Genomic DNA, 288,358 nt, shown 5'->3' with positions numbered 1-288,358 from the left:
ATTATGAATATACAGAATAGCCTCTTTTTAAAGGCTTGCTAGCATAAAGTGCTGGTGCCCTGGTTCAGTTAACTGAAAAAGACAACTTTTTATTTTTCCTTGCATGCAGAAAACAAGAAAGTAGCTGCCCCAGGGAAAACCAGTGCATTCCTAGTTCTGCTTGCTGCAAGCAAAGCTTAGTTGGTTAATTGGGCTTCCAAGGATGCGAAACACACCAGCGGGAAATTACTCTATGACGATCGCTTTGCAGGAACACAGCCAGCCCTGCAACATCTGTCTTTTCCCAAATTTTGCCGAAGCCAATTAAATCCCCCCATAACCAGCTGGTCCCAATGTGACCACATACTGACTCAGTCAATGCCAGCTGAGCTTTCCGTGCTGGGGCAAAGCAGCTTTCATTTCCACCTCTCTTGCACAACTTGCGCATGGCAGCCTCAGTCAGTGTCCCCCAGTAAATGCTAGGCTGTCAGTGCTTTCCCAGTGCTCAGAGCCTGCAAAGCCTTATTTTTCAAAGCAGTCCGTGGTATATGAACCTTCCTACTCACAAGAGCAAGGGCTGGACTGACTGACCAACCCCAGCCCGAACAACATGTTTCACTTCAGGTGCTGTTCTAAGATATCTTTGTGGATTTCTGCTGGTTAAAGTCACTTGCCCTTTGGCTTACTGTCTTTTCAAAGACATGTAAAAATCATTTGCAAAGGTGCTGCCTGTCATTTTATTTCCTAGCAGACAGAGTTATTGAGAGCAGAGGGCAAGATAATATGGTATCATGCTTCTATTGTCTTTCTGCTCTTGTGTATCAATCAATTAAGATCACGCAGTAAAGAAAGTTTTATAGTACAGTAATTTTCATGGAAGTCATAGTCATACATTGATGAGGCTGTTGACAGAAATGTAAGTAAGTGAATGATAGTCTGGCAACGGATGAAGCTATTAAAGGCAAAATGTCCTCCAAGTCATCCCTAAGGATCAGCAGGTTTTATACCCGACAGATTTTCTTTACTTAATGGTGTTTCAGTGGGAATTACAGAGGTCCAGTATGCCTTACAGTACTTTTTATCTCACATTTGAAGTGCTGTGCCTAGTCAGTGTGGGGTTAGGGGATGAAGGAAGGAAAGAAAAGGAACATGAGAAACAACATTGTTTTGAAATTACGAACTGAAACAGCTTTTTTCCTCCATATAACCCAGCCTAAAATCTTTATATAACCCAAGCTGAGTAATTACTATTAAAACATTTATCTGATATGAATTTATCATCATTGCCAAATGAAAACTGTAGTAGCAGGATTTGTTGTTACAGGGGAAAAATATAAATTACTGTAATTTTTTTTTATCCCGTACAAGCACATTTTATTTTACCTTTTCATCCACGGTTCATAATATCATCAGTGATCAATATATTTTCATGTTTTCTCTGTATGACAAGAATTATTTTTTATATAGAGACAGCTCTACCTTGATAACTTCCTACATGAACTCATCAACATCTTTATAATCTGCCATCTCTTGCCAGCATGCAGAAATGCCCTGTAAAGATAATGTTTTAGTTTGGTTCTGTTTCAGAGCCAAGTCTGGAGGGAAAATAATCTCTGTCTTACTAAATCATGATCCGTCTTGTTTATTGGACCCTGAGAGGTGCTGGAAGACCTCAGAAAAATGATAAGCTCATATAAAAATAATGTTATTTGTAAATATTCTTGTTATTCATTGCATTTTCCTCAGTAAATATTTTTCACAGAAAGCATAAGGGATGATTCAGTGTCCTAAAAAGCATGCACTCTAAATACAAGCATGATGAATAGTCGATGATGCGTATCGAAGCATGAAAGGGAAGGCTTAAAGAGGCCCATATAGTTGCTCATGGTGTAAACATTATTGTTTATATATGTGTATACACATATAGATGCTATATCAATAGTATATACAATATATGTACACACACATATTTGTGTATAATTAACATGCCCATGACCTACTTAAGATATTCTGAGGCATGGTTTCATTTCGGAAGAGATTATCTGCATATATTTACAGTTGTCCAAACAGTATGAATCCACTCTTATGTTTTCAAACCTGTTTATATCATCCAAATAATCACGAGTATTTTAAAAATGTATTTTCATGTATTTTTGCTAGCTTAAATGCAGTAGTATTTGCATGGGTCAGGAAAAAAACATCACAGTAACAATCTGTTTGTTCCTCTGGGTTGGAAAAGACTGACTTGCTGAAGAAGGCTATTTCTTTGAAGAAGATTCTTTTAAGCTGTGGTTTATAGACATTAGAGCAAAATAAGTGGCTCCCTTTTGTGGTAGTTCATTATTTGTCCCTTTAATCTCAAGCTGGGGTGCCTCTCTTTCTGTGTAACTGCTTGTGAATGAAGGTGCTCAGCTTCTGCTGATGCTTACCAGACATCTCCTTGTCCACCAGTAGTGTGGTTTGGATTGTCTCTGTCCAATGTATTTCCTATGAAAAAGAGCAGCCCCTTTCCACAGGCAACTAATTATTCTTGTGACTACATAAACCCACTGTTCCAGAGCTGGAGCCTTTGTCCTTCACTTTTAACCTTATGCTGTCCTGAAGATTTCGGGAACTATAATGATTCTGTTTCTTACTCAAACACAAATTGTTTCTCTCATATTACTGTGCCTTTTTCTTATGATTCATTTTTGATCAAAGCGACACAAGCTTTCTGAGCAACAGAATAGGGAAACAGGGAATTGTGCTGCCAGTGGAGAAAGCAGCAGGCAAGTAAACAGAGCTTTCTGTCTTACATCACGGTACACAGCATTAGCTGTGAGCCATCAAGAAGCAAGTGCAGCTCTGGGAAAAGCAGTGACACTTTTGCCATTGTGATAAAAGAGAGCTTGAAGCTGAGCTTGCAGAGCTGCATTGCCTTGGACAGAAACAACTGGGACTGCTAAAAACACTCCCAAACAACCAGCAAGTTCAGCCAGCTTCTTGGGGTTTTTTTGTTCTTGTGCATTTTTTTATTATCAGAAAAGGCAACAATATTGTAACACTGTGTAATGACATGTCCATGGTATCACTGTTTGTCTCAGTGTGACTACAAATTTTGCCCAACATGTGAACAATATGGTCATTAAGGAGCTTCCTAACCATTTTGAATTACTGCTGTTATCTTGTAAAACTGCTGACAATAAAATGCTTTCAGGACAAAAGTTCACTGATAATATACAGCATATCCCACACAGACTTCTGCCTACACTGCTGGGTTCTCATTTACAACGATATTAGGAAGAACATTTTCCTCTGCTGCACTCCAGATGCTGTTTCCATCATTTTCATCAAAGTTGTGATATTTCTGTTTTCCAGTATATAGTTTGTGATATTTCTTCTAATCCCTGCAGTTCGTTGCCAATATTACAAACAGTGTATTTCATGCTTCCAGAAATGGCTGTCATCGTGATGTGAAAGTTCAGAGCACAAACCATACATAGCAGGTTTTGACTGTAATTCCACCTACATGTGACTGTGTGCTTGCTCTGTGAGGAACACCAAGCATGCGGCACTCATAAGGAACGGTGCAGATCTAAAGGAGGCACTAGGCTCCATCCTGCCAAAGGTAGGTTCTTTCCTGTCTTTTGTCCACCTTAATCATGATTCAGTACAGCGGTAAGAAAGCAAAGGAAAGCACTTGAGCTCTCTTACACCCTCACTTTGGACCTCTTCTGGGAGGTGCTTCAAGAGGTCCTTCAAGAGGTACTCAAGCTAAATTCACTCAGCAGCTCTGCCAGTAGGTCTGGATTTGTCAAACAAGACTAAAGTGAGAAGGAAACAGCAGCCTCAGCTTTGGGCATTTGGAGTTTCTTAGGTATTTTTTTTATTTTTCACTTTCTTCAAACCTGTTAACTTATGTTGTATATTGCAGATGATCATTTTAACTCAAAAATGAAAACTGATCTTTTGGAATTAGTGGCAGAATATATATGCTCTCCTTTTTCCTGTGAACAACCAATATCTTGTATTGCCCTACTAGTAAAATCCTATCTATTTGTTTATTATTATTCCTCAGTTCAAGATGGGAAGAAGTAGACCATACTTTGAAAACCTGGTACTTTCACAATTTTTCAAGGATTTAGCAATAGACAAATTATTTATCTTCATTCCCTGATTGGTATCATTTTATCTCTGAGAATGGAAAACTAGCCAAATCCCCAATATATTCTAAAATGTTCTTGTTGACTTCCAGGTCTGTAATAAATGTGTGCCAAAGTTGTCCAGGTACCTTCCAAACTGAGACCAGCATCAGCAGGGTTTTTTTTTTTTGACAGTCAATATTTTATTCACCTTCCTCAGAGATCATGAGTTGCTGAGGTAATGGTTCCAATGTGTGTCATATTGCAGAGGTTACATAGTTCCCTTGTGTCAAATTTCAGATTGATCTACTGGGTAACATAACAGGCCAGGGCCTGTTGTCAGTGCAGATACTATGGCCATGTATGACATTAGGTGTGAAAGATCTAAACAGAAAGTATTTCCTTCCAAGAAAAATACATGGATTTAGGGCCAAGCAATGCTAAGGAATATTTGCGCAGCTTTGGCACCTGAGCTATTGCACTGGGTCACCAGGAACCCTCGCAAAGGGGATTTCTTCCACCACGTCATTAAAATTCAGCCAACTAATCTAACTGATCTCTTGTGATATATGATATGCACTTAAGTCATGAGCTTAGAGCAGCTTAAATTAGAGTGAGTAAGCCCCTGGAGTAAGAGAGGTACATTAACAACCAGCATCTACTTTTCAGCAGAAACATAAAATCCAAAGGAAATCAACATCTCTTTCAAAACAGGAATGGTTTCGCTGCCTGTTCAGTCCTGCCCGTCATACTTCTCATTTACGACAATCTCCATCTTATTTATGTGATTTATATAGCTATATCGTTAAGCAAGGTTAGAGAGAAGCAATGGTATCTCTTGGCTGATTTTTGTGTCTCAAAGGTATCTGTACAGTCCCTAGAGTTAAATAACACTTCTGCCCCTCTGTTTCTAATACCACTTTAGGATTGCTCTAAAAGTCGTTCAACATCCCTTTTGCTGTGCCACAATTTCTGTTGCATTCAGTTACGAAGACATGTCCTCTTTGCATGATTACTACAGGCAGTCTGTCATTTTCCAGCAATACTTTTCAGGATTCCATGACCTTTCCTAAAGACGTAAAAATAGAACCACAAATTACTACCTCCAGATCAAATAACTTTGAACACATCTAGGCAACATTTCTGCCCAGTCTCTGTCTTCTCTGCAGCTACTACTGTGTACAACTCTCAAATCCTTTCTTTTTTTAAAGAAGTCAGTGCTGCCAAAAATCTATCCTAAAAATGCATTTACGAGTTCAAGTGCTGTAGATGATCTCCTTCAATAATACACAGAAGAGTTCGCAGCAGAAAGTACAGTGCTAAAAATCCTAAACTTGCTAGAAGCTCCATAAAAGGCCATATGGCATAAGTAAAAGAAACTACAGTATTATGTATCATTATTTTTTCGCATTACAGGTCTCACAGTCCCACTGTCTACTCTGGTTTGCCTAACAGACTACGTCTGTATTAGGGTTATTCTACTCAGTCCTTTTGCTCCCTAGAAATAAAATTTATGCATAAATTATGTTATATTAAGAAGAAAGGACATGGCTTTTAGTGTAGCTATTAGGAATTTCTTTGTACTGGATGGTGATTTGTTCCAGTATCATAGGACAGAAAAAAAAATAATTAAAAAACAGGAACATAATTTCACAGCAAGGACATTCACAGTTAATGCTAGAGTGCAAGTCAACTCATTGTTTCTTTATTACAGGCAACATGAGACCACAGTGTCATCAGACATCTATCCTCTGACTTCTTTAGTGAAGTTACACATCAGCACTACTTAAATATCATTTTTGGGATTGCTCTTAGTTTCAGTGTGCATTTAATATGATCATTGACTTTGGACTGAGACAGCAATTTCCATTTGTTATAAGGTTCTGATAGATTTAATCAAGTTAATTTTCCCTGCTATTAAAAAAATCAATTAATTCTAACGGAAAGAAAAAATCCCTCTTCACTTACACTAGGAGACTGTGATTCCAGTAATGCTTTGTACTAAAATACCTTTTCACTATTCAAATCATTAGGAATGTAACTGTTACATAGTATAACTTTTATACAGGACACACAAATTTTGCTTATTTAATTATCTTAGCTGAATTACTAACACAGTAGAAATTAGAAACAAATCAAGCATACCTAAAAGGAACTGGTCAAGAAGCCAAGGGATAAGATTTAACTTTCATCGTGTACTTCAGAGGGATACTGTTCAGAGTAGCAAGATGAGCAGTTGCCTTCCAGAACATGAAAATGTCCAGTAGACAAAAAATTAGATGTGATCTCAAAATTTCATGTAATTTCCTAAGGAGTAATAAGTCTGTGTGAAATTATTCTGCCCTGGCTCAGACCAGAAGGGTAGCTGTTTCTTTTTATTTTCTTTCAATAGGGGAAAACCCAGATCTCTGTGAACAACTCACAGTTCTTTGGCATAAAAGAAAGAAAATGACTGAAGAATTTCCATAATAGAAAGAAAATCCAAGAAGTTAGCAGACAGTACAATGTAGCAAGGAGCCTTCCAGGGCTGTAGAGAGGAAGATGTGAGGTCTATGTAGGACACTCTTAGGTTGTGCCTCTGAGAACACACTGGAAGAGAAAACAGTTTGCAAATTCCCATTGTCCTTGAGATGAGATAAATACAGGCAAAAGAGAAGAAAAGCGGTGAAGAGTCTGTCCTTTGTGCAGTGATTGAAAGGCTATAAAGCATCCAGCTAAATATACAGGAAATGTTTGAAACAGCATGATTTTAGGACAAAGATTCATTGGTTCTTTCAAACTTGCTTTGGATGTAGTAAAAAACTAAAATTAAATGATTGATGTGAACATATGCATTGGTGGAGGGATTTTTGTTTGTGGTTATTTTAAAGATACCTGAAAGATAACTGAATACACAGCTTCTGCTTGTTATGGGCAAGCACTGTTTCCTGTTAAAATTTTACTTAACATGCTAAATTTCACTAATTTAAGTGCTGAATTGGTATAATCTTTCTCATGTATAAGAATTGGCATTAAGACATTTACTAGGTGGAGTGTTAGTAGAGAGCACTAGAGGTGAGTAAGTGGCTGAACATGGGACCTTGTGAGAAGGATTGTTCTACAACCTCCATGAATGCATATGGTCCAGAATAAATCACCCTGACTGTCCTTGCCGTGTTCAAGCACTGCAAGAATACAAGTTTTCCAGTTTACCTCATCACTTTTTGAGACAAAAAGATAAGGTATTCAATTCAATTGCAATGGAGGATGGGTTGTATCCTGATCCTCGAGAAAAATCTGTAAAACAACTTACAAAGACAAACTTGTAATTTAACATTCATAACACTACCGGACACCAAAACTATCAAGTCAAAAGTGGTACTTTTTTTATGGCACATTGTATTATCCCTTGTTCCTATCTGTCCGTGTCCATAGCAGGCTATGTGCTACTTGTCTCTGTCTCGCCCCTGAGGGATAACTACCTTTACCATCTCACCCTTTCCTACTCCCACTCCTTCACCTCCTGATACTGCCTCCGCTCCTCAGAAACCACATACCTCTGATCTAACTGGTGCATATCTAAATAAACCTGAATCAATTGGTTTCAACTCATATTTAGCTCTGAAATCAGTTGCTTTTTTTTTCCAGACCTAAAGAAGGAGCTGTGTGTTGAAAACCTGCCTCTTTTTAGGAGATACAAGTTGCATAAAAAACGCAAACTCTCCCTCCAGGCTTCTGCTGCTTATAACTTTAGACCATACAGCAAAACATGTGTTCATTACACTAAGGCTATACTGACAACAAGCATGTGTCAGGCATATGACAAACCACGTCTTAGAGGACAGTCTCCACCCCTGCATGGTATCACACTTTCAGACCACTGTCAGGACAGAGCTTGTATGTGATGTTGAGGGCAGCTTTGGAGACATCCCCAAAAATCAGGCTGGACATGCTCATAATGTTTTGCCATGTGCATCTTTGCTGAAGAGATGGTGAGGAGGCACTCAGCATCTTTCAATAAGTAGATCAGTCATTAAAAATCAGCAGTCCCTGAACAGCTCTTGGCATAGCAGAACAAAAGAACAAGAAAATCTGAGTTTTATCCAGCTGCTCTACTGGGATCTGGGGTCTGAAGCAGAGGAATTTTCCCAGAAGCGAAAGGAGTTTTCAAATTCAGGTGTTATTTCTGGGTTATAGTATTTAAAATTGTTGGAGCAGGAGTCAGAGAAGAACATAACTGTTATTTGAATAAAATTAAAGAGATACATATATATATTTATACACACCTCTGTAGAGGTATGAATACTAGATTATATTCTGTACTATACTACCTAAGTTAAAAGAATTAATTTATCTGCACTCATTATGCTATTAATCATTTAGGTATTAGAATATCTTAAACAAATTCACCTTAGCATTTTTTATTTCATGCTGAACTATACTGACGGAGTAGACTTCTCTCTCCAGTATATAATGTCATTACTAGACATCTGTTCATTACTAAATATAAACACTGCTACTGATTAAATGTATATTTTGTACAGACAACAATGTTCTTCTGCACAGTTTTTTCTGAAATGAAGAAGTTGTTACTGAGAAAATGTAACTGAAGACATCCAGTCTCTCATTCTAAACAGAATGCTTAAGATAGCTTTTAAATTTCTTTAGTATTTCTAGGTGTGAACAGAAATGTTTATATATTATTTGAAATACTTTGTATTAGCTGTAGGTCTATACACACTTACCAGTAAGAATTTCTAAGCTTAAAACAGATCATATAATGTAAAATGCTAAAAGAAGAAGTTACTTCAGAACTGTAACAAAAAATCATGGTAATCATGTTTGGGTTGAGTAACATGACAGGCAGTTAAGTTTGTTTTGTGAAACACAGAAGCATTATCTAAGATCTGATGTGTTTTCCTAGTTATGGCACAGATTTTGGCCAATTCATGGAGGCACATTAGGAGTGGCAGCAATAGGCCCTACAGCATCCAAGACAGTCACTCTCTGTGTCATCCCGCAAGCGGGCTGGAGAAGGCATGGTTGTACGTGGGGCACAACGTGATATCCAAAGCCTCTGCTGAAGTGCTGCAGTCTTTCACCATGTCTCATGCAGGACTGAAAGTGTTAATGAAGAATGTGAACTGGTCTGGTCCGGTAAAGTCTAGAGCAAGTCTTAAGTATTGTGGCAGGAAAGGGTTCTTTCAAACACAGCTTTGGGCCCACCTCTGAGAATTTTGCAATAAAAATAAGAATGCCACATGGCACCGTGAGACTAGCAAAGCAAATTGTTGAGGACAATGGGACAAGGGTTTGTATTATTTTCTTCAGAAACAAAGGAAGGAAAACGGGGCTTTATTATTCCAAGTTTTGTTCTTAGCTATGTTGGGGTTTTAGCCGATAACTGATGTCACTTGTGGTAAATAATACTTCTGTTTTGTCATAATATCCCTTCAAATGAAAGAAGACATTCTGAACAGATTGCACACATATCAAGCTCTAGAACAAAAGTGCATGAGAGTAAGAAGGTAAAATGTAATTAGCTAATAATCTTAATTTGGTTGATTTCATTTAATAGCAAAACACATAAACTATTTCATCCATGAAGGTTGGTTGTTATTTTTCCTGCAATTAGATGAAGAATCCAGCTAATGCATGTGTCACCATTAAGCTTTTTCTCTTGCAATTAAGGAAATAGTGGTCCTTCATGGATAAGATATTTTCCAGTATTTGGTCAATAGAAACAGCACTTAAAAATTCTTATATCTCTGTGTGAAATGACAAAATATTTGCAGCCAGTTTCAACTGCAGCTTACAGGAGAAAAAATTATCACTAAGCGGAAATACTTAAAACTGAAAAAGTTTTCCAAAAACTTGTGACGACGTCTCCTAGAATGAGACATAAATCCTTGCCTCTGCAGACATGATATGATCCTTTTGAGCTATCATGTAAAAAACACTCAGAATGTAATGACTACTGAAAATATTAATAGTATTTTAATGTCAGAGAATCAAATACTAATAAGGATAAAAAAATTACCAAACTTGCTACCAGCATGTCACTATTGGCATCTATCTCTAATGAACAGTGATGACATCGTGAATCTGCTGCTCAGTGTTAGGTAGCAAATTTACAACAGAAAGCTCAAATTTTTTATTTGCTTTACAACATATTTTATTTTTATACACAATCAGATTTAAAAAGTTAAAACAGACTTGTTATAGCTATGTTTAACAATTTAATTATTTCTAGGTATCTAATAACATCAACTGAGGAAGGAAAGAAGAAAAGTCAGAAATCGCTAGTTTTTCAGATAAAAATGTTTTGGAAAAACTTTATACTTAAAAAAAAGGGAGAAATACTTCAAAGAAATTTTTTTAGGGGGAGAAGACAGTGTATTCCAATTTCTGCCTGATAACATCTACATGAATCTGGGCATCAGCGAAGATTGTTTTTATCTGTAGATTCAGACTAATTTTCTCTCCCTCAGTGCCTCTGAGGCAAGCAGGGATGTTCAAACAGGGATGTTAAATCTGACTTACCATTCAGAATTGCTGTGCAGATCTTCGCTGTTTATGAAATACTTCTAGATTCACAGCCAAGCAGACCTTTAGCAGTTTGTAATTATTACTGTTATTATCAATATGAAATGCCATGTTGGGAAAAAAATGCTTTGGGGATTTAGTAAAACTCTTGAAAATAAAGCTCACTATGAAGTTAAGCCAAAAAAAAAAAAAAATTATTACTTTGTCTTTATGCTGTTTCTCTGCAGGTGTACATTGAATGAAGACAGTTGGTTACGGGAGGTTAATAGCCCCACTCAAGCTGGCTGTCAGGAGGAGTGGAGGACAAAGGCTGACACCAGCTGAGGATTCAGGAGACCAGGGTGGAATAAATTACCTCTATTAAGCAGGGCAGATAAACTGTTTGAGGGAGAGAAGATTAAATGAATGAATCTGGGATCAAATTCTAAAAGCCAGTTATGGTATAGCAAGGTATTCTGGACCATAAGTTATAGTACAGCAAAGACAGATGGTAGGAAATCTCCAAGACAGGACAATAGGATTTGTGGCTAGGCCCTGAGGCTATAAATCCTACAATAAGTAGATATACCAAGTTGGCTGAAGGTAAGCATAAAGTGCAGCATGACATATTTGGCATTATTGAGCATTAGATGCTCTGCAAGAAGTATAGGCTGCAATAGGAAAGACTTAGTGCCATCATAGACCTGATAAAGGAGTGAAGAATAAATGCAGAAAAATATTATAGGGTTTTTTGAACCATATTGCTCATGAAGTATGTCCTGGAAGATCAGATATGGTGGCTATAAAAAGAGGAGAGGATTTTATTGTTAACTTTTCTTTGATGCAGGATGTGAACATTTGGTTGAGAATGTGAGAAAAGACTGACAAATTCAGGATCGTTATGTCCCAAACTGATAAAAGAATGTGGTACTTGGAAAAAGGCAGCGCAGCACCAGTCATCTCGGTGCACTGTGTGCACTGCCGGGTGTATCGCAAGAATATGACATCGAATAGCAAGGAGCCCTGTTGTGAAACTCTGCGTCCTGCAGAAAGCATGTTAATGGGTCTCTCTAAAACACTGAGGAAGAGGATTACAGACTAAACTTTCTGATAGGATTATCTGTTAATCTTGCTTTAGTTATTCTTGCTTCTCCTGAGATCCTAACTGATGGAGGGAATAATAATGATAATAATATTCTACTTATGTTTAAAAGTACAGTTCTGTTCGACAGTATTCTAGTAAATTTTATTCTGTGATTATGATGAAAAGGAAAACTTATCAGCATCAGCTATTACCATCAAGCTGTAATGAGAGGCAGCATGATTTTCCTATAATACTAAAAGCAATGAATGCAATATCTCAAATATGAGTAATGATGATGACTGTTTATTATTTTTGTGCTTATATTTAATAAAAAAGTGACAAGTTTTTACTGAGTCCTTTAATTTTGCAGACTAAGGTATTGATCTTATGTCCTGTCTTTCTGATTAGATCCCTGAGGCAGTATAAAGCACTTATTGCCAGCGCAGCTCTACTGATGCATAAGGTTTAACATATATATATATCATCCCACAGGTCTGGAGGCTTTTTGCTGGAGTACAACATTTCTGTCCTGTTGTGTGCTACTCCCACATGTCATATGATCGGGAAAATTAATGTGCAAATGAACTTTGGGGGTAAAACAGAGTCTGGATGTTCTTCTAAGTCTCAGACGTTGGCTCAAATCAGGTGCAGAGCCTCAAACAGAAATAGTATAAAGTTGGTACTGGGAGTTAGCTCAGAGAGTACTCAAATTTAGATGATACTGCATAGATTTGTCATCCTCAGTCATTTATAATTTACCTGACTTGAGATCAGAGAGAAATTTCTCCCATATCTGACAGACAAGGATGCATCCACCAGATTTAATACTTATAAAGTAAAATAGCCACTTTTAAGTGGTAATTTGATAAGCATTTACGTTTAAATGATGACATTTGATGATTTTCTATTGATCATGATTTACTTACTTTGAACAGATCATGATCAATAATAAAAATAACAACTTGTGGTCAACGGTCATATAACCCTTGCTTGTTTTGTGTAGTCATAACAGGTTTTTTTCTCCAGATCAAAATATAACTCTCTGTCAGCTACCAGAGGGCATTACCCTGCAGCATATTTCTTTTATATACTTTCAAATTTCAGGTCACTAGAGGATAATGTTTTTTGTTGAACTTAATATCTGATTGTTGGAGGGGGGGTATCTTTTAAATGAACCTTTGTTTTCAATAAGATGATCCTTCCATCAGTGTTAAAAATATGAGGTCTCAAAGACAGACAGGCAGTATATGTCTTATTGCAGTGTGGCTTTTCTTGAGTGGAAAACTTATTGGATTTCATAAATCTTTTAACTCATTTGAAACCAATTTTTCAAAGTAGAGTTGGTAAGCTAGAAGAAGCTTAAACTGCAAGGTTTTTTCACAGTCATTTCCTTCTAATGCAATTATTTCCTGATTCATCACCCCTACAGCCAATTAATGCAAGAAGAAAGAAAAATAGGATTAAACATAAAGATTTATTTCTAATAATTTTTACTTTTCAAATTATTGTGGGATTACAATGTCCCTTACTATCATCTCTAAATTATTTAAAGTAAGCTAAGCAATCTAAATTCTTCTCCTTACTAAATTATTTAGGGCATAAATGTTTCCTGTTGAATGCTTTTGTGGTCAAATAATGTATCTCAGGCTAAGTGAATAAAATTAATTGTAATGCAATAATACAAAGGCAATAGCTAGGAAAAGTACCTGACGTGTCTTCCATTATGTATTTACTCATGAAAATTGTAAAACTCAGCTCAGTAAAATTCATTTCTTATTTTCATTAATAAAAACCCAAAACTCTCAAGAATTTTTTGCTACTTTTTTCACGTGACACTGAAGTCAAAAGTAGTAAGTTTTCTTCCAATAAATGTTTACTTACAGCAAAAATAACTTCTCTTCTTTCAAGACCTATCAAGTTCTTTTCATTCATAATTATGAGTTCCCAGGTGTGGCAAACTAACTCACAGAGTGAGTGAACATCTTGGAGGGCTTCAAGACACACCGCATTCTTAATTTAAAAGAGTCATTTATACTATATGCTATATAGCGTTAATTATGTAACTCTGTATTTCACAGTGCTTCACCTGTAAAGGGAAGATAGGCTAGACCCAATCAACTAAGAATTTAAATCACTAGAATGGTTCTCATTGATTTGAGAGGACTGTGTTTGAGATCAGCAAACTTTAGAAGGCCAAGCTTGTTCATGCAGCATTGCCTGCAGAAACTCTCATCATTTCAAATTAATATAAAATATTTTATTACAGTAGGTTCCTGACAGGTACGACAGTCTATCTGTTTTATGTATCTTTAGAAGTAGTACACCAAGGAAACAACCAGAAATTGAAGGGAAATCAACTCCCAGACGCGCTATTTCTTACTGAAAATGGCTGGATTTTTCCCACAGTAAATGAATGCCTATTGGTGTGTTAAAAGAGTAAGCTACTCCCTAACAGAGCAAAACCAAAAATGTTTATTAAATAGTGTAATATTAAACAAGATTCATAATCCCTAGGCTCTTAAACAGTGCAAGTGAGAAACGCGTTCCTCTGAAATACCCCAATGTTATTACAAAGAAAACAAAGTAAGGAGGACAAACACCCTGCTTAAAGTGGTCCTCCCTATTTAGAGTAACAAATTTGCTTACACTCTACTCTTATGAACAGTAAAATCCTCTGTGGAGTAGAAGACGAGTCATATGCTCAGATACCAACCTGAGACTACGTAAAGTGAAAGTACATGTAGGTTTGTCAATGTCTGATCATCTGTTGAAATTTAATATATGATTAGTTTCTTCAGTATGACGTGGCTTTTTACTTGGAAAGAAGTGCCAAATGCTTTAAGGACATTCATCCCTTTCTTAGAATTCATCAGATCAATATTAATAACAAGAAGAGAACAAGAAGGTTTTAGGTCAAAACCTGTAGAGGAAAACCTGCTACTGCAGCCTTGAAGCCAAACTTCAGGCAAGTAGGCAAAAAAGAAAGCTTAAAAGAAGCTCCTAATCACCATCTAGTCACTGAAAATTCACATACAGAACTTCTCAGAGTACTTGTTCATCTCAGATGGGTCTGAACACACATGAGGAATGTGGGTAGATGCTAAACAGGCATCTGACTTCTGCAGAGATCTCGGGCCAGGTGTGAATCCAGTTGCTAGTCCCTACCGCATTGGCATTTGATTTTGGTTTAGAAAGGGCTCATATACGTCTTCCTCTGCCTCACAACGGGCAGTTGTTCCTTTTCCAAAAATTAATCAGAAAAAGTTACCCATAGGAGTCTAGTATTTTCTGTCTTACTCTGCTTCATTTCCCCCTCTGTTCTAAACACTCTTTTTATTTCAAGTTTCTCTAGTTAGGCAAAGTTAGTTCAAAAGTTTTCTCTTTTCAAAATTGTCATGAAGTCACCAAAGCACGTGTATTCTGCAGGTCATTATATACTGCAACATCACATTTGTCTAGCCAGTTAGAGTGATATATACAATCCCCAGAGCAATAGTCACAGAGTCTTTGTTGCTTATACCTGAAACGATTCCTTTATTTGTCAGTCAGTAGGAGCCTTTGCCATGGGAGGGCCTGCATTTATCCATGAAGTTTCAAGTATGCGAGACCTCAGATGGCCCTGACATGGAAGCCAGTTCCCTGCAGCATTTCAGTTTCTACTTTTCAGTTTTTTCATGAAAGTAACCAGTAGCTCGAGCCCATGAAAAAGGAAATGAAAAATTAAATTTATAGAAAAATCAGAGAACAAGTCGCATCATGTTATGTCCTAGGATGTGAATCCTGGTAAAGCCAAGCCACCTGATGGCTGTGGCATATCAGTATGGGGAATATGTAGCCCACTGGAAAGCGTGCTGCGAGCTACAGGACTGAGAACTCCAAACCATTCTCTTTCTCAGGATCAAAAAGATTATTTTGCAAAGCAGACAGCCTAAGGATTACCTTGCTCTCTGATACTTGCTCTCATATATGTTAATATGCTGAGCTGTCAGCCAGAGAACATCTGCTTGGATCCTTACTTCAGTGTAGCAACAAGGGCCAGAAACAAGAGGAGCAGAGCTTGATGCATTTAGAAATAGAACATTTCCTATACAAAGATGCAGCTGCATGAGTCTTATTTGTCATATCAGAGGAGATCGCTGCTAACTCCTTGAAAGTAAAGATGCAATACTGGTGTAAATCAGAACAGAGCTGCATTTCTTGTCTGTTCTCAGACTGCCTGATACATCTCTTATACCAGAAAGTGTCATATCCCTGAACTGGTTCCTGGGTTTGCCTTAGTAATGTTGTCATTCTGTCACCTTCAGTGCTTCTAGGATGATTGGAGCAAGCTGAGAAGCCAGAACCAAAACCCTGGCAAAGATGGTAAACCATGCAGTAAAAACATCTTATTGCAAAAAAATTTGGTTTTGTTTTTGTTTTTCATGCAGGCTGTTAGAAGGAAAATATAGCTGGAGAGAAAAACCTGGTAATTCAGTTGATGACAGAGGAGAAAAGAACTTTTCTAGTACTGGAAATTTGTCATAGGTTTCTTGAAAAATATGTAGTGCTGAAGAATGCTCTATGTGTGAGCATTACATGTCCTGTGTTTTATTTTATTATCCTCTAGTATCCCATAAAAACCCTCTGAAAAAAAGATTCTACAAAACATGACCTTTTGCTTTCACCTTGTCTCCTTCTAAAAAGAAAACTAAGGAGGTTTTGCCTCACGTTTGCTTGTAGGAGTTAAGTGCCTCTGTTAGAAGGGTAGTGCCTTGGCTAGGACAGTCTCTCTAGGTTTCTCGCATGGCCCCTGGAGATAAATCAGGAAAGAAACTGGATTTAATGTATTTGTCTCACTCTGAAGAGAAGTCATTTTCTGATTGCCTGAGAGGTGGGAAAACCAGCTTCAAACCCTTATTCCAGATCAATGAAGAACATTTTCAGTTTCACTGAAAATGTTTAACATACTTTGATGAGTTATAGTAATTTGGCCACATGGTGCTTCAGTGGAAGAATGGTGATAGGGACTATCTCATCAAGGAAAATGTCTTTTTGGGGGTGAAGACTGTGGAATTACAGTATCACAAATACACTGACATTTTCTTCAATAGTAATTTCCCTCAAGGACACATTTGCTTATGCCATCTTAAGTGCAGTATTCACTACTGTGAGTGTGCTCACCCCCTAGATCCATAGCACGTTAACACTAAAAAAAGTAAGTTTTTATGCATCAGAAATTATGAAATTCTAAGCATCAGTATTCTGCTTTATGCTACATTTCCCTATCATACCAGTCTGAACTGCAATATTAGCCAGAAATGGAGGTTACATGACAGTATTAAACAAAAGAAGGGAACTGTATTTTCTTTCCTTTCTTCTTACCCATGCAGTAATAAGTTAAGCACATCTGCAATTCAGAGTTTTATAGTTGGGGTGCTGCTACGCATTGTGGATGGCCTCTGTAGAAAATTTAATCTCTCTCATGTTATGCAGAAGATCCAGACACTCCCTCTGAGGCTCACTGTAGAAGCTGTAGGAGCAGTAGGATCTTACAAGCACGTTGAAGCCTGCACTTTCAATATCATAGAATATGCATAAAAGTCCCTTAGATTCAAATGTTCAAAAAGATAAGTTAGCCCAACTTGCCCAACTCTTCAGCACAGCTACCACCTCTAGACATAGCAAGTGGAATGAAGGTGGAGGAAAGGTTGTTGTCTGTTGATGCAGGTGAGGGAAATAAGGCATCAGGAAACACAAATGTTATCAGAAGGGGCTTTTTTGCAAGCCACGCTTTGTGTAGCTGTAGCTACCACAGCTGTGCTGTGCCCAAAACACTGAAAGGAAAGCTGAGTTTCCAATCACAGCCAAATTAAGGAAGGTTGTATGGGGAAGAGGGAAGGGAAATGGGGTCCCCCACCAGAGTAAGCAGCGTCAAGTAAAGCCAACTGCACTTACCTAAACCCCAGTCAGCACAGCTTTACAGGGAATGAGGCAAAGAGCAAAAAGTGACATGGCTTAACATTTGTTAAAGCAGTTTGGGCAGGATGAAATGCCTACCATGGAAGCATTTTCCAGCCAACAGTAATTTCAACAAGCTGCTAAACCTCTGTATTGCTTGTGCCAGTACAGACTGACAGCAGGAACAGGAGGAAGATGTGCAACATCAATGTAAGCAGAAAGTGGTGGTGCACTAAAGTACCCTGTTAAAAAAGTACTCTGTGGAAGTTCATGAATGCTAATGCACTTCCAAACTGGAATATATTCAGTATGGAGGGCCCACAGTCCATTCAGACTAATCACTGACTAATTCTCTTGTGCTTGTGTTGGGGAAACCCACCAATGACAAAGGTATATACAGTGCTGGAGTTATCTGGGCGTAGATCAGTGGCCCTCCTGGGAAGAACAGATGTCCTAAAACGCTCGTGCCAGGCTAGCCGTCAACCCACCACAGTTACTAAGCTGAAAAAGCAGAAATCTCATCCTCAATTACTTTATATGCAGTTTATAAAGCTATCTGGTGTTCTCACTTGATCAGTCTAAGATCTACTGTGATATATAGGATCATAAAGCTCTGAGATAGTACAACAATGGTTATCAACATCTACTGTGTTAAATGTTTATGTAACGTTGTCTAACAACATTGATTTAGTACCAAAAGCAAAGCAGTACTAAAAGAGAAAGCTGAGTCATGGGACTTTTAAGAAATGTTTCCATTCTGCTGCCACTTAGAATGCAGGCCAGAATTCAGCCATAGCGACTTTTCAGGGAAGTGCCAAGCGGAATGGTCTTGGGCTAATCCACATCACAAAATCTTTATTCTCACTGATCTTGAAAGCAGCAGCTACTCAACAATCTGAAGGTTAAGTTTCATTTTGCTGTAATCTTGAGGTCATGACTCAGAAACACATACTATTGCTGATGATCCCCTATAGAAAAAGGGAAGACTTCACATCCAAAGGGCTGATAAGATAGTAAATCTTGCAGACTACAAATCTCTCTATAAAGAAAGTAGAAAAATATATTTCAGAGTTCATGATATGGTCAGCAACCTAAGTTTAAACAGCTCAAATGATCAAACCAGCAGAAGTATAATACAAATGGATTTTTATTGACTGAATTGGATAAAGAGATTAATTTTAAAAAATCATATTACAAACTGGTGCAGTACCATAAAATCAGTTTGTACATATGGAGATGCCATTCTTAGCCTGCACAGCTCCTGCAGCGCTGTAGCCCATTCTCATTGCAAGCGGTACACTTGAGGGCTTTGAATGAGTCCGTAAAGCAGTTCCGAAACACAGACATCTTGCTCCCATGGCACGCTGAGCACGGCAGGAAACCAAAGCCCCCGCAAGAGGGACACTCGTGAGGATGCTGGACTCTCTGCTCAAAGAAGAATGCGAGAAAGATAAAAATGTTACCTCATCAACCACCATAAGCTCTAGGACAATGAGGGCTCCAGGACAGCCGAGCATACACATTCTGATTCCCATCTTGAGCAATACCCACCACCCCATCCCAAGGTATACCACCATGGAGACCAGTACATCTGCCTTTTCCTTTGGTCAGATCCACATGCAATGGTCAGAGAGGCTCACTGCAGGTTCATCAGTCACATTATACCTTAGTAGCCTGTGTTTATACTTGCCAAAATAGCTAGCTAAAGGATAGCTTGCATACACTACTCTGATGTAGTTTAGGTCTAGATCAATTCTAGGAGGTATTGCAATTGATTGAATCTAAACTCCAGGCAGTTTATTTTGACGTGATATTTTCTATGCTGTATGTTAAGATATTATGACTTTTAGGATTTGCATGCTCGTGCTGAACATATTGTTCCTATTACAGATAGATAGAGTTGATCATATCAAAAAGCAATTCATAGCTTCTGACAAGTAGTGCTTGAGGAAATAAGTGGTGTATTCAAATTTATGGGTGTAGAATGCTGAAGCTTTAAGTGTAAAGAAGAAAGATCATCAACATTCAACAGTTATACCTGGAGTAAATTGCTGCAAGCAAGGATTGGGCTCCCTCAATTGTCCTAATTCCTGAGTAAAACAATAATTTTACTCTATTTTGTATCGGATTAAAGACAACAGAGAACACAAGAAGAGATTTCAAAGACAATTTTAAGTTTCACTTTCTGAAAATGTTACTAGTTTGTTTAATGATTGCCTTAAAGTTCTGTATCAGAGAAATGAAAAGTACACCACGTTGGGTACTTACCACAGCACAGATATGTGACTTTAACATTGCACTGTTGAGTAAAGACTTTGCAGATTTATTTACAAAGGAAGAACAAAAATCCATATAACTCCTGTTAGTGTTAGTCTGAGGAATTATGCACCACTAAAAAATCAGTCAAAATTATTACGAGAGTATACTAAAATATGTGCAGATAACGTACTCCTTCTTGTAGCTTCACTGAGAAAACTGAAGAAATTTCTGCAAAACCATTAATAATAGCATTCATCTATTTACAACTCAGACAAACATGCAAAAAAGGCACTTTTTCTTTTTGTCCTGTAGCTCATAAGCTTGCTCTTCTTCTTCACTGGGCAAACAACTCCTATTACTATTAACTTCTCCAGGGACAATGTTTGAAAGTGTTTAATGTAAAATTAGCATTCTTTTTATCTCAGGAGTACCCACATCTTTCATAATTTATGATGGCGGTTTACTTCATTGGACATTATTGCAAATAATCTCAAAATTTTAAGAGAATAATATTTTTAATCTTTACATTCATTATTGCTTGTTAGGCTTTTAAATAACTACCTTTCCATGCAGTTAAGAGAAGTAACAAAAAATAAATGCAAAATTGCTTTAGCTCAGTTCCTTGAACAATGGCCATTTCCTTCTTGAACAGATGACAGTTTGTGTAACCACCTTCTGCATCTTCAGTAATGAAGAAACCTGACTGCCCCTTGCAATTGTAGCAGATCCATTTTTGCAAAAAAAAAAAACCAAAAGGCAGTGAAGCAATGATTGTATTCAGTAAGCAGTTATCAGTCTGCTGTAGTCTGGCATTGTCTTATAGATGTACTTTCTGTCCAAGATTAGGACACACATTGGGCTAGGTAATAAAGTTATAGGACCCCCCAAAGCTGGATCTTGGGATATTTCATTCCAAAGTAATGAAAAATGTTAAGGAGGTGTATTAGCTAACCTTTCTAGTCAGACAACAAGAACGCTGCATGCCTTAATCATATTTATACTTTTGTTTAATTGTTTCTGGTTAGCTATTCAATATAGTTCAATATGGCCAACAGGTTCTTCTGCATTTTATACAGAAATATATACACGGAGTCACGAGGCAACGAAAGTTTTGCTGAGTTAAGGAACAGGCCAGGCAAATGCAGAAGGTACCACCCACACTGCAAAGGGACGAGACAGTTCATGATTTACTGGATAGTGTTAAATCTACCTCCTGAATAAGACAGAGGTAAACAACCCTTGGGCTCATCCTGACTGGAACTTTTGGAGGAGTTCAAGAAGGAGACTGGCTATAAGAAACCAACATGCTTCACAAAAAGAGATACTTGTTTTGTGATAAACTCAAAGACGTATGGTATACAAAGAGTTACTGAGAGAATGTTAGGAAAGCATACACTGTAGTTTGGCTAAATGCAGGGAAAGAAAAACCTTGGGGTTAAATCAACTAGATGTAGCTTTCTTTTGCTTTTTCATTGGCGTCTTTTACAAATATCATATCCTCATTATCCATTTTTAACGTTGATGTAACATACTTCTGAAGTTTACCTGTTATCTTAATTTGGTTAGGGGTGATTTCAAAATAACAAGATAATTAATAGCAATACCTTCCTTTTCTAAGGACACAGCTATCCATATAACCCAGACATTATGACACATCTCCGCAAAATGTTCTTTGTTGCAGGCTATCCAAAGGAAAACAGAAAATGCCTTGAGCAGTCAATAGCACAAGACCAGCAGAAAAGTGATGACCGGCAGAGATTCTAGCTTACAGCAAAGCTGTGGGGGCCGAACCGCACTTCAAGTGTCCTCAGGGAGCATACATCAACTGTTCACAATAAAAGGCAAACTTGCCCCAGAGAACTTCAATGGACACGGCAAACTAAGCACTGGAGGAAGGCGTGATAACCTGTAATTTGAAATTTGTGCAAATTGGTGTAATTGGAAACTTCCAGCATTTGCCCAGATTTTGTAGATGTCCAGCTTTAGGTCTAGCCAGAATGCAGACGTGCAGGTTCCCAGTGCATTTACTGCAGCACACAGGGAAGTGGTGCTGCATCCACACAAGAGGCCTGACTCCCTGAGGGCATGGTGAAGGTTAAATACCAAAGACGATGTCAAAAGTTACAGGAAAGGGAAAATGACTTGCCTTTCCTGCTGTGGCAAAATCAAGAGAAAAAAGAGATGGACATTTTGGGTTGATGTTATCTCCATTCACGTTTTCTTAAACTTAATGGGTGTGATACGATGATATCATTCATTCAAAGAGAAAAACAAAAAAGCATTTGGGATTATCAGTTTATAACAGAAGAGAAGAAACTGGTAAAAAAAGAAAATCTACTCAATTACAAATATTCAATATATGTTCCTTGTATTTATTTGCAGAAATACAATTACCTCAATTTTGGTTAAGAGATCCTGCAGTTCCCCAGATTCATTCATTAGTAAAATTTTCTCAGCACCCTATTAGTAAGAAGAAGACGAAAAAGGTCAGCCAGTTTAGCATGAAAAAACAGAGATGATTAGAAGATTTGGTCTTGAAAATTTAAACAGACTGAGGACAAATTTGACTCACATTAAGTATTTTGTAATTAGGTCAACCTTAGGAAAGCTAGAAGGAGAGAAGAATCTAATCACAGTTCTGATAGTGCCTGAAGTTCGTTACCAGGTGTCGTATTGCCTTTTTGTAAAAGGTGACATAGCTTGGAAATTCTGATTGTGTTCCCTTTATCTTACAGGGTGTGTTCCCTGACAGAATAAAAAATATGTCTAGTTATGGTGTCAAAAATTACAATTATATAAATATACAACACATCAGAGAATGCAGTAGAATGAGAGGAGGAAATTGTATTTCAAATATTCTGGCTGTTGAGCATTGAATTAAGACATAATATGCCTAACATATAACACAAGGAGAAAAAGGGTAATGAAAATACCATAACAACATTAAAGTCAGACACAACAATGAATAATAATAATTTAGTCTGAGTACATTAGGCCTCTGAGGGGTTCTGTGATCTGAACAGAGGTGGTACTGAAGTGGTTTTTCTTTTTTCCTCCTGAAAGTAAATGCTAAGAGATTATTGCAGACAAAATTAAAGTGTCAAAGATGATGTAAAACTGTTTTTTCCCTTTTCTTCTAATTAAAGGGCCACATTTGAATGCTTACACTTCGCTTACATAACGAAATTCACTGAATACTAAATATTACCAAACACTTACAGACACTTTTAATCAGTGGATCACAAAAAAAACAACAAAAAGTGAGGAAACTGAGGTGCTAAGGCGCAGACAGAAGGAACTGCACAGCCCTTACCCACTGCTAAGGGTGATTGGACCCATCTAGACCGGGTGGTGTGTTCATGCCATCACACTGCCCCAGTTTGCTAGTCCCTGCATGCCCAGACTGTTAAATTTCATCTTTGGGTTTGCTTCTGGCATCTGCTGGGAGGTGTGGTGGGATGCCAGTACAGGGCTGAGGTGCAGTGGGATGCTGGTCCACAGCTCAGATGTACCATTACTTTGAGCTGCCCATGGCCAGCTGAAGGGGCCCTCAGCCCCAGCTCCCCACCAGCACCGCTCTCCCTGTTACTGGGAGGTACAGAAAAGGTTGCTGGGGAGCACAGGGAACACATACGGGTCACTAACGTACGTGTTAATGTCCAACCATTCACAGTGCCTTGCTGGGGACTGCAGAGGCTATAAGTGTGTAGCCCAAAAGCCAACTAAGGGCCACCAAAATGTTGCAAAGGATTTTCTATGACACCCTACTAAGGTTAGTTTCCCTGTAGAAAGTCTTTTTGTTCTGGCTTTGTACAAAAAACAAGCACTTTTGACTCTGTGTTTGATGATTTTCATTTCAGTTAAAAAGCAAAATATTAATATTTTAGTGGATGTGAGTGCCACTTTTTCAGTGATCACTACTCTTACAGTGCTACACTTTCAAAGAGATTTTTTTAAAAAAGAAGTATCTACAAGGTAATTAGTTGTGGTTAATTAGTCACAGAAGATGATAGGAGACTCAGATCAGCTAGCTTTACTTGTGCTGACTCTTCTATTGAAATCTGTTATAGATCATGGGCACAGAGTGTACCAGCTTCGACATATGCATTAGGCTCTCTGTGTCCCCAGCAGAGCAGCTTTTAGCAGTCTGTCGGCCCCTTTCATGCTTGCCCTCTAATCTTTCTCTGCTTTTACACAGAATGGGCAATAGGAGCGACTGGCACAGCAAAGCGAGGGTTTGCCAAGGCAGCTCATGGAATATTAGCTCTGGGCCTGAATACACTGCAGCGGCTTAAGACAAAGCTTGCGCTGCCCATCTGATGCAGAGACATTAAGAATTTGCAGCTTTATTGATGTAATTGCAGCACTGCAAATTCCCTAAGCTAGACAAGCCCCGATTTGCCTCCGTTTAGGAAAGGATCTCTTCTCTGCGGCAACACTTGGCAAAAGCATTCCTGTGACTTCTGCTCCGTGTTACAGTGATGCTGTATGATAATGCTGACTGGCTTTTACAGCAGTATAATTAAAAGTCTGACAGATTTCCCATTATAGATTCATATTTTAAAGGATTTATATTTCAGATGACATTCAGCCGGCCAGCTGTGTTACTTTCAAAGTGAAAAGCCTCATTACTACGGTTTTAAAATTAAAAACCAAACGTCCAAATGGCTATCAACTTTTTTAAGTGTTTCAGCGTGTCTTTTCTGATTAATGGCTGCCTCAAGTGAAATCTGAATAAAAGATACTTTGCAGAGGTTAACCTTCCCTTGGATCTGTGAATCTTAACACACAGAGTCTGTAATTAATAGAGTAATTAAAGCAGCTGTTAAATAAGTCCAATAGCTGCTTTCTGACCAGAAAGTGATACCTTTCTTTTTCTTCCTAGACTGTGCTCAGTCCACAATTACCCACAAAGGGATGTGAAACATTAAAGAGTCTGTCCCTCCTAAGACTCACATAAGGAGCACAAGGGACAGTGGCCATAACATTTAGAGAAGCAGCAGGTAGAAGTGAGTTTTCAGTTTTGTTGACCAGTTAAATTTCAAAGCACCAGCCTGTGAATCCTTTCTCTACGAACTTCAATAGCTCTCTACCATGGTGGAGGAGCCCAGGGGCTGCGGTCAGGTCTTTGCCCTTCTTTTGGCAAGGAAATGCCACAGATTTGGCTAAATCACTCGACTGGTTTTCTAGACCATTTTCATTCTTCAAAATATTTTCCCAATTTTCTCTTGACAATGTCCAGAAATGAACATCGCATTTCAAGTATTGTCCCACTGATTGCAGAACTAGGACAAATCCAAGGTCCACTAAGTTTCCTACTGCCCCAGCTCTGTCCTGTCACTAAACCAGTCTGTTGCTCACCTATCTTGGACGTAACTCATTACCATTTTCACAACATAATTCTTCATCAAGGAATACACATAGATATATGGCTCTGCATTTGGCTGTACTAGAATACCTGCTGATTTTGGGAAGCAGCCTCTCTTCCACAACCTTCCTTATATACAGAGAAAAATTAGCACAGCACTGCAACTTCTCTTTTGTGGACACACTCGCTGTGCAGATAAATTGCATCCCTTATTTCCTTAAAAACAAACTTTTGCTAAGTATACAGGTGAGGCCTCTTGCTAAGGCAGCAGAATGCAATCACACACCTTATCATTACTGGACCTGCCATGTTTTTTCACTGTGGCTTACCGAGGAGACAGGCTGTATATACCCCTGTCTTTGCCCAGAGCTCTTCGGCCTGCAACACTACACCTCTCACAGCGAGGTGCCCCTTGGCAGCAGACACGCATGAGGTATGATGAAATGCCTGGAAATCTGCCCATAAACTGAGAAAATTGACACTGCAGTATAGTACCAGCAGTACCAGAAATGTTGGATTTGATATGCAAAGAACTGAAAGATTGATGTGTAAAGAGCTATCAGATTAATTGAACCCTGCTGTTCCTGAAATGTTAAACTGCAAAATGGAGGAAACAAGTGGGAAAATGCTATGTGACTCGATGCAATAATTACATCATAGTTTTACTGCCACAGAGCCATTCATATCCACCCCATCAAGTGAATGCCAGGAGAATGTGTTTACTCCAACAAAACATGGAGGCAATTGAGAGCTATTAATCATATATGGCCACTGGAAAGCAGCAAAAAGGAAACTGTTAATTCTTGTGTAACAAGAAATATGTTACACAGGTATTTTCTAAAAGTCAGTTACAAAAATAGCCTCATCATTCTTGGAAAATAATAATAACCAATGAGTCAAATAAAATAATTTTACTGTAAATCTCATGCTGTTGTGGATTCATTACAGCTGGGAAAACTAAATAGGAAACAGTTCAGGAAAAAAATATTAAATTCACATATTTGAAAAAGATTCAAGTAGGTTTGTATGGCAAGTGAATACTGGAATTCAATCACGTATTTAAAGTGAAAAATGAAATAAATGTATTTTAAAACTATTATGCAGTGAGCTAACATGTTTACTAAGGATGACTCTATTTGCCTTTTTTTATGTGCATCCCTTTTCCAGCAGAGTGGGTCTTTGCATAACATAAACCTCTAACAATCCTGAGTGCCTCTGTAAAAAAGTAAATGAATGCTCCAGGTTTTTTTCTGTGTGGATTTCTGGTTTTTGGAAGTCATTTTTTATTCTGCTTTGTGTCCCAGCAGATGGCATAATTCCATTTCAGATGGAGACAGCCTCAGGTGAAAAAGAGGGATTAGATCAGCTGGTAAAGATCATGCTGCAGAAAGAACCTGCAATTTCCTGACAGACTGATATTTAGCCAGTGTGTGTCAAGAAATACAGTGATTCAACCCTGAAAAAATGAGAAGATTAAAAAACCTGCTGTACTGCAGCATGCAAGACTTTGCTTGACAGGGGCTAAATATGATTTTTCTATTGCTTCTGCCCAAGTCGCAGGTTTGTTTCATTCTCCCTGTGCAGGCAATGATAAATTCCACAGCGTTGTGAAGATTATCCACACAGCCTGTAGTGCTCTAACAACCTTGACCGTGCTTCTGAATGGCTTGGATACAGTATACTCTATCAGATGCACACATGCTGTGTTCTGGTGCTTTTGTTACATTTATCTCATTAAAATAATCTTGTCCCCTTTCAAAACTTTTCATATATTAATTAGAGGTTGTTTTGGTTTTTTCTCCTTATGACTCATTGAAAGGTGCATGGCTCAATATAGATTCTCCTTTGTATTGCTACATGCAATTTCCTTCAGGGAGGGATTTGCCAGGAAATAAATATTCAAAATTTTAAAAAGAAAGACAGAAAAAGAGACAGAAAAAAAATATTGCATGATTAATTTACTGTCACACCAAGCTTCTGGATTTGTGTTGCATTTGCATATCAGAAGATAATTATCATAAAAGGCATTATAGAAATGTCCACTGTTACCAACGAGACCAAATTCTGTAATTAGTTCTCAATCGCATTTTAATTAAACACAAGCCCAGCACAGGTTCCAGCCAGCTTACTGCCCTTGGAGTCACTGATGCATTGCGCTTTTAAGGGGCCACATCCACCAGGCATTGACATAGCTGGGGGCTGAATACTTGGTTGCCAGACCTTCTCAATATGCAAAGTGCCCCCCTCCTTCTTTCTCTTCGTAAATGAATGAATGTCAACCTCTCTTATGAAGCCATATTAAGACAGAGAAATAAAAACTGCCATAAAATAATGGTTTTTGCCACATTTACTGAACAGAGTGCGTGGACACAGGTCCCTTGCCAGTGCGAGTGACAGGTTCACCCTGGGGGTCTCCTTTCCCATCGCCCTGCCAGCCGCGCTGCTCCCGTTGGCAGCCACAGTGGGCTGCCTGCCTTAGCTCTGCTCACGCTGAACTCAGTTTTCCCATCTTGGTTCATCTCAACTAAAGCACATTAGAGAGTGATGCCGTAGCAAGCAGCAGTGGCCCCCAGTATGATGATAATTAGTGGAGAGCAGGGGAGGGCAGAAACCTCGTCTGTGAGCACAGGTGAGGGGCACCCACATTGGCAGAGCCAAGGGCTGCCGCCCTCCTGGCTGGCTGTGATGCTCCCCGTGAGCAGAGCAGGCATCTCCCGGGATGCTCCCTGCCGCAAAGCAGATTCTCCACAAATAATACTGCTCTTACGCTGAATAACTTTAATCCTCTCCTGGAGCTAAAGTCTGTTCCATTTAACCACAGCGTGCCTCACCAATGTAATCAAAAAAAGAAAAAGAAGAAAAAAAACACCTCCCAAGTCTGACTTTTTCTGGTTTTTAGCAGATCAATACTTTTGTTTTCCCGTGTTAAACAACGTGAATGCAGTTGCCATGCTGTAATAAATGTCTGTAGACCAGAACACCAAATTCTTTCTTCATTTTTTTACCTACAGGAGGTAAAACCTGCTGACTACCTGTCAGTAGGTAGTTGGACAGCTAGATTTGTCTCTCCCATAGACAGCTAGCTTCCTAATTCACTTCCCTTCTTTTCTATACCTCTCCAAAGTATATCTCATACAATACTTAAATAGTTTTATTGAGATTGTATTGCTTGTTACACTGTTGCTTCTCTGTTAAAAGACAAGCTTCCCATGATCTTCCAAAAAAAAAAGCAGCAGTGAATTAATGGGCCATCTATCATACCAAAATGACTGTAAGCAGGCTTCACCTACAGCTGAGCAAATAATTTATTCAATCCATTTCAGTATTTTAACTGAATTCTTTTGACAAATTGATCACACATGGACTGAGATTTTCCTGGAGTAGGTCATAATTCACTACTTTTATTTTTAACATGATAATGAGGTGAGCGAATCTTAGTTTGAATCCTGTTGAATTTTAAGCTGCTTTTGAACAAAGCTCTTCGGCTCCTGGCTGGCTGAAGAACTCTCCAACTCATATTTTTGATAAAAGCATCCTCTGCGATGAAGTGAAAATCACTGTCTGCTAATATTCAGCACACAGGCGATTTTGCAGTTGCTGTAGTGCTCTGGCGAGCCCTGTGCCAGCAAATTCATTTGTTATAGTGCTCGGGGAAGCCTGCCTCATGCAGAGCACACAGAGAGCTAGGAAGGGGATGGGGAGAAAGAGGAGAAAGTGTATTTAAGTGTTTATACAGGCCTAATATCAATTATGCCTGATTGTTGATTACATTTCATTTTGTTACTTAAATCTTTTGTGAAAATGAAAGTGTTAAGCAATACAAATGCAATAACCCCACTGTGTTTAAATACAGTTTGCCTTCACAAATCACAATCTCGCTGTTGGTGCTAATTGCTAGTTCTTTACCGCTTGAGACAAATACCTTCTCTGAGCTCTCAAGCTGTTTTCTTTGTGCCATTTTCCAGAATCTTTTTCTTTTAAACTCTGATTTTTTCAGTTTCTGAGAAATACATTTTGAAAGTACAGGCTGGCCTTAGCAAGAAAGTGATATCAAATATCAACAGGCTTTTTAGACCCAGAGTACAGAGTACAAATTTGGATTACAGGTTTCCATTTTGAGTTTATTTCTTGCAACAGGACAGAGTTGGGCTGTTTTTCTCTCTCTTTTACTGCTAGACTTTTCTAAAATTAAGTATTAACCAATTCTGTACCTAAAACAATGTTCAGTTGATTACAGATCCTGATACAGACTACATCATATAAAATTCAATGCATGTTTAAGGTCTGACACCCCAAGCTGTTAGTTTCATATTCAACACAGATATTACTAAATGACAAGTTTATGCTATGTGCGTTCATCTTCCTGGATCAATCATACATACAGGTTCCCATGAGGGAAAAAAAACCATTTCTCTAGATTTTCATGTTTTCAGCTACAAAGATAAGCTATTTTTTAAGAAACACGGGATAGCTTAGATCGTATTACTGCCTCTTATTCCCCTCCTGATAGCCTCTCCCCAGTTATCTTTTGCATCTTCAGATCAAACCTATCAGTATGGATCTGTGCAGCAACTACCATAAAAGGTTCTCTGACTTTGATTGTTCCCATAGTTCCAACATTGCAAGCAATTTTCTAAAAACCCTGCTTCTCGTTCATCAAGATTTTCACCTGTTCTTCCAGACTGCAGAATAAAACATAGGCTCATGCTTTACTTACCCCAAGATAATGGCCATCAATAAACACAACGGGGAGTGAGGGAACTTCACAGACCCTCCTGCATCTTTCATCTAGTTCTTTTCCATAATCGCTGTTCAGAGCAATGTTTTTTTCTTCAAATTTAACTCTGTGATTTTGAAAGATCTTTCTAACCAGTTCGCATCTTTCAAAAGTGGTTCTCACCACACGAAGGCTGGTAGTATAAATTACTATGCGGCCAAGCTCTAGCACTGTTGATACCTGGAAAAAGAAAAATAGTTCCTATTACATTAAGGTGTTAATAGCTTCCTAGTATTGAGTAATTTCACTAAAAGTATTATTTAGGCAAAAAAATTGCATCTTGAAAACACAATCCAACATTCTGGTTTTTTCAAATGTAAAGATGGAAGGGGAGGAATTAAGTTCCTGCAATCACCAACTTAAGGCAAAATAAGCTGTTTGTCTAAGTAAGGTGAAACTTTACTTTTTTTGGAAAGTTTTAGAGATGGTGACTCAAGTTAAACATTTTCAAGAAACAGATATCTTTTAGATCCTGGTGGACTTCCAAATGTGAATAAATCACCGTTTTGTTGATGTCTGATTCTGTTATAACAGCGACTCATGTTTGCACAAACACACTCTGGTAGTACCCAGACTAAGTCTAAACTTGCTAGCTCAGGTGTTGTTGACAGCCTCCTTTAAGAAAGGACAGGAGCCTAAGCTAAGCTTCATCACATCCATAAGCCAACATTAACTTAGAATACTTCAGGTTCTCCACACTGAACTAGATTATGACCGCAGAGAGGACAGACGTATCCCTAATTTTTAGTGTGGATCCACGTCAAATTACTCTAACATCCAACCAACAATAAAAAACTACATCTTGTATGTATTCAGTGTCCAATTTAAAGCCCACTGCAGCTAGAGGAGGCAGTTCCCTTGGCTGTAAAAAGTTTCATACTACAATTCAGATTTGACTTTTTACCATACTTCTTCATATGTAAAAGTTTATGCCGCATCTTTCCTTTCTGGGATGAAAACAATTAGGGAGTGTAAATACTACAGGGATTAGTTTGCCCAAGAGAGTGGTACATTTTCAAAAAAGATGAGAATCATTGCTCTAAACAAAGATATTATGTTCAGATAAATAGCTGAAGTCCTAGCTTTTTAAAAGGGTGGTAAGACATTTCCAACCTTTTTGAATTATCCATTATATTCAGTAAATGATATTTAATTATTTCAGCAGTATTCCAGCAGTAAAAACACAAGTTAGAAAATAAAAAGCAAGGATACCTGTAATGCACTGTAGAAGTCTCTGGAAAATGAACCTTCATGGGTGAATACATAATTTTTGAACTATGTCATGCAATAACTGTAAAGACATGGTTGTAAAATTGGGCAGATGCCATTGCAGATTTTGCCATGATTTATCTTACTACGTAAAACGTAAAAAAAAAGTCATTGCAAAAAGCATATTCTGCTTAGAAAGGTGTTTACAAGGTTCGACGTACAGTGAAGAGTTCTCAAGAAAAACACTTGCGTTTCACAGATCACTTATAGATCACTGGAAGTGTAATTGCAAACATATGTAATGTAACAGTTTTCCATCTCCCGTTCTGGGAAGGAAGCATGTTGTGATAGGTCAGTATTTATTTCTCTTTGAATGGATGTCAGAATTTCAGTTTTAGGAACAAATGTTATAAAAAGTGGGCTACTTTTCTCCAGCCTGTTTTCTAGGTTGAAAATCTGTTATACTGCTACTGCAGCGTTGACTCTTCTCCAGCATGTTGTTCACATATTCCAAGTGAGAGGATTAGCTCGTTCTCTACTTAAAAGACAAGTACTCTACCCAAACACTGCCAAATATTTTAGTAACCACACGTGGGTTGCTGGAAGGAAGAGGAGTTCATCCTTTTCAGAAGTAACCAAAAGGAGTTCTTAAAATATTCCTTAAAAAGATAATTTCACATACTCACTGTTTCCTCCTCTTTGGAGTGAAAATACATTTTGAAGTGCAAAACTATTCAACAGGATGGAAATTCTTGTTCCCTCATAGCTCTAATCTCTAATGCTGTTTGTTCCCAGACACCAGAGGCTGGCAGCATAGAGACAGTCATTATCTAGCGAAGCATCAGGACTGTGGTGTCCCTACAGCATACAAATAAGCAGCTGAAGAGATGGAAAAATGGAAAGTTGTAAAGTGATCTGGAAAGATATCAAGCGGAAGGTGTGTACATAGAGTCACTTTTATGTTTATTCCTTTATTTTTTCCTATTGTGGCAGTGAAGAAGTACCCTTGTTTGCCCTGCAAAGAAGTATCAAGGGCATTGACTAAACAATTCTTTAGGGAAATTTTAGTAAACACGACATTTTCTGTGCTACAAACGCCCAGAACTTGTCCTTGGCAGGACTTTATCATACCAGGAAAATCCATCCTGTCACCTGCCTGGCACCACATTGGTAATTAAAAATAGGAGTCAAGACAGTTAGAGAGATTTACAGGGTTTTTCTTAATGAGAAAATATGCTAATTCTTATGTTTCTACCCAATTCAATGGTTACAGCCTGTAATATTTAGTGACTAGAATACGCTCTTGAAATAAATCAGCAGAATAATGTTTGAACCCTGTGCTTTTCCTTCCTAGGTTGGAACTGTGGCAAAAACATAATAAATGGCAAGCAATGTAAACAAATGAATAGAAAGACATTTTAGAAAATGAACTTTTACAATTTTGAGTAACAAACTTCAAAATCGTCTCTTTAGAATCATCTCGTATAACTCACAAATGCACATAAAATTTTAGCTGATGTTAGACAGAAGGTAATTCTCTGGTTAATTGGCATGACAAAACTTTATTCAGGCTGTGGAAGTTGGACAGATGAACAAACCAAAAAATTTGGAGCAACTTACACTGACCACTTTCTTGCACTTCCTGTAAGTGAGACTCTCATTGAAACCTGAAGCTTATGGAAATCATTTGGCCTGAGGTGGCAACTTTCGTGTCACATTCAGAAAACCCCATGCACGTGGGCCAAGAGTGTGCTTCAGAGAAAGTGTCCATGTAGAAAGACTGCCAAGGAAGGGATTTAAGGTTTCAGAGGGAAATACAGTTGCTTTAGTAACAATCCTCTACGTCATTTACAGCTCTTAGTTTAACAGCACAGTGCTACCATCTCCCCAAGGATCCAAAGGCAGTATCTGTTTTACTGCATCGGCCTGAAGAGCTTGCATTTTGCTTGGGAGCGTCAAGTAGGCAGCAACAGCAGTAGCATGACCTGCATCACTTCATGGCACAGACGCCACTCCCAGTGACTCAGGAACAGCTGCCCTTTTTTTCTCAGTCTAGAGAGAAAAAGTTATTGTTGCACCAGTTCAATCCTGTTCCAAAAGATCTTTCTTATTTTGCGCCTGACTCAGTCTTTTCCCAGACTTCTCTACGAGGTGGATCAGGGTTTTTGCAAATGAGGAGTTAGTCACACTTTGGCGTACAACTGGGGGAAACCTATCCCTCTGCCATGCCACTGGCATCCATCTGACACGGCTGCAACTAAATGTAATCATTAACTGAGCAAGTCTTCTGCAGACAGCATGAGGGATGTCATCCCATGAGGCTAAATACGTGAGCTTAGCATCAAGAGAGACCACAGAACAGAGGAAGAAATTGCTGATGAAAAAAGAGAAGGCTTAATGGAGCAAGCAAATGAGCAACAAAACATAGGGATGCAGGGGACTGAAAAAGGGCTGAAAAGACAGAAATAACCAAAAACAGATAATAAACCAAAAACCACAATGTCAAGATACTGGCAAAGGAAGAGGAGTACAAACTAAATGTAGAAATAAAAACATGAAAAATATGACCAAAAAGAGAAAGACAGTGAAACAAAACAAAGTAAATGATAAAACAGAGAGAAGGTCACTGACATAAGACATCCTGAACCTTTTTTAAAAGAAATCCTGGTAGCCAGTGTAGTGTACAACAACAAATATACTACAGAATATGTGAATCTCCAAGTTGTTTCCATATTTTGGGGTGTTTTTTTAAAAAAACTTTGTGTATTACTGGAGCTGCAGAAATATGAAATATTTGGGAATCATACTCCTAAAATAAGTGTTTGAGAATTTACCTTTTCTGTATAACAGCTGCTGTGACAATCATAACAGACGTCTCAGTAGCTCCGAAAATACAGTATAACAGTCAGGTGTTTCCATGGTGCTTCTGAAAGCCAGTTAAATATGTACACCATAAAACTCGCACGGACGTCTCTGGGTTCAGACCTTCCCCACTGTATCTTATCCCCGGCTTCTGGATCTAGCTGCAACTGAAGTAGCAGCAAAAAGAGTCCGTGTTTCTCTACTGGTCCCATAGCTACCCCGGCCCTGACCAGTTCCCCCAGTCTGAGCAGATATCACTCACACTCCTGTTTGTGAGGGGAATTTGTAAAATGAATTACTGAATAATAATACTGGATTATTTCTTCAGCATATTTGTCATGAATTGCTTTCCCAAGGCTATAGATTTTCTTTAATATCTTTTATGACATATTTATGTCTGCCTTGCTGACTTTGAGTGGCTCTTTATCTTTGGACCAAAACTCATAAGGTGGATATTTTTGCAGCACGGCTAAGAGCTGGCCAGATTCAGAGCAGAGGAAGTGATCCAAGCCAATGCTTTTCTACTTGTGGTGTAAGGACTACTGCTGGACCTTGGGGCATAAAGTGATTGCTCCTAAAACAGTGGTAACATTTTCTTTTGAAAACCTTTGTATATGACCGTGTCTGCAAGCAAGTAAACAGACAAGCCCAGCAGTAAGAATACTCATGATGTTAACCTCATTTTTATTTGGTTGCAAATGAAAACTATGACAGTAATGCTACAAAAGTAGTCATGGGATTATTTTTTTTTTAATCCTCTCTCTGGATAGAAGTCATAAATATGTGTTTTAACCTCATTGGTGTGAAAAGAATAGCTCTTTACATTCATATCCATATATAATTTATTTCAATGGTGGCATCACCCACAAATTTACACTTGGTTCTATTAAAGTACAAAGTAACAAACGCAAAAAAAAAAAAACCACCAAACCCAATCTATACTTTGCATTATATACATTATATGAGCAACTGTATTCTAGCAAAAGCAGAATATTTTTCTGCTAAGATTAATGGGCTGGTATAGTACTTTGGCAAAAGCTGAAATGTTAATGCCAACCTTTACCACATAAGAGATTTTTAAAGGTTTTTACTATGTTCAGATGTAACATTCAACTAATGTTATTCATACGGTAGTGAATTGCTTCTGTGACCTAAATCAATGGCTGATATGCCCTTCTCTGTCTCCAAATATCATCTTTCAACATCTCAGAGTGTTCTACTGAAATATGCACCCCTTGGCTCTGTAATCAGACACTATCAGACTGGCAGAAGTATCTGCTGTCCACTAAGACGGCTGAGGCAGGAATCTAGAGCACATTACAAACTCCGTGCCAGAGATGCTTCAGTCAGTTAATGCAGCATTTATGATCTAAACAAAACGTTGAGCAAGACAAAATGAGTATATATATACACACGTATGTATGCACGTATGCATATATGTGCTTACATACATATTTTTATGTATGCTTGCATATCTAGAAGCTTTGATTTAAGCTGCTCGCTTCATAATTGGCATTGCATAGCTTATAGCTTGACTTAGTAGCAATAACTGAGTGGCAAGAATAATTATGGTCCAACCACAATTTTCTGACCACAATCTGTTTTGGACTTTTTGTTTTTATTTTCCACTCAGAAACAGAAGAGAAGAGAATAGCTATGACTTTCTTGTTGAAGAAGTTCTGCAGAAAAAAAAATCCATTTAAACATTTCATTTCTGCAAGACTGAAAAGCTTTTACTAGCTTTTGAGTTTTAAAAGGCTTTCAAAATGTATACTAAAAGTAATGAATACTTTCTGAAAGATTATTTTAAAGCAAAAAGCTATCACCAAAATGTTTCAATTTTTTTCTACATGACACTTCATCAGAACATACATGTTTTCCAAAATGCATAGCATTTAATGAAAAGCATACTTTTCATCATGTCACTGTTTAGATGAAAATGTGTAACACTCTGAATGAGATGGCTGGAGACTGAAGGTCTGTGTTCTAATGAAAACGACAATATTTGCCATCACAACAACACAGTACAATGCTAATGGAGTTGTGAATCAGTCCCTTCTGTCTGTCATTGTTGGTTGCCTGGTTCAAATTAAAGGTTTAATAGTATTTTTCAGGAAGAATTGATTCACTGTCCAGAAGACCTCTTCCAACAAACAGATTTCATTGACCAAAGTAAAATGTTTTTCTTTGGCAAGTAAGATCTATTTACGCATACAGGAGGAATTGCAAGCAGTCCCCAGCCATGGTGTGCACTCTTGGTACGAAATCACATTCCCTTCCACTCCACTGTTTGCAGTTCCAACCCTCCATGGGCTCTCACACAGCAAAGCACAGTGCACACTTAAATTTAAATTTAAGCACTCTCTTAAGTGTTTTATTACGTTAAGGCTGTAGTCCTGTGTGCATTGTCTTCAAGGACCTCACACTATATCAATATTTGGGAAAATTCAGAAGTTGAACTTTATTAAATTCAGAAAACTGCGCATTTTAGTAAAGCTCAGTAGAATAAAGACTAAATTTCTACAACAGTGCAAGTCATATACTCAAGTCAAAGCATGTACTGACCTTCTCCTAAATACATTGCTTCAAAAACACTACACTTTTTCTTATCCAGTTTTGGTAATTACAGGGACCATAACTGTAGGACTTGGAGTCTGTGACCCCCTGGGACAGTGGAATGATACCGCCAGTTATCATCCTCATAACCATCAGCAAGCTGGGAAGTTCTAATACCAATTTTCAAGTGAGGGCATTAAGAGCTGCACTCCTAAACACGGTAGCCAGAGGGTCTGGGACAGTCCCAAATATAGATACTACTTTTGTCTTCCCCAAGAAAGTGGTCAGATCACTGTTTTTCTCAGCTTTTAAAACAGCACAACCACTTGTGTGCCTTTTGTCTACCTGTACTCTGGCACTCGCCTCCACCACAGACAGCAGTCCTAGGGATATATCAATTTCCAAAAGCTGTATAGGAGCACAGGCTCCTCTGCCTGATTGCGTGTCCCAACACAGGGCATGAAACATCTCATTTTTTCCTGTTTCAGTTTCATAGGGCTAGATAACTCTGAGGAGCTGGTCACAGTTATAGAGAAGGACTGTGACCCAGCAAGAACCCGAATTCTTTGATCTTCTAACTCCCGGGCAACTGTTGTCTCTCTTATCTCCACACCCGCCACATACTGCTGATTGTAAAATAGCACAGTTTTACCTACTTAAGGTTGGCATCCTCAAAATTGTTCATCAACTGCAGCATAAAATAGATATAGGATGTCATTATACCTAAGACATTGGTATAGTGTATTTATATATGTCTGTAATTCATTTGTACTTTTCAGGCTGTATATCAATTTTGGGAATGTCAGATGAAAATAACAAAAGTAATAATAATATTGCATGTGATGTTTATACTGTTCCTTTCATCCTAAAATCACTTGACTGAATACTAAAAAAACCAAAAGGAGGGCTTTCCATCCTCTGACACTATGTATATGTGTGTTGTTACCCTTTCTGTTCCTCAAATAATACAATATAACTTCATATCTTTTTTTCTGCCACTACAGGCTTTCCCACATATCTTCTGGCACAGAACGCTGTTCAGGGGATGTCAAAGTGTTTTCATTTGAAAGCAGAAAAAATACTTACAATACCGCAGCAAAAGAGTACAGGGCATGACCCTGCCTCTCCCTGTGCTTTGCAATGCTTCAGCTATCAGCAGGTTCAAAAGGTACAAAGACTACAACTGAGCTCACCTCCCAACGTCCTTACTACCGTTCATCCAGCACACACCCATACAACCAGGCTACAGCCTGCTCTCAGATGACCCCAGCTCCGATAAGAGAAGAGGTTATCTCCCTAGGGTTCACGGTCTCTGCTAGACCCTGATGCCTCTGCTTGTGTAGACTTTCCAAAGTCAAACTGCCTGCTACAGGTGTGGCGCTGACTCTGGGGAAAAAAGCAGCTCCTGTTCAACAAGGCACAGCGATGCTGTGGAAATCAGCCAGGGCAAAATTTATTACGGTATTTAAATTAGTTGAAAGAATCCATATCTATCCATGCCTAATTGGATTTTATTTATCAAGCGTTGGAAAGTTTATCAGTATTTTCTTATTAGTTTATTGATGCTGTTCTGCATATGATAGGAATAAATGAAACCTTTGAAAATCAGAAGCAAAAGATAATCCTATGAGTAATTCTAACCTCATATGCAATTCTCCCAGGAAGACACAACATTGTGATATATTGCTTGTTTCTCTCTTTTGCTTTCTCGCTCCTTATTTCTCTCCCTTCATATTTACCAATTCAACATCTCCAAGAAATTATTCTCAGGGAAAAAAGAGAGAGAGTCTCTGAGAAGACCCTTGGAAATGTTACATAGGTTTATAAGAAAGGGGAAGCATTTCTTTGTTGCGCAAGGACACTGCCCACAAAGACTGAAGGGGAAGAAGCAAGAGCTACTGAAAATAGTTTTGTCCTCAAGCAGTTTACAGGAGGCACTAGAAGCTGTGTGAAAAAGGAGTGTCCAACAATCTCCCTTCACATCTTGCCGGTCTTTGAACTGTTCCTGTATTCAGCAGAAGAGGCCTGAACCCAGACAAGTTGTACCTAGACTGTCCTGTAACGTCGATGAAACTGCTTGTGGTAGTCTGACATATGGGGCGTAGGTTAAGACAGGTAATAGCCGAGCTGTTTACACTAGTTGAATGTTTCTGTCTTCTGTACCTTACAGTCCTCATCAAACTAGTAGATCTCATCTTTCTTTTTCTTTTCAAAGGAAATACAGTGACTTAAAAGGAATGGTAGGGTATTTTTGATCCCTGAAGTATCTTATGCTGCATAGTCAGCACAGTAATGGATTTTATAGCTGATAAAATGTAAGCATTTAGAGGATCAAACTGCATCTCAGCAAAGTATTATCTCTCATATCCCTTTTTTTGGAGCAGCCAATTGCATCTATTCAAGGAGAATAACAGAAGAAATTATTACAGCAAGGAGTAATAGCGGCCAAAATATTGTCCTGGAAACAACAGATATCACAAAATTACCAAAATGTGGTTTCCCTTTTTCAATTTCCATGCAAAGCCCTCAGGCATAACCCTGGTGCGTTGTGAAAAAACGTCAAATGATACACTCCTTATCAAAAACCATTTACGTATCTATTAATGCAACTGCCTAAAACGTTGCTTATAAGTGAAATATAATTACAGTGTTAATTGACAACACGCTGTTACACTGTCCTTAAAACGCAGTTGAAAAATCTTTCTCAGATAATCCAGTGATGGTAGTAAGAAACAAATCACGGATATCTCTTACTTAGTTGACTTTATTTCCTTTTTTTCAGTATTTAAAAACCCTTGATTGTTGCAGAGATCTCTGTGATTCAATTTGCTAGCATCCTCCTCCCCTCTCATCAGCCTTATAAAGACAGCAAGAAAAATACAATGTTAGGAAGCACAAAGCAAATAGCAATAAAATATTAGAGCCAGACAAATGGTCCCACAGGTAATCTTTCTACAGTTGACCTGCATAAACTTTGGACTGCCATAACTTTGAAACTTCCTCTACCAGCACAAAGAAAATCTTTATGACTCCGTCCATATCAGAAAAATCTGACACATAATTCAGGACAGTGCAATTTTCTTAACAGCACTAGCCAGAGAAACTGATTTTAGAAAATTTTCATCAACCAGCACAATTACCATGCAAAAATAATATGCAATTATTTTTTAGGACAGACATTCAGTTCTCTGCCATTTACAGCAGGAAACTCCCAGTGCAATTTTAAGGCAGCAGTCGGGAAAGAGCTAAACCAAGTTTCAGTAAGGCATATGATAACTTTCCCCTTCATTTGCAAAGTGTGCTGTGGGATCTTACACCAAAATAGACAGTTGAAACCTGATATACTATCTTTCAGCCTTATTATGATCTCACCTACAAAATATGACTCTGGAGCCAAATATTTCCTGGATTAAGTAGCACTTAAAATCAGGATTTGGGTGTTGTCCCATTGCTTTAGTTTCTTTGAGTATATTAATCATTGTAAGCCATGGAAAGCATTACTCTAGGATGATTATTTTATATCCATTAGTTTGACTAATGATACAGATACATTTGGAGTTTTTTAGCCAGTTCATATTGATAACCTAGATTCAGCCCTGTAAAAGTAAACGTGATGGAAGGAATGCTCTGCCATTCACAAGGCATTCACTATATAAAGTGAATGAAACTGCAATATTTCCTAGAATACACTATGTAAAGGGAAAATATTTGTCACTAAGAAGGTTGACTGGAAGTAAATTTCACCGAGTGATTTCCTTAGCTCTTGGAAATCCTAGCACAATTCCTTGAGCACACATCAGTGACGATTCACCTGGATAAAGTTCCATGGGAGTTTCTCAGTGTATGTATTTTACCAAATACAGTGTTTGCTTGTCGGGTGAGCAAAGTGGCCTCAAACCACATGGGAAGTACACTTGCTTGTTCTGATATTGATCTTCATCTTCACTGAGAGCTTGATTGCTTCTCAGCCTTCAGTGGCAGGGCCACGGCACAATCCAGTCTTGTTCTTTCATCTGTTAGTTCGATAACTGTAATGTCAGCTCTGAAATGAACTGATCGGGAAAGGGGAGAGTAAAGAAAGTTAGAAATTGCTCTGATGCTGCTCATCAAACAGCCTGTTCAGCTATTACCCTCCTCTTCCCTCATCAATTCATTTCAGAGTAACAAGACTTCCTATACAAGAGGAAAGGTGCTGGGATTACTTTACTTATAAACACAGTATTTGCAAAATGGCTCTTTTGAGACAGTGAACACTAACCTATAAGACTTTTTCTTTCCAGCAAAACAAACTCAGTTTTTCAGTGGGGAAATGCTGCTGTTGTTTCTAATAAGTAGTTTTCACTTTTCATAGCTGTTTTACAGTATATTTAATATGAACACGCTTAATACCTACCTTAACCAATACAGAACACATCATGCAAACTTCAGCCAGCACCTGTCCTAACAATGAATTTTCTTTGGCAATGGGTTATTCCGTATTTCCCCTCTGTGCCTACTCTGTGTTGAAAGACTGACTGTAGTGTGCTGTAACCTGGCATCCAACCAGGGAAACAATGGTTTTCTACAGGTGCAGTGTTAGTAGGAGAGTTATAAGCTAGTTTCACTAATGTTTGATTATCTGCTATGTTTGAGAAATGGCTTTCAGCTGAACAATCTGAGTGGCAATATAAACAATTTCTCTTTGTTTGATGTAATCGCTGGATCAGGAAATTGAAACCTATACTTCTGCGAAATTGTGTTACAGTGTTACAGGAGATATAAGCTCTCTGATTTGCTGGGGTCTTTGACTGCATAAAACAAATGCTAATTAGAAATGCTTATTAAATATTAATACTATTTCTTAAGAAGTAGGCTGTGCCAGTCAGATACAGATGAAGAGTCAAATTCAGGAAAATTCAATGGTAAAAACTGCAAAATTTCTGCAAAACTTCAAATTGCCTTGTGGTCAGGACTGAAGTTCTGGTGGAAAATTAGGCCAGAGTTTGTTCTTCTGGCTAAAACAAAGTTAGGAAGAAAATTCACCATAGATGTGGTTAAAATATAGGTATTTTTAAGTTGTAATCAAAAGAATGAACAAAAGGATTATTCTTAACATTGGTCACCAACAGGTGTTGTTGCCGTACAGTGTGAAAACAACCTATGTCCTCCCATTCATCTGGCTTTGCCAAACCTGAATTCAAGCTATAATTGAAAACTCATGTTTCCCTAGTCCTTTTTTCTTTCTCTTTACTTCAGAGAACTGACCAGATAGCAGACTAAGCTTCCCTTCCCCTCCAGCAAGCCTGATTGCTTTTCATCTCTCTTCCAGGTCAAAGCCATCTCTCAAGACGTTAACACCCAATACTCCCCAGACCTCCAGCAAAGATTTGTACTTCCTCCAACACTGCCAGCAAGCGGAAGCCTTTCTTCTCCTGCCTCTCGCTTTCTGCTTTATTCTCTCAAGACAGAGTACTTCACTGCCAGATGACATTTCTGGCAGCTATTGAGGGGCTGATTTAAGCGCAGCCCTTATCTTTTCATAAGATATATGTAAGGTCAAAATTACAAGCCTGTGCTGCAGGCAGGCTGCAAGAATGGCTGGGAGCTCGAGATTTCCATGGTGCCAGCTCAGAAGTAGCTGGTGCCTCCTTATTACGTTTCAGTAGGGCTGAGCATATAATGAATCAGCCAAAATGGGACAGAAGCCCACCGGAGAGAACTCACACCACTAAGCAGATAGACATCCCCAAATCAAACCTAGGAGCATTTGTGGTGAACACAGTTTCCAGGTTTCTGGACATGTCTTACTCATTGAAAGTGTCACATATCTTATCCTTTCATATGAAGATCATCACCATGCATTGCCATGGAGCACGTATAATGCCACCATTTCAGATGAGCTCTACCTTTCTGGTGCAAACTAGTGCCACAAGCTAAGCCAGGAAGAGACTGAGCCAAAACCTTCAAAGCTTCGTATTGTTTGCAGTTTATGCCTGAAATGTGATGAATTCAAAGCATCGATTCCCTCTCTTGTAAGTTTGTTGAGGAATTCTGTGAATCCAAGTGAACACATTTACCTAATCACCTTAACAAATGCTGAAAATACAGTGTACTTAAAATCATTGCAGAGCATCTCCACAGCCATCACACCAGCTTTTCAGGCTCCCAAACAACATTCTAAACACTGACAATCACAACTCTTCCATTTCCCTCCAAGATGTCTCTGTGAATCCAGATAGCAGGAAGCTTTCTCCAGCATCCCATGGACAAACTCAGTTTTTCTCCACAAGTATTTGATTTATCTCCTGAATTCCCTCTACAATATCAGTGTTCCTATTTTATTCCTCTCCAGCCTATCCCATATACTCACAGCCACAGACCTTGCGTAACTACCACCTGAGATTTTCTGCAAACTAATTACTCTATCTCAGTATCTACAACCCGGCCAGTCTCATTTGCCATGATCTTCGTTTCCACTAGTTCTTCTGGCTCTTGGTTAGCTTCATCTTTTCAAATACCTCTACAGAATAACTTGACAAGGATTCTACATAATTTCATTCTATCAATCAATTTTACTCAGAGAGGTTCCTCCAAAGACACTTCAGTTACCTTTATCATCTCGGAAAAGAGGACCTTTGCTTCCCCCATAACCTCTTGTGTTTTACCCATTTACTCCCAGTATCCACTTATCATAGTTTTCTGTCTCACCTCCTGCACTGCTTGATGTAAGTTGAATTCCTTTAAAAATCATCAGATACAAAGTATTTACTAAAGTAATGAGGTATTTGACTGTGTAAATAATTTGCACTAAAATTCAAACCCAGTCCACAGAAAACATGGTAGCTATGAAGCATGGTGGCATATCAGTGGTCAAACTGAAACTTCCCACTTCTGCAAGAAGAATATTATTTCTGGCAGATATGCTTGTGTTGTGACAGGCCTGAATACAGCTGTGCTGTCTACAAAAATGTACATTATGTCGTTGCATGAATCGTGTGACCATTTGGAGGTCTTTTAATTTAGGTCTAAATTTTGGCCTGAACTTTCATTGCATACTAGACTCATTTTGGCTCCAGTACCATGTCTGATCTATGCAAAACTAAGGGGACATAGCTTTTAAGTTATCCCAGTGAGGGTTTATGATTGTGTTACATCAGTGAGAAAGGAAAGGAAAAGAGCTGAATTTCTACTTTGGCTGTTTGCAGCTGTTTACCTGGAGACCATTTTCTGAAGGCTCTGCTCACAGAACAGCAGCATAACAGTTTATGCAATGTGCCTTTGACATGAGAAAGATACAGGCATTTTAAAATGTCTGGAGAATTGGGAAGTCAAACAAAATGTGAAAATAAAAATGATAGATTCACAACTTACTTATCATTCCTACCCATTTTCTGTGTGTACTAACAGACAACATGAAGTTAGAGAACAGGCAAATTGGAAGGTCACTGTTACTTCTCCAACATACCTTGCAAACAGAAACTAATTAATGTAAGAGAGAAAAAAAAGTCTACTGCATGCCACCTAAAGAAATGTTGCCATCAGTAAATTAAAAATGTATGACTTGAGCTGCATAGCATCTGCCTGCCTAAAGCTACCTCTGTAAATAGTGTGGAAGACCAGAGAACTGAAACAATGGATCACAGATGGGTCATGAAAAGAATGTTAATATTAATTATACAATTAAAAAAAATGTGCAAGCCCTGGAAATCTGAGAATAAGTCTCTATTCTTAGAAGAAGATTTGTCCTAGATTACACCATTTAATTTCCTATTGCTTAACAGCTATGAGTTACTACTTGGTGATAACTGTTATATGCAGGAGTATGAAAAATAATTATTATTCAACATTTGATCACTGTTTATTTCACTTCTATCTCTTTATCGCTAGCAACAGGGAGAAACAGACTGAGTAAAATGAGAATCAAACTTCAATAAAATGGAACTTTTTCTCAAGTTTAAAAAACATTGTTCAATTTTTACATTCATTTTTCTGGGTCTTTCTGTTTTCTGGTTCTACTCAAAACAAGAAGAAGGGCTGGAAATAAAAGAAGAGAGCATGTAGGTCAACTTGAAAGAGTTCTGACTAGCACTTAGTGTTTGGTCATTTGCCCAAAAAGAACTTTAAAATATATCTAGACTTGCCTATATTTAGTTGTATGTATGAAATACTTGAATAAATGACTAGTTATTTTTCTTCCGTAGTTATTTTTCTCACTGTCGGTTCACATTTTAAGTTACTTTGGGGCTTACTTTTTAATAATATGAGTAGGATTTTTCAAATATGTTTAATTGTCTTGAGAGGGAATGTTTTGTCCTGCTACTTACTCAGACTTTGGTAGTAATTCTACTATTACTTAAGTACCATTTCCCATGATGTCACCCTGAATTATTAAAAAAAACCCACAATACATTTGTCTTAAACTGCACCCTTAGTTGTGGGGCCCAAATCCTATTTTCTTGTCATAAACAGCTTTTTCTTTTGCTTGTTATTTATCACACTGTTCAAGATATTTGAATCTTTAGTTGCCTGTCCGGGGAGGATCATTGGGCAGCTTGTGTCCTATTTGAGAATATTCTGTAAGTAAGGATGGCTTTAGCCAGAAGTGAACCAAAGCAGGACTTGCTGAGCATGGGCAGACAAACATGAAGGTGTTTGATATCTCAGATCACGTGGAAAAGTAAGCAAACAGCATGGCTCCGAGTGAGTCTTGGTTTGAGCACGCTGGCCCCATCTGTCTGTAATCACTGCTGCTTCACTCAATAGAACATTTCATACTGCAGAGAAACAGACTTGTGTTGATCAGCAGCAAATGGCTGTCATGAAAATTACTATGTCTACTCTGGACCATTTCTTTTTAACTTGGCAGCAGCGTTGGAAAACACTGTTTACTGTTCTCTGGCAGGCAGATGAAGTTTAAAAGAAAAAGAAGGTTGCTATCCCTTCCCTCTTTCTCTTTTCTCCTATCTTTCACCAATCCCTTACTCATCCTTTCTAAAATATTCCCTTTGTATCCTTAGACTGCTAGAGAGACTGATAGATGCTAATAATAACATCATCATCATCATCATCATCATCATCATCCGTACATACAGACATGGATCTCTGACTCAGTCATTTTACATTTAAACACAGCCAGGTGCAGGTTACTCATGCAGTGATCTCCTTTACAGTTCCCAAATGTCAATTACAGTTTGGTTAATTAAAAGGCATTAGTGGTCTATGAAAATGAATTCTAGTCTGTTGAGCTTCTTACAAATGGGATTCATCATATTTCTGACTGGAGAATAAAACGGTTAGCTGGTGAGATCCTGCTCATGATATTACATGGCTCTCCCTTCTTTGCCAGGCTATACTTTGTGTGGTGAATGGATCTGTTTTCCTAAGACTTACCTTCAATATACCAGAATATCATAGGAAACAGCACAATAGTCCACGACTTCTTTCTTATTTGCACCAGTGCTGCAACTGGTGATTTTCCTAGTGTTAAAGACAATCAGCAAGTAAAAACCAGTATTCAGAAAAGCTCTTATCAGTTAGACTTAGCTCAGTTGAAAATTTACTGCATTTTCATTGGCAGATGTTTCAGTCTTTCATCATGGATTAATTACACCCTAGAGTCAGTCTGTCTTACACAACAGAACTACTTCTGCTCGCTCAGAAAACAACTACAGAAGATAATAGCATAAATGAAATAAGGTGCCATTCTCAACTGCAATCAGTAGCAGAGAAAATTCAAAATTACGATCCATTCTTCACATTTTACCTTCCTAAGCAATAAAATCAGAGGAAAGAGTTAAATGAAGTCTGGTTTTGATTTGGGATACACCCTGGACTTTTCATGTTTGGCAGGTAACAAGCTTTCTGTCAAAAGTTTTTTTATCTTTTACTGTGTTCCTGTGAATGGAAGCTGGAATGAGATGCACTGAGATTCTGAAACTCCCAAGGAGTGTTGAACAAAACTGGGAAACCATCACCCTCCCAGTATGCTTAGTTTTCATTTCCAAACATCTGGCAAATGATGTGCTTTTTCTTTCCTGCCGCTTAATACAATTTAAATTCTACCTGAAAACGTTACTCATCTGGGCTGAGATAAAAACAGGCTATTCTGTAAACAGTTGAAGTTGTCATCTGTACTGCACAGTTACGGAAAAGGCCAACCATTTTTCAGGTGGACACAGAGCATTCTCTCGCATAGGGTCACAAAGCACTCTGCAACTGGTAATGAACTTTGCACAGGTCTTTCAATGAGGCAAAGAGCAAAGTTAAGCTATGCTTAGTGCAACAAAGTGCTGATGAAGTGCTGATTCAGTCCTTACTCCTGAATGAGAGAGCGCCTTATCACTCAATATACAGAAGCGATGAAAAGGAATCTCTTGTAGTTACAGCAATACTTTGTTCCGTATTAGCACTGAGTGATGAAGGACCTTGTTTCCCTGCTGTATTACTTAACCTAATTGGAACTATGCTCTCAGCTCTCTCATTACTTAATAATACCTAGAACTTTGGTACCTTCATCTTCAAACCATGAGTAGTTAATTACTAGTTATACACTCAATCTCCATTTCTTTAAATTAAAGATCCATCTGCATTGCACACATACAGTGCTTCATTCCTTTTCTTATGCAATAGGTTCCAAAACCAAAGGCACAGAGCTTGAGATTTTTATGCAGACATAGAGGATACAACTCCTAGACAGCATACACAAACCCGCTCTGCCCTAGAATAGCCTATACTGTGGCTGCTAGCCTTGATGTACAAGAGGGGACAGATGACTCATCCACCTTTTCTGTGTGAGCAAAATAGAACACATCTCTGTGGAGCAGAATTATAGACTTTGTTGCTGAAAAAATCTAAGGTGTAAGCTTTTTTTTTTGGCTTTTTTAACCAAATAGGTAAAATGTCTGAAAATCAGAATGTAGTAGGTTGCATACTTTTTACCAGCTCCTAAGCCTGTTAGTCAAAATAGCTGCCAAGTTAGTTATTCCATACATATCATATCTGTGGTTGGAGTAAATAGTTATTCTCATAATCATACTTTTCATATAATAATATTCTTATAATAGGGCTAGAATCTATATCATGTCATAGAGTTAAATGTGTTCTGGTCGAGGAATATGACTACAAATGCAGACGCTGAGATGATTAAATTGCCTATCTGCTTTTCTTTTGGAGCAACATTTCAGTGGCTCCTTTGCATAGATATCATTTAATCCCCTGCAGCAAGAAAAATTAATAACAACATTTAGTTTAATATCATATCATGTCTTCAAACAATGCTGAAACTCCATACTGATTACATTTCTGCCAGTTGCATAACCTTCTGCCAAAATGAGAATTGAGACAGCATGAAAGACAGGTTAGAAAGTTCATTAGACATCTCTCCTTTTTTGACAACTCTTGCCCTTATCTGCTGTGACTTCAAAAGAGAACTGCTGGAGCAGCTGAGGATAAAACTACCTGGTTGAAGGAACTGCATGGTTCAAGGCTGCTCCCAGTCAGTGGCAGCAGAAAAAAAAGACAGTGTTAGTCACCTGTATCCAGCTGCAGATATTGGCCTGTAAAAGTGCCCTTCCACCCCACAGTCTCTCACATGAGGATCCATGAGAACATCATGCACCAAGCAGATAGGTTTACAGAAGGCCTGACCACCCAGCAGATGTGAAAACAATAGCTGCCATGGCAAAATTTTGCAGACAGATTTAAATGAACAGAATCTATTTCCTGAACAAGTCATTTAGAAACTGCTGTCTCTTTTAAATCTTCATGACAGCTTAAGTTTGGACTTGGAGGGACTGAGTAGGTGGTTAAATTTTTGGATCATGGTGGGATTTGGAAGAACAACTGGACTTATCCACTGCATGTTTGGGAATCTGATTGAAAGCATCAGCCAACACCTGGAAAGGGAAGTTCTCAAGATGCAGATTAAGACCTGCGATAGGTGGAAGGAACTCCAGCAATAATGCTTAAAGGTCTCATTTTTCACTGTGTCTATCAGTCTGTCTCTTAGGACATTCTCCACCCGAACAGCAATGAAATGCTTCACAGTTGCCTGTGGGGCTAGGAGGGAGAGTCCTTTGCATTTAGATGTGGTAAACCAAGAGCAGGACATGAGCAGCTGGGCAGGAAAAGATCACATTTTCTTTAAAAAGCTGTAACTTCAGTTGCAGGTTTAGAAACTGACTGCTTTCTGTCTTACAGAAGTTGCATGGAGAAATAGATTTTTCTTAAATAATAGTGTATGACTGCTGTCAATTCTTAATATTTTTAAAACTTCTTAGATAATTAGCAACCAGTAGTATTCCAAACAAGGCTACTGGGAGTTAATCCCAAAGAAAAATTTCTTTGCCTTTACACCAGCATTGACTGATTTGTCAATGCAGAACATAACACTGCATGTTGTTATAAATGTGTGCAAATATGGGCCAGTAAGTTTTTCCCTATTTCTTTGCAAGAAGTGGAGAAAGAACGAGTCTGGGTGTGGTATTTCTGCAGTATAGAAGACATACTCCTCTGACATTATTGATGGATGGTGTCTCTAGATATAGTTCCAAAGCAAAATTGTACTAAGGTTGTTAAAATGCTTTCCACAATTCATACTAGCAATGAATGATGGTTTTTCTGTCTTCTTTCTTGCCATGTGTGAAATGAGTCTCTACCTCACTGACAACAGCTGCTCATCTGTGACCATTTCTGTTGCTTTGTATGATGAAGGCTGTAAAGAGTTGTGCTGCGGCAGCCTCTCCACAACATAACTACTGTGTCAAGCAAAACCACAAGCTTGCCTGTTTGGATGGGGAGCTGTATTTTTCCAGCTCCTTTTCAAAATCAACAGGCTGAGGATGCTGTCCTAATTACTATTTATCTTACAAGTTTTGGAAAAATTTAGTGGGATTTGAGTTTCATGCTTTGTACTACCTAGTACTGGATGTTGCAGCAATGAGGAAGGTTTTCATGCATGAAAGTCATACCCTTTTCTCTCCGGCTGCAAATTCCATTCTTCTGAAGCATGTTTTATTGCACTTAAGCTACAAACTCATGATGCTGCCAAACATTGCAGTCACAGGTTAAAGCTCCAGACTGTCCTGGTTTCGGCTAGGATAGAGTTAATTTTCTTCCTAATAGCTGGTATAGTGCAGTGCTTTGGATTTAGTAGGGAAATAATGTTGATGATAACACACTGATGTTTTAGTTGTTGCTAAGTAGTGTTTATACTAAGTCAAGGATTTTTCAGCTTCTCATGGCCAGCCAGCAAGAAGGCTGGAGGGGCACAAGAAGTTGGGAGGGGACACAGCCAGGACAGCTGACCCAAACTGGCCAAAGGGATATTCCATACCATATGATGTCATGCGCAGTATATAAACTGGGGGGAGTTGGCTGGGAGGGGTGGATCACTGCTTGAGAACTAACTGGGCATCAGTTGGCAAGTGGTGAGCAATTGCATTGTGCATCACTTGTTTTGTATCTTCTAATTCTTTCAGTATTATTATTTTCATTTTATTATTATTATTATTCATTATCATTATCATTATTTTTCCTTCCTTTCTGCCCTATTAAACCGTCTTTATCTCAACCCACGAGGTTTTTTTTTTTCTGATTCTCTCCCCCATCCCACTGGGTGGGGGGAGTGAGCGAGCAGCTGCGTGGTGCTTAGTTGCCGGCTGAGGTTCAATCACGACAGAGACAAAAAAAGCAATATCTCTTTGACCATTTCTTTCTTTCAAGCTGTCAATCATGTACCTTGTGTTGGTGTAGTGTGTAATAAACTGCCAACACTAGTAGACAAATGTCAGAGCAGGCTGCTGACAGACCAGAGCAGTCTAGCAAGCGTTATCTGCAAGTAAAGCATGACTTCATTTCTTCTCTCTTAGGGAAGGAAATAGTCCTCAATGACATCTACGTGCCAATTAAATTAATTCAGCAGGTGACTCCTGAAAAGTGGTTTTGGTCAACTGCTAAAATAGTTTTCCTGGGTCATTGTAACACAGTACCTGTATGGCATGTGTACATTTATATTTGTCTAGCTTGTGTAAGCTTACTAGTGTAAGTGTTTGCAAATCCTAGTTCAGAACTGAAACAGTTCTGAGATCTGTAAACTAAATGGAATTGTAATGTAATTAACTTGTTAGAAAGTATTTTTACTAATGCCTTCTGTGGCATGAAATCAAAAGCATTAGTACATGCCTGGAGAATCATACCGCTAAGGTAAAGATAATTCCCCACTCTTTTGAACTTTTTTTTTAATAAAGCTATCTTTTGAACTTTTTTTTTAATAAAGGAGCTGTGTTTCGTCCTCTTTATTACCATATTTTTGCAATTGCACAACTGCCCAGCTGTGCAATCTGGTGACAAATTCGCCTAGTGTAGCCAAATATTTGCTTCCATGTTTGTAAATTTACCTAAAACATACCTCACCTAAGACACTCAGGTGCAATAAAGACCCTTAAATATTTGGTTGCAGAGTAATTTATTTGTACACAAAATTAGGGGTAAATGACCTAGAATGATGCTAGTAATTAAGCATATAGGACGATCCATATTTGTAGGCAATTTATTTCAGCTTTATGTGTTCCATAAAATTTGTGTTTGCTGTATCAAAGGCATGCAGACATTCAGCAGCAAGAGGACACAGCAAACGAGCCAGCAGGCAGCCTGTGGTACCATGTCAAAGGAAAGGGAATAGCCCCAACTTTTCTTGATAGTCCTAGTTTTAAGAATACTTCAAAAGACATTTTCTCCTAATTGTCCTGCTGAGTTACTGAGTTGAGCTCCACAGCTAGAAAAAGTGAAGAGTTATTGCTACTAACTAATGATTAAGACTAATCAGTTCATCTTTTTCATCTCTGTTGTAAGAGGCCAATTCAGAAAAAAAAAAAAAATTTCCTACTGTTAGAATAAGTAGGAAAAAATTCTGCACTAGCATCCTAAGATCTTTTTTGATAAGCTGTTTACATAACATTACTCTTTTTCAAGTCAGTTTGAAGTAAGATGAAGCATTTTCCATGCTAATTCAAAGGTTGAGCACCTTACTGAGCAGTTCCACAAAGGGACATTATCTAAGAGTCCCAGAGCAGTACATAGGCTCGGCCCCAGTGCTCATCTAGTGTTCCAGGTCATCTACCAGACAGATAATTAAAAGTAAGAGGATGGCTAGCATATGTGGTATTTCCTCCTAATACTCTCTCATTTTATGACTATTTTCAGCTCAGAGACTTTCCTGAGGCCAATATGATTTAGAAATCCCACTTAGTACAACCAGGAGGCATCTTTTTCCATTTGGCATTCACATTCATTGCCTGAGAACAAGTACACTGGTTCTTTCTTTCAAAAAGAAAGCAAATGTATTTTTAGATTTAAAGAGAGAAGATGAAACAAGGTGGCAGAACATGGTTATTTGCAATCTCTCATGTCTTGGCTACCTGGATTCAGTCTCCTCTCTACCTCTTGTCCCTAACAAGCAAGTCACAGGCTACAAGCTTTTCTAGGATACCTCCATGCTGAAGCAATGCCATCACTGTAATGCTTAAGAGTGAGAAAGAAAGAAATGGAAGTCAAGCATGATGTTGAAGCATAGTAGTATTTGGTATGGCAAGTTGGGAATCAGCAAGCCTGTGTTCCACTCCTGCTCCAGCAATTTATTCATGCTGTCTTGTGACTGTCTAATTCAAAGAACAACTCCCACCACTGCCTCCTGCAGACACGATTTGTAACAAAGCAGCATCTGCTTATGTACAGTTTGTGTAGGATCTGATCCACTAGGCATGCTCAGAAAACACCTACTGCATCAAGCCCTGCAGGTGAGACAGGCAGAGGAACGCCTGTTTTGTGGTTCCCATAGGACATGAGTAGGAGGTAACTGTCATGTCCTGTTAATACTGAGATGCTGAGGCACACGGCCAAGGCAGATCATTAGTCAAATTTTCATTAATAAAAGGCTTTTGCTGCTTTTGAGACAAGGTGGCACCAAAGAGAGGTTTGGAGGATCACAGTTTTGGAGCTTGATGTCGAAGTCCTTCTTCAGAAGCCTATGGGTTTTTTGAATCTATACCTAAAGTCTTGATTCACTCTAGTACTACATATTCTGTATATGCATATTCACTGCAGTATTACCATAGCTTCTTTGCTATGCCCTTTGTCATGCAAAGGATAAGGCCAGTGGATGAGGCTTATTAATAAATCACTCTGACAAAGTAGCCACATGGCATAGACTTCACAGAGGAAACAATTTAATTTTGTTCTCCCTCACAGCCCAGGGCAGCAGCTCTGCTTTTTCCTACAGGCTGCAAAACCTGCTTGGACCACAGGCACTTAGACCCTAGCTGGGGTAAGCCTGAGACAACTCTGTTCAGTACCAGTCAGTTGTTAGAAGTTGTTTCCATCAACAAAAGAGAGAAGGTGCTAATGAAGCGCAAAATGATCTTTTTGTCACTGCTGCTTCCATCCTGCATCTACCAGAGTTTGGTTATACTTGAGACTCCATTGTGTTTCACAGACCCTTGCTAGGAAGTGTGTCAGTTCAGTCTCTGTCTCAGGGAAGGCTGTTGTGCACAGATTCAAAACCGCACTGCTCATGCCACTAATGCCTGACCTCTACTGCAAAATGCGTAAAGGTTAGTTCTTGGCTGTCTTGCATTTTATGTAGTCATTACCTATGCTAAACAGATGAAAATATTCCAGCCAGTGGGGAAATATTAATTCAGTGTCATAACAACTCTCACTCACCTGCAGAGGTAGGTGTGATTCAAGAAGCAGTCCAAGTACCTGCTTATTATATCCTCTGAAGCAGAAACATATGTAAACACAGAACAGAAATGTTTATTGTCCCAGGGCTTGCCTCTGCTTAGCCCCATACAGTGCACCTTAGTGTCTCAGAAACAGTGTCCTCATTTATGGATCCTTTAGAAGGATCAAGACACATCAGAACAAGCATAATTTTGAGGCCATGTGGCGCTCTGGAAGGCTGGACAGATGTCCAGTACATGCTGATCAGACTGCCAGCGTAAAAGTCTAACAATTTTTTTTTTCTTCAGTTATTGATTCAATCTTGAAGTGATAAATGTAACCATGGTTCTGTTGCTAAGCTTCCCAATGCTGAGTGTATTGAAAACTCAAGACACTCCTTACCTACATTTTTAAAAAATGAGACAGCTAAGTCTTTTTTAACTCAAAGCTTGTATATCACTTACAGAGGTTTAGATATAAAGTCTATTTACTGATTATTTCAAGTCTATGTCAAATATGTATTTCAAGTCCGGTAGCAGCAAACCCTAAAATATCATGAACAGTCTAATAATAGACTTGTCTGAGCTCAGTGCTTTGCAGCTGATTTATATGAGAACATGAGAACAATAAATACCAATATCCTAAGTACTGACCAACTCCAGGCTCCAGTTAAAAGCTCACAGACCTGAACATCTTCCTTTTTAAATCAGTGTGGCTATTCAGCCACCAGCTCTGGAAACTACCTGTTTTAACTGTGACTTAATCAGCTGAGTCACTGTCCCATGCACTGTGGCCACAGATCAAAGCACTTAGGAAGGTACAAAGGAAGTGGTGAAGGGACACTATGCCCATTCCAGTGGTGATACAGTTGTCCTTCTAACATTGACGTTTCTGCAACAAACAGAAACCTACTTTTCATAATCACCTGATCCTCTGTGTCATTACAGTTTTTCCTGTTCTTCAGTGGATTTCAGCGCGATGCTGTTCAATAATTAGTTTTCCAGACTTGCTAACACTAGGAACATACACTGGAACTTTATACCTCAGAGGCAGTACCTACAGCTCACTGGCATTTATCTCCATCCATATAAATGGCATTACTACAGCAAATGCTATGGCTTTAGGTTATCAGCAGGTTCCCCTAACATTGCTACTAGTAGGTACAAACAATCCAGCATGTCTTTTCCTTTTGCAAGCTATGCCTGTTTGGGAGTCACGGGGCAGTGTGTATGGATGAGAATATGAAGGTAAAGTTCAGGAGACCTTTTACAATCTTAGTCTGGTCCTAGCAGAGGTCTTTGAGTTCAAAGAGTCCAATGATGCTGGAGTGTCAGCACTGATCATCTGCCAAAGAAGTGAGGAGGACAACATCATAATTTCTCCAGTGAAAGTGCAGACCTCTCTCTTTCTTCTCCTCAGAGTTTTGGGGATTGTAGTGATATATACTCCAGGGGCTGGAGTGGTATACAATGCGCCACCCACCCTAAAACTTTGCTTGTTCTATTGCACCAGAAACTTCCCTTAACAGCACTTTGCAGCATCTGCCTTCTTTGGAAGACAGTTGGTTTTGCTGCTGTCTTTTATTTTATTTTCTCTATGGTACTGGCTAGCCCTATTGGTTTGTAAGCTCTGCACGTCCTGCTGTATACTCATTTTTCCAGGTCACCTACAAGTAAAGAAAGATGAAAGTGAACCTAACCATCCCAGAAGCTCTTCTTCTCTTAACAAACTTCCACCTGATTCTTAACTCTTTCCCACCTCTCTCTCTAAACATTAATAAGCTAATTCTTTATCGGGCTGAATATTGACTTGCACTTTGTAACCTTAAATGTTAGCTCTACCTGAGACACTGTGCTGGAAAATATCGTAAAGACCAAGTACATTATGTCTGACTCTTCACCCATATCCCCTCTGATGCAACGTTCACAAAGGCATTAATCTGGTTTGTTAACCAGGCCTGCCCTTTCGTAATAGACGTCAGCGGGCTCTGCCTGAGAATGAGATCTGTAGCTAATTTAGCGGAAGGTGACCTTTCAGAGGAAGCTGGAAGGCCAGTGGAGTGTGTAAGTATGGAAATGGAGGAAAGGACCCATGCTGAAACAGTGGAAATGAGTGGAGACCTGTGTAAAACCTTTGGCTGAGCTCCATTACGTTGCACGTTGGGATGGAAACCCAGTCTGGCATGAAATGATCATTGCATTACTTAGTAATATACCAGGCAACCCAAGGATTTTTGCTCTGTGTCACCTGGAAGCCATCATAGGGATGGCCTAGTCATAAAAATCGGTCGTGAAGAGAATTATATTTGTTTCAAGGAAACAAGAACCATTTCTCTACTACTTTCTATGGGAAAATATAGGAAATATTCATACCCATTCGCATTTTAACAGTATTCTAAGTATTAGAAAAGAAAAATTCTAGTAATGTACTGAAATAAGACCACAATTACTTTGGATATGTAAAGAAGGGGCTTATGCTTCTGATGCAATTAGCAGGTCACGTCCCCAGCTCCAGAGCTGCCAACACCGTCAGTTTTAGTGTTTCAGCAGGAGATAATTTCCCTTGTACCAAGAAGGTGCACGGACAGGGAGACTGGGAGCTCCAGATCCTTTCTGTTATTCAGGCTTTTCAGTAGTGCACGTTTCTCACAAATAAAATGTTCCCGACTGTCTGACCGCTGTATTGCCAGCCGTGCAGGAGGTCACCCCTCTGGTCCCAGGTTAGGTGCACGTGGAGGCCGGGTGGACATGTGTGACCGTCCCTGCCCTCCACCAGTGACCACCAACTGGCCTCCTGCCTTCCCCACCAAGCAGGGGCTGGGGAGGTGTTGCCACAGCAACGCCCTCTCACACCCCCCCCAGGATGTGGTTGCTATGTCAACACTCTCCTTGTGGCATCTGCCCCTGGGAGGGAAAGGCTGGAGGGGTTGCCATGGAAACCGTGCTCCCCTGAAGCATCCATAGGGCTGGTCTCTTCCCCGCCTTTCTGCCCCCAAAATGTCCTGCCATGAAGCTGAGATAACTCCCAGACATGTCCTGCTCTGTCCCACCCCGTCCCCACAGCCGTGCCAGCCCCATCTGCACACGGCTGCTCCCACCGGGCTGGCAGCAGCTTCACCAGCCACGCAGGGCCAGCCTGATGGGAGACCTTTTACTGTCACAGCACTGGAGCAGCTCGCATCCGGGGACACAGACAGTCATCGGACAGACTAATGCGAGGGACTTCCCAAGGAACAGTGGAAATGGGAAGTCACTGGTTGTGCTGGTGACAGAAGTGCTCAGTGCATGGATGTGGAAAGATGTAGCAGGGGATGCACGTCTACTTGGCAGTAGATATGCATTCTCAGGCCAGGCTTGTATCGTATAACAACAACAACCAAAAACACCTTTTCATCTAGAAATACTTCCTGTATTACATCACTCTCTTAAAATTCCCCAAAACTCCAGAAGGTGTTATTTTTTTTCAGATGAGTCTGTTGTGGGAAGGAACTGTCTGAACCAATTCTGTAGAAAGGCTGTAGTTAGAAGATGTGGAAAAAATATTCAAAAACCCAAATATTCCATGGAACATTAAAATACACAGGAGTGCTTTTAGCACAGGTATTTGAACAGAAAACATCAAAGGCTTTGACTGCACGACTTAACAAAGCCCAGTTAATGAATCCCTGCTTATCCCTAGAATATCTGAGCAAAGCGATTTGTTTTAAAGGATCTCTCCTATCACAGGGAGCATCTGGGGATCTTGGGTGACAGCATAGTAGAGGAGTTTGTAGATATAGTCTGAAGAATCAGAATGCTGACACTGCAGAAAATCTCAAAAAAGCCCTAGTTTCAGGGTCACAGGACACTCACACTCAGTATTTGGCTTCTTGCATACACATTTTAGTTAGTAAGTGATACATCAAATACTAAATAAGAAGTGTTTGCTTTCAAGAATTTATCAGTGCTCAGGATTTAGGACTGTCAAGAGTTCATGTGCATACTCTTGAGATTACAAATACCTGCCTTGACACTGACTCTGAGAAATGTATCATGAGGTCATCTACCGCTGAATCATCAAAGGGGCAGAGATGGGCTCTCCTCAGGGATAAGGGACTTCGTTTACAACTTAACTGTTGTTATAAATCTGCTGTTGCTTATCTAAGAGAAGCGAAACATGTAACTGCAGATGACTTCACATAATCAAGAGGGGAACTTACAAAAATGCCCAGATCAAGAGATTTTGAGTTCTATCTTCTAATAGACATATTTCTATCTTATCATACCTTTGAATGAAGAACTCTTGTTGTTCTCTAAGTGGTATTACTGTGCAATTAATTGTCTGGAACATACTTACAGAAAACTAGAAATCGCCTTCTAATCTCATCCTAAAGGTCGTTACTTCATTTGTAATTGAACAGATTTCGATCATATTTCACATTGGGATCAAGCAGTTCCGAATCAGTCTCAAAGCCAAACTTTGTGCTTTGCTCTCCTCTGCATTCACCATGTGGCATAGAAAATTGGCTCACAGTATGACATAAAAGATATGCAAACCATCATTCTTCTTCGCTAGACTTCAAACTTTATCTCTGGGGAAACATGAACTTGTTTGTGTAGAAACCTCAAATCATGATGTTCTCTGTATTATTGAATCTATGTCTTTGATCCAGTAGATGCTTAAGGTAAGAATATACAGTTATTTCTGGAAATCAGTCATCTAGACCTGCCTAAGCAGAAGCTGCTCAGTTCCCCGTACATTTTGCTCATCTGCTTTCAAAACCTGCCTATTCTTTTGGCCTTTACAATGCCTGTAGCAGAGAGTTCTTAAATTTAATTATGTGCCATATGAAAAACTGTTTAGTTTGTTTTCACCTGATAATTTAATTTTTCCACTTTCTTCTGCTGTAAAATATTGTCAATACAAGATCCTTATCACCTTTCAAACTATTCGGTATTTTACAGGTTTTAATTATGGACTTCTGTGGTAGACTTGGTTACATATCATTTTCTGAAGTTGTCAGATGGATATGCCTCCTCTCAAGCATTACTTTCTTCTGGCAAAACACCTCATGGAAATAGGGCTGGTCCTAGCTGTAACTCTGCTAGGAATAAAAGAAACTTCATTGCAATCAAAGTACGTATTGATTTCAGTCAATGAACCTTTCCTGAAGAACTTTCAACCTAAAACTGGAGATAGAAACAGCAAGATGACAGGGACACTAGTTAAGGTACATATGTCTTCAAATGGGTCAATTTATTTAGCTGATTCAAATTTCTTAGCTTGGTGTCACTGATGCAGCAGAACAAAGCTTTTAGGAGGAAATGAGGCTAGTGAGGTGAAATGGTGTACTCCATGTAGCGAAACGACATGGAACAGTATTTGGAATCAAGGTTGGAGAAGAAGCCAGACATGCCCCAGTTAACACTTCCTAACGCATGTCTACTTAGAAAAAGTGAGTTTGTTACAAACTCTATCAGAGTCAGGAACTCAAGGACAAACTCTTCAGTGAGTGGCTTCAAAGAAAGCAAGCTACTTGAGTGCTATGTGATGTAAAGAACAAAAATGAACAGCTAATTCATCTTTGAAACATCCAACTGCCACAGGAAAATTGGTATTGACAAAAAGACTGTTATAATTTAGGTACAGCATAGAGGATAAATTCATATTGAGAAGCAAAAGAATGTTAAACTATAGCTATTTCTAAACATATTATGAAATTACTTAGTTTCAAAGTAAGAAAGAACTTTAGAAGATTTCATTTCAATACACAACAACAGTTATTACTAATATCAAATTCCCTGTGCTTTAAAACTGCATAAATGCTTTTAAAATAATGCCCTGAAGCCAATTATAGGTTAATTTAAGTTACTATCATAATTCTGGATTATAACAACCTTTAGAAAGAGTTTGGTTCCATACTTGTTGCTCTTTTATTTGAATACTAAAGATTTGAAGGTTTGAATAGCGTATATAGATAAATTATATATATGAGCTAAATTTTTTAGAACTTCTATATTGATTTTTCTGAGGCCTGTGTTTCTCTGCCTAAGGCATCAGTGTGGCATATACTGTTTCAAATACAGATATTCTGCTCCTTCTACAAAATAAATGGAAAACAGACATTAATAAAAGAGACCTCCAACTAAGATTTCATTCCTCTGAAATTTTCATGTGGGAAAACCGTCACTGCTGCCATCCTGCACCTAATTTGATCTACTTTGCAGATTAAACACAATGGAAATTGCAAGTATACATATTTACATGTAGGGGACAGTAGATAACATCGTAAACTCATTAGAACTAATATAATAGGAGTGGAAACATGACCCTTCCCTGTACAGTGGATCTGTACAGATCTCCAATAAAGCCCCAGTTAATTCCTCTGTTACGTTTCTTTCCTGGTCCATACATAGGAAGCACAACATACACATTTCTACCCAGCAAACTTTAGGTAAATTTTGAAAGAAAAAGTTCACAGTCAATTTGGAGTGTGGAGCTGTTGTATACCAGAAAGAGCAATGAGCCCCTCCTGTGCAACAACAGTAAGTGGATAGCAATGGGAATAAGGCAGAATATTGAGAAATCATAAATGAGAGAGGTTTGGATAAAGAGAAAAATAACATGGGGAGTTAAAAAGGACAGGCACAGGGCTTACAGCCAGCAGAACCGCATCACCTACCTGAAATACTTTTGCCAAATTGTCAAAGAGGGCCTGACCAGCGCTGACTTTATGCTTGACTCCCCTGACTGTGCCGTTTTTGCTGAGGATGTTGACTCGCTTTGTACCAAATCCCCTCTCCTTAGTGGCTCTAACTAAAATGAGCAAGTCGTCCTGCTCATTCTCGTTTTCGTCGCACTCGGACCCTATGTGTCCATTCTGCTGCCCGTCCACTTCGCTCAGCCGGCTGGTTTGATCGGTTTCTGAGCTACTGGCGTACTCGGAGTCCAGAGAGTCGGCAGCCTCCCCGTCAGCGTACACCTCCTTCAGCACTCTCCCGCTGTGTGAGGATGCTACGCGGAATCGAACCTTCCTTGACAGCCTCTCGCCGTCCGCCTTCATCTCACTTTTAAACATCGCTTTTTCCATTGACATAAGCAGTTTGCATTGTTCCAGCGTGGTGCCCATTGCATTTGCCAGTTTGTCACACTTAACAACAATATCAGCGCTGTTTTCTGTTGACAGGGATTCTCATATTAAACTAAAGAGGGTTCCCAAGAAGCTACACTGCCATTCTGCAGTTAATAATGGATGCATTTGTGCTATGGTTACCTTTAAACTAAAACCTGTAAAATGATCTCATTAATTAAATATTAAAAAGCCATTGTGTACTTTTTAGCACTAAGGAAGACAGCAAGAAAGGTAGAAATTATATTCATTGATTAAAATAAAAATTCAATCCCACACATGATAAACCCAATAACAGAAATTACATGAGTTTATATGAATGCAGTTTTTGTTTGCTGAGAAAGACAAAGAGGAAGAGGTTTTCACAAGATCTGCAGAGTCAAAACTGTTTATGTACATTACACCTGAGGGGAAAATTGCAAACCAGCACTGAAGAGGAGTCAATGATGGGCACATTTCTTTCATCAAAACACTTCATTCCCCTACCAGTCAGACCTCATTCACCAAAGCTTGTTTTTTATATAAGCTTACAGAGATTCAGCAGGGAGCTCTGACTTGGTGTTTTGCGATGCTGGCCTTTTCACAGACTGGCAGAGCAGCGGAGAAGCAATTAGACACAATTTGTTGCACAGAGTAACACAGTGTTATTAAATAAAACCGAGCCACAGCTAGTACCACACAGTAACCACAGCCTCTGTTCTGTTTTGTCAATTATTCAAGGGACTGGGCCAAGCGAATCTGAACGAGGAACAGGAGAAAGCTAATTAATTGGAGCAACAAGGATCAAACAAAGAAAAGGAGGGTAAGGCGGATTCAGCCACAGGGGAAGCAAATTCCCCTATCCCAGCAAATCACAAGTAGAGGTTGGCGCACCGTTAGGCACCTGGCTCTAGATGTAAAAATAACAAACTGCACTTGAGGTTTCTGGCTATATCTACTCAATATCATGTAGTAGCACCTTAGATCCCCAAGCTGGTTCTGAGTTTGCATGATGATCCCTGCTTACAGTGCTATTTCTGCATTTTCTTCATTTAAAGTAAAAGGCAAAGCATTCCTTAGAGCAGCATCGAGAACTCCATCTCCTTCTCACTTTCCTGGCAAACATTCCCTACACACTCTCTACAGCTTCATTTTCTCTCTAGACTCATGAATACTGAATTGCTTCCTGAAGCCCGTGACCCGCCGACAGGTGTAGGTATGAAATGTGTCCCTAGATGCTCAGCCAACCCAGAATGGTAATGCCTGTGGTCACGAGCAGCTGCAGAGCTTCAAGCATCTGAGGAGGCTTTCTGGCCAAGATTTTGGAAATGCAGGCTCAAATCTTTCTGCAATTAGGCGGGGGTTATTGCAACTTTCTTTTGAACAAGAGGCATGAAAATACTGCTCTTCAGCTCAAGTAAAATCACAATTCTTGTGACTAAACTCTAAAATTACTTATTTTCCATCTACAAAATGGAAACACAAATGATTAGTGCCATTTCATAGTGCTAGTGCTTGCCACACTTCTTTCTAAAATAAGATGATTCACTGTATTATCAACTACTATTATTCACACAGAAAAAAAACAGGTAAAAATAATAAGTTACAAAAGTTAAAATGCATTGCTACTCATCTTTCAGAGGCGAAAAACAGCTTGTATCAAAGTCTGTACTAATATTGAATACAGTTATAAGACACCTTGTGAAATTCATTGGAGGGGGGGCGGGCTTGAATCACACTGATTGTGATAAAGCCACTTGCCCACAGGAGCTTTGACAACAAATACAGTTCATTATTACTAAAAACTGACTTAGAACTAAGAACATTCTGTAGCAGAATGAATATTTCAAAGTATCTTTTATGGAATTATCCAAACAGGGCTGCAAAATACCTGGAGAAATCACTTAGCCTGTTACCTACCCCAAAGTTAACTGTATCATAGTGTTTCCATGATTATCTGAGTGATCTCCTCCTAGAAACCTTCAGTAATTAACTTTGTTCATATTCTTTTTTTAATTAAGTAATAAAACCCAAGTGCTTTGCAATGAATTGCCACAGATTAAAAAATCTGAGCTTCTATAACAGAAATATTTTGCACAACACTTTTATTATATTTTTATCTCCTTGTGCTGGTTTAGCCAGGACACTCCTCCAATTGATGCTATATATTCTTTAACATAGAAACCACTTTACTCCTATTGCAGGCAATGGGAAAGCTTGTATTGTCTGTAGTGCAAAGGATCTGATGCTACCTGAGAGATTTAAAAAGTTAATGTAGTGTTGAATAAATGCAGAATTAATCAGTTTTCATCTGATCGCATTTTAAAAACACTCCAAATACTGTTAGCATCTTGTTCTCTGTTAGGGGGAAATAAGCTCATCGTTTAGTTTCATGGCAATTCCATTATTCGCTGGGAAATATTTTTATGTCTGGTTATGAGAAATGAGAAACTGTATGCACAGTTTTCTCTGCAGAAAAATAGTTAAGCACAGTGGAGCATGCCCCTTGACAGAGGCATTTACACACATAAGATTTCATCTTGATGTTCCAGCTGTGGACCTTCTCTGAGCAAATCTGTGACTTTGGGGGTAAGTGCACATAGCCGGCAGGAAACAGATTACAGACTCTAAACTGGTTGTATTCATGACATAAGACATTTGAGAGTTCAAAGACCTGAAATGCACATATTTGTACCATCTGCTGGGTCCATGTTCTCAACAAAGGCAGAAAGGATGGAACTTGTCTAAGCATCTCTGTCCCTCCTGTAGAATAAAATTTGTAGTAAATGCTGACACTAACTCCACTTACCCAGTTTGATGCTGCACTCTGCGTCCTGTTATATTTGAGTTTATCATCTTCTAGCTTCTCTAGACAAACTTCTTTTCATTCAAAGGGTTATTTCATTTAATGAGCAGTATCCATTAAAATCTAATGTGGCAGGATTCTGCAGTAATGAGATATTTCTTACCCATAATTATGACTCTTCCTGAATCATTTGGCTATTGTTAGTTTTTCTTTCTGCTTAGTTGGGTTCTAATGTTCTGCCATTGACTAATTCAAGGCCAGGGGGTCCAGCAAGCATAAAGTCAAAGTGCACAGAGAAAAAAGTTGTCACTACAGAGATCTCTCCTGAATAGAGAAGCGCTCTAAAAAAGCACCTGGAAAGAAGATATTCCATCCATTGCCTCTTCTTTGACTCTGTCTCATCTCACAAGGAACTGGACCAACGCATTACCTTGATGTTGTGCTAAATAATATGTTTTCCAGTAAAATCCTCACATTTTATCACATTCAAATTTATCACTAACTTGTAAGGAACAAAGAAATTGATGCTTCCACTAGTTGTTGACTTCTGATGCTTCTTCTTGACACAGAGTCAAGATAACAGTACGGGATGAAGCCCAGGGGACAGATGCTGTACAGTGCAGCCTGAAAGACAAACATCTGCTCTGAGATAGACATCTGAGAATCTTCCACACTCCATGCAAGAAGGTGCCTGCAGAGGGCAATTCATCACATCTTTCTTTCTTCCATGACAGCGTAAGTCTAACTAATACTTAGTCTGAATATTTACCTTTTAAATGAATTGCAATTAGGTCAGGTGAGCCAAACTCTTTAATAGTTTTAAGATGAAAGGTTTGAACTAAGCTAAAGTAGCAATCACATTATGTTCTAGTCTCGTTTATAACCCTGACACAATTTCTTTAATATGTAGGTGAGATCTGGCTGTCAGGGTTCATCATATATATACACATATATATACTTTAATTTCAGCAGCTTATACAAGTAGAGAATCTGTCCTAGGCACTCCATTTCTGTAAGTCTGGAGCACTACCAGCTTCACCTTGGGAAAGGACCACAAATCAATAACATTAAACTGTAGCAAAATGCTTGAAAGAGTATCTAGCCATGTGTATTAAGCAGCAAAGATTGTTTGCATTTTGCTGAAGAAATGTAGAGTGTGCTATTTGAAACAACTGTAAAAATGGACCTCAGGACATTCCCATTGATCGGAGAATAAAAGGTATAAAGAACTGTTAGAATTGGTAGTATTAAAATAGCAGCGAAATGAAACCTGAATCATGAAAATGAGACTTTTGGAAGAAAACAGATGTCCAAAAAAGAAATAAACTAGGTTGAAATCAACAAATGCCTTATTCATTTCTGAACATGTGATGATTTTAATAGAGCGGTTTACCCTATGACAAAGCGTTATACTCTCTGTTTTGATGCACAGTGTAAGTGGGGCCATTTTGCCTTATGTATTTGCAGGTTACTAAGTATATATAGCAAATCTGTAGGCTGACTTGATACCGTTCACACTGGTGTCATTCATCATTAGACAGATGGCATGAATTCACAGTGACATGTCTTGTGATACTAATTTTTCTTCACTCTACAAAGTCTGTTTTGCAACCGCCTCTGACTTTATTACTCTGGTAGTAATCAGAAGCATATTCTGTAATCTCTAACTGTTAATGCACAATTAGCAGAGCAATCATCAGGACCCAGATATTCAAAGGCCCTAGATCTCCCGTCTGTTGTTGGGAAGCAGGTATTTTGGTTTGTAAAAGCACACGTGGAAAGTTGAGTTTGTTTATTCTGTTACAAGTAAGTAAAGTTTGTGAACAACGTGCTCTATGCTTTAGAGATTACAAAAGCAGATGATCTGAACAGTGAATGCTAAAATTGTTTCTAGCTGAGACAGATTTAGTGCATTTCCCACTTGCTCACAGAAGGAATATTCCCATTTGCTAAGCTGGCAAAACATCTGTCTACTTTTCTGCAGGTCCAGAATAACATTTTGACTGTAGTAAAGTTCAGGAGGACACACAGAGCATGTTCAGGTACCCATCAGGGAACTCTTGCATCTGGCAGTTGTTTGTCAGGCGTAGCAGCTGCTAAACAGAAATACTACAGATGAGAACAGACCAAGCATACTGTTGCTATTATAATGTCTAATTATTCATATGACAAGTGCTTTACACTGCCATTTCATTTTATTTGTAGATTTCATTTAACTTCTGTTAAACAATTGTTGGACAGAATGGCAGGGTTTCTGTGTCTACGTTTCTGCTTACATTAGTGAGTTGGATGCATTGTTTCTTCAATTTATATAATGAAGGAGTTAAATGAATGAGGAAATCAACACATGTATCTAGGCCATGCACACAAGCGCACAAGGAGGTAAGAGGACATATGGGATCTTTCTGCTACCCTTTTTGCCAGCGGTAGCAGAAAGCCTCCATTTCCAGACTCTTCAGGGAGACATGCTCTACATTGTACCTGGAAAGGTAGTCAACGACTATCTTTAACTTGAAATTCACAGCCTTTTCAGCACAGTTCTTTCATTTCTGCTTTTTCCATGGTAGGTTTCCATAGGAGCCAAGCTGCTGAGCTAAACACAGAAGCAGCGGTTCATCAAGAGCTTCTGTCGTTATGCGGTAGTTCAGCTTCTGCTGAAAACTTATTTTGTCTATTTACTCTGAACAAAGTAAAAGCTCAGTTCTTAAATGTGTTAAATATCTGAATTACACGAGGCACAAACCAGTTTTCCTTCTGCAGGAGAGCCTGTCAAATACTTCTATCCTACTGACTACAGTAGTAACAATAGTGGCTGGAAACTTTGATCCATGTCAGATGGCTGATAACAGGCATAATCGTTTGTTTCTTCTCTTACACAGCCAGTCTCAAAATTCATTCTTTGTAGCTCCATTTTTTTCTAGTCATGTAAGCAGTCATCATAGGATGTGTGTAAGTGTTAGCTGTCTCTCCAGAAGCTTTAGTCAGTAGTTGGCCACCAGAATTTTTGGTGGCCACAATTTTTAGAGTCTAGAATAGGATTGAATTTATATGCTGATCTCCATTAAGATCTTTGGTATATTCTCTCCTGTGTTCTAGCTGAACAGGTAAAAATAGTGAGAGAAAAATGTTTCCATTATAGCAGCAATTGGTAGAGAAAAGAACAACGGTGTTATGAAAAAAAATTGTTTTACAGATACGATGTATCAGGAAAAAAAATCTCCAATTCAGCAGAGAACAAAAAAGCATGTTATAAGAGGTAATTGCTCAGCCAGACTGTTCCCTCATATAATGTACTGGCTAGGTATTAAGGTAGACATTAAGTTCTGTCTACCCAAGTAACACCATGGTAAATTGTGAACCTACCAGTTTGTGGGGCCACATATGCAGTCCAGACATGTCCTACTCGGTGTAGGATTAAGAACAGAGTGTGCTCCTCTCCACCAAGCCACCTCCCACCTGAGCACAACAAGCGAGTCCCAGGGAAGATCTGTATGCCAGAATCTAGCATAGAACACATCTGAGGGTCACTGTCAACTAAAGGGTTGCTAGGCTGCGGAGCAACCATAAAAAAATATGACAAAAATGTTGTTTTCTGTCTGATGAGTCCACAATGGCTCTGCATGAGCCCATCTCAGATTGGGTTTACTGTCGTTAATACTGGAAACTATAGGTGAGGCTGTGTTGCAAAAGAAAAAACTGGAGACTAGAAGACATTAATGGTAGAGCAAAATATTTGTACACATTTCTTCTAAGTTCTGCTTAAACTTCCTAAAGGTGAAAATGTGCTCCCATCTTTTTTGGTGTGATTTATAACACCTTTGTTTGAAATCTGGCCTAAAATCTGATAGTCCTTCTCCATCAAATGTCACAAGCCAAATATTACTGAAGATTTGGAAGAAGAACCTGCTACAGGAAGCACTGATTCACTAGGAAAAATATCCTCTCCTGTACCCATACTGCATTTATCATTGTTTCAATGATAAAGGAGCAATCAGGAACTTTTAAGAGAAATTTATTCTTTGCTTGGAAAGAAAAATGATCCTCAGACTCATGATAGTTTTCAAGGTTAATTTTCAGGGATTGCAAACAGTCCCTCTTCATTGTGATCAAAGATGAAAATGTCAACATGAAAGCTTCAGAGAGTCATTTCCATTCTCAGAGCTCCACATGAAGCAGCCTCAGCAGCAGCAGAGATACTTGAACCCTGTCCTGAGATTCCTCATACATCTATTTCTCTTAGCTCCCGCTAGAGACACAGGCCATCTTTCTGTGTTGGGCCTGTTGTTGAAAAATGAAAACAACACAAGTATAGGGATTAAAAGGATCTGGCATTCAGTTACATTGGAATAAAATGGGTGGAAAGAACTAACACTCTAGTGAAATTCAATTTCGTATTGCTCTTCCTCATGTGATTCATTACCATTTGTTAAGTACCCCGAGTATGCTTTCCAGGCTATCCATGTTGACGGATAGCATCTCTGGGTAATATCAGCTAAATAAAATTTAAAACAAATTCTATCAAACTTCTGTCATCTTTTGACTCATAAATACATATATTCGTATGTATACCAGACACAAAATCCTTATAGCCCTTTATATAAGGTGGGTATGTTAGGCCTACGTGTTTGCTTTCAATATTTTGGACAAGTTCCAACTAGATCATTGAATGCTGCATTGTTAAATTTTGGACATGGTGGTCTTCCCCTCGCGTTGCTATGTTCTGTTAAGCAGCTGCTGAGTCCTACTGGTGAGCTGTCAACACCTCATTAGTGAGCGACCTTATTTAAACACATCTCTTAAATGTTCCTTGGAGACAAGAAAGATTTAATTACATAGTTTCACTGGAATTACTCTGAGACTTTTATAAAGAAATGAAAAGGATTTATAAGTACTGTGAGTAGGCTCATGTTTTTTTAATTTTATTCTTAGATTATAAAAATGTTTTTCAGGTCGGTTTATATCCAACCTGGGGTTTTGGATGGGTAATATTTATTTTGGGACTTTAACTCTGAGGGAATCAATGCTAACAACATGTAAGCAGCCCTTTTTGGTCAGATTTATTCTTCTGTGGGAGTATGTACAAGTTACTGCTTGCAGACTGTATGGAAATTCTGCTGCTGAGCATGCAAATATCTACCAAAACCCTACATCTAACTTGAGGCACAGCTATTGCATATCTCTCTCAAACTTTCCACTATGTAGTATTTTTGACATATATTTTTGAGCCAAAAATATGACTACTAGTGATTTAGAATATTTTTTTTGCATCTCTGGCTTTCACAGGAGAAAATTATATTCAGTGTTTTCTTCCTATCATTTTTTTTCTCCTTAGACAGCCACATTGTTATTGTGACTGTAGACAGTAGATACTCTAGTGATAATAACATATAATAATGCAGCTTAGCTCTCATTTCACACGTGGGAATAAGAGTGATGAAAATAAGATAAAGGACTTTCATTTAGTTCCATTGTTACTAGCTAATATTACCATTAGTATTCTTTCTGTGGGTTTCTTTTATTCAAAACTCAATAAATCCTTATATATTGTTTGTTTGCCATGTCTTCAGATCATTGCTGAGAAAAGAAAGACTCCAAAATCTTGTGAAGTTGGGTTTTTTCCAATTGCTGTTCATGTATGTAACAGCAGACTGACTCCTGTATAAGGAAGATGATCTGCATACACTGTGATTTCCCATACAGCCACTAGCTGATAAGAAAAGTCATCCAATCCCTGGGTTGCTGTGCTATTTTTAATTTAAGATAGGGTGGATATCAGTTTTGGTGAAGGAAATATTTATTTATATACAAATGTATTAAATCTTAGATGGAAAGGAAAGGATAGCATTTCATACAGCCTTCAGGATAACAGAAACATATCAGCTTTGCCTTGTGTGCCCCTGAGGAGAGTTTAATAGCCATGACTTTCCAAAGGTAAATCTTTATGAGACCTGGAGGCAGAAGAGCCATCCATGGACACAGAAGAGATGAGACTGGTTTGACTTTTCCACGTGACAGTAACCCATAACCAAGTCTAGAGGTGAGCAGAGAAAGACCAGGTGGAGGGCAGGGGATTGGGGTATTGGTCTGTTTAATGGCTGAGCTAATTGCAAGAGGGATGAATCATTAAGTCATTTAGGCTCTGTGGATCTCAGCCACCGAATTGGGAATCACCTCAGTTTGATTCAGACAAACCCTTACTATGAGCAGGGAAATAATGTCAGCAAATGCTTGTCTGGCCTGACTGATGAAACCATGCTGACGCTGGATGAAATTGCTGCCTTATACCAGCAGAAATTCAGAGCTTAGTGCAAATGGAGGAGCCTGGACTGGTGATTCACCCCTTGGCACAGGGATGTCAGGTACTGTCGGAGCCAGTCTCTGGGTAAGGCTGGCACACAGCGGCCCCAGGCACCACCAACAGAGGAGAAAGGCCTTCCTTTTCTATTTGCTAACAGAGAAACAGGTACTTTTTAATCTATAGAGGAAGGAAAAGCTTGGGAGGACAGATTATGCTTTCTTCTTTTAGCACTGATTCCTTCAAAATCATTGGGAACAATGATGCGGTGCTGTCCAGCTTTTTCCTCACACTTCAGTGCACTGAAGTGTGGACATCATAAATCCAGTTATTCACGACTCTAATTTGCAGTCACTTCCCTGGGCCACTCATTTGCTATTTAAAAAAAGAAATGCCAAACATTGTCCAAAGGGACATGCACATACCATAGCACTGGGGAAAAAAGAAAAATATGATGCCTTCTCCTTTAGCTACCCTTAATCTCTTTAGAACTGGGAAACACTCACTCACCTGCTGAATACCCAGCACTCTGATATTTGAACACTGTTTAATAGGTTGGTTTGTACATTATAATGAATCATGTCTTCAGTCACCTATTCTTTTTTTATTATTATTACTATTATTTCAGTCTTACTGCACTCCTCAGAAAACCAAAGGCACCAAAACAAGTATAGCCTCCATATACTATTCTAATCTTGTTTTCTTTTCATTTCAGCTTGGATTTTGAGCACTTAGACTGAGCTAATTCAATTTACAGGCTCATTAACCAGACTGCAAATGAAAGGGGAAGACAGTGTGTCTCCACAGGAATCGTCCATGTCAGAACGGTCCCTGGGTTTTAAAACCTCAGGAGCTCCTGGTGCAGCATTAGTCTGCTTTCTCATACCTGCGATACAAAACAGGATCCAACAGGTAAAGAAAGTGGCAAAGAAACTGAAAGGAAAAATACAATGCTTTTTCCTCCAGTAAATATTAAATTGCATGTGAATTTCTCATAGGCTTCCTGGTCAAATCTTTGCATATGATGACTGACTTGCCAACAGGCTTGTATGCTAAATCGCATTTTTTTCTGATTCATCTTAAAGCTGTTTCAAAACAAAAGAAATATTTCTTTCTCTCTCCGTATCTCTCTCTTTCTAGCTCTACCTCTATTTGTCACAGCTGAGGGACAGTGACAGTATTCAACACTGTTTCCAGCACGCATGTCTGAGGACTGTGTCCTGAGCCTGCCTGTCAGAGCTTTTCAGTGCACCCAGCCCCATAGCATTATTACTGACCACATGCTAGTTCCACCTTTTAGTTACAAGATTCTTACCATGAATGCGAGATTCCTTAATTTATAAAATGGTTTTCTGGTCAGAATACCTTTTGGAGGGGCTTCTTGTTTTGTATTGATTTGTTTTGCTTTGATTAGTTTTACTGTAACTGTTCGCTTACTGTTTCTTTTTTCTTTGCTCCCCAGAGCTGAGGAGACTGCTGAATTGCATCAGTTACCAAAGGATGCAGCCTTCAGCTGAACACTCATATATAAATTACTATTTCCTCCATGGTGCATATTCATCAGAGGCAAATTCAAATGCACACTCTCATTTTATTAAATTCTTACATTTCAAATACGTATTCACAAAGGCAAGATTTCAAACCAAATCTTTGGTGCGGTTTAGTGGCAGTCCTAACTCTAAATAAGCTCAGCAGGAACTCAGACCTCCCCATCAGTCCCCATCAACGATGCTGAGCCCAAGATATTGACTGAGCTGCAGCGTATTTAATTTAAAAGTTTACCCTTAGTCTCCAGTTAATAACACACACATGCACTCTCTTCTTTCAAACCAACCCCTTTCACAAGCAGTGGCCTTTATGCACGGCAGCTAAATGCCTGGTGACTAAATGTCACCTCTTTGAATGCAAAAGCTATTTCATTGTCCAGAACTGTTCCTGAAACACTGAGCAGCATAACGATTCCTGACAAAATAGGCACCTGGGATGTCTGATACTGCAGTGAATTTTCATAGACATGCACTGTCACTAGAATCCCATTTTGTTGTGGTCTCCAAAGACTTGCATTTATTGGACTCAAAATCTCCCTTCTGCTGGCACTTCGATTCCAGGCCAAGTAATTTGTGACATTTCCCTCACAAATTTTTCTGCATCTGACACTTTGTGGGGCAGATTCTCATTTTTCTGCAGCAGGCTTCGTTTATTTTCAGCAACAAAAACCCAGATGAAAGCTAAATCAGCTGGGCAGGTGAAGATTCCTTTTAAATAAGTGAAGCACTTTGGTGGTTTAGCTCTAGCACAGATATCAGATTATATAAGGATGTCCCAGCGAGTGACCCGAATGAATCTTAGTCACCAATGATATTTCCTAAACGTTCAAAAATCCTGAGTCAGGTCCCCCAAAATCTTCAGACTGGGTAAATATTGTACAATTTTGAAGTGTGCATATTTCTTTTCTCTTTGATCTTGATCCTGTTACTGCACTCCTTTGGTATTTTCAAACCTTCCCCTGCAACAACATAGAGAGCAATCACATTTTTCATGGAAACTGAGATCTTCATGCAATCCTTTTACTTCAGTAGTTATGCATTTGCCCAGGACCATGTCCAGTCAGTTTGAGTATCTCCACATTTTTCACTCTTTTGCTAAATATTACCAGTTATTATGATACTCACAGCAAAATCATAAGGATTGCCAAATCTACTCTCCTAGGGTGAGGTGCAACAGGATTCATACAGCACCCTGCATCTCTCTTGAACATCCTCAGTACAGTCTATCATGTAAGGTATAGGCTAGCAAAAGATTTAGTCATTAATTCACGCATCAAAAGTTATTCTCTTTAGTGAGAAGAGACCTCAAAACCTGGCATCTGCTAATCCATCAGTCACCTGCTTACATGGATTTCTACTGACAGTTCTTACCAGGTCCCTATTACTGCAGCATGTAAGCACCTCATCTTTTTGTAGAATATCTTCACAATGAGGTGCAAAAGCATTCAACAGATCAGTCATTCACATTGCTTAACCTGGGAACACCTGGGAAGCAAGTCATCACCACTTACTGTGGGAGGACTTGCAATTTGGAGTGACCTCAGGTGTGAACTTCTTTACAGATGCTGGATACAGAACCATCTATAGTTCACATAGCCTTAACTGTCCTACCTGGCCTTAGTTATCCTACCTGGCATTTTAGTGATAGCATTTTGATATTTCATTACAGACCAGGTCAATAGAGACCTTTCTCAGAGGGATGCCCATGTTGCCTGCTACAAGGGCAGATGAGACTTGTGAAGGTTGATGTAAACACAATATGAATGCCAACAGCTAATGGCAGAAGCACTCTGATCTTTGAAGTAACCATATATGTTATGCCATTACCCAGACCCTCAATAATATTTAGGCACTTCACTCCTACTGGACAGACCTAAGTCTCATAATAGGAGCTGGAGTTTCTGAGCAGCTCAAAGACAGACCACACAGCAAGTGTGGTAAGATATGGCATTGACCTGGACTGGCCCACTGTTAGTGCTCATATGGCTGTCCCAGTCTTTCTTGACGAAAAAATTGAACTCTAGACCACCTGTCAAATTTTATTTTTGTTGTTTCAGTCCTTCTTTCCTTTAAAAATATCAGAAGCACACAGTAAGCCACAAGGTTAAAGCCACACTGAGACAAGAGCGGGTCAAGTGCTAAAGTGGGGGCTTTTTCTGCTCTCTCCCTCAGGCAGCTTGACAGTGGAGGGCAACACAGAGTGCAGCAGGGAACTGAGTCGTCATTCACATGAGCAGATAGGATAAAGTTCATGTCAGGAACACTAAGGGCAGGGTTTTTTTGCTTTGGAAACTCAGCTACAGCTTTAATGTTGTATTTCCTTAGAGATAACATTAAAATATTGCTTTTCAAAAAATATTAATTTGTCAAATTTGGAGCAAAAATGAAGAAATTCTCACAGAATGCCTTTCCATGTTTTTGAGCTCTGTATTACCATTATTTGTCCATGTAATACAGATTGATTATTTTTGTGAGACCCAAGGATGTCAATTTTCATGTAAATGATGCCCACAATTATACAGACAATACTTTAAGCAAACACTGTAGCTGAAAAAATTAGAAGTTTTTACACCTTTGATTACATATATTTCTGTTACTTAGGACATTACTTATCATGTAATATGGTTCATAGGCCTGAAAAAATGTTCATTGTGGTATAAAAGTAGGCATATAGTGTCATGATATAGCTTACAAAATAGCATGATTGTATTACTGAAAATATATATGTACTGTAAAATTACTCCTTTATACTGATAAATACTTGATTAGAACAAACATGAAGTTTAAGTCCAAGTTTTGGTCATCTGTGACTACAGCTGGAGTAGACGTACACACATGCACACACACTGGAATGAAATGCCTGAACATGTCTTGTTATTTTCCTTTTTGGATGCATTGGGTCTGGCTGAGATGGAGTTAATTTTCCCCATAGCAGCCCTCGGAGTGCTGTGCTCTGTATTGGTAGCTAGAAAGGTGTTGATAACACACCAGTGTTTTGGCGACTGCTGAGCAGTGCTCACACAGCATCAAGGCTGTCTCTTCAACCTTGCCCCCTCACCAGTAGGCTGGGGGTGGGCAAGATCTTGGGAGGGGACAGAGCCAGGACAGCTGACCCAAACTGACCAAAGGGATATTCCATACCATATGACATCTGCTCAGCAATAAAAGCTAGGAGGAGGAGGAGGAAGGGGGAGCATTCGTTATTTATGTTTGCCTTCCAGAGCAACCGCTACACATACTGAAGCCCTGCTTCCCGGGAAGTGGCTGGACATTGCCTGCTGAGGGGATGTAGAGAATAAAATCTTTTGGTTTTCTTTGCTTTCACACATGACCTTTGCTTTTACTTTATTAAACTGTCCTTATCTCAACCCACGAGCCTTTTGTTATATTTTCTCTCCCCTGTCCAGCTGAGGGGGGGGGGGTGATAGAGCCGCTTTGGTGGGCAGCTGGCATCCAGCCAGGGTCAACCCACCACATTGGAAGAAAAGGAAAATTGTTTCCTCCCTATTGGTGCATAGTTGTAACCCTTATTTCAGAAGACTGCACTAGCCAGCATACATGAGATGACCGATTTCAAGAGCTGGTAGGTTTCCTTGGTGCACAGCAATTGAATTTGGTGTCATCAGCTGGACTCAGAAGAGTCTCACTTTACCTCAGAGTAAATTAAAAATGCTGGTGATCTTTCTTTTTTAAAAAACACATATTGATTATTTCATGCATATACCACAACTTCTTCAGCATATGCTGTTCAATTTGACAAACTATTCGTATGTATGTTAGTGCTCCTGTTTGTGTCATACTTGCTGTCCTTGCACCTCCCTTTCTCTGTCCAAACTTCTCCCAACTTGAAACATTTTCCTCTTTCAGGCACCATTAACTAGAAAATAAAGCAGAGGCAGAAAGATATTAACTTGTATAATAGAGAAAGATTAAGTTATATAATAATTTCCTTTAGTTTCATATGTAATGATTTCATTAGGAGTAAATATTTTGTTATGACCAATTTTCTGAAAGCCTTTTAATCAATTCAAAATTCATGGCAAATAGAGTAGTCAGAGCAGAAATGTTTGCATATCGAGCAAAGCTTCTGCAGTCCTGGTTTTGATTTTCTCCTTTGCTCTGATCCCCTGCTCAGTCTGCTTCCCCCATCCCTCAGCCTTGTTGCTTCACTTGCCTTCTATGTCTGACCTCCTTCTTGGATCCTTCTTTGGAGGAGTTGAATCTCTACGCTTCTCTTTACAGTAAAATAAAATTATTCTTTAGAATGTCTAGCTTGTAAACTTTCAGCAATATAAGTATTTGTGTTCAGTAAAGTCTTGGTTTATTAGCTATATACAAGAAATACATAGTTCCTCTGACTGGAACAAGATAGACTACAGCCAAGTAATTTCCTAACAAGTTATCAAACTATGGAATCTGCTGTTTCATGATCAATAGACGGTGTAATGCAAGAAGTGATTTCATACCTCTCTGGCTCCTATAATGAAATAATTTTATTATACCAGAATTATATGTATTATCCTCAAACTAACTGTACAGCTGAATGTGTTATCTCAGGAAACATACATATTCCTAAAGCGAACTGGCTGATGCTTTAACAGTGCTTTCTTTTCCAACTTGGTGACCTGAGAAAGCAATCTGTCTTCAGTGTTTCTAAGAAGCTCGTACTTTAAGGGAAGAAGCGTAGTATTTCATTTGATGTGGGCATTTCAATTATTATTTCCTTTGCTGGAATCAAGAAAGAACCAAAATTTATGCAGGAATAAGAAATTAAAAGATCTTTTCAAATGGAGCTTGAACTGAGGCAATGACTACAATCCCCATCGATTAAACTAATTTCTTGTTTAAATCTTTAAACAATCTGACAAGGCAGACAGCCATTTTTGTACCTAAGGTCCAACAGTGCAAAATAAGAGTTGATATTTACATCTTTGCTGGTTTAAGTATGTTCTCCTTTGGACATTGTTGCTTCATGGGTCTAACTCACACCCTCTAACCTGCAGGCTTGAAATATTACTGATATAAGAGACTACAATGATTAAGCATTTACTGATTAAGCAATACACTACTAAGAAAGTAATTGCCTAATAATAGAATGAAATAATAAGCATATCACTACTACTGATTTAGTTATATCATTTTGCATAATTATTGCACACAATTATAAAGCTATTATCACTCAAGTATTATGAAACACACACAACTACTATTGAATTACACCTCTATCACCCTTTCCTCCCTTCACCACTTAGTATTTGGCTGCAAGTCCATCTTTACCGTACGCCACACCAAGTTTTTCAGACATAGAGCTGATGGAAAGTTCAGTGAGCTGTCTAAGAGAGCTCCCTCCAGCACCCCAGAAGATGGGCCAGCATCCCAGTCCACAGGTCAGCTTCATTAGTGTTTGTAGACATCTATGCTCCTAGCATCAGAAGGTTCACCCCCTCCTGTGTTCCTTATCTGATTTTACACCTTATTCTCAATTTACTCTATTTCCAGAGCCACCTTTTTGCCATTCTTGCACCTCCTTTCCTTTGACTAAACTCTTCCTCACAGGCCAGAGGTGGACCAGATCCTTTGCTTGAAGGCACATCTGGCTCCTCTTCACCTATGAGTGTAGTGGACCTATTTTGTACTTGTAAGCCCTTAGATGGGGCAGGATCTGTCCTCTTGATGCTAGAAGTCAGCAGCTTCCATCCTTCCCCTTCTCCAGAGGCTGCACTTACCTTAAGACTAGGTGTGGACACTGCCTGCTTCTCTGCTGCAGTTAGGGTCCAGAGCTATTCAAGCTGCTGCATCTCAGAGAAGATCCCATCTTCTCCAATGCTGCACAGCCTGCTCTCTTCCTTCTGTAACTCTTCCACTTGGTGGCATAGCTCCTTCAGGACAGAAGGCCATCTCTCCTGGCATCAGAGAGAGGCCCCAGGCACTCCTGCAGCCTGGGAGTTGTAGGACTGCATCTGCCATCTGAAGCTCAGCCTGTGCCAAAGCCTCTGCCCTAGCAGGGACAGCTGCCTAAACACCTCCTGGGGAAACTGCTCGTCATGTGTCACCACTACAACTAAGCACCTAGCTCTTATATAGGCCTGCCCCAAGCACCAGCTAAAAGGGTGCTTGATCCTCCCTAACTGGTGGCAGCTGCAACAAAGGCTTCAGTCACTCTGCATCTGCTAGAGCTTCCTTGGGATCGCACCCTTGTATCTCCCCTTACCTCGTCCTTATCCAGCAATAGCAGGCACCCTTAAGTTTCTCAGAGGTTTTCCAGGCATTCACCAGTGATCCTGGACCTTGTCCCCAGAAGGTCCAGAAGCTCCTGAAGCAGAACCCAGAGAGTGACACACAAACTGCTGTATCTGTGGCTGCCTCTGTTAGCTCTGCTTATGAGAGTCCCCATAACAGGAATTACTGAAACCCCACAGAGAAGCTAAAAAAACCTGGACCCCCACCAGCTTGGACCAGCTCAGAGACAAGCAAGCCCCATGAAGTCAGGCAGAAGTGAGATACCAATCAGATAACCCCAAATACCTGGAAAAGCCTAAGCAAGCTCTGTATAGGCAAGCTCTGAATTTGGAGGGGAAACATTTGCTGTTCTGGTTTTTCATGACTGTTTTCCTAGACCAACCACACTGCAAATCTGAATTTAAACTGTGAATGGGGGATATACTAAATTAAAAGGCTGTTTCTTAGGGCAGTGTGTTGGCAATCCTGTGATACTGGTAGCAGAAGTAGGACACAAAAGCCCTTGTCCAAAGCCTGACCTACTTGTTGTATTGACCTGATGCTGCAGGTTATCTGGTTGTGGACTGACACTCAGAACAGCCAGAATTTTTGGACTACAGCATGCGTCTCTGTGACACACTATCCCAAAGACTTTTCTTTGTGGCCTCATATTTTGTTGTATCCCCTGATGGTAAAGTTATAGTTTGGTGCTTACTATATGCGCAGACCTGGAGTTCATCTATTTATTTGCCTCTCAGGCTGTATAATGGAAGACTTTGCAGACACCCAACTAACCTATTGACCACTGAAAGAGAAGAAAGAGAAAGCAGCCATGAGATCAGGCACAGATCTACAAGAAAGCCTTGTCTCTAAGACTAAGTGACCTCAAACTTCACTGTCTTTAAGCTTTGCAATTTTTTTAAATCCTAATGATTGCATGTACACTGCTCTGTGGAGCATCCTATAGGTCAAGCTTAAAGTCCAAATAGATGTTCATCTACATTGCTGCACTGTAGGATGTGACCATGATCCGCAAAGTGGTGAGTTTTTAGGCTAAAGGGAAATCGTGGGTGTAGACAGTGCTTAAAGTGTCTCTTATAGCTTATTTGCCCTGTGGCCAGGATCAGGCATCTTTCTATCCAACATATCCTCAGGATAGCCATGACAGATGATACAAAAATTGCTGGTATAGTGCAGATGAAGCATTTGCAGTCAAGATGTCCAGTAGCAGAGTTTTCTTACATGCTTGTTTGCAGTTCATTCATTAGGATCTTTGCACAGATGGGAGAAAATTAAACAATAAAATCTGAATAATGTAAATATGCTCAGGGCAAACAGAAACCTGTGGAGACCTATAAAGGGAAATCACTACATTCTCAGCCTCCATTTTATCAATGTTTTGTTTACTATACAAACGTAGGAGAGGCAGAGGTGATAGGGCATTTGCTCAGGAATTATTCAGCACCATCTGGCATCTTGAGGTAATTAGTCTGCACTGTACCTCCTTTGGAAACCATAGCAACTCTACAATAACTTAATTGTGTTCTCTGGTGATGGCATAATAAATAATAAGTGCCACTGCTGTAATATACTAATTAATGCATTCTCAACTGCCCAGCTGCTGTATACAAATGCACTGTCTATTATGGGTTTCTTGGTAAGAAGTGTTTGCACAACAGAAAAAGAAAAGGATTCAAAAAGAGCATAATTTTGCATGACATCAGTCCTGGATAAAATCAAGGAGAAGCTGGTACATGATTTAATTGATTAAGAATCATAGGAATCTAATTAATGTCAGTCAACATGGTTTTATGGGAAATAGATCAGTTTTGTCAAACAAATCTAATTGCATTCTTTAAGAGCATAAGTTTTGTTGATTTAAAATAACTAAGCAAATGTAATCCACACAGCTCTGTAAGGTATTTGATGTACTGCAACATGACAAAATATGACTACAAATCAGTATTACACAGTATCAATAAAGTGCATGTTAAAAAGATTAAGAAACAGCCAACAAATCACTGGGGGGGGGGGGGGGGAAGCCAAACCTCAAAATCACAGTTCAACTCAGCAAAATGTAGTTTTTTACATCTAGAAACAATGAATACAAACTATACAGACAAAACTAATGAATCAGAAAAGTAGTGAATCCGAAAAATAGCTCTGAGTAATACTAGATTCAGAAATTCATCTAGATTGTTGGAAAAAGAATACAAGCTAGTGGATCTGGTATTGATAAAGCCAGTGTTAGAGTATGGTAATAAAGTTCAGGTCCATGCTTGCGTGCAGTGCAGGCAAGAGTGAAAGAAATGCTTCAAGATTAGAGAAAATACTCTAGAGCAGAAAAATGTGGACATGCTGCAGCACTGGCCAAGATACTAGCCAGTGTTTGTCAAGCTAGTGGTGGGAAGTCGTACAGCCACAGCAGAACAGTGCAAACAAGCCCAGCTGAGAGGCAAGGGTTATTTGCTCCCTGTGTCATCTCCTCCTTGATTGCTTCCAGAATTTGTGCTAGTACTTCAGCATAAGGCTGCCCTACATTGTGAACACGTGCCAGCTTGCTCAAAACTAGCCCAGGGATCTCTAACCAGGCACAGCATCACGTTATTTAGACATGACAATACTCTGCTGAGTTTGTGCCCAACTCCATTCAGACACCACGGAATACGAGAAACCGAAACCAAAAGCACGCTAATGTCCTAAAATCAAGTTGGATACCTTTCAGGAACACCCAAGGGACTGGGCTCAGTCCAGGAGTAGATGGAAGAAATATAACGGCCTGTGATACATAGAGGATGTTACAAGAAATGATCACATGGCCCCAGTCAGTGAAGACGGACCTATGATTTCATAAAAATATACAGTCACCCCATTCCGAGTCTGCGATTACCACCATTACACTGTCACACTGTGGAAAAACAGCAGTGTGATCATCTGCTCCTGGCACAGCACAAAATTTGTAAATATTGTGTTTTCATTAAACCTGAATTTAATTAGTTAGACATTTTAAAATCACATATTTGTCAGTAAAATAGCTCCAGTAAGACCTGGATTCCTTAATAATGGCAAACTGAATTCTGAAATTTGTATAGGAAAAAAGTGAAATTTATCCAACAGAACCTTATTTAGTGAGAGTTAAATAAGAGTGCCATTGCCATGCATTAAGAATGCCAAGACAAATCTCTCCTTAGTGACAATCATTTTCATTTTGTAAAAGACCAGCACAAAACATCATGTTTATACTTCTCTTAGCCTCTCCCCAGACCTGTCGGTCATGTTAGTTTTGACCCACCTTTTTTTCCTAACGCAGATATGACTGCGTTGTTTTCCCAGCTCCCTAAGAAGGAATGCACATTATGAAATCTAGTGCGAGTAAATACACTTGTATTCAAAGTGGTGACTGAAATATTTTGTAACCTTATTATTACAATGCCCGGTCCCATGCTAGCTTGGGCCTAAACTCTGTCTCGATCCCTCACAAAAGACCTAGCATGCTTTTATCGCAGTTATGGTTATGGTTAATGGTGAGTTATGAACAGTTGTAGAACAAAGATATTGAAGATACTATCGTATACAGTAAAGAAAAATATTTGTGGTTCAAAAATGTAATGACAGGTTAAAATATATTAATATACCACAAAAAAATTTAGGCAATCTATACACAGGTCTTTCAGAAAGAGCAAATAATCACAAGACAATCAGGAATTATGCTTCTATCCATCATGATTCATATTTGACTCATATGGTAAGTGAAATTAATTTGTCACAGGCATAAGTGTGAACACTTTTTCCTGTAAGAAGCAAAGAGTTGTTTTGACTCATTATTAGTACCATCCCAGATGACCATTCCCAAATATCTGGGGAAAAACAAAAACCCACGAGGCCTAACTCTGCTGAACTCATCCCCATTCAAGCTCACGGAAAGAAAGAGGAAAGCGATCGAGCAGTTTCTTCCCTTTCTCTGGCAGCCGACCCTTCCTTTAGATATGTGTCATAACATCTACTTATGTTGAATTTTGCCACAGTAGTGGCAAAGGTCTTCTGAAGCTTTCCAAGCCTCTCCTTTCCCGTGTCGATGCAATACATGCAGTCCGCCACACGAGGGTATGCATCCCAGTAAATAAACACACTGAAGTGGCTGCTCCATCATTTACACCTTCGCCTGACCAGAATGAACTGGATGGCACTACAAGCTTGGGGTATTTTCTGAGGGCAGCAATATCTCACTCCCACCAGCTCTCTGTCAGCAGGACACACAGCAACATCACAGCAAGAACTCTTGGGTAAAAACAACTTTTTGTCATTTACAAGATGACCACGATTATTTGACAGGCTCGGACAAAAATCTATAGCTTTACATCTACTTCTGTGAAAAGCAGATGATAGTGCAATAATTTCATGCAAGCAAGTCAATAGAAATTTGTTAAAAGGATTTCTACATTTTCAAATACTGAAAAAGCTAAAGAGCTACTATTACCTTTAGTTGAACAGTTTCAGCCCACAGCTGAGGAACAGGCTTCCCCATACATGCTATAGACCTGCGTAACTGAAGCAGAATTCAATGATGTATGTATTTTTTCCTCATTCCATGATATGAGCATACTTCATTGTTCATTTTCAGATATACTGGGAGTTAAGCATAAAAATAACAGTAACTGTGTCTATGTAATGTGTGGAGTGGGAGGAAAAGGGGGACTTTGAAACAATTTCAGAATTAATAATAGTGTGCTATTCTAAGCACTGCTATTTTATACTAACTTCACAAAAAGTTCAAAATTGTTTAAATGCTTTTTGTCAGATGAGCAATTCTAATTGCACAAAGTATCTCATGTTCTTTGCAGAAGGAGGGAAGGGGATTGCTCCATTTCCCTTCCTTTCCCCTTCTTTCCCAACCCTCTCCTTTCCTTCCTCCTTCCCCACATTTCTGCGACTTGCATTTTCATGTGAGAGGTAACTCTTACCTTCACAACCTCAATGGCACTAAGCTAATAGCCAGTGATCTAGCGATCACCAGAGCAGTGAGCTGGGGCTTTGTCCTTACTAGACATTTATGGGTATGTGCCAAACACTAAAAGTTCATTCCAAATGAAACCCAGCCTGAACAATTCAATGGATCTCACCCCTACTAATAAGCCTAAGTGAGATACTTCAGCAGCTTGTGTTGAGAGCCATCATCAATCACAATACAGAAAGCAGTTCAGATCATTTACTGCTTAGACAGGTTGAGATCTTCCTCCATGACTCTAGTTAATCCACAGCATCAGTTAGGTAAACTTAGCCTTATTTCCAAGAATAGATGGATAGATGCCGGTTGCCCTGGCTTAGACATCTTTCCAGGCAGCTTAAAAAAAGATCTAGAATATCTAAAAGGTCAGATCCAATTTTGTTGGGAAATCTCCCACCAAAGACACTGCTGCCCAAAGACCATCAAGATAAAATAAGGAGTTAGACCTTATGATTCATGGTAGAAATTCACTTTTGCAAGAAGGTGCCACATTCCCAGGCTGCTTTCATTCTCTCTCTCTCTTTCTGGTCTAGATAAAACAGTGACTGACAAACTAATCCTGTTTGCTTCTTTCTCCTTTGACGCATCAGATACCATAGGTAGCGCCATTGGGAAATGCTATCTAAAAAATGCACAAGAAGAATTCTGAAAGCTTTTTGTTGGTCACAAAGTAAATATAAGGAACTACAGCTTACACCATGAGCAAGAAAGCAATGACATATCAATAGTTTCATTTCTAGTCGTAAACAGGTCATTTTCTCTCCAGTTTGTGTTTAAGCACATTGCCAAAGTTAAAGCCCTCAAGCCTCATTTATACAGCCTTTGCTAATTCAGTGTCCTCCCAGTAATCGGAGAGTAAAGGCTTGAATATGTTATGTGAATGATATCTTTTTAATAAATTACCTAATTAAAACTAACGGCCCTGGAATTCCTACGATATATGCAGCCATGTAGCTGTTACAACTTGGTTTTCTCTGTGCCATGCATTTTGTTTGCTAATCACTGACCTCTCCTCAGGGGCTGCTGACATGCTATGATGTAGCTGATGAAGACAAAGGCAGCACATGGCAGAGAAAATACTCCTTTCAAGCGAGCTTAAATTTGTCCTACCATGTTTCTGCCATTTCTTTTCATCTGAAATAGAAGGAACTCAACCCTAAAATAAGTGGATGCTCTTTAAAGTTAACTGGAAACTCTAAGGAACACCTCAAAAAGGGAAAATGTTCAGGGATGATTATGGCAGAGGTGTTCTAACAAAGACAACATCTCACCTGGATCCGCAAGGAAAGTGTGCAGTGCCAGGAATTTTCATGGCTGAAAATTTCACCCTGAGGACTCTCACGCTCCATGAGACAGCCTTAGCTCTCCAGCTCCCTCAGAGAACCTGCTACCCTTGCTCTCCTCCTCCCGCCTCCCACAAGTTAACATCTGCTAGCATTAGTTAATGCCAGTTAGCAACAGCTTACATTCTCTAGAGAAGCACTAGCTTCTTGAAAGGTTTCAGCCCAGCACCTCAGCAGTCTGCAGAGGTCTGCCTGCAGACAGAACTGCCACTCACCTGCTCCCATCCTCCCCAGATTTCAGTTCCGCATCATGCTTGCTGAGGTCCTGCCACAGCCTCCCTAGGAACATACTGCATCTCTCACAAACGGCATGTCCTCACCCTGTGCTCCTATGGAGGGGCTGGTCTGGGCCAGGCACAGGGCTGTGCACTCTGCTGGATTGCCTTCATGTAGAGCAATGAGGAAACTGTCAGACCACAGGGCTTCTTTCTCATCTTTGTTTTTGCTAGACTAAAATCACAAGCCATTTCCATAACCCCATTAGGCAAGGTATTTCAGAAAACACTGACAACCTACGTTATATGATTATTGTAATAATGAGGTCTTTCATCAGGGAAGTCTATGAATAATTAATTCTAATTAAGTAGCTGATAGACACAGTAAATCATTCATCAGTGCTTGGGTCCTGCACATTACAGACTCTAATAATTTTTCTGTTAGCGTAAATGCTGAGCAAGAGAGTGTAATCAATGAAAACATTATTAAAGATTTGTGTCACTGCTAGGAAACAAATTGGAAAATTTCTTCTCTGCCTTTGTTTTCCTTATTGGCTCTTGCAATATTAGGCCGTAGTTGTCCTTGGCCAATGACTCATTCTTACTGTAGCATTATTTGAAAAATAGGAGTGAAGCAGTAAGTACAACAGTAGGAAGAATAAGGAAAAGAAGAAGAAAGATGGGCTATAGACAGAATGTCATTGGCTTTCTCTATTAAGAAAAGTGATGAGGAAAATTTTTCTAGAAAGTGCTGAGCCAAAGATAATAGACACAGAAAGCTTCTTTTGGAGAGCTTTACATTCTGTGGACTGTTATCACACCTACCGCATATAATTCAAACTTTTGGATTTATAAGGTGGCACATTATGCCTAATTCTGGGATCAGACACCTCTGAATTGTTCAGGTTCTATTAGTAAATTCTGCAAAAAGGTAAGCATATTTGAAAACTAATGGCAAAATCAATGTAATAAATATGGTTGTGATTACATATAGAACCATAATAAAAGAAACTATAAATATTAACATGGGATTCATATTAACTCAAAGCCTGAATATATATATATATCCCCACTACCTATGTCAACCGGACAAAGTTCTCCTTAGACCAAGTACTCACACCCTGCACAAGACAGGGAACCAGAGCACACAAAGGATTCTGGCAACATTACAGGCAAGGAGACAACGCATGGAGAAGCAGTGGCTGGGCCACTATTTCTTTGATAAATGCTGAGCCTTTAGACAGGCTAGCTTAAAATTTATAAGTTAAAATGCTGTTGAAGTTTTTGTCTTTGACTTGTGAATTCTGGTGGTTTTATCGTCCCACGTTTACTTTTTTTTCCAGAAAGAGAATAATAATGTAACTCCAGGAAGGAAAGCTTTATTGAGATTCTCCAAGTATCCTGAGACTCCATATAAAGCCATAAGAGACAGCAACTTTTGCAGTAGCTTAGATGTTTAGAATTCAATTAGGGATCTAGGTCTTAATGTGCTTGGGATATGAGATAATAAAAGCAGCCCTTCACTGTTACATCCAATGTGAATAAAATGAAGAAAGTGTAAGTCAGACTATATAATACACTTTTTAGAGAAAAATCATAATTACAAAAGGCAATAGCAGCAAATGTAAGAAGTAATTTTAAAAAATGCATCAAGAACATTAAGGATGATTCAAAAGAATTTAAATTTCCAAGTCTGTGAAGAAAAAAAAATGTAAAATCAATGCCCATAAATAAAAAAAAATATATGAAGGTGGTAATGCAACTGTAGGAAGTATTTCCTCAACAATTTTCCTATTCTTTATGAGTTTTCAAATTTTGATAATAGCAATAATTAAAAATACAGGAATTTGAACAGGTGCCTACCAAGAAACCAGAACTTAAAAAACAGGAACACAAGTAAAATGAAAAAAAAGCAAACTTTTAAACAAAAGTCTTGTGACATCTATGACAATGTTCCTCCAACAGGCTATTTGCCTATTTTGTACTTTCACAGCACTGCAGTAGCCACTGCCATAGGAGACACTGAACACTCCATAGTTATGTTCTTTCACTACTGTGAATTGTATGTATTGTCAGAAACATCTTTTTATCTGGAGCAGAAAATAAAAACCTTGATAGCATGCTAGTTTCTACTTGCTCAGACCTGTAAGTACAAGCATAACGTTGGTCAATATGGGAAGTCCCACTGACTGCAAGAAAGCAAATGACATTTGCATCTGTCTTTGTAGAATCAAGGTTGGAAGTTGCCATTGATGTAGAAGAAAAGATTTATATGGCAGCTGGAAGAAATGATAAATAGTACAGCACACTTCTCTGGCATGAAATTGCAATAAACACTGTACCTTTCTTTCCTTCCCTTTCAGTGAGTATATACTTTACCATCTCTAGTTATACACCAACACAAACTTGGAGATGATAGTTTTTTTAATTTTCAGATGTGCTCACACAACGTTAAGGAGGCTATCAGTTATCTGCAATACCTGGACATAGCTCAAGGTGGAACTCTCTTATTTTCCTTCATCTTGACAAAAAAAAAATAGCAACAGTGACAGGCTTTTAGTAATATGAATAAAAATATCAAAGTCCATGTATTCCTCAATAACATTTTCGTAACTGAAAAACAGTCTATTTCCCAAGAAGCAGAAAGTAAGTCCAGGGAAAATGGATAAAGCAGTGTTTTAATTCTTTTTTCTGATTTACTTGATAAAAACAGTTTTCTCTGTTTTGAGGCCAAGTGGAATGATCCAGCAAAAAGAGATAACAAAGCTCTGAGCCAAATCCACGGCAGTCAATGGAAAGCATCTCACTGATTCAATGAATATTACAGTGTATTGAATATTACATTCAATATTCAATGAATACTGAATTCCATCATCTTCACTATGAGCCAGATTATTCCTAGTTTAGTTCTCTTGACATCAGTTCACTGGCTAAAATGTATCTTTTTTCCCTTGAGAGATTCCACCATAGTTTTTTTTAAATGTCTCCACTAAAAGAAGGCAGAGTAATGTCAGTATGACAGAGCTGAAGAGGCTGCATGTGCCCTACAGCATTTCAGTCAGATCATACTCTTGTCATCTGGCCATGGAGAAAAGAGTCCCCTACTGATGAAAGCCAAGTGACCTGCAGTCTACTCAGCAGTCTCTAAAAAGCCTTTCTCTCATCAGCAGGTGTTTTATAAGTATCGTAAAAGGAACACAAAAATCCCATGCATATTCCAAAGTACACTAGGGCTTCCAGAGGATAGGCTGAGTAGACCCACACAAGAGTACGACTCTTATTGCTGAAGGAGGCACAAAGCAAGGTCTAGCAGGCAAATGAATTAAAACTTCCACGCATCTGCAGTTACAAAAATAAGGTGTTTAACGAATGAGCTAATGAAGATGGGATGTGCCATAATGCTAAGGAGCAAGTCAACCACGGCACAAAGTCTCCCTCTTGTTTTAACGATAAGATGGGCCCTTGCTTCTTGCAAGTAAATCCCATTAGCACGGGGTTTGTGAACCATGTAATAATTTCTAATGTAAATCTTCCTGTTTGAGAATGTTAATATGATAGTTGATGTTCCACTGGCAGGGCTGGCAGACTGCAAAATGGAAAATGGTGTACAGAGGCCACCCCTGGTTTTATGAGCAATGCCTTTATAGACTATAGGGTTATAATGTTTACCAGATTTTTTTACTATGTGTCCTTCAATATTTGTTCAGCTCTTTAAGTCCACAAATGAATGAGTATCTTTTCTGGGTTTAATTCATATTCTATATACTGAAACTGCCAATCTAAATGTTACTTTCAAGTTAAAAACGTGTTTCTAAGTTACAAACACTAAACCCCATCCTCAGGCAAACAACAATTTGTAATTCCTGTTTACCACTTTTACTTTTTAAGCCAGTCACATTTAATTAAAACTGCAGAAGTAGTCTATTTGTTGTAAATCCTAGTGCGGCCAATACATCAACAACACTGTAAAAAATAAATAGATCAATGCTACTTTTACTTAACCAAGTTTTCAAGCACATGATGCATGATTGCTTTACTTTAATCTTTTAACTCCTCCAGAAATTAGAAGAATGTTTCAGGATTGTTGCAGTCAGGAGAAAGAAAGTCAGTAGTAACACACATGAGAAAATGTTTCATTCCTTTTGCAATCAAATTTACAGGGTAATAATACAGTAGCTCTTGAACACATAAGTTTGAAAATGAATGCATTTCAGATGCACTGAGAATACAGGCTCCATTATTTTTATTGTATAAGAGCAAAAGACACTTTATAAAATGAATCCAGGTATTTTACAACAGAAGTTTGTAACTCTTCTTTACACTGGAGCACTATTAGGCCTCCTTATTGAAAGAGTGGCTACTTCCTTGCAAAGTGAAATCAATTTAGTATTTCATAAAAGAGAAAAATTCCATTTTTTTGAAACTGCTTTTTTAAAACGTCTAAAGGGCTGTATCAAGTCAGAGGACCAAAAGTGCTTGTAACCTGATAATCAGGCTCAGGCAATAACCAGTAATGGAGGCCTAGGGATGTTCTTTACTTTTGCAATTCCCAGAAAATCTCAAAAGAAATACAAAAAAATTACTTTGGGATTAAGAATTTATTTCACTGTTTTTCCTTACTGTTATGACTAACTATATCTAGTTTTAAACTATAGTTATACAAAAGTTTGTGCAAATCATCCATTCCTTTACTGAGATTTTGTGCAAGTTAGTATAATGGTGAGTAAAAGTGTCCAACTAAACAGGCAGATAATCAATCGCCTGAGCATGAAATTAGACCCAAGTGTGAAATTGCACATGAAACCTGAAACTCTGGTACAAATATGGTCACATCTTTGCATATCTTTGATGCAGATTTCAGATCTTCTTTCTGAAGAGTTAAAACATTATAAAACACAGAAGTTTTATATGATATGAAGAAGTTATGCTAAATATTCCCCATTAATTATGTTATCTAAAAATGCAAAATGTTTTGGAATACAATTAGTGTAAAGCAATCTGAGTTATTCTCTTACTACATTACCTTTTTTCTCATTTATGGAAAAAAAAACCATTATAAAAGACCACATATATGGAGTGTATATGGAATACTTCTGCCTGACAGTACAAAGTGCCCTGTGACATTTAATCGCCATTAAAACAGTTCACAGAAATTGCAGATGTCTATTTATGACACTTTTAACACAATGCAGATACATGCTTCTCATATAGATAATAGGATTTCTGTATATGTCTGACTTAAATCTATTTCTTGCATACCTCCAGCTAAAATTTCACTACAAAACTGACACTTGACAATAAGGTAATACCCTAAGTTGGCTAACAGGGCAGCAGACAATCTTAGTCTGTTTCCAGAAAAGTGACAAAAGCAAATTTTTGGGGTTTTTTTTAGTAAAATCCTTTGAGTTCTTCAGAACTGATAAATTTGGCTTCTACAGAAAATAAGATGAGGACATAAGAAAAAATAGCAACCTGGAGCACCTGGCAGTGATAGCATTAAGACATTCTGTACATTTCCCAGCTGAGCATTTTTCCTAAGGTTGTTGAATTAGCCACTATAAAAATGAAAGCACAATAACAGTGATTTGAACAACCTGAAGTTTTGTACCGACGTCACTTGGTCATGTCCACACGGAACCAGTGATTGCTATACCATTTCTTGGTATATAATTCTAGGTTTGCAAAGTATGTAAACAGAAATGTAGTTATAAAAAATATTTGCACTGCGGCCTTGAACAGAATCTGAACTCTGATTTGATTTCAAAGTTGTGATCTCTGGAGTGTCTCATCTGCTTTCATTCTTGTAGTGAGACCTGGGAGACTGAAATCACTGCATATGTCTTCCTTACTTAGGGGAAAACAGTATTATACATAAGGTGAAGAGGTAAGTGATGTGTGCCCGTTCAACTACAAGAAATTTGAAAGCAGCTGTTCACAGAAAAAGTGGATGTTCCACATAGAAGCTCAAAGTGAAAGACAGTTCTCCATCTGGAGTACTTACATGATCAAGAGCACAATTATTTGACCTTGTTCTGCTATTACTGTTTGGAGGATGTTCTGGAGATGAATACTGAGTTCAAAAATAATTGTGGCAATGATCTTTCTTTCAAGCTCTTGATGTAAAGCTGGATATACAAAGCTTCTGCCTGCCACCAAATTAATGACAGTCTTTTATGATAATAATCAAAGAAGGCAAGGATGATTCAAAGTTCCAAATTTAGATAAAAGATGACTTCTCACAACAATAACCCATCAGTTCTCTAACCACTGCTTCCCCCAGTGAGCACTATGAAGAGGGATCGACAAGATTTTCCTCCAAGTAAACAATCTCCTAGTCATCCGACTTACTGTCTTTGACGCTGCTCTTCCTCTAGGCATCGACCTACAAGAACTTGTTTTCTAAGGGTTAATATAAGTTCTTAAGTTTAGAGTGGGACACATTACAACACTGCAATAACAATATACTCTTGCAGCTAATAGATAAATTTCATCTTTTTTTTGTATCAGGTAGTCCATGAAAGATTAATAGTCCTTTTAGGCTGGCTTTGTTTTCTTTACCAACAGCTTTATTGCTTATTTTTCACTTGAGCACTGTGTTCAGTCTCCTATTAGAAGTTCAAGGATTAGTGCCATATTAAAGATCATCTCATTCAGAGACAATGACCTATTAAGACACCAGAACTGGCCATAAGCTGTGCATACATTGCCCTTTGGTAGGATCACACAACTTTCTGCCAGTTTCCCAGGCTCAGTGATGCTCTTCCAACCACCCCAGTTGTATCTTCACTGGAGAGGCCTCACTTGTGTCCATACCACACTTTGGCAAGGAGGCACACAAGGTTTGCATGCGCATGTTCACCTTGCCCTTCATGCGTTTCTGGCATGACAGACACCTGCTAAACCAGGGCTGAGGTCCTACCTGAACAAGAGCAAAGCCTATCCTTGGGTCTGCAGTTGCCTCCTGGTTCTCAAGATCCTGGCTTTCAGTCTATCAAAGCCAAACCAGAAGCACGGGTGTCCTGGTTTCAGCTGGGACAAAGTTAACTCTCTTCTTAGTAGCTGGTACAGTGCTGTGTTTTGGATTTAGTGTGAGAACACTGTTGATAACACTCTGATGTTTCAGTTGTTGCTAAGTAGCGCTTATCTTAAGCCAAGGACTTTTCAGTTTCCCATGCTCTGCCAGCAAGCAGGTGTGCAAGAAGCTGGGAGGGAGCATAGCCAGACAGCTGACCTGAACTAGCCAAAGGGATATTCCATACCATGGAACATCATGCCCAGTATATAAACGGGGGGGAGTTGGCCAGGAGGCATGGATCGCAGCTCTGGCATCGGTCAGTGGGTGGTGAGCAACTGCATTGTGCATCACTTGTCTTTTCTTATTTCTTTTTTGTTGTTGTTGTATTCCTTTTCATTACAATTATTATTATTATTAGTTAGTAGTGTATTTTTATTTTTACTTTAGTTATTAAACTGTTCCTATCTCAACCCACGAGTTTTACATTTTTTCCCTTTCCTCCTCCCCACCCCACTGGGAGCGGGGAGGGGGAAGCGGCTGCGTGGTGCTTACTTGCTGGCTGGGGTTAAACCACGACAATGGGTTTCATGCAACACATGAAAATGAGACGACATGAACATGGTGGCTACCCTGGAAAGCATCTCAGCCAACTTTTGCTCACTAAGGTAAGTGTCCTGGAGCAGTGAATAACACCAGCGATATTGCTTATAGCTTTGCTTTTAAAGCATGGCTGTTCTGCTCACAGGTGTGCCAGGAAATGTCTTCCATGAAGGCACCCTATTTGTCATAAGAATGCACATAGACAAGAAAAGAGAAAGTACTTTATAGCACGCAGCATGAGCAACGTAGAGATGGGTGGGAACGTGCCTCAGGACAAGGCAGGCTTTGTAAGGTCACATCATTCAACACTTGCAATACCAGTAAAGGTGCTTTAATCTCTCTCATGTGAAACCTGAAAATAGCACCGATTTGGTGATACTCTTCTAAAGACTATGCAAGGACCAAAGGTCCATCAGCCCTAATTGAGTAAGCTCATTCCTTCTTTAAGCTTAAAAGTCACAATAGATCATTTCATGTATCAGGGTAGGTGGTCTGAAAATAACTGCTGCTTTCTTATTTTGGACAGTGATTTGGACCTTAATGTTATGTGGAGAACAAGAGAATAACTTACTAAACGTGCCACAGGATAGACGCCTGTTAAATACAGCCTTAAATTCAGATCTGCTGTTGCCATCAATAACCTTTCACCACTTCATCAGTTCTTCTGTTCTCTGTTAAACAAATGTTAAGCTGATGTTTTAACTAAATGACCCGCTCCACTAGATCTCTTTCCAGTTCCATTTTTCAAGTTACATTCATTCCACAGGGTATCTCTCAGCATTACAAGTCAGCTACTTTTCCTTCACTGAATTACCTGTCTCACTGAAAGCTACTGCTCTCCCTCTCCTTTTATTAAAAAAATAAAATGTCACCACCATAAAATATCAACCTCGCTTCAGGCCAAATAAGCATTACATACGTCTCTAGCCCTACTTTCAGTATTGCCCTCTTCTTAGAGCACTTTGCTAACTACCTTGCTTCAGTGGCTTCCTGACCGTCTCCTCGCAGCTTAGCATGGGGTCATCCAATATCACCTTCTATTGGATCTCAAGGCTGATTTTGATATTACCACTTGCCCTTCTTCACTGTCTACAAAAGTGGTGGGAGAAAACTGTACAAATATATCTATTGCATGGGACATACGAGCCATAAAAGAGCAGCAGGAAAGGAAATTATAATTTAAAAACCAAAAAACAAACAGTTGGATATTCTACAAGAATGTGTTTTGTGTCTTGAAGTGAAAAACACAGCAGGTTTCTCTCATATGTTTTTAGTTGCTCATCTTGATATCTTTACCTAGTAGGAGATTGCCTTAGAGTGAGAATTATAGCCATTTTCCAGATTATTTCATCTCCCGTTACAATGTTGTTTTGGTTGTTTCACAAGCAGTGAATCTTCTCTGTCTTGCCATGTATTCAGATCGTTATCTCCTCTTTCCTCACTACTGTGGCTTTTTCCAACCAGCTTTAACTATGCCATTTTATGATAATCGTTCTTTATTTCCTTAGAATCTCATGTTAGCAGATAGCATCTCAGGCCAACGAGAGAGGAACTGCCCAACAGAAAAGACTGGTCAAGGGTGAAATGGGTCCAGGAAAAAGAAGAGGACCAACTAAGACTACAAAAATTATGAGTGGAAATAAGACAAATTAAGGAGAAAAAGGCCCAGATGAAGGAAAAGAAGAAAAAAAGAGAAAAAAACAAAACAAACCAAAAAAACCCCTAACACTGAAGTTAAAACATATTATGAGAGTCAACTTAAATCTCCAAAAGCTCACACACATAAGTTAACGTGACTCTTCTGGGAACAGCACGGAAGTTGTGCGAGAAAAATATTTTACCGTATAAAGATCTTAAGATGGCAGCAGGTCAGTGCCAAAACCATTATGATAATTTGCACACGGGGTGACAACAAGTCCCAGAAAATCAAGTGAGAGAATCCCTGTTTATTTAGAGAAACAAAGCTTATGATTCACTATATGAAATGCAGAAGCAATGGGCCAGAGCTCGACATTAAATTTTATATCTACAAGCACTATGCCAACAAATGCAAAAGCAGACTTGAGAAAAGAAGTCAGAGAATGAATTATACATAAGCATTTCTGCAACATTACAAGCATTTTAAAAAAGGAAGTATAGGAATGAATATGCAAGTAACTTCTTTCTGTGTTGCAAGGTTTACTTAATAGCCTGGTGTAACTGAAACCCTACCTGTTGCACCTCAGTGTCCCCAGGGCACATGCAGGGCCTGGAAACTAGCTCTTAGGAGGAGACATGCTGCACCATGTAAGAGAAAATGCAAGTATGAGACTGCTGGGAAGGATCCCTACAACACTGCCCAATCTCTCTTCCCTGTAGCCAGTATCCTGGCAGTGTATTCCTGAAATCTTCACAAGGCAGGATTCTGGAACATATATATATACACACACATTTACATATATACACCAGAAACATACATATATTTACATATATTGTAAACTATTGCCATTACTGAACAAAACCACGGAGCACATAGCTACCCAGGTAGCAGAGATCTTGATGAATTTGAAGTCAGTGGAAGGTCTGTACAAAGAGCTCCTTACAGTACAGAGATGGAAGAGGAAGATTTATAGGAACTATGTGTGTCCAGGTAAGTATGTCATTTCAAGTATTTAGGTTTAGAGTTAGAGTTTGCAACTTCAACATTTTCCCACTTAGAAAAAAAAACTTTGTTTGCTTCTGTGCTCCTACCTAACACGTACCTAATATGTTTTACTTTAATGCATCTTTCAGAAATGGCCAAGCTATGTGTACTGGGCAAAGAACGCAAAGTGTCTCCCTTCTAGAAATGAGAACAGAAAACATGGGAGCTGCAATCACAGGTATTTTTAAAAGAATATATGCTCTGCAGGTACCTGGGCATTCAACAAGAAACATGGTATCTTTACTGGAATCTCTTCCCTTTCATGTGAACATACTCTATTGACAGTAACAGCCATGTTGTATTACATATAGCTACAATATAAAGGACAGACAAGATCAATATCTCCTGTGAAAATGATGAATATTTTTGGTTAGACTTTAATCTGTGCCATTTAAATTCATGACTCACTTTCTTATGTGTAGCTGAGATTTAAGAAACTACATTTAAATCAAAGACAGTGAAATTACAATATTTTGACAGAGCAAAATGGTTAGTGTTCAAAGTTTTCTACTTCAGTAGCACCACAGATTTTTAATACGTTAAAATTAGCCACCAACTATTATTAGAAATTATTCAGCGGTTTTAATGGTCTGGTCTTGTCCCTATTAAACAAAAAGAGAGAAATTTGAACAGAAATTTACATCAAATAGGCAACTCTTTAAAACCCCTACTGTATGTTTAATTTCCATTAAACTTCTCCTCAAAAATTCCAGCCTGATGGTGATGAATACTGGCCTGGATTGAGCCCTCCCCAGTAGATCTCCTGGCCACACTTACACGTCCATAGCACTATATCCCTCTCTTTCCCACCCTACCTCAGAACTGGCCAGCATTTGGCAATTCCACCCCAAATATGAACTATCTTAGGTGTTTATTCCTATGATTGTCTGGATATAGGCAAATCTACCCTATCGTTTCTCTCTTCTAATGCTGTCCCCAAGCCACAATCATGGTCCCAGCACCCATATTACCCCAGATGATAGACATAGTCATGGCTTCTTCCCAGTATCTAAAAACCCACAGGCAGTTCACTCCCAAGTAGGATTGCAGGTAGCTAGTTTCCAGGACAGTTTACTCCCATGACAGACAGAAGTGGGGATGATAGAGACAGGTCAGCAAAGCAACTCTTCTGTGAGCAGGCTGAGCCTTGTGGAAGACAGGTTTTGGAGACCTCAAGTTTTCCACGGCAGAAAAAGGAATGCAACCTCCTTGCTGCATGCTCCTGTATGGATCCCAAGACGCCACAGTGTCTGTGAAAAAAGACTTCAGTGATAGCTGATATGATCAGTAAACACCACTCCAGCAAGTATATTCACTGTTTAAGCAAAAAAAACCCAGCTGTTAGCTTGCACCTGTATCAGCTGACAGTAGATGGATGGGTTGCATGGCAGTTTCTCCATGAAGTCCAGGAAGCAGTGGTGTACTGGTTTTTTTTTTTCCTCATCTATACAGCTTTGCAAAAGACCTCCACATATGCAATACAAAGGTATTGTCTCTGGTTTTGACCCCACTCTCTATTGTGTGCTCAAAGGTGCTGGAAAATTGATAAACTAATAATGCAGGAGTTGCGAAGTCAGGACATACAGACGCTGGTCCAGCAGAGAAGGGAGCTGACTCAGCAGGACTGGCACTAGTAGCAGAGAGATTAGATGAATCTAGAGCCAGAAGTGGGAAATAGTTCTTTCTCAGCAGCCAGCCTGCAACAGTAGTTTCTAGTTTATGAGCCCTGAGAGAGAGCTGGATCGACAGCAGCTGCAAGAGCTGTTTGTCAGGGCCATTCGGTCTGATCCTAAACCTTCACTTACTCTTTGCCATTTACAGTGAAAGATAAATGACAGAATTCCTGGGAGAACCTAGCTGACTCAGGGGGAGGTGGGGCTGGAGTGACCTCTCTGGCTGGTCCCTCAGCTCTCAGGCTGAGCGTGAGGTGGAAACTTCTCCTAGGCAGGTGAGTGAGCAGGATTCAGCTGAGCATCCAGCCAGTAGTCGGGCTTGGGCACCCACAGAAGGTCCTCAAAGCACATTCCTAAGCCTTCCTGGGAGGGGCTGGGGTTAATAGAGATTGTCGCATGTGTCTCTTCTCCTGATTATTGTAAGGGAAGAAGGAGGCCCCATCGTTCGATTTGTATTTTTCTGCCCTGACAGAAAATAAGCCATTTCTTAAATATGTTTTCATCAAGGCACCATCAGCTTGGATGGTGGGCTCAGCTGTGTTCTGTGGCAGGGCTGTTGGCTGGAACCGGCTATGTCCAGCACGGGGCAGCCCCCAGTCTCTCCTCAGAGGCCACCCTGAAGCCCACCCACTACCAACACCTTTCCAGCAACACCCAATACACCTGGGCCTGACCAGCTTATGGGATGGCAGTAGACACGGTCAGAGCTGCCTCACGTGGCAAGTATTTGTCAAAACAATGTTCTCTGTAGGACTTCAACAAACTCAATGTTAACAGCATGGAAAAGGCACAGATTAATTAATTTTCAGCTTTTCTGAAATATCTGACTGTTCATGGAGTATGTGACAGGACATAACGCCTACTTAATACTCTATGGAAAAAGGTGTTTTGCTTCCACAGCTGGTCTAGGTATGGATATTGAGAAGAGCAGAGGCAGAGAGTCTTAGGAAACAAATTAAGAGATCCTCCCAGCACAGCATAAAAGAAGTCTACATGGTAGATCACAGAAATGAGATTAACAGCATGTAACAGGGTCTCCAGAGGGATGTCTGCATCTAAGGAGATACCTGTAGCATGGTCTTCACTGAATACAGTGAGATGTCTTTCAGATATCTTTCTTGTACCTTCAGTGTCTGCCTGGAGGCATCACTTGTAGCTGTTTTTCTGGTGCCTTCAAACAACCCACCCAAGTTTCTCTCAGGCAGGCAGAGAAGCCCTTGTCGTTGTGACCACAGAGGCTGGCATGCAAAACATCTCAGGTTAAAATTGTACTGTAAAGCATTACTTCATAGTCTAGACTTACCATTTCTGCAACAATTCAAGGGAGGTTACATAAGTTACATAAAGCTCTTCATTATAAGAAGATAAGCCTTACCAGAGTTTCATAATAAAGCATAATAACATGTACTGATGTGTGAAAAAAACCATTTAGTTTCCATAGCAACAGGAAAAATGTGAATAGTTTTCAAAGTCTTTGCTTTCTTTCTTTTATTGTTACTGCTGGTTGTAAAATATCTGAAGGAGGAACAGCTAAGGTGCCTCTACTCTAGAAGGAGATACACGAATCCATCATTCAAATTACATCATCCATCAAGGGTTAGTTTCCAGGAGTCTGGATTGGTGTGGTTTGAAAAATTACTTTAAGCAGTTCATGGGTGGGAAGGGACACATATAGCAAGAATAGCAAGGCAAATGCCAATCTTCCTCCAACCAGCAGTACTGAAACAATAACATTAGATTTCCAGCTAAACATTGTCTCCATATTGAAATGTTCTCAGGACTCATTCTGTCGTACAGATCGATTACACAGACCCTCCTACAGTCAAGGTTAAAAAAACTCTACCTTGAAGTTTATCTGAGACTCTTTCAGCTAAGCCTGTTCTGTGTTAGCTGAAAGTGGTTTGGGACCTTTCACCCTCTTTGTACAGGTGTGCAAGGTAGAGCCATCAGAGGCCAGGCATCCCAGAAAAGGGCAAGAGAGATAGCGGCAAAAAATCATCTCCCACAGTCTCCACCAGGCAGGGAAGCCTTGCTCTTATTCTCCCATTAGGACTCCAGCATCAGTCCAGCTGTTGCATGAAATTGGTAAGGTCCTGAGGCTTCTGCTGCCACCTGGCCTCTCCGCGAGCTGTTTTTGGGACAGCCAGCCTTACGTCACTGGAAAAGGATGCTGGACTCCTCATCTCTCTCCACCACTGTCAAACAGGGAAGGGTAAAAAGCATTCACTCTTGGAGCAATGCACTACTTAGTCATCTACTATTACTACTAGTAGTAGTACACTTAGTCTACTTAGTCTGACATGGGAAGGACTCAGATGGCTGGTGGAGGGCAAGAGGGCTTCAGTCTCAAGTCAGCAAACAAGTATCATTTTCCTAACTGTGAGTACTTTGGGGGAAGGAAAGGGGTGTTCTGGGATAAAGCTCCCCTCTAACAAGGGAGAAAGGCTGAGCTGGTAGGATGGAGTAGACTACAAATCGTATTTATTTGACTAGAAGGTAGGAGAGGCTATTTGACACTTGGTCTGTAGAGAAGGCCACTTTTACTTAAGGCTTGGCCATGACAAGGAGCTATTTATGTGATTAACCTCTGAAAGACTTGTATAAGATATTCAGAAGAATTTTTCTTTCAGTAAAAACATTAGAGTTTTCTTTTTCGTTTGAGCTAAAAGGATAATTATTTTTTCCTATCAGATATTGATGCAGCTGTATTTTAAGTGCATTATGCTACATCAGTATCTTCTAAGTATAAGATAGTGTAGATCATGAGTATGAGTTTTCTTGTCTTCTTGAGAATTGTCTGTCTTTCTCTACTTTCTCTCTTTTTCATTTAAGCATTTTACATTGCTCCTTTGGCTGTCTTTAAAATGGCACATAATTACTTACGGTCTGAGACTCAGCAGAATACTTAATTACTTACTAATGTATGAGTGTTACACATTTACTAGAGGGTAATATAAAATCCAAAAATGTCACCTGGCTAATTGTTTAATAATACTCATGCATTCATTATGCTACATCCTGCCCCAGATGCTGATAAAATGGAAAACATCTGAACAGCCGTAGGCAACTTATGGAGAAAGACTCAAACCCCCTTGCTCAAGTCTTCCTTTCCTCTGAGCTTGCCCCAGTGAGCGCAGTGTGCACAGGAAGGCTGGATATACGTGGAGGTAGACAGAGCTGGTAATACAACCTATTGTCAGTCGCCTGACAGTTTCCACTGAAAGATCCTATTTCGGTTGTTTATATCTCTTGCCTAACTACGTGGACTAAAATTTTCTATGCCAGGTTGTCTGCCTCAGGCTGAGTTTTACTGGAAGCATTGCAAGGAAAAAAATGCTCTGCTGTGTCAGAGAGCAGAGCTGATGGAGGAGGGGAATGCACTGCTTTTTCCACATTACTGAAACAGTTCAATTAACTAAACAGCAATCTGCTTGCCATTGTTTTTCCCAGTCCTTGCGAGGTGCTGCAGCTGATCAAGTGGCTGGATCTGTGTGACTATGCAAAAAACCACCTGGATGCTGAAAGTTGCAGTGGAGTAGAGGTGCTTGAGTAAAGCAAGGTTCAGATCTCCATTTTGGTTTCATGGATACTATTCCCAGCTAGAAAAAGAGGCTGGTTCTAACCATTTTGAGAGAAATTGGTGTCTCAAAGCAGAGAAGGAGAGAGTATTGGGATGAGACAGAAAGAATCTGCACTTGAGGGAGGAAGAAGGCAAAGGGAAAGAGAGGAGCACAGCCTTGGGCTTGCACCAGGCAGCACTCTGTTTCAGACCCTGATGGAGCCAGAGATCACCAGATTCTCCATCCTTCCACTGCTAGCAGAAGCTCATCTTGTTCTCATCATATGGCTGCTCTGACAACAGCGTGACAAGCTGTTATCTCACCCAGTGATAGAGTCAAGAGATTTGCGTATTGGATCTAAAATGTTCAATACTGCTGGTTGACCCTGACATGTTATTATAGCCAATATGATTTTTCTATGGCAGTTTCATCAGTTCTTGGAGTGGTTAAATCTAGGAAATATGCAGGAAAAAACATACAGACAAGTTGTGAAGTCAGTGACGTCAAAATTATAGAAAACTGGATTAAAGACTGACTGTCTGTTTCCCACCACATCTCACATGGGACTGCTCCATTTAATTTCTCACAGCATTTAGCTGTCAAATCCTGCTTACATGCTTGGAGCAGAAAGAAACATCGACCAATGGTCTAGAACAGGCAGAAGGGCTGAGGGGAGAGCCTGGGCAACTCTCAGTCCCTCTGGCTCTCGCTCTCTCTCAAAAGTAAGGGGGGAATTGGTTTTGCATCTATGATTTAAAACCAAAGAGTTGGTAACCTTACTGTTAAGCGTACGTATATATATAATTTACCATTCCTCTTAATTTTAAACCTTCATTTTAAGCTCTTTCAACAGAGAACAGATTTCTTTGGACAGATTTTTTTTATTTCCTACCTTCATACTTGATCAGTGCAGCAGGCAGTGAAGTGCTAGAGTCCTCTCTTCCTCCCCATCTCACATGGAGGATGTATTCACAAATCACGTTTTACAGGAGGCTTCCAGACTCTAAACACCCATAAGCAAAGCAATGAATCACAAGCACAGACATAATGCTGCACATACAGGAAGCAACCGAAATCACTGAAGAAAGTAACTGAAAAAATGAACACGTTCTGCTGTGGGATTGGAAGCGATGGAGAGGCAGGAAATGCTCATTTCTGAACCCATTCGTTCTGAGGTATTTCAGATGTCGCGAGGAAAACAGCCAGCAATGCTACCTTCCACATGTGATGTTTTTCATCAAATAAAGGATGCCAGGCAGAGACTAACTGCTTCATCAGGTGTCAGGCTCAATGTGCTCTTCCCCAGTTCTCACGGAAATGTGCTTTGCAGTCACGTTGGCTAGGGGGGAGAAAAAAAAAGAAAGCTTATTTTTAGTGGTATCCGTTTGAATCATAGTCAAATTTCCGGCAATTCACAGGCCAGCGTCCAACCCTCAGGCCTTGCGCAGGTGGGGACTCGGTGTGTCTCCGAGGTGGCACATGAGCCAGGCAAGAGGAAGGAGCCAGCTGGCCACCCTGCAGTGCGGCACTAGGAGAGCAGCCCCAGGAGAAGGAGCTGCCACCGCTTTAGCTACCAAGGAGGAGGACTGGGGGTGGGGGAAAAGCACTCTCTGAGCATGGACTAGCCAACTAGCTCATAGCCAAATGCCTGCTGTTCCCTCTCATTAGATAGATGATTAGACTCAAAGTCAAAAACAGTTGTCTTGGATATTTTTCTTTCACAACCCACCCCAAATACTAGACTTCATGATAGCCTGAACAGATGAATTCTAACAAATCAAACAGGAAAGTCCATTTACGGAGTATTAGTATCAGTGTGTATGCACCTTTGCATCAGACCCACCTCTTCAGGACCTGCTCTATGCACTCCTTCAGCTCCTTGTGTGCAGCCAGATTTGCACTATTGAAGCGCACTGTCATTTGCTCAATGCAGTCCATGGGGTGACTCAGAACCAGTGTGCTTATCAAAGATTTAACAACAATATGAATACATTAATAGGACACAGATTTCAGGGCATATCAACAATTACCTAGAGCACCATACAAGTCTTGACAGAAATGATGTTCATACACATGAAAGAGATTGAGAGCTAAAAATCAGTTAATGGTAAAATGGAAAAATACAAAGGAATACTGCAAATAAAATCCATCTCTGCTGTGGGCATATTTCTCTCTAGTGAAGGGAAGAGAAGATCATTTCCAGAAGCTGCAGGAGGAAACAATTGTGAGAGTCTGCCAGACAATCTGCGACACAAAAGCCTGGAGTGGAATGATAACCAGAGAAAAGCACTTTATTCCTTTTACGTGATGTATTTGTTTTCCCATCAGAAACCACAGAGCCATGATAAGCTGCTGTTAGGATTCTGCAGATCTTTCCTTATGATGGATCATTAATGAATGGAATATAGCTATTTTAAAAACTTCTGCCTTACTTTATTGTTTGGGGGTGAAGCTTAGCCATCCCTGTCCCTGGTCAAGGAAGGACTCTTTTTAACTACACAGATAGCATCCCTTGGGTGCAAGGCAGCACATGGCATACACAGGTCTTGCCGTAAACTAGTGTAGGAAGGCAAGCAATTCTGGTAACTAAGAAAGGGCTTCCCAGAGCTCATTGCTATTCTGGGACTGCAGTTGTTTTGTAGTTTTATAGGAAGTTTTCTTGTTCCACTGCAATTTCCAGCAGATTTCATGCAAATAGCTCATTTGCTTGAGCCATGGGTGAGAGAGAGGTTTCACTTTTAAATAGCAATATCTGACCTAAAAACCTCTTGGAAAGGAATGGAGAAGTGAATTGGGAAAGGTAGTTTTTGTAGAAAGCAGTGTAATGTTTCTTTCTTTCCATAATGTGCATGAGTGTTTTCCAGATGCTAAAAACCCATGGGGAAAGATAGTCCTCTCTGAAGCAATACACAGCAGGAGCAAGGTGCTGCTCTGAACTGTGTTACTGTGTGCTTAGCAGAAGCAGAGAAGTGGTTTATCATGTAATGCAACACATAAAGCTCTCATCTGAATTAGCCATGTAAATGACAAATATGGTTAGCAGCCCAAATGAACCTGCTGAAATTTAAGTGAGCAGAATGTAATTAATGACTTATATCGACAATGAAACTACCTATGTTAATCTTTCACAGACAGTCATTAAATCTTTCCTAAGCACAGTCAGTGCACTGATTAACAGGCAAAGTCAAAAGATTGTTTTCTTCGTGAAGTTCCTTACAACAGAGATTTCCAAGCTGCAGAGAGCTGGTTAGTGAGGTATTTGTTCCTTCTTCTTTTAGCTGTTAAGCATAAGGGGGTATAGCAGAGGAAAAGAGAGAAGGAAATCAAATAAGCATGTGTGTGTGTAAGTACACAGGGTAATTTTTTTTTTTCCAAAAAAAAATTTAAAAAAAACCACATGCATTCTTTTCTAATGTTATTACACCTAATTATATCTTGTGGTTATCAAGGGGATGTTCTCAATTGCAAATAGGAGGAAAACCATTCACTTGAGACCGGAAATAGAAGAAGTTGTGAAGTTTCATTGAATGCAGTCCATACTCTGAAAATTCAAAACTTCTTTCTATGTAATGTGATAAATAATCTTTGTCAGTACTGAATTAGCGATAACCACATTAATATGGGGCCTACACCATAGATTTTCTTTGGAAGTCAGTGACCAGATTTTTTCTGTGCAGCTACTGAAAATGAATAACATAATGAATCACGGCATTCTGCCGCCTTCTCCCCCTCCTTTTTTGGTATATGTATTTAAAAAAAAGTTTAGAGAGGAAATAAAAGCTCCTTCAACATTTACCCCATCTCCAAAGTAATGCACACCACATCAAGGCTCTGTTTGCCACTTTTGCTAACACTTGAGTAACATTACAATTTCATGCCCTCATCGTTGCCACTGTTTGGTATAAGGCTTTTACCGAATACATCACAGTACTCTTACATTTTGTCCATCAGGAAGTTTTCAAACCCCAGTGCTTCGGGATGCTGGTTTTGCAGAATTCCCAGTGTGCCCTTTTGCTTCTGAACTGTGCCAGGATTCTTGTGCCTGAGGCTGAAGCCCGCTTCTTTAGGATGCAAGCTGAGAAGAAGTTCTGCTCCTCACAACGTTTTGAAAGTAAACTGCTCCCAATCACATGTAGAATTTGTTTGAAAGTCTGAATCAGAAAAAAACAAAGTTTATGACTAGCTTCTTAAAAGACAGGTGTGACTGAAAGTGAAGAGGTAAAGCTTTCTCTAAGCTATCTCACAGTGCATGTTTCTGACCACCTACAAAGCAAAAGGAGCCTGCCCTGGACAGCCTCTACTTTAAACAAGTATAGCTAGAAATTGAAAAAGCTGAACTGTTGGGAAGCAAAATCAGTTCACAGTGATGCAGTTGTTTAATCTGCAAGCTAACAGAATGTTTGACTGAGATCAGATTTCCAGAGTATACAGCAAATGTGGACCTGTGCTGACTCTAGAAAGTCTTGGAAATGTTTACATGTCATAGTAGTTCTTGATTCCTTCTGTTCACCTAGTAAACATAGGAAAAAAGAAAAAGCATGATTATTTAAAGTAGTCAGCCTTCTGTCATTGATTAATTTCTTTAGACATCTAAAGGAGTTTATACTCTGCAGCTACAAAAACTCCCAGATCCTGGTCTTATTGTGACCCCTGCAAGCACAGGTTGCCTTAGTGTGATTAGAGTAGAGGTATGGAAATAACCTGATGCAAAAGCTGAATTCTAACTTTAAACAGCAGAGCACACTCAGGATATAGCTACGTTTAAAGGTCTAAAATCTTTGTTTGACAGCCTGGGATGACCTTTAGTCTGAAACCAGAGAATTAACCTGGAAATAAAGATCTTATCAAACTGGAGTCGTGGATATTATTGCACGTTACCTTAGCAAGGTGGCACACTCCTTCTCAGTGACACTTATTGACTGGTACAATTTCTTTGCACTTGTTGCTCAGGGCTCTCTGTTCTTCTATGGTAAAATCTAGCTGTAGCTTTGTCCTGCCAAACAAATGAAAAATAGCTAACTTAAGTAGCTAAAATAGATAAGTAGTCTAAAGTTAAGGAAAGCATGTCACCTCTTTTGTTCAGGTGTTCCTGCCAAGTTGCATGAAGGGCTGCACTTTACACCTGGGTCAGGTTAATGGTAGTGCTTTTCCTTGCCCTTTGGCTGGATCAAACCCTCTCCCTACAACACACCCACAGCCATAGCGCTGCAATCATAAATTCTCCTCCCAAGGAAATAACAGGAGGAGAAACATAAGAGTACCCTAAATCTTAACTTTACTATTACCTTGTTGATACACAGTGAGCAGGGTAAAACAAGTTGAGGTTTTAACAGCAGCTGCTCTGGAAAAGTACTCCTGTATTTACATGAAATGGTGCAGGACCACCAGCAACACCCTAAGAAGGAAAAAATTATATCTGAGTAATGAAATGCAGTGTAGTATGGCTATGACATTTCTATAACACAAGTTTTTCCAGCCCTTGCAGTGATAGAAGGCTTGCTAGATTCTGTCCCTCTTGTCAGCTTCCAGCACTACCTGTTCTGGGAAGCTTTGTTTCATATCTGATCTTTTCTCCAGAAATCATGCCTACAGGTGTGGGTAACATAGGATCTGCAAGGAAAACAAGTACATGAAAACGAACAATATTAGGCCTGAAGTTGCATGCTGATTGTGAATAGAGAGAAAAGAGGTAGCTAGAATACCATAGACAGTAACGCAAAGTTGACCACAGACCCGTATTAGTCTGTGTCTTTCTGCAGAGTGGAGTACAGGCCCTGTGTCGTGTTGGCCGGGGAGCTGACAGATGAAAAAACCACTAAGGGGCATTATCCTCTCTCCCACCATCCTGTCTTTAATGACCATTCATTCAACCCAGTAACCTGTGGTGGTGCATGATGCAAGATGGCACAGAATTGCTTCAAGTCATGTGGGTAGTATCTGACATAGAGGGAATAGCTTAGATCAGTGAGTGTTTAAAATTTCATTTCCTAGACATTTCAAATTATTCCTCACTTAACACTAATTTAATATTTAAATATAAGTCTCTCTGGGGAAGGGGAGATGGAGGAAGTGTTAGTGTGATGCCAAGAAATAATGACTGGGTGGACAGAATGAAACAGCTAATCTAGAAAGCTAAAGCAATATAGACGATTGAACTTCTAACAACTGTGCTTATTGACTAAAGTGGAAAAATTACATGGATAACTCTACTGTCTTGAAAGTTAACTGTTGAATTGAATGTGATAGACCTTATTGCTGGCTCAGAAGATAGGGTGGCATCACTATGAACCCAACCTGTATAATCCTCAGTTTCTTAGTGACTGAGAGCTCCTAGCACATCATGGTCTCTTCTCTTTAGAGCCTGTAGCAAAAACAGAAGGCAAACAGCAAGGGAAAAGGCTCTTCCAAAAAAAAGTGACGGGCACAAAACCAAAAATTCTTCCACTTTTCTAGTTATCATTGTTACAGAGATTTATTATCCCCTCAAGAACCAATTGAAGCAGATTTGCTATCTTTCAGATGTAAGGAACAACATAAATGAACCAGAACGACTAAAATTTTTCTGAATGAAAAAAAAAAATATATCCCTAACCACGCCGCTGAATGTGGGATACTGAAGAGAAAAGAATTAAAGGAAGTGAGAGAATGAGAGTACAGCCCAAAAAGTTTAAACTAGTTTTCCCCATTCCCTATGCAGGATCCATCAGAGAAAGACTGCAGTGAGGAGAGTCATGGGTTGGTCCCCAGAGCTTGTAACATTAGTAGTAGTCACTCCATTGGGAAGGTGGATACAAAGGCTCAAATTTCCTTTTCTATGTGGACAGTCCCACCTGTGCTGGTTTAACCCAAGAGAACAAACTCATTCAAATTATCTCTGCAGTGGAGACCTGTCCGGTGTTGCATGTGATACACAGAGCCTGGGGGAAGTCTGGACACCAGAGACAAATTCCACCATTCCCCTAGAAAACAAAATAAGCCCTGAAAAATGAAGAAGGCTTACACTTCTATAATCAAGCACTAGGAATCTGCTGCTGTGACATTGTTGGCAGTTGAAAGAAATGTTTCTTTTCCAATCCCAGAGGAGCCTGTGCAATGTGCAATGTCTGCTTCTGCTTTCTTCCTGTTCTGCTGGGCATCAGCAATACCAACAGAACACCTTCTGCTGTTGTGCATGCTTACCATTTATCTGTGAAAGCACTGCTTTGTAGCATCACCTTTCCTAATGCAAAAAAAAAAAAAACCACACCACAAAAAACCAACCCACATATTTTCAAGGGTGGCATTAAAATGTAACTGCAATTCTTTGTCATAGTGTCAGGAGAGTTTATTGTATTTTTAGAAACTAGCCAGCCAAATACAGAAGGTCTAATATTACTCAGAAGGTCAAATATTATAGGTCTAATATTACTCTCCTCTCATGACATATAAGCAATTACAAAACCAGTATAATTAGATTTTTAAAACTTATCTAAAAACATTTTTTCTGTTCCTATTTTACACTGCTAATCCCCCAATTAAACTATAAACTGCAATAACACTTGATAGAACAATGTACAGTAGAATTTAAATTATATCCTATTCCCTTTCAAAATTCAAGGCAGTGAAATAATAATCTGCCAGACAATTTAAAGAACAGGACTGCAAAAGAATTTCTTTTTCAAAAAGGGAGAGGAGGAGAAAATTTCAGCTTTAGTTTTTACCATCTCTATCCATAACTGTTTATGTTAGATGCTCAAAGGTTTTGAAATGCTAAGATAAGAGCAAGAGGGGGAAATTGGAGGCGAGAGGGCGGAGGAGGCAAAGGGAAGCAGCAAATGTTTCAAACTGGAACTGCTGAGGGCAGAGTTTGGTCAGTTAATCTTGATGCAATCAGATTCCCAGTCCCTTCTGGACATTGCTTCTCCAAGGTCATTTAGCTTAAAAAAAGAAGGTTTAAAGTACAACTGAATTTCAGTGTTATGGCTACTACTACTATGTTTGAGAGGCAGACTAATGTTATCCTATTACATTAGCTTCTCAGGTCATAAAAGAGCAATGTAGGCAAAGCCAGGAGATAAGGCAAACTCACTACACCTGAAGTTCAGAGGGATGCTGAATTTCTAGACTGAGGCTTTCATTTTTCATTTACCATTGTCTCTTAATTTTTTTTTTCTTTCTCATTTGGTATAGTGTGTAACTATATTTCAAGAAAGAAGAAACTGATTGTGGTGGATTGACCCTGGCTGGATGCCAGGTGCCCACCAAAGCCGCTCTATCACTCCCCCTCCTCAGCTGGACAGGGGAGAGAAAATAAAACGAAAGGCTTGTGGGTCTAGATAAGGACAGGGAGATCACTCAGCAATTACCATCACGGGCAAAACAGACTCGACTTGGGGAAAAAATTAGTTTAATTTATTACTAGTCAAATCAGAGCAGAATAATGAGAAATAAAACCAAATCTTAAAACACCTTCCCCACACCCCTCCCTTCTTCCCAGGCTTAACTTTGCCCCGCGAGCGATGCAGGGGGATGGGGAATGGGGGTTTGGGTCAGTTCATGACACGTTGTTTCTGCCGCTCCTTCCTCCTCAGGGGGAGGACTCCTCACACTCTTCCCCTGCTCCAGCATGGGGTCCCTCCCATGGGAGACAGTCCTCCACGAACTTCTCCAACGTGAGTCCTTCCCATGGGCTACAGTTCTTCATGAACTGCTCCAGCGTGGGTCCCATCCACAGGGTCACAAGTCCTGCCAGCAAATCTGCTCCAGCGTGGGCTCCTCTCTCTCCATGGGTCCACAGGTCCTGCCAGGAGCCTGCTCCAGCGCGGGCTTCCCACGGGGTCACAGCCTCCTTCGGGCATCCACCTGCTCTGGCGTGGGGTCCTCCACGGGCTGCAGGTGGATATCTGCTCCACTGTGGACCTCCATGGGCTGCAGGGGGACAGCCTGCCTCACCATGGTCTTCACCACGGGCTGCAGGGGAATCTCTGCTCTGGCGCCTGGAGCACCTCCTCCCCCTCCTTCTTCACTGACCTTGGTGTCTGCAGAGTTGTACCTCTCACATCTTCTCACTTCTCTCTCTCGCTGCAACTGCTACTCCCCTGTAACTTCTTTTCCCTTTCTTAAATATGCTATCCCAGAGGCGCTACCACTGTTGCTGATGGGCTCGGCCTTGGCCAGCAGCGGGTCCATCTTGGAACCCGCTGGTGTTAACTTTATCGGACACAGGGGAATCTTCTAGCAGCTTCTCACAGAAGCCACCCCTGTAGCCCCCCCGCTACCAAAACCTTGCCACGCAAACCCAATACACTGATGAAAAGTAAAATATTTTTTCAGAGCAAAGAAAAGTTCCCATATAAAATGGCTCCAGGAAATGACAAAAAAAAAAAAAGATACAACAGTATATAAACTTTAAATGTGTTCTCCAAAAATGAAGCAGAATCAATAACCCAGGCAAAACAACTGACTCATTTGACCAGCTTTTCTCCTGTGTTCTAGGACATTTAGATGTGAAGGGGTGAAAAAAAAAATGTTTTCTTAAAAAAAGAAGATAGGAGTTCTCATTGTGTTGGAACACGTGGCCTGGAGTGAAGAAACCAACGTATCTTTTACTATTAAGTGAGAGGCAAATGTCTTTACCATCTTCTAATTTACAAAAGAAAGCTTATCTGGATGAATTATTATCCCTGCTAGCAGAAATAATTTGAGAAGTATTCCATAAGGTGAGTTAATTAAACTTAACCACCAAACAACAGCAGATAAAAAGAGAAAACACAGATAAATAAAAATTTGGCAAGGTTAGAAAATGCATGATTAACATCTTGTTAAAAATGTTTAATACAGGGGATGCATCCAATATTGCTCAGGGATGGGAGTGAAAGACAAAGAAAGGTAACTGAAGCAATGCATTTCTGTAAAAAGCATATATTCAGCACAATGCTAGTGCTTTGGTGGCAAAAAATAATCAAGTGGGAAAAAGCCTCAGAGTATTTCAGTCCTGCTACGGAAAATAAAGTTTGACCCAAATTTCCTACATTATAAGGTTAGTGAAGCCCAATCCTACGTAGTCTTACACTCTTGCATTCTTAAAGTAGTTTTGTTTATGTGTCACCTACCTGGTAACTCAGACTTTTTCCAGCCAGGTCCAACACTGATCACCAGCATGTTTCACAGTAGAGAGTGTCTAGCCTAAACAAAATAAAACATTAGGCAAATATTAGGACTTTTATGGTTACTTTTTTTTTTCTTTCTTCCTAGTCTCTGTCTCACTTTGTGTAAAAAACAAACACAGACAAAAAAAGTAATTAGGATGAAAATAACTCCATTGCCAAATAAACTTAATGGTGTCATAAAATCAAAGTATGCAAGGAAGATTCAGGTCAAGTGGAATTATAATGATGTAAAACCCAGGAGGAGAATTCAAGGCCTACTCATAAACACAAGGGGAAAAACTATCGCTGTATTAAAGCATCCATCATTCCCTTCCTCTTCTCCACATAAATAAGAATTTCCGGAGAATAACATATAATTATAGCATTAGAGCTGTATATACAGCTCAGAGAATGGTTACCTTGTAATTCTTACAAAATATATCTCTGATAAACAGTACTTTATTTGAAGCTGCATTTCTTTTTGTCTTTTGTCTCTAATGATTAATATATCTAGGACCTGGGCACCTGAAATCACCTGAAATTATTTCCTTCTTTGCTTTCATAAAGAAATATAGGCATATATCTAGCGTGTGTCCCCATACACGCATACACATATGCACATATGCATACACACAAAAGCCATTTTATGCCCTATTTTGAGGATTCAGACTTTGCCCTTTTTCTAATACTGAGACAGAAAAAGCTTTCAGGAAGATGTGAGTCTGGAAATAGGGACGGGGAAGCCTGGCAGGGCAGGGACTGGTCTGGTGTATGCGAAACCTGCATTGGGAATGGCAGCTAAACTGCCCATGCAGGTGCCCCAAGCACAAGGACTGTGGAGAAACTGTGTTAATCTTCTGTTAATAGAATAGTCATCTCTGATCACTAAAACTGATTCTTGCACATATAGTATTTTTTCACTTAATTTATTTTCAGGTGGATTGTCAGTTAGATACTGAATACTCTTATATGGTTAAATCTGTGGCAGAATTATCAAGCATTGTCCTGATATACACGCTCTCCCATATATTTTCAGAATAATCAGGCGCATTCACACTGCGATGCCATCAGATAAATATTTTTGACAGGGAATCTTTCATCCAACTCGCCTTGCTGTCCCAGAGACAGGGTTTGTGTCGGGTCAAACAATCCTCAGATCTTTTACAAGAGGACAATGACAGATTAAGCACACATTGAGAATGAGAGATGTTTCTAGAGGGGAGAAAAGGCCAGCTTTTTTCCTAGAAAGCAAGTGCTTAGGAAAACTACTGGTCTTTTCGTCAGTGTGCTAGCTCCTGATCCTAGCATGTGGCTGACAAATGCGTTTGCTCAGCTCGCTGCGGCTGCACATGGGCAGCGTGATTGCAATGCTGCAGTGAAACGCAGGAGTTCCCAACATAGTAAAGTTGCTCTTTGGCCACTCAACTGTATGCTGCAGGGACAGAGACAGAGTAAAGGACTGCAAAAGTAAAAATTGCATCAGGTAAAGGGCATGTCCCATTTCACTGTGTAATATAAGCTCTTCACTGCATCCCTTTTGCTCCCACTGTAATCAAGTCACAATTTTAGTAAGAAAGGCACTCACCAGAGCAGTGACATCTTCACTTTAACCATATAAACAGTGGTTTTGGACCAATATACTAAGTATTTCATGGTAAAATAAGAACTGAAATGGGTCATCTATAAAACACATGGACTGATTTAAAAAGAATGCCAAATGCATCTGAAGACTGCAGAAGCACAGAGCACTGAGGACTGCAGCCCTGAGACAAAGCACAAGGTAGTAGTAACCTGTGCCATAAGGCACTGCATGGTACTCCAGCAAGCACTTTAAAATCAGCCAGATTTTTTTCACCTAAATGGATAATGAGGATTTGCTCAGTACTTTGCCAGACTGTTCATCAAATGTATTGATTTTTATCAGTCCATAAACACATATCAGTTTGAACTTTACATCACTGTCGACATAAGACCTAGATTAAAAATAAAGTTTAAAACCTAATGAAATTGTTCCAAGGCATGAAAAGAGTCCAGATAAGCTGTGTTTATTTGGTGGCTGACAGATACTGTTAATATCTGAGACAGAATGTCTACAACAGATTTTTAAAACATCAAACATTTTTTTAATTGATTCATTTCAGAAAACTTGTCAAGTAGAAACACAGATGGGGGTGGTTCTTGTAAACTCAGTGATAAGAAGCAAAATACAGGAACTAAAACAATAATATTTGGCATTCTGAAAAAGCAAATTTGAAGCCTGTCAAACATTGAACTAAATTAATAAATACCATAGCATGTGCTCCTATAGCATGCAACATTTATCTCCCCAGACAGGATTAACTGAATAATTCATAAGTGCTGCAGAATGAGGAATGAATGAGTTTCCTATACTAATTCTTGTAAAAGTGATTACCAGCATCTTATGGGGTTCCCATTACTCCCCTTTACACTATGAATGAATGTCCTACTTCAGTTTCATAAATGACCACTCACAATTGCTTTTTTCCTTCTGTGCCATCATTATGTATGGAATGATGAGATGATTGTTGCCAGCTAAGATTTTTTTTTCTTTTTCTTTTGCAGTTTATATTATTTTCAAAAATGGTGCAGTATTACAATCGGCCATTTGTCTTCCATAGAAACAGAGGATTTTCATGCACAGGACTAAAATCAAACTCTTATTTTACAGAAAAAAGCATGCTAAAGTTGTTGTTTGGGTCATAGATTGTAAGGATAAGCTCACAACTGCTTCTTTTACTCTCAACTGTGTGTGCAAAGGCAGGGACTTCAACTGATAATATGAATTTTATTACCTGCCAAATGCAGTTTATAACAGGTGCTTTTTCAGTGACAACATCCCCATCCCCAGAATGATTTAACGACAAAGCTAAGTAAAGATAATGTCCTTGTGCAATCAACAAGAATCCAATTAGTGTATGTGTCTCTTCGGTTTTGTCTTGACTCTTCAGGCATTAAAAAAGGGATCCAGCTTTTGCAGCCTCTGTCTCAGCCTTGTGCAAGCAAACATTTCCTGAAGCAGTGGAGCTTTGCACTGACCAACATACTTGTACCACGCAGTGCATTTGCACGACTCTTCAGCTTCCCCTTTAGACTGGGCCTGTATCTATCTTTGCTTTCCATGGGTGGCCTGTGATAATACTGCCCGAACATATTTAACATCCTAACATGGCAATTGTAGCAGAGGCTACAGTTTTCTTTCCAGGTGGCAACAGGCAGCTCCCACTAGGAAGAGGAAGGCAGTAAGAGCGAAAGAGCTGGGAGTGAAGCTACTGGCCACACTCAAAGAGAGAACTGAGAGCAGGGGAAGGAGCCCGCAGGAACCTGAGCAGGTTTCTGTTCCTCTCTGCTCCTTCCCTACGGGAGAAAGGAATCAGTTTCTTTTCATCGCCATATTTTCGTTGGGAAAGGAAAGTAAGACAAAGATCATGTGCTGAATGCTGAGTCATTGCTTTGATTTACGAGCCCGTTGCAGTTCGTGTTTGATCACTGCACGTTGAGTAATGATTCAACATTGACAATCATTAGAGTCAACTCATCTCCACAACTAAAATGGTTCTCCATAAATATACAGGAAATGCTTAGTATGACTGTAAAATAATACTTAATTTTATAGATTGTTATTTTTAAAACTTGTTTTAGTTAATTTTCTATATTTTCCCCTCTACTAGAGAAGAATGAAGTGAGCAATACTATTCATTTGTTCTAAATTAAGAATTTTATAAATGTTACCAAAAGCTATTATCAGCTACATTTTACTGGTAGAGACAATTGTGGAAATCACTGCAGGAAATGAGAGGCATTATCTAAATTCATGTCTGCTTTCTAGCTTAGTGAAGAAAACAAGCAATTAAAAAGGGGACGCTGTCAGTGGGACGCATGCTGCTCTTCCATAACAGAGGGTACAGCTCCTTTACTTTTCTCGTCCCCTTTCCCAGAAAAGCATCCAGTTTAGCAAAAGATCATTTTCTTTCCTGTTTTTCTCGCATTTATCTTTGGTAAACTATACTTTCCCCTTAAATCAGCTCTGCATAGAGTTCCATTTGGTTCAAGACTACTTGGTTCTCTGGGTCCTAAGCACACTGCAGCTGTGCCTGATATTGCTGAAATATAAATAGATTACCTTCTCAGTGGGTTTTAAAGCCACAGCTAAGCTTATTAAAATTGAGACATAGCACAAACCGCATTCAGTTCTATTAATTCTGACCTTTACGTTCAGTAACACTGAATTCAGTTTATTCCAGAGCACTGCAGGGAAAAGTGACAGTTAAAAGTGATCTCTCCGGACCTAAGTTTACAGCATAAGTATTTCTCTGAGTAGGAATAGCCTCCTTTTCAGCAGGCTAATGTTTGAGAATTGAAAGAATGTATAAAGCAATATTTTTTTGGCTTAGAGGAAGCTACTCTTTATATCCTAGCATGCATCAAATCAGCTTGTTAAGAGATACAGAATGAAAACTGGCATTGCTGAAGCTGATGGAGCTTTTACAGCCGACATTAGATGAACTAGTTAAGCTTCACCCATGATGAATACTGTTCTGTATTTCAAAATCTGAATAATCATCTTCTTTAATTTCCAAACATCTGATGTAATAGTGATTTCACTTGGTAATCTACATTTTATGATCCTTTTCTCTCAGATAAACATTAGATTAGTCTCATGGTGTCTAAATAGATGTTGGTATCTCTAGAGAACTAAAAGAGAAATGGAAATGGAACACTTAGAGAAGATGCTTTTTTCATTTCCCCTTCAATTTTCCTTTTCTGGGATACTAGTTAGAGCTTTTTGACTTCTCTGAAATCTTACCAACCTTCCACTATATTTGCATTCTGTTACAGATTTATTTATATTTAGCATTTTTATTTGGCCAGTAGAATAGGCCTTGATGCTGGATTAGTGCTTTATTCATAGTAGGATTTCAGATGAGTCACAGATATATCTCTGCAGCAGCTGTTGCAGACCTCATAATGCCATTAGGCTCTGACTCGGGGAGAGATGTTGCACTGGCGTACTGTGGCTATCGTCTCAGTGATTTCTACAACACAGAAGCCATTCAATGTAGATGATGGAAAGGTATCAATGAAATTTTGATGCAGAACATATCCTGAAGGCATAATGCACACAATATGCACTTCACAAGTTTTGTGACCTTTTCAGAACTTATATGGAAAAACACTGCAGAACATGAGGAAATTCTACCTGCAGAAGTTTGCAACTGCTTCCTGTCAAAAAAGATTCGCTTCCTACCTCATGGCAAAAAAACATTTCCTATTTCATGGTTTACAGAAAAAAAACAAACATTCCCTTGCTCATAGTAAAAAACAAACCAAAACAAAACAGAAAAAGAAAAGAAACACTTCCCTGCTGATGATTAAAAAAAAAAATCCCACTTCCTTGCTCATGGTAAAAAGCCTCTGCAGACCCACTGAGGACCATTAATGTCCATGAGAACTTTTAGAGGTCCTGCTGAAAAACTACGCATTCATACTACAGAAGAAAACAGGTCCCGTGTGATACCAGAAATTTGGTCAGGAGTTTAGCTGGATGTCTGCAGAGGATCGGAAAGCATCTTACATATTCCCAACAGTATTATAAAAGTTACAGTTTCTGAGTTCTGGGGAAAAGCTATCATAGACACAGATAATGCTTGGCATTTTCAGCTTCAATGCCAAGAACTGTGCTAAGCCTCCACCCTTGAGTGATGCCATCTGTACAGAAACATTAAGCCCATCTTTTTACCTCTAAGGTCTCATATGTTAAACTGACACACTCAGCTAAATTCAGATTTAGAGCAGATAACCTGCTACACCTGGGAACAGGTAGATAAAGTACAGCCACTTGTCCTAAGTGCTCGGTACGTAAGAGCTGCGATCATCTTGTTTCTGCCAAATCATCCAGTCAGATAGCAGGCATTATTCTGGACTAATGGAACATACATACCTGGCTCCTTGCACACCGCTCTAACACTCCACTTGGCAGTCAATGCTTGTTTCATTTGATTTCATTCCACTGCCTTTATCTGAGTATTTCTGGGATGAATCCGGCCTATTAAGGTATAAATAAAGTAATAGAGGACATGCATACAGACTAATCATGTAACAAGTTATGTTTCTGAAAAACAGAAATAGAACAGCACGTAATTGTTATAGTGTGAAGATACATAAATAAAAAGGGAGCAGAAGAGAATGAGCTAAATCATTTGTTACACTGTTGATTACCCAGACTGATAGACATTTTTTGGCATGTCAAACATCTCAAAAATAAAACATGAATTCTCACCTCCCTAACACAGAAGAATGGGCATCTGTCATGTTACATTCACTCGATCTATATTAGAACCTCTCAAAGCTTTTCAGAGACTCCTACCATGCTGCATGTTTTCATTTTGTAATGAACCCAGCACAAGGACATTATTTTGTTTGAAGGTCATGCAAAGCACTAGCTGAGTACACTCTTTAAGAAAACTATTTCATAAATGCACATGGTTAGAATATTTCATAAGGGCCCACTGTTGCAAGGTTTTGAGTACACAAGCAATGATCTCATTCCTCAGATTTGTCTGTATTTATTACCTATGTAAAAAAGAATACGCATTGTAAATGCTTACAGTTACATCAACACAACGGATCAGTCTATCAAAGAGATAGACAGGTGAAAATAATGCTGTTCTATAATGGTAATTATTACCTCTGGCCAACTAGGTATATGCTAGATCCATTGTGTGCAAGCCAATGGGTACTGTTAAAGTGGCATGTTTTAGTCCCTCACATTGATTGTTCAAAAGCTCCTGAAACAAAATACATCAGAATCTTCTTTTTTGAATGTGTTATGGCTGCCTTTCTATCTAGGTAGTCTTATAGCTCTCTTCACTGTGATACTGCAGAGCTAGATGAATGCTGAAGACAGAATTTATTGTATTAGAAAGTAAAATACCATGTCATGTACATCCAACACAGGCTATACATAATTACATTCTTCATTTAGAAATAACATTCTTTTAAAGATTACATGAGAATGCCCTTCTGCCCTTCATCATTTTTTAGTTGCCCCACACTACCTCGCTGTAGAGAGGACAGAAAGAACATGGATAATACAATAGGTCAGATCATTGCAGAATACTACTGATTTATAGCATAACATTATTTGGCGCTGTGTTTTTTAGTCAGAAGAGGTTTGTGGTTTGCTTTTACTGACTAGATAGTAACATGATGGGTTTAAAACCACTGAAAAAATCCTGAGCAGTGTCCTTGCACTCCTAAGGTCAATAGCAAAAAGGACTGTCATGTTCAGCATATCTAGGATTTCTTTCTGAGCTTTTCTTTTTATGAAGAATGTGGAAGATGTCAAAAGAAAGTTTTCACAAAAGCAACATGAAAAGGAAACTTCTTTGGGAACTCAGGAAAAGTGGTTTGTGAGCAAAGTCTAAACTGGGCAATGTTTCATGCGTGTGTTAAAGCCTGTAAGGTTCAAGAGGCAGCCAGAATGCTGTGACTTCTAACTTGTGACAAACTGGCTCTGCAACCTTACAGTGAAACTTCCTATATTTTCAAAGGCATTCCAGAACCAAAGATAAAAAAATCCATCATGCAGGTTATTTTCACTTTTCATTAAAACTATTAGATTTAAATCTAAACCATCTGATGTCTTTATTGCAAGGTTATCCTTTTACAGATGGACTAACATCTTCCTGGAATCACTTGCTGAAGCGTGCAGTAAACTCCATGAGCATCCTGATAGTCACAAGTTTCAAACCTTACCTGTTGCCGGAGTTGTCAGATATTTGGTTATTACCCAAACAGTCCAAGAGCTGAGACTCTTAACCAAGGACTAGGACAAGCACCCACCCCAGTGTCAAACACCAGACATTTGTCCATCAGTCTGTAGAAAGCATGAGCTTCTGGATGTCCTAGAAGAGGTGTACTTTGGCAGCTAAAGACACTTTATCCATTGTTTTAACTCCCAGGCCAGACCTCTCTTCCTTTGATTTGTACAATGTTCCCTTACACCTATCTTCCCTACCCACAACTATTTCCTGGCTCCAGTCCTCAATGCTGCAATCACACTTCATTCTCTTTGGCACACAGTTGTCTCCAGAAGTCACACTGAAGAGCACAGGAAGTTTAATTTTTTTCTTGGTTGAATGTTAATCTAGTAATGGCCCTCCTGATACTGGGAAAGACACTGGGAAGAGCTATTACAGAAGGGAATCCTGCTCTCTCCCTGTAGTCCCAGCAAACTGTGTAACCTTCAGAGACTTGGCTGTCAAATGCTGACTGCGCTGAGAATCTGCAAGCTCAGATGTTCAGAGTCATGACTCGCCCAGTTGCAGTTGACTTTATTTTCAATTTCTTCTGAGCAATGTCATAAAGCATTCCTCTGATGATCAGGTAGATCACCTGCATCTCTGCAAAGGCTCTGCAGTTTCTCAACTAAAGGATCAGTTAATATTTAACATAGGCATCCCCCACCACACACTATTTTCTCTCTCTTATAAGGCTGGCTGCTCATATTTGGATGCAGTGAAATCAGGGAGAGACAAGGCAGCATGGAGAGCTGTTTCCAAGCTCAAATCTGCTACACTGCAGGACAACAGATAGTGCCCGTTGTACTGCCCTACTACTACAGAGAGAGTGACATCTGCTTGCTCTCTTCAAAGCACGGAGCTGACTCCTGCACTGTATTGCTTTGTTTAACAGAATCTATTCTGCTTTGGGTGGATTTTGGATTGATGATGCATTTTTGGTTTAGGATTTCCTTCTCTTTACTAACATTTGAATATTCCTGCTACCATAGCTCCTGGTGGTATCTGTGTCGATAGATATTTAAATCTCTTGTAAGTGCTTTTTGTAACTGACTGCCTAGAAAACCGAAAGCATTTATTTTGACAGAGGTTCTCCCTATTCTCCCTCCTCGTTCTCCCAGAAACATGTATCTAATTGGATATGAGTATTTTAACAATGCTATCGGAAAAGTATCTACAGCTGTTTTAAATTTAAACTTCAGGGGCCTCATTCACCATCCAGTTATTCCATGTTTACAGTGTCATAACATCTTTAAAATTGAACGTGTTAAAGCCAGCACAAAATGGAGGAAAGCAGCAGCGAATTATACTATTGCTATCAATGTAAAGCCATATAACTTAAATTTGCACCGATTTCTTAAAGTGAAAGTAATCACTGAACAGCAGGATTAAATGGTCATGCTGTATAATTAAGACATGTGTATGCCATTTGTCATTACCCTTTTAGCATCTTCTTACATGGTTTGCCCTCACAGAAGAAACCAATCTAATATAAACATCTGCATTTTGTTTCTTTTCTCTTATTCGCGTGTGTGATTAGCCACAAAGAGGCCATCTGGTTGGCCACGCTCTTCCTGATCCATTTTCTTTATGTGCCAACAATGCCTGCTCCTGTGCCATGTTCCTTGTGCGATAAATCTGCTCGCCACAATACTATACTGAAACTACCAGCACAATTGTTTTGGTTTCTGTCTGCTGAGCAATGGGTGTTTGTGTGTTTGTCGCAGCTTCACAAACATCAAGGGGTGCCTGCAGAATGCTACAATAGCCTTGAACCCACTATGAACGCGAACTAGTCTGGCAAGAGTTCAAATCTTTACCTTGTTCTCTGGCAGAGTTTTTATTTCAGGCATGATGTTCTTCCTCCTCCTATTTTCCACAGCTGAGTCACATACAGACCTGGCCTTTCATGTTCTCCTTTAGCTGTCTGCTTTTGCATGACTGCTCTTCCTGTTTACCCTGTTGTAGCATACGAGGTCCTGTGGGTACAGCAGCTAGGTACTGGCAATCCTGTAAGAAACAGCCTCTACTGTGGACCTATATCCACCACTTAAGACCATGGAAGCCCAAGATTATGGTCATTTCAGCCCAGCCCTGCATGGTATTGAACATCTCCTGTGAAAGGCTAAGCACTGTTGTTAGTACTATTACTGAGGCCAGGACCCCACTGTAGTGGGGCTGGCACTACTCAAATGAGTATCAAGAGAGAAACTTCCCTGCAAACAGCTCAATTCGCAAAGAAATGGAATTAAAGCAGCCAGAAAGTGTTTATCCAAGGTCACACAACAGGTCCCTTGGCACACTCAGGAAGAAAATATAGGTATCTCACTTTTTCACACTCCTGTAAAGGTAATAGTACAAATAAATATGCAATCCCCAAACATGGATCTCTTGCTATGTCATAAAGTTACCCTAAAATCCATTCAAAAGAAAGCTTCCAAAGTTGAGAATTTGGAAGTCACGTGTGACAACTCCTACAGAAGTATATGGCACAATCAAGACAGCAGAGGTCCCCAAGGATCTCTTCTCACATAGCCTCTCTGTCTATATCCATCCCATCATTCTTATGTGCAAATCAAGTTATGGGAAAACCTGTTTTGGGAAAAGATAAAGAATAACTTCCCTTCCCTCCACATGTAAAAAAAAAAGATATGATGCCCACCTTCTTCTCAGAAAAGGATAATGATGAGGTGGATTTGAAGAAGTACTGATACATTCACTTTTGTTGACCAGAAGGAATGTTCCTGATGGCACATTTAATAGTTACTGTATTTCCAAAGTCAAGCTACAAAACAAACCAAGAACTGACCATAACTGCATTGCACCGTTGTGGACATCCGTAGGTTGCCTGCTTCCAACTACCACAGTTCCTCTTAGCATGCGAGAGTATGTCTTTTCAGGAACTAGCGTGCCTGATGTGGGCCGTTTGGTGCTGCCACAAGGTGTTACACCTCTCACCAGAGAACTTGTCCTTGCAGATTTCCATTGCAAGCAACTGTGAGTTTGGGTCTATGCTATGGAATTATGTATCCCTAAGTCTTTTTCCTCCAGTGCCCTGAATGTGAATCTAACAGTGTATAAAGGAAATTTGAGTAAAGGACATTTAGACTTAGCTGGGTCTACAAAGAAAAGGATATATAGATGTAGCCTCTATTTGCTACACTCTGGATCTGCTTTATTTCTGTCTGGGGTTTTTTGCTTTCCTATGCTTCGTTTATGCACTCAGGCACTGCTACACCAGCTGAGTGAGAAACTAACAGGAATGCCTTCATGGGTTTCTATAAATCAGCCTAGAGGTTGAATTATTTGATATGTTTTGTGGTATGTTCTCTATGTCTAAATATCCACTTCAGGGCTTTGAGGTTTCTTTTATTAACATGTCTTGCCTCAGGGAAGGAGAAGTTTTGTCTTTCATAATCATAAAGAATACACACAATATAAATTTACACTGGCTTATACAGATCAAACACATTCTATAATGACAACTTCACAGCCTGTTTCCACAGGTGATCTATTTTTAAGCCAGAGGGATGGGGTACAGAACAGTTAAGGGCAAAGTATCATTACATAAACAACAGCAAGTAGAAGACAAATAATTCTTCGTATCTTGCAGTGAGATATTGATAAGTACATATGAACATTGGATAGACTTTGCTGGCTTACCGAGTATAGGCTAGTTGATGTATTTGATGTCACATTTGGGCAAACAAAAGATTTGTTGGTTTCTGTTAAACCACACAGAGAGCTGTCAGGAATTTCACTGGGAGTACCTGAAATATCAGCAAAGAAAAGTCAAATAATTTAAATAAACTTACTTTGGAGATATATTTATCTGAGAAGATTAAACAAATCTAATATGAGAGATTTCAAAGTTTAGAAAATAACGAGTTAACATATAATTTCATAAATAAAACATCGTCACCATTTTAGAATTTCAAAGCACTTTATCTGATCTGCTTATAGAATACATAGCAGAAGCTTATGCTTAGACATACGCATAATGGATTTAAAAATCAGTACACAAAGCCTGCAAGTGTTATCCTTTCAGAGGGTCAAAGAAGGTAAGGAAAGCAAGAATGTGCTTTTGCTCCTTAGAGCACAGCACTGGTTTAGTCTTCAGCAATACCATACATAGTCTCCTAGCTGACAGGCAAATTATAGTCGTCTGAGCTAAAATGGTTGCTTCCCTGTACCTTTTTAAATTTTAGATGTAGCTATTTATAACATTTCATTAGAAACTTCCCATGCTATGGGAGTATTTTATATATTAAACTACAAAGGTATCGGTTAAAATATTGAGAGAGTTTGAGATTAATTGCACAGCCTCCAGTTGCTGCAATATCTTATGAAGCAGAAAAGAAGACATATGCCAGAAATCCTTTCCAGACAACCCTGGAAAAGAAGCAGCAGTTACAGTATTAATTTTCCCTTCCACTATTGTATGAAACCTGGCCATCTGTTTTCTGACAGTATATCACAAACGAAAATTGCACCACTTCATATACATTAATAGCATTACAGGAAAAATCTAGATTAAATTTTTATATATGTCAAGTTTGTGAAAACTTCAAGCATGCAGACCTCATTTTCCCTGTTTATACATGCATTCATTTTAAAGAGAGTATTTCTTACTCTGGGAGGCTACTACAGTGGACAGTTGGTATATCATAAATAATGGAAACGTCTATCTTTAACGTTCTAATAAAACAAGTATTTATACTATTTGCAAAAACAGATTTCAGTTGGGTTAAGTAGTCTATACCACTGAAGGCTATTAGAGATGAACTGGTAAGATAAGACTGCCTCATCATAGCTCAGTCTAATCCATAAAACTATGTAGTAGTATATGTGATATTTTTGACATACGAATAGACTTGTAATCAAGGCCTTTAACAATTTTCTTTTACTAGCTCAACATTTCAGCTGTCATTGCAAGGCTTTTTCTCCATCTGAAATAACTTCTTCTTCTCTGTGGATATGCAATTTTTCTGCATATTTAAAAAATGAGGCTTCTGTCCTCTTTTGTGCCAAAAGGTAGTGTCTGCTAATAAATTAATGCTAATAAATTGCTATCGGTTCCACCAGAGCTTCCACATATTTCAAAATACACATTGAAATCAAAGAGGAAGCTCAATCTAGAGTGTCATCTGATCTTTAAAGCATAATATAGGCATACTGTTTAATTTACACCTTTGCTGGGAAGCTGACTGGCTTGCTTCCGTTGTGCAGCCCTGTCATGCACATTCCAAACACGTGATGATCCAGAAACAAATATTGGATTCCTTAAATATAGAACATACTCTCAAGTGTGTAAACTGAGCATACTCTCAGCTTAAAAAGCTGCAGAAGCCTTTTCTGACATGTTTATACCAAAACAAGAATGGTGGTGTGTGGAGATGGAAACTGCTTGAGTGACACCGGCTATATTTACCATAGAAGAGGTGAAGGGATGGAGCTCATATACTTGTTTTCCAAAGGAAAGAAATAAATACAAGGGCCAGCTGGTTCCGCTAGCAGATCTTGTGGGGGGAAGGGAGAAAGGATAAAGGCTTCTGGGCTTCTCCTGGAGTAATATTGCAAGTGGACGGGGACTGTTACGAAATATAGCGGTCGTTTCCTACATTTGGACGACATCTGGATGAACTGTCTGTTGTGTAACTAAATGGTTAAATATGTTTAGCTTACCATTGCAGCTTTGTAGAATAAAAACTGGAAAAGTGGAGAATTTCTTAAGTGATGGCAAGATTTAATAGACCTCCTTCCTTACCTTTTTTCAAATATTATTCATACTATAAATCCAAAAAAGGCTTTTTCTTAAAAAAAATCAGGATATTAAGCATTCACAATGAATCACAGTACACAAAAGTATACCAAGAATAAAGCTACTAATTTTGTTGCTGTGCTATTTTGTGATGTGGATAGCGGCCTTGTTTGTAAAATAACTATTCACAATTTTAAATAGCACTTGGCAGCATTGTTTTAGTATCTTCTGTACTCAAGTGGGTAAATTTCCAGTTGCCCAAAGGTATCAGTAATAAGCGCCACTTGCCAGGGATCTTACAGCCAAAAAATTTTAGACATAAAATGGAATTTAAAAGTGAATTTAAGTGACAATCCTATTCGTCACCAGCATTGCAGTGATTTGGGGGAAAATGTATGTTAACTGGCATGTATATAAATTCATAGTGAGTTTCACAGTCTGGTTGCAGCCTTTTAACAATAGTATAGCTCCTATGAATTGCAAAAAAAACCCCACACAAGATCCTTTTTCACGAAAGGGCTCTGTTTACGCTGGGAGGGTTATATATATGTTGAGTCTCCTAAATGACTGCTTCAGTCAGGCTTCAATGGAATCTCAACAGAAAACTAAAAGCTGTTTCTTACAGAAAATAACCTGCATTGGCCTAGCCTCTGCCCACAGCTTACCGACCTACACTGAGTATTTCTTAAAACTGGATGAGCAGTGCATGTTCTTTCCAGGCATTTTGTTTTTCCAGTAAAAAAGCATGAAGAGAGATCTTTCTACAGTCTCTGTTTCTGGTTCAGCAAAAAAAAAAAAAAAGCCCAACAAAAACACAAACAGCCCACAGACTGCTGCACGGGATGATGCAGAAGAGCATTCTCTTTTGAAGAGGAGTCTCCAGCGGGTTTTCTGGCCCATGGCTTGAAAAAAAAAAAAGCTGCATTTATTGCCCAATGTAGTCTTCTGTGAAGCAAAGTATTCTTCTTTCCTGGTATCTGAGCTCAGCATTTAAGAAAAACAAATTCTTGCTTCACTTTTCTCCATGGATGAAGTGCTGCTTGATCGATTTACAGATTAAATTTATACGATTTTATCAAACAAAAAGACTGATTCTGTTGTTGTTAAGGAAGACTATATATATTTTATTTTCTCATAGCATGTATGTATGCTCTGTAAAGAAACCAGCAGCAATCCCACATCCATTATGTGACTGTGTTACATACTTTCTGGAGGACACAATGGTGGCCTTTAGCAGACATGTCAGCCTCAAATCCTCTCAAGATTCGTGAGACAATAGTAGCTTTATTCTATTTCATAACTTCCATCGTCCTCTAGGCAGTCAGTATGCTTTATGCCTGACTGAAATGGATGCAAAACCTAACTATGCCAAGAAGACCCACCTCCAAATCCTATCACCTTTCCTATTTTCTCCTCCATCCTGTCTTTACTGTGGCTGTTTTTACCGAGACATAGGGACAACATGCCAGACACACATTGCTCAGCCTGTTGCAGTCGCCCAAGCCTCACGTTAACAGTCTAGAAGTTAAATTGCCGCTGCTGCTTCAGCCTGAGGCATCTGCAGCTGGGACCTCCTTTCCACCAGCCCACACAGGAGGAGAGCTTGGATTCACACTGACTCAGGGCTGTCAAACTGCGGCACTCTGACTTATGAGAGATTAAAAATAAAAAGCTGGGTGAGAGTTTGAAAGCTGCCTGTCAAACAGAGCGGCACCAACCCTCTCTCCCTCTGAATGAGGGCTTTAGAGCAATGTTTCAAATTCCCTCTCCGGATGAACGCCTCCCGCCCCTCACCGCGCCCTTCGCTTCATTTACACCTCGCTAAGCTGCGTAAGAGACCAAAGGCCGGGCCTCCTCTGCAGATAAACAAGGCTGGGCAGCGCTACAGGGCCCCCCTCCGCGGCCTCCTGCCCTCCGCCCCCCGACCTCCTCTGCCCAGGCCGCCGGGCTGCAGCGGCCGCGCGGCTCCGAGAAGCGTGCGCCGCCCGAGGGTCGCCGCTCTCAGCAGCCCACCTCGCCCCGCCTGGCCCCCCCCCCAGGCTGAGCTCCGCCGTCCCGGACACGAGCCCCGACCCGCCCCGGCTACCGGGGACACCGGCCGGCCTTCCCTGGGGTTCCCCCCGGTGCCCCTAGTGCCGGGCAGCGGCCCAGGGCTCGGCGCCTTCCATTCCCCTCGCGTCACGGGGTGGGGGGCACATCGGAAACCCTTCGCTCGCTCCAGAAGCAGGACACACACACGGCCCGCAGTGCCGGTGCCCGGTGAGGCGCAGCGGCCCGCCAAGCCTGAGCCCGTGGGGGGGGGGGGGGGGGGGGCGGGAGATGGCGGCGGGACGCCGCGGGACGAGGAGGCGGAGCCGGTAGGTTCCGGAGGGGGCAGGCGAGCGCAGAGCGCTGGCGCCGCGGCTGTCAGTTAGGAGCGGCGGCGCGAGCGGAGGGAGGCGCAGCCGGGGCGCGAGCCTGCCGCCTCGGGCTGCCGGAGGAGCCGCCGCCGCGGAGCCCCGCCGCCGCCGCCGCCGGGAGCCGCCGCCCTCGCCCCGGGTCTCGCTGCGGCGCGGGGCGCGCTCCGGCGTGCGGCAGGTGCAGGACGCGCGGGCGGAGGCGACCGCGCCACCGCCCCCCGCCCGGCGGCGATGCCGGCGGTGCAGAAAACGGTCTCCGAGATCCGCTCCCGCGCAGAGGGTGAGTGCCGCCCGGCGCCCGCCTTTCCCCGCCCGCAGGGAGGGACGGGGGAGCCCGGCCGGCGCTCCGCGACCCTCCGGCGCGGAGCCGCGGCGGGGTCTGCGCCGCCTGGCCGGGAGGGGGCGGCGGGGAGACGAGGCGGCGGGAGCCGGTGTCGCGCCGGCTGCTGCAACGCCGCCCGCCGCGCCGCCCCTCACCGCGGCCTCCGGTCGTGCCGTGCCCTCCCGGCGGGGCTGCCGCGGCGGGCGCTTGCCGCGGCCGGGCATCGATCCCAGCGCTGGGGCGGGAGCGTTGCTGGTGGTGGTGGTGGTGGCGGTCTCCGGGCGGTCTCGTATCTACGGTTGTCCATTGTCTGCCGGGGACGGCGAGCCCCCGGGCAGCGGTTTGCGCGTCAGCGATGGCAGCGTTTCAGGGCGAGCGGTTGTTTTCTTTTCCCCGGTGTGTCTGGCTGCACGGCCCGCCGGCCCCGAGTGGCGGAGAGGGAGAGGCAGCGGTGGCTCATGGCCTCGGATATTTGTCCTGGGATATTCGTCCTAGGAATAAGTCGGCATACTTCTTTTATATGTAGTATGTAAGTGTACGCTGATCATCAGAAATAAACGTTGCTGATACAGGGAATGTGCCTGAAAACGTCAGACCGTGCTGATGTTTTATGCCTAAGTAAGGGTTCGGATTGCTTAGCCTGCAGATAACAGCGTGTCAATTACTGCCTTGTAAAAAGAATCACTGCAATGAAATTACCTTAATACAGTATTTATTGCATGCAAAAGTAAAATTTGAAATCACTGATACCAAAGCAGCAGTCTGTTGGGACAGCTTGTGATTTTCAGTTGCTGTAGGTAATGATAGCAGTGTCACTGTAATGACGCATACTTCCTGAGGCAGGTATGCAGGTTTTATCCCTTTGTCTGAAAGTTTCGCACTTAAGCCATTACATCAGGCTGATTATTTTTTGGCTTTGTTTGGCTGTATAGGGAGGTAAAAACTTTCTGCCTGTGTCTTTCTTCCTTCTTCCAAACAAAGGATATTTTATTTATTTTTTTTTTTTTGCGCTAGGAAGAGCATGAAGAAACATAGATTGGAAGTAGGCTGTTATGTTGATGTTCTATTCTGTTTCTCCCATGTTATGTGCCTTCCTCCCCCCAAAGTAGGATTGGAGGAGGTCTGGCTCTGCCTCTGCCTAGGAAACGTTAGCAGGCCAAGAAATAGAAGAATGCATCTTTCTAAGAAGAAAGGCAGAAGGTACATCCTTCCAGGGACGCTTTTGAAATGCGTTTACAACTGGAGCAGCCGTGCTGCTATACCCACAGTGGTTAGTAGATGCACATAATGGGACTAGTTAAATGTCCAAATTTTCAGTGCTTAATTTGAGTTCTTTTCCAGTTATTCTTTTCCCAGACAGTTGGTTTTCCCTGCAAGCTTAGCACAAATAAACTGGGAAAACTGATGCTCTCTTTAAAATGATCTAATTACAGAAATCTTAATGGCTATTAAATGAACAAATGTGGTATTCCCTAAAGGTAAATGTCTAGCTAAGATGTGCAGATGCAGTAAAAGGAAAAAAAGTCTAGTTTATTTGAATAGTGTTCAAGGTTGGATGACTGTAAAACAGTTGAATATGGGGTTTAAGAGGTTTCTCAAAAATACTTTCTTTAGGACTGAAAATAGATATGAAACTTCTTTTAAGAAACTAACTTTTGGAAAACGACGTAGTTTTTCATCACAGCAGTGGCGTTATTGTCTCATACTATACTATATATACTATTACTCAAAGAAAAATCATTTAAAAACTTACTGTTTTCTCACTCTTAGATTAATGTGATGCTTACTAGTTCATTTTATTTATATTCAGTTCAATTTATTTATACTCAGTTCATTCACAATGAAACCAGTGTCAGCGAGTCTTTTACTTCCTTTTTTCTTTTTGAGATAAATGGCTTCCAATTTAGTCTACACACTTGGACTCTGTGGCTGGCGTTTCTAAACAGTTCTTCGTAAGTAAATCTTACTGTTTTCTAAAAAAGAGAACTTCAGAGTTCTGCAGTGTGGGTCTCATCCCTAGCATTTGACAGTAACATAAAGGAACTGTAACACCCTAGCTCTGGCCATCGCAGGAGTCTCTTAGATAAGCGCTGTGCAAAGTGATGATAAGGCTGCCTTCTGAGACCTCCACCAAAGTCCTACCCACAGTGCAGAGTAGGAAATTCTTGTTATTGGCAGGGTCCCTGTGTGTTCTTTGGAAGTCTCTGATAATACTGTAATCACAAACAGTGGCTTCCATAAGTGCTGTTATGGCGTGGGCCATTCCTTCGAGTAGCCTAAGACTTGTGAGGATCTGATAGATAAGCTTAATATTACTTCCCTTGTTCTAGATGGTTTTTATTGTGTCTTTGGGGTTAAAACCTCATTTTTCTCTTCTGTCACTGCAGCAACTAATTTCTGCTTCAGAGAGTTTTCCGTGGATCATGAGCTACCTTATCAGTCTGGACTGTCTTGACATCATCTCAGAACTGAGCTCTCTGACATGAAGAGATAGTAATACCTTTGTTAAAGAAAATCAACTGTTATGCTCAGATGAAATAAACTAAATCAGAACTGTCAGAACAATGCACACAGGTATCATTCCCAAGAATTGCTCAACCAGTCACACAGAAGAATTGAGACTACAGTCTGTAAATTATTACAAAGTAAAAATTGTAGGTGTTTTAACATCTGTAAGACAACCTGCTACCTGCACAGAGAAAGGAATTTGATTAAAAAGGAACTATTTTTGTGGCATTCTTCCAAACCTGTGGAGGTTCTTGTGCTCTTCATGGCTGATGAAAGATAACTAGGCATACTGAGGATCTTTTTTAAATAGATTTTTGTGCCTCTTATCCCTGTTGCAAAGAAGAACACCTGCAGTTACCATAAGCATAGGAAACACAGCAGTTCTAAGGTGGTATGTGTATCAATAAAGTCTTGCTTGAGGCATGGAAGATCTGGCCCTCCTAAATGAATTTAGGAAATCTATACATGTGTTTTCACCGCCAGTAACCTGAATTCAGAATTGTACCTGGGCTTCACACATTTGGTGCTGTGGAAATACCATGGGTGTCATGTATTCTGCAGTTGCAAAACACATGGGGAATCTTTGAGTAGTGTAGTCTACATCTAGCCTTATTAAATACAGTAATTAACTAGGGTTGGTTTAGCTATATATAACTACACAGTTAATACATGCATCCATTAAATAATATGAAATGGAATCATTCAAAGCGTTTTATTTCTTTTGAGAGACTCTGGGAGAGTGGAATTGTGGTTGGCAGTTCTTATTAGGATTCTCCTGAAGATTGAAGCATTAATGCTTTTTCTTCATGTATTGGTGGAGTTCAGTGAACTATATAAGGTCATTGAGAAGGGGTAGAAATTTGAGGTGCCATGGTGCTGTCTACCAACAACAAGCAGGTAATAATTAGTTCTTTATATTAGTGGAGGTGAATGCCTATGTGAAAACTAGGTGAAGCTGAACTTGGGCGAGATGAGATGACTTAAATATCTTCATCAGTTACATAGACAGTGGGATCAAGTGCACCCTCAGCAAGTTTGCAGACAACACCAAGCTGAGTGGTGTGGTTGACACACCTGAGGGACGGGATGCCATCCAGAGGGACCTGGACAAGTTCGAGAAGTGAGCCCATGTGAACCTCATGAGGTTTAACAAGTGCAAGGTCCTGCACATGGGTTGGGGCAACCCCCGATATCAATACAGGTTGGGGGATGAAGGGATTGAGAGCAGCTCTGAGGAGAAGTACTTGGGGGTACTGGTGGATGAAAAGCTGGACATGAGCCGACAATGTGCGCTTGCAGCCTGGAAGGCCAACTGATGTATCCTGGGTTGCATCACAAGAAGTGTGGCCAGCAGGTTGAGGGAGGTGATTCTCCTCCTCTGCTCCACTCTGGTGAGACCCCACCCGGAGTACTGCATTCAGCTCTGGGGCCCCCAACAGACGAAGGACATGGACCTGTTGGAGTGAGTCCAGAGGGGGGCCACAAAAATGATCAGCGGGCTGGAGCACCTCTCCTATGAAGAAAGGCTGAGAGAGTCGGGGTTGTTCCACCTGGAGAAGAGAAGGCTCCAGGGAGACGTTATTGCAGCCTTTCAATACTTAAAGGGGGCCTATAAGAAAGATGGGGACAGGCTTTTTAGTAGCGCCTGTTGTGATAGGACAAGGGGTAATGGTTGTAAACTAAAAGCGGGTAGATTCAGACTAGATATAAGGAAGAAATTTTTTACAATGAGGGTGGTGAAACACTGGAACAGGTTGCCCAGAGACGTGGTAGATGTCCTATCCCTGGAAACACTCAAGGTCAGGTTGGACGAGGCTCTGAGCAACCTGATCTAGTTGAAGATGTCCCTGCTGATTGCAGGGGTCTTGGACTAGATGACCTTTAAAGGTCCCTTCCAACCCAAACTATTCTATGATTCTATGGCTTTCATATGAAGAGGGGAAGTACTTAGAAATTCTGTAGTAGCCATCAGATGGTCTGCTGAAGACCGTCTGTTTTTGTAATGCCTAATATATCCTTCGATGTTTCTACTCACGGACTATAGGACTATATAGCATTGTACCAGATGTAGTGCTCATTATAATCACTTGGGTCTGGGTTTTTTTCTGACTAGTCTGTTTTGCAGACTATGTTGAGATCCCAGTACTTCACAATTGGAAAAAAATTGGTCTAGTTCTAGCGCAGACTTGGCCACTTGAGCGGTACCAGGAGGTTTGAGCAGGTCATTCCAATTCCCTTCTGTGCTCTGACTCCTCAGAAGGACAGACTGATGGGTCAGGTTCCCTGTGCCCGTTCTGTCATCGAAGGTCTGTCACGGCATTATGACAAATAACTCTGAAGGCACCTTCTTTTTCATAACAATACCCTCTTTGAACTGTGCTGCATTCTTTGGGAATGTGAGCTAGCAGACTTACTCATATAAGAGGTTCTGGGCTACAGCACCAACTTTCAAAGGTTTTGAATGCTGTACTTTGAGAATAAAAAAGGAATTTTTAATGATTAAAGGAAGTGAATTAAAATCCTTCTGGTGATTTGAATGAGGGTTTTCTTTCCCTCCCTTTCTTTCCATACTATAGTCTATCTGTATTTACCCTTGTCCATTTCTTGTAACAAAAATGAGACACCTTTTGAGGAATGAAAGCTGAAACTTGTAAACTACCCTACCTAAAGGAAAAATTGGATATATGTAAAATATTTGGACAGTGGTTACTCTTTATAATCTGTTGTTGTTGTTTTACTAATTTAGAAACTTTATTATCAAAACTGGTTTAGGAAGAGTCCCTGCAAATACTGTGTGTTGGAACAGTTACTTCTTCCAAGTTTATTCTTGGAAGCAAAATATGGTCTTCAATGGGTCTCTTGTTGGAGAAAGCTCAAGTTGGTTGTTTGGGGGCTTTTTTTGTTTGTTTGTTTGTTTCATTGGTTACTTATTTATTTGGGCTTTGTTGTTGAAGATGTTACTTTTGCTGGCAAAACTGAAACATGTATTCTATGCAAAATACACATTTTGCTATGATTTTTTTTTCAGGTACAGCTTGTACCTGAAACTACCCAGTCTCCATATTCTCCATATTCTCAGAATTCACAGCAATTCTGTTTCCAGTTTTTTCTTGCCTTTTCCCACTCTGGCATATAATTCACTTGCATTGTTTAATTTTGACCAGATTAAAGGAAATCCTGAACCAAAACCTCAGTTATTTATTGGGTGACTTTGAATGAAATTTGTGGTGGTTTGTGCTTATCCATCAATAATTTCCAGATTCTGTGTTCCGCTAGCAAATAACTTTCAGAGTGCAGAACAAATATTATGTACAGTCATTCTAGTTTATGCAACAGCTCTGTAAGTGAACTTTTTTATTAGGGTAAGAGTTGCACTCTTTTGCTATTGAAGCACATTTTTATTGGTTTTGGCCCTGTAGTGACATAAAATAATAAAATAATCAAAATATATTATCAGAAAATGTGATTCTGAGTATTAAGAGCAAATTAGTTTTGAAACTTGCCATTTCTGCGTAATAAATTGTCAGAGTAGTACGATGTGTTGGCATTTCCTATTATTTTTAAAGTGCTGACCTACAACTTTTTAAAGTCACGTGCTTCTCGGTCAGTAGGGGCATGTAAGTGTGTGTGTGTCATAGAATCTGTTTGATAATTCAGCTGTGGTTAAATATCAGCTCAACTCTGGTTGAATGTCAGTAATGTTGCAAGCCACAGCAGAGGAAGAAAAGTCTTGGAATGTATTCGTTCTTCTTTCTGAATGGCAGGCCTTACTAGTACAGCATCACAGTTCCTGTCTGAAACGTGATAATTGCTGTTTTACTCTTGCTAGATGTAAGACCTCAAAATTATTACTAAGAGGTACTTCAGAATTTGTTGTGACCTTAAATTGTTGTGGCCTTTAGGCCAAAAAGAGTGATGCTACCTTTAATTTTAAGCCCTGGAATAATGCTTTTCTGATAGCTTAGTGCAATGAACGAACAAGAAGTGAGGTGGACATCAGTTTAGTATCTGTAACACAGCAATAACTGCCCTTTCTTTTTTTTTTTTAAAGGAGAGTAGAATGATTGCTTCATCTTAAGTTCTTACTCTCATTCTTCACACTTTTTTCGTAATAAGATTTTGTAACAGCTGATGCTTTGCTGTTGTCTGTGCATGTGGTTGCAGGTTTTTTATCTGTCCTGTCTGGATTCTGTATGCCAGGTTTTTATATTTTTTTTTCTTTGTCAACTTTCTGAATGTTTGGGTCAACGTTCTGTTGTCTTGGAACCTTCTAATGGATTACATAAGTGCAACCAACTCTTTTTAATTTTTGCTGTGTGTTAAATGCATCTTTTCAAACACACCTTCATCAGAAATGTAGCTACTTTCACCAAGAGATGATCTGGTGAAATTTCTCTTCCGTTCTTAGGTATGGGTATGCTTTTATTGTTCCTGTGATTACTTGTAGGCAATATTTTTGTGACAGGCCGGCCTCTGCTTATTTGATTAATAGGCTGAGTTCATACAAATTGGTTAGATGCCAATGGATCCTCACTCTTCTGGAGGAAGAAATATAGCACTTAGTAGCTTCTTTTTTGCAAAGTGGTGAACTTTGATGTAGGCCTGCTGCACTGATATGTGAGACCTTTCCTTAGGTTAGTCAGCAGTTAAGCTCTAGCTTATAGTTTTGCTTTTTAAAATTTCATAGAAGGGTAGCTCTTAAAAGTCAGGGGGTGATGTAATGCAGTTAGACTCAGGTTTGCAAGTGTAGTTTGATAGGTGTCCTACTTCATATTTGAAAGTGAACAGTTGAAATGATATGCGTCTTAGACATGATTTCCTGTAAGTCGCCAGATTGCATCAGGGATTGTAATACTGGGACAAATCTTCAGTCTTGGTTTTGTCCTCTTGGCTGTAGATTGGTAGGCATTTCAAATGAACGTATAAACTACCACAGCGTTTAACATCCTTCCTTGTTGAAAAGCATATCCCTTTTTAATTTTAGTTCCTGATATTATTTTTGGTCGTTTGAGTACCAACCAGTTGTTCTCAAATTCTTTACTCACCTTATGTAAATAAAACAAATTGAAGATTTCCTTGCAGGTTGTATTTGAAAGAATGAATATAATTAAAGAAAGCTTTTGATGATTTAATCTGTTTATGCTAGGTGAGTGTAGGCGAGACATGGCAGAAATTGGAAATGCTTTATGATAGTTTTCTGAAGATGCAGAATACAAACAAACCCTGGGAATGCGATAGGTAATTTTTAGTTGCAATTCTAGTGAATGCATCGTGTAGGGAAACTCCCAGTCATACTCAAAGTGATACCTATGAGTGTACGGTCCTATATCTGACAAATTAGTGGAAAATTTCACTTTCAAGCCATAATATAGAGACTTTAAAAACAAAACAAAAAACCTGTTACAGGGTAGGTCTGCCCAGCATGCAGGCCAGGGTGGTATAGTGTCCCTTGAAGACATCTGGCATGCTGAGAGCCCAGAAGCAGTGCCTGAGCTTTGGCTTGCCTTGCAGCTGTGCAGCAAAGAGTGCTCTTTGACCTCAGGCAGTTCTGAAAATCAGCAACTACCTGGCAAGAAGCGTGTGCCCAATTTCTGGCCAGGCATTGGGCATCTATTAGCTAACCAGGATAAATGCATAGCTGCAGAGGAGCTGAAACTCAGGTGTGCTGACTCTTGACTGAAGTTCTTGGGTAGGTAATGCAAGCAAGATGTAATGATATTGTTGCAAAGGGTGGTACATGGGTATTGAAAGAAACAGCATTGTGGGAGGGTAGGATGTAGAAGCTCTATATCAAATGCTGAATTAGAATTCCATGTCTCTCTTTTAATATTCTTACTGATAATCTTACATGAAAGCAGAGCATTTCAAAGAACATTTTATGTCTCTTGTTGCTTGGAAAACATTTTGGTCATTTAAATTAAGCATATTTACCATTTGAGACAACATAATAACTTCAGTAATGTATAAGCTTTTAGATATTTTTGTGTGTGTACATATATAGACAAATACACACAAACACAGAAGAAAAATTGTATCTCCTTGATACTGAGCTTTGTGTGTCGGTCTAGTCTGTGTACTCTAAGTGGATGTATTCTAAAGTTTAGGCAGGGAGGTGATGGGACATGTGTAACCTTTAAAGCTTTCAGGGTAGTATAACGCACCTAGGGCAGGAGAGCTGGTTTTACTGAAGCTGCAGAGTATAGAGGGCTACGTGTGAGGCTCAGAACTTAACTCCTAAGATTGCTTTTCAAGTGAAAGTTGAATTCAAGGTAGTAGGAAGTCAGGTGGTGAATGTTTATGAAGCTCCTCAGCACCTTTTTGCTGTCATTTTGATTAAAGGAGAACAAATAAATGCTGTAATGCTGATATATGAAAATAAATATGTATGGTTTGGCAGTCTTTTTAACAAACAGGTAATATATAGTGTTTAATGCCTGCTAACATTTGCTTTAATTCTATCACTGTCAGTATTCAATGCTTGTACTGGCATAAGTTTTAAAATGAATGCTTTAAAATTGAAGTAGTACATTCCACAAATATGTAAACTCTTTCCTTATTTCCTGAATTTAGGCAGTCTAGGTTGGTTGTTTTGACACAATAGTGTCCAACTTTTCCGTCCAGGTGCTCTCACAGGAGCCATATTTCATGTTTGCTCCTTCATTGAGCAACTGGAAAGTAAATGTCATATACCCGGAATGAAGGTGCGCTCGCCATGTGATGGATTTGGGCTCAGTCAGGTATAAACGTGATTGGATGTGCATCTGTGGCTTGGCTGAAAACCTAGGCATCTTGAAGATGTGCCTATGTCCACTTGTGTTATAGGGATAGGTGTTTATGGAGTTGTGTGCTGGAGGTCATGCTTAGCCAGTTGTGCGATGGTTGTCACTCCAAGGAGAGGTGATAACAAGAATAGGAAATGGCATGCTTCGTCTGCCACGTGCGCCCATGTGGTTCCTTGAGTCGAGGAGTATTGTATGACTGCTTGTTCAGGTGGGCCCAGTCTGTTAGGCTGGCTGCCCTTCCTCTGAAGAGTCTTCTTGAGAGATATACTGAAATTTGAATAGAAGTGTGTTGGGTGTGTGCCTTTCATTGGGGGATTTGCAAGGAAGGAAGGAAATAAAGAATTTGCAGTGGATGAACGTAGTAGTGGGGATTTCCTGCATAGTAATGGAATCTGTGAATTCTGAACGGGAAATGGCATGAAATTACAAGTTTCTGCTGAGTCTTTGCACAATGTGTGGAGACTTGACCTTCCAAGGTAGTGTCTGAAATATATGTTCTGGATATAATAGGTAAGGGGCTATGTAGTGAGCAGTATACTGGAGGATGACTTGGATTTTGCATAACCTGTTTGTAAGGATTTATAGAACATGCTAGAAGTAAGCTTTAAGTTTTCATGTACAGCCTTAATTATCTTTGACATGCATATACCTTATGATGAATTAAGTTGCATTCTAACATATTTTTTTTCTAGGTATCTTTCTCATTTGGCATACAAAATGAACAGAGCTTATTTAACAAGCAGCTGTACACACACAGATTATTGTTACTGTTTTAAAACTTTTTGGTGATTGATTTATGCCATACCTGTGTTTACTTTACAAGCTCCAGCCTGAATAGACTACTTACGCCTGTTGGTCATCATTATAATGGTTGAGCAATTGACAAAACATTAGTGAAAAGTCTTGAGAGAGAAGAATACATTGGTATCCCCTTTTACAGATGAAAGTTATGATGCAGGTTGGTACAAGATTCCTTATAGCTTATAGAAGAATATGCGCAAAGCTTAGCTTTCACTGACTAGTGGAGGCAGGTGCTGAGAACGTCCATAAGTCTAATAATACCATTTCAAGTTAAGCCCACAAAATGAAGAATATACTGATGTCACTTCTCTGGGAATAATCTGGCTAGTGTCGTGCAGAAAACTTGTAGCAGGTGAAGGAATGGTATCCCATTAGCCAACAAATGCTTAGTGGTCTTGCTTTCCAAGGATCACTTCCTCCCAGCTCAAGATTGGTCCATCTCAATGAGCAAGAAATCAAGCAAAGGTGGCGGTAGAGCTGCATGGATGAACAAGGAGCCCCTGACAAAAACTCAAATGTAAAAAGAGAACATAGAAGAGCTGGAAGTGAGGACAGGTGACTGGAGTATAGACGGATGGGGTTAGCAAAGCCAAAGCCCACCTGGGGTTTAATCTGATGAGGGACTTGTAGAAGCGCTTCTTGTTCTCATTCAGATGTAACAGCAGGAAGCAGACTGTGGAAAATGTGGGCCCGCTGCTGAATGGGGCAGGGAACCTGGAGACAAAGGACACGGAAGAGGATGCAGTACGTAGAGCCTTCTTCCACTTTGGTCTCGGCTGATAAGATCAGCCTTCAGGAACCACAGGTTCCTGATACCAGTGGGAAAGTCTGGAGCAAGAAGGACTTACCTCAGTGGAGGAGGACCAGGTTAGGGAACACTTAAAGAAACTGGGAATACATGAGTCCATGGGATCTGATCAGATGCATTTATGAGTGGGGAGGCAGCGGGCAAGTCTCGCTGTTAGGCCACTCTTGGTTATCTTTGAAAGGTCGTGGTGGTCTGGGGGGGGTTCCTGAGGACTGGAAGAATATAATTGATCTCACTGTAGGGTGGCTTACATTAGTTTTCTGTGTTTGCTTACATTGGTTTCCTGTGTTTGCATAGTTTTAATGGTGACAATGAATTTTCTATGAGTGTTTCTCAAAACAGGTGATTTGCGCAAACAAATAGAATTAGTCATTTTGATTTAAGATAGCTATACTAGACACATGCTTTTTGTATTTAATTTCATTGTTCAGACATCCTCTTGGTAAACTGTTTTTCTACCATTGAGATTAATGGTTACATTTTCACAAAGTTTTTGTAAGAAATGTACCTATATATGTGTTCTTTTGCAAACTCCTAATTGTTACACTACTATAGGATGTGTGCATGTGTGTAACACTAGTTTAAAAGAAGCACAAAGGGGAAAGTGTGTTATGTGTATATTGGGTAGATATAGTGCAGGAAAATAGATTAAGTAGTATGAAATGAATTGTATAAAGGTTATAGTAAATGTCCCTTTAAATATTTGACTTCCCTGTAAAGTCAGCAATGACGAATGTTAAATTTTACATGCAAAACTTGAAACTGATCTGCTGAATGATCTCTGTACAATCTAGAGATCTTCTGAGTTTGTAATGCTTATTTGTCAGATAACTACATTTTTCATTACATTTTGCCCAGAATTACTGGTATTACTGGTATATTCTTGAACTTCTTACTTTTTTCTTATGTTCGTGTTCATATATTTCTCTTGCTGTCTTTCTTTTAAAATATTTACCTCAGTACCAGAAGTAATTTCCAGAATTTTGCAGGTTTTTAACTCAAGATAGCTCAGCTGGGAGAGATGGAAAAATGAGCCTTTTTTTTTTTTTTTTTATGCTCACTTCTGGATTCAAATGCACCGACAGACCATAGTTCATATTGCCATGAAGCAGCAGAAGTTATTTAAGTGTACTCATGAATTCAGCAGATTTTACAGTTATTATTCATTATCATATGTACAAAGCATATTGACTATATACCTTTTATCCTCATATCTAATTAAAATTACTTAAAAGGCTAAAACTTTTTTGTTTTTAAATGAACATTACTTGTTATTGTGAGAAAGGCAAATGCATTGAGTTCACATTCACAATAGATGTCTTTTTTTGTCATGAAGTGCCTTGAATTTTGTGTATATAAATCTATTTATATGGAAAATCATACTGTGTTTTTACAGGCTATGAGAAGACAGATGATGTTTCAGAGAAAACTTCTCTAGCTGACCAAGAGGAACTGAGAACTATATTCATCAATCAGCCCCAGCTAACCAAATTCTGCAATAATCATGTCAGGTATTAACTAGTGTTTTTGTTAATACATACTGAATTTCAGAATGTTGCATGTTGCATCACAAAAATGAAGGAAAGACTGTTTATTCCACTTCTGCCATTTCCTCTGACCACTAGTTACAGTCTCAGACTCTAGAGGGGGGAATGAAGTGGACCAACAAGAGTGGCAGAGCTGTTTCATTTACAAACCTGACCTTCTGAATTTTTAAGAACAGGGTGAGAAAGGTCTGGATGGGAAAAGGGTTGCCTTTACAGCTGCACCACCAGCATATCCCTGGAGTATAGATTTGTTCTTCAGCTTTCAGTTCAGTTGAAGTTCAGTTCATCTTTTGTCTTTGAACATATTTCTGGTAGTTTGATGCCAATGTAGATGTACTTGTCTTGAGCATGGAATTGTTTGTGCTTTGGAAACTCTTTTTCGATCAACCAGCTACAAAGATGCTGTGGTTGCTTATGAAACTAGTTTTGAATTTTGAGTTCGGGCTTTAGGACTCTGATGATGATTTACGGTGTGGTTTTTTTGTTAGTTTTTATTGAATTTGAAGTAACACACTGAGTACTCATAAATAACATATATTTAGATCTGAAAACATCCTCAGTTCTGTTGTTAAAATTCAAAGTAAATGAATGGCAAAGATACCCCTGTCCCAAGTAGGTGTGTTTTTCTGAAGGTACCTTTGATATATGCAGAAATTTTATAGACATTGAGAATAATGTGGTGGGGGTTTTTCATGGACTTGAGATACTTCATAATGCTTTTTGTGTACGCAACTTACCTTTTTTGTCTTTCCCTTTGTTTCTTGACAGTGCTTAGCTTTTTGCAGGATATATTCATTCCACCTTTAAAATGACTGGTTTATGCAAAGTTAAATTAACTATTTATTTATATTTAATATCCAATATTTATCGGTTTGGTTTTTTTTAAAAAAGTGAACTTTCCATTCAGTGAAGGGTATAGTTTTTTTACCTTTTAATAGAATTTTATAATTTTAATCATTTCTTAAATGCACCATTTAAATTCAGTTGATCCTGTTGTTGGGTTTTTTGCATTGAATCGTGCAAACTCATAGCCAGCACAGAAGCTCCACAGCTCCTCAGTCCTGATTTAGCACCCTCCTCGTTACACTTGTTATACCTCTTTCCCCAAGAATTTTGTCTGAACTGGAGCCGTTGTTCAGTGTTACCAGCCCAGTGTATGCCATGGCTTGCGGGGTAGGGTGGGCCCAAGAGCTGTGGGCCTGGGGCCTGCCTTACCCCCTCCCTCAAGGGTTGTGGTGTAACTACTTGCCTGCTGCCTTCTCTTTACTTCTTTCCTCTCCTCGTTGCCTATAACTGAGTGACAGTAGGGCTCGACTGCTTCCCACAGAGCAGGCAGAGGTGACAAGGGAACATCTTGCCTCAAGATGGAAGCTTGCGACAGTTTCTGTGGGTGGCGGGCGCTTCCCTGGGTTAGCCAGTTCATGGACGCCTGCAGGACTGTCTCTGTAGAAGTCTTTCAGTTTCTCTTTTAGCCAAAACAAATCTGTTTGGTAGCACAGAAATCACAAAAGGCTCTGTTTTATTTGAAAGCTTGTGTAACTGAGAGGGAAGGAATAAATTTGAAGAATTTTTCTTACTGCAATAATAGCGTGTGTTTTTGTCTCTTTCTCTCAGCACTGCAAAGTACAACATAATCACATTCCTGCCAAGGTTCCTTTATTCCCAGTTCAGAAGAGCTGCTAATGCATTTTTTCTTTTTATTGCGTTACTTCAGGTAAGATCAACAGTAAGATGCTAATGTTTGCAATGAAACTTGTTGAGAGAGCATTTATACCATAGACAGTGTTTTGCAGAGATACTGAGGTTGGTGTACCGTTCTTTCTGAGCTCGTTAGCCTCACAGAATAGCTGAATTGGGTAAACGTACCTTTAATAAATGTTTGGGTTTGTGGGTTTTTTTACTCCTTGGAGATAACACAATACACATACAGGTTTTTCTGTAAAACAGGTTAAGTATAGCTGAAGTACTGTCAGGTGAAAAAGACTGTTGTGGCAGGAAAATCCCATTTAAAAATGTCTCGCATACACAGAAGAATGTTACCTGTGGCAGTACCCTCTGTAATGGAAGGTACTGCTTAAAAACCTGAATTTTATGAACTTCAATCCTGTAGTCTGTTTTGAGGGGTAGGAATTGCAGCTGAGGAGAAGTGATTATTTATTCTTGGAGTGTAGCTGATAAGGATTGAAGCTGAGCCTAGATGAAGAAAACCAGCGGGGGAGTCCAGTACTATAGCAGCCATTTCCCATATCCCAGCTGGCTGACTGTGCTGGTTAGGAAGAAAGCACGCGGTCTTTTCTGTACCACCACTGTAGCTTCATTCAGTATGTTTGTAAAGGGCTATCCCTGACCCAGCTGACTGAGACTTTTTTGAAGAAGTACATAACATTTTGCAGATATATCAAAATTTTTAAATTTTGCAGTAGTTCAAGTTGATAAAAGCAGATGTGTTTTTTTGTATACTATTCTATAAATGCAGTAGCTGATGATGAATGAAAATTGAACTGTGGGCAGGTGCAGTGCTAATTACCATTGGCTAGTTCTGTATTCTTAGTCATATTTGACAAAACCACATTTTCTGCATAATTTCTAGTGCATGTTTTAGAATCTGTTGATTTGTGTGTTGTAGGGATGATTGTGTTAGGAATTGACATACCAAACAAAAATTACTAAAATAATGGCACATGTACTACCATGTGTACTTTTTCCTCCCTCACTTCAGATGTTTCAGCAAGTGAAAGTTGATTTCTCTGCACTTATACAGGTTTCTTTGCTTCCACTATAAGTGCTTGGAGCAGTTTCTTAGGATATATCTGCACAGGTCAGAGTTTCATTAGGTTGTCTGCCTGCAAACCTGTGGCTTCTAAATAGTGTTTTGACCCCATCTGGCATCTTGGACTAATCCAGTGGTCCGGCAGCATTTCTTGTGGTGCCACTGTGCGCATCAAGCTAGTGACACAGAACGTGAGGTTTCAGAAGCTGGCTGAGGCTTGGCATGACTGGGTGAGAAGCTGGTAGGTAGGTGTTTGGGGTGGAGGAAGTGGAATGTTAGGAAGTGGAATGTTTGTTAGAAGTGGAATGTTAGGACTTACAAGTCCACCATCTCCTATCAGGCTATCAGTGAGACCACAGTGGCAGGAGTAAGAAATACGGGATAATGGAACCAGGGTACAGGCTGGTGCCCCTTTTGCTTTCATATTTTGCCTGGAAAATAATGTGTAATTGGAATGGGGGAGTTTGAGCATACATGTAGGGAGGAATGAAAGGGTAGGAATAGGTGGAGAAGTGATAGATCCCTTTCCCTTGTAGCCAACACATAGGTACTTGCCCAACAGTAACTTTCTGCCTGGTTTCCATGTAATTGCTTGAAAAATGTGGTCTAGAGTAACCTGGAAAATAGATCTATATTGGTCTTACTCCAAGAAACATAGCATATGTACATATAACATCCTGTTTTCTTTCAGATGCACAATGTGGTGGTAGCAAAAATAAATGTATATAATTCATAAATAGCACTGGCTGTTTTTCAGAACATTTTATGATAAATTGAGGATGTCTGCTAACCACATTGAGGCACCACTTATTAGTGTGCTCTTTTCTTGCAAAGATCTCATTGTAGTCATATGGGCTGCATTGCCTATTATAAGTTTATTAAGGCAGCAATCCTCTCACCTATCAATGTTGCCATTAACAACTCTAGTCAATATAAAGATAATTATGGATAATCATCCATGCATATCGCATAAGTAGCTGCATCTTCTCAGCATTTACTTTACATACACATTCGCTTGCATCATCTGTGCCCATACCTGCTTAGCAAAAATGGGTTTCTTACAATAGTCTGGCAGAAAGCAGCTATTTGAAATTTGTCAATTAATAACTAGTATGATACAAAATATCTCTTAGAGATTAAAACTGTACAGAAGTAAAAATACCTTGGACTTGTGTCCACTCTAACAAAAATCTAAACTGAAAAAATTAATTGTGTTTTATAAATGTGTATTTTAATTTAATTTGAAACACAGAAAAGGAAGGTGAATATTCTCCAGACACTAAAACCTCTGAAAGTAACTCCACTGAATACTATGCTATTTAAAATGCAAATGTTGTTTTATTGTATCAGCTTCTTTTGAATTGAAGACAATAACCCTCTCTTGGAAATAACCAGCAGCGTGTCTAAAAAGTGAATCCAGTTGCCCTGTCTATATTTGCACAGAAAGTACTGCTTCTTGTATTAAATTATGTTTCAACCAGCAATGCAAACAAATTTTTTGTCTCTTTTTCTTTTTTTTGTTAGCAAATACCAGATGTATCACCAACAGGCCGTTATACAACATTGGTCCCTCTCTTATTTATTTTAGCTGTAGCTGCAGTGAAGGAGATAATAGAGGATATTGTAAGTATTTAATAGCAATATTTTGTAAATAACTTTAAAATTTTTCATGGATTATATTAGAAAAATTTTGTTGAATAATTCTGTGTTGAACCATTCTTGCTTTCTGGATGCTTTTGAAAGCTTCTAAAGCTACTTACTTCAGAAGATTAAATCTTTAGAATATCATGTTACAATTTGAAAGTGTGTTTACTATATATACAAGTGACAATAACATGGTAAAACAGTGACTGTTGTGTTTATTATATAGATTGTTTCTAGTCAAACACTTCTCATTAATGAAGTACAAGCATATTTTTAAAGTGTGAACTGGAACCAGAGACTCCACAGAACCCAGTCAAGTCCAGAATATTGCCAATTTTCCCAAACAAGGGCTCTGCTAAAAGAAGATTAGAAGCCACTGAATTCATCTCAGGTGGAATCTATTTTAAAACCAAATAACCTTTAAATATTTATTTGGTTAGAAAAATATTTTTTTTTCTTCCTGCAGGAGCAGAGTCCTTTACTCCCACTAATTATACTTGTGAGCTGGATTTAAGTTCAATCTGTGAATGAGATACTAGACTAACATTTTATAGAAAAATTGTGAGAACTTCTGGCTTTAGTGCAGTCCGTGAAGAAGGTAGGATTAAAAAAAATCTTCCCAGGATCCTTTTTATTTTTACATCTTTATTTGAGGTGCCTTTAAAAAAATAAATAGGCCCTCAGGAACTCAGAGTTGAGAATCTAGGAGGCTGCATAGTCTCAAGCATCTTCACTTGTCCTCCGTACCTGAAACTGGATGGATTTTTGTTTCATGACTAAATTCCTGGACCTTTCTAAAAAGTGTCTTTTAACTTGCTACTGGAATTATAATGTGACACTTTAGTAGGTTTAGAATAGTAATCTATTTGGTTTAATACATTTTAGATGAATGAGTACAGGTCACTGTTTAAAAAGTTTTAAAAATGGATTTTCCCCGGTTGTCAAATCCAGGTCCATGCATTTGATGCATCTATTTCTAGAATCACGTGCATAAAATCCTTGGTTTCACTGTTGTGACTTTGCATGGTTTTATGGCAGTAAGGGCAATAGGCCTTTTTCAGGTTTTCCCATTGTTCCAGCCCAGTGCAATTTACTATTAGTCTGTCATGTCTTGGTGCTAAGTGTGATCTGCTGATGCCTGATGGCCAGGAACAGACATGGAACACTTGTCCTTGTTAGGCAGGTGCCCCCACCTACGCCAAGCTTTCCTTGGCTCTCTCCAGTCAGTGTTTGTGGTAGTGGTTGTTTTGCTTTCTTCTTGCATTGAATGAAAACTTTAAAAGAGCTGGGATATTGTCATGACTTGGAAGCGTCCATTCTGACTTCTTCTATTTTGTGGGTAGGGAAAGGAATTTCAGGCTTTATTTCACTTCATACAAAAGATGTTGGGGTTTTCCAAGTACCTTCCTGCCTGCTCTTCACTGAAAGCGTATGGTAGAACCTGTCTCTCTAATTTGCATAACATAGTTGAGTCTTTTAGTTGATGACTTTTGTATCTAAGGAATTAGTCTTGATGATTTACCAAATCACTGTAGATGCTAAGAATTTCTTCATCCTCTCTTGTTCTGTTTTAGTTCTGCAGATATGTTACGTGGAGGACAAGAAGTTAGATACATCATAATATGGCAGAGTGCCTTGTCCACTAGAGGTTTTTTATATTGTGGGCTGTTTTCTTGATTTTTGGAAAGGGTTGCAGGTAGTATAGTCTTTCCCTGCACACAAATAGTAGGCTTCCTGGCAGCATCAGATTTGTTGTGTTTGAGCAGAATTGCAATGTATGTGCAGAAACATGATCAAGAGGAAGAGCGGTGAGCTGCAGAGTGCTGAAATGGAGGGTGGCAGGGCACATGCTGGCTTCCCTGCTGACACAGTCAACTCAGTCTTCTCCTCAGTTACCTCTGTGAATGGATGGTAGGCAAGTTATATTGTCCCCCTGGGTTGTATGAAGCTCGTGGGCCACAGAGTTGAGTGGTCCTGCAAAAGACAATGATGTTTCCATTAAATGCTTTTGTTCTGTTTTGCATTTCTAGTATTTGCTGCCCAATAGTCAGCTTCTCCTTAAGTGTCTTCGTTGCTTTCTCTTTACATAAACAAAATCAATTCATATTCTTTCAGATATTTTTAACCATTCTGCTGTTAATGCTTACAGACTTACACCATCTGTGAGTGTCTAGGCAAATATAAAACTGAGGCTGCTGCTACTGTACGAAGTGTCCTTTTTAAAATTATCTCATCCACTGGCTTTTCTTTTATGTCATTTGTTTCTACCATTTGCTCTTTGCAACTTGAAGTCTACAGTTTGGTGGGGGGGGAAGACAGGGAACAGGTTTAGGATTTTTTGCGTGTATCAGCTTAAACAATAAAATTCTCATTACCAAATACTACAGAGGTACCTAAAGGCAAATCAAATACTATTTTTCTTTCTGTTAAGTTTACATGTAGTTAGTTCCTGCTGTACTTGGTTGAAACTGAATGAGATGAAGGAGCTGATTGGGAGAATTTAGCTGCTAATGTAAAGGCTATGTATATATATGTGTATATATATACACAGCTGATGGTAACTTCATGAATTTCTCATTTGCACAGCTGAGTTTTACAGACTATAGTCCAAATAAAACAATTTGCTTTGTTTTTGTAGTCAAACAGGTATGAAATTTAATGTTGCCTGCTGGTTATATCACGCAGGAATATTTGGCTGACTCTGACAGCTGTACTTTTCTTTCATGTGAAAGCTGACCACTTCACGCATAGTAAAATATTCAGTGTGTTTTCCCTTAACCTTTAATTTTCATTATGTCTTAGTTTCTTTACACAGTGAGATATCTAAGATCTCCAGGAATGGTTATCTTCATCTAATATTAAAGCAAGATTAATTGGCTTGTGGGTGGGAACCTTATATATCAATATCAATAAATATCAAAATAATACTTTCAGCTCAAGAACCAAATGCTTCCTTTTCTGGAGTGAAATCCCAAGATGCAGAAGATGTTAGCAGAAGACATTATTCATGAACAGCATGTGTTTTCCATATATGCTTCAGAAGTGCTAGCAAAATTTGTGACATGCAATGTTAGATTATCAGCTGTTTCCAATGATTTTCACCCAGCATAGCTCAGAAAGCAGCTGACATTAAACTGTTACTTTTCAAGCTGGAGGAAACTCCCTGTGGGCAAATAAACACCTGCTTTGGTCAAGTTGTTTTGCCTTCCCGTTCATTAAAGGTTATTTATCTGTGAAATCAGCCATCTTTTTGAAAGGAGAATCTGTTTATAATCTGTGAAAATCTAGTAAAAAAATAATACCTTAACTTAGTCTTTGCAAAGTGATAAGGTGGCCTTTTAAGAGCTGCTAGCTCAGAGTCATGCCAGCATTTTATTAGCAATACATCTCTTAAGTAGCTTGACTTATTTTTCTTTCAATTTACAACATTGCTTCTGATTGTATTTGTATTTCAAAGGCATGAATTCTGTAGCTCTATTCAAAAAGCTTACCTAAACCAGTTAATTCTATTTAAATTAATTTTCCGTGTCATGTTCCTGCTCAGGAAGAACTAATTTCATTACTCTTACATACTGTATTTAAACTAGTAGTCTCCTAATTTTTTTGTAGCTAAGATGAGTTTGATTATACCTTGAAAATGCTGGTGGTTAGTAGCTGCATCAAAAGATTTCTATCAAAAGGTTTCTCACAGCTATATTAAAACTCAGAGACATCGTGGCCTGTTTACAGTGGAGAGTGGGGGGGTTTGTGATTTTTGTTTGTCTGTTTCTCTTTTGTTTTTTACTGTTGCTGAAGTCTGCAGGCACTTATGTGAAAGTGAATTCATATGTTTACACAGTCATTGCTTGACTTCAGATCTGTACGAGACACTTGTATGAAGAATGGTTCCATGATCTTTGCTCTGGTAGAATCATTTACCAGTTGCAGGAAAGGGCAAAGTTATGGTACACAAATAGACCACTTCCTTATATAAGGAACTTGTTTAGGTAGCAATTGCCCACATCAGAGGACATTTTAGTACAACACAATTAGCCTGGAACTGGGTGCGACTTTCCAGATGTTCATAACTATGCAAGTAATCCATAGTCCTGTGTAAAATGTTTTTTAAATCCGTTTATGGAATTGATGGGGCGGGGGGGTAATACATGTGGGTTTTATCTCAAGTGTGAAAGCTTTATCATGTCAACAGAAGTCTTTAACCACTGTACATTTTTTATTTAGAAAAGGCATAAAGCTGATAATGCAGTGAACAAGAAACAAACTCAAGGTAGGAAATTTTTTAAAGCCTATTAATTGTGGTTTGGGGGGGTGGTTTTTTGAATTTTTTGCAAATGGTAGTAATGTAATCTGAACTGCTGACAGGTAATTGAGTGGGAAATTGCTTATGCAGATTACTTCAAAATTTGGAATCTAAACAGTTGAAATAAAAATTTGCAGTCACATTAGCCTCACAAAATAGAATATGTTCTAGATTAAGTTTATGAGGTTCCTAAGAAACTTTAAAATTTACTCATTTAACACAGGTGATGCTGTAGCTGTTAAAAGATCATAATCACCACTGTATTTGGTGGGCCTAGATTATGATGAGAAGTCTATGCATTTCTAAGTACACAAATGATAATTTTATTCAACCAGGAAATCTTGAATAATTCGATTTTGGAAAACTCTAGAATTGGAAGGAAAAGTCATAAAATGGAACTTTCTGTGCTCCTTCAGAACTGTGGATAAAGATGAATGGAGTTTTTTTGCTTTTGGGTTTTTTTAATACAAAATCAACTTAATGGTTTGGTTAAAGATAATGAGATATTTAGCCAGTGTACCCAAACCAAAACTTTGGAATGTGATTTTTTTTTTTTTTTGAAGATTTTAATAAAAGAAGAAGTATTAAATCAGAGGATTATTTTAGCTCAGAAAGTGAGGAAGATGTTAGCTAATATGTCCTAAACACGCTTGCAGGTAGGAAGTCCAAGTTCCCACTTTGCTGCTCTAACTTTTCGTGTTACCTGTTCTGAGGTAGACCTCTCTATCAAGAGCTGATTCTGTTTTTATAAACAGGAGGAGGAATGAGTGTCATGTGAATTTGATTGCAGAAAGTATGAAAAATACCACAGAGGAGAATCTTGCATGGAATCTTATTTAAATAGATAACAAACATAACCTTAAGTTTTTTAGAGAAGGATGTAGTAATTGACTAAAGATAATCAGAATTGTTTAGCACTGCTAACCACTGGAAATGTCTCTAATTTAAAAACATAAATTTTAAATTCTACCTAAATTGTACATAAATCTTAAAGTTTACTGTAAAATTTATGGGGGATGGGGGGGAAGATAATTTACAAAACTACTGAGCATGTAGCTCCATAGGAGATATGGAGAGATTAGAACAGGGAGACAAATCTATTGACTGGGAATAGAACTCTCCAGAGAACAGGCTTGGAGAAGCAGATAACCTCTTATCTATACATAAAAAACAAAGGAAAGCTTAATGTAGACATCCAAAATTCTTTCATCAAGCATTCATAGCTTTTGAGATTGCAGCCAAGAGTTTTAGGTGGCAGTGAATCTTGAAGTGCCTTTTCAGGTTTTTTTTTGTCCAGAGTGTACAAAGTTTTAAACAAATAAAAGACTTGTTTTACTGTCTTTCCTACCTCTTCTCCTTGGTTACCTCTCATTAGGTTCTTTGGTGACTGTTCCTAAAATTTCTGAATGTTACATGCATGCAAAAGACCATCTTGGAAGTTGAAATTGTGATGAGGATACATAAAATATTGCTAGTACTGAGAAACAAGTTTCTTAAGCTAATGCAGGATTCACATAAGTACAACATCAATCCGAGTGTACTGTCAAAGCAATATTTAAATGTATTGTCAAATATAGTCTATGGTCAAAGCAATAATTAAAAAGTTAATCAGTATGGTACTCTTACTTTGTTTTCATGTATTCAGCAGTTCTGTAACCCTGAAAAGTAACAATGTACATAGTACGTTATATATCCAGCTCCATCTTTGGTTGTCTTTTGAACATATGAAATTGTTAATGAAATGACATGTGCGTGTATAGATTCTGTATATGGGTTTCCCTTCATCTGTCTGTTCCTTAAAGACCATCTGTATCTCAGTTAACCTTAAGTAATTAACCTTCTAAATTTCCATTACTATAAAAACACCTTTTGCAGAGAATTTGGATTTATTAAGCTGCATTAGGGATGGTTTTTGTTACCTCAGGCTGCACACATATACAGCAGGACAGAGTCAGACACTCTGACATGATGAAATGTGCATTTCTGCAGTGTGGTGAAGTAGTCTTCTGTAGGGCAGATGGAGCATGCTTTTGAAAGTTAGTTGTTAGAGACAGCTGAAAAATGGGAGGTACAAATGGGAAAGCCAGGCTGCAGAAGACTTTATGGCACAAGTTCTGTAACCATTATGTAAAAGATGTATAGCAACACTACTTCTTTTTTTGTTCTCATAAGAAAATGGATTTAATTGAATGTCAGTGTATGTTAATTGTGCTTAAAAGCTTATTGGATCAGGCTAGGGTTAGAATACTCTTGACATTTCAGGTGTCTCAGCATGTTTTCATGAGTCTGACTCATCCGTTTGTGAGCTGATTTTAACCAGCTAAACCAGCAGGAAACAAATCCAGAAAGAAAAGCTGACAGTTTCCTTACATTTAGTGGTTTAAACTGGCTCATCAAAGGGTCCGACAAACACCAGAGGCAGCACATATTAAGCAATGAGGGCATGCACCTTTGCATGGGGTGAGGGCAGAACAGGACCTTCCCTTTGCAGTGGCAATGCTATGTTAGGTCAGCTTGGCTGCATGTGAAACAGCCATAGGATGTATTTCAGCAGCACAAGTACTTGTGCAGCCAGCACTTTTTAAGAAGCCCCTGGCCACCTCTGGCAGCTTATTTACATTTCAGACCTGCAGAACTCCGCTGTCAGTTATTCTGCTATAGCTGTTTGTGAAACTTAGTCATCTGGATTGATGCAAGGTGTATTTTTAATTCTCATCAGTTCTCTCATCTGGTTGATACCATGCCCCACAAACAGTACTGTTGACACAAGGGGATGGAAGTAGGTAGTTGGTGGCACAACTATTGAATGTCTTGGGTTCCTTAGGACAGTATTACAATCAGTCCTCACTCTGGATCTGTAGTTTTCCCAGTAAAGGGAAATGGTTTGTCAAAATAGGTTTTGTGTAATGATCAACTGGTTGGTGAGACAGTCACTAAAATATCTTGCTTACTGTCTGAAACGACGCTGAAATTGGGTCCTGATCAGGTACTTAGGTAAGCATCCTGACAGTTTGAAAGCTGGGAGACACAGTGAAAGAGAACAATCTCTTGGAGTTATTTGAGTATTGATATATGGCAATGTGTTTTCTTTTAATTTCATTTTCTTTTTGCACATCAATCTTCAATAGCTTTGTAACTGGTGCTAATTAAAAAAAAAGTCACCTTTATTATTCTCTGAAAACACAGTCTTGGCAATTAACTGGCAAACAAGGCATCGTTTTTGTATCATAGTAGCAATACTTAAAACTACAGTAGTGGAGCGTGCTTGCAATATTAATTGCTACTGCCAGGGAAAATCTATACTAAATCTTATGCTAAATGGCATGGGTTGATTTTGGGAATTTCCAATATATTTATGGAAGAGATGACTGCAATGATCCTGAAGTTCTCTGACATGCTAGTAACAGTAAGAACAGCTGAATCCTAAGAAGCCTGCTGGTGACTTTTTATGAATCTTTTTTGTATGAGCCGCGTCAATATTTGAACTGAGAAAAAATTCTTGAATTGATTTCCGCCCCCCCCAATAATTTCATAACTTTTTTGACTTTGGAACTTTTTATTCCAATTACTAATTTATTTTAGAAAACACATTATCATACAATCTGTATCAGATTTAATTGATCCTCAAACCCTGTAAAATGTTATGATTGACTTTGTAATAAGATTCTGTGGTACAAAAACTGTTGTACAGAGTATGTGCTGTATAATTGAAATACTTGACCTGAATTTATAGAAACAAGGCATGCTGTAGAATATTGTGTAAATGAACTGCGTCTGTATGGCTTTTCATAAGGAATCTAACACATAGCTGTATACTGCAGCAGTTAGATTGTACGACTGGAAAATTCTTTTTTTTTTTTTCTTTTTTTTTCAGTACTACGAAATGGTGCATGGGAGATTGTCCACTGGGAAAAGGTGTGTGTTTATGTTGGTGACTTTTAGAGCATAATGCAGATTTAATATTTGCTTTATTTCTCCAAATAGTTGTCATTGATAAGAATTAACTGGTATGATGGGAAATGTATAATCTTTTGTATTTTATTTTTTGTTTGTTAATACTTGTCTCTTAAAATGTACTTTTAAGTCAAGTCAGTTTTGATGGCATGAGTCAGGCAAAACTGCTGTTAATGGTGGGCTTTGAGTTCAGTGAAAAAACACTTGAATTATATGGTTGACTTGGGAGTATTTGCATATGGCAAAATTATACAGTTCCTTAGTATTATTTGATGTGCAAAGGCAGAAACTTCTTTCTGGAAACTAGTTACTTTGTGTATTTGCTGAACTACTTTGGCTTAAACCATGAGAGCTTTAAAGACTGTTACACAGTAGTTGAGAAGGGACTGTTAAAGGTAACATTCAAGGACTAAATGTTATGCTGTCTATCTAGTCTCTTAGTTTTATTGGTTTCCATACATGAAAGCTTGAACAAAATTTGACCCACAGTAATTTGGAGGCAAGGTTCAGATGAAATTGGTTTATACCTTTGGAGAAGCAAGGATAAGGTATATAGTGTGATGCAACAGAACTGTGATCTTAGGGGAAATTAATTTCTTCTTTAACTCAGCCTCAGTGTTCCAATAAAATATTTTACAATACCTAGCAAAAGTAAAGAACTGCATAGAGAAGGTCAGGATTAGGCCTATTAAAGAATAGATTTCCAAAGAATTCCAGTACCTTTGACTATCTAATACCTATAGGCTTCTCTAAATGTGTGAGTTTCTAACAGTCTTTCTAGCAAATTCAGCAGGTAAATATTTACTGTGCTTAAAACAAAGGGATAACATATTTTGTTTGAGACCATTAACCAATTCCCAGTTTTCTTTCAGGTAGATGTTGGAGATATAGTTATAATAAAAGGCAAAGAGTATATACCTGCTGACACTGTACTGCTCTCATCAAGGTAGAGATGCCCACTGATGCTTATAGTGTAGAGGCTGGTTTCTCTACCCTGCATTTATTTATTTATTTGTGATTGCTCCAAGGAAATAAGGCATAAACAAAAATGCTGCTGTTCTGAAGTGTAGTCTTTTGTTCATTTGGGCATTTATCATTTCAGGCAGTGTTTCTTTAAACTGTGACAATTACAGTTTTAAAATTACACTGGCATTCAATTTACCCCTAAGAAAAACTTAGTATGTTATTTTGTTCTTGGATATAATACAAAAAAGGCTGATTCTCTGTCTAAAAATTGGACCTCAACTGCCATATTTAACCAGGTTGGCTTTTTGATATGTAGCTAACAAATTACATCCTATAAATAAATTAAAATTTATATATTACAGGGAACAGAAGTGTTTTTTAAATTATATAGTCACCAGTTTGATAGTTGAATCAAGGGGAAAAAGTGAACATGAGATGTGAGCCATCAAATTAGCACTGTCTTTGAGCTGAACATTCACTTTATTCCCTAATATATATATATAAAATGAATAATTTCAGCACTGAAAGCAATACTTAATTTATAGCATGTAATGCTGTGACTCTTTTTACATGGACAATCAGAGGTTGTTTATCATCATTTCCTTGGACAGTTTTATTTAAGAAATCCACATATTAAGTGGAAGATGCACATTTTTCAACATCTATTTGATCAGGTCAATAGACAACACATTCTAAGAATTTTTTTAAATGAAGACTATTTAAATATGATCAATTTTATTTTGATTTATTACTGTATGTTTACAATGCAATTTCCATATTTTTTCTGGCACAAGCGGAAGCGTTATTGTGATGTGTATGATTATGGATTAGGTATAAATGCTCTGTGATCCCACTGAAGTTAATGAATCCACTCATACATACAATTAATAAGGTCAGGATCTTACGCATTTCTGTGGCAAACTGTGGTGTAGACTAGTACATTGTTTATTCCATCTTTTAACAGCACTTCTATTAAATTATTATCAAGTATAAAGTAGTTGCCAGATAATACTGTAAATTTTCCCCACAGTCTGTCTTCAGTACTAATGTTTGTCATAACTTCAGATGTTTTTGTATTGAGTATCCCCTATAAACCTTTTACTTCTGCACTTCAAGAAGCATTTATAAATTTTATTGCTGCTTCTCCGCCAAGATCTTCATAGGCAATACACCATGCAGCAAGAACACTATTGGCCTGATAATAGCTTCTGTCATGCTAACCCTAGTGTTTTGCAAGCTAAACAGCTTACATCCTCTCAGAGCAGCTTCTTTATAATCTTCCTGAGTAAGGTCCTAAATTTGAGTCTTTGCCTAGATATCTCCACTGTTTTGACTTTTTGGATTTGGAGGCAGTTGCATCACAGTGTTCTCCAGTTGTAGTTTACACACAGAAAAATACCAATTGCCTGAAAAGCCTTTTTTCAGAGCCTTGTCCCCACTGAAGGAATCCTACATCTCGTGTTGATAAATTGAAATAATAGTTAGCTGCTACTGGACTTGTCAGGACTGTTACATCTTTGTTTAACCTCACTTTACGGCCCTTGTCAGAACACACTGTCCTAACTGACCATTACTCACCTTGAATTTTCCTGTCAGATTTTCTTCTAGGATCCAGTTTGCAAAGGGGACTCTGAATCGTGATTGCTTTTCTGGGCCCAGTTCAGGCATTTCTTCTAGCTAAAACTTCCTTCTTAGTTAAATTACTAGGGTTCTGTTGCAGCCCTCCTTCCAGGAGAGAACCCTGTGCTGCTACCTTACCTGTAATTCTGCCTGCATACCGGCATGTGCTCTCCTCCTCCACCTCTCATCTCCACATGGCCATGCATTCTCCAGGAAGACAGTCTCATCAATTTTGCTTTCCAGGTGTTTATTGATCCCCAATTACATTTTAGGTTTTAATAGCAATGCGAGCCTGTGGGCGTGGTTTTAATTCAAACTAATAATATTTGGTTCTTTTTACCAGCAATAGCAGTTTCTGGAGAATAAGAGGATCTTAATTATTTTAGGAAACTATAATCTCTTACAGTGGAAGGACACACACCTCTGAGATTTAATTCCTTTGGTTCTTGCTAGTTCAGTGTAAATTGAAATTTACAAAGCTGAAACAAAACACAAAATAATTTTCAGCATGTCTACATAGAAAGGTTCTTGTCACCTGACTTTTCAGAAAAGTTCATGGAAAATCTTTTGTTGTGGCTTTTATTTTTTTAATTAATGTATGGAGTGGCTAGAAACTTTGTCAGTTGAGAAGTAAGCATAACAGTTTTTTATTTTTACAGTACAATATCAATGTGTTCTGCAGCTTAAAATTGGGGCCTTATAGTAACAATCCACTTGAGTAAAAATGAAAATATTCTAGCTCTTTTCTTCCTGACCTGATTAAAATAGATTTTGAAAAAATTGTCATCAGACATTTTAATTAACATGTATTGTTTGTATAATAATTTCAAACTCTGTCTTTTTGTCTTTGTCCATTTGTTTGGTTCTGTTTTTTTTTTTTTTCCTGTCATTTTTGTGTTCTAATCATTTTCAAACTGGGATGTGTAGGTGGCAGTAGGGGAAGTAGTGAAAGTGACCAATGGGGAACATCTCCCAGCTGATCTCATCAGTCTGTCATCAAGGTTAGAATAAACTAGTTGCACAGGATACGTGTATGTGGGTCCTCGTATACCAAATATGAAGAACACTGCCGTGCTGATAATCTTTGCTTTGCTGTTCACCTTTCTTCACCAAAACCCAGACATTTATAAAATTAGAAGGGGTTTGGTTGATGAAAGTACAGATCATTAAAGTGTAAATACATGATAACACTCCAAGAAATAAAAATTTGTTTCAGTCCTCTTTGTTTTTACACTATCCCCATGAAATTTTATCAGACAAGTTGTCATTGAATCAACACACGGTAAAACACCAGGATAAATATATGTTTAATTCCTTAGAGCAAATTAAGAAGAATATACATGTTTATACCAACCCACTATTTTCAGCAAGGAATATAGTTTAATGTTGGTAGGACTGGTGGAGGACCCTCTGCACAAACTTGGATGTTGCACAATCTCTGCTGCATGCAGTGGCAAAAGCAGCGCTGTTCTTGTGTATTGTGACAAAATGCATGTTTCCTAGACACGTCAGCTTTATGCTATTGTCTGCGCTGTTACCGCACTTTGTTTTTCCCTAACAAATCAACGGGCCTGCCTTGATCTAACTTTAACTTGTTTACTTTGGAGGTCACTGCTATCTGCTACAGTAATTACAGTTAAGCATGTGTCTCACTTGAAATGTCTATGCTGCCTTAGTCTGTTACAAAAGTGCTTCACAAAAATATTGTTTGTTTTTTACTATTAACTAATAAAAATGCTAGAATTGTAATAATGTTTTATACAGGTGATTCCATCCAAACAATCTAAACAGAAGTTATTGACATTTTTAGAAAAGTTTGCCAAGAAGAAAATGCTAGCCTGAAAGGAATTTATGATAATGATTTATCACATTTTAATGCTTTTGCTTTACAAAAATGTTAGAATAACCTACATAACTTTATCCTGCAAGCATTTTAAAACTAAGTTGCTTATCAGTAGCCACTGTTACATTGAGAAAGCAAATTTTAAAAAACACTTGATGCTTGAATTTCATCCTAGAAAGAAGGAAGCTATTAGAAGCTTTAAAGTGGTATAGAGAGTGAACGTTTATTCTTTTAAGTTGTAAGGCATTTTTATGACTCCTCTGGTCCTTTACGGGATCAAAACTTCCTTCTGTTGTAGATATAAGTAGTAGGTGTTCTGTCCTCATGCCCAGAAAGTGGGAGCTGAGTGGACTAATTCAGAAATCCTGACCTGGTAGACCTGTTCTTGTTTACTGTCTACATGCAGAAAAGTAATTTTGTCCTTCTGTATCTCTATATTCCTACTTAACACTTCTATGATGGTTGTCATATGTTTTAAAACCTGAAAGTATTTTACAAAATACTGCTGTGTTACACATCAAAAAATTGTATTGAAAAAATTAAATACAATAAGCCTTTTATCAGTATATGTCAAATAGATGAACTATTTAAGTAGTAATGTTCTGCATAAACTTAAAAATTTTAATTTATAAAAAAGCTTCTTAAATTGGATAAAGAGGACAGATATATTTCAAAAACTCTATTATGTTATCCATAATTTAGACTTTTTTTATAAGAGAACCCTTTACAAGAAAACTTCCATGTCTAAACTACTGCTGCCTACAGTAGTAGGCACTACAAATGCACTACATTTGTAAATGTGTCGTAATCTTATGTAAAAACATAGAAAACTTACTATGTACAGCATTTTTAGCTGTGTTTTGCCTAAGGTAGGTAGGTTTTAGCAAACTTCTCTGAAAATGTGAAGCACTGTTGGTTTTACAGATTTGGCTGTAAATCATCCTAGTTCTGAAGATTTGATAAGAAAAAAAACAATTGTATAAATAGCTATTAAAAGATTACAGAAAGTTCATGGATTTTGACATTATAATTTAAAATTAAGGATTTTTTTTTTCTTCATAGTGAACCACAAGCTATGTGCTACATCGAAACATCTAACTTAGATGGTGAGACAAACTTAAAAATTCGACAGGTAGGAATTTAATTTTTGAGAATATTGCTAATATTATTTTAATCTATTATTGCTTAGAAAAACATATTTTATGACATTAATGGCCATTTTAGAAGACACTAAAATTTTAATGGTTTGAATAAAAAGCTGCGGGTTATTGACATCATAAAAGTTTTTGTTCAATTAATTAGGCGGAATGAACGAATGGTTACTCCTAAACCATACCTTGCACTTTGTTTTAGGGTTTTTCCTTGGGAAAATAAGTGGAAAGAGTTGTAATTGGGTATTGGTTTTGGTTTTAGAGGATAGGTTAGGGAGAAGCCCTGCAGAAAGAAGCTGATAGTGCCAGTATTGTCCTTGAGGGGCAGGTAGGGAATAGCAGTTTTTGACTGACTGCACTGTCTCTATCCAGGGACATTCTTGCTGAGTTATATGATGGGTTATGACCCTGTGTTCGTCATGATGTTTTAAGACACCAAAGTGACTTTTTCACTGTCTGTAGCATCCAGCAGTGTGACAGCAAAGTGTAGCAGTCCCATTTTGTTCCCACAGGGATACTGGTTTTCTGGTTTTGCACTATCAGATTTATAATACATAGATTTGTATATTGAAAAGTGATTTTTAATGTCATGACAAACTAATTTTGTTTACAGGGTTTGCCACTAACATCAGACATAAAGGACATAGAAAGCTTGATGAGACTTTCAGGCAGAATTGAATGTGAGAGCCCAAACCGACATCTCTATGACTTTGTTGGAAACATCAGACTGGATGGGCATGGGTATGTAAATCCGAGGAAGATCATCTCAATAGATTCAATCTAACAGTAGATAGCTATATGTTGTTAACCTACTCAAGTTAAAATACAAATAGCAGAGTCTTCATTCTGTTAAGAGTAGAAAGGTAAAAATCTTTTCTGATGTATTCTTTATTAGACTTCATTCTTTAAAAATCTTGAGGGGTAAACCGTACTTCTAATGTCTACAACTTGAGTTTTTATACTAGTTGACCTTCATAAAGCAATAACTATAAATAATAGAAGGGAGTGCTAATTGTATTCTAATAGTTCTGGAATATCTGCCTAGTAACTCACTTCTTAAGCATCTCATGCCTTGCCTGTTAAGTTTCTATTATAGAAGCTGAATAGAAGTAGTTTCTTGTCTGGTTTTTTTAATTGTTGTTTTCTTTTGTTTGTCTAAGTCTGGAGTGGAACTGAGTCCATCACTATATACCTCAAATTCTTCTAATTTGGTAGCTGAAACACATTTAATACCTCAGCTTACTGAAAGTATGTCTCTGTAAAAATAGACAACCTCAGTGCAATTACAACATACATGCTTGTAAAACTGCTTCAAAAATTCTTAAAATACTGAAGTGTTTACCAAATATTGATATTTGGAGTTTTGTATGGGTTCGAACTGAACATGATGTATTAAGAGTATAAAATTCATCACTAGATCCAGAATTGTTGAGTCCTCCATTCCCAAAGATTTACAGGATTTCTTTTTTATTTGGTAGGCATTTATTTCTCCATATACAATATTATTCATGTTTGTGCTTTTAGACTGATATATATATATATAGTACTAATTATTAAATACCTTTTTTTTTTTTTTTTATATTCCATTCTTTATTTACTGATTTCTTACAGATGCATTCCAGGAGTTTTCAGTCGCAAGAGTGTGGATCTATTATAATTCCACTGTACTTGTCGTTCAGAAGAGAAAAACATTTACCTGTAATTCTTCTCTGAAGGTAATAGTTATAATAGATCCACACATTCATCCTTCCTCCCTGGCTAGAGAGAAAAACATATTTTTCTTTTTAATCTAATTATTTAATTTTAAAATCTGATTTAAAAAAGAAACATTGAATGTGCTGATGGCTATTATGCCTCAAGAATGTGTAGGAGCATGCCATCTGCTGGTCAAGCAATTTGTCACTTGAGAAATTCAGTTTTGGAATATTTTGAATATAGTTCCGGTGCAGTAGGATAGTTCCAAAAGTGTGGCTCTAATATAATATTTACCTTCAGTGAAAAAGAATTGCAGGTAAGTAACTCTTTTTGGATCCTGACCTTATTTCCAGCCTGAAAAATCAGGGATGAGTTCTCTTTCTGCTCGTATTAGAGGTAGCACAGGTTCATCTAACTGGTATTTATTTATCCAGATCTTTAAGACCTTCCTACCAGATTATGTAGATCCAGCAGTTGTGATATCCACTTTATCCACTACCATCTTAACATTTTTGCAAAAGCAGTGGAGGATACTGAAAATCTATCTCCCTCTTCTTTCTTCTTTTTCTCTATGGCATTGGAGTGCCATAAATGTATCTGGTTGACATTTTCAGTCTTTTCTTTTTCCCTTCATGAGAGAGCAACTCAGAAAAGCCAGGGTTCTCTTTTTTTTCTCTTGGATACTCAGTATTTAAGGAGGTAGAACTCCGCTACAGTTATTTTGCCTTTTGGACTAAAAGAGGCCAAAAAATTTTTGTGTATCCTCAGCTTTTGAGTGTGTTAACTCTTATCTCCAAAGTGTGCAGCTCTTTGTTATGCTCATGAATATACAGAAGCATGTCTCTTGGTTTGAGGCAATGAAGACAATTAGCTAGAGAAAGGAAAAAGTTCTTTAGCGTGGATAAATTTGAAATTATGATGAGACAATGGCTCAGACAAAAAGGGTGAGCAAGTTAAAAACAAGGGCAGATATCAGTTATCCAGACCTAAAGTAAATGTTTCCCTGAAGACATTCTTAAGAAAATTTTGGATAAGAGTGAAGTATGCTTGTTAAGAAAAACATTTTGATATGTAAGCTTTCAGATGCGTCTTAGAAATTATTAGCTCTTAATATACCCTTGACAGCCCCAGCAGAAAAGTATGCTGAAAGGGTATTTCCCCATTGAGAACATCCCTCACCAAATACAACCCAAATATGTTGCTGAGGAGTCATTAGTTATGTAGCATGCAAGAGAATCAGATGAGTTGGACCGGTTGAGAGAAGGCTGAGGCCAGGAAGTAGAGACTTCAGAGCTCTGTCAAGTCATCACACCATCACCTCATTACAGAGTGGGGTAAGATCACAATGTGGAGGATCAGCATGGCACCTGACAGATCTGGGCTTTTTATGTCCCTGGTTGTTTTGCTGTCTGTTTTCGTCTCCTTGGTCTGTACAGCAGTTCTGCTGGAGACAACTCCCACTCGCTGCAATCCCAATTCTCTTCTGATTGTCTTCCCAGTAACAGACCCTTGAGGATAAATTCCTGTCCCAAGTTGGAGAAGGGTATCCATTTGAGAGCCAGTGTCCTGATGGAAAAAAAGAATCAGTGGATCCTGCAATAGAAAGGACTTCACTGCATATTCTTCACAGTTTTTAAGAGGGGAAAACAAAGAGGAAGATCAGGAGGTGACAGGAAGAGTCTTGGAACTCACCTGACTCTTCAAGGAGTACAAGAATTAAGAGTGGAAAGTTTTGACATCTGCCTTCCTAGAGACTCTTGTGTTCGTAGAAGGGACAGAAACTCTTTTGGCATTCCAGAGAAGGTCCATAGTTGAAAAGGTTTCCAATTTATTTGTGGGGAACTTAAAAGTAACTTTCTCTGGATATATGCCTTTCATCTTCTGTGACATTCTTGTTAGTGTTAATAGACTAAAAATATCTAATTATTCTTTGAATGACATGTAATCCATTCCTTAACTGAAGTGTCTACACATTGTGCTGGTGGATGGTCCAAAAGTCTTAGAATGATTCTGATCCAGGAATGCAAATAAATAAATAAATAAATGTAAGTGCAGAAGCATTTTTTAATGGCAGTGGGAGTCCCTCTTAATGATTCTTGTGTGATTCAAACCCCAGCAGTTCCTTTCATACTAGAAAGGACATTTGTTCTCTTAATTTTGCCGTGATATGAACACATCTCAAATACAAGAGCAGTACAGTTCAGATTTAGAAAGCAAGTAAATCTCAGTATGTTTTATATTTCAGTTTTCTTTCCCGATTCCTTCTTTTGATAAAGTGCCTGCACCTGGAAATTATTTTCCATGGCAATATCATTCAACATTTCAGTTGCTGAAACATACTTACTTGGTGGGGAGAATGATTCCTTAAACAGTCAGTATGCTCCATGCTAGTTTCCTAGAAAGTAAGTGGACTAAGTTGTAGTGGAGTGGTGTTGTTTGGTTTGGTTTTTATGGAAAAGCACTCAAATATTTTTCCAGATCAAATATTTTTTTCTAGTTTCTGCAAATTAACATTGCCACTGTTAATTTTAGGGGAGGAAGAATGTATTGTTTCCTCTTTACTTGCAGTCTTTGAATCTTAAAAGCTTGTGTATGAGTGGAGAGAAGGGGACATGAAGAACCAGAAGAAATTATTACCTGAAACTTACTCGCTGAGACTGACCTTATGCTCTTTGTGCTACCAAAAATGTTACCAAATATCATGGCTTCCTCAGACTCTTTATAGCTTATATATCAGAGATATAGTTGCTGTCATTAAGCAATTTATTTGTGATCTTCATAATGTGTTGGTTTCAAACAACTGTAGAGATAATAGTTTTAGGTAAGAATGCCAAACACTAGAGCACTGTTGACAAATCTGAAATGCTAGCTGGTATTTATAGAAAAAGTAGTGCAAAAGTAGGGTATTGTTTGTCCCGGAAAAGAGTAATAATTATCTAAAACTTTTTATATTTTAAGAAAAACCTGAGCTACAGTATATGTATAAAGTCAGCTGTCTGAATTTAAGATGGTTAAATGTTTCCAACATCTTAGGAGGTTTTGTTGCTCATTTACTCAGTGCAGTTCTAAAAGAATAACACAAGTAAATTTACTTGGTTTTGCAATTTAAAGAAGGTGCAGAAAATATTGTTGTGAATTTTAAACAGTTAATCATGTTCATAAAGGATATTTATTTCACTGGAAGGAGTAGCTTAAGTTGAGAGTTCAGAAAATTATTTCACTTGAAAATTGCTCTGGAAAATCAATCTTGTAAGAGTAGCTGAGTTTCAGCATACACTTAGAAAAAAAACTTCTTAATCATAAATCAAAGGAAAATCAGGACGTGTTAGTTTCAGTGTGCTTGCTAAGTAGTACCATATCTTTAGTGTCCATAGTCAAAATTAAGTGGTAAGTAATATTTTTGCAAACTTGAATTTTTGGACTTGCTTTAAACTGTCAAGTTTTCTCTCTGTCAACACTCCCAAAAAGTTAACTCTTAGGTTCCTAGCATATTTACAATAATCATCTAAATTTTGAGAAATTAGCTAATAAGTTTTAACAACTGCTGGTTACGTTTATTCATTGACATTGATTGTTTTAATGCTAAAATATAAAACTCCTTCCTTCTAGTACTGTTCCATTAGGATCTGATCAGATTCTTCTACGAGGAGCTCAGTTGAGAAATACTCAGTGGGTTCATGGGATAGTTGTCTATACAGGACATGACACAAAACTTATGCAGGTTTGTCACTTGGATTTTCTCTATATTATCTGTTTTGTTACCTTATTATGCCATTACACAGCACAGAAAATCCTTTCAGAAAACATGGCTAGATTCAATATAGTAGTTAAAATGTCAGTAATAGAGCGTCTTTCTTATGAAGTAAACCCAATAAAAACAAAGCAATTTCTTATTATTAGTCACTTAGCCACAGAGTAGTTTTTCCACTAGTAAGCGTATTCGTTGATTCTATATTGTAACTTGTGTTTTGAAAACTATTTTATTAGCAAGTTGGATCATTATAGTTTGCCTGTTCATCTTTTTTTATTTTTGACTGCTCCTAAAACTGTCCTCTTATGAGCTTTCTTTCAGGTACGAAGGTAAGCATTCTTGTCAGAAAACAAAGTGAAACTTTATTTGCAAAATGAGGAGGGAAGAGAACCATTCTCAGACTATGAAATTACTTTTTCTAGTGCTGTTTTAAGTATCAAAATTGAGATGCATTTGTTGAGAAAAAAGAACGCTTTCAGATGGGTCATGCATGTCTCATTGCTTTTCTGATTTGTAAAACAGTTATTTGAAAAAGTTTGATTGTATTAGCAATTGTCTTCTGTAGCACTGATAAGGTGTATGCACATTTGTTTTTAATGTTTACTGTTAGCTGTTGCTGTTACGAGTGTTCTGTGTGATTGTTTAAACTGCTTGTGACACAAATCTAAAGCTCTAATTCATGGATTTGTAAGCTGCTTCTTTTCTTTTGAGTGAAACAGTTATGCCATTTATGATGATGATGTATTTGGGAGAATGTTTAGAAAAGGATGCAGTAATGTAATTTGAAAAGCAAGAACTGTGTGTACCTCTTCTAATATTTAATAGCCACTGTTGTTTTTTGTCTTTTGCAGAATTCAACAAGTCCACCTCTTAAAATGTCTAACGTGGAACGAATTACAAATATTCAGATTTTGATTCTGTTCTGCATCCTTATTGCCATGTCTTTGATCTGCTCTGTTGGTTCAGCTATATGGAATCGAAGGCATGCTGGAAGAGACTGGTATCTTGATCTAAATTGTAAGATGTAAAATAATATATTAATATTTTAGTGTTCAGTTTTCTTTCATATTTTGAAAGGAGAATGATTACTATCCTTTACACAACGTGTTTTTTATCAGTCTTTCTTTATTGGTTGTTGACTAAAGTCATTAGGCTAGGTATATCACAGCAAGTATAAAATTTACCTTACTGTACCATCTGAGCTCTTGCTAAATTCAGGAAGGGGAGCTTTGTTGTTTGCCTCTACGTCTTTCAGCCTCTGCATCTCTGCAGCTCAGCAAGGTCTGTATCAGCATTCCACTGGCATAAACAGTCAGCTTCCTAGACATCAGACTAAAGCCATTTTCAGCTATTACCGATGGATTACGTTTAAAGCTGCAGTGACTTTTCTGAATTTTTAAGCTCCCTCATCCCAGGAAACGATGCTGTGGCTTCATAATTTTTACTCTACAGGGATCTAACTAATTATTGGCTGCCAGCATTAGATCTTAGCGGACTGCTCTTAAAGAAGATAAAACAGGCACAAAAGATCTCATCTAACATATTATACTGGGCAACAGTACTCATGGTCGATGCAAGACAATGTGATGTTATGTGGGCCTCACAGCGGCATGCAACATATTGACATAATTTGAACTAGATTTAAAGGAAGTTTTCGTATATATACCTTGTGGTCAATTATTCATGTTTTCAGAATTTATTATGGTGGGCCTAGAGCCTTCTTTACTTACGCAGTAAGTAGACTAGACTTTCTGCTTTCAGTTACCAGAACTAGACTTTCTGCTCCTGAGACAACAGTCTTGAATACAAAGCTGCTGAATGTAGTCATCAAAGTAGGGATTATGGGGTGGTTTGGTCAGTTTTAAAAGAAAAACCTTAGAATTCTGATTAGAAGGCACTCTCCTAAAGTTTCTGTTGAACAAAACAGTTGTCTGCATTTATGATGAACTTTTGTTTATTTAGAACCTTGCTTCTCTTCTTTTTGATGCTGAGGAAGAAATTTTTTTTTTTTTTTTTTTTTAAAGGGAAGAAACTTAACTTTCATATTTCCATCTTGAGATGGAAAAAAGTGAACTCATTAATGGAATATTGACAATTTCCAGTAATATAAAAGGATCACATTAGATGTGCTTCATCACTTGTTATTTTTCATCTGATTCTTCTTTTCAGTGCTTTTTTTTTTTTCTTTTCTGGGAAATGTAAACATTTTCAGAATATGGTGGTTAGCACAGTAGTGAAGCAGTTCAGAAGCTTTTGTTTTTATTCCTGAAAAAAGAAACGTGAAATAGTGGCCATTGATACTTTACGTGTTCTTTGAGTGATTATCCTTGTCAGTTTATTTTCTGATATATGCTGATATGATTAAATGAAATTGTGTTGGGTTTTGTAAGGTATGCTCTTTAAGGCTTCATTCAGCTCATAGTTGTTCTTGTACCAGGTACTTTTAATATGTAAGAAGCAATTTATTCCCCTTTCCCTTTAGTTATTTAATTTTCATGTGGTAGTGAAACAGGTTCCCAGCAGTGCCCCATCTTTCTGAATGCTCATAGTATTTAGTTAGAACAATCTGTTGCCTGTGGATGATAAAAAAAGTGGTAATGTTAACAATACATATCTGAATATTATTTTATTTACAGGTAGCAGTAGGTATCAAACTTCATTTAATCTCAGTAGTCATTATTGAGAGTATCAGTGTTATGGTGAAAGCTCTCTGGTCTTTTAGACTTGTACTTCGTTTGATGCTGGAATTGGCATTAATGAAAGTATCCAAAACCTGCTCTCTTGGATCTTAGAGTAACAACCAGATTCACATTCTATAGGCAGTGGAAACCTGTCTGAGGCTGTTTTTCTTTGAGACATCTTTGAATACAGACAGGCAGGCTAGGTCTTTTACCCTTTTGCTCTACTGGAAAGCAGACTGCTATTTCCCATTCGCATCCTCTCTGAGGTGCTACTACTAGAGTTATCTAAAACTTTACAAGGAAAAAGTAGTATAAAACTGCTTGTTATATGTGTTAACATTCACATTTCCAGTTCTTTTAGAACTTTCATTAAACTCGCTAATTTAATCTCTTCTTTTCATGTGGTGCAAATTCACGTTTTTCATAGCGTTTTGCTGGGTTGCAGGGGGAGAATACGAAGGTGTGAGGATGGATAGAGGAAAAATTCATTCCACTCCACATTTCCCCCTTTAAAAATATAAAACTCTAAAATTTAGAGTTTAGAATTTGGTGCTATATATAGATATTCCCAGATTATGATCTTAAAATGTAGCAAAAGAGGGAATGGCTGGTAAGTTTGCTTTTCAGAAATTGGAGAAGGCGGCAAAGATCTCTAAATTTGAACTCCACTTTATAATAGAGATCCTTAACTCTTATGAAGGTCATATTTATAGGCAAGTGATATTATAATTAATTCTCAGATTTCTTCTTAGACACAGAACACTGTAAGAATCAGCAGTTAATGCAGTACTCTGAATACACTGTATATACATACTTTTAAGTATGGTCTTAAAAGGTTTTTTATTTGCTTTGTTTTTTGGCAGATGGTGGAGCAAGCAACTTTGGATTGAATTTCTTGACTTTTATCATTCTCTTCAATAATCTTATACCAATCAGTTTGTTGGTTACGCTTGAAGTTGTTAAATTTATCCAGGCATATTTCATAAATTGGGTAAATATTATTTTTACAATATGCATTGACTTCTAAAATCAAGTGGTTTACAAGTGAGTGAAATGATTGATTGCTTGTCTATGTGTACGTTTTTTGAGACTTTTTCTTAATGTAAATACTTAAATATGCTGTTTATTTTTTCTTACTGGAATCTGAGAAGGTAATAATAAATGGTGTTATTTAGTGCTTTTATACTTGCACCAAATTGCTTTTTGGAACATGTTTTTATGTGCTTTGTACTTTTTCATTATTAGTATCCAGGTATCACTTTCATCCAGAATGATCAAAAGAAAGGGTTTGCAGTCCAGTGCAGTTTTGTTCAGTTTCATTTCTTCTTTTTAAGCATAGCCCATGTTTTGGTTTTCTTTGGTATTTTGCTGATTTTCCCACCACCACTGTAGTTTAATGGGTTTTTTTGTACAAAGCCAGTGTCTGTTAGTATTATCTCTTACAAAATATATAAAGATCATTTTGGCATCCTTTAATTTTTTTTCTTAATGAATTAATGGGGAAAAAGAAGGGTTTACTCTGTTTGGGGTGGGGGTGAGGTATTCTCCTTAAAGCTGTTTAAGTACTTTTAATAGCATGCCTTCAATTTTTCCATTTTTTCCAAATGTAAATTAATCATACCATTCTGAACTCTTTAATCTGATTCCTTGATCAAACGTGTGAAATAGATTTGTGTGCGTGAGATATGATGTCATGCAGATATATAGATAAAAGCGTATGTGGAGTAGCAGGTGAAGTGTATGCTTTATTTTAGAAGTTAAATCTTTTTGTGAGCAGTCAGCTGGTTTTGATTTCTTCATTGCTTTTGTGCTGTAGAACAAATTGTTGACAAATAAGAGAATGCAATGAAATTCTTCTTTTATGTTCTGTATTCTAAAATAAGTATTCAACAAAGGCTCACCCATTTTTAATGTGTAGATTGGCAATTGTTTGTACAACAAACCTGAAAGACAGTTTTAACTTCTGTTCCCCCCCCTAATTTCACATCATGAGGGATTAATTGTCTTTAATTTATCTTAATCCGGGACTCTGGACATTTATTATCTTAAACATTGTCTTTGTGTGTGTGCATATCATATTGGTATAGAGAAGTTGGACATCTGCAATCTGTTGCACTACATTGCCATACTTCACAATGTTTTAATCTTTTACTGTATTTAAAAATAAACTCTGATTTATTTTTTTGATTTTTTTTAAAGTAAAAAAAAAAACCAAACCACCACTTATAATATACCATCCATTTATTGTGTACTCTTAAATTTATCTTCGTCTTTTTATCTCAACGTATATTTATCTTGCTATTTAGAAATGACTGGTTGTGCATACAATATGAATATATGACTGACTTCGTGTTACAATGTAGTATTTCTGCTTGTTGCTAAATCTCTTTTAGATGCATGGGTACAAGAGTTTTTCAGTAATACAGATCACTGGAAATAATCGGAGTAAAATCTCAAAGAGTCATAAGATTTTTGTTTTAAAGAGGAAATTTTATTTTTTCTGGGGACTCTTGGAAGTGATCTGATTGTGTCTGTGGCTTCCCACGTTGAAATAATCTAAGTAGATAACTTGTATTCATGTTCAGTCTGCTCTTCTACACTTACCTTTTCTGTTTAGGTACTAGATTTCTTGTAATAAGTTATGGAAGACTAATTTTTAAATATATATACTTTTTTTTAACTGTAGGACATAGACATGCACTATGAACCGACAGACACTGCTGCAATGGCTCGTACTTCCAATCTCAATGAAGAACTTGGACAGGTAGAAAAAAAATTGTTGGTTCTAACTCTGTATTGAAATTATTCATGTGGTTTTACAATCTAAATTATTACAATAATGTGATGATTCATTTCAAAAAACTTATATTCTTGGCTTAGTCTTTGCTTATTTCTATTCTCTTCATTTTGTCAGTTATTTTTAAGAACACTTCACAATATGTAGGAGTCAAATTTTTGAAACCGGTATTAAATGAACAAACTGCTTTATGTATCAGTGTGCATGTGGTAATCGCAGAAGGTTGAAAGGTATCATTAAAGTTACAAAATCAGAGGAATTCTGAGCATTAAGGCTGTCTGTGGCACAAAAATTTAGTCTCTGTATATACACTATGATAGTGTGCGTCTTCAGTATGTCATTTGTTTTTCACACACTCTGCCTTGCTCAGAAGAGGCAGTGGGTATGCTCTAGGAATGAATCATGGTTGTATACATTCCCTCTTTTTTTGCCACTGAGGATTGGAAGCAGTGAATGGAACGGGGGCTCATGGCTGAATTAAGCCCTGGAAATTTGGACTTAATTCTTCATTTTGTTTTAGAATGCTCTTTTAATACTATAAAATCAGTTAGGCTTTTTACAAGAGATCACTCGTATGTTCTTCATTTTATGGAAGTATGACTTTGTAGAAGTGTGTCTGGGGTATAGGGCATGCTTCCAGAAGCAGTACACATCATATTTGCTGTTTCAGCCAATTGTATTTGCAGTCTTGCTTTAAAAACATGCTAAATATTATGCTTTCTGTTACACTGACTGGTGGTGGTAAACTGATTCTGTGGAAAAAATATTATGTGCTCATTTAATTGAACTGTATTACACGCACAAGAATACGTATTCTTACATTTCCTAACCTAAAAGTTTTCATAACTAATTCTTTAGTTTATTGCATGGGAATGTAAAAGTTGTTTTTAGCTTTCCAAGAACAATAAATAATAACATAAGTTTAGCCATGTAGCAAACAAGTCTTAGGGACTAATACTTAAGAGATCTGCCTTTTGGGAAAACAGTAGTTGCAAGTTAACATGTTCTAACATTGGTCTACGTAGAGGAGGACAGGGCCTTTGCCTACTGGGTTTAAGTAGTATGTGCAGATGGCAGAAAATTTCGTTCTCTTCCTGGCCTTAAAGGGGAGTACAAGCTCCTCTAGTGGGGAAGAGACTCTGTTGAATCTTAGCTTTCCTTCTGTCTCATTTTACACGATCTATCTGTTTTTTCTCTCTCTGCAGTTAGTTTGTTATTCACATTCCCAGACATGTTGCCTCTTTTTGACTTCGACAGTTCTTGTCTTCATTTCTTAAGTTTCTCATCGGAGTCTCCTTCACCACCAAGATCTAGTCAGACTTCTTGGGATCTCCACTTTCACTTTTTTGACAGATTCTTAATTTGAGCAGATTTTTGTAGGGAGACCAAAGGACTCTGCTAACAACAAGAGCACGTGTCTTCTCTGAAGTACATGAGGGCTGTACATAATGAAGAGAAGATTTCCCCCAAGAGATCTTCAGGTTTTAAGAAAGGCAAAACTTCAGTGTTGGAAAAAAAGGTTGAGTTTTCTTAGCTGCAATTCCTGCTTTCTCATTCTGCCCAAACAAAAAAATACAGTTTGAGGCATAAACCTGGCATGGAAGATTTCTTCTAACTCCCAATTTGGCTAAGTCATAATCCCTCAGAAACAGAATCTTTAAATAGGAGATACTGAGTAAATTTTACTAATACATAGCCTTATTAGCTCTGTGTATAACGCAGTTAATTCCTAATTAAGAATACTGTGATTTTTTTAATGAGAAATAAATTTTAATGAATTAAAGTTGAAGTTTACCTTTGACTAATAGAGCCTTTGTTTCATCACAGACCACTTCATTTCTTCACATATTAACTTTTTTCTTAAGATCAGGTTTGAACTAAATTTAAATATATCACAGGTACGTGTATTTCAGCTTCAATTTTTAGAATATTTTAACTAGTAGTTTCCAGAGAGGAAGGTTTTTTTATGTTGGGGAAATAGGAGACCTGGAGTAGGTAGAAAGGAACGTATTTTTTTTGTTCCTGCAACTTGGCATTTCTGAACTGTTGGTTTTTTACTGATGTTTTGACTTTAAGAAGATATTTCTGTGTCAAAAAGAGGGGGTTAGAAATGCATATAGATACTTTTCTTTTACCGTATTGCTTTCTGGCAGAAATGGAATATTTTACTAGCAAAGCCATTGGTCTTCACTAGTTTCTTGCATTTCAACAATACGTAGAGTGAGGGATAGTTAAGTGTACCACCACCATGCACTGAAGCAAGCTTAAGCTTCCTGACATCTCAGTTGATTGCTGTGTTTGGAAATGGATATCCAGACTGTGCATTTGCCATGTTTATGTACTGTATTCTTTTTTCTATAAACTATGAAGATTGCAGAACTGGTAAAAATATTTAGTTTGTTAATAGTCATGAATTGTACTAGATATGTAAATAACTGCTGAATGTTAATATATAATGAATTTTACCATTCATCTAGGTCAAATACATATTTTCTGACAAAACGGGTACCCTGACATGCAATGTCATGCAATTTAAGAAGTGTACTGTAGCAGGAGTTGCTTATGGGTAGGTATTTTTATATACTTTTCTTTATCTGTGTGCCTTCCTTTTCCTCTGCCTGTGCATATGTACACATGCATTAATACTACAGTTAAAATAAACTTGCGCCTGGCAATATCTACAACTAGAGTCAGTCTGTTTTGTGACTGTGAAATGTTACTTATAAGAGATATCATCACTTCAGTCATGACATCTCTTTTTGCAAAGAGGAACAAAAATAAAGTTTAGATAGCAAAGGCTTACTGCTGTAACACAACTTCAGTATGCATGTTTTTTCTATCGCTCAGTCTGTTTAATGTTGTTACTAAAAGGAAGTCTTCCCTCCTACTTGCAAAAGCTTGTATCATTGTCCATGCTTCATATTTTATGTAGGCACATGCTCTTGCGCTAAATAATATGCAGGATGAACAACAATTTGAATTACAGTACTGTAGCATGAACTACAGTACTGTAGCCACCATCCAAGTAGCTTTTATGAATGCTGTTGTAGTGGCATAACTCCAAATATCAATGTTGCTATTAAGAAATCTCTCCAAATAAATGCAGCAAAGCATTTTACTATTTCTTTGTCAGCAGTTGCAGCCAGCTCTTTCAATAGAGCTTGTAAAAGCCTCAAACTTCTAAGACTCTGTACTTGAAAAAAAATTCATTAGAGCAATAAATAGAGCAGAAGCACCTACATTGTAAATGCCAGTGTGGCTTACCAGTATGTGAGATGCTGGACCTGGGCCGATCTCAGAGCATTCAGTAGCAGATAATTAGGCACCTCTAGAACTGGGCAGAGATCAGACAGAGGTTATGAAATTAAGTGTTGGGTTTGTGCTAAAGGTGATGATTTGGCTTTTGTGGCTTTATCATTTCGATCCCTTTGAGAATCCTAATTTTCCGGAGTCTAATCTAGGCTTTCCGTTTTGAAAAAACTTAGATGCTTAATCCATTAACCATACTGATGATTTTTTTTTTTAACAGTTTTAATAAAATACAGTTCTAACCCTGATATTTCAAATATATATATATATGTGTGTGTGTATATATATATAGGGCTCAGTTTCAAACACATGACCTAATTTTATGACTTCAGAGAAACTGCTCTGAGCTAACTGTTTTCAGATTCTTTGTATACCAGTTTCTTAAGATAAAAAAAAATGCATTCATGATAATGGCACTTAAAATCAGTATTTGATATTCGGTTCATTATATGTCTTCATCTGAAGTTGGTATAGCACAAATTCTAAAATTTCTCCTTTATGAAACCTAGGTGTGAATGTATTTTATAGAAAAAGTTATCTGATTTTTTTTTTCCTTGCTATACTTTCCGGCTGCCGTCCATGCCATTTTGAAAAGACATAGACCGGTTTTCTGATTAGCATCACTGTTTAGAAAGCAGAGTTTCTCTTTACAGTCAATAGCCATTACAGCATCTGTCATAGCTACTTGGAGAACAGAGTCACTCTGTCTTTCTGTATTGATGCAAATAAGAAGTTGGGAACACAGAAAAGGGTAAAAGTGACTGTTCCATCTCCCATGCCTCTTCTTTCTAAGTGTGTTATAAATTGTGATATATTCAAACCTGTGTCATCACAGGGCAGAGTCCTTCATGTGCTATGGCTAGCTTTGTTCATCAGCATTTTGTGAACTCAGCCAGACAAGCTGCATTAGCATGGCTTCAGATAATTAAAGAACTAGCTTTTGCTTAATGAGAAACTGTAACAATGTATATATACTGAAAGATTTGTAAAGAAAATCTTGAAAGCAAGATTTGTAAAGAGGGCAAATGCCTTTATATCTGCTGGTATAGGTTAGTAAGTAGACAAGTTTTAATTGAAAAAAAAATGATCATTTATAGTTTATGAAGCCTCAAGAGAAACATCGTATTTTTGCAATATTTTATTGTTATCTAGGCACTAGCAAAATACTCGGTTGAGATACCTTTAAAACTTTTTTAGTAATTTAATTTCATTAACTAACTTCTTTTTTATACATGATCCAATTTTTTAGCCTTTGTGATTCTTTTTCCTCTCCCTGTTTCTATTCTTCCCTTACTTCTTGTGCAGCCATTGCCCTGAGCCTGAGGATTATAGTGTTCCTTCAGATGATTGGTAAGCTCTAAAAATCATTTAGTATGTGGTGTTTGTTGAAGATTCAAGCTTAAAACCAGTGAGCGAGATTTGTAGAAGTGGAGCTAATTGTGAGATATTTTACTCAAAAGTTATTTTAGCTTCAAATTGATGCAGACTGACAGAGTCTTACACAAATTTATGCCATCAGAATTCTACGGCATTAGGTTTTGTACTCTGGAATAGAATTGCTAATAGGGTCACTGAGGTATAGTACAGTTATTCTACTGACAATCCTGTACAATTCAGAATTGCTTATTGGAGAGAAAGTTTTGTCATTTATTAAGGTAGTTGGTAGTATGGTAACTTTGATCACACTTTTCTACTGTTACTTAGTAATAGGTTAGTAATAATCTCTAACATGTTTGAAAAAAAGGTCCATATTTGAGAGTGAAAAATATGTAGTAAGTCATTGTTAATATTTTACTTCCTACAGCTAGCTTTAGAATATTAGCACTACCGAGTTCTTAACTGAAACTGAGCTTAAAGCACCCAAATACACTTGGGACCAACATTAATCTCTTAACGGGTACCTCAGGAAAGACTAAGTCCTGGCTTCCTTTCTGCTGCCATTTGCATGATGCCTTGTACTTCTTCATCATACTTCCTTAAACTAAATATTTGCAATACGTTCAAAATAAGCTCAGATAGACTGGGGAAAAAATGTCATTTACAGTCTTTAATCACTGTTACATTTGTTGAAGGTCACAGTAAGGTATGTCACACAAAACTGTAATGTGTTGTTGTCTTATGTTTAAAAAGTTTGAAGGAAAAAAACTCGCTTTGCTAGATTAAAATTAATAATACTTTCTTTAGATTAAAAAAAAAAACTGAAAAATCCCCTCTTATACCATAAAAAGTGGCACACGTGCACACCCCAAAATCTTACCTGACCTGAATATCCTCATTTGATGTAGCAGCAAGGTGTTGTACAAAGATGTACAAGTGTGCTTAACTGCGCACAAGTGAGTGGTTTCATTAAAAAAATGCAATGCTTACATGAAACTAAGCATGCTTGCTTACAAGATATTTATGAAGTAAGACTGGTTTTGACTAATACACATGAAAATCTTTATAAGCACATCTGAAATGGATAAACTGATGCCTGAACAGTAGTTAAAAAAAAAAAAAAGTACTTCCCTTTTATAAGTGATTAACATCTTGTAAATACTTATGAAGTAAGATACTTAACAAGAAAATTTTTTGTATGTAAATCTATTGTAATTAATAGGATCTGTTTATGACAGTAACAATTCTAGTCCTAAAATGACTAATGTACTGAATTCTAAATCTTTTAAATCTTTATTTTTTTGTATTAGAAAGAATTGTTTTCCAGTTTGACATAACATCTACCTGCAAATATTTTTCCTTTTTTTAGCACTGAGAATCTGGAAAATATCTTGAAGTCTTTCTGTCAGAAAGCTTTAAGCAAACAAAGCTTAAACCTTAGACTCAAAACAAATTTAATGTGTCTGAAGTTGTTAACATTCGGCACTTCAAGATCTATTTGCATTTAAAAAAAAAGTCTTGGTGAATGAGGATGCTTTGAATTTCTCACTTTAATAATAGGTTTTTAGAAAAAGTAGTCCTTGAGTGGTTATATAGAGGAGGTACTGCCATTTTATATTCCTTCATGGTAGTGCAGGACTAAAACAGCTCGCTTTTGGTTTTCATAGAGAATCTTTAGACTGCCGTTGATGTATGTGGCTTATCCTTCAACTTAAATCACTAAATGTGTTTGCTCTCTTCTAAGATTATGTGAGCCAAGGCAAGATCCAAAGTAAATGAAAAAAGAATACTTTCCTCCAGCTGGGTTCACTTTTCAGCACTGTTTTGTTTCACTGAGATTCAAACTCAACTAGATTGTCTTAATACTCAATAGTCAGCTGCAGTAACAAGTCTTCCTAGAAGTATCTACATTTTTGAGCTCTCAGCTTCAGCCAGAAGATTTGTGCAATTTGAGAGATGTTAGCGTATGACTTTATTTCTCCAGAACCATCTCCACCTTCCATCTATTCAGTCCCTTCCTACTTCACCATTGTTGCTGTGTCTTCTTTATCCATCAGTTTACTAGGTTCCTTTTTGGTCGTGAGTAATAGAAAACAAACCCTCTCCAGGCAGACTTCCCTGATGTCTGAACTCAGTTTGCTTACCCCTTTCAGATATCAGACTTTCTTTTCTGCAAACATTTGCAAACCTATTCCAAAACTGCTAATTTCTCAAAGAAATGTAATCTCTTCGGGCATATCTTGTTCTGAGTCTCTTCAATAATCTTATTCTAGAGATCAGAAGACAAGAAGCCACAGTCTTACATTGTAGATTTATTTTTACTTCATCCTGCGTTACCTGAAGTCAGCAGAGAAACTTCCCTGGATTTAAGTGTATTTATATAAATCAAGGTTTCTGAAAATTAGATAAGCTTTGGAGATGTGAAACAAGTACCTTTTCACTTCATTTTGTCACAGTATGTGATTGCAGCCTTTATTGTAACAGTTACAGACCAAAATTTGTGTTTGACCTTAGCACAGTAGTGTGGATGATTTGTATATAAATTGTTAAGAATATGCTAATGATGATCTCTTTTCTACTTAATTATTTCTAGGCAGGGCTCACAAAATGGAGAAGAAAAAACATTTAGTGACTCATCATTACTGGAGAATCTTCAAAGCAATCATGTAAGTTATATAGAAACAATTACCATTGTTTTGTGAAATCAAACCATTGCTTTCAGTAAGTCAAAAGATGATGTCCTTTGAAGGAAAATAAATTATGTATTTACACAAAATCAGCATGCCCTCATGAATACTTGTATAATTGTTTGTTGCTGACTGTATTGGGTTTGCGTGGCAAGGTTTTGGTAGCGGGGGGGGGCTATAGGGGTGGCTTCTGTGAGAAGCTGCTAGAAGCTTCCCCTGTGTCCGATAAAGTTAATGCTAGCAGGTTCCAAGACGGACCCGCCGCTTGCCAAGGCCGAGCCAATCAGTAACAGTGGTAGCGCCTCTGTGATAACATATTTAAGAAAAGCAAAAAAAAAGTTACAGGGGAGTAGCAATTGCAGCGAGAGAGAGCGGAGTGAGAAGATGTGAGAGAAACAACTCCGCAGACACCAAGGTCAGTGAAGAAGGAGGGGGAGGAGGTGCTCCAGGCGCCGGAGCAGAGAGAGAGATTCCCCTGCAGCCCGTGGTGAAGACCATGGTGAGGCAGGCTGTCCCCCTGCAGTCCATGGAGGTCCACGGTGGAGCAGATATCCACCTGCAGCCCGTGGAGGATCCCACGCCGGAGCAGGTGGATGCCTGAAGGACGCTGTGACCCCGTGGGAAGCCCGCGCTGGAGCAGGCTCCTGGCAGGACCTACGGACCCGTGGCCCCGTGGAGAGAGGAGCCCACGCTGAAGCAGGTTTGCTGGCAGGACTTGTGACCCCACGGGGGACCCACGCTGGAGCAGTCTGTTCCTGAAGGTCTGCACCCCGTGGATGGGACCCACGCTGGAGCAGTTCATGAAGAACTGTAGCCCGTGGGAAGGACTCACGTTGGAGAAGTTCGTGAAGGACTGTCTCCCGTGGGAGGGACCCCACGCTGGAGCAGGGGAAGAGTGTGAGGAGTCCTCCCCCTGAGGAGGAAGGAGCGGCAGAAACAACGTGTGATGAACTGACCCAAACCCCCATTCCCCGTCCCCCTGCGCCGCTCGGGGGGGAGGAGGTAGAGAAAATAAGGAGTAAAGTTAAGCCTGGGAAGAAGGGAGGGGTGGGGGGAAGGTGTTTTAAGATTTGGTTTTCTTTCTCATTATCCTGCTCTAATTTGACTAGTAATAAATTAAACTAATTTTTCCCCAAGTCAAGTCTGTTTTGCCCGTGACGGTAATTGGTGAGTGATCTCCCTGTCCTTATCTCGATCCATGAGCCTTTCGTTTTATTTTCTCCCCCTGTCCAGTTGTGGAGGGGGAGTGATAGAGCGGCTTTGGTGGGCACCTGGCATCTAGCCAGGGTCAACCCGCCACACTGACACTTGTTAATTAGATCCAGCCCTTTTTTTTCTTTTTCTTTTTTTTTTTTTTTTTAATGGTATGATTCAGATGTTATGAGTCTGAAATATAATAGTCTTACGTTCTTCATTCTTTGGGTGTTTTAACATTAGTTATGCTGTTCATATGATGTCATGACATCCATCAGAGCTTTCAGGATCAGTCAAGTTAACTTACTATCCTGACATGGCTTAGTATTTCTGTGCCCGGGCTTAAACAAGAGTCAGGAGTTAGCCATATACATTGTTTTTGTGTACATGCTTCCATGAGGTTAGATCATCAGTTCAAATGATTAAATGAAACAGGCATTGTAGAGGCTGGTATTTGCCCCAAAAAGACAATACATTTCACAGAAAGTTAATATCTTAGTTTATGATTTGACAAAGAAACAGTACCATCATTACCACTTTCTGTTTGTCATTTGTACAAGAGATGTTTTTGCCTAGTCATAACCAAGAACACCTACCTTAAATAGTGTAACTGTTTGTTCTGTTTTTGAAGAGTGTAAATGAATTACTCTGTTCTTTCCTTAAATTTTGCCTTCTCGGCAGGATAATGTCAGGGTGACTGGCAGACAGTGAAGCATTTTGTTCCTACAAATGGGACAGTCTTAAATGCTAGACACCGGTGTGCAACTCTGAAGCATATCTAAAGCAGAGGGGGCTCCTATACTTATCTGCACAGGCCATTTTCAGTGCTGTTAACATAGGCTGCTTGGAAGAGGCATTGTCCTGTTACTGCTGTTGTCTAGAGAATCCTTGGTGTGCAGGTGGTTGAATCTTGAAAGTTTTCTGGTAGATAGTAGTATTAAGTATATATAATATGAGCATACAAGCTATAAAAATGCATTTTTATACAGCTTAAAAATTCAGGCATGCATTCAAAGAGAGGTTTCATCACTGTATGTTAAATGTGTTCTGAAGTGCTTTGGAAAAGAATCTGTAATTCAGCCTTCTCAATACATCTTAGAGGATCTGGGAGCCCTCAGTGGAAGAGGACAGGAATCTGCTCCCATTAGTGTTTCTGCGCTATGTAATTGTTAGGTTTTCAGACATTATTGTATTTTATAGAGTCATTGTAATGTTATCTTCATTGTTCACATTCTTAGTCTGCTACTAATCGGAAATACTATAAATACGCTACAAAAAAACTCAGTTGAGGTGGCAGCTGCTGTGAGCTTATTTAGGGGGAATGGTGGGGTTTCTTTTGAACAACCATTCAGGAGTCAGTTCATTCATTTTGCAAATTGCAGCTGCTAATAAGGTTTTTAGCTGTATTCGTCAAAAACAATCAACTATTTTGCTTATATACGCTCTTTTCGCTAAATCATTTAAAATTGTTTCAGCTTTGTAGACTCTGAAGTGCCTGAGATGTTCATCTAATGTCTTCCTTTAAAAGCTGTCTGCCTGACCTTGCAGCATTTTCCACATGATTTTCGGGTTCGGTTGCTACATCTTTCTAAAGGTTCTTAAAAAGTGTTGTCAAATATAGTATTAGACAAAAGTAATGTAAAAGGGAATATTTTTAGTAAAAAAGACAACATCCAAAGAGGCTTCAGTGAATAAAACTAAAATTCTTTCAATACAGCATTCAGACTTACCTTCCCTATGAAATGCTTGTTTGAATTATTCTATGTTTCTGGTTATCTACTTTTGATTGTTATGATAGCAAATGCCACTAAATTCTATCTATATAGTCAGTATCGAAGTACAGCAGCAAGAAGTTATTCTGCATGCTGAAATTAGTGTACAGATAATGTCTGTTTTGTTTAGCTGTTGATAGTTTTTAGAGAGGAAAAATCTTTCATTAATTTTTTCTTGACTGTTATTTGTCCATATCTATTATTGCATTTCAGTTAGTTATTGGTTAAATGATTAATCACACTCTGACATTTTTTTTTTTAGCCGACTGCACCTATAATATGTGAGTTTTTGACAATGATGGCAGTGTGTCATACAGCAGTTCCAGAAAGAGAAGGTGATAAAATTATATATCAAGCAGCATCTCCAGGTGAGACTGAGATAATTGAGTGAACATATAGTAAAGTATTTTGTCAACTCAACAAGCGAATTTTATTCGAAGTTTATTGTTTTTTGAAGTACCTTGCAAAATTAAAAAAGAAAACATATCCCTCAAAAAAAGAATTGGTGTCAGCTAAAATCAGTTTTGTCAAAAAGGGATTTAGACTTTTCTAATTTGCTTTAGAAAATACATGGGCACGTCCTGTGGATTATGTAAGGGCAAAGGGTGATTAACCATACAGCGCTCCTGAGGTGTTGTCTGATTGCTGTGAAAGTCTGAAGGAACTGCTCAAATGCAAGTAGAAACGAAACCAGCAGACGAATTGATGTCCTTGCTTGTGAACCTATTCTGTACTTGGTAACCATGATACTGATTTAGAACAAAGAATGTAATAAAAAATGAAAAAGAAATATTTTCAATAGGATAAAAGTTGTGATAAGTTCTACTATAGCGGGAGAAAAGATTGTAGTGCAGAAGGTCTGGTTCAAGCCTGCTGTGGTTCATAGACAGTTTTTGAATTCAGGAAATGATGAAGCAAGGCAAAATAATTAAAACATGCTCAGCTCTGCTGAGCTAATGTATTATAACAAGTTACGATGGGAGAAATGACATGAAGCGCAGAGAGTCTCCAGCCGTCATCTTCCCTGTCTGCCCTAGCTCCTAGATGGCTATCTCTCTCAATTCTGTCCTTCAACAATTGGAAGACAAGGGCAGAGGTAGGGCCATAAATAAAGCTAACTGGGCCATGGCAAGGTTTTATTGGGCATTGCAAGCAAATTCCATTCTGATATCCTGAGCCATTTGGAGAGAACTGATGCCTATGGGAGACTGGGTTGCTGCTCGAAATGTTTCCTGAATGTGGGCATTGGAAGTTATCTATTATTTACAGGAATGACTTATCACTCTTCTCTTCTAAAACAGAACTTATACAAAAAGAAATGTACCTTGTCTGGTGCCCCACTGAGGAAGGCGCTTGCCTAGGTGCTTTGAAGAGGATGTTCTCGTTACTGAGCCGAGAGGCGTGTTCCTTTGAGGGCTTATTTTCTCTGAACTGTAAACTCATTTCATCAGTTTTAACAGGAGAAACAAAGAGTTCTTTCCTGCATCACATCTAATCTTAAAAATCTATAAAGGAAAAAGGATGTCAAAAGTAGAAAAGCTTGGACTGTGTCCATTAAATCATGGGGTAAACTAACAGTTTTCTGGTACATCTGCAAAATAACTAATTGACTTGTTGCAGATGAAGGAGCATTGGTGAGAGCAGCCAGGCATCTTCGTTTTGTATTCACTGGAAGGACACCTGACTCAGTAATCATAGAGTCTGTAAGTACATTGGAGTAACATTATAATTTGCTATATTTATTCTTGCTGTATTAAATAATTTCAGAATAACTGCATCATGGTACATATCTATTAAGATGTTGTTTGGTTGGTTTTTGTTCTTTTGCTTGAGGTTTTTTGCATTAATTCTCACTTTTTTTTTTTTTTCCCCTTCAGCTGGGACAGGAAGAAAGATATGAACTGCTAAATGTCCTGGAATTTACAAGGTAAACAGCACATTGTGCACTTAGTGTCTTTTTGTGAAAATACTTTATGAGTTTCTCTTACGGGTGAAAATGTTTGCATTTTTTATATTTGTACAGGCAAAGTATGCAGGTTGTGTGGCTTTTATCTCTGTAATATGTGATCATACTATAGGCAAAGCAGTGTACGTGATTAAGATCACACTTCTGGGTTTATTGTAAAACATGTTCAGAGGCATATATTTTTTCCTGTTGTCTCCTTTTTGGCTAATATTTTTCACTTTTGTGCAAAGATTGAAAAAATCCCTTTATCTCAAAACTTGAAAAAATTATGTGAAAAGACAGTATAGGAAAGTATTTGAACTTTTAAATGTATTTCTGAAAGCCCTGGCGCCATGTGATTTACTAAAAATTTGATATTTGGGGGCAGGAGGGAAGATTCAAATAGGTGTTATACATGACTTATGTTTGCCTTGACTGACAGAATGAAATTTTGCATTTGACCTTAAATATGCTTGCATAATTATGACCTGTTTAAATACTCTAGACTGAAACCCATTCTCTTCTGAGCAGCATCACTAGAGCATTGGCCAGTTAGTTTTCTTGGAAACTGAGTTTATCACATACTTTGCTTTCAGTAAAAATTTTCTGTCAAAGCTGTTGGAATTACAGAGGTACCCATAAGAAATATTGATGCAGTTTCACTTGTTAGTTAAATCTGTTTAAATTGTATCCATGTATGCCGTCTGTGTTCTAAGTGTTTGTGTAGGCCCATTGCTTACTTTGGCACAGGATGAGGAAGGGATTTGTATGTAGAGGAAGCTCTTTTTTTCTTACAATGATTACTTGTAATTGTGCCTGTGGAAAGTGATCATTGTTTTCCTTCCTGTCGTATTATGTTTCCCTTGAGCTTAGCTAAAGAAGCAAAAAGATCAACAAATAAAAATCCAAGGCAATACTGGAGAGACAGGCTGAAGATGTATAGGTTGGGTGAAATGAGGGAAGTAGTTGCTTATAGTTATAATAATAGCAATAATAATGTGAAACATAAAGAAAGATCACCACAGTGAAAAAAAAAGTGACAGTAATTTTTATAGTTTTGAATGTCTTTTAATGACTGCTTGCAATTAATGTTGTTTTTATATATTGTAGAGGACATACTTGAAATTTTTCAGATTTATGTCATGGTTTCATTTTTCTGTAGGCACTTCTTTCACTTTCTGTTCTGGAAAGTTAGCAAGTATGTAGCACAAAGTGAATTGTTGTTAGTTTGACATCTGTGAAAGTTTATACGGCATTCATGGAGTAGCAGTGAAGGATTCCTACATTGTTTCTGGTTTTGATCTTTGTCTTGATTTCATAGATCTTTTTAAACTTCTATGTCATTCTAAAATTGTAATTTAAACAGTGATACTTTATGGAGAAAGGAGAATTGCTTTTAAATCTTAACCTTTGGAGGATTAAGTTTTTTGGTGGATACCAATCACACAATTTTATTAAGCATTCAGTTTTATAGTTTTTGTTCTTCTGTGATATTTAGCTTTGCTTGCAACTGACTTGTTGGAAGCACTAGAGGTCACCCTTGTTCCACAGCAAGAGAAATTTTGGCTCCAAAACATAACACCATCTGTATGGGTAGGAGCATGTACCTTCAGAGGAGTAATCTCCAGCGATTAAACTATTGAGTTAAGAGTTTCCAGGTGTTCCAAGTTTTTCCCAGAAAAAATGCAAACTAATTCCTTACCACCTTCCAGTACAAGCCAGATAAGACTATTCTGCAAGTAGAGCGCAACAGTGTCAACATTCGATAGGATAGTCTTTCAGAGAAGTATGTTACAGAAGTAAAACTTGCAGGAATGCTTGGTAGAGTTGTCTTTTATGGTATTCTCTTTTTACAGTGATCATAGCTGTACCTGTGAAAAGAGAAGAAGTAGACTTATACAATATGCTAATTATACTTTGTTCATAGCAAGGAAGTAGCTCTCAATCTAACTGGCAGGTGAGCATACTGAAAGCAACTGATAATCCTAAACCTGCTGACAGTTATTCTTAAAATGTAGTGCTAATCTCTGGAGCAAATAGTGTCTTGATAACTTGTGCTGAGTTTAGGTTGCCTCCAGTAGATGATCTGCTCAGATGCCACAACTGCTGTGGTACCTTAAGCTCAAGGAAGCGAAGAGTTGTTCAGACCCTCTGCTGTTCACGGCTCCCCATACTGTCGGGGAAGGAATTGTGCGATGTTGTGCGCGTTCTTGTATTCTGTCGCCTGGAACTGTAACAAATAGAAAAACTGCAGCTGTCTCTTGGGAGCCAAAACGAGCTCCTAGGGTATGTATATGCGGGGCTGGGGGAAGCAAGGCACTATGTCAGTTAAGGATCCAGAAGCACAGAATGTCTTATGCTTACTGTCATCCCTGTGCTGACTACATGCGCTGACTTTTCACCTGGGCCAGTTGCAAAGATGAGCATGATTTTGAGCATGTGATTCCCTGTTTCAGTAAGCATAAGTGATGTCCACTATCAGTGCACAAATTGCACATCAGTCCTTGCATCAACATGTCATTACTAGCAGTGCTACTGAATGAGATTTTGACTTGTATCTGCTTGTTTTCTTAGATGAATGAATTTAATTTTTAGCACCAAAATTAATTTCACTGGCAAGTATTGAGTATAGATGTAGTAATAATATCTCAATATCTGGAGTATGTACCATCTATTGACTTAATGACTGATTTTCATCTATATCCCTGGGGCATACCTCCACAGTCTAGCAGAAACCATCCATGATACTTACAGAGTAAAGCTTCTTGTCTAAAACCTAAATATTTTTGATTTAGAATGCCAGTGTATTTACCTGAAATACAGCAGTAGTTTGACTAGTCCCCTGTCTGATCAGTTTTATGAATAATCCACGTTGCCTTGGCTGTTGTACTGGGCAGGCAGAAGGCCTCCTTCTAGAGCATTTGAGACCTTACCTCCTCTCCATCATTCAGAGGGGTCTAGAATATACTGATCCTGTTTTGTGACTGAAGACTGATACTTCTAAATGTAGAAAATGAGTGGCTGACAGAGGAGGTACCAAAACCGCTGTAGCAGTGTTTGTTTTCTGTGGTTGTGTGCTTACACTCTGAAGAAATTTTCATCTTAAAACCTGAGACAGATTTTAAAGTAACAAGGGGTCCATCAAGAGCTACTTCTGGAAGTGGCAAATCTTGTGACTGAGGGAAGTATTTCTGTCCCCTTAAGATGCTTCTGTCCATCTGTAATCCCATGGGAATTACCAGCTATTCTGCCTCCTTGTCACGACCCAAAGGTTTACCTGGCCTGTGGGTGTATAGAGATCACAACAGCGAGTTTGCAGGATTCCATAGCACACAAGGACACAGAAGCTTTATTTTCTAATTTTCTTTATTACAGATTACTACAAATTACTATTAGTAAAGCAAGTATACTCATGAGTGATAAAGTAAGTACATTTATATTTCAATAGTAGCAGCCATCGATAGTAGCAGCAAGTATATATTTCTGTATATTACAAGTTGCTACTAAATTATCACTAGTGAAGAAATACACTTACAATCAGTTACCTATATGTGCGTGCACACGCACGCACACTCACACACACACACATATAATTCAAAATAGTACGGGTACATTGCTCACCAAACCACTCCCAGGAGTGGGGCCTCTAAGCCAATGACGGACAAAATTTCACTTTGAAGAGTGAGAGTCTGGAGTCAGCCAGGTGTTCCTGGTGATGGTCTAATAACTTGTCTAGGAGATCTCAGAGAAAAATTCATGCAGGTATGGTTCTCAGAGATAGAGGCTCCATTTTGGGTAAAAGCAAGTCATTTTTATGTGGCAGAGACATAAGGGGGTGTAGGACACCACCACCTGGAGCAGTCAATAGATGCTGCTAATTTCTGTTTTTCACCTGGGACAGCCAATAGATGATGGTGTTTTCTTTTCTCTCAGACCAATTTTTATTCTTCCAGACTGTTTTCCTGTTCTTTCAGCCAGAACAACCAATAGCAGTTGCCGATTCCTACTTTCTCAGGATGTTTTCTCCCTTTTCCATACTTTTTCACCTTTCCAGACACTAAGTTGCAGTTACAGTTCCTTATTTTGCGCTTATTGATGGCATTTCAGGATGTCCTCGGTTTCTAGGCACCCAGCTGTACTTCAGAGATGCTGGCTGTGCTTCTCAAGGATGTTTCTGGTTCCCAGGCTAGCAGGCATTTTTTCTGTCAGTATTTCAGCAGGCATCTTCTGTTCAACTTTTTTCTCCTTATAACGGGTCGCCTTTATGCTGCTCACATCACTTCTATGGTGAAGAAAACAAAACAAAAAAATGGTCTCACACTGACAGTTATTTGTAGTAGTGCAATTTTGTGGTTTTCTGTATTTCACCAGGAAAAGGAAATAAAACTGTCACTGCAATGAAAAGTCTCATAAAAAGTTAGAAGTCCTTGACAGTAAGTCCTGCTGATTAGCTTTATTGCAGTTTTACTAAGAAAATGTATGTTAGTCAAGATTTAATAACCATCTTCATAGCTAAAGTTTCAGAATGCTACAGGAAAACGTCGGTTATTCTCTGATACCTCTTCAGTAGATTGATAGGCAGCTGTATGCAGAACTTCAGGATTGCAATCTTCTGGTATTGCAAGACAAGTACAAAACTGCTGAGTTTTTACCTGTCAAGGGCATATATATTAAATTATTGTTTATACAAACCCTAAATTATTGTAATTCCTCCACAGTTCCTTAACTGAACAGTCAGGGAAGTGTAATGAATTTAAGTAGCAGTAGGCTAGGTAATCTTGCCAGGAATCAAAGTGGATCTGAGACTTGCTTTTATTTTAGGCAACTTAACTGCAGTTTAGGTGATCTGAATTTCTCCACTGTTGTCTAAGCAGATCCCCAGCTGGACGCTAAGGGGTTTTGGAATTCTGCTTATCTGAGGTTTTTTTGATTAGAGATGAAATGGAGAAAGAGTTGCAGCAGTTAATGCCTTTTTATACTCTCTTGTCCAATATTCACAGTAAAAATGTAATTTAATATTGCTGTTCAGATTTCTGTACTTGAAGCAAAGTGCACACACAGGTGGAATAGGAAAATATTTTCCTGAAGATACTATTCAGTCAGTTACCTCACCAGTAATTATAAAATTCTTTCCTCCACCTGTCTCCATACATTCCGCTTACAGGATGTTTTCCATGGCAGTCTGAACTTCAGGAACCATTTATACAATAATGCTATTTGATGATGTATAAATGGGATCCAGTTCCAACAGGAACTGAAATTGCATAAGGACCATTTACTTCCATCTCTTTTGTGTATTTTACTGTGAACTGTTGTGTGAGAAACGTGTTTGTTCTCTGAATAGTTTCTGTGGATTTATTTTAAAAGTTGAAGTTTGAAAGAATTATGGTATAAACACACATTTTGACTGGACATGATCTTGAATCTAAAGTATGCTTGTTGGAGGACCTCAAAGGGAAGACAGAAAGCAGAGAGTGACAGTCTTCTCTATGCTTTCCTCCAATTCCTACCTCAGTCATGAGGACAAAAAGAAAAAATACTTATATCTCAGTAACAACTGAGAGCCAGAGAGTAGTTAAAACGAGGCAAGCCCCTTTCCAGTTCTTAGCATACTTAAAACTTTGCGTGATGAATGAAACTCTGGGATGACAGTAATAGGATTGCAGCACAGTACAGTGTACAAGAGACGCTGTTTGGCTGGGAAGGAAGAAAAAGCTGAAGCCGTCTGTCATGCACTACCTCTTTATGATATTGGTCACAAGTGCTTTTGTGCTTTGAGATGCTTTTTTGTGATCAGTAGACAGTATTCAGATGAAAGTGAAGATTCTCAAATTTGTTTTTACGGGAAAAAGGCCTGCAGAAGTATGCACAGAAAAACAGCATTCACTATAATTATTAGACAGTAAAATTATTTTTCCATCCCAGTCACCTGAGAACGTAATTCAGAATAGAGAGCCCTTACTTCTTTTCCTTTGTCTTGTATAAGCTATATATTGATATTCTTAGATAAAATGTTGGTAAATATTTATATTTACGAACCACTTTATATAGGGCATTTATTTCTCTTTCAGCACTAGGAAGAGAATGTCAGTGATAGTTCGCACACCATCGGGAAAGTTAAGACTCTACTGCAAAGGAGCTGTGAGTTTTATTCTGTTTTCACTGTATCAAAGAACATGTGCTACCAATACAAATACGAAAGCAAAAGGTTGTTATAGCTGCAGTCAAAACATTGAAATGTGGGGGAAGGAATGTTGATGCCTTTTTCAATTTACATCATTTTACTATGTAGCTGTTTAATGTGACGAACTAGTTAATGTCTTTTTTTACTAACTGCCTATGAAGGTATGACAGACCTGTTCATCCTGTTCTTTGTACTGGACTAATACCTTTATGCTTCCTATTAATGGCTTCCTTCTGTACTCCAAGAAACAGATGAATATGTGGTTTAATGTATTAGTTACTTGCTGGAGTAGCTGAACATGAATCACTAGGTAGAAATAGTAATCTAGCATAAGTGACTAGATGGGAATTTTAACCTACCATTGATGGTACGCCAGAAGTAAATTTTCCTGAAAAGAGGATCTATGGGAAGATATCTTAATCGTAATGTATCTGGGAATGGCAGAGTTGCTCATTAGTTCTTGTTCAGTATCTTAAGTCAAGTATGAGGGAGAGCAGGATGCAAATCCAGTTCCTGAATGGTTTAAAAAAATGAAGTTGATTGACTATAAATGTCCATTCTGTATCTTCTCAAGTGGAGAGAAGAAGCTGTTGTTAATATTCTATATATCAAGCTGGCTACAAAAACCTGAGAATGGCAGTTATGAAACACTAATTTTACCTTGTGGGCTTAATATTAAAGAGAAAGACAGCATTTTAGGAGATCAAGAGAATTCATACGGCAAGCCAAAGGAAGATGCAGCGCTTTTCAAAATGAAGGGAAATAACAGCAAAAAATATAGGAGAGAAAAATTGGATCATAGCATAATTTGTAAATTTAGAGAATCTGAGGATTTGGAATGTCCTTTTTTCCTTCCTCTGAAATAAAATTACTTCTATTTATTTTTGATGCTGAAGTAAATTAGTACAGCGCTGCATATTTTTCTGCCATTTTCCTACATGATTTGTATTGTCTACACAAAAACACTCATTTTTCTGTTAAATTGTTCTGAGTTAATTTTATTTGTTTTGTAGGATACTGTAATTTATGACCGTCTTGCTGAAAGTTCAAAATACAAAGAAATCACCTTAAAACATCTAGAGCAGTTTGCTACAGAAGGTGGGTGATTCTATTCAATATAAAACTATGAAATTCAGTTACTGCTCAACTTTTCAGTTTTGCAATTTTATGTTGCTGTAATGTTTTATTCACGTTAAGTTTGAAAATTATGTTTTAGTAATGCCTCCTAAAAAAGATCTTCCTCTTCCTGAAAAGTTTCAGTAATAAGTTCACGCTTAAAAAACAAACAAACAAACAAACAAAAACCAGCACCCACACAGTACACAGTGGAATCTTTTAACAAAATATATTTTTCCAGTGAGCAAACACATTGCACATTGTTTGTTTCTGTGAAGTGATCATTTCCCGTGATCGCTTTCATGTCCCACACACAATGAATGCTGTATGGATGGCATTCAGGAAGAAGTAGCCAAAGTGAAGATGCTTGGAAATGATTAGCGTAACGCTTTTAAGGTAGCTTTATGATATGTTATTTCTGTCACCAGTCACAATAAGGGGAATTGCCAGCACTAGCTTTCCATATGGTATATTTTGGTATCTCTGCTATTTTAACAGTCACTCTTACAAAGCAGTTGCTGAAGGTGGGGAACCCCTCCGTGAGGGTTCATGAAGTAGGATTAGTAAGTAAAACTTAAAAGACTGTGAAATGAAGATGATTGATGCAAACAGCCAGTTAGTTATTTAATAATAGTGGATTCCGTGGTACAGACATGAGCAGGAAAGCAGACTGTAGAAAGGTTTCTGCTTTCATGTAAGTTCTTCTAGCACAGTTCGTAGATCTTCCATGCCATGCCCTCTTTCTGCTATCTTAGTAAAGGATTATAGAGTTGTACTGTGAAGTATCATAGTGTTTTAATTTATCGATGAGTTGGGAGAGAGTAGTTGGAAGCAGAATTATAGTAGTTATGGGAATCTGAACTGCAATTTTTTTACATCTTTTTTTTTAATACACTACTACTAGAACATTAAAATGATCTTTGTGTGTTAAGAAATACACTTACACTGGAAAGCAAATTTTATTAAAATATTTTTGTTCTAAAATACAATCCTTACCTTTTGGTAACTGATGTCTGGTCAAATCTTCTTGTATCAGGAAAGATCCTTTTTCTGTCTGTTATACATATGACTTGTCTGATTTTCCTCTTGGTTTATAATGGAATTTAGCGTTTTGATTAGTGTTGTAGTCAGCACCTTCAGTCTCTTGATTCTATCAGTGACAGCAGAAGCAAGCCACAGATCTGTTTCTTTTGTTAGTTTTCCATATCAAGATCTCTGCAGGAAACATTTGGTTACCTTTAAATAATCTTAGAGTATCAAAGTTACAATAAATTATACAATGAAGTTGAAAGCAGAACTAAAAACAAACAGATTTGACTTTTAGTACAACATGAAGCCTCAGTTATACCCTTGGAGCTCATGAATCTAGTTATATGAGCTGATTGGCCGGTTTGGGATTTTATAAAGGCCTAACCAGGATCAGTCAAGGAAAATTTACTTAGATGTGAAGTTAGTTTGGGTCATAAGGCTATATATTTGGTTACAGAAAACGTAAAAATAGATCAATATCTGCTATTCCTGATACGAAATTTTCATATCAGTTCACACAGTGGTACAACTGATACCATTTTCTCCTTAGCAATCAGGTTGAACCGAACGAATTAACATAAAAAGTGAAAAATTCCACCCGTATTTAAAACCACTGTACATATGTATTCGTGTTAAGAAGTTTGTTCAAGTACTTTTTGTACCCTTCTTTTCAACAGATGAAAGGATTTACTATTCAGAAGAGTGAATTGCTAACCTTTCAAAAGCATAAAATTCAATCTTTAAAAAAAAGATTAAGTATGTGTCTCTCTCTGGAATTGATTAAAGAAATCGATATTTATTTTTGCATCAGATTTAAATTGCAGCTGATGACGTTGCAAAGTTTCTCATGAGTATCCTTTCATGTGGCAGTACAGTATGTCCTTGGCATGTGCTGCATGCTCTTGGTGCGTTGTTCAAAAATGAAGTGGTTAGCATGGCTGGCGTTTATATTTAAGCATTTATTAAGCTTGAGTGTTAATGCCTGCTTGGATACACAGAAAAAGTGTGTAATTTTCCTGTGTTGTTGTTCCAGTCTGTTAAGAAGCAGACTTAATGATACTTTGTTTTCCACTTTTCATTTGGAAGATTCTTTTAAATACACAATGAAAAGAACCTTTTTAAAATGAAATATAGAAAATATAATTAGTCTCTGATTTAAAAAGAAAAAGCGAATGCCTTGAAAAACTTGTTTGCTGATATTCCGTACACACTGATTTCTTTTCTTCATTTTATCATCTGCATAAATTATTTTGAAAGAATTGTGGAAATAGTATCACTATTAGTCAGTCATAAATTCCTTTCATCCCCTTCACCTCATATTCATTGCTTTGGACCTTGCTAGCATATCCTTATTACGCAAAGGAAAAAAAAAATCAGTTGCTTTGTCAGCCTTGAGTTTATTCTCTAGGTCTACATGGTGAGACGCTGTGTTCCTAATGCTGTTCAGTTGTCAAGATATTAGGATTACACATGGTTTTCATCCTGAAGATTATTAAATTACGTCTTACATCTAAGACACATATGTATTATTTCATGCCCAGCCTCTTGATCATTTCAAAATTGGTGCTGAGCTGTATACAATAGAAACCTGTGAACAGATAAAGATTGCATTTGGCCATCCCTGGTTATGGTGTTGTTCATCTCCTAGAGCAGAGTGGGCAAATGACCAAAGGCACTAACTACATTAGTCCTGTCTATCCCCCCCGTAAATCTACCTGCCTGCAAATTGTGGCTTTATAAGACATCATTTGGCTAGAGCAGTGCTCTTCTCAGTACATAGTTATGCCAATTTCATGCTCTAGAAATCTTAAGAATCTCATAATATGTGAAAATGAACTGTTAGAACATTCGCACCTAGCTACTTAAATTGAATGTAAATGTGTGTTGTCAAAAATTAGATGTTTCTTATAATCTTGCAGTCTCAAATTCTCATTGTAGTACTTAATTCAGATTTCTGCTGAAGGAAAAAAAATCTGTTAAGTATAACCAGCTTAAAGATTGTTAAGTAAAATCTCCAAATGTTGCCTGTACACAAAGATTTTATTTTAAGAATTTGGAAAGCTGAAAGAATCTGTGAAATGGGAAAATTAAATCTATGCGGATTCGAAGTCTGCTTCTAGATGGTAAATTTCAAACTTCAACCGAGAATTTCCTAAGGATATTGAGGAGGTGTGAAGCAGAGTGTAGTTGTAATATTATGCTGATATATTTTAATTTTTTTGCTTTCCAGCATAGCAACATTTAAGTTTATAAAATTTTTGTTCAGAAGTATAATTCAATCTTACAGTTCTAATGTTCCTAAAAATCTAATGTATATACCTGTTCAGCAAGTGTAATTTGGGATTACTTCATGTTTTGTTTACAGTTTAAGATAAGTCGAATCTTGTGTAAAATTTCGTTATTTTTTTCCCCCTGAAGTACATCACCTGTATTACATTCAGCTACCTTGAAACAGTTACTCTGTTGAATAAATTTATATCACGTTTTTTACTTTATATATATTTAAAAAAGTCCTTCAAGACATGCAGCAGTAAGTTGAAAATCAGGCATAAGCATATATAAAATACAGAATAAATTCAGCTTTTAGTAGTTACTCATTGCAGGCATATCAAGGAAGGGACTAACAAATACTGAATCATGCTTACTATCTGCTTTCTCTTTAGGCTTAAGAACTCTGTGTTTTGCTGTGGCTGAGATTTCAGAAAGTGATTATCAAGAGTGGTTAGATGTCTATCACCGTGCTTCTACAGCTATACAAAACAGAGCACTCAAACTTGAGGAGAGCTATGAACTAATTGAAAAAGTATGTGTAGCTTTCTGGGTTTTTTTGGGGGGGGGGCAAGGAGAGTGGTTTTTTAATTAATGTCCTTGCTTTCTATACCATGAAATCTGAATCATTATTGAGGAATAATGCTTAGACAGAAAAAAATCTAGCAATATACTGACAGCTGTGTCATGTAGTTCTTGCAGTTTAAATGATCAAAATGAAGGAAAGATTAATTTGACAAAGTTTTTGCAGCAAGTAGCTACCTTGCCAGAAAGTGTTGATTTTTGAGTTGAACTACTGGAAAACTTTTTTTCAGAGTTGCTCTGTTGTGTAAAAAAAAAGTGTAATAACAGGCAAACAACTTCTGCTTCTTTGTATAATGATCTTAGAACCATAGAGTAGTTAAGGTTGGAAGGGACTTCTGGAGGTCATCTAGACACAAATCCCTGCTCAAAGCAGGGCTAATTTTGCTTGCCCAGCACTTTGGTGAAGTTTTGAGTATCTGGAAGGAGGGAGTTTTCCCAGCTGCAGTAGGCAATTTTTTTTTTTTTTTTATGATGCTCAACTATTCTTTTTCCCCTTTATCTGAATTAAAATGTCTATTCCTGCAGAATGTGACAGTTGCCTCTTGCCCTTTCACTGTGCATCTCTTGGAGGAAGATGGCTTCTCTGCAAGCCCTCTTCAGTTAGCAGAAGGCAGCCATGGAATCCCTCCCTTAACCTTATTTTTTCCTTGTGTTAAACTCGTCCTGCTTCTTCAGGCACCCTTAATATAGTGTGCTCCGGGCACCAAGCTATTTTTGTGTCCCTCTGCTGGACTTGCTCCACTTTGTCAACCTCTCTTGTACTGAAGGCCCAGAAAGGGAGGTAATACTCAGATGCAGCCTCACAAGAGCAGAGCCGTAATCGCTTTCCCTTGAGTTTCTGGCAACGCTGCTACTGGAGCAGCCAAGCATGCGGTTAGACTTCACTGCCCCAACAAAAAAGGCTCCCGTGGCTTTTAAATGTATAAGCAAAGGAGTTCATGAGACCAATATTGCTTGAAGTTTTGATACTTGACTTTTTGGGGAGTTTTGGTTTTGGTTTTTTTTTCCTTGGAAAGGATAAGAGATTACATTCATGAAACTGCTTAAAATTCAGAGCCTCAAAAACCGGCAGTGTTTAATTCATGAAAAAGAAGAGTGAGGGTATATAGCTTCAGCACTTGTTGGACTTCAGTTTACATAGATGAGCAGTTTATCGAGACATGCACAAGACAGTCTTAAAACTATATAACTTTGTTAACGCCACAGCAACCCTGCTACCATTACAAATTTTTGTATTAGCTGCACAAGTACTTTCTCTGCATGTAGTATGCAGGCCATGCTGCAACCAGGATTGCACACTATTAGGTTTATAACAGTGTCATTAACAACGTTTTAGAAATGGCTGCATTCACAAAAAACATATAGATTTGCTGCATGGGGAGTTAAAACCAAACATAGTCAAGATTATAGTTTTAAGATTAAGATGAATTGACAGGGGTTGGTTTGTTTTTGGTTTTTTTTACAAGGTGAAGAGAAATCATTACAAGTGAGAGAAGACATAATAATAGCACTCCTTAAGTCTTCAAATCAGAGAGGTGCCGCTCAGGAAAAGGTAGCGGGTTGCTGAACAAGCTACTGAGCTTGTGAATAATTGGGTGAAGTTTGAGTGGTCACGCTGTGCAGTTTATCAAGCCACATAGATATTTAACTTAAAGCTCATAGAATAAACTGGAAGATCTTTATTAGTTGATACCAAATCTGATTAATGAATTTAGAGAGCATGGATCTTGTCGTAAATATGGAAAGTTAAACAAAAGAAACAGAAAGATTAAAACTGAATTTAAATTGCAAAAACTGCGTGTACTGAATATTTTATGTTCACAGAATCTTCAGCTGCTTGGAGCAACAGCAATTGAAGATAAACTACAAGACAAAGTGCCTGAAACCATAGAGACACTCATGAAAGCAGACATAAAAATTTGGATACTTACTGGGGACAAACAAGAGACTGCCATTAACATTGGTATTATATTTGCATTTATTTGATGGCTTTGTTACAGATTTAGAAATGATAGAAGTTGCTAGAGTAAAATTGCTTTCAGAACAGAAAGGTATCTCGTAAAAAATAGTAATATTATGTGGCATTCCAGAATTTAAATGTTAACTTATTTTTCAGTCACTAGTAGGGGGAGAATGGGGAATGGTGGATTCTTCCTCCGTCAGTAACAGGAAGAAAAGTTCATGTTATCATAGAGAGGAGGAAGAAAATAGGCTTTTGTGCTTTTTTTGTAGCATCTAAAATGAATTAAAAAGAATACATTGTTTGGATTTTGACAGTAAGAGGGAATAATATTAAGAAAATATAAGTATTCTTAGTTTCCCTTCTGTATTTTTCCTTCTTTCCAAGAAAGCTGGTAGGGACCATAATCTTAACTAAAGCAAAACAATACAGATTGTGCATTAAAGTACTATAAACTTTACCATCAGTCAGAGGTTTCCTTCTATTCTTTCCTTTTATTATCAAGGAGGAAAAAAATGAATCATGAATTAACTGATTTCAGCAGCAATAAATCTGTATTTTTAAGTAGTAATACATGAAAGCTGCATTTAAGATTTAATATTCTTTGCATATGAGCGTATCAGCACTTCTGCAGTAGCCTGGGTATGTGCCCAAAATAGAGCATTATTTTGGTCATATGGATCCTTTTTATTACTATTATTATTTTTAATCTTAAAGAACTTTTTGTATGCACATGATACAGTTGATCTAAGGTTATTTTCATTAGTACCTTCAGGTTTGAGGCAATACACGTAATACCGGTATTTTCACTTTATTAAGAACGGTGATATATATTTGCCTAAGCAGCCTGCGTCATTAGCACACAGCATACATTCTGTTTAAAGCATCAAAGAATAAAAGAAAAGAATGGGAACATGTATATATGCAAATTTTGTATGAAATGCAAGTTGCATTCCAAAAATTTGCAAGGCTGAGGGAGACCTGTTTGCTGTTTCCTGTAACTCCCTGTAAAGATGTTTCTTGTCCTGCTGAGCACCTCTGTGAATTAGGCACGACATTTGCAAGTTGCAACAAGGAAAAGTCTGACTGTTCTGACTTAGTACCTGTGTGTCTAATTTTTATAGAATGCGATATAATTCTTTTACCATTGATTTCAGCTGGGGAAGTCTTATTTTTAATATTGTCTGTAGTTCTCTTACAGGAAAAAAATGCTTTGCTATATAATAATGGATTTTGTGGAACAAATTTTTGAAAACAAAAATGTTTTTAACAGGTCACTCCTGTAAACTTTTGAGAAAGAACATGGGACTAATTGTTATAAATGAAGGCTCTCTTGATGTAAGTAAAATCTGCAAAGTTTTCAGTTAATGAAACGTTATTTTACTGCTTAAAATATCCAGACGTCATGGTGGAGGTGGCCTGAAAAATAACTTGGAGCATCTATTTATCTGAACAAACACAGAAAATTCTGCTAAAACAACGGTTTGTTTCTGTTTGGTTGGTTGGTTTGGGGGGTTGCTTTTTTGTTTGTTTTTATAATCTTCTCAGTTAATTTTAGTATTGCATACTTGGAAGACGGTATGGTCTTTGTGACAAAACATTACTGAATAACTAGAAACTTAGTCTACAGCGTCCAAAACAGCTGTGTAGCTACTACACAAATGAACTTCATAACGATGAGCAAACAAATTCCATGCAGTGAAGTGACTCCATCCATGCAGGCACAAAGCCAGGAGCTTCACATGCTTCTAGTAGCACCTAGCAGTCCCCAAACTAACTAATCCTAAGTTCCTTTCTAGCGCTGTTTCTTACAGAATACTTAGTATATGCCAAAAATTAATTGTTACTGTGTGGTTAAGCAGCTGAAATTGTAATCAGATGTTGAAGTACAAGTAAGGGTTAAAACTACCAACTTGCAAGTATACAGTGCTCTGTAGAGAAGAGATTCTTCAGGTAAGGTAGGAATCCAATATTAAGTGAAAAATCCCATGAGGGGAAAGAACTTAAATCCTTTTACCACCCTCTAAGGGAGCCTTAAATGAACTTAGAAGTGGAAGAATTTCCTCACTGGGAAGATTCACTATCCAGAAGGCTTCAGGAGGAAACCCTGAAGTGAAGTTTACTGTACTCTGTATTGTGGTCAGGTTGCTCAAGATAGGACTTAGGGAGAGAAAGTGAAAAGAAAGTATGAGAATCAGCAGGAGCGCCTTAACTGAAGGATTCCATGTTAGCATGTAAGAGTAGGCTACAACATGAATTAAAATACTTACTATTTTTTTAAATAAGTACTTATTTAAATGTTGTGACCCATTTAGAATAACACATTTTCAATGTTAGTATGAAATTAATCATGATGACTGTATTTCAAATATAAATTGTTTTAAGCAACATATTTTTGCTGATAAAATTTAAAATAAAATCCCAAACACAGGACAGGCAGAAGCTGTTGATTAATGTCTGGAACCAGAGTATGTTGATATAGTAAGCAACTTTTGACACAAGTAGCCTGTGATATTAATGGAGAGAGGCAATTTTCTTTTCTTAGTTTAGTTCATTAAATGCCTTTTGAAAGATTGTGATTGTTGTTTGCTGAAAAAAACAGGGAAGGTTTTTGGTTCAAGCCCTTAACTTTGCTTTTGAGTTTTTCCTCAACCAATCTCTGAGTAAAAATTAACCAATGCAAGTGAGAACTTCTGTTGTATATTTAGGTTATTTACACAGACAGTTGGATTTCAGAACTACTGCAATGCTGAATAGATTTGAAGTGCAAAAGATTGACTACTTTGTATGCTTCTTCATATGTAATGAAATAAAGTGAGGTAGTTTTATTTAACTACTAAAAGGGGTCCAATAAAAACTCATTAAACAAGCATTGCACATTAACCACTTCTAGTGTGATGATTAAAAAGTTGAATAAATATATATTAAGCAATATATTTTAAAAATAAATGTATATAAATATAGTTTAAGAATAAAAGATAGTATCTGATATGATAACTGCACTGTACTCCCTGTTTCAAACTGAAGTGTCTAGATTGTGTAGAGATTGAGACATCCTTTCCCTACATGCACAAAGTACGTTCAGAGTACATGGGGATGCAGATATCATATGGCAGCTGAAATTGCATATGCAAACTGGTCGCTTGCAAGTCTGTCTGTGGTGATAACATAAATCGTGTTTTTTCAGGAGCAGATAAATGTAGTAATCAGATAGTTTGAGGGCAAGAGGCAGTTCAAAAAATAATAATAAACTAACTCTATGCCAATATTTTAACAAGAGACTGCATTAAAAGTTGTCTGCCTCATTTGATGGTGCACGTTTCACTGTTTGATTAATGTATACCTTGTGTCCTACCTTTTGCTTGCTGGTGTGGTTGGAATCAGATGTCAGTCTCCATTTCTAGTGCGACTGGTTGAGTCAAAAATGGCCTTGAAAATTCTGATGGAGGAGTGGAGTGTGTCTCAGGAAATGGAGAGAGGGATGGACTGCTGTGATTGTAGAACCTTGAGTCAGTGCGGCTGCCAAGGGTGGATGCCATTCCTCTTTCTTCTCTGCATACCAACAACAGCTGGCAAGAGGCCGTAATACTTAGTTGGAATATGGCTGAAACGTTGGCTTTTGAGCAGCAGAGGTCCACCTCTTGTACTGGGGACTCTGTCCCTTACTTTGTAGGGACACTGTGCTCCCATGAGGGCTGCTGGACAACCCAGTTGCCTCAGCACAGGAGGAACTGAGCAGCCATGAAACCTTGAAGAAAAAAATCCCAGTGTAGTGGGACCTGTGTATTTAGGATCTTTGAGAAGAGTTGCTCTGTGGCAGTCCTCTCCTTGGCTCTGCAAGGTATGGGTATAGCCTCTTGGCTATGTAAAGATGTTGATATGTTCATAGGAATTAGGAAGGTTGGCTTCTCTTGGTCTGCATACTCTTTGCAGTACTGAAAAGAGTGGTGGTAAGTGGATGCTTCTTGCCCTTGCTGTTAAAATAATAGTACAATATCTGTTGCATACTAGTGGCTTCTTCTAAAAAGGAGTTAGCTCAACTCTAATCCTTTTAGGGACAGGCAGGGTCCCCTGGTATGACATGTAAAACAGATTTAACAAAACAAATACCTCCTCAATTTGGTCATTATTATGACCTTAGCACGCAAGACAGAGGAAGTTAGAGTAAAAAAAAAAAAAGTATTTGTTTAGACTGTATCCCAGCTCTGTGAACTCAGTTTACAAAGAATATGCTGAAATAAGAGATCCTCTTTTGTATGAACAATATCCTTATTTATGGAATTAAAAGAAAAATACCCCAAATGCGCTCATCCCCCAATCCCCAGTTAGCATTGGCTGGTATAGAACTGGAAAGACTTCCAGAAAGCATTTAGATATCTGTATTTTTTGCAACATTATTTGTTTTGAGGCTCCACTCCACATCTGCTTAGCTTCACAAACAAAATATGTTTTTGTTAGTGAGTTCTTATAGTTGTATAAAAGAACAGTGGATTTTATTTTGCCTTCATATTAACCTAATGGACTGCTAAATTTCAGTATAGTACTGTTAATCGTAGACAGAAATCATAACATAGCCTTATTCTTTTAATTGTTAACTTAATAATACTTAAACTGAAACTAGAAAATAATTTGGTTACCATTCAGTTTCACTAAGAAATACTTAATGGAAATAGTGTAGAAGTGAATAAGGGACGTTTTGATACTGCTTTTAATTTAAGGCATTGGATTTCAGCATAGAACTACATGTAAGCCCACAAAGGAATTTAAAATATGACAGTTTTACAGTTGAGGTAAATGTTTTGTATTGTCTTGGGGGGTTTTTTGTTTGTTTTAATATGTAGCATGCCTGGAGCCACCTGATGGCATGTCTGTTTGTGATAAAAAATTAAGGTCAATTTAAACAGAAGAGTTTATACTGCATGTGTGAGAAGAAACAATAGATGAGAGGAATATGAATTTTCAGGCTCTTGTATTGCTTAAATTTAGTCAGAAGCTAAATAGTCCATGGAGATGAGAAAAATTGATACTTTCTTTACGTTGCAATATTTCTTAATCAGAGAAGACGCTCTGAAAAATAGTTACAGAAGTTATTGTCATTTTAAAGACTTTCTAACATGTAATTTTAAACAGTGGCACCTCATTTCCCTTGCAGTTTCTATGGGGGGAGAGCCAGGAAACCTGAAGTGCAGAATTCCCCAACAGCCTAATCTCCTTTTAGATAAACCAATGAATCTTTAGAAGGCCCGTGGAAGCAAAGTAGGCAAAAACCATGGACAACAATGTGTGGAACTGGGAGGAGTAAGTTGGGTGGGAAAGGCAAAGCAATATCTTTAATTTCATTTCAGAGGATTTTGAGATTTGTCATTACTTCTCAGCGTTTTATTTTTAGGTGGTTACACCAATTTTTATTTATGTATGCCTGGCATCACTGAAGTAGCACAATTATTTGGTTGTTAAGCTTGTAGAAAAATATAGGAACATTGTTGTCATAGGATGTTACTAGTTTCCAAATTCGATACTTTATAAGCAGAAGTTTTGTTTTCATCTTCCTTTTTCCTCTAAAACGCTTCTTAGTTCTGGGTTGTGAAGCAGGAAACAATAGAAGAAGAGTATGGTGTAGCTCTACGAAGGCCATTCAAAAAGAAAGAAATGCAACAACCGATTTTTTTCTTCTTCATGACACTCTATGGTAGAGCTGTACTGTAACTAACTAGATATTAGCGACCTCCCCAAAGCAGGCTATGAAGTCCTGCTGCATAAATACAGATGATTGTGTTGTCTACTGAAGATAATTTGAAGTTCTCAGTACTGGACCATGGAATAGTGACTTGTGCAGGTGTGATTCAGACTGTCCTTAGCAACTGAACAATACAAAATATGATCCCTTCTATAACATGTAGTTGATGTGGGCTTATCTTAAAAATATAAATTTAATATGATAGTTAGAATTGTCAGTTATAATGCATGTACTTATATTATGAATTGTCTCTGTTTCTTTTACTTTTTTCTAAACATTTAGGACCATTTTATATAGTAGTGAACAGAAATTGTTTCTTCTGGTATCTATATATATGTGAATCTTCTTTTGCATAGGTATATAAAAAACTTATTTAATAATATCTTTTAGCAAACATATGGCAACAATAGTTGCATACTCAAAGAGCATTAAGAGTTCCACCATAACTTATACACATTTTTTTTTGGCAGAGTGTGAGAGCAATCCTACACACCATTTCTACTGTGGTTTCTAATAGTACAGCTGTTGCAAATACTTTTTTCGTTTTATACTGTCTATTTGATAGCATAATCAAAAGTAGTTTCCTCAAAAAATGAAATGCCAGTGTTCCTGATCACACTGAAAAAACAAATTTGGACTTAATAGTAGGAATTAAAAATAATGGACACAATTTTTTTGTGCAACAGGGAACAAGAGAGACGCTTAGCCATCATTGCAGTACTCTTGGTGATGCTTTAAGGAAGGAAAATGATTTTGCTCTCATCATTGATGGTAAATCTTTGAAGTATGCTTTGACATTTGGAGTGAGACAGTATTTCCTGGATTTGGCTTTGTCATGTAAAGCTGTTATTTGTTGCAGGTAAGGTTTATATTATTCTTTCTCTACAGTATTTTTCTTGACATATAAAAATTCAGAAAATTCTTTTATTTCAGAGAAAATACACATATCCATGTTGTCCAACCATGAAATATAAAAAAAACAAAAAACTTCAGTAGCTGAAGTTATGAAATACAGTCATTCAAGCAACATACTTCTGTAGAGCAGTCTGCAACAGAGTGTACCTGTCAAAGTCATTCAGATTGCGTATACCCAGAAAAATATTTGTTACCTGTCAAGGGTAGTGTCAGCAAGATTGAGACACTGATCTTAACCTTAAATTGATACTACAGTTAACTGCAGGTTTTAGCACATCTGGGTACTACTCTGGGTGATTTTTATTTCCTGAAGCTGATGAAAACACCTTTTTTTTTTTTTTTTTTTTTTTTTAATTATTCCTGATTGTTTTGGGGTTCTTTTATACAATCAGACCTTTCATCCTTTCCTGTAAACATGTCATGGTTTAGCCCCAGTCAGCAGCCAAGCACCACACAGATGCTCCCTCACTCCCCGTCCCCCCTCTCCCCGCTCCCGGTGGGATGGGGAAGAGAATCAGGAAAGAAGGCAGAACTCATGGGTTGAGATAAGAAAGGTTTAATAACTAAAGTAAAATATAATACTAACAATAATAATAAAATATAATCATAGTAATGAAAAGGAATATAACAAAAAAAGGAAGGGGGTGGGGGGGGAAACAACCAGTGATGCACAATGCAATTGCTCACCACCCACTGACCGATGCCAGAGCCGCAGTCCGCCCCTCCTGGCCAGCTCCCCCCTGTTTATATACTGGGCATGACGTTCCATGATATGGAATATCCCTTTGGCTAGTTCAGGTCAGCTGTCTGGCTATGCTCCCTCCCAGCTTCTTGCACACCTGCTTGCTGGCAGAGCATGGGAAACTGAAAAGTCCTTGGCTTAAGATAAGCGCTACTTAGCAACAACTAAAACATCAGAGTGTTATCAACATCATTCTCACACTAAATCCAAAACACAGCACTGTACCAGCTACTAAGAAGAGAGTTAACTCTGTCCCAGCCGAAACCAGGACAAAACATCAGCTATTAGAGCTGTAAGCTTACCATAACAAGGGAACTTTTTCCAGATCAAAGAAAATTAAATATCTGCTTTCTTTAAATAAACACAATATGAAAGCAGTTTGCCTTGCCTCTTAATATTTCCAGATTTATATTAAGGAAGGAATACATAGCACTGTATAAGTGATAGCTTATGTGTTTTGGGGCCTTCTTGCATTTTTATGGCATTAAACACAAAAACTGCAAAAGTCTCCTAGGCAGTACATCACCTTTTCTACATTTGAATGATTGAACGAAAAGGGAAGTTGGGTGCTTGGAAGCTAGATAAACATTGACAGGAGCAGTTCTTGTTTAAAGAACTTGTTTTAGGCCAAGTGATTAATCTGTCAAAAAGCAGAAGTAAGGACTTTTCTTTACAAGACCATTGGCAACACAGGTAGGATATCTGTATTAGAAATGCAGTCAAACATTCCAGAACTGTGGAAATCGCTGCTGTTTTCATCAGTGTCTGAGCTATTACAAGGATAGCCAGTTAATGTTCTCAGAGTATTTTTCACTATTTTGACCTTTGTAGTAGTGTGGAAAAAGTTGTTTCCTATATTAAAATAGGAAAAGTTAACTCAGAAACAAGGTATTCAAGCTCTTCTAGAGTCCCTATAGCTTGCTGTTTCTCCATACACAACAGTGTCACAAATTCAAGTTCGCACAATTAATGTAGTACTGAAATTTTTAGGATTGTCTGTGTATTCAAGTTACATCTAATTCTATATTTAAATAGGATGCTGTGTCTGATAATAATTGCTTTAGAAAAAGAATCTATGAAAAAGGAGGTCAGCCTGGATTTTGTACAAGAACAAAATAATTCTTAAAATTCAGCATCACTTCTTACCAAATTCAAATCTTCTTTCAGTAAATTATATAAGCCTACTACCTCGCTATTGCCTATCTTATTATCTACCTGAAGGTAGAGACATGGTCTGTACAAATGTGAAAACTGCTGTAACTACACCTTGATAGATTGCCTGCTTTTGATTAATAAGATAAATAAATGGAAGGTTCTTGCATTCAGGTAGAGAGTTTGATAATGTTCCATTAAGATAAAGCAGATCCATCTGAAAAATCAGTGTTCAAAATGGAGCTATTTTTCTGCCTTGCAAAAGGACAAGGAAAAGCAGATGAGGTTATAGTATCCAAGTAAACACCTGGTTTGTAGTCTTTCCATCCTTTCTGTCAAGTGATACGTTATGCCACCAAGTGATTTTTTTATTAATTTTTTTTATGGTTTAGCTTTGTAGCCATGCTCCAGCATGAAACACTCTGAATTTCAAACTAAGGTCTTACTGTCTTTTAAACAGAGATCTTACACTGATACACAGTTTATACCGTGTGTAAACATTTTTCTAACAGCAGTAGTCTTTCTTACAGGCAAGTTGGAGCTATGTGCTTGTTCTACTAGTTCCAGTTTTGCTCAGTATAGTAAGTAACAAGCAGGAGATGCATGTAGAACTGCTCTTTCAAAACTATGGGGTTTTTTTTCCTCTTTCCTTGATTCGAAAATACATTTTATACCATTTGAAGAGACAATATTGCCATTTCTGTTGAATTATAGAACCATTGAAGATATTCTGTACATATAGCTGTCTTTTAGTGGTAGCATGTTTGTGATGAAACAAAAAAAAGTGCAAAATGAAAGTTTCTGTTCTAGTAGCATTCTCTCTGCTATTTCTACATTTCTGTAATATACTTAGGTCAGCTGGTTTCAATACAAGTCTAGGTATATGCTCTGACATATTTTGTGGTTGTTTAAAAATTGGCTGCAGGTTTAAAACTAAAATATTTGCTTATAACACTCACTGTTTTAGTATGTGCTTTTTTAATATCATATGCGTCTCAAAAGACAAAATTCTGTCAAAATATTTATTTCTGTTAATGCTCCATCTTCAGTAACAAAAACTTAATTTCCTTGTTTGTGAGCTTGAAAATAAAAAGTTTAAAAATGGTAATTTTTAATTAAGGTAAATTACTTAAATATGTATCGTCCTGACTAAATGAAACTGTAGGCCTTTTCTCCATCCATATAAAGGCAGGAAATGTTTTAAGCATTCCTTGGTTTTAAAAGTACAAATTACATCACTTTCTTTGAAGTTTTCAGACTGTATTCACTTGTTCAGAAGCATTTATTACCAATGGATTCTTCCTAAGACTAGCCATAACACAGATGAAGCTGACAAATATTCAGTAGACATTTCACTTCAAAAATCTGTATATGTTATTAATTCCAAGCAGATGTTTGGCTTAAAGACTTTGATGAACTGAATTCCCACTCTATATTGGCTTCAGAGTAATGTGTGCAAGAGGAATGTTAACTGGATTATTCTGTAGTAAAAATGTACAGCTAAGAGTGAACAAAAGATATTTTTTATTCATTTCACCATGAACTTGATGCACCAGGCAGTGAGAGTAAGTGCCATCTTCTAACTGCTTCTCTAACATTGTCTGAAAGGGAAATAAGCCACTGTTCCTGGAAGGTTAAAAAGATGAAAAAGAAGTTCTCAGGTCAGCAATCTTCTATAGAAGCTGGGCGAGTCTTGATACAATACTCATCAGCAAAGTTCAAATAAAGCATGTAACAAAAGATCATAGAAATGCTTTTTGATATACTTGGACCACAGAATTTTTCTGAAGGGCTGTTGCCCAGAAGCTTTCATCCCAAGTTTGCCACAAGGCTGTACTCATCCCAAGTACCTTCTTCAAAAGTCAGATAGCATGTGTTGCACAGGCTGCTGAATAAAGTAATTAGACAGCTACCTTCAATCCGAAGGCTGTATTATTTTTCACTCCTTCATTTTTTGCTTTTGAAAACATCACACAATTAAATTTTATGCAACCTTTTTGTCTGGTATATTGCACTTAAAGCTTAAGAAATTTTACTTAATCGGCACAGAGTAGGATTGGGGTTTTTTTTCAGCTGATGGAATATCACCCAAAGGTGAACCATGAGAAGGTGTCCTCTGGTAAATGGAGAGGAGAACCAGAAGAGCTACAAGGATGTTACTGGAACCCAGTGGTAGTTAGCATATTGTATGTGAGCAAAGACGAGCATAGATACCATTTACCCAGTTTCCCTTCACAACGCTGTCTCAGTGTTAAGCACGATGGTCTAGGAAAGAGAGGCAACCACCGTTAGTGTACCCCTATGCTGGTAACTCCGTAATCTACCTAATGTTGACGTTTAATCTAGTTGTTGAAACTTTTTTTTTTTCCTTCCTATAACTTTATAGGGTAGGTAAAATGAAAAATACTGACATTTGCTAGAGAAAAATGGAAAATATTTTCTTTTTTCTTTTCCAAATGAGCTATGGACCTTATATTATTCCTTCATATTTATTCTGTGACACTGAAATTGAATCAAGTACCAGTCTGTTCCGCAGTAAGAAGAGTACCTTGGTGATACGGACTGAAGTCGTAAACTGATACCGTTGAAAGTGTGGTGTATAGTGAAATTGTGTCATTATGATGCATACTTAAGATCTCATTCTACGAAAGACAAGGGGGATTGTAGTTGGAACAAATAATACAACAAAATGCTTCAAATGTAATGTTAATGAATTTATAGAAGAGATAGTGTGCTTTAATTTCAGAATTTACGTAACTGGGTATAAAATATATGCAGGAAGACAGATCATGATCTCTCAATTTTTTTTTTTAATCATTTCTATTTAAAATTTGTTGTTTTAAAACAGTTCTCTCTAATATGCTTGGTAAGTTGACTTCCTCCACCAGGAATAGTTTGGGATCCTCTTTCAGCTTTTAAGTAGTCTGAGTTTCAGAAACGTTGTATAAGTTTCAACTAGTAAGAATTGTGATTGTTACTGTAATTTACTGGTTTAGATAAAACTTAATTCTTCATGGATGTTATATGAATAAATGTGTGTTTCAGGACATAAAAAGCATGTCTAGAAAACCTTGGTTTTCTCCTACAGTTTTAAGCTATGTTTCAGAATAATCATGATCAACCTTAGATGGCTAAAAACTTAAAAAGCCTTTATTTTAGTGGGAAAGGGCTTTCCTTTCATAGGAAATTAATGTTGGTTTGGTGAAATTTACATTTCTAAAGGACATACTCATCAAAATTTCTCAAAGACTGTTTCTACTTTTGCCCTTGTTAGCTTTTCTCAAATCTTTGTAACTTGGATTTGTTAATAAAAGAAATGGATAATGGATAATATCAGCAGTGCGATGTCAGAGATTTGGGTTTTTTCTGAACTTTTTCACCACTCTGCTGCATTTACGTTTTCAGTGAACACCATGAAATCAGTCACCAGCCTCAGCTGTCAATTCTAAGAAGAAGTTAGGTTTCCTTTTTTTACGTTTATAGCTTATCTGTCATGTGAACATTGGATTTTGTTATGCTATCTCTCTTTTTGGTTTGGTTTTTTGTTTGTTTTTTTTTAAAGTTGTGTTCTAATTGCATTCTTATTCAGGCAGAATGGAAGGTAACTGACATGGCCATTAGCTTCAGCAGTCATGTAATTGCTTGTTGGTTGTGGTTTTGGCAGCTATGGTAGAGTTTACAGATAGCTAGAAAAAGTGCTGGCCAAGCATTGCCGTTAGTATCTGTGTGCTTAATGCAAAGAATGTAATTGGTGCCTCAGTGTTCTTTAACTGTAAAAACTTAGTGTTGAATGTGGAGAATTTAATATTTCTTTCTTCTTTATTTGGAAGGAGATGGGGGGTTTGTTCTGTGTCTGTGGTTTTTGGAGGGGGGACAGGAAGAAGTGTGATGAGGAAATTTATATGACCGGTTGGAAAAGAAAACTTTTCCTCTCAAATTGAATTATGGATCAAAAGTTTGGTCCGAATAGAGAGCATTTTAACCTATAATGTCAGTCTGTCCACTATCAAGACAGGCAAATCATTCAGCCTTGGCTGTAATGCCAGAGATCAGTGGGCAGACAGGAACATTTTATTATGCCATGTACTGAAAAATAATTTGACTAATGTATATAGTTGGAAAGATTTTGTTTCTTTTGTAGGTGGCTTGTTTTTATTATTGCCCTCATTAGCACTGCTTTTGTGATCTTAAAAATCGATCAATATAAATAGGACAGTACTTTTTGCCACATTCACTTACCAGATTTGATAGAATTCTTTGAGCTATAATTCTTCAAACTAGAAAGGATTTGCCCATCAGGAATCTCATTAATAATATAACAGTATAATTTTCTCAAGTATCATGAGGCCTTCCAGTATTCACATACTTATGAGAATGGTGCCTTTGGGACCTTCAGCTTGCAGGATCTTTTGTGTGGAACTTTAGGACTACAGGGATGCCATAATACAGCTGAATTTTTGGTGTCTGGTGGTAACGTTTCTTTTTGTTACTGAGCTTGTGAGTGCCATACAGCAGTCTCGGTTCAGGTGCGAACTATACTCCTGAACTACACAGGCCATGTTACTTGGCAGTATCCCAGTGAGCAGCAATATAGAGCGTGCTCAGGAAGGAACATTATTTAGAAGTAATTGCTTTTTTGTGCTTTTCCTTTGCAAATTTGTTCCCCAAAACTTGTATTCTTAATTTCTTGTCTATTTCTGTGGTTTTATTTTTATTTTTTGACCTGGAAGAGTTAAGTCAGGTTATGAGCATCCCTATATAATCCTTAACCCTGAAATTTTGTCACTGCAGGGGGAATCTTCCACAGCCCAAATTGCAAAGTTGCAGAAGCTTATGGTACCAGAGGGTTTATTGCCATGGGTGTGCATACAGAAGACTTGTAGGAAATGAATTACAAATACACGGTTTTTCTCCAGTTTTGGGTGTCAGTATATATCCAGTGGCAAGTTCTGCTTCTTATCCATGTCTAGTTTTTGCGTGGAGGCGTCTAGAATGAGTTCATCTGGAATGCTGGAAAGATAGCTGAGGAAAGGACGGTTCTTCACCAGCTGCACATCCCCAGCTCCACAGCAGGGATCATGCTTTGGTACCAGAATCGCTCTCTTTGTAGGAAGCAGTGAACGGGGGCTGGGAGGAGACAGACTCAGAGCTTATTGCATTTCTTCTTGTTTCTGTTTGTACCATGAAACAAGAGGGGCAGGGTTTGATCCTTGACTCCAGTGCCAGGAAGCACAAGAGTGGATTGCCACACTGCTTAGGGTTTGCTCCTTCCCTTCCCCACCCTGTGAAACACAGCAGTCCTAGCACATAGTTTCTGTATATTATTTTCAGTTACGATGTCTCAAATACTACAAGGACTGAATTTCAGCATACAGAGTAGAACTTTTACAACGTGAAATGGAAGGTACACGTGTGACACACACAATGGTAGATGGAGCCAAAACTGATATAGTTTCATCAATAGAGCTCTTGAGAGCCATCCCTGGAATAATTTGTCCCCTCCACTGTGGACAGGCATTTTCTTAGAGCAGTCCTGAAAAGAACAAGGGAGAAGTTACCAGCCATTAAACAAAGTGGAGGATCAAGAGTCAATGTTCAAAGTTGCTTCCTCTAATTTAGCAGTGTAGGCTATGTTAACATAGTGGCAGTCCACTCTGTCTGTTCCTGTTTCCTTTGACATCTGTCTTAAATATCTTGTTGTTTGTTTATAAAATACATATTTAAACAGAGAGGAAAATAAAAAGCGTAACAACAAAATATGCCAAAATCTGCAATTGTTGTAAGTTAATACTGGTAGTGGCAGCGTTTGGGGTTTCTTCCATTACTCTGTTTTAGGGGCCCATTGCTGTTTGACCTATGTCTCTCCAGTCCTATTAACATCTTGCTTCAACAAATCCAAGGTTTCTATGAATTTTTCTGGAAATGTGCTTTTAGCATATAGCCTAAAGGGCAATAACAAGACCATGTCACTGACCAGCATGTTAGTTGGCCTGGTATTATTATCTTTTCACAGAGTATAATGTTTTGAAAGTCCTGTATTAAACCTTTTTCTTTCTGTTACCCCTTAGGGTATCACCACTTCAAAAATCTGAAGTTGTAGAAATGGTTAAAAAACAAGTTAAGGTAGTTACTCTAGCGATTGGTGATGGAGCAAATGATGTTAGTATGATACAAACGGCACATGTTGGTGTTGGTATTAGTGGGAATGAAGGTCTACAGGCAGCTAATTCTTCAGACTACTCAATTGCTCAGGTAAATCATTACACTGTAAAATACTACAATAAAGGAGTTTAATATCAGATTAACATTGGTGTATGCATGTTCTGATTGTATGTTTGTTGATTTTTTGCAGTTCAAGTATTTGAAGAACTTGTTGTTGGTTCATGGAGCCTGGAATTATAACAGAGTAGCTAAATGCATCTTGTATTGTTTCTACAAGAATATAGTCCTTTATATTATCGAGGTAATTTTACAGTACAGTAAATGTTACTTCTTGAAAGTAAAAACTTTATTATTTTGAGCTTTTGATTATTATATATAATTTTAAAGAAGCATTTAAACTATCAATAAACACTTCCTGGTACTGAATCTTGCTTTTTAATAAACTGATCAATGTTAGTGATTTCTTTTTTTACTTTAAGAGACCCAATTGTCTTAAAAATACGTACTAAATATATGTACTGAATGTTTGTGTTGCGCAATACTGCTAGCTTATTAAAATTCTGTATCTATAACATCATTATAGTATTTAAAGAATACAGTTACAAGTAGCCTTAAATTTACTAAGAGATATATCGGGTTAAGCTCTTTGAGCTGGTATCAGTAACTGTCCAGTTCGCCATCTGAAGCCCTTTTTCAGGTCACTGTTGAACTGCAGGGCTGTTGCTGTTTTGAACAGTACTTAAGTTTTTTACATATATGTTTAGTTGCACTGTTGCATACCTTTCACTTGTTCATGGGGTAACCATGCCTCCTTAGGCTCTAGTTCATGAACAGGGATACTTCCCTGAAAGTAGCTGACCTAGTTTTCTCACCTGGGATTTTAAGGAGACTGGAAAAATACGGTAGTATGAGAGGACTGTGTTGTAATAAATGTACGTTTATTGGTAGGTATGGTTAAGACAGGATTTATAGCTATAGTTCTCATGACCTTCATGACCACATGGCAACCTTAATATTTTGAACATTTTTAAATGGATTTTTAAATTTCTTTTCTCCCCCTCCTTCATTTACTGTTCCTCTTTTTCTTTCGACAGCTGCTTGCTTTCTTATAACCAAATATGTATCTAGTAATTATGTTTATAATTGATCCAAACTTTATATTCACAATGATACTTTGGGTTAAAAATGTGGAAAAAAAAATTTAATTTGTTGCAAAGCTTGATCACAAAATAAGTTTTATAGGTCAGTCTTCTGTATTTTTATGTTAATGAGGTTAACAGTTATTCTTAAAACTTTCTTAGGTTTTTTAATATATTTTCAAATTAATATCTTAAACTTGCACAGTATGTGTCCGGTTTTTACTGAAAGAAAATGCCTTGTTTCTGTTAGACCTGATGTAAACATTAGGTTAGTGTTTCCGATTTTGATATTTACATATGTGATCTTAACGCTGTTGCAATATTTGAAAATACTTTAAACATCTTTTTATGTACAAGTGTTGTAGCCAAAAAGTGTGCATTTTTCTTAGCGTATTTTTTACACTTTCTAAATTTTCCTTTTTTTCCTCTTCACTGTGTTATTAACGTAAATAGATTTCAATCTGAGTAGTAGCAAGTTTGTAGCCTGTTTAGAAAAACATGAAGTAGGAAGCCATAGAAAAAGCAAATCCATTAAAGGATCCTTTTTTGCTTTAGAAGTGATGGCAGACTTTAGATCCTGCATTTCAAAAGCTGAATATCTGATTAAATGATCAGACTTCCAGAAGTACTGATTAGTAGTAGCTCTTGAAGTATTTGAAAAAACAGTATTAATGTGTACTTTGTGTTTATAGAAAACATACAAAGTTGGGCTTTAGAACATACTATCTTATTTTTCTTAATTTTTTGTCATTGTCACCTGCAAACACATTGTAAATTTATAACTTGAATCAGATATGAATATCCCACCGTTTGTATTCTTTGTGAAAGAAAGTTAAATGCAAGGTACAGAGATCATAGTCTAAAAATACAAAAGACTAGAAGAGGTAGTCTGCCGCCTGAGCGGATGGAAGGGCAAAGAGATCATTTTTATATGGGTTATGACCCTTTATATATAATGCATATAAGCATTTTGCCATGTACACCTTCTCTGGAAGACAAGATGACTTCTACTTGAATTCCTGTATACCCAACGTTTGTCAGCTCAGAAAACTTTCACAGATGTTAATAGCTCATGTCAATACTGTGAGTGAATGGGCAGAAATTCATCATTGAATGTCTCTAGAAAGGACAACTGCCAGTCTTGAATCTCTCTTTTCAGTTTTTTGTACGGATCAGGCGTGGGAGCAGAGAGCTCAATGAGTATTTGTAAGCTGCTGCTTAATATGCAGAAATGCTACATCAGGAAAACGTCTGTGAAGCTTTTGTGGCCACGCCTCCTCTGTCTTGGAGTTTAGCAAATAATACTATGAAAGGCATGTCTGGAAGTTGCTTTAAATAAGTTTCTTTTTATTAGCTGACAATAACTAAAAATACCTACCTTTACTTAATAGATGCTTATTTTTAAATGTCTGCTCAGTACTAATCAAACAAGTAATGTAATAGATGCCATTTAATCTAAAATACAGCCTTTTTCCTAGCCGTTTGTGGGGTGATACGAAATAAGTGCCATTGGTTTCTTGGCTCAGAAAATGGTGAAGGTCTATAGTAATACTCCTGCACACTGATTTAGTGTTTATCGACATTTGAGCTCCTATTCATAAGAAACTAGAAGTGATCTGTAATAACTTTTTCTGCTCTGTGTCTTGACTCTGTAGATATTTAAACATGGACCGCATCTTTTGTATGGGACTAGTCCCAGTAACTTTAGAGGTTATATTCTGAAGTATCATTCTAAATTGCAAGTGAAAACTTTGAATTTCTAGTAGTCTGCTAACGTGCATTATTAAGCCTGTACCAAGCCTCACACTCACATAGGATAAGCCTATGCAGAGTCTCATACTTATTTTGAGGGGGCTGTCATTACCTTATAGTGATGGTTGGGATTGAGATTGATCTAGCGATTGAGAACTCCTTTGTGGATTGGTTTTGGTTTTATACTTACCATTACTGCGTATACTCTTTTGTTAAACTACTCATTTTGTGAAGTTACGCAAATCTCCCTTCAACATCGGCGGGACAAAATTTTCCTGTTCCTACTTTTTGTTCTGCTAGCTAGCAATAACTAGTAATAACATAAAATAACTGTTTTATGTTAAATAAAAAAGGTTTACAATTTAAAAAAAATAATAATTTTTGAAGATCTGCATAGGTCATTCATGTTTCATGTAGGGGAAAATTCAAACAAAAGAGTAAGAGACCAGGACACAAACAGAAGAAACAGATTCATGGAGTTCACATGTAAAGTTCAGTCACAGATCCTTAAACATGGCCATTTGTAACAATTTAAGTGACACTACGTAAACAATTCAGTTATACTAAGTAATTAGGACTGTAATGGCCTCTTTTTCGTTCCATAAACTTTGGATGACGGTTATCTTTTTTTTTTTTTTTTAACACCACCCCCCCCCCCCCCCCAGCCCTCTTCATCCCAGTGCTGAGTTACACACTTTCTGCTGCTCATGTCCATAAGTTAAGTTTACCATTTTGTTCCCAGTTTCCTTTGCCTGACACATCAGATGAATGCCTGTGGTCATATAGAGACCAGTATCATGCATAACCCCAAACATGAGCAGGCTTTCTGTGTATACTCACACTGCTTCCGAGCTGTAGAGTTTAGGTGCTGTTGTTCAATATGCCATAGCATACTTAATGTATGCAAACTGCATCGACTTCAGTTTAAAACACAGACAGCAGAAAGTGATTGTGCTCATGCCCACTTTTCTGCATTATATGGTTTGAAAACTTAGAAATACAAGGATCTGCATTGAGGCCAATCTTATTTTAGATGGGCTGTGAACCTAATCTTTCATTTTCAATGGAAATTACGTAGCCATTGAACTATAAAATGGTCTGAATTTTCACTTCCCCCTCACTTACATAGTCTAAATTACTTCTTAAGGACACCTATCACCTGTCCTTCTGTATAGGGGTGCTGGATTAGTAATTTCAGCTGTTAGAGTAGGACCTACGCCCTAAGAGAGAAGTGGCTGAGTCTGCTCCTAAATTAGTATCATGTACAACATGTCCTAAAAACTTATTTTGCAGGTACAGCTGCCTTCATTGTCCATCATAATTAGGATGAAATACAGTTGTCCATGAATAAATTTCCCACTGTGGAGCAAGTGTTTCTTGTCACTGTCACTATTAATAATGTAGTAAGCGCCATAGTAGTTTTTTCATGTATGGTTAAGAGCGTAATTTTGTAGGGTCCAAAGTTCAGAAGTTAGAGTAAGTAGGTGGCTTCTTTTCTTCCCCTCTTACAGTTTGAGATGAAGGCTGTATTTATCCTTCCTGCTTTTTTTTCTCCTCTAGATCTGCTAATTATTTTTGAGCCATAGGTGTTCTTAATGTGAACATTCGAATACTGTCTTGTAAACAGTAGAAAATCCATGTTTCTGCTTAGATATTAAAGATGCTCTGTCTCTTAAAGTAGTATATCTGGTATTCCACTAAATAGTAGTGTTTCTACAACAGAGGGCATTGTTTTTAGCCACATTAAAAGGTTTCTCTTCCCAACCATTTTTTTGATAGATTCAACAAGAACTTTAGAACCCAGGGGTGCTACCAAATTTCATTTCTTCTGGGCTTGAATCTAGAGCTTTCACCAAGATATGTTCCAGTTCCTTATTACACTAAACTGAACTAAAATGCCTATAACTTGCATGCTTTCTTTGGAAGAAAGTAAATGCTAAGATTTCAGGAAGTTAATATTATGCCTTAAAGGATTTCTTTACAATTCTACAGTAAAACTATTTTCAGTTTAAATAGCTTGAAAATTTTCACTTAAATTCTGTACAAAATAAAATTGAAAGCAACAGGGTTTTTAAGAAATAAAATTATGCATAGCATTTCTGAGAGGCTTGGTAGCAACTTCATATATGCCGTTCCATTGTAAATTAAAATTTTATCTTAAATACTTGCATTTCTTTGAAACAGTCACTCCAAAACATTTTCAAGAGTTGCTTAACATCACTTACCTTTGATAGTAGTGAATACGTGGAATAGATTCAGTACATGTATTTAGGCCTTTCTTTTTAAATTAGAGTTTTGTAACATTTTGACTGCTAGTTAAATCACAACAGAAAGTTAATATTCTTTCCATATACTCCTTGGTTATGAAGGGTCAAGTATATGTCTACTTGCGGTCTGTTTTATTTTCTTCCTGGAGAGTAGTACTTTTGTTAAACTCTGTCTGAAATTACCAGCAATGAGACGTGTGCGTATTTATGCCCAGCTATTGAGTCACATATTCGCTATTAAAACTGTCCTTTTTGACCACCCTAACCCTTTCAAATTAAGAATTCTAAAATTTACTCCAGTATTTGATACAAACAAGAAAAAAATTCAGGGGTAAATCACATAATAATATCTGTCCTTCACTCCTCTCCCAAGAGCTGTCTTCCTAGCCATCTTCCTAGGTTGGAAGTGAAATAATGTAGGAACTACGTATAATGAGAAGGTTGAAAAGAGAGAAGGCAGTTGAGGAGCACAACTTGTATCCAGCAGTGGTGATGAGGTTCTGAATTAGGTTCACATGTTTAGCTTAGTTGTAAAGCATCCAAAAAACTGCTGATGTTGAATGCATAATTAATTGTTCAGTAATGAATAACTGATTATGCACTCATCTCGCTCCCTCATACTCGACTACTGAGAAACTGCTGCTAACAAATGTCTGCTAAATTCATCACAGTTAAATCATAACTCCTATTTCAAAAGTCAAAAATCAAAATACGCAAGAGCTTATAAAAATGTGATTCAGCTGGCATAAAGTAATTCCATTGTCTTTTCAGTGAATAGACTGAAAGGTTAGAAATAGTGCTTGTTACTGTTAAATCAACCAAAGTAAAGAAATCTAGCGTTATTAGACTTCAGAAAATTCAGTGTATTCTATAGCTCTGTATTGCAGTCTCTAACATTCATGACTTTGTATGCAATCTTGTTCCAATAATTGGCCACCAAAAAAAGCTGTTTACTTTTCATTTATTGGTTGAAACAAATAGCAATTTCGGCTGGATTTTACCTCCCATTTTTAGTATTAGTAGTTGCTAATTTCAGGGGTTTTTTTCATCTCAAAGTATTCACAAACATGTTTAACACATGATAAAAAAAATCTAAGCTTGGTCGTAGAATCTGATCACTTGGAGGCCAGCCTGGGTACATATTGATAAACATGAAATGTGAACTCTAGGAAAGTCTCCACAAAGCGGCATCTAAAAATTCACTTGAAAAACAAGTCTTAAATTGAGTAGAATGTTGTTTGTTGTAGAATGTGACTAACTTCTGTCACCTTACAGCTTATGTTTGTTATAGGCAATATAGTTTCAGTGTAACTTGTTAATAAACATTCATCAGACATGCTGCTTCTCTACTTTGTCATTGAACTAATGTAAGCATGAAGTAAGAAATAGAAGAAAGCAGTCATGCTGCATGCTATACTGAAAACCATAAGAAAATGTGTTATCCTGCCTTTCAAGTTAAATTTGATTTTTTTTAACCTTTTAGCAAAAAGTGATAAAACTTACGCAATGAAAGAGATAACCGATTGCCTCTCTAAAATACTCTGTAGTTGAGTTAGTGCTTGTTAACTAAGTAGTTGTACTTGATTTAGTGCTCTGGTAAAGCCTCACCTCATGAGTTTCATGTATGAGGAAGGAATATTGGTACAGTTTTCAGTTTCAAACTGCAGCTTACTGTATGAATTCTATTAGTTAGGAGGTTTGCTAATGATAAGAAGATGACTGCTTCGTATCTGTAGGTGTTTCCTGTGATTACTTCCCCCCCGTATTTTTCAGAATTTTTATTTCATTTAGAATTAAGTACAATACAAATGGACTGAGCTTAAATCACTCTTAAAGAACATGACATTTCTTCTGAAAATAGCTACCTCCTTGAAAAGTTTTCATACTTAGATGGAATTGCTCACATATTTAACTAGATTGCCCATTATCTGTTCTTGAACACAAGTTGTTGTGGTTTTTTTTCATACAGGTTTAAACTAGAACATTTTCAACTGTGTCGTGAATGTGTTCTAGGGATACCTCTTTTTGTGAAGCTGAGGAAAAAATCTGTTTATCATACCTTGCAAGGCATTTGAGTAATATACGGTTCTCCTCTTTTTCAGATCTGGTTTGCATTTGTCAATGGCTTTTCTGGACAAATTCTTTTTGAAAGATGGTGTATAGGTCTTTACAATGTGGTAAGATGATTAGTGTGTTTTCAGTTATTTTCAACCATAATCATGAAAGTTTCTTGAGTAAGCAATCTTTAAGCAAGTCCTCGCCTCTAAAATTTTGCTATATTTTTTTTTTTTAATCCATCTGCTAGATGTTTACAGCAATGCCTCCACTAACTCTTGGAATATTTGAGAGATCCTGCCGAAAAGAAAATATGCTGAAATATCCTGAGTTATACAAGACTTCCCAAAATGCACTGGACTTTAATACTAAGGTAGATTTAAAAAATCAAATATAATTAAAGCAGAAAATAATAGGAATTCAGTATAGTTATCCTTTTTGTTCTATGCTGCTCATAATTAAAAATAAAGGGGATTTTTATTACTACTATTTCCAGTTGTCCACTTTTCCGTGAATGGTGCAAATCATATTTATCCATTTTTAGCAAGTACAGAAATGGACAGCAAGCATTTTATTTTTTTCAGCCCTGATTTTTTTTTTTTTTTCTCCGTGGGTAATAAAGCTGTCTTCTATAGGCAGAAGTGATTAGACCTCTCTGTCGCTAGACTGTATGTATTTGTACTGTTATATGGAAATGGATTACTGAAGCCTGTGGAGAAGTGTTACAGAGGACAATAAGAACTGTCATTAGATTTGTAGAGGGAGGGACTTGGTACTATTCTTTGTCAATTTGGAGTTGTGATTTTATGGTTTAATTTTGAATTTTGGGAAGAAATACTTGGAGACAGTTAAGAATGTGTCAGGGTGGATCAAAAGGAATCTGAGGCTACTTTTGATGGGAAATGGGCGACATTCATCTTGGAGAGACTAGCACAAGAAGCAGTAAAAGAATGTAGGACTCTTTAATATGTAAAATATACACAATTTCTACAATTTGTCCATAAATAATCTCTTAAAAAAACTAAATGAAACTTTTTCCTGAACCTGCAATTTCATGAATGCCGTGATGTTTGTAAGAGTTCCTTCTGATTTTATTTGATTTTTCTAAATATAATTGGGACATTTCAGGTAATGTCATTGTATGTTGAACTTGGGGACATTTTCAATCTGTCATTGAATTAACAGTGCCTGCATGTGATGGTCTGTAGCAGATGTGCGGAGCTGATACAGCATACTTAGCTCTCATATCTGTGCCACTTGTGCTGTATAACTGGAGTACCCCTATCTATATAGAATTATTTGTCTAAACTATCTTTGTTCACTGAAGCATATGAGATTTTTCTCCTTCCTCGCTTCATCCTTCACCCACAAAAACAAACCTGAAAGTTGTAAGGAAACTAGGGAAAATAGTTTCTTGTGTCACTGTGAATGCTTTACAAATATCAGACTTCTCATGGTCCATTAATACAGACACTTTTGTGTTGTGATAGTTTTAATAAATAACCTAAGTCATGAGTTACAATTGTTGGATTTTTTTGGTTTTAAATAAGTCTATAATATTATAATTATTGCACAGATGTATTGTTGACTTCATTGGAAATTCTGTGGCTATTCCCATACAACACTTGCTATGAGTAAACGTCTACAAACTTCCCAGCTACAAATTCCCACCTATATAAGTTGAATAGTTGGTGTTAAAGATTTGGAAACATTGCTGCCTTGAATGTTGATGCAGATGTTTGTTATGGTAAAAGGGATCAAAGGTTATGAGGTCATGACAGAGGTTAAAGGATTAGCATGTGACAATAAGAATTGGTCAGGAAAATGGAAAAGTAGAACTAATTTTTCTTGCACCCACCTGTGCTTTCTGTCAAATAAAAACTTCTGGTAATGACATAGCAAGAAGGAGAGACAAAGGTTAATGAGTAGCACAAGTTCAAATGTGCAAAGTATTGGAGTGTAAATTGGATCATACAACCTAGTGTAGTTGTATAATCTAACAAAAGACTTTGAGACATTGTGGAAAATGTTGTGAGGCAGGCAACTTAATTTCAATTGTTTGAACACCTTAACACTCATAATACACATGAGTTAGTTACAATAAAGGCTATGATTGTCAAAAGCGTTGTTAATGAAAAAACATGATTGCTATCCTGAAGGAAATGGCTTACATATTTTTGATTAAGTCTTTTTATGTCTTTATACAATATATTATGGAAGGCATCAATAGGTTGTTTATCCTTAAACTTAATACAGTTCTTTTCAGAAGGCATATTTTACAAATGAAAATAAGTTTGAAAGTAAAATTTGAATTATTTAGGAAATACGTTGAAGGAAGTTTAATATGATGAAGCTGTGCACTTCAAGAATGGAGCATGTAAGGAGAAATCTAAGGAAGATACTTTTATTTGTCCTTTTTTAATTCCTTTGTATGTGGAAATATGTAGGTAGGTATATGTAAAACTCAGGTTTTGATTGTTCTACTGTCCAAATTTCATATTACACAAAATAAATAAATTATAAAAGCTAGAGTCCTTTTTAGTTCTTTACTTAGAATGTAGCAATTGTTCCAGTTGTCTGGTTTAGTTTAATTTTTCTGATGATGTTCCCATATGTATACATTTTCATTTCCCTTCTGATTTGAAATTAAAAGGAGGAGATAATACACACTTTTTTCCAAAACATAAAAATAAACAAATGACCCATGAAGAGCTAGGAGGCAGAAAGTGCCTGTCAGTTATATTACTTCACAGTGGTGGCCTGACAGAAACACATTTTGTGAATCTAACACACAGAAAAAGAAAGGTCAGGGTTCACAGAGCTAGTTTATTGCAAATGGTTCTCATGGATTTTCTGTTTTCTCTTAGGTTTTCTGGGTTCATTGTTTAAATGGCCTCTTCCACTCATTCATTCTGTTTTGGTTTCCACTAAAAGCCCTCCAGCATGGTAAGTATTATGAAAAATAAAAACATTGAAAGGTGCAAAATATCTAAATAACTTCTTTTTTCTTGGGAAAGCTTTATAAATACTAACAGTTTTGTGTGATGAAATTTCAAGAGACCATTTCTAGAAATAGAGCAGATGCAGTATATTTAAAATGTTTTATTTAAAATCTGTTTAAAAGTAGGAGTAATATTATGTATATATGCATAAAACTATATAAATAGGTTTTAAGTAAACTGAAACAAGGTGGAGAAAAAGAGATTGCTTTTTTTATGTATAATATGCTACCATGGTAAATACCTACAAGATCCTAAATCACTACTGTCCCTTGCATTGTCTCTTATGTTTTGTAAGCTTTTATGGCTGATGTGTATACCTTCTCTCCTGTTACTTCAGGAGCATACTAACCCATTAGTTTACATCTATATGAGTAGACTTGTGACAGAGGAAACTGGGACATCTTGGACAGCTCAGTCCTGTTATTCTTCTAGTTCAACTGTTGTATATGCACCTGAGTTTCAGAAGGAAATGGGACAGTTGGGAGGAAAACTGTATTAATTAAAGGAAAGTTGAAAGCACTGCTTCCAGTTTGTGGGAATGGGGGGCGGGGGGCAGCAGAGCTGTCATAGGGGTAAGGTTTTGTTTTGCTTCACTTTGTGGGGAGGAAAAAAAAATGTGTACCCTGCAGCTTTTCAGTAAAATTAGTAGTCTTCTCAGTTTCCCTGATATAGCCAGGCAGTCTACCCTGACATAGGGGACAGAAATATTCTCATGGACATTTTGGAACTGTTGAGACTGGATAATGAGACGGTCACAGCTGCTTGTGCCCAAAAAGGTTAAGGGGAAGACTTCTTGCAGAGTATTTTATACTCAGTGACTTCTGATGGGTAAAAGGAAGTAGGTAGCGGCCTGTTTGCTCTGAAAGGCCACTCACATCACACTGGATGTGAGTTCAGTGGCAGCGGTTTGCATTGGAGATATTCAGACAGCCCAGAAGGAAAGAGGTCACAGAATGTCAATGCATACTCTAACACCACAACCTCAAATCCAAACCAAGATCCCCATTCAAAGCTGTAGCCAGTCCATGGGAGAGATTTATGCATTACATGATGGAGAAATGTTTAATGAGTGTATGTGGTGATGCAGATTAGAGTTCATGTGTGAATGACAAAGCTGAGATACTTGCATGAGCACTTGTGAGAGCACTGTAGCGCAGGCCTCTTCGGCTCACAGCCACCGGGCTAGAACGGACATGCTGGCAAGTGGCCTCTATAACTCTGAACAAGCTGCCCTATATCTTCTTCTTTCATTCCTAGAGAAAGACCAGGTGAGCAAGGAGAGCAGAAATGGGACCTGGGGATTGTGTACATGGTGGGCGGTATAGCCAGTACCCATCATGGGTCCAGCTGGTGCACAGAGTTCTGCATGAAGGGGAAAAGAGCACAGGATGGGAGCTGCTGTTAATTAAATCTCTGATGGCTGTGTGTGTGAAGAGGAAAGGAAAATAATGCTATTAGTTTCCTAGGGAAGAGCTGATGACTGCCAGAGATATCCACCAGAGAGAGGAACTTCTGAGAACAAATCTCAGCTTCCACCTTCTTTTAGCAAAGAAGAGGCGCAGGAGGATCCTGAGACATGAAAGGAGGAATGGGAAGAATGGGGGATAGCTCAGCTTTGTGCGTAAGAGTGCGTAAGAGTACTCAGTCCCAGCACTCTGACTGATGGGAACAGATTTAGCTGCCTGCCTATTCCTGTTTTATCCTCATTATGCTCTTCACTGCTAGGTATATATTGTTAAGCAGTGGAGTGCATGTTTGAGCAGGTATTTATTAGAACGTTGAAAATCAAATCTTGAAGATCATGAAAATCTCTCAGAGCTCATAGTCATCCTTTTCTCTGAACATTTTCTCTTGTTTACTCTTTAGTCTCACTTGTCCACCTCTTTCTTGTCTGTAAGTGGAAAATTTCAAACTGCATGCATTGTAGTAGAGTCTACCAAGAAATGCGATCAGAGAATAGGTATGGATTGGTAAGAATTGCTTGTCAGGCTTTGCTCCATGGGACCTAACCATTGTACAGTACGCAAAACTAGAGTCTTTGCACTCCATGTACTGTCATGTGGATATGAAAAGTGACGAGGACTTAAATCTTCACAGAAGCTTCTTCTGATGCAACTTTGTCAACGTAACAGTAAATGAGAGAAGCCAAACTTATATGTACAAGTAAACCCATGAACTGCTCCCTTTTTTGTATAACCTTTAAAATGAGCAATGGTTTCAGCTTTGTTTTCAGGCTTCCAGAGCTCTTGTAGTCCTTTGTGGTATGCTACTCTGTCCAGAGAGAAATTTAAATCGGGAAGTGCCGGGAATGCAACCAGTATCACTAGAGCTAAGGAGGCAGCCATTGTGAGCTCCTCATCTTGAAATGGGAGAGGGCTGGATTAAGGAGGACTATTAGCAAGTATTTTTATTCTTTGTGTGTGTGTGAATTTTCACCTGTTGTCTCTTCTAAAATATCAATAAATAGAACTTTTTTTTCTGTGGTAAACTGGCCTCATAGGTCCTGAAAAGCTTTTAGAAAGGAGCACTCTTCACCCACAACTAAAGTGTATTTCATTTTAAGCATGTGTGAAGGTGATATGAAGGCTGGAAAACACTCAACACAAATATGAAAATATACTTAATTAGCAGCATTTAATATACCATATGCTAGCTGAGGATAGTGGAAAAATAAGTGTTTTCAACTACAGACCATTTTTATCAGCTTGTCACCTTCCTCTGGCCAGCCCGATCAGAGGAGTTTTAAACCTACCCCCCAAAAAAACCCTAAACACCTTTATTCTTTTTTTCCCCAACACAGCTTTTTAAAAACATCCTTCCTTATGCTCTCTCAGCATTAGTAGGTTTTATTTTTCCTTTTTTTTTTTTGTCTTGTACTTTTATCCTTCCTTACTACATGCACAGTATTTTGATATTTCTTTATATGATGGCAGTAAAAAGCAATATCCCAGTGATTAGAACCTCTACAGCAGAGTAAGTGTTCTGGTTTAGTTGCGGTATATGAACAATTGTGAGTGCTAAAAGCATTTCTAAACTGAACATGTAAAAATTTAGCAAGCTCAATACTTCTAATTGAGAATGAGGAATTCCCTGTAGATAGTGTGTTGTCCCACGTCTGCCAAGAACTTTCATAGAACTGGGATCAGAAAAGCCCGTGCTCTAGCAATAGTCATAAGTTCTGCTAAATAAGCATAAATGCACTGCTTCAGAATTCTGAACTTAAGAACCACAGTAGCTGTGATTTTTATGCAAACACATCTCTTTGAGGCACTGACTCTTTGCATCAGTGCTGTGTGTCTATCCGTACATGCAAAATGGATATGTATTTATATGGATCCACAGATTTGAGTTAGGTAAATTTTGAAAATGTTATGAATAACAAGCATCGCAAGAATAAAAATTGAGTATGTTTTATGTTTTTACTTAAACTGAATCTCAGAAATATGGATAAGAGCAAAGATAAGTTTCTATACCAAAAATACCCAGAATCAGTGAAAATCTGACTCTCTAAGCTTTCTGTTTACTTATATGTTACAATCAATGTACACTATAGCTATTATATTTCATATTTTTCTGAAAGTAAGATACTGTCTCTCTGATCTTAAAAGTCACTCTAATTGAATTATTACTGAATGCAATATTACTTATATTGGTATATGATGTTACAAAAAGCTCCTGTTTCTAGGGTAATTCCTGAAGTGACTGAACGTTTTAATGGACTAAAAATTACAGAAGTCATAGCTCTCTACTGTTCAATACAGTTCAAGGTGAAATCTGCTCTTAGTACCCTGTAGGAAGTGCTACCATGTCTTTTGTACCAAAAATAAGATTTTTTTTTTTTTATATATATATATAGTGCTATTGTGGATTTTTAAATGTTTTTCTTTTTATCACTCTTTCCTTCTCCAGGTACTGTATTCGGCAATGGTAAAACTTCAGATTACCTGCTTCTGGGTAACACTGTATACACTGTAAGTTTTCCTACAGCTATCTGGTGCTCTTATCAGCTGACTATCTATATTGGCTCTATTTTTAACTCTTAAAGAGATGTAGTTTTATTATTATTTATAATTCTCTACATAGAAGACTTGATTCATTGTAGTGCCTTAAGAATAAGAAATGGCTCTTGAATGACTCTTTGAGAAGCTTTTAAGTGCATTTTGCATTCTAATTCCAGTTTTTTAAAACAAAGCAGTTTAATAAAGATGCAGAAGATACATCTGTCCTTTAGTGGAAACTTTCTATTTTTTTAAATAATGGGAATTGTAATTCCCTAATTAGCACACTCATTAATTTAAGGTAAGTTTCTGCGTTGGAGAAATCCCAGGTTATTGGATATGGAGCTGGTTGATACAATTCTGTTCTCCCTCTCTTAATTTATCATGGGGCCTTGAAAGAGGGATAGAGCCACATGGAACCAAGGTTTGTGGGATGCCTCTTCGGAGACAACCAAACTGCCAGAATTACACCTGACCCACACCTGACAGTAATCTTCTGTTACTCTCATAGATACTAGTCATTATTGGGTTTTTTTCTTTTAATCTTTTATCTCGTAGAATAAATGAATGAAGCTAAATATCTGTTTTTCACTTGCTAGGTATCAATGTTACCCAGTAGATGAGGGTTTTCCAAGATCTCTCTTAGAAGTAAAATTAGCCTTGTGCTTACTCTCCTCTGTTCTTCAACGTTAAGAGTTTAATTAATTTTTCAACTTCCCGTTGTTGGCAGATACAAAAAAGAAATTAATTCTTCCATCAAAATAAGGGGGCTGTCATACAAATACAAATTCACATCAAAATCGATTTCCTTAGGGAGCAGGGAAACATCATAACTGAAATAAAAGGAAAGTATTCTAGAATACATTGTAGTCCTTTGAGAATGTAGCTACTGTCGACATCTCCTATGTATGAGAGAACATTTTGAACAGTGTTTTCTGGTCAGCTAACCAGAAGGATTAAAGAGCATAAAGGGCCGAGTAACCACAGCCCATTCTGTGTATTTCCTACTGCTGTGGCAGTTGAAGTAAACTGTTTCTTCTGCCAGTCAGTACACGGACTCTAAACTGGTTCTTTCAGGCACATTGAAAAATTGTTTGTTCACACATTCTCTTAGAAGTTTATTTGCTCTGCACTTCCCTTTCCCTGTTGCAAAAGGCAAGCACAGCATGTTTTGTCAGCAGTAGTTGCATATGATCATGCAATCTATCATATGATGAACTGATCTCCATTAGGGATGGATGGAAAATCCTGGTAAGTGTTTTCTGTGCAAGTCTTAATAAAATTAAGATGTAAGGTCACAGTCATTGTCATAGCTCAGTCCTGACAGAAGTAGTTCAACTAACACAGGTCTATTTGTATTATGATCTCATAACACCGAGCAGTGGTTAGAACTCAGTCATTTATCTGAATGTCACTGCTTTTCCCAATATTGATACATACTTCATAAGAGTATCTACCAGAACCACCTGTTGTTCTAAGTGAAACAGGTTCTTCTTGGGGAGAGGTACTCTGCACTGGGTTTTCACCCTGTCTACATGTCATGGTTTAACCCCAGTCAGCAACTCAGCACCACGCAGCCGTTTCCCCCTCCCCCTCCCAGTGGGGTGAGGAGGAGGAAAGCAAAGGAAAAAAAAAGTAAAACTCGTGGGTTGAGATAAGAACAGTTTAATAACTAAAGTAAAATATAATACTAACAATAGTAATAATGAAATATAATAATAATAGTAATGAAAAGGAATATAACAAAAAAGAAGGGGGGGGGGGGGGAGGAAAAAAAACAAACCAGTGATGCACAATGCAATTGCTCACCACCCGCTGACCGATGCTCAGTTAATTCCCGAACCGCGATCCGCGCCTCCCGGCCAGCTCCCCCCTGTTTATATACTGGGCATGACGTTCCATGGTATGGAATACCCCTTTGGCTAGTTCAGGTCAGCTGCCCCAGCTCTGCTCCCTCCCAGCTTCTTGCACACCTGCTTGCTGGCAGAGCATGGGAAACTGAAAAGTCCTTGGCTTAAGATAAGCGCTACTTAGCAACAACTAAAACATCAGAGTGTTATCAACATCATTCTCACACTAAATCCAAAACACAGCACTGTACCAGCTACTAAAAAGAAAGTTAACTCTGTCCCAGCCAAAACCAGGACACTACAAATGTTTCACTGTTGACTGTACTTAGAAGTTGCAACCTTGTTCAGTTCAGCAGATGTTTATTTTATGAATTGTATGTATGTATGTATGTATACATGAGTTGCATAACTTCACCTATTCTAGCACCTAAGCCAAGTTTTCTGATAGCATCTCCTTTTCCTTGATTGCTCTAAAAGTATCCTTTGTATTGGCCATCATTTTGTAGAGTGAGTTAGCACTGTACACTTGTTAATTATTCAACATACTGCTGCAATCACAGCTGAAATTCTTTCCTGAAGCAATCTCAGAACTTCATCCTACCCAGTCGCTCTGCTCTGCGCTTCTTTCCAAAAGCCAGGCTTGGCACCAGGAGAAAACAAGTTACATATGCTGTACTAAGAGTTTACTGGATTACAGTAGGTCCTGTGGAACTGAGTGTTCAAAAAGTGCTGTCGTTTAGATTGTCAGCCATCAGTTGATGGGTAAGTCTTGAAATCTTACGGTACTGCAGAACATCTGAGTATCATCTGTGACATCAGCTGAGTCACAAACATCGAAGCCTGCATTTTCAGATTTGTAGCAACATTTTCCACCACCTTCAGAAATTAGTTAATTTCTGATACTTTCAATACAGTAACTTGGAGCGACTCATTACTGTTTGTCAAGCTGTATCCATAAATGCTAAAACAGAGGTCACAGTGGAATTGTTCTGTCACCTTCTGCAACTAATTTTCAACTAGGAGAGCTGAAACTTTACCACCTTGAGAGACTAATTGCTTGCTGCTAACCTGCAGAATGGCCAAGAATTTCCCAAGAAAACATTATTTCACCATTATAAGTCCAGACAACCTGCTTTTTCATTTGTTTTCCAGATTCTCCATTTTCCTTCAATTCAGGTTGAAAATCTGGGGAGAGATGGGGGTTGCAACTGATGTATTCCTCCTCTTGCATAGGAATTCAAGGAGGTCTGGAGCACACATGAAGTTCTGAGAGACTTTCAGAATTGGAGAGGGGGGATTTTTTTGAAGATTTTTAAAAAATCTGTGCATGTGAAGTGTATGTGCACTGACAGTTGTCAGTCATTGTCTTGAAATATCAAAATTATAAGGCTAAGGTACTTCTCATTCTTCCCACTGCTTTTAATCTGGTTTTAGGAAGTCTACATTCATCACTTGTGCAAAAATCAGTATCAAAGGGATTCAGAAATTAATACAGTTTCTTTGGATCCACAAAGAAAGTCAGGAATGTGCACCGATTCATATCATGTCCTGGAATTATTTCTTCAAACATAAATTTCAAATAGGAGTAGAGTGCCATAAAAATATTTGTACGACCATTCTTGAGGGGTCTTTTTAAAAGCTCAGTGCTTTATACAGAATACCAGTTTGATTTCTTGTTTCCTGGGTAGGATTCAGTGAGCTATTGTTAGTTTGGATCAAGGGGAGGAGGGAGCAATAAAACCCATGTTCGTGAGTAAGCCGCTGTGCGAAGTTGGTAACTTTGTTAGGGGTATCAGTTAAGATGCAAGGAGGATATCTATTCACACAGTGTGTATCTCCTTTTATAGAGACCTGCAGTGTTTGTTTTGTGTTTACATTTTGTCTATGCAATGAGAATTCTTGATCTGATCCTAAAGAAGGATGTTTTCTTTTCTTACGACTGACTCAAAAGTAGCAAGCAAGTGTACCAGATGAGTATTTTTTTCGCCATAATTCATTTTTTTCACTTGTCCAAATATAGCACCAGGACTGGATAGGCTAAGTAAATTATAACACTCATCATGATCCTTAATTTTCTTCTAATTAGTTTTCACACATGTTTTAGATAATGGAATTGTGGCGCTGTGGGTTTGGTTTTTTTTTTTTTGTCCTTAATAATGCAGTGATAGTTGAAATAGGAGATTCCAGAATTAAAAGCTTAAACTTTATAGCTAGGGTGAAAGCTTTCTGGCAGGATTTATATCCTGTGCACCAGACATAGTGAAAGACTTGTCATATATACTTAACCAGTTATTTTCAGCTTCTGATTGAAGTAAATTTCTTCTGAGGCTCCTTGAAGTTCAGCCACAGACAAACTCACATCGTTGCTGCCAACCTGGCCAACAAACTAGAGTTTAAACTATAGCTGTTACAGTTGGAGCTTAGTCTTTGTGACTCAGTTTTTCAGCCTCATGTTCTTCAGATCGCCATAAAGCAAAACTTGTGATACATATTCACAGTCAGTTACAAAATATAGTAACTATTTCTTTGCTAAACAGAAAACTTGTTTGTGTGAATTTCAAAGGAAATAGAGAAACAATTTTCCTGAATCAACTAGTCCTTACTGTGGGATTATAAACTTTGTACTACTGCTCATCGCTAAACTAAAATGGAGCATGTCCTACAGGACAGTAACATGATGTTTTCAGAGACTGCTCCATAAAAAGAGTAAAGATAAGAAAAGAGTAAAGATGAGAGGGAAGAATGAAAATGACGTAACAGACTTATTCAACATGTTATTTGTATGCAGAACATAGGTCTTAGGCTGCCAACATTTAAATCTTTGGCTTTTCAGGGTTTGGTGAAGGTGACTCATTTACTAACGAAGTACTAATGAAGTGAACAAAACTTTTGTTTTGTTGTTTGTTGGTTTGGTTTTTTTTTTTTCAATTAGGCTAATGTAAGCTTGAACAATTGGAAGCTTTCAGCCCAGCGTCTAAATCTTCTAAATCTGTCTTGGTGTAGAAAGTAGTAGTGATCCTCTCCATAACTAGGGGGTCTGCCATCTCTACTGAAGTGGACTACACTTTTCACGAACCTTTCTGTATAACCAAAATACCATCGATAAAGAAGCTAATGACTCAATAAGAGCCAGACTTGCAGAGTTCTAGGAGGCAAGAGAATGTTTAAGACTTCTAATACAAAAGAAGAGTTTTCCAGATCAAATCAGTGGCGATTATTAATGGAAGTTAATAATTCTTAGTGTTATATTACTAGCTCATTACTGAGGTGTATCTTTAAATCTTCTAGTGGCATTTTACTGTGGTCATTTCAAATAGGCACTTGAACTTCAGATTTAAGCGCAAACACTTACAAAGAAGAGGAAAAATACAGCTAGCTGTGGTCTAAAAGAATTTCGCTTTGGGGCTGCTGAGAGTCCTACATTTTTTTGGGAGCAGGTTCTGTTAAAGTGGAAGGGCTATTCCATACCTTCTGCAGGTCCATAGAAATGATTGCCTTTTGCTTTACGAACTTTGGTTTGGATCCTATTACACAGCTAGGTGCATTGACACGCACAGTACTTTGTTGAATATTATTAAGGAAATCACATTTAAATTGAAGAGATTGATTATCCTTTCCTTTATTTCATTTGTGAAAGTAAACATGAAGTATGAAAATCATTAAACTTTTTCTTCTGTTCTGAAAGCTTAACCAAACTGGTAAATTCTGTATGTTAAGTAAGATTCCCATATTAAATAAGAATCCTCTCTCTCTCTTTTTTAAGTTTGTGGTTCTAACTGTGTGTTTGAAGGCTGGATTAGAGACCTCATATTGGACTTTGGTAAGCAAATGTCTTTACCATATTCTCAAATGTTCTATAAATTATGATGGATTAATAATAGTATTCTTTTCTTATTTATTATATTACACCCTTACAGTTTGTCAGCCCTCCCCACAGTATCAAACTAAACTGTGGTTACTGCGTGGAAAGACAGAATATCCACATACAAAAAATAATGTTTAATATTGAAAAGGAGGACATTGGGTTAAGGCTTAAAGTAATCCTTAAACTAGAAAAATCAAATTACTCTGAACTGATTGTAACAACTTAAATTGGCTTAAAATGCAGTAATATTGCTGCTGAAAGTACCATTCTGCTCTAAGAAATAGCTAACTGAAGTAGCAGAGTTAAATTAATACAAGGCACGGAAATTTCATCCAATGTATCAGAATCGCATTGTAAATACTAAGTAGTAAAGATCTTTTTTTATGTCATAATGCATCTGTGATAACTGTTCTGTTTTCTTTTTTTGTTTGTTTTAACAGTTCAGCCATATAGCTATCTGGGGCAGCATAGCACTTTGGGTAGTGTTCTTTGGAATCTACTCTTCTTTGTGGCCAGTCATTCCTATGGCACCTGATATGTCAGGAGAGGTAAAAGTATATATTAACTAATATCCGAATGTGTGCAAAAAATATTATTTCAGTCTTTAGTACAGGATCTTTATTGGATCCTTCTGCTGACTAGAGGTGCATAAGAGAATTGCTTCTTTTATACCTTCAATGTGGTAGCCATGTTTATTTAAAATAGAATGAATTTTTACTCTTGTGAAAATGGAGCTCAACTAACAGGCTGTGATCATATGGTCTAGTGAGGAAGAATAGACAGGTAAGCTGCTTCGCAGTTCTTTAGTAAGTTTTAATTTTCTAAAGAGAAGTCTTGCCAAATTCAGAATTCAGAATTACAGTGCTTGTTTGGCTGGAGGGTTTTTTTATAATGAGGTAGCACAAGTAGTGCATTGGTTAAGGCTGTTTTTTCATCTTCAGTTTTACAGATTTGCTAAGTATTTGAAACTGTAAAATGCCTCAAAAAATTTGAGGTGCCATAACATTGCATGAGCAGCTGCTTGGCATGCGTGCATTTCCTTTTCTATTAATGTGCTGCTTGGAATGCATTATTGTACTGTATCTTTAACCTTTTGACAGTAATTACTGGTTTCCCTTTCATGGATTATCCCATTTGTGTAAACCTGCTCTGAATATTGCAAATAGCACTGAATCCATAAAAGATGCTTAATTGCTGCCTGTGCTGATCTAATTGGGACTTCAGTCCCAAATTTTCAAAACCATTCAGTTCCAGAAACATCTGAAGTTTAGTATTACTTTCCGAGACACTAAAGTCTGCTTCTGGGCATGACCAGTACCTCCTGAGCTGAGAAGTTCAGTGTTCATCCTCAGTGGGAATCAGAAACTGAGACTTCCTGCTTGTTTCAGAAATATATTCTTCTCATGGTTCTCAAAACATCAACTAAATCAAGCCTTACACCAGTAAAAGAGTGCCTTTAACTCCACCACTGTGATATAATTCAGCAATTTAAAAATTCATGCAGGATGTGGGAAATCTAGGTACATATCTCTCCCTCACTTGGAGGTAATTCAGACCCACAAATCTCGCCTCCTACATAAACAGTTATGGGAAAAATAGTATATAGGCATTTATATAACTACTACATTTTAATGGAAACCACAAGGAATTAAGTACTTGGACACCTAAGAAAAAGATGAATTTGAAATTATACAATTTCTTGCTGTTTTTCCTCTCTATTATAATCTCTTACCCATGTATATATGTAGATTTTGTATATTACCATGTTGCCTCCAGGACTCAAAATTAGTTATGTCTGTTATTCTAAATTAAAGTAATTGAAGCTATCATACTTCAGCATTTTTCGTCATATACACTGTATTTTATAGAAGAAATAGAATGTTTCTGGAATTTGTTGTTTTTAGAGATTTTGTAAAAACTTTATACATTGTTCTTTAAGACAGAAGAACTTTTATAGTGATAAGCACAGTGGGAGCAGCAGGGTGTGTTATACTTGGTATGACATAAAGGTGGCTACTTCACTGTTGAAATGACTGCATATTTTACTTAGTACATGTTCAGTCTCTGAAGTTATTGTGAGAAAAAGATGTTTTTGAAGGGAATGTAATTCCTATGAACTTGGGAAAATAGTTCTTCATCAAGAGATGTAGCTGTCAACAAAAATAAATACTCTTGGGTTTTGAATTCAACATGACACCAAAGTAGTCTGACTTATGAACCCAAATTCATTTATTTGTTGTGATAAAACCGTATCTGTACTTGAAACGGATAGTCTTATTTTGTTAGTGTGTTTGCTTATGCATGTATGTGTATATGGTAGCTTCGATGTGTGTACATGCGTGCAGTTGTTTGAGGGGGGTGGTGTTGGGTGAGGTTGGTTTTGGTTTTGGTTTCTTTCTAAGAATATAGTTAGAAGTCTGTAACATCAGAATAAAGTCTGCTAAACATCTCATAGACCATAAGAGCTTATTTTAAAAGCTCTGGTCTAGCTTTTTGAGGTGTACTCTGTGTGGCTAAAAGTCCTGTCAACAAATACTGCAGCTCAGACTGGAAGCGGGATTTTTGTATGCTCTCCTGGAAGTCCCCTCACTGACCCGGGTGGTCTCTGGCAGGGCAGAATTCACTGGGTTTCTCTGAAGCAAGTCCAGGCCTTCCATAAGTATTTGAACTAAAAGATTCACAAATTTAACTGTGGAAAAGATTGTGGTGTGATAGAAACAAATCCATATGGACATCTCTGCTTGCCTGTGCAAATACTGCTTGTCTAATTTCTTCAAATGTGCAAGTCAGACTTGAAGACTTAATCCAGATACGTTCAGCAGAAATTAAATGAACAAGTCAAAAGCTGACCTCTACTTCTGTAGCTTTTTGTCTGTTTTGCCTTGGCCTGATCTGATAAATTATGCTGAAGGGGATTTTCAGGGCTTTTGGGGTTTTTTTTCCCAAATGTTTTCATTAAAAATGCCCCTTTTTTAATAAACTGTAGATTTATAAGGAGATTTTACTAACCATAATCCTTATAAAGTTTGTGTGTATTCTCTTTCAGCTCCTTAGAGCTGGTAACAAGAGTTCTACCTTAGTAGGTTTATAGTCTTGCCAGTCAGTATTCTTGATACAATATTCATCCAGCCATTCAGTCCCAACTAGATGATGATATCTGTCTTCTACAAACATCTTTTTCATGGCTTCTTTTAGACAGAAAAGAACCTACTGAAACACTATAATAAGGATTCAGTCTAACTTCTTCATGTTAATGTGATGAAAATAGTAAGATTCTTGCTACTTATTGGTGGTTCTGTTCCAAGAAAATAAAATACTAATGCTCTTGAAGGGGAGAGAAAAGGCATATGGACCTGATGGAAAACTTGGATGCAGAGGAAAGGTTTCATCTAAATATTTTGAAACTTGGATATTTCATCTATTCCTATAAAACACCTCTGATAAATGTGTTTAAATGGAGAACGCTACAAGATAATGCCTCAAGAAAAAAATAGAGTTGTAATAGATGAAAAGAGTCTGTTCATGCTGCAAAAAACACTCTTACGTTGGAGCACTGAAGCTAGCAGCCCAAAGTTAAATCATAAGAATTGTTGGTTTGTGTTCATCTTTTAGTATCAAAGCATCACCCAATAACTTACTGAACAAAGAAACAAGTATGTCACATAGTTTTTCAAGTTTTCCCTACTTTTTACACTAATTTTGTTTCCATCATTTTGTGTATCATTCCAATTGTAGAGAAGATAATTGAAGTTGGCATTTACGTATGTGTTGCTGTATGTTAGTAATACAGAAGGAAAGATTGTAGAATGCTGTACTCTAAAAGAAAATATAGTGAAATGAAAGATGATGACTTTCTGACAGAGTGCCACTACCCCCCTTTCTTTGACATGTTCCTAATACTATAATCGAGTGTATTTTTCTTTCTCTCTCTTTTGCTCTGAGTTTTCCCAAAAAAGCCAAACAAGGACCCCTTTGATCCAAAATGCCCTGTTGATCGAGAATACTGAGGCAGTTCTGGCATCAAGACCTTTGTTTTCTGGTCTTTCAAGATTGCTACTTCCACACTGGACCAACTCATCCCAACTGTACAGTACTGTTCCTCACAGTGTGGGAACTAGATGGCTCTCCATGTTACAGTACTCCTAAATCCTATAAATAGTGGTGACTAGGTTGCCAAATAGGTAGTGCACCAGAAGAGTTGAAATGTGGCTTCTGGCTCACATAAGCAGAGGTATCCTGGCACAAGTGTTCTCCTGATATGAATAACTGGTAGTTATATAGCTGATATCTGTTCGAGACTGATAACAGGCATCTGGGTGATAATAGGTGAAACATGTTTCCTTAGTAAAATTCTGACAAAACCTTAGAATCAACATTCAAACAAGAAACCAGTTACATTTTGTCAACCTTAAAACAGTTTCTATTCCAGTTTTTAAAATAAAAAAGTCCCTAGTGAAGAAAACTTTATTCATTTTCCCTGATTGATGATGTTCAGATGAAAACTGTCAGTTCACCATTGTCTTTCTGCAGACACAGCCTAGAAGGAAAAATGGACAAAAAATGTGAGAGAAGCAATGGGATTTATGGAGCAGAAGAAAATGGAAAAATAGGATGTAAAATTGAAGAAGGATATGTGATAAAAAAAGGGGTGATAACCTAAGTAGTTAATTATATAGTATCCATGGCTTGTTCAGGTACTGTAGCAGATCAACTTTATGAGTCTTTTAGTGGTCTGAAACAAGACTTACGTATTTTGTCATTAATTAAGCTGAAGTTATTATTTACCTTCATATTATTTTTGTTTGTACTTCAGACTCATTCATTTAAAAATTTCTCTTCTTGAGTTTATTCTAAGAATTAGGGACTATATTATTCTAGTCGTAGACACAGATCCTAAAATACTAGGAATTCAAGTTTTATCTGCTTATAGCAAAGTGTTAAAATACCTTTCCTACCAGGAGGATTTTGGTAGTAGTAGCAAAACATGATTTCTGTTGGAGGGAATTTGATGCACAGTGTATGAGAGAGAAATATGGAAAACATTTCAAAAGTTTTCAGTGATTTTATAACAACTTTGCAGTCTCTGTAACATAGTGTTTATTACAGTACAATGTTTATCTGCAGTAATGTTCATTCCTGCATTTGTTGTCTAGCAGTACTGTCTAGTGTGGAAGCATCTGAACAACCAGCTTTACAGGTTATTTTTCTTACTATTTTACCTGTAAAGATTGTGCTTTTAAGTATAGATGCACAAGAAAAAGAAAGAGAAAAACCAAAACACTTCTTTGTAGGGATTTTGTGGTTAGGTTTAACACCGTTATGGACAAGTGGGTCATAGCACAGGACATCTGTTTTGACCCATTACATGAAACAAGCTCCATTTAATTTCAAAAAAGGTGCCACTACAGACTAGAATGTTTTCATTGCAGACTTTGAGTAAATCAACTGCATGGATCTCTTTCTCTACTACATTGATATAACTGAAGTTGATACTTTTATGCTCTCTCAACAGAGAGAGTAAGTGAAGTATATTTTCAATACTTTTTTAAACAAATTACAGTATTTTCTCATTTTAAACCACATGTAGTTTTGTCATGGTTTAACCCCAGTCAGCAGCCAAGCACCATGCAGCTGCTCCCTCACTCCCCCCGCCCCGCTTCCAGTGGAAAGAAGAATCAGGAAAGAAGGCAGAACTTGTGGGCTGAGATAAGAAAGGTTTAATAACTAAAGTAAAATATAATACAGTAATAATAATAATGAAATATAATAATAATAATAGTAATGAAAAGGAATATAACAAAAAAAGGAGGGGGGGGGGGGAAGGAAAAAAACAACCAGTGATGCACAGTGCAATTGCTCACCACCCACTGACCGATGCCAGAGCTGCAATCTGCCCCTCCTGGCCAACTCCCCCCAGTTCATATACTGGGCATGACGTTCCATGGTATGGAATACCCCTTTGGCTAGTTCAGGTCAGCTGCCCCAGCTCTGCTCCCTCCCAGCTTCTTGCACACCTGCTTGCTGGCAGAGCATGGGAAACTGAAAAGTCCTTGGCTTAAGATAAGTGCTACTTAGCAACAACTAAAACATCAGTGTGTTATCAACATCATTCTCACACTAAATCCAAAACCCAGCACTGTACCAGCTGCTAAGAAGAGAGTTAACTCTGTCCCAGACAAAACCAGGACAAGTTTGCATGAATATCTAAAAGTAAATGCCAAGTCTCTTCATATTTGATGAGGTATTTACTTCGTAGATGTAATTTTTTTTCTTTGAGACTCTCCAATACACAGAAAACTGTTCTGTGATGCTGAACAAAATGCATTTTAAATCTGTGATCTAGTGAATTACCAGAAGTTTCCTGTTGTCCACGTTTTGTCATATTGTGCATTATACCCACTTGAAAGAAATAAATGATGCTGTGATTAAATTGTTATATGTTTTTATATCGAAGTAGTCCTTTTGCAGTGATTGCATTAACTAATGAAGTTTCTGTAACTTACCTAATAAGACTAGCTACCATTTATGTGTCAGTAGGCTATAAAGCTGCTGGAACCTTTCTGTTAATGCTTCCATCCTTGCAATTCAAAAGGCTACTTTTCTTTTTAATGCCACTTAAAAAAAGCAGATTGATTTTTAAAATTATACAGTAGATACATTTCTAAGCTGGTATTGTTATCTCTTTCTTGAACAAATATGGTTGTGCTTTGAGTTGAAAACCTGTAATTGGGGAGGGGGGAAAAATAAACCAACCTGTTGTATACTTCACACTAGTACAACTCCTCACTCTCTTGGGTTTGTTACTGTTATGTGCTCTGAGTCAGGCGTCTTTTTATACACCTATCAGCTTAAAATTATAACACTTACTGGAATAAGAAGTATGAAATTGAGATTAAAAGCAAAAGTTCAGTATCTGCAGAACTTTTTAATTTATTGTGGTACTGTAGATAATGCACTGTAAAGTTCTCCAGAGCACCATCTGTTTCTGCTCTGTCTGACCCAAGGGATCTATAAAACTACTGACGGAAATTGAAGTTAAGGAACAAGCATGTATTTTACAGAATTTTAGATCATTTGATTGAGGTTTGCAGAATCTTTGTGAAAAACAATAATATTCCTTGTTGGATGATTTAGCTGCACCATGTAGGAAAGATGTATTAGAATATACTATATTAACAGTATTAGTTTCTTAAATATTGCTTTTCTCTGTATTATTCCACATAACCTGCTTATATGGAATTGTGCTTGTTAAAATATTAGATACACATCCTTTAATCCTCTTACTGATTTATTTTTTTTACACACAAAACCCCAGAAAACCCCCAAAACCAAAAAAACCCACTTTTTTAAAAATGTAGCTGTCGAGATACTTCAATCTCTAATGAACAGGTCTTCTCTAGGAGGATGTTTGTCTAAAGTCTGATCTGAAAGGGGGAATTTGTTTTAGTTTAATGGAGAGCAAAGCCAGTATTCAGGCTAGTATACAGTCATAGAATGGTTGAGGTTGGAACAGACCTCTGGAGGTCATCTGGTCCAACCCCCCCAACACCTAGAACAAGTTGCCCAGGACCATGTCCAGATGGCTTTTGAATATCGCCAAGGATGGAGACTCCACAACCTCTCTGGACAACCTGTGTCAGTGTTCAGTCACCCTCACAGTAAGAAAATATTTCCTGATGTTCCGATGGAGCCTCCTGTGTTTCAGTTTGTGCACATTGCCTCTTGTCCTGTCACAGGGCACCACTGGAAATAGCCTGGCTCCATCTTCTTTATACGCTCCGTTCAGGAATCTATCTCCATTGATTAGATCCCCCCTGAGCCTTCTCTAGGCTAGTCAGTCCCAACTATTTCAGCCTTTCCTCTCGTATGAGAGATGCTCCAGGCCCTTCATCATCTTTGTGGCCCTTCATTGGACTCTCTCCAGTATGTCCATGTCTCTTGTGCTGAGGAACTGAGAACTGGACACTTCTCTAGGTGTGACCTCATCAGTGCTGAGTAGAGGGGACCTGCCTTGACCTCTGCTGGCAATACTTTGTCTAATGAAGCTGAAGATACCATTCACCTTTTTTGCTGCAAAGGCATGTTGCTGGCTCATGTTCAACTTGGTGTCAGTCAGGACCAAGTCCTTTTGTGCCAAGCTGCTTTCCAGCTGGGTGACCCCCAGCATGTACTGGTGCCTGGGGTTGTTCCTCCCCAGGTGCAGGACTTCACACTTCTTGTTCAGCTGCATGAGGTTCCTGTCAGCCCATTTCTCCAGCCTGTTGACGTTTCTCTGGATGGCAACACAACCCTCTGGTGCCTCTGCCACTCCTCCCAGTTTTGTGTCATTAGCAGACTTCCTGACGGTACACTCTACCCCATCATCCAGATCTTTCATGAAGATGTTAACCAGGGCTGGCTGCAGTATTGACCCGTAGGGTACGCTGTTAGTTACTGGCCTCCAGCTAGACTGTGCCACTGATCACCACCCTCTGGACCCAGCCATTCAGCCACTTTTCAGTCTACCTCCCTGTCCATCCAGCCCGTACATCAACAGCTTCTCTATGAGGATCTTCTGGCTTATGCCCTGCTGTGTTGTCCCTCCAGCTGTAAAAGGTGCTATTAATGGATACTTGTCTCTTGCGTTTTTAAAAACAGATGAGTGTTATTTTAATAACTTTTGCAGAATACAGCATAATAAATAAATTTAAATGGTTGTATATTTAAGAAAAGTGCTATGGTACTTTTCCTCAATATTAGCAGGGGGAGTTACAAATAATGCCCCTAAAATTTGAAAAGTGATGATTCTCTTAAGTTCCTCAATGAAACAAGAGAGGTACTGTGCCATGCTTTTAAGGGAACCTGTCAGATAACTCAGTTCACAATCTGTATTTCTAAAAATGGCCTTGAGACCTATGTGGTAAACAAATATTGAAGTCTCTCAATTCTCACTTCATTATCACAAAACTTGTGGAAAATAGCCATTCATCAGTGGCTGATATCTGGGGTAGTTATGCTGAGTTAGCCAGTATTTTTTTTTTCCCCTGCTTCACTGCTTATTACCAATCTGGATTAAAATATTATCTAAAATTCTAGGTCTTCATTTTGGGGGGAGTAATTGGCGTAGTAAATTTTCAGCGAAGAACTATTGCTTATTTACAGGGCATGTTTGAAATACAGTTTTCAAGAACATTGAAATAATTAAACAACAAAAGCTAGGGTCTTCCTTCATAGTCCACAACTTTTTCAAGCTCATTCTCAGCAAAAGGCCCCTGTAGGCATTTTCCCACATTTTTAGCACATTTTCATCCTCCTCCAAGTTTTTTCCCAGCTTGTCTTTTACAGACCTGTGAGTCTTTACAAAACAATAATCAGTAATCTGTATCTGTCCTCCCCTGTATACCGATGTGAACCTCTTCTTTAGAGAAATGTTTCAGTGTATGTTTGTGGAGAATATTATTACTTCATAAAAGAACTCAATGATTTATTGAAGATTTTTTAAAGTGAATCAGAATTGATCCCGTAACACACATCCATTTTAGTCATCTGTCCTCACCTGAGAGCCTAACATTATGTTACCATTCTGATACTAACATATTTTAGCTTATTTAGTTCTTTAAATATGAAGTTTGCTTTTAGTCTTTCACTTCAGGAATCCACAATATTTTCATATGGGGTTTTTCTTTTCGCATTTAATTCCATTAGGTAGTTTCCATTCTGAGTCCTCAGACCTTCACAGTTTAATTGTACTTGGTCTAGTACTAGATATTTGTTAGCCAGAGTCTGCTATTCCCAGCTATACTTCAAAGATCCTTTTCCATATTTAATAGTTACGTTCTCATTCTTGTTCTTTGACTGCACAGGTACAAACAGAAACAGCAGAGCTGATCTTTGAACTACCAAATTTACCTTTTCTGCTTATGATGGTCTGTCTTGGTAGTATTACCATTCTAATATTCTTCCTTTTTATTGGTTAGTCTTTTCCCAGTATCAGCATTTAACTGAATTCTTTCCCTCAGCATATTATTGCCAATCTCCTTTATAAACAAAAGTTACGGGTTTTTTCTGTTTAAAATGTTATGAATCAAATTCAGGACACATTCCTATTGTAGTTATGCATACAACAACACTTAAAAGATCAATGATATTCAGCTGCCATCTTTCTCCATAGCAGCTTCCCCTTCTGATGTGCAATAGGGAGGAATGACTTCAGTTCTTTACAAATTCTAGTGAAACTCAATGTTTCCTGTACTCCTTCCTGTTACACCTATTACAGTGCAGACAGCCCCTGTCCTGATAACGAACTCTGTAGAACCACCACAACTCATCTGCTCATCGTGGCTTTACATCTTTGCCAGATACTGTTTCTTACATCATTTTTGCATCAACTCAGATAGGGTTCCCTGTGAATCTTTTACTCTGAGGCAAAAGAGGACTGTCTAGGCTTTACTTGCAGAACAGCTAATGTTCTCTGATTACAAACACAATTAAAAGTAGCGTGATAAATCTCACCTTGCTAACGTTTTCTAGCTTGTCTAATTTTACATCCAGGTGGCTAATTCTCTTTAATTTTCTAAAGATTATTTTTCAGGTCTGTTAGTTCAAGCTGTAGCGCAACCTTGTTAGCCAAACTTTTGCTAACAGAACCTTCTTCTCTTCCTAATTCTCGAGGAAGCTTGCTTGCTTTGTGTGTCATTCTCCTCTCCAGCTTTTTGAGGAAATTTCCAGGTATTAATATTTATTGTGAAGCCTTTTTTCTTTACTCTTTTCTTGCTTTTTATCTTTGAAAGCAAATCTTCCATCACTGTTTCTGTCTAAAGTCAACAGAGATAGCAACTGATAATTTCTCTTCATAAGAGCTATTTCTGGCACCATCATTTATTGCTGGTTTATTTGGGTTTTTTTCCCAAATAAGAAATATTTATTGAGGTAACCTAGGCTTTCATAAAATGCAAGGAAGGAATTAAATGCCTATGAACTTAATTCACAAAGTGAAAATGAGCAGCCACTCTAAGCTAGTCACAAGAACAGGTAATAAGGTGCAGTCTTGCATTTCATCCCTTTCTGGGCTCAAATGCCTTACTGTGGTTAGAGATAAGTGCTAATCTGATGATTGACAAACCTGAACTACCTCCCACAGTTAGACGCTTATCACCTATGTTTTTTAAAATACCCATTTATCCAACAGTTAAATACTAGAACATTCACCCAAATGAATGTTACCCAAAAGCCAGATTTAATTTTCTCTCTACTTTGCAACTTTCAGGATAATGCTTTGTGCTGAAAGGGTGATTGAACAGAGAACTGTGTCTTCTGCTGTTCCACTTCGTAGGGAATAATCAAATATTTACTAGATCAGAAGAGACAATGTGCTGGCTTTTGCTCAGCCTGAGTGATTAAGGTACTCTCTAGGAAAAGGCAAGGTGTGTGTTCCAATGGATACTTAGAACATTAAAATATTCACTGAAACAAGGGACTGAACTATGGATACATCTGTAGAAGAGAGACCTAAGTCTCTGTTAATTCTCTGTATTGCTCTGTGTCACCACAGAGGTACTTCTTGAAGCTTTAGGATTTATAGTACATGTCTGTGTTTGTGAGCTTTTGTATATATGTATTTATTATTTATAATATTATTTATTATTTGTGTTTATATAATTAAGACCATAATTGTAATCATCCCTCTGTGGGATACAGCCCACCCTTCATACCTGCCTGCAGTGAGGAAATTGGTGATCTTGCAGTGGACTATTTGTATCCTTAGCTGAAGAAAATGAGAGGAGCTAGGGAAAAAAGTAAAGGCATGTTCCGTAGTCTATCCTTACTCATTTTTCTCATCTCATAGGGGATTTGGTCAAGTAAGTATTTATAGATTCTGTCTGCAGATATCCACAGTTATCTGCCTCCTGACTGCTTGGTATTTCCTCTGTTTCAGTACCTCTTACTATTTGTTGTATACCAGTAAGGCTTTGTTTTGTATTTGCAGAAAATGGAGGGACTCCCTTTTTAATATACCTAATAAGCAGAGTTCCTACTTGGTTCTTAATAGGAACTATGAGATGTTTTTTAAACTCTAAATAGCAAAGAAAAACTAGAGGCATTACAAGAACTCACTTGTAGGAACTTCACTGCACTGGGAGTTAATGCAGATCTGTTTTAATATTACAACAGTAAGTACTTTGGCAGGTATGAAGGCAAACACATGCAGTTAACTAAAACTAATGAAGTTGTCTCTGTAGGTTGTTGCAAAGAGAAACTGTTGCTGGTTTGATGGTGTTGAGGAGGTATTATTTTAATGGTTCTGTGGTGTATAGGGAGAGGATATGTACCTAGATGATATCTGAAATAGATAAACTGAAAAGGATTTTCATAAGCTTTTCTGCAGCAAGAATTTTACTCTTGTTTTCATCTTTCTCTTTTTACTTTTAGAAGGCTTTTCAAAATCTGAGCTAGCTGTTTTGGCAGATCGTTGCATAGTAAAGAAAAAGGGAATATTCTCTGTTCATCTTCACATGTAATTTCCTAACAGTACTGCTTCATCAGTGCATTAAAAATGTTTTGCAGCCAGGATTTCTAATCTGCCACTAAGCCATGAAGGGGAGTATTTCTCAGCATTTTTTTTCTTTTTAAAAAAATTAAGAACTTACATAAAAATCTGTACATTGCACTTAATAAAAAATGTTAATTCATTTTAGAAAGTCCTAATATTGAGCATGAGCTACACATAGAACAAATTATTTATCCTCCCTGCAGGATTTGTAAGTCCTACAATAAACTAGGCTTCCCAGCTCTAATTTTGGATTACTTCTGAATTCCCCTGGGAGCCACTTTTGTGGCAGATTCCATTTGGTTTCACAAGGCCTAAAGGGGGAAAACTTGGCATAGACCACAAATCTCTCACATTAGGAACAATTTGTAAACCACGAACAGAGGCAGCCAGAGTCCGTCCCCAGAACAGGCTGCTCCTGTTAGTGCCATTGTCTGAAAAGGATTGGTTTGCCATTTCCCAGATGACCTGCCTATGTGTAGAGAGATGTGAAAAGTTAGAGACAAAAATGTTTTCTACAGAGTGAGGGGGGAGCTTTCTTGTACAGAAAGGAAGGAAATACCTCTGTGGGATTTTATTTTTTCCCCTCTTCGTCCAAAAAATACAAAGAGGCCCTCTGTCTTTAATGCGAATGTCGGCTTTAAATCTTTTAGGTTTGGATTAACGCTGTAAAAGAAAAAAAAAATCTGACAGGCTTTCAAATATGACGCAGAAAATCTTTTTTTTTTTCCCCTCAATTCATGTTGTTCATTTGTAAAGCCAAAGGCTGGATGGACTGAATAGTAGGCGCCAGTTGTTCCTTCATTCATAGTTAGCATTACAATGGTCAGAATTAACATCCTAAGACCTACATTATCACTTTTGCTGTTTCACCAGCAAACATTTAATACAGGGTGGCTAACGCAAGGACAGCTCTTTGCTACATTCTTATAAATTAAAAAATGTTGTTAATAATAGGAAGTAAGAGTCGTAATTACTTCAAGTTGTATTTTTTATGCTTGTTTTTTTAGGAAACTTTGTCTCTCTAATTGCTACTTAATTATAAAAAGTCTTGCAAAATGTAGTTGTGATAGACATTTCCTATTAGCTGCTGTTTTAGGAAATGAGTATTTCATCAAGTATGTCAAAAGTCATGTTTTGCTTATAAAGTGACTGTGCTAATAGATTTTCTCCGCTTCCTGATAGAAAATTTTCTTTTTTTTTTCCTCTGCTGAAAATGTGAATTGTTTTATTTTGAACCTGTCACTGCTCAATGTTTGCTGACAGCTGTTGGCAGACATCATTACTAGAATCTCAGGGCAATATCTATGTCCTTTTAACATAACTGTGGATAGTTTACCAAATTTTCAGTTCAAATGCATTCTAATGCTTTCCAAAGAATCAGTGTCAGTAGGAATTTGGATACAAAAACAAGGTAAATAAAACTTTTTACCTATATGAGAACGAAATTTATTTTCTGAAAATAATTCACTTCTGTTTTTACACATGAACATATCAAGTGTAATTCTAAAATGTTCATGTATACACATTCAGAAATTAGACTTCAGCTACTGCAAGCTACCTGCATTTGTCTGCTAATTAACATCAGTAAAATTTCAGTTTGTTTATTTTAGTTATGTAGTGAGGTTTACCCTTTGAAAGGAATTAGTCTCCAAGTAATGAAGCGAAGGATTTGAAACGGTATCGTTGTGTAGCAATGTTACTTTCAATCTCTGTGCAATCTAATTACGTTACAAAGGTATTTTTAATACTGACTGCAAAACAATCTTTCAGTAATATGCTTCATTAAGTATTTATCATACTCCTTGCATCCATAATATTATTGATGGAGATACTTGGGCATGAATTACACGGGTAGATTGAAGGGTTTTTTTTCCTTTAATGTCCATACATTATGATGTTTGTTTTGGCTTTTTAGTGTGTTTTAGTTTTTAGTATGTTTACAGACCAAGTTAAGTTATGAACAGAAGAAATTCCTATGTATTAATATAAAGCGGTGTATAAAAAAGCTATACAGCTTTTTTACTTTTATACAGCTAAAAGCAATGATCTTGTTTGCAAATATTTCACAATGTGTTAATGTGTTAGATCTTCATTTAACAATATGTTGCATACTTCCATAATTATGTAATTAGTTGTTTTCTTAGCTCTCATTTTTAAGCAGTTTGTTGAACAGGAGTCTGTGGCAGTGTGGGAACTGTGGTACAGTGAGTTCTGTTGGAGATAACTTTGATCTGAGTTATATTGCAAAATGATTGTAACAGCATCCAATATCCATATCAAGGGTCAGGAACCATTATATCCTGGTAGGGTTGATTGCAAATAAGAAATTGTACTCATAATGTATTGACAAAGGCGGGGGGGGGGAGTGGATTTTCGATAAATCTGATTTTAATGGAAATGTCTACAATCAGCATAGTAGTGTAGAGCAGGGTTGTGGAGGGGTAGATTCCCCCTCTCTCTCAGAGCTAAGCAGTGCGATCTTTCTACCAGCTTCTTAACATGAATTAGTGCTTACTATCTACTGGATTTCTATAGCGACTCAGGGGATTTTAGAATGGAGTTAAAGTTTTATTTCACACTAGAGAGTCTAGAATGGTTCATTTAAATTTGCTTTTGATACCGTCAACCACATAATTGATATTTCTGAGGTTTTTTTCCTAGTTCTTGTCATAAAATCATCACATTTTGTGCTTTTTTCCCTCCAGGCAGCGATGATGTTCAGCTCTGGAGTGTTTTGGATGGGACTTCTATGTATTCCTATGACAGCTTTACTTTTTGATGTAGTATACAAAGTGTGAGTACAGAAATGCCTGACTTGTACTGTACATGTACTGACTTTTAAATGTGTGTTCTAATTACTAATATAAGAAAAGCAAATGAAGATCAGCTCTGGTGATTATATAAAATTATTTTTTACCTTGTTTGTTTTTGACAAACTTTATTACAAGTATTATTAGTATTTTAAATGTTTCAATAATTGTAATGTCTTTCTATAAATACTTGTTTCTAATTTGCAGGAACAGCTGATAAAATATATTATTTAGACTTGCTTTATAATATTTCTTCTTGTAAAGCTTAATTTTAAGTCATCTGGGAAAATGGATTTGTAAATTGAATGTTTATATAAGTGTTAAAACAATCTGTTCGTTTACTTTCAAGAAGAGTAAATCTGGCAGTATTTTGTATTACTTACAGAGTAAAGAGAGCTACTTTTAAGACACTGGTAGATGAAGTTCAGGAGTTGGAAGCAAAGTCTGAGGATCCTGGGGCAGTTGTGCATGGCAAGAGGTACTGTAAAAATCTGTAGATCATTGGGTTTTTTTTTAAAAAAAAAAAAGCTAAATATTTTCAGCTTTATACATGTATCAAAGATGAAAGGTTATTTTTCAAAATTCATACAAACAAAAAGCATCTGTAAAGAGGTTTCAGGTCGACTGAGCCTGTATGTTTTTTCATATGCTTAAATGTAGGTTTTACCAAAGGCTTTAACTGATGTGTTTCTTTGTAGCTGACTTTATGTTTCTAGTTATTATGTGTAGAATAAACTTGAGGTATGATTTTGATTGTGTCACTTTTGACTGTGTTAACAATTAATACAGTGAGTTTAAACCTGCATCATTCACTAGTATAGTTATAAATTGGGCCTAAGCACAATTTAAAAAATAAAATAAATGTTTAAAACCTGCTTGGTAGCATAGGGAAAAACAGCAAAATCTGTCTACGATTTGCTGAAATTGAATAGAACAAGCTGGCTTTGTATCTAATGCCAGTCTAGAGCAAACAAATTTGACAAAATTATTTCTTACCTCATATAGGTTAAACTTAAGACTCCACAAGAATTCCCTTGTTACATCCTCCTTCATGGGTCAGGCAGGTAATTTGAAAAGGGAGAAAATAAAACTGAACAATTGGACAATTTCTATGTGTAAACTCAGCGTAAAGGTGTGCACTCAGTAAAATACTTAGGACTTTTTAACCCTAGCTGAACTCGTAGCAAGCGCTTGCTGAACGGGAGTATGAGATGACAAAGCCCCCCTCTCCCCTCCTTCCAACTCATTAGTGCCATTTGGCTGAGCTAGAGCTTTCTTTCCTTGTCTTCATTTTCATGAGTTTTGTGAAGTCTAAAAAACGCCGAAACTGTTGATACTTGATTTTCCTGTTCTTTCTTTCCTTTGGACTGCTGATTTTTTTAGTATCTTCATGGCAAAGGGCTTAGCCAAGAAGGCTTTTTTCCTACCAAGGTATGCATGGAAGGAAACCAGAAAAAACACAAATAGCCACTTCTTTTACTGTAGGTTCAATTTTCAGGAAGCACCTTTTGTTCATAAAGATACTTAATCTCCCTTTTTCCTTCAATCTTACTGTATCCCTCCTCCGGTTCTGTGGGAATCAGCTTACTAGGATTTACCAGGTTGAGACCAAATTACTTGGATACCGAGGTGATGACCACCATTTCTAATGGGTGGAATATCCAGCTTGTGTGAGTGTTTGCTCCTACTTTTCCTTTCTTTTCCTAGAAATTATTTTCACAACAATGTTTTGTCTCTACTGGAGTTCATCTTCCCTGGTACCATAGACAAATACCAGGGAGGCAGCATGAGGCCTAGAAGCTCATCCCACCACCTGTGGAACACCTAGTCTAGTGTGCTGGGCTACACAGGAGCACATACCTGCATAGTGTCTCCCATCAGGCTCTATATGCTCTCTTCGTAGCAGCAGCTTCAGACTGGAAGTACTGCAAAATCCCCTAGTTAATGACAATTCCTGCATCAAGCATACTTTTCCTTCGTCACTGCAAGACCCAACTAGTGCCTGCAAGAGTAAGTTCTCTTACCTTTAAAGGTGATCTACATTGATTGTTGTGGATGCCTTTCTCCAGTGGCAGTGCTCATTCAGGCAGCTTCAGGGCAAGATTTTCCTCCAAATTAACCAACTCATATATCAATGTGCTGAGCTTTGAGCCAGAAGCAATATATGCTGTGTGCTCTTTTGCAAAGAACAAACGTTGTAAAAGAATGAATTGCAGAAGAGAAAGCAGACATTAGTACTAGACAGTACTAAAAGGGGAACATCTTGTGGACGTAGAAGAAAGTAAGGTAATGTACCTTTTTAGTGTTCCATACTTGCATTCCCAGGACTTCTCTTGTATTCCCAAATTCAGCTACTTTTACTTCAGTTGTCTAGGCATTATGCTCTTCCTTCATCCTACAGAATGTTTTCCAAATCCCTTCTTATTTAGTTAAGAGGAACTTGGTGTTTTCACCACTAGTTTTATAATTATCTTTTTATCCCACAATTAAGTAGTTAGGAGGGCTTCATGAAGGTTTAGTTAGCTGCCAGAACGTCTTTCTCAGATCCATTCCTTCTCCACAAAGTTATTTTTAGACCTGTATTCTTTGAAGTATACAAGCATCCACCTAACATGCAAATCAATGGATGTTAGACATCTTAATCTCTCTTAAGGATTTATTCCCTCCATTATTTTTTTAAATTATATCTTAATTCAGGTAATAGAGCCAAAACTTCACCTTTTGTGGAGAAAGTATTCTTTGTTAAAGAAATGGTCTGATGAACTGACTGACTTGCATCTTCAGAAATTTTACTGAACTATTGTAAACATTTTTGAGTCTCCTAAGTTGCGGAAGCCTGGATTAACTAGTTACCAGTGCAGAGTAAGTAGTTAAATTGGTAAGGAATGTCCTCTACATCTGTTTTAAATATGTACATGAGACTTTTTTATGCTTGAGTTGCAGTGTTTTTCATGCAAGAACAAATAGGTTTTTTTTAAAAACTTACTGTGTATTCTTCAGCACCAAATAATATTTTTCTAGTGTGCATACGTCTGGAAGTACCTTTTTATGTTGTAGCAGAAGAAGGGATTTGTTCTCATGAAATGCCAAAATAACGTAAGAAGATATAAAGCACTGTTTGATTAAGAACTGGGAAATAGTGAGAAAGATAACTCAGGAAGTTTTCCACTCTGTTCCTTCCCATCTTAAATATAGTACAACACAAAATAAGAGGCTCAGCTTCCACAGATAACACGTCAGGATTCTACTATTGGCTAGATGCTGTAATGAGACAGTATCTGAATGTTTACTTAGAAGTATATTAGTGTTAATTTTTATTGTTGTTTTTTCAGCTAGAATATATTTGTTGCAGATTTTTAGAACTGTGTTGACCTGATACTGCATGCATTTAAATACAACTAAGATTGTAAGGCTTTACCTTTTGATGTTTTCCTATCAAACAGTCTTAGGATGGGAATTTTCTATTTAAATTCTAAATTTGCGCTTTCAGCTGTTTTCTTAAAATTAGGATAAAAATTGACATTTACATTGAAATAATTTAAAATATTGTTCTTCAAAGATCTTTATTGTATTTTAGCATATGCTTTAAAAGTAGCACATGCTAATATAGTCTTAAAATCTGTCATCCCTTGTATTTTTACAGTGCTGATTTGTAAAGGTTTTCAAACTGTGTTATCATTGAAGGCTCAGGAAGAGCATTCCTATTGTATCTTGCTGTTTCAGTGTGTGTAAGGATACGTAATCAGATTTTTCCCCAAAACCGTCCAAAAGTACTTTATTTTGTTCTTCTGTAGGCAACACATTGAAAATGGTTTTATCACATATATTTGTCAGTTAAGTAAGAATGTATCTTGAGCAAGAAGGTGTGAATTTTGCATGGTCACTTTTCCGACAGAAAGTAAACTTTCATGGTGGAATACTATTGACTTGAGGGTGCCTTGATAGCATAAATAATAGAGCAGCTTCAGTGGATTAACAACTTTGTGCCACAAAAAGTATGATTTCTATCATTGGAGCCATTGTAATTGAAATGCCACAAAGCCATTTCTACTCAAAATTGAAATGACTAAGGTAAAAGGATACTTTTTGTATATAAACCATTGTTCAAAAACAGTTTTTCTGATACCTTGTATGTAATGCTTAAGCAGAAACAACAGTATTAATACTTACTACAAAAATATTTTTACTGGGTTGAATACTACATAGACTAACAGTAACATGAATAACAGCCCAAACTTGTGGAAACTTCTTTAGAGATAGATACTGCAAATGCTGCTTCATATAATCATTGTTTTTCATTCAGTCCACTTGGAAATTATTTTTAGACCAGCTAAGTGGTTGGTCAGGAATACATAAAGTAGTAATTTTTTTTTCTATAAATGAGATTAATTGCCTGTAAAAGTGTACATTTCATGTTCAAAAATAGTTAATATTCTGCTTGTCCATATAGGTACATACAATGAGCATACGCATTTAGTTACTATGATTTATCATTGGTTAATTATGAAACCATGTTTTCTTGGCTTTGCATGTAGATTTTTAAAAATGCTTTTGAATGGCAACAGGATGATTCATAATAAAGAGCCTGCAGCATTTCAAGTATAGAAATAGAGCAGAATTTAATACCTGAATAGCTGGAAGCACTTTTCTTTTCCCAAATGTATTTCCTACTTAATTTGTATTTTCTGTACTAGCAATCAGATCTGTGCAGTGGAAACTTCATTATACATAAACTAAGAAATGTGCATACTTCATGTTCTTGTAAAACTTAAGGCAGCATTTTCAGTGCTTAGCATTTAAGCAATCTGAACATTTCATTCTGGAACACAAGCAAAGAATAATGGTGGTACCAAAAATGCAATAGGCCTGCTATGTTTTTAATAAAACAGTTTTTTATTAGAAAATAGGACCAAAACTTTCATAGAAATTTGCTGATTTCAACTCACATTAAGAAGAGTTTCTCAGATGTATTGCAAAGGAGATAACAGCTGATAACTATCTTAAGTATTCGCATGGTCTTCCACCTCTTTCACCTCCCATCTTACATGAAGATATTTCTTCATTCTCTCTGTGTATCCTTGTGGTTTAAACCTCAGTCCCTAATTTTTTATTAATCTTGTCACTTTAACAGTTTGTAGCTCTGAACTAAAAAACAAGTCTCCTACACAGCCTAGAGGAGCAATTAGGATGGGGGGGGGGGGGAAATCCCCAAAGAGCTAGCTTATGCAAACACTGAGAGTAAGGTGTGTCTCAGTACTCCAACCTCTCCGTTCTTGGTTCAGTCAGCAGGTGCCCACTGCTTTCCTGGAATTGGTACCTAATTCCTTTTTTACAAGGAAGTCTCATTCCCTCTTTTCATTCAGAACATGACCACAGAAGCAGTTTCCCCTGCCTGTCCCCTTACCCTGTAGATTTTGCAGTTAGCATTCCTCTGTGGATGTGGGAATAGTAGGTTTATTGCTCTGTTCCAACTTAGAAGAGCCAAGCTTTCACCTCCTGGTATATGCTTTAACTACCAGACTGGAGGGGAACAAAAAGGGGAGATAGACCATTAGTCTCTCCAGTTTAACACAAAGGTTCAACTTCATATATAAGAAGTATATACTCAACTGAAGAAAGAATGAGCATTTCTAATTTAATGGTTTGAATGCTAATCTAGTGAGGGAAACAGTCTAGTTCCATTCCTTGCACCACTTAGTCTGCATGGTAGCCTGGGAAGGTAAATCTGTTGAGCTAATTGACAATAATGTTAAAAAGTAATTTGTCTGATCACAACTCAGTAACATAGGTATGTGAAATCTGTTTTACTTACTACATCCTTACAGAAGAGACAACTTTGGTAATCTAGCAAAACTATAACAAAATTAAATCACTATATACTCAGAATAAATATAAGATACTTTTTTAAAGTGAATTAATTTTTAGACCATTTCACATGGGGAGGGGCTGGATTTTTCAGCATTGGAAATGTTTAAATGATAGGTTGGTATTTCTCTGAAACACAAGCTCTAATTCACAGTGAATATCAAATCTAGAGGAAGAAATTGAAGGTTTTGTGTGAGTTTTTTTAACATAGTCCCTTGCACATCTTTAATATGTTATCAAAATTGTCAGATTTTGAAAGCTTTCTGAGCTATGGGTAGTCCGTCTGTTATTTATTTAGTAATGTAGGATCCTATTTGAGAGAACTTTAAATGTAAGAAAGATGGATGGTAAGGAAACCTGATACCTTCACTACGCCGTTCACTACAGTTTGCAGCATTCAGCTGATGCTTGAGTCTCAGTTTAAACACTGTTTAATACTCCTGTTCTCTAGTTGGACTGAAGTGGAGAGTTGCTTGGATCACATTAAAGCACAATAAACACATAACACAACAGACTCAGTACTGCTGAGAAGGAAGGAGATGGGCTGAAGTGACCAACCTCTAGTAGTAATAGTAGCCTGTTATTTGGGTATGATCTCCAGAAAAAAACCTTCTAGAGTTTTGTGGAGAATACACCTTGCTAGAACACTTTTCATGGAAGTAATATGTTTCTGTACACACACCTGATGGCCATGGATGTGACTTTCCCTCCGTCTTCTTTTCCCATCCCTTTGGGGTACTGTGTCAGTAGAGGCTAAGAGCACTGTCTTATATAAGAAAAAGAAAGACCGTAATTCAGCCTGGCACTAATCAGGCCATGCTACATCAAGGAAGCCAGTGCCTTCCCTTTACACCACATATTTCTAAAGGAGTCACACTCAAACGTTTACAATATTATTCATTTATTTCTATTGTCAGCGCACAACAATGCTTCAAACAGATGTTTTGCCTGTACTGTGATGAGTGAAAACACTACCAGGGATCTGGACTTCATAATCTGCCCTCACACACACTTTTAATCATCTTTTTAATAATTAGTTCAGGCACAATTAAAAAAAAAGGGGGGAATGGGCACTTTTCATTTAATAATTAAGTCCCATTTAACAGACTCAAAGATAAAGGGATACTGTAATTACTAAGTAAATATTTTTCACGTGTCCACTTTCTTTCTAGCTTAACTGAAAGAGCCCAACTACTGAAGAATGTTTTTAAGAAGAACCATGTGAACTTGTATCGCTCTGACTCTCTGCAGCAAAACTTGCTTCGTAAGTGTTCACTGGCAAATAAAAATTAATATCCACTAGTAGTATAGAAGTAAAATTCTACCTTTCACTGCATTTGTTTATAGTAAAGATGCAGTATCCTAAACCCAGTAGACCGTGTTCTTTGCCTGTTGGTAGGTTTCTCTTCATTCCCAAGATACTGCACAGAGTTCTTTCTGCTATTTCATAATTGCAAAATCATGTAAGAAATGGCGTGGTTTTTCTACCTACTAATTGCTAAAAAGAGGTTTATTCCCCTCTATTGACCTTTGTTAAGTTGTTTTTATTAAAGCTTTAACAGAAAAATCTGATCAAAACTTAATTGGTTTCTATTTTGTTTTATATCTGCAGATGGCTACGCCTTCTCTCAAGATGAAAATGGAATAGTTTCCCAGTCTGAAGTAATAAGAGCTTATGATACCACAAAACAAAGGCCTGAGGAATGGTGAAGGAACACAGCTCGAGATTTAGGCTTTAGTAGTTACTTTTGTGAGACAGACTACTAGATCTTTGCTGGGAGCTGCGACCATGGCCCAGTTATGAGAGATTTAAAGATCTATGATGGTCTTGTTCCATAAAGTTTGGATTTGTGTATTCAGTAGACATAAGCACTGTGCAACTATACTGTAACACACCATCTCTAAATTTTTTAACAAGTATTTGCTTAGCCTTTGTAAACAGATCGGAATTTACCTTGTATCTTGCCAGCTTGCTTATTTTACAATGAAGTTGAATCAATACTGGTCATATACTCGGAAGGCAATGGTCAGATCACTAAACATACTTTACATTGATGGACCATTAGCATCTGTGAAGGTTTTTAAGTGTTAATGTATTTAAATACAGTTGATAACAAGCCTTTGATTTCAACAAGTGCTGAGAAAAATAGTATCTTAATGGTGTCAATTCACCTTCTTTGAGAAAGATTTTGAGTCAAGATGTTTATAGCTGTTTGTGTCAGACTAACCTAAAAACGTTTGCCAAAGAAGTTCCATAAATGTTTTCTGTTGTTAGAAATAATTTGAAAGGAAATTAACTCCAGTCCTGATCTCAGAACTGCATGCTTGAGTCTCCACACTTGAGGAGAAAGATTTACAGTACAGTGAGTCTAATTTGAGTGGCCTTTACGGCATTTGCTTTCAAAACTGCAAGTCTTTGCACCTTTGGCCTTATACAAGCTTTTCCCTTATTTTCATTCAGTATTGCGTATGTTGAAAATGGCTGCCACCTTGTAAAATTGAGTACACATATTATTTTGTTCGATTTTTAAGAATTGCTCTGCCTTACTTCCCTTTAGCAAACTTCAGTTATTTTTGCGATGCTTAGTTGTATCTGCTTATACTGTAGGTTCAAAAGAAAGTTTGTTTTAACTTATTTTTTAAAATTAATTAAATTTTCAACATTTTTATACTAAAATTATTTGAAATGCATACATTGAAATAGAGAGCAAAGCATGCCCTTCGCTGGTCTGTGGTATGTACTGTTTTATTTGCACTAAAGCCACTTCCTGCAAAGGTGTGAAATACATTGCAGCAGCCTCTTTACAACTTACTGGTCATGCAGAATACCTATATACTCTCACCTTTAATGAAGAATGGAGAGGAGGTGACTGCAGAAAAAGATACCCACCTCGTTTAAGGAAAAAAGAAAAAAAGGAGGGAAGTGTTAAATGAGAACATTGTGATAACTTTTTTAAGTAGTTATACTTGGTATTTCTCAGCTTTCCACCCAACAACCATCAGGTTTCAAACTAAGAAAAGCTACTTTTAACTTCAGAATTTAGTTAAATCTTGTAGCTTTTTAGTCCATGTTTAATTCTGAGTTTAAAAGCCACCATAATTACATTTAAAATTTTTCTATAGTAGCAGTTGGTTTTATTTTTAATTAAATTTCTGTGCATTACATAGAAATGATCTTTTTTTTCCTTGAATGGAGATCAACTAGATGGAAAAGCAGAACAATGACATCCCCAATGATGTGCTAAATTAAGAATTTCCTCTTTGCTCTCCAAATCATCCGCTTTCAACTTAGAAGTAACAAGTCATCCAATCCCATCTTTTCTCTGACCTCCTTCATTAGTCACACACTTACTAAAAGATGACTTTACCTCCTTGCCTTTCATCTAACTAAACATTTAACATACAACTTTATTGCACTATCCAAGTTTCTTATGCTCCATTCTGAGAGAAACTTACAAATACACATGGAAAGCCCAACAAAAGGCACTATATGAAGGTACATATTTAGGAAGGCGTATCAATGGGAAGGCAGTCTGCATTTCATATGCATGTTATGCAATGTCTTCCTCTCACTTTCCCGGAGTGATCTTTAAACAGAAAACAGAAGACACAGGGACAAAGGGAACGTATCCCACTAGAAACAGTACTGCCAGTCAGTCATGCAGACAAGAACTGCCTTCAGAAAAGCCATTTCAGGCATAGATAAATAGATGGATCAATATGGAGGGCCAAATCACTTGACCTAAGGCAAGAAAAAATTTGGGGGCATGCCCCTTTCCTAAAATGGGGATCCCTATTTTCTGTCATCCAAGGGACAATGACCAACTTCAAAACATTTCTGAAATTAACCATGACACTGTTGCCCCTTTATAATCTTTCAGTGTACTTAACTCATATAAAACGACTCAATCGATACATATTTTCTTTATGGGTAAATTTTTTATTATTATTATTATTGGGTTTTTTCTGTTCTAAATGGTTTAATTGCTGATTTTGCAGAAAAGGACATGAGGGCTAGAATACATTGTAAAATATTTACAATGAGAAATTTACATGATCTCTTATTCTTCCTATGAAATAAAATTCTGTCTCACCGTTGTTATACAGTTTGTGGAAAATAACACAGAGTATATCCCCAGTTTAACTGTCTTAAAAAGGAAGAAACCAAATGAAACAGCTCTAAGATCCTAAATTTAGACTGTAATTTAAGGTATTTAAGATCATCTTATCACAGTGTTTCATCCTTACATCTTTACAGAATTTGAAGTAGTATTTCACAAAGTGCATTTTTTGTTTTTATTACTTCTGATGGGTTTTTCTCCTGTCTCTATACTTTTTCTGGTAATTAGTGGTTGAAAGATACCGCTTCTTAGAAATAGTAAAAAAGGCAATGTGGCAATTCTAACTATGTTTTTTGATTGCTCATACAATTCCATTTTAAAATATAAGATCATCTTAGCTATGTGTGCCCATTTTTAAATCAGGTCAAGTATACAATATGCACTTTATTTTCATGTTGAGTATACAGTAATATACTCATCCTGTTAGTACATCATATCTTTGTTAAAATAAGGGGATTGTGCAGATGTTTATTTAAAGAAAAAACAATTTAGGCAAAAATGCTCGTAACAATGCCTCTGTTCTTATTGTTTGAAAATTCAAATTTGTATAAAATATAAAATATAAATATAGAATTCACATGGACTTTCCCATCTGTTTCATGTGCACTGCATAACAATTACAAGTAAGTATTAAAAATTTCCATCAAAAAGTTGAATCAGTGCCACTTAGAAATCGGGTATCATATAAATACTGTTGCTTGATTATTTTTAAATATATACATATATATATAAATGATTCAAAAGAGTGACAGGAAAAAAATTTTAACAAACCTATTGATAATTTGTATTTGGAATTTTTTCTTGCCATTTCCTAATTCTACACTTATTTTTGCAAAGCAGTTTCAACAGATTTATACTTAGTCATCATTCTATTTGTATAAAATGAGAAATAAAATATTTTGAAACACTAAGAGATAGCTGAAGATTCCTATATGTCCACATGCATCCATAAAATGCACCCTGTTACAAAGATGCGCATTAAGTGTCTTAAGGCTTCTTTCGTTACATTTAAACCCATCTTGAATGATGAGTAATTTGGAATACGTATTAAATTTAAGGAGAGAAGTTTTTTCCCTTTTTTTCGTATGTATCGTGTAAAAGCACTTGTAGTTCTGATGAATTTATCATTCTGTCTGCATGAGGCAATAGTTCTAAGTGTTCTGAGGCAATGCATGGTGGTTGCTGTTCCCTGGTTTTTAATGCCTTCGTTAAAAGCCTGCTCATAATATATTGAGAAGCTAGCGCTATGTAAGCACATGAGTTTTTCACTTCAACTTTCTTGGTACTGGATGTTTTCACTGGTAACGAAACTCAACAAATGAGTTTCTCCTTCCCCCCCTCTGCCCTCGCTCCCCCAGTTTCCTCGCTGTTAACCAATAGATCTTTATTAAACAAAGGAATATTTTAGCATTCCAAACCTGGTTCCTGCTTTTGCAAACCATTACTCACATAGGCTTCAACTGGGCTGTTTGTGAGTATAAGGACTACTTATCTGAGCAATGATGTGCAAAGTTGGGCACTTTGGAGGGCTGATACTTTAACTTAAATGAAAGCATTTCCATAGAGAGAGTGATTTGTAATTGCAAAGCTGTGACCAGAACACGTTTTTTTAAAAATCATATTTTATGGTGTTTCTTTATTGTAGAATAGAAGCCATAAATGCATTAATATTGTTTTTCTACTTCAACGTAATTTTTCGTTGAGATTTTCAGTGTTTGATATGTATGAACCGCTGCAGAAAGTGGTCAGTCTGTAATAGCAAAATTTGCATTCAAGGTAAAGTGAGGTTTTACAGCTCCACTAAGCCATTACTGCTGAAACTGTCATGGAAATTATGAAGCTGCATGAATGAAGACTTTTTGACTTGGTGTTTATGGTAGTTTCTCAGGTTTAGTTTTAACTGGATGTTAAATGCACTGTGTTTTATAAATAGTTCTTCTCTTTTAGTAACACATTCAGTTCTATGCAGTGTTACATGTCATTTGGCATTTGGTGAATGTGCATGTTTTGAACTGCAAATTTTAAATGTTTTGTCTTTTAATTGTTAAAAAATGAATAAACTTTGCCATTAAATGAAGATGCTTTGTTGAATTGATTGGTTGCAAATGCTAGGGATTACTTTCAAAGGAAAACATTTATCTCATCACTCTTGTTTTTGAATTCTTTAAAATGGGACATATCAGACATAGCATTTCACAAATACCAAAGAATTCTTATGTTATTAAGGTAAACTGAAAAAGTAGAAAATGGTTTTAAGGTTTCTTTAAACACCTATTTTGAGATGTCTTTCAGTTCTCGTGTGAAGTCCAGAAAAAGTTTAAAAAAAAAAAAAACAAAAAAAAAAGGGAGCACGGGAGTCTGCAATTTAGTGATTTGCAGCAGAGCCCTAACATACTCTGGTGGTGATACTGTATTTTGAAAGAGAAGTATGCAGTACAAGAATGATAGAGTGGGAATAAGGAAACATCATCTCCTTTTTCAGACAACACTGATAAATACTGTATCCTTTGGCTATGATAGTAGCGGGTATTTCTTTCCCCAGCAGTGCCCACCCACTGAATAAAAATCAATATATCCAAACCCAAACTGAGTTTTGGTTGTAGATAGGTGACTGATTCTTTATATACACACTAGACAATGAATTTATTTTGTAGATTTTGTACTCTGTCAAGGCAGGTTCGATAATAGATGCATCTTTCACGCTGTTAGTTTCATGATACCCAGTCTTTAATGGTAGAGCTGGTTTAAGGAGATTCCACCTCATGGTATGTCACTGCCTCTATTACGCTGGCAGTCATGAGGCCATTGAAATTATTCAGGTTATAATCCAGTTTATAATGATCCAGGCTCCCTTTCAAATCCTTTCCCTCCTTTCTTATGGCAAATGTTATTTTTAAGCTAAATCATTCCACTAACCTGATTTACACCACAGCCCCCTGAAGTTGCACAAATCGTAGATGGAGAGAATAAAAATAACAGAAAGGCATTTCTTCTTCTGCCTTTACTAATGAAGGCAGCATAGCATGGCATTACAGCCTCAATGTAATTGCGAATGAAAAACTGGTTACGTGAGTATCGTGGAGCAGCAGCCCCCTCAAAAGCAGCAGCTCTGTTCAGAGTATCAAGTCGGAGCACATCAGCACATCACAATATGCAGAAAAACAGCGCTGAAAATTGACTCCATATCCTTAAGGATACTGTCAAGCTGTAACTGAACAGTAGTGACAAACTAATCTGGAAATTGTCACTTTTTTTTTTTTATTCCAGTGGGATTAGTATTACAAATAATCCATGAGTTTACATAGCCATATACTGTACCACTTACCTAGTTTCAAATAAAATCCTTCAGACATTCTTGCAAGTACGTGTAATGTTTTTGATGCATTTTGGAGATACATGCTTAAGAAACCCAAAATGTAGAAATACAAAAGAGATGGCTGATCTAATTCATGTCACTATTATTCTTTGCCCACAGAAGGCTTGGGTTTCAGACATGCCATTACCAGTTAATGGCAATCAAAGCATTTTGTGCATAATGTCTGTGAATGATAATAATCAATTTACTGTGATTTTTGTTTCATTTTGATTTATTTTAGATTGGTGTCACTCTAGTAAAATGAGTATGAACTAACTCCAGTATTACAAAAGAAATAGTTAAACCTACTGTGTTAAAAAATAAGCGTGGCAGTAAAGCAAGTACTGTGTAAATGTTACTTCTGATAGCAAGCAATTGCTTTTAGTTCAAGTATACATCTAGCCCTTCAAACTGTTTCATTAGTCATTAAAACTGTGTATCAGAATACCATTTGTGTTCTGTCTGCAAGTTTTAGAAAAATGACTATTTTCTATAAATCATAGGAGCATCTAGTGCCAATAGGTCCTTTTCCTTAGGAAGGAAATTCAGCATTCTCACCTGCACCCTGAATCCATCTGCGCTGGAAACTACTGGCACAGGCAACAAGCATTTTGGTCTGTGGGCTTGTATTCTGTCCACATCCCTTCCTCTCCCTTCAGCTATATAGGTCACTGCCACTGTAGCTACACGAACAATAATTTATAGATTCTTCTTAACATACAGGTTCTTCTTTGTCCGTTTGCAGATGGTGCATAATCCCCACCTGCCCTGCTTTACAGGTAACCCAGTACACCTATTTTAACTACACCTCATCTTTCCCAGCCTTAGACGCCTGTCTGCAGGATTTGTTGCAGTCTGGCTACCAATTTGTGAAGTGCTTAGCACTCTATAAACTTACGGACTTACATAAGTCTGATTCAATGAAATTACTCCTGTGTGTCAAGTTCTTCAAGCATTTTATGAGGTCAAACCCATTATGCAGCATCAGGGGAGGAAAGGAAGTAGCTCAGAGGGGTCTTCCCCGCTAGGCTGAGTTTCACACTACATTGCAAACTACACAGCCTTTACTTAGGCTGAATGATCATTAAAATCTGTAAGCCCGTACGCAAGTGTAGCAAAAATCCATCCCTGTGTTAAAACAGTAATAAATCTGTCTGTAGAGCCCACTGAGACCATTACGGTGAAGCAGCCTGGCCTGGTCAGTGTACACCGCCGAATGTTAATAGGCAATAACTGAGTGCAGGTCATGGCTTCTCGATGTACAGCCTATCTTCGACGAAAACACTGAATTTCAGCTACCCACCACCTGTGTCAGTGGCTCTGATGACCAGTCACTCTTTAAAGGTACATAAAATCGCACCTTCTTAGCTAAAATTGATGAAGTTTCTGCTTCCAGAAGGATCTGTGTTGCCTTGGTTTACTAGATAAAGATTTCTACTAATTGAAGTCTTATTATAGTTTGTAAAAAATAGTTTGTTTTACTCTCTGTTTCTGCTGCATACAGGAATGATCAGCAGATCTCGCACGATGCTTCCAAACAACTGAGCTGCTATCTGTTGCAATATTATATGATTTTTCCAAAAAGTTATTTGATGAACAGTCCCGTATTTCTTATCCGTTCAAAATGTGAAGAGTTCCTATGAAACATCAAAGGTGGGCAAAAATTTACCTGCTCCCTTCCCTGCAGATTGTTTCTAAAAAAAATTGCAAGCCAAAACACTTACCTTTCAATTCATTTCCCAAGTACTCAAAATCTACTTTTTAGATTTTCATAAAACGTATACACTACTGTGTATCGTGATTTTAGTTTGTAATTAACAATTACAGCATTCAAGCTAAAGCCTATTAACACATCACTGTATACAACTTAAGTTGTCTTTCTGCTTAGAAACCGCATTTCCAGCAGTAATCTGTTGGATTGTAATGTTAATTGTGCAATAAAAAACATATTTAAAAGGTTATTTCAAAATACTTTTTTCATAAATGCTAAGATACTGATTGCTAGGTATTTGCTAAAAAAAAAAAAAAAAATATTATTCAACTCTTGAGGAAGAACCAGTGAAGCTTTTCTAAAACACAGAGAAGTATACTGTAATTCAGAATAGAAGTGCTGTAATTTTAATATGCAGTGACATGCTAGTACTTGTAGAATAGGTCAGCTATAATGTGCTTCAGCAGATCCTATACACAGGGAGTTTGGGGCTGATAAAACAGCAACGTTCACCCTCTGATATTGTAGATTCTGACACACAGAGTGACTTCATTTGTTCACAAAAGTAAGTATACAGAGAAGCCTTTAATGACTGCATTTTTTCTTGTGTATTTTCCATTTGCTTGCTGCATGTGTCTGGTTTAGATGCATTTTTTTCTTCTTCCATGTAGTTTGTTGGTTTACTTGGGTGAAGGAATGTAGAAGGGCAAACAAAATTTATTCCTAGGGCAGGATGTTTCAAATTAAAATACCCAACTAATCAGTGTAGTTTTTACCACATTTTTACCACAGTTACATATAAAAGACATTAATTAATCTATTAGTTTGCTATATAGTCAGAACTTTGTATTATATTAAATCTGCACAACAGGTGCAGTTAAAGATGTAAATCATTTACAAAAGCAAAATTAACTATTTTTAACAGGAAAAAATACAGTATAGTTACACCATCAAAATGAAAACTTGCTCATCAAACACTATCTGTACAGAGACATACAGATGACACAACATTTCAACCACACAGTTTATTGATAAAATTTTTTTTGGTGTGACTACTAAATAATTAGTGTTGTCAATGCTGTAAATACATTTTAAATTACAAGCTTGTCTTTACATTTTATACATGGCTAATTTTACAAATAGAACTTTATGATCAGTTTGTCCAACTTACACATGTTGCTGAGCAAAAACCCAACAATAAATACTTCATTCTGAAAAATGTTTTAATATAACGCCACTTTTAGAATTTTACGCAGAAAAGTTATTAGTGATACTGCTGAATACATTCTGCTTTTCTCATAGTTAGTTATTTGGCTGCTTGGGATTGGCTCATTTTCAACTAGCCTAATTAGTACTAGTTTTATCTATCGTTAAAGTTTACTAATACAAATATGCAGTGTAAGTTCAGGTATATTATGTGTATTTTAAAAAGCTACGCATTTTGATATCTGTAGTAAAATTCTTCCTCTTATTTTCATTGCTCGTGGAAGTGGGAAGCAGTCAGCTGTTTTCAGGATCCTCTTTAGTAAATATTACTCCTCTCTTACTTCTCAGGCTTATTGCTGCTTTATAGAACTAGTCTGATTATTATCAGTGGAACACAGCCACCATTTGTTAACTAAGTTAATAGCATTTAGGGTTAAAATGTCATTTATAACACCATGAAATGCGTACCTTCATCCCAGAATGGTTTTCCTACTTGTCTCTGAACACTTTCTGCACACATTAGACTGAACGATCAGAGCAGTCAGTTTTTAGAGCAACTGTTTGGAATATTTTACAATTCATTTGTAAGTGTGATCCAAGTTTGGGAAACGAGATCCCACAGGAGACCTTGCACTTTTCAAGGGCAACTCACCCACGGGAACGGTTCTGATTTCGGCAGCCACAGAGCATGTCAGCGTGACACCCAACAGCAGCACTCCCTGCGCTTCCGAAGGCTGCGTTATTTCTTCACAACTCCTTTCAGCTCTGACTAAAATCGGAGCAGCTCTTCCCAGCCAGGGCAGGCTCTGGCTGGAGAGGATACCCAAAGTACGGCGGCGACACCAGAAATCCCGACGGCTGGGTCAGGTGGACTGCGTGGGCTGTCTGGAAGCAGCCAGATGTGTACGGTGGAGGTGGCGATGCCACAAGGCAACCTGGCTCTGCCCGGGGAAAGGAGAACCTGCGAACCGAGCCGCCAGTCGAACTGGAACTTGTCGCGGTACTGGACTGCCTCGACGGCGTCCTGAAGCTTGTCGAGGCCAGGATCATGGGAAGAGTCTCGGTCTGATAGCTCCGCAGAGAAAATCGTATTGGCTGCGACGGTTGTTTAGGTCTTAAACATGTGCAACAATAAACCGCTACCAGAGAGCCCACGATAATGAAGGCAATAAATATTGATCCAACAATGAGGAACGGAACGTAGATTGGTTCTGGGAGAAGAAAGAATAAGAAAAGCCACGCACGTTAGCCTACTGAAGTAACAGGTCTGCTGCATAGAAATAAACTCCATGGAGTTTATGAAGCCCCACATTGTTTCAGTCCCACAAACGCACTGAGCTGCTCAGAAGACAGAGCTTCTGACCATTATCATTAGAACAAAATTAAAATTTAAACTCTGTACGTACCAGTCAAAATTTCTTTCTGTTGACAGTTTTAATAGTTACCAATGGTAACAGCTGTCTACACGGTGTCCCGTTTGCTGGTTGTAGTTAGGTTTCGCTCAAGAATCGCACTCCTCTCCCCCTCCCTCATCCCCCAAAACTGTCGGGGCTGTCCAATGTAACAGCTTCAACCTGCAGGTGAAGCTCAAATGCTGCAGATGCTGTTAAGTCGCTTCCACTCATAAGGTGGAAAATAAGCGCGGAATGTGCGAGTTGGGAAACTAGTTTCCGAGTGCACTGCTGGATTTCTTTTGTTTGACAACCTGACGGCCCCTTGCACGGTGGGGCTGTGTCTGCAGAGCACCGGAGCCCAGTCTCACCTCCGGGAAAAACAGAGTAAGTTAAACAGACACAGTTAAATTTGCCGGTGCAAACTTAAAATACGAATGCGCCTTCCAGCTGGGATGGTTCCAGCTGCTGGGGCCCCTTTCGACCGTGAAGTTACGACACCAAGCGCATCCCCGGGCGCCCGCTCTGCCTCCCGGCGCGGGGGCCGCTCCCGCAGCCGTAACCGCGGCCCCGCACACCCGGCGCCTCCTCCCTGTGGGCCCCTGGAGCCGCGCCCGCCTCCTGCCCACCCGCCGCCGGGCCGGGCCGCCCCACAGCCACCGCGGGGGCGGCCGCCGCGCTCCGGCCGGGGGACGCTCCGCGAGGGCCGGCTCCCGCCCGCCCCGGGACCCGCGGGCCGGGCACTCACGGGCGGTGACTCCCGGGTCCGGGGGCTCCCGGTCGTTGGTGCAGCCGCCCTGCTCCAGGCGGGCCTCGGCGGCGGCGCAGCAGTAGCGCAGCGCGCAGGAGCCGCAGCAGATGGTGGCGGCCGCCGTGTCGAAGCCCTCGGGGCACTGGAAGCCCTCGTGGTAGCCGCCCTGCCCGTCCACCCAGCCGTGGCAGTACTCGCCGCCGCCGGGCTGGCCCCCGCCGTCGCCGCCCAGCAGCCCCAGCAGGAGGCAGCGCAGCAGCAGCGCCCGCCGCCGCCCCGCCATCGCCCCGCCGCCGCCGCCGCCGCCGCCCCGCTGCCCGCCCGCCCCGCCGGGGCAGGCAGGGGGCGGCCCCGGGTGCGGTGCGGGGCCTCCCGCGCCGCGTCCGGGGGTGGGGGGGCAGCTCCCCCCGCCTCGGCCCCCCGCGGCCGCGCCCCCGCTCACCTGCCGCCCCCGTCCCCTGCCGCTGCCCGCGCTCCTCGGAGCTTCATCCCCCCTCCGCGCCCTCCCGCACGTCGCTGGCCCCCCCGGCCCCTGTGACGGGGCCGGGCGAGGGTGATCCTGGACGGAGCGGGGGCTGCGGCCAGATCAGCAAGTTGCTTTCCGGGGGCTTCTTCCTCTCGGGGGCTCAGCCTCTGTGCAAAATCGGCACAGCTGAAGCGCGGGCATCTTCCCTCCCGGCACGCCTAAATATGCCCCTTGCCTTCCCGCTTGCCTGAGGCCGCAAAGCAGAAGGGTATATTGCGCTGGCAGCTTATTAAAGCAGCCCTGCGCTTCTAAGAGTTAAAAAAAACAAGCACAGCGTATGATTTATTACTAAGACACTCTGCTTTTTAACCTGTTTCCTTTCCTCAATACTTTTAATGTGCAAAGACATAGCAGTATATCCCCAGAAGATTTATAGCCTCTTTTAGTCAAACACCAGGCCCGTCACCTTTATTTCCCAAAGGGAGAGGGCGAATGTGGGGCTGAGGAGGAGGGACACATCTGTTCATATAAGTGTCTGATCCTTTTTCTGCTGCAAGAATAATAGCAAGTCACCAAGCATCAGGAAAACCACAAAAGGAACTGCTTATTCATTTATTCTAGAGAAAAAAAAAATATTTTAAATGAACTGAGCAGATTTGGACTTCTGGTTCAAGCAAAGAAACATTTCTTTAAATGATGTCTCCCCTGTGTGCTATCTAAGAGGCACTCCTGCTTTAACAGTAAAAGTGCTTACGAAACTAGCGTTATATTAAAGTTGGGCAGAACTAAAGAATTCATTTTTACTGCATCTGAAACTTCCAGCCATCATTTACCGCTGGGGTATGAATATGTATATCGGAGTCTGACCACTTGTCAAACATTTTGAATGCCCATGTCACTGATTTCCAAAGTTGGCAGGTTTAGTGAAACAAAAGGAACAAAGTGTGCTGTGTACCAGCAATAAAACTGTGCACCGAGAACCATCTATCAAGACCTTAGACTTCTGGCCAACCCCAAATACAGTCCACAAGCACAATATTTGTGTTTGTTTTCCTTTTAACTAATCTATTCCTTTTTTTTCCCCCCTCTGACTCTTTTTTTCTGTTTTGATTTCTTTAAGTATAACCAGTACTACCAGATAGGAAAAGCAAATTAAAAAATTGTATAAATGCAAAATATTTTTTGTGGCTATTTAACAGGTGTAGGTATAGAAATAACAAAATTGGATATAAAAGAAAAGAAAATAGATTTTGAACGTGAAGAGGTGATATTCTGTCCTCTTCTGCATTTTCATTTTGAAATGATGATGTGAATTAAACTTGTACCAGCTGTCCTGACTCTGAATTCCTAGTTTTTATAGGCCAATGTTAAATATTAATATAGTTTTGCATTTACTTCACTGTGGTTTTAGAGCAAACATAGCTTCCATGGAATGTTTTAAAATGTATGGCTTTTAAAGGCCTAATCCAGCTTCCAGGAAGGTCAAAAGGGATCTCTTTGTTGACCAGGATGAGGCTTGGAGCAGGAGCTCAGTAAGGTCTGCATGGTACGTTTAGCTGTCCTCAGGTGCAGAGGATAGGATAGAGAGACAACAGATCCGTCCTGTCAGATTTGCAGGAAAATCACATTTGGTAGTAATTGCTATGTAAATGTGTCACAGTTCATACGAATGTTGATTTTGCTAATTAAATCACCAGCTTTCAAAAAAAGAGGTCTGAAAAAAATCCTTCTGATACATATATTTTAGATATTAAGCTATAGCAGGAACTGCAGACATATTCTTCTGGGGCGGAAACTGGGGGGGCTCCCAGTCCACAGGCATCAGCAAGATTTTCACTGGGATTTATTTCTCCTGTGTCGCATCTCTAGTGCTTGGATAGTTAATAAAAACTTGTTAATAAAAGCTTTGTGTCCTCCTTTAGGCAGAGGCTACTCTCTGTTCCCCTCTTGTGTAAGCTGATGGCAGCTGTACAGGGTCTCCATCAAAGGGGCACAATTACCTTTCTCTTTATTTGAATCCCAAATTGCCCCATCCTGCAAGAAAAATCCTGTAAGGGCTTAAGTATTTGCTTGAAAGTGCGGGGGGGGGCGGGGGGGGGGGTGTAAATGGCATTTCACTCACTCAAGTAGATTTATCTCACTTGTGCCAAATAAAAATCAGAGGCAGATTTCGGTACTGCTCTTGCAAACACAGCCAACCTTGAAAGTTTGAAGATACATGAGCAGTTTTCCTATGAACTGCTGAGGTCTTAACTGACTTCTTTGGGCTTATTTATGGCTTTCTCTGAAATACTGATGCAGTTTACAGAATGTGATGTGACGGTAGTGGAGATGAACTGGGTTGTTCTGACAGAGAGGCAAAACCCTTTGCTCTGCTCCCCTTTTGTAAAGGTTGCATCTGTGCAACTTCATCCTTAAAGAATTTGAGATGCTAGCAGATTCATTTGCATATATTTATGTCATTTACTTTAAACTAAACCCACAAATAATTAAGAATACAGGAAAAAATGTCAAGCAGACTGTTGGTGAGCATCCTTCATCTGCAGTTTGAGGACATCAGATGACTCTGAGTACCTCACTTTTAGGCTGTTTTTTGTTGGGTAACGTTCCTGCAAAGTACCCATGCTGACTTTGCTTATTATTTATTCTGAGCTGAAGCCTTCCAGCTTCCAGATGATGTGTCATCATTCATTTTGAATGAAAAATACTGTTTTTAAAAGCTCATATAGCTATTGCTCTGATTGCTGCTGTTTATAAAGCTTAGTATTAAAACTAATGAAGGTGAGATTAGTCATATAACAGGCAGAGAAGTAATTTCATTGTAGTTTAAGGTATTATTATTTACCAGGCTTTTCTTACTGTCCCCACAGCAAACCTATGGGAAGAGCACATTATAGTACTCCTCATCTGCTTCAGTGCAAGATCAAACAGTTTTTCTTAAATGACTTCTGAAATCATTGCATCCATGCATGCAGTAATAACCTCACTTCTGCCAAGTGGATTGATTGTAAAAACAGATATTAAAATCTCCTTAAACAGATTCATAGTTCCTACTTGTAATTTTACTACACTTGGTTTTCTGGGTTTGAACTTCTCCCCCCCCCCCCCCCCGTTTTCACTATGATACTTTTGGGGTTCCTTTAGAGTATAAAACAAGTCAGTGACCCGTGAAGCTCTAGCATGAAAGCCAATCGTATTACCATTTGAGGCGGGCACTACCAATGTTAGTAAAGCCCTGGGACTTTGGTTTGGCCACTAGAGTCTGAGCAGAGACTGGAGGTTCCAAATACTCCTAAATAATGTCATACTTCTGTCTTGACTAGGGTAATGATAGATACCCTATATGATAGATAGGCTCAGCTCATATCTTGCTTGATGTAACCATCAGGATTGGTCATTTCACCCTGACTCTTCATTAAATATTGTCTTGAATTTCAAAGAACATAAAGGTTAAATTGAGTTACCAACTTCTAAAGACAGCCTGGTGCAAGCAGATTTCCCTTTAAAACTAAAAATAAAAAAATTTACCATCTAAATCGCAAACGCTTTAGCTACATGAGTTGCTTCATTAAGCACATAAGGACTGTGTTGAATAAAACCTTGTACGCTGCTCTCTAAAACTATATCCTTATTCTTGGCTGGCTGTTGAGAAAGCCCTTCCTGCAGCCGCCTTGCTGGGGGAGCCACCTGCCAAGCCGCACGCATCCCTGTCGCCTGCCAAGCTACACACATCCCTGTCACCTGCCAGGCCACACACATCCCTGTCACCTGCCAGGCCACACGCGTCTCCCAGCCCAGGATGGCTGGCGGGAGCACTGGGATGTGCCTCAGCCTCAGCCCCGCGCCCCAGGGAGACTCCCACGACATCTGTGCTCCTCCTCTAGCTGCAAAGCCCCATCCCGTTGCCGACATCAGCAAATTAAGACAGACCTGTAAAACCCACAAGGCATGTTTTGGTTGGTTTAATCGGGCAGAACTGTGCTGCTTTTCGTCTTCTTTCTTTTGGCTTGCTCCTGTTTCAGCATCCTTTCATGTCTGGGAGGGAGGGATCATTGTGGACTGTTTCGGGTTGGGAGCTGCAGGCTCTGATAGTCAACATTTTATAATTTATTTCTGAATAAATATTTCTGGGATTTGACCTGCACTGCCTTGTTCTTCACCCCAGTCAGGAATATCACCATGTTTTCTGAAGTCACTGAGGACTACTTGAGGGGTAAGGTTACGTGGGCCAGCTATTAAAAGCAGCACCTCCTGTGTTTGCCCACAACTAACCCGTTGAGAAAGCCGGTTACAGCTTTTGGAGAAAAATGTAGAAGTCAGGCTATCTCAGCCTAATGACTGTCAAAATAAGTGAGATTAGTCATGCTATAAATGCCTCAGGGCTCACTCAAGAAGTAGGATGTTGGGTCACTGGTATCTTGATATGTATATATGCATATCGCAGTAATGTGCCCTTATCTGAAATCTGTAGCACTGCTAGGTGGAGGAGTTAGGTTCAGACTTAGAAATCATTATTCTCCTTCTAAGGCATCAAGAGCAGAAGGCATTTTCAAGCCAGCAATGCAGCCATCCCTGTTCAAGGGACATATTATCCCAGCCGCCCCCCATCTATCCTTTAGGAGATCACTCTTGTCTTACACTTGAGCTCTATAGAGACCATGTCATGAAAGATGAAGAGATTTGCTTACATACAGTAACTTACATGCACTGAATGTATCTCTTCTATACAACCACAGTGATGCTTTCTGCTCTCTGTCTCAACATCCAGGCGCACATAGCGCTGTTAGGAGTAGAAGAGCGAGGACAGATGTCCAGAAGAGATAGGACTTGGTGATCTCATGGGATGTGCCATTACCTTTCCTTCACTCCAGCTGCGGCTAAAAATAGCCTGTCTTATGGCTACCAAGCAAGGTTTTCTGAAGAGGTGTTTCATTTGCTTCTAAACCAGAAGTTCCTGTGCTGCTGAATTTAGAAACAAATACTCCAAGCAACACTTCTCAATTTTGAAAAAAAACAGTAATTACACCACCAACTCTCACCAACAGCAATAGCCAATAAAATCCTACAGAAAAAGTCAAAGTGTAAAAATGGCTGTTTTGTTGTATTTGTAACAGCTATTTTCAAAGCACTGCATGTTTTGACAGCCAAAAAAAAAGATTGAAAAATGGTCACATTTTGACCACTGTTTCACCTGAAAAATGTTAATCAGCTATAATTTGGCACATAGCTCCTTCTCTGTAACTTGCAGAGGAAGAATGAGTTATTGCTAGTAAATAACTACGTTTTCTAACAATCTTCACAACTGTAACCATTTTTAAACAGTACCAAGCTTACCAGCTAGAGGTGGAAAGCTCAGTACGCTATTGCCATGCAATTCCCTAATCCCCCGAACAGAAGACTTAGTGGTATAGTCATATTAATGAATAGTGCTACAGAAAGGTCAGGGGAGAGAGATAGCATCAGTCAGATCTGCTTTGCTCTGTAGCAGAGTGTGCAATTCTTTTTCCTTGCAACAGAATTAATGACAAAAAAAAAGTGAAAGGATGTGAGAGAACATGACATTTGAGCATAGAAAGAAAATGTGCTTACCAGGGAATGAAGACAACGGGGTTTTTTTTCACTCGCATCGAGAAAAAGAATATTTGAACATTCAAAAAGAAAAAGTGAATACATACCAATGCAATTTTTTTTTTTTTTTCAAAATAAATAGTGCTGAATATGAGGGCACTGTTTCAATCCTTAATTAACAGAGTGCCTAATAAACATGTGCCTAAGTTTAAAAGTATGCAGTTTCTTTTTTTTATTATTATGAAACTAAAGCATGAGAATAACTGACAATTAATGTGTAAAGAAATCTCCAGATGGACTGGTCATAGAGTGCCTTAAGCCTTAAGTAAGATGCATCCTTTACAGAACTATGGGAGAACTAGTTCTGTTGGATATATTAATATCTAGCACTAGTACATTGTTTTTAACACATCAAAGTTCTACACAGATAACTCATCAGCAATGGATCCTCTGGATCTAAAAGAATAATTCCTTTGTAGCACTAAACCTGGTAAACTAAACTGTTCCCTGACACTTCAGTCAGCAACCAATTAGATAATTTCATTAAATATTTCAATAGTACAAATAGGAATTTAAAAAAATGCTTATATTACCGTTGTTTTGTATTTATTATGAGCATTAAATAGCTGCTATCCAATGCTAAAAACAGGGCCAAATTCTGCATCTTTGAACATGGTAGCATTCCCTCAGTTCCTCTGGCTCAGGTCCTCCACACCCACTTTCTCAGGCTACATTTCACCCAGCTGAGGACCACCCATTCAGGTTTGCATTTATATCATTGCATGTTCATAAAAGATAGTTATGTTTTGTTCATTCATTGTATTTGTCCTGTTTTGGTACGGCCTCTTAACACTTCCTATGTACAGCAGATTTCCCAAAGTACATAAGACATTGCAGGTCTGAAAAAATTAGCATTTGATGACATAAATTAGATCTGTATTTATGATAATCCAATCAGTGAACGAAAGATTAGGTGATCTTAAAGACTGAGACTCATATTCTTTGTTCTGGCTGCAGGTGGGTAGGATTTAAGGCAGAGCTTTACCTCAGCTCCCCCCAGTCTAGGGCAAGTCAGGGACTGGGTCAACCTGGTGCCATTTTGACTAGCAGCAGAGTTGCTGCAAGTTGTACTCAACTGCTTGTTCCTCCTGATATGCCGCATTTCTGGATCCCAAGCCAGGTGGGTCCTGTCATTCACCTAATCCTAGCTCATCTCTCTGGCCATCAATAACTGCTTCAGGGGAGGTGAAAAGCCCTGCAGCAACGCCACCTCCACCTCCCCCGTGGCGTGAGCAACCAGTTAGGCATATGCTGTATGGCTGACCAGGGTGCGCACAAAGGAAATGTTTGGGGATTCTGGTCTAAAGTGCACAGTCCTGAAATTTACCCAAACAAGATTTATGTTCAGGAAAGAGGTCTTATCTAGTGAGCCCAATATATAATAGCTTTAAATTTTGGATCAGTAATAATTGGGGACTGGCTTTATCTCAAGTCCTAGAGCAGGCACACTAATACTCTTTCCAAAATATTTTGCTGGTAATTTTTTTGAGAGCAACTGAACATTGAGCAGATGTCTTCATTGAGCTGTCCTTTTTCTGAAATAATACAGTGATTGAAAGTCCCGTAAAGTGTCTAAATTGAAGTCTGAATGTGCCTCTCTAAACAGCATTACCCTGTATTTGCAGGCACTGCATTTCATTTGCCTTTGTGTTGCCCACTCACCTGATTCACTCAGGTCTTGTCACAGTTCTTCCAAATTTGGCTGCTCTGTTTGGCTACTTCATGAGATCTGTCATCCTCAAACAAGTTGATAAGTTATAAATTGCCTCTCGCCATCATCACAGACCCGATTCAATAGTGCCAGGCACGGTCTGCGTTTGTGTCCCACTGCAGTTCTCCCTGGAGCAACCTCTTCTGTTAGCTGGTGCATCTCCCTTGCTTTAGTTGGAGAGATGCCATGACATACTCCAGTGTTTGCCCCCCCACAGCACCTTCCTTCATGTGAACGTCTGCCTTTCCCCATGTCGTGGTTTAACCCCAGCCGGCAGCTAAGCACCACGCAGCCGCTCGCTCACTGCCCCCCCACCCCTGGGATGGGGGAGAGAATCAGGAAAAAAACCTCGTGAGTTGAGATAAAGACAGTTTAATAGGACAGAAAGGAATGAAAAACAATGATAATGATAATAATAATATGACAATAGCAATACTAAAAGAATTAAACTATACAAAGCAAGTGGTGCACAATGCAATTGCTCACCACTCGTTGACCGATGCCCAGTTAGTTCCCGAGCCACGATCCCCCCTCCCAGTTAACTCCCCCCAGTTTATATACTGGGCATGATGTCATATGGTATGGAATAGCTCTTTGGCCAGTTTGGGTCAGCTGTCCTGATGGTGTCCCCTCCCAGCTTCTTGTGCCCCTCCAGCCTTCTTGCTAGCTGGGCACGAGAAGCTGAAAAATCCTTGACTTCGTATAAACACTACTTAGCAACAACTAAAAACATCAGTGTGTTATCAACATTCTTTCCTACTAAATCCAAAACACAGCACTATACCAGCTACTAGGAAGAAAATTAACTCTGTCCTAGCCGAAACCAGGACACCCCAGCTGGGGGGTGCCTGCGAGGTGGACTGCCTTGCAGTGTCCCCTGGCACAATGTCTGTGAACAACTCTCACTCCTGTTTAGCAAGTGGTGACTTTCAAACGTTGTACCTGCTCCTTGGGGGGCCTGGACCACTTGCATCTCCATCTTTGTGTGCAAGTGCAATAACTGTGCATTCAGTGGTAACTCAGTGTCGCTAACACAAGCCTGCTGCTGCTGCTCAGGCCTTAGCTCAAGAGGGATTGGGTTGGTTTGCAGTGGTTAATCATCCAGGGAAGATTTTCACTGGAGAACTTTTAGCAGGCAGCCGCTAGTGTGCTTTATAGCCATCTTGCCTAATATTCCCTCTGCTTATGGCTCTGCTGGAGTGGAAAGCAAAAGCCTTGCACGGCAGCATTGGACCTAGGGGCTTGTTACGGGCTCCTGAGTCAGCCTGGGAGTGACTTCTGCTCAAGCCAGACAGCCCTGTGCACAGTCTGTCCTTTCCCATCTTGGTCTCCACACCAATTTTCCTGCTTGGGAGATAAAACCTTTAGGAGATGGAACAAAGCTTCATGTCTTCCTACATGCTTAGTTGCTAGTCATCAGATGACTGTCCTGAAGCTCAGCTTTAAGGAACAAAAGTCAGCTCAACCTCTCCTGGCTGGCATCAACTGTACTTCAGTGACACAAACAGCAGGGTCTGCACAAGCGCATTTCACCCTTTGCAGTTTAGAGCATTACCACCATGTAGGTACAATGCAGTTGTGAAGTCTGATTGTTACTCAAGGAAAAAATTGAATAGGAAGACGTCTTTGAATGCGGAACCAGTACAGGCTACGCTCTGCCATGTAGGAAACCTAAAAAGGACTAAATCTTTAAAGAACTATGAGTAGATTCATAAAATGTTTTGGTGAACACATTAGTTATTTTGGAGAGCAGTAATGTTGACTTAAAATATTTAGCTTTTTAATTTGACTTGAAATATTCACATAGACTGAATATAGTCATGTGTTTGGGGAATTAATAACTTTACTTCTAAGTATTACTTATTATTCTTACATACAACAGCCTGAGGAAATTTTCTTTTGCTTATCTACATTTCAGTCTCTTTGCTTAGATTTCTTCTGGGATCTGACCTATAAAAACAACTGGATTTATGATACACTAAAGTTTACAGCAAACACTTAACAAATACTCCTATTTCAGATATGAAATTAATAGTGTTTAAATATAGTCTCAGATGTTATCATTTGTGCTGTTTACTGAGTGAAGTAGTTTTCCAGCAAATGTCAAGGAACCAGCTAATAGGTAAATACGCCAAGGAAAGTAACTGCACACCGCCATCTACGGTGCAGGCCGGGGATATTGCAGGAGCCGTTTATTACTGGGAGACATGAGAGGGAGTATTCATAACCAAAAAATGGCGTGGATTCTCCTCTTCTGGCAGCAGTTTCTGTTGGTGCAGAGCATGTGTTGCAGAAGGGCCATTATGATACACAATGTGCATGACTTGTGTGAGGAGTGAGAATTAACACAGAGTTTGGAGAGTAATTATTTCTCTGAATGATGTTGTTTACAGTACCAAGGACATATTCGGAATGGCCAGGTGAAACCATGCAGGAGGGCAGGAGGAGCACACATCCCATTTCTGGTGGGAGAGCTCCCGCAGGGACACCAGGCTGCAGGCATCACAGCAGCCCAGCTTGCGCGGCGTGTTGCAAGAGCACCATGTCGGGTCCTGGCTGCTGGTGGAAGTGGATATTTCATATACCAGTGGTCTCTCCCTCTCCACGCCTGCCCTGTCTCTGGCTCTCTCCAGCTGCCTCTCACCTCACCTCGCCTCCCTGCCAGCAGCCTCTGCTGCCCACTGCTTGCATTTTCCAAGAGCTGGGTTGGGACAGTCTACACTGATTGCAGGAGAGCAGTCTTGGGCCACCCCCAAGTCCAAATCATCCATACAACAAGGCTGCAAGCATCTGCTCAGGCACAGCCAGCGACTCCATAGGGATGCATTACACGGTCCTGGGGAAGAGAAGCAGGAGGGTGTCCAGCGTACCACAGACATAGCTTATATAAATACCACCTGGGCAACTTTTTACTCTCCCAGGCTACCTCTTGCAAGTGAAAAAGCTCAAGAGAAAGTACATCACTGCAGAGCCCTCCTTCAGCTCCCCACCTATGTCTTCTAACCTATGCACAACTGTCCTCTTCAAGAAGCTTTTGAAGGACACTAGGTGGTTTAAAGAAACTGGGAACCATTGCATAGGGCAAAAGTAGACACAGAGGAAGAACCAGTGATATGTGCAGCTTCTGCTTTTACCACCCACTTCTGTGTGCCTTGCAGACCACCAGCAGCCCATGGGTTGTCCCTTGAAAATCCCCAGTGCTCAGCAGAGCATACTCTGCTCATAACCTGGCTGCTGAGATCTTTGCTACTGGATGGCTATGAACTGAGCACATCCCACTTATGTCTATTACGTTATTACTGAGGCTGTTTGTACATCTTCTGTAGTAATAAACTGCTGGGTTTTAGACTAAGAGGTAGGTGGAGCAAGGGCTGGCACTAATATGTGCTGGGACACAGCCTGGCACAACTGGGTTCAACAGCTGGGTTCGGTAGTGTCCTGGTTTTGGCTGGGATGATAGAGTTAATTTTCTTCCTAGTAGCTGGTATAGTGCAGTGCTTTGGATTTAGTAGGAGTTGATAACACACTGATGTTTTAGTTGTTGCTAAGTAGTGTTTATACTAAGTCAAGGATTTTTCAGCTTCTCATGGCCAGCCAGCAAGAAGACTAGAGGGGCACAAGAAGCTGGCAGGGGACACAGCCAGGACAGCTGACCCACACTGGCCAAAGGGCTATTCCATACCATATGACATCATGCGCAGTATATAAACTGGGGGGAGTTGGCTGGGAGGGGTGGATCGCTGCTCGGGAACTAACTGGGCATCGGTCGACGAGTGGTGAGCAATTGCATTGTGCATCACTTGTATATTCTAATTCTTTTAGTATTATTATTGTCATTTTTTTATTTATTATTTATTATCATTATCATTATTTTTCCTTCCTTTCTGTCCTATTAAACTGTCTTTGTCTCAACCCATGAGATTGGGGTTTTTTTCGATTCTCTCCCCCATCCCACTGGGTGGGGGGAGTGAGCGAGCAGCTGCATGGTGCTTAGTTGCCGGCTGGGGTTAAACCACGACAGGTAGTTAGCTGGCATCTCAGTATAAATCTTTGACAACATCAATAATAGTTAGTAACCTCAGCCCTAAATTACTGTCTATCCAGTTATAAAAACTGGTCCTAAATTAGCTGAATCATGGGTCCCCATTAGCCTCCCTCTCAGAAGAGAAGTTAATACTTATCATACAGACATCTTGTAGTCCCCTGTATTATCCACGTTTGGCTTCCTCCAGTGACCTTATCTCATCTCGAATTGATGCTGAATTATTGTGAACTTACTTTGGACATCTTACTTTAAACTTTTGGCTCAGGGTCCTAGAAATTTCTTCAGTGCCAGATTGTTGACTTCAGTCTTAATTAATGATCAGTTGTTATCAGCTTAGTACAAATGTTTGGTTTCTAACTTTTGGTTGTGTAGTCTAAACATTTCCAAAGTCCAGATAGATGGCTTTAACTTAAAATGTTATGATTTTGATATTGACTTGATACCTTCCTGGCTGAGTGTGAAGATTTTATTCTTCCATCACTTTGATTAATAGACCTATTACAAATCCTACGATTTAGAGTACCAAGGAGTGAAACAGCTAAACACCACATAGATTAACCTAGTCAAGAGTTAATCTTACGTTTCTGTGAGAAGTTTTTTGTTTGCTCAGAAGCTGCTTCACTCTTTAGTACAATTTTCAAATTATGAATTATTGTACTTCTCTGCAGTCACCTATTTTTCTTAGCCTAAACTTTTGTTCTGCAGCTCACATGCTGTATGGTTAATCATTATTACTCTATTACAAAAGCACTTAAGAGTTGAGTTTAAGTATCAGGAAAGTATTCTGCAAAACTCTCTGCTAGCAGATTGCAAGGTCTTTACCCCTAAGAGTTCAGACAGGATATAAGCTCACATCTTTACATGAAACACTGGTAGTTCTCCCATCGTTACCCAGTCATCAGGCATTCTCAGCTGCAGATGCTGGACCATTCACAGGCTTCATAATGGCTTGTTCCCACACCCTCCATCAAATATTCCTTAGGTATTAAAAACATGCTTTGGGAAATCAGAGTCTTCAGCACAGTAAAAATAGAAATGCACAGGTTGATTTTTACTAATACAGCTCATTTTGTCATATTGGCTGTTAATCAAAGATGCATCTGTGTTTTGCAGACTCACTCTAATACCCTCATACAAACTAACCAAGCAGATTTTATCAATTGTTTCCTAAAACGGAATTTGAGTAACTTCTGGTTAACAGAAGCCATGTTTGAAATTGAAGACACTTTTCATATTCTCAAGTTCATCGTACCAGCCAGGGCTTTTTATTTAGTTGGAGAAGTTGCACTGAGGCTGAGACACTAAAACAATTATCAGTCTTGAAAATCATAAAAAAACACTTCATATTTTTTGGTTTCGGTCATCTGAGATTCTTAAAACACTCATGAAATTTATTAATATATGTTCGGGGATGGATATATGTGTATTCTCTGTCTTGCATTCACCAGCAGTCATAAAATGGAATTAACATCCTGCCTTAGTGCATACTTCAGGTTTATGCAAAGAATGCTGTAGAGTATTCCCATCACTTGGGGATGAAAGATTAGATACGTTTAGGTTTTTTGTGACGATTTCTTCATATCTATCTCTAAAGAAATAGCATAATAGGTAATCTTGTTATCAGCTGGCCCAAAAAAGCACTGCTCTTAAAACCATTCGAAGTGCGAGGAGCGAACACGTCTGCTCAGCTCCTTGCGCAGCCATGTGGACACTCAGCACAGACACAAAAAGGATTTGTAGACATCCTGAGACTTATTTGCACCCTAATTCAGGTAAATAAAATAGCAGCATTCATGCAATACTTGCACACCCCACTGGTGAATTAATGGCACATGAGCAGCAGGGAACTGGTGACATAGGAATCTCTATGGAAAATGTGTAGGTGCCCAGAGTAGCAGCTTCCTTACAATGCTAGAGCCAAGACTTCTTTATTCCAATGGCCTCTTGTGACCACTCTCATTCATGAGGCAATTTAATCGTACAGATAATTTATTTGTTTTGTTCCACTCTCATTTCTAATAAGTTTATACAAACCTTTGACTTCTGGCCGGCTGTACAGGTCAGGGAGATCAGATACTGTCTCTTTATGTGTGCAAAACTAATGACTATTATCTCCTTATTAAATGGGAAGCTTGCCTTACTATCAGCTGTCCTGATTAATTCCATGATGGGATGAACTGTTAAATCCTGCCTTTATTGGAGTGCTTAGACCTCTGTGCATAGGCAAGTCATAAATGGAGGATTATTTTGTACCTTGGCTGCAAGCGTGATTGCTCTGGCAATCACAGTTGTTGTATGAGCGAATGTGCTCAAAAGCGGACGTGTAAATGAAGTTCTGGACATAAAGTTATAAATTCTGTCACTCAGCAAAAAGTGCAAAGTTACACCAAGTTAAATGTAGAGATCGCTTTCCTTCTGTATCCACTTATTTGTTTATTGGTTGTTGAAGAGGTAAGATGTCCACTGATAGACTTACAATGAAGTATCTCATAAGTTATGATACTTACCAGCGTTGTCTTTTACTCATTCAAATGTTGGTTTGAATATCATAGAGCTCAGGAGGTCTCCTCTGAGATAACTTCAGAGTCATACTGATCTTGGTCAGATAATCTGTCCTGAAACAGCAGATAAATTTTAATGGGTATCAGATTATTTTTCTCCCGGCTAGCTGCGCCCGATACTATAATATTACCACTGGGGGTAGTTAGCAAATAGACTTTGGTATTGATGTCTGAATATTTTCTAAATCTCATTGACTAGCTCAGCAGTATAATGAAATGTTATATGATGTCTGTGCAGTTTTTCCTACAAAGAGCTTTTTCTGTCCTGTGGGGATGTCTGTAGAATAGAACAAGTTCTCTAAAATCTAAGTGATTTACAAACTTTCCCTTTTTTGCTGCAATTCTTCCTGAGAATTCAATGTCCATTTCTTAAATGACATCATTCTCTGTCTGACAAAATCTGGCATTTACTACTGTGAGTTCAGTTTAACACCAATAACATAATGAAAATAATCATCATTTGCAAAAGATGGGCAGCTCCGACCACATGTGTGCCTCCAGCCCTGCGCTGCGGACACTCCTGCCTCTCCCTCTGAGCCCCGGGGAGCCTGGCCAAGTGTCTGCAGTGCGTTCAGGACGTTGCTACCAGACAACTGATGCTTGCTAATGTGCAACCAAACCGTGACCAGTCCCAGGGGATGCAAGCCTCCTTTGCCCAGTCATAGACCTTATGTAAAGGTCATTCGTGCTCTAGGAATGACAGAGTTAGTCTCTCAAGGCGCCTCTGTAATATATTCAGCCACCCCATCTCTCCCTCGCTCCAACAATGCAGCTTCCTCAGAAGAGACCTTTTCTTTGCAAAGCAGCCAGAGTCCTCCTCATGTGGAAGAAGACAGAGGCAATTCTGTGGAGACAGGCTGGTTGATCAAGCTTCACTGCTTTCAGGACGAGCTTCTTGATGGTGCGTGTTCTTCTAAGGTGATTCTGAGTTTTGGGGAAGAATCCTACACTACAGACTCCATCATTAACATTGTTCTTTGGACTATGTCATATCTATCTGGAAGACTCAGAGAAATTGAGGGAGACTTCTGAGGAATTTGCCTCAGATTCAGTGCAGACAGAAACGATGTGATTACAGGGACGTATCCTACCACCCTCAAGAGTGTATGTTCCCCATGAACTTTAGTTAAATTTATAGCTTCTCTTAGACAGATAGCTGTGAATGAGATAGCTGCTTTCTGGCTAGATACAGACGGAAAAAAATTTGTGCTCAAAAAAATAATTGCTGCTATCCATCATCTGTTCATCATCTCAAGAGTGGTCTGCTGCAACTGTTTTCCTTGGAGTAGCCATGGGAAATACTATTTGAATCTTCCAGGACCTGATAGCAGAAAAAAGTATCGTGACACCACTTAGTGCTGGATACCAACACTTTTGGCCAAGGGATCTACTTGAGTTTCTGGGTAGAAGAAAGAAAGATTTTATTTTTCTTCCCTACATCTCTCTCTCTTTCTCCTCTCATTAAGCCCAAGCTCCTGAGACACTCTCATACCACTCTTCGGCTGGGAGCTCTCCCAGAGGAACTGAGTGGAGTCTCCAAGATTTTCCCTATCCCCCACGCTCAACAAGCTCCTGAGGACCTACAGACCCCTCTAAGCCCGTGTTCATGGCAACTCTGCTCTGCTTCAGCACTTTGCTGGGGGGAAGAAGAAAGATCCTGGCCAGGGGAAGGGGAAGGGGAAGCAGGGTGCTCTAGGCATTATCCCTCCACTGCTGGAGCATCATCCCTGCATGAGCAAGGCAGAAATACAGCACAGCTGGGCAAAGTGGTGCAAGGCAAGGTGCTGGTCTAGGATGGTGAATGCCACTGCCCCATGGGATTTTGGTATCAAGCCGTTTCATGTGCACTTGAAATCACAGTGCTCCCAGAGCATCTGTGCCCTGATCATCGTTAACTGCATTGTAAAGGTGCTCAGAGGTGCGGTTAGTGATGACATGTAGGTTGGCCAGGGAGGAGGGACACGGCTGTGGGGCAGTCTGGCTGCCTCTCCCCAGCCCCTCTCCGGGAGTCCCCGACAGCACGATGGCTTGAGGGAGTCAACGGGAAGCTTCCAGCAGACTTGAGTAGGCTTCGTGTCAAACACCCTGAGTAGATGTGGCTTGGGAAGATGCTCTCCCCTGACTGACCGCAGAATGACGGGCTGTCCTCTGCACAGGCCTCTGGGGACAGCCGGGAAGATTTGAGGAGTGGGGAAGACTAATTTATTTTGTTATATTTTTGGCATTTGTATGTGTTTATGTGGGCAGCATAACAACTGATATCTTTTGCTATTCTGTTGCCTGCTTTTACTAACTTGGATTATTTTTTTTTATGCGATGATAAGTACATTAACCTTTAGTTTAAAATCTAGCTTGCTTTTGAAATGAAAATCTTATATAAATTACCAAATTAAATCCAAAATATTCCTCAGGCATTTCAATATTTACTTATTTTATTTTTTTTAATTACTTTAGCTAGAGGCATACTTTTGGATTTGTAGGTGTTTGGGTAACTTAATTTAAAATAGCAAAACAGACTGGACTAGATAAGAGAAACTTAGGTCAAATTATTCTGGTTGTGACATATGTGATACATAATGCTGTGTAATTAGATATTAAAGTGGTTGCTGTGCAGCAGGATGTTTTATGAAAATGGGACAAATGTTTTTTAAATGTACCACTGGAAACCAGACAGATGGTAACCTATATCCCCAAGGAGGATAGCTGAATTCCACCAAGTTTTTATATGAATTTGAACTGTAGTGAACAGGAAAGGAGGGAATTTGTGATTATAGCTTAGCTCGCCATTAGTCAATGTTTGGCTGAATGTGCCAAGGATGCTTATATGGTGCTTAGTCTGGACAGTAATGTTTTCTGGGGATTTGTTCTTTCTTGAGCAACAGCAGAGCAGATGGTGACAAAGCAGATCTAGCAATAAATCATGGAGACAGGGTACTTGAAGCAAGCAAGATGATCTAGAGGAACAAAATAGAAACTGGGGGATAATTGTTACACAAGTGCAGAGTGTATTCCCGCTAATTTTATTAATGTTGGGGACAGTACTTAAAGGCTGAGCATTTTCATGTAGCTTGGCTGTTAAAACCCTTATTAAAATTTTTAATCAACATCCTTTGGGAGCAAAACTTTTCAGGGCACATACAAAAAAAACAAATCACAGCTATGTACTGAAACTTCTCCTGACTGCACAATTAAAAAATGTCTGACAATCATCTTAAACAGCAACATGCCTTTCAAGACTCACCAGTTTTGTGGCTCCATAGGATTCAGCTCTGAAACCATGACAGGCTTCAGCCCTACCTGGTGCACATGATAGTAACAGTTAAGACACCTACAAATGTTCTATGAAGCATAAAGGAAGAAAGAGCAATCCCAGGAAACAACGTCTTGATGGACCAATTTCAGCACGCTAGCAGTTGGATGGTGGTGTTCCCTCTGCTCCCTACCTGGGAGGCAGCGCAAATCCCCATCCCTGCCAGAGCTGCTGCTTCTTTGCCAGCCGGGCTGCAGCCTGACCCTGGGAATAGCGCTTCCTCATGGTTCCCTGCTGTTTGCTCTCCTGCCGTCACACCAGCACCTGCATCGGCATGACAGTCCCTCTCTCTGTCAGATCGGTAGTCCTGCTTAGTATTTCAGCTGGAGTGTTCATAGTTACATTCACCAGGTTGGAGGCTGCTGATATGGAAGAAGGCAATGGTGAGTGTTTCATGGCCTTGGGTGGCAAAGGGACCCTTAGGCCCCCGTTCTTGCACTAAAGCTAGGCAGAACCTGGCTTCCAAGAAACACCATATGATGAGGAGATGGCAATTCCCAGCTCACCAGGCTCAAGCAAAGGATTACCATTGCATTTTGTACACAACACTACAGCTCGGATAATCTGAGAGATAGAAACTATCCAGCAATTCAGCAAATATTTTTCTCACAGATCTCCATATTAGATCATTCTTGGCGCCTTTCAGGATGCGCCACGGCACAAGCAGCATCATACAGCCTTGACATGCAATCAAGCCACAATGATCTTATCATGCGGCGATTATCAAGTGGTTGGTAATCGTGTGCCCCCTTCGATCATTTCTTGTTCACTTAAAGTTAGCATTTACTCTAATCTGCCTCATCTCAGCGACACTGTGAGACAGCCCTACTACAAATGATTGCTACACTGAGGTGTATTTGTGTGCTGCACAAAGGAGTGTTACACAAAAGAGCCTCTTTTTAGCAGATGAAGGACTAGGTAAACTAAAGGCAGGATTATTGAGCAGTAAGTATTGGCATTTTTGGTGCAAAATGTATCATGAAAATGTATTTCAACAGCCCTCAGAGAGAGTAATTTTCAATCAATAATTATAAAAATAGAGCTATTAAACTCAGATGAGCAATTCCCCGATATCATAATGCCTCCATTTTCTTTTTCTGATCATGTATTGGAATGAGTTGTTGTAATGTGAAAACAGGTAGAAAAGTGAGACAAGCCATTAATGGGAAGGGCTAAAAGCATAATATTTTGTTCAGTTTTTCCATAGCTTGTACCCAAGTTTGAATGAAGAGAGCAAGATAGCCTTATGTCTCCTGTCTGCACATATTCTTGTGTAGTGGCTGGAATTAAACTTTACATTGTAGACTTTCAAGAAGAAACAGCCTGATTTCCCATGTACCCATAAGTATTAAGCTCTATATAATCAAGGCTTGCATGCTGAGATCTGTTTGGGATGTGATTGCTGATTTGTCCATTTCTGATTATTGTCAGGATGTTTGGGTATTAGATACTGCAGAAGTAGCATCCTTTGAATACTAGTATATATAATATATATACTGTCTCCTGTATAAGGAGACAGAATTTCTACTAAATGATACAAACAAATTAGTTTGATTGTAAACTATGTAGTACAGACATATAAATAGCTAGAAAACGTACATGCTAGAAGTGGTGATGAGAGGCTCAGAAAGACAACAGGACAACTGGAAAAGAAAAGAGCATGGTGCCAAGAGTGGGTAAACAGAGTATCTCCATTACAAGGAGTAAGAACAGACTAAGGTTCTTTAGCATGGAACACAAACAGCATAGGGAGGATATAGTCAAATTGTGAATAGCATAGAAAAAGTGGATAGGGAACAGTTCTTTATAACTTCTAGTAATAGCAGGTGGTAGCTACAAAATTAGCAAAATGCTAATCAAGCTTTGGGATGGGACATTTCAAATGCTAAAAGTATACATGTGCAAAAAAAACCCAAACCCAACAACCACTATACAATCTTGCAGGGAAAAAAATTTCCACCCAAGGAAAAGATAAAACTGCCACCCGATATGAGTGGAAGCACAACTGCAAGCAATACCATAATCAACTTGACTCTGTCTGGTACAAGCTCACCAAGCATCAGAGGGGGGGATTACGCTTGAGGTATGTCTGTATGCCGTGATTTGCCCTTGCACTTGTGTTCGCAGCCAAGAGACCAGTATTTGTCTCCACCAAGAGACAAATAAGAGACCCCAGCAGCAGCACACAAAACAGCTTCTTAATGCTTGGGAGTTTTTTCTCTCCTCCCCTCCCCTCCCCTCCCCTCCCCTCCCCTCCCCTCCCCTCTCCTCTCCTCTCCTCTCTTTTCTCCTCCTTCCTGTCAAAGAAGGGATGAAAAGAGAATGTGAAACAGTAGAATTTACTTTTTTTTTTCAATTGTACAAAACATTTATAAGAAATGGTGTTAGAACAAAACGTTTAATGAGTCACGTCTCAAATGCTCTACTTCATGTTTCCTTCCTTATAACATTAAAAGATCATCAGAGTAAGGAGGCTGAAGTTCCTGCATCTGAAACCTTGTACATTGTTTTATTTTTTAATGCTATACAAAGCCAGGGTCATGTTAACACCTTTGATCCTCTAGGGTCATTAATTCCATCAAAACAAATGCAGCCAGACCTATTAAAGATTGACAATAACAAAAAAAATGACCAAATCAGGAGGTAAATGCATTGTAACATGGTGGCGCAACCTTTTCGTTTCTCAAGAGAACTAAAGTTTGGGGTCAGAGATGTCTTCACTCTTCCTAAATTTTAATTCTTCAACAAAGTCAATGTAAGGAGAGAAACACGATATCCGGATCCATATCCAGTACTATCTGTTTGAGATAGATAGCTCTTTTTGACAGTATTACTTCCATGTTAAAGCAAAGGAGGAAAGCTTTGGGACTCCAGGCCTGGGAGCCCACCAGCGGTGGTCATCAGCAGGGTTTTGGTAACGCCTGCTCTAGGAGCAAAGGGAACATCGTCATGTCATTCATGAATGAGACCACTGTCTTGTTCCTTATAATTATTTTACAGTGCTGCGAAGTGCAGCACTAAAATTTTAAAAAGAGAGGCCATATAATTAATAAATTAGCAAAGAATCTTGTAATTCAAAACAATTGTTCTGTTAGTCTGAGACATAATGATGACAGAGGTTACCAAGAAGCCACTTGTCCATAAATAATTTTACTGAATAATTAAACTTATTTCATCTTACTGTGAGAAGCTGGAAGCACGACTGCTTCTTTTGCTTGGATTTAATATTCAGGTTTGGTTTGAAAGGTGTTACTTCAGTGAATGAGTAGTACAATTACAAAATAAACTCAAAGATCCCAGGAGAACTGTCCTTAAGGTCTGATTCAGTAAGATCTTAGTGGCTGGTATAAAATTTCCAAGACTATCTTGTGCACAGTTGCTATTTTTAAGAATAAAAAAACCTTCTGGTGCTAAAGCTGTGGGAATGAGGCCCTTTTCATGTCAAGAGTGATGTATGTACTGATAGCTCATGAAAGGTGAAGCTTTGACGAACTTATCAGATGTCTACCTTTAGAGTTATGGCTGGCTGAAGTCATTTGACCAATTACCTTTACTGATGTCCTGAGCAGTCTGTGAGCTTGTTTTTATTACCAGTGACAATATGGTCCAATTTGATGCCCTCAGACCAACATAACTAAACAAATTCGCTTTCCATTCCAAAGAAAATGTAACCTAAAGCAAGCTATGATTTATGTGAAACAAATGCTGGCTGCGGCCCATGGGGTCTGCAGCTCTTACCTCTAGCCAAATTACTTTTAAAACCACACAGGAAAACTCTGAAGTTCAATGAATGAGTAGTACTTACTACCAAAAAATAAATTGCTAGGGCCTGTGCGGATACTGGCAAACATATCAAACCTTCCAGAAGTGCAGCTTTTTATGAAATGTTCAAATGGCTGGAGCAGTTCGTGCACTGGGCGACCGGCTCCGCTCAGTCAGAGCAGCCGAGGGAGCAGCAGCACAGAACCTGCTGCTCTGGGTTGACTTTTCAGTGACACCACATATCATGCAATTAAAAACTCAAAACATGGGTACCTAACTGAAAATGTGTCTATTTTGTTGGCGTTTGATACAGAAGCAGAAATCACTTTGCACTTTTCATAGTCCAAATCTCTTTCCTTTTTCCCATTTTCCCATTTAAGGGAAGTTCAGTGTTTGCTCTGCAGGACCTTTCAGGCACCGGAGCACAGCCCCCGAAGGGAGAGTGCTATGAATGATGTTAGATTTGTAGCCAAAAGTCCCAGCTGAGAGAAGAACCTACAGTGTAAGAACCGAGCACCCAGCAGGGGTCAACACACTGCCTCGCTGTCCCCTCCCAGGTCTGGCCCCGTTCGTCCCTTAGACTCCTAGCTTCCCCAGCACTAATTAGGTCTTATTCTCAGAAGGTCCTCCCCAAACCAAGAAGGCCTGTGATGGGGTCTTCAGCCTCCCGTGGGATGGTGGAGGTCAGTGGGACCACCTCACAAGGGGGATCAGATCCCACGCTGGTCTTACTGCACTTATGTTGCTCATCTTGGTGCATTCTTGCCTCTGCCCTGGAGCACTTCTTTGAAGGTATCCACATGACGGTGGGTGCTATAAAAGAAAGACAACAGCAATATTAACTACTAGCGGCAGCACTACACTGCCTGTGCCATTTCCTCCATGGGGATCCAGCTGTGGGATTGTCTTCTCGTAGCAGAGAGAGCAAATGTCTACAACACATGAAAAAAGTGCTACTTGTAGAGCAAATGAAAAGAAGATTTGGGCTTCCCAAGAAACCCATTCAATGGTCATCCTTGTGTACTGTTTTGTTTCTCCTGATCTATTTTCTGTGTTTAATATGTCCTTTGGTATATTCTCTTCAGACTGTATCCTTTTTCCTTTAGGTTTATATTTGCTATGTTTACTATTAATTCAGATTTGCGGTCCTGTTTATTTAATTACAGATTAAGGAAACCCTGAGAAGTGCTGAGGAAGGTTCCTCTGGCAGGCCATTTGCTAGTTAGAAAGAGGCAGTGGTGTATTTGCTGATTGAGGAGTGAAGGGTGAGGAGGGACAGGGCTGCCCCAGCTGTGGGACTGCCTGGGTCAGCTCCCTGCTCTCCTGGCCAGACCTTCCAGACCTGAAATCGGAGGTGTAGCAGAGGCCCTACGTCTGGAGGAAGCCCATATCCAGAGAGTATCCAGGACCAGTGGATGGTGCTGAAGGTGAAGTTGCCAGGAGGGGACACTGTCTGTGCCGCGGGGACTCTCCCACAGGACCCGGTGAGGCAGCAGAGGGAAAACAGAGGACTCTGGGTGTCTTGTCCTGGCAGCCTTTGGGACAAGGAGGGTTAAACTCAGGATTTGTCTCAGACAATGTGTGTTACCTGACAGGCAGTAGCTGCTTACCAGCTTCCCTGTGAAGGGGGTGATGCTGGACAGTCTCTTATTCTTTGGCTAATTCCTCAGTGAGACGGTGTGCTACTGCCCCTCAGAAAGTGGAAGGTGGGAGGGTGGTGTACGATAAAGATTAATAAATAATAAACCATTCCTGTTACAATCGAGTTTCTTCCCTTGATTCCATTTTGCCAACTCTGTGTGGTGCTGAGGTCTGGTCTGAGTAAAAACATAAACCAGAAAAAACAAGAACTTCAGTCTCTGTTGTCTTTTTTCACATTTGGTATAAAATACAATACAATACAATACAATACAATACATTTTTAAAAAAATTTAAAAGCATTTGGAATGCCTTTATAACATGGAATAGGAAATATTTTGGCAGTGTTGAGAATAAACTGCATTTCCTGAGAGTATGAAATACTGGAGCTTTTTTCCCCACCTGTCAGGAGAGAGAAGAGGAGGGGGAGGAGGATGGACAGTGACTTTCTTAGAGCTCCAGCCCCTGGAATCATGGCATTTTGAAAATAATCTTTTTTCTTTTATTTTCAAGGTAGTTGTCTAGCCTTGGAGCTGTGGAACTAGGCTACTCTTACTTTGCTTAGGAGAGAAGATGAGAGTCTGACTAATGATTTTAGAAGAGGCAAGATTGATGAGATGCTACAGTGACTCTTTTCACCACTTTGACTCCTGAGCACCTCCCTAGAATTAATACATTTCTTCACTAGTAGCAACTGGAACTTTTTTAAGCTGCATGTCCAAGAACAGAGGGATGTGCACACATCTCTCCTTAGGATCTTTAGCTTTAGACGAATGTAAAAAATGTTTATTTTTGTAAGTATCACTATAGTTACTAGTTGTTCTTAGAAAGAAACTCATAATGCAAGTTGTTTATCCTGTTTATCCCCATTATCCTGGGCTTGACAGCGTGGCATCCAAATTATCTGGGTATATTTGACAGTCATAGGACTCATAAAAATACCTGAGTAGAATTACATGTCAGGCTGGACTTTCTTATAATGAATATATCCAGTTGTATATTCTAGGTCTCTTGTGGCTGTCATCCTTACTTTGGGCCAAATAGTAACTGCAATCACATGGATTTACTCAAACATAGGATGCAGACTAGAGTGTGCAGCAGAGGCAATTCATAAACTACTCCATTGAAAAGAGTTTGAACGAGACTTCGGATATCGTCCAGAAATTATCCTTTTACAGGGACGCCATAAACTTCAGCTGCGTGCAGCAGCCATACTGAATAAAGAACAGATTTCTCACATATGCCTGTGTTCTCCAGGAATATGGTGTGGCATTTACCAAACACACACCCCTATGCACAAAGTGTAAGTTTATAGTTCCCATTTCTAAGTGTAAACATGCTTGGGGTTTTGCTTTTGACAAGTACCATCAATGGATTTACACTTCTGGCAATTGGAACTGGATTCCTGCAGGGCGCAGGGCTGCCTTTATTGCATATAGGAATACAAATATATTTCCAAAAATCATGTAGGCAGAGCTCTAACTCTGAGAGACTTGCAGGGCCATATTTCCACCCTTTAAGTTGAAATTATACTTTTGAAAAATCCCTTGTTGTTTTCTCTCATCACAAATAACTCTTCTAAATACAGAGACCTGGTTCAGACTCAAAATGGGATCTGAGATCCCAGCTGATTTCTTTCTATTCACACATTCATCCCAGCCGCAAAGGTCTGTAAGTTAAATCAGGCCTTTAAAATGACTCCTCTGTAATTCTGTGTCTTACAATTCGGCCTTTCCCAATCATCTTTGTAACTCAACTGCCCTCCAAGGATTCACAGAGGAGTGACTGACTGGCATTGAGTCTAGATAAATTATTCTGTTGATGGTGCCTAGGAGGTAATAAAATCCAGGTTAGTCCCTCAGATCTGGAAAGCCAACAAAGTCAGAAGAAGGAAATAGCAGTAAAAGATGTATTTTGTCAAAAAGTCAGTGAGTATGTGACTGTGAATACCTACAAGGGGTAGTCTCTAGAAGAAGAGGTTACCATTTCTGCAGCCACCTTTAAACACAGACAAAAACTAGAAATAACGGATGATATCTCTGTTACATAGGACTGTACCTCATTAATTTTCTTTGTGACCAGAAGAATATTTATATAGCAGCTTCCAGCCAGGGCTCAAGAAGCTTTAAAAACTCCAATTAGTTGCACCTCTGGGTTCGGGCAATGCTATCTCTACTGTACAGATGGAACGACGGTGACACAGGGAAGTTGTTTATCAAATGAGCACAACCAGCCTGTAGAGAAGGTAAAAGCATAAGCCCTCAAATGCCTGCCCCCCGTTCCTGCACTTTGACCATCCTTCTGTCAAAGAGTCTTAATGAGCTTTATATATGTATAGAAATATCAATGCATAATAATCTGCCTTAGCATTCTGAGGGAGGGCTAATAAATGTAAGAATAAGACATAAATCATTGATTAAAATGTCAGAAGTGATGAGAATAAAAGATTGCTCCTGCCTTTGCTGAATTACATATGCAAATTTGCATACACTACAAAGTGAACATCTTTAAATGAATGAATTAGAATCTCATGTAGAAATGACTGAGCCATATTTGCATACAACATTTATTAGGAGGCGATGTGCTTATTTTTGGAATAAACAGCGAGAGCAAATCCCTGGAATCTGCTGAAGCAGCCTGTGCCTGCAGCTCGTCAGAGCATGCTGTCTGCCCTGCCAGTGTCTGCAAACAAATACGAGTTGTGCCCTGAAAAACCATAACTGGCAGATTCAGGAAAACATTGACGCATCCCAAACATTTACAGGAGTTTACCGCATTGTTTGTAGTCTAAATAAATTAAAGCCACTGACTTTTTCTTGATATTCTTTTATTTTCAGACAGCCAGATTAGTACTTTGGCAGACTTTGAATTTGCCATTAGGACAGGAGCATCCATATTTATTTGAGGCAAACTCTATACACTATTAGCTGAAAGACAGGACAACTTTTCAGTGAGATCCATCTCAAAGGTATTGATGCAATTAAAAAGTATTGGAATTGGAAGGTACAGCATACCCTACCTATATCTCCATCGTCCAACATTAGCTGGTATAGAGAATCGTGAAAAAAAAAATCCCGTCTGGAATCTAAGTTGTCTCATTCGACATATTAATTCAGAAAATTGTATTTTTTGTAAGATTTCATGAAGTACTGAACCTTCTTTGAGGCTTTATTTCACCCACAGCTCCTTTGATTTGAAGTAAAGGTGAGGGCACTCAGCATCTGCATTTGCAGCAATGCTCAAAACTATTCAAAGCATAGGAAAGTCTTTTTAACTAGTTGTAGTTAAAGCACAAGGGAGAGAGAGGAGAGCAGGAGGAAGCATGTCAAATCCATCCTGAGTCCCACTATGGGCATCCCACATGAGACCCTGACCACCTTTTCTTCTTCCTTTGGTTCTTCTTGAACCTTTGGTACTTCTTGAAAGGAAGAGCTTATGGAAATACATGTAAGCCACATTTCCCTGTGTATGGTCATTGCAGCAGTGATCTTCCAACTGTTTCAAGAGCTTTGTATATTAATCAAAACAATGGTCCTTAATGAAAAAAACCACCTTTTCTATGCACCTTACTGCTTTTTTCTGGAAAGTTTGATGCTTGTGTTAGTAGCTTTCATCAGCAAGCATGGTCTGTGGTCAGACAACTTGCACATGCAAGATCTGTTAAAATCAGTGTCTTAAAATAGGTGCACCAGATGTTTTGCCTGTTTAGGTGGAGAGGCTGTATTGGGTTTGCATGGCAAGGTTTTGGTGGCAGGGGGGCTACAGGGGTGGCTTCTGTGAGAAGCTGCTAGAAGCTTCCCCTGTGTCCAATAAAGTTAATGCCAGCGGGTTCCAAGACGGACCTGCTGCTGGCCAAGGCCGAGCCCATCAGCAACAGAGGTAGCACCTCTGGGATAGCATATTTAAGAAAGGGAAAAGAAGTTACAGGGGAGTAGCAGTTGCAGCAAGAGAGAGAGGAGTGAGAAGATGTGAGAGGAACAACTCTGC

At 38.4% G+C, this 288,358-nt stretch overlaps 3 protein-coding genes and 1 long non-coding RNA gene across 4 annotated transcripts; 1 reads left to right on the top strand and 3 right to left on the bottom strand.

The window, feature by feature from the left end:
- Positions 1-18,839: 18,839 nt before the first annotated feature.
- GRXCR1 (glutaredoxin and cysteine rich domain containing 1) lies at positions 18,840-60,411 on the bottom strand. Its single transcript, XM_050896520.1, has 5 exons — positions 60,016-60,411; positions 54,361-54,363; positions 29,970-30,209; positions 22,279-22,344; positions 18,840-19,050 (listed from the first exon to the last, which is right to left on the bottom strand). Exons 1-5 carry the CDS (start codon positions 60,409-60,411, stop codon positions 18,871-18,873), a joined length of 885 nt encoding a protein of 294 aa, XP_050752477.1. The 3' UTR covers positions 18,840-18,870.
- Positions 60,412-115,510: 55,099 nt separating this feature from the next.
- Positions 115,511-121,112, bottom strand: LOC127016325 (uncharacterized). The gene is made up of 3 exons (XR_007766477.1): positions 121,013-121,112; positions 119,170-119,359; positions 115,511-115,593 (listed from the first exon to the last, which is right to left on the bottom strand). It is a non-coding gene; the product is annotated as an uncharacterized LOC127016325 (long non-coding RNA).
- Positions 121,113-125,734: 4,622 nt separating this feature from the next.
- ATP8A1 (ATPase phospholipid transporting 8A1) lies at positions 125,735-251,327 on the top strand. Its single transcript, XM_050895569.1, has 37 exons — positions 125,735-125,789; positions 138,127-138,241; positions 139,892-139,991; positions 142,572-142,670; positions 146,913-146,958; positions 150,866-150,906; positions 154,459-154,532; positions 156,437-156,506; positions 157,139-157,266; positions 161,830-161,941; positions 162,823-162,988; positions 165,516-165,643; positions 167,339-167,416; positions 169,927-170,015; positions 172,064-172,108; positions 174,729-174,801; positions 178,051-178,156; positions 179,409-179,491; positions 179,666-179,715; positions 185,805-185,874; positions 186,931-187,015; positions 190,726-190,865; positions 192,740-192,878; positions 194,149-194,213; positions 199,299-199,471; positions 207,490-207,673; positions 207,774-207,884; positions 214,844-214,918; positions 215,047-215,169; positions 217,664-217,742; positions 221,708-221,769; positions 227,410-227,466; positions 227,952-228,059; positions 242,746-242,834; positions 243,236-243,328; positions 249,888-249,979; positions 250,328-251,327. Exons 1-37 carry the CDS (start codon positions 125,741-125,743, stop codon positions 250,423-250,425), a joined length of 3,495 nt encoding a protein of 1,164 aa, XP_050751526.1. The 5' UTR covers positions 125,735-125,740; the 3' UTR covers positions 250,426-251,327.
- A 7,600-nt stretch (positions 251,328-258,927) lies between these two features.
- Positions 258,928-261,533, bottom strand: SHISA3 (shisa family member 3). Its single transcript, XM_050896361.1, has 2 exons — positions 261,248-261,533; positions 258,928-260,319 (listed from the first exon to the last, which is right to left on the bottom strand). Exons 1-2 carry the CDS (start codon positions 261,531-261,533, stop codon positions 259,868-259,870), a joined length of 738 nt encoding a protein of 245 aa, XP_050752318.1. The 3' UTR covers positions 258,928-259,867.
- Positions 261,534-288,358: the final 26,825 nt, after the last annotated feature.

This window comes from Gymnogyps californianus, chromosome 4, assembly GCF_018139145.2.
Source record: "Gymnogyps californianus isolate 813 chromosome 4, ASM1813914v2, whole genome shotgun sequence".
Lineage (NCBI taxonomy): Eukaryota > Metazoa > Chordata > Aves > Accipitriformes > Cathartidae > Gymnogyps > Gymnogyps californianus.
The sequence above is the reverse complement of the archived record's forward strand: the minus strand, read 5'-3'. Positions and strand labels throughout refer to the sequence as shown.

What these genes read in the sequence shown, in the direction of transcription:
- SHISA3 (XM_050896361.1), bottom strand. Translation starts at nt 261,533, where the DNA reads ATGGCGGGGCGGCGGCGGGCGCTGCTGCTGCGCTGCCTCCTGCTGGGG. An exon ending in GGACCCGGGAGTCACCGCCC is followed by an intron (nt 260,320 to 261,247) that starts GTGAGTGCCCGG and finishes TTCTTCTCCCAG; the next exon opens with AACCAATCTACGTTCCGTTC.
- ATP8A1 (XM_050895569.1), top strand. Translation starts at nt 125,741, where the DNA reads ATGCCGGCGGTGCAGAAAACGGTCTCCGAGATCCGCTCCCGCGCAGAG. An exon ending in AGAATCTTCAAAGCAATCAT is followed by an intron (nt 174,802 to 178,050) that starts GTAAGTTATATA and finishes TTTTTTTTTTAG; the next exon opens with CCGACTGCACCTATAATATG. An exon ending in CACTGGACTTTAATACTAAG is followed by an intron (nt 215,170 to 217,663) that starts GTAGATTTAAAA and finishes GTTTTCTCTTAG; the next exon opens with GTTTTCTGGGTTCATTGTTT.
- GRXCR1 (XM_050896520.1), bottom strand. Translation starts at nt 60,411, where the DNA reads ATGTTTAAAAGTGAGATGAAGGCGGACGGCGAGAGGCTGTCAAGGAAG. An exon ending in TTGATGGCCATTATCTTGGG is followed by an intron (nt 22,345 to 29,969) that starts GTAAGTAAAGCA and finishes TCTTACTAATAG; the next exon opens with GGTGCTGAGAAAATTTTACT. An exon ending in ATCTCTTAACCAAAATTGAG is followed by an intron (nt 19,051 to 22,278) that starts GTAATTGTATTT and finishes TTCTTTGAGCAG; the next exon opens with AGAGTCCAGCATCCTCACGA.